This window comes from Pecten maximus, chromosome 7 (assembly GCF_902652985.1).
Source record: "Pecten maximus chromosome 7, xPecMax1.1, whole genome shotgun sequence".
NCBI classification, from domain to species: domain Eukaryota; kingdom Metazoa; phylum Mollusca; class Bivalvia; order Pectinida; family Pectinidae; genus Pecten; species Pecten maximus.
The window spans coordinates 39,646,237-39,934,594 of record NC_047021.1 but is presented as its reverse complement, the minus strand read 5'-3'; the positions used below and the strand labels follow the sequence as shown (position 1 = coordinate 39,934,594).

Below are 288,358 nucleotides of genomic sequence, written 5' to 3'. Positions count from 1 at the left end.
CTGAAATTAAAAAGAAATACTATAGAAATATTGCTCAATTAATATATTGCAATCAATAAAGAAATCACGTAGACTTGATAAAAGATTTGGTTTTCAGAAACGAGGTCCTAACAGTCACCCAAGTTCTGATATACTAGTACACTTTTTGTTTAGACCCGATATAACGGCATAAACACAGCAAGATCTCTGGTACATGTACAATATATCATTATATGTAACTGTGAACGTGTCATCTCTATGACCAACAATTAGTATTCTACAACTGCAAACTTTAGTTGAAGAACATTTTACTGTTGCCAATCTGGGTCTACAGAGAGGAACATATTGTTGAAATTTAAGAAAAGTCCATCCATTAGGTCCTTTTGTCAAAAATTTGACAAGAAGCATTGCCGGTTGATGGGAATTCAAACTTGTACAAATGGCAGGGCCTGTCCATCTGTCTGTGATGTTAAGTTAAAAAAAAATACACAGTTGTAAAAATCAAGGTAAAAGGTCAAGGTCATAAGGCTAAAATGTTGAGGTCAAATTTTGCATCTTTTCACTGATGATTATATTGATGGTCGGAATTGACAAGGCATCAATGCAACTGACCAAAGTCTCTGGGTCAAAGATCAATGTTCAAAGGGAAATGTTTTTCCATAATCACTGAAATATCCAGCCTGGCAATGCAGACCCTCTGAGCCTCTTGTTTAGAACAAATGAACAGGTATGTATTGCTTACCTGGAAAAAACATGATGGGTGTACAGTATATATATGTACATGGATAAAGAAGAGTTTACAGTAGGTATATGTAGGTAATGACTTAAACTTCGGTCTTTAAACTTAATTACTATTTAGTATTCAGTCCTTACCAAAAAAACGTCCTGACATAACAATATGTGACATCTTCCACTGAAACTGATGAGTCATAAATTCCTGCTGAGCTAATATTATACTCTGTGTAACACATGTGTGCTGCTTCAACCCATGTAAAGAAGTATATAATACATTATGCTGTTTGAATTGTCTAAAATATTATACATGTCTGCAAATCAAATTAGTCTAAACATAGCCTTTTAGGTTCCCATCCTTATTATAAGTTATACACAACAAACCTAGGAACCGATGCACAGCTAGGACTTAAATAACTACCAAACTAGAAACAAGGAGTTTCCATGAAGGGTCATATCAGTATAATGTATAGCTACAGGCCATGGTAGGCAGTAACAAGTCCGGACCATGATTAACTTTTTTGGTCTCCAGACCAATGAGTGTAACCAAACAGGCAGCTGTATTTTGCAGTCCTTTCGTGACCTGTTGTGTTAAATATAATTCCCATTCCTTTCAAATTACAAAATAAAAGAGGTATTTCAAGCAATATTAATCCCCTCGCTATTGAACAATGATCATGACCTATACTAGCTATACACAACAAAAGATGGTATTAGTGTGTAAGAATTGTCTAATTACAATGTCGCTCAGGAAAATACTACTAAATAACAAAAGATAATAGTTGTGGGTATAGAGTTTGAAGTCACGGAACTATATATATCCAATAATAAATATAATGAAGTCATAGAACAAGGACAATGAAAATCTATTTATAGAAAGAGTGACCTCAATTCGGATCCATGTTAAAAACTTTACCATCTTTCCATGCATTTTCAATGTCACTTCAACCATTTTGGAATTCCCAACTGAAAATTAACAAACTTTACCCATATGCATCACTTTCCTACAGAAACAACAATAAATTTTATCCCATTCAGAAAAGACCACAAGGAACTGGAATAAGGAAAATATTTTGATAAACATTTACATCTATTCATTATCTATGAGGAATAACGGGATTTTATTTCCAGCATGACTAGCTAGGTATTCAGGAATATCCTTTTCTATTTCTGGGATGTTGTTAGATGTTCATGTAACTGAGTGAGAATGAGAATCCAGATTTTAATTAGAATGTTAAATGTTTGAATTGAATTAATATTTCCAATTGAAAATGAACAAAATCTACACAAATGTATGATTTTCTTATATAAACTATATATTTCTCTATACTCTTAACTTCCTCAGCTGGTGGCAAACATGAATTCTAGAGTAATGAAACACCTCAAGACCCTTCCATCCATGCATGAGGTGTTTAAGAAGAAAAATTTAGGACAATTTGATCCCTTTTGACCATATATCCCTTAAAGCAGAGCTCACACATTTGTACAACCAAATTTCATTGCAATTAGTTCAGGGGTTTCTGTCAGAAGTTGAAATGTCAGTGGTTTACAGACGGACAATGCCCGGCGACTGACAAAAGATAATTAGATGGTCGCTTGACCTTGACTGGGTGACCTAATTAATTTTAATGGGAACTTTTAAAATTTAAAACCATTTCTGGAGTTGAAAGGAATGGATATTAATTTTCCAAGGTCCAAGCTACATACATTTCTATAACTTGTCCTATATCTAGTTTAGCTTGCAGGGTGCCCAGGAAATGAAGAGAGTAATGCTATATATTTCTTTAATTAAACACATATAGGTAAAAGCAATACCTATACACTCCATATGGATTCCATTAGTGTAATAAGGTTCATCAAGCTGACATCCGGTTTTTGATCAGTCAATGCCAATTAGCCTTAGCCCCCAGCAACTCCCCGACAATAACACTACAAACATTACTGTCAGATGAAGCATACAAGATGACATAGACTGGAGTTTACATGCATGTGATTTACTCGGTATCAAGCTCCATTGTGGTCTGGTTTACACTGGTAGTTATCGCAAGAATATATATATATATATATATATACATATACAGTGATGTAGTGTACGCATGCCATAACATGTCCGACTCCAAAGAAGTATACATGCCATAATATGTACCACCCCAAAGAAGTATACATGCCATAATATGTACCACCCCAAAGAAGTATACATGCCATGTATATATGTCCCACCCAAAGAAGTATACATGCCATTATATGTCCCAACCCAAAGAAGTATATACATGCCATATATATAATACGTCCCACCCCAAAGAAGTATACATGTCATAATATGTCCCACCCCAAAGAAGTATACATGCCATATATATAATATGTCCCACCCCAAAAAGTATACATGCCATATATATATGTCCCACCCTAAAAAAGTATACATGTCATAATATGTCCCACCCCAAAGAAGTATACATGCCATATATATAATATGTCCCACCCCAAAGAAGTATACATGTCATAATATGTCCCACCCCAAAGAAGTATACATGCCATATATATAATATGTCCCACCCCAAAAAAGTATACATGCCATATATATATGTCCCACCCTAAAAAAGTATACATGTCATAATATGTCCCACCCCAAAGAAGTATACATGCCATATATATATGTCCCACCCCAAAGAAGTATACATGCCATAATATGTCCCACCCCAAAGAAGTATACATGCCATATAATATATCACCAATTAAGTGTAAGCAGTATCACATGGGAATCACCAGGTTTTTTAATCACTTTTTAAGTCCAGGACTCACCAGTCAAAATTACTGATCTACAAGCTTAAGGAATGAATATGACTGGCTGGTCTCATGGCACTGACTAAGACCATGCCAGATGTGTTCAATTATGTGAATAACTGAAGATATCTGCTTTAGGATCTACCATACATACTATTTATAAGTATGACGGATGTTATATACTCATAATGAAGCCACACAAGTATATTTTCAAATGTGATGAACATTATTTTTTTTATATGTAAAAGTAACGCTAGCTGTATGCTGATACAGGACAGTACTACAGTACCATATACATTTTAGATTGTCAGAAAGTGCTACATCATCTACACAAAATGTTAATGTAGTAATCATGACACATATTTGGCTAGAACTCATGATATTAAGTTTTTACATCTGTGGTTAAGCTTGTAAGAGTACATGCATGTATTGTACCATTTTACATCAATGAAACATATGTACATAGAAAACATTCTGTGTACTTTTTTACATTCTGATGAAATAATGTGCATTTTTTTTTACAGTAAGTAGTTTGTTTCTTGACTTAAGAAGAAAAATTCTCATTGGTTTGCCAAAAAAAAATAAAAATAAAAAAAAAAAAAAAACTGTACCAGTAAATGTACTCTAGTAGTTGTTTCACTACTGATGCGATCTAATATAGAATTTGTCATGTAGCTAGACTTCTAGTTATTGTAATATGTAGTAACAGTAAATTTGCCAGGGGATGCTACGTATATATACCCATATAGTATTACACACGCACAGCTGCAAATTGTCAAAAACAATAAAACTGTCCTATCCAATAATAATACATTGAAGAAATACAAACTTTGACCCTCATCATCACCCTATGAGCCTGAGTATTGTGGCACAAAGGGACAATTTGGCAAAAAAATATATTACAATTTTTTTTCTTTTCTGTTAACCAGATGCTAGAACCATAAATCTTGTGTATTCTTACATCATTTAATCAGTTGTTTTAACATATGTATTATTGCCATAGCACACTGTACGGTCAAAGTACATGTAAAGGAATTACGTATGCCATAGGCACAAATTATGCCAACATTTCAGGTCCTTCAGGAGAAGGTGTGGATAAAAGTTTCATGATTTATTAACAAGGGCACTGCAAACGTGCAAACAGATTGTTTTTACAAAATTGGCTTCTCTTCAGCTAGAGATGCTTCACAAGAAACTTAGTCAAAATATATTATGTCCATTATGACAAGTAACAATTAAAGGACTTACTTCTATTTCCCCCATTGGGGTAATAGAAGTGCCCTTCTGCACTAACCAAATTTGGTCAACATTCATTCCCTCATTCATTATTACCGGTGATAGCATATTAAAGGATTAATTATCTCTATTAGGCCTCTCCCCTTTGGCCCCTCCCCTTTGGCCCCAGGGTCATCATTCATAGTAAAAAAATTCCCCTTCACCAAGAATGTTTCTGACAGAATTTGGTCAAAATCCATAGTCCTTTATGACTATTGGTAATAGCTATTAAAGGAAAAGTGTGTCAGAAATGAGCTGCACAAATGTACGTCAAACTCAGCATCCGCATCAATGATTCTGTAGAACATAAAGTGAGTATATGCACTACCTAATTTTACTAAGCTGCAAAGAGTTTTATCAATCACTGATGAGAGATCTCTAGACAAATATAGAATACTGAATAATAAATTAAAATGTTCAGGAAGCTACATTACTAATATTAATTACACGATAATAATTAATCGTGATCATGATGAGGTCTTATGAGGAGATATCCAGACTAAATAAAGTTTATGTTGGAGTGATGGATATGATGGCCATATACCATAAGAGTGACGTATACGTAATACTCACTGAAATTTGTTGAGAAAAAAATATTGACAAATTATAAATAGTAGTTAAATAGTAGTTTGGTTTATTATATATTTATTTATATTATATATGAAGTATGTACAGTATAAAAAAGATGGTTATTAGTTGGTCAGTATTTAATTATACTACTATCAAGCCTACTTGACAAGTGTGACAAAAAACATGCATTTGTCCAATAATCCATAGTAATCAGATTCATATGTAATATTTGTGAAATGATAGATACAAGTTTGAACTTTGACAGCGGGAGTTTTATTTTTCATAGTACATTGTACTTATTATTTAATGGGAAAATTACTATCATCTCATCACAGACATGTCCTTATAATTACAGCACTTTCCATAGCCAAACGACATGCGACATCTCATGATAGATCATGACAGTCTGACATTTATCAGTCAGAAAATAGTAGTTGTATTGTAATATAAGCAATGGAATATATATGCTACTACAGTGTATGTACTCACTGTTCTTAGTCATTTAGCTGTGACATTGTTGATGTGGAATGCATGGCACGTAAATTATAAAATGGGCGAGCTACTATGAACCTATCATATGACTACCACATCAATGGATGGCATCTGTACACATACACCGCACCAGCTATGTACACATCCCGTCAGACACAAAAAAGCATGCGTGCGCTACAGTAACGGTAAACGTGCGACTGTGTATTGCACACTATGCCCACTGGCATTACTTCATGCAGACAACAGATCTAGATAGGCCATACTCGCATACACATGCCGATATCTTTCTCCATAAGACAATATATGATTGATTAGATAAGCAGACACGGAGGAAATCCATGTTAAATCAGTGTACCGTTCTTTATTTAGTTGAATAAAACCATACTCACCTTGCAAATGTAAAAACTTTGCAAGAAAGTTAAGAAACGTCAGACGAAAGCAGCCATCTTGGGAGATTTTATGGTCGTGCATACAATTTTAGGAATGACAAACAAACGGAACGCTTACACGTAACTAGTGTGGTGCAACATTGGACGTCATCTCCAGACCCGATCCGGTTATTTACCTTGACAACGGCTGTAGCGACAATTTTTAGATTTTCTGCATAAATCTCATTAAATATATACTTCATTTTAACTGAAATCGAATGTGTCCTATGGCTGATCATCTCTCCTTGGTGTGCTTCTAATCGACCAAGCAGAAGGGGAATGTGGTTAGTATTTAACAAAGAATTTCTTGAATATAAAAAAAATATTAATATTATATAAAGGTGTAAACAATAGGTTACTGTATAACAATGTATAATGTAGGAACTGGAAGTCGTAATTACATGCCTTCATGCTGTTCATGTAGCTATAAACGGTCCCCTTACATGCTGTTCATGTAGCTATAAACGATCCCCTTATATGCTGTTCATGTAGCTATAAATGATCCCCTTACATGCTCTTCATGTAGCTATAAACGGTCCCCTTACATGCTGTTCATGTAGCTATAAACGGTCCCCTTACATGCTGTTCATGTAGCTATAAATGATCCCCTTACATGCTGTTTATGTAGCTATAAATGACCCCCTTACATGCTGTTCATGTAGCTATAAACGGTCCCCTTACATGCTGTTCATGTCACATTATATACATGTAGTTTTTTTGGTGTCTGATCTTATTTCTGTTGCTTGATTTTACTTTGATGGGTGACGTTTTCTTTCTTCTAGATAGCACATTCTCTTGTAATCCTCGGTTGGCTGAATCTCTACCATCTCGGTACCGATGAAGAATTTGAAGAATTTGTGTCAGGTTGTTCTTTCTATGTTGAGATGTTTCACAAAGCTTACCATTGTAGATATTTACCATTGTAGATATTTCTACTTACACAATGTCAATTATGAATTCGCGTTTGGTTTCTAGTGTAGTACCCATTTCCTTATAATTTTGCGGGAATATCTATTAATATTAATTAACCTTATGTGGAGGAAGGGGATTCCGTTTCAACGTATGTTATATGATGAAGAATGATGACGTCAAGACGGAAGATGATGACGCATAATGTGCGAACGAGCTTTCTTTGTCTATGTAATGATACAAAGTCTTTAAAAAATAATAACACTAACAAAATTTAAAAAAAAAAACAATAACAACAAAAATAAAACAAAAACAAACAAAAAAGTGTGAATCTGAGAGGTCTGCGATATTTTGAAATGGTGGGTTATTAAATCATTGCTGTAGGACTGTGAATAGATTTGCTGCTGCTATGTGTTTTACGAAGAAGAAGAAGAAGAAGAAGAAGAAGAAGAAGAAGAAGAAGAAGAAGAAGAAGAAGAAGAAGAAGAAGAAGAAGAAGAATAAATACTGAAACTGTTTGTGGTGTTAATTTTATACGATTAAGATAAGCTAAAAGATGTACTCAAAGACGTTTTTAGAAATGTGCACAATTAATCTAAAATCCAGCAAAAGGTTTCGGTAATATGATATGATATACGTCTTTTTGAATTATTTGTAATAAATGGTATTTATTGTGATCATATTATGTTATTTCTCAATTTATATAGTATGCATTGTGGAGAAGGCCTTAGTAATGTTGTAATAACTTGTGCCTAATCCTTTATGCTTTTGAAGCAAATAAAATATGTTTAAATAAAAAAAATAAAAAGCTTGAAGAATTAGTAGGGGATGTGTTAAAAGAGTCTCCTTGTGTAAGGGGTTAACGAAGAACAACAGAACTTAGTCGTGATAAGATAAGGACTGACGTCAATGCCGTCATACACTCTGGACAATAAAGAACTGGTCGACCCAAAAATGTCAGTGAGTTGACTTCTTAAACAAACTCATAATACAATACCAAGAAAGGATAAAAACACGATACAATACAGAGTTTTTAAAAATATTTTGAAAATTCAGGTATTTATATCGTATTGTAAACTTTTAATAATCGCATTTTAACAGAAGTCTTTGGATTATTTAAGGTTACATTGCTACTACGTTTGCATGATCAAAATTCGACTTGTGGTTTCTTGGAAGAAGTTGTCATAATTAAAACATGAAAATGCACCGGACCACATTAAGTATTTGATATGATACGACTATATATCAGAGAAGAAGAGCTGCCATGGACGTACAAACGTTAATATGTGTATATTGTATTGATAAAGAGTGAGACCAAGAGCGCGGAACGGAGTCATCAGAGTGTCTGGAAAATGTGATTGTATAGACAAGACCATGTGACCCGGCAGGAACGGCGTCTTCTGCTTCATCAACGAGATCGCTGCCTCTGTTATGAAAATGAGAACCCAGGGTGGTGACAACTGAGCTCATCAGAATTAATTCATACCGAAGATTTGTTTTGTTGCAGGTTTAAAGTCTCGATTTAGGTTATAACCTCTACTCGCGACTCTAGGTTAGTAACATTAGTCCGGGGAAATGTCATATAGAAGAGTACCATACGCGACGTCTATATAGCTCTACCGTGTAAAGAGATATAAGAGATTAAAATTTCGACTATAAAACTTTTTTATTGTTTCTAATAATCTGTCACATAATGAGTTGTAGAAGCAGAATTGTCGCTTACCATGCAGCTTTTTAAAAAATTGATTTACTTAAATTGTGTGTATGTGTATTTTTTGTTTTGTTTAAAGACTTAAGTAATGTAGATTTTGAAACCACTGTCATTTCATATCATCTTTTGAAATGTAGAGGGAATTTCAATTCGCCATGTATCCTTTAATTTTTTTCTTTTTCTTCACAAAATCCGTGTTAATATCCCTCATTTTACATATCTTTAAGAACCCCACGAGTTTCTAACAACTGCGGATTTCCATCCAGATCAACAAGAGTGATTAGCTTTTCGTTTAGTTTAAACAGAGACGTATATACCAGATATACAAGTCTCTGGTTTAAAACAACAAGAAGGGGACTGAGCACAAGTAATCACTACTTTATAAACGTCCTTTCCTCTAATACATGTACATGTATATACTTCAAATTGACGAAATGAGATAACTGAGTGACGAATCCTTTAAAATATCAAAAACTAACAAAAAATATAACCTTTAGTTGGTTTGACAGAACGTAATTACAGGGGTTGTATTTACACACTGCTGAGAGTCCTATCAAAAATGCATAGATTGCTGAAATAAACTTAAAATATACTATATCTATGTCCGTGATAGAACTTTCATATGATCTTATTCTATTATTTTTTTCGTAAAAAAAAAAATTATGAGTTAAGTATTTTTCTTGTAAAAATCACGTGTACTTGTGGAAAGGTGTGTGGTTATTTTTTTTATAGTAAATATGGTGAGTGAGAAAAGAATATATCTTCGTTTTCTAAGCTTTATTGTTGCCTTCCACGGCAAATAAATAAATCGTCTGCTATTTCATTTCGTATTATTTTATGTGCAATATATAACCACCAAGCACTTGCTCCTAGAAAGCGCATGCGCACATCAACAAGCGCCATTTTGGAAGCAAACATTTTAAATGGCTTGGAGAAAATACAGAATATCGATGCTGCTTTAACTATCTATGTGCATACGGGACAAGCATGCTTATGGATGACAGCGAAGTTAATCTTTGATAACCGATAGTTTGCTTGATACTGATTACATCCAAAATGTGGATCCTAGACTTCATTTACTCTTTGTTTTGGAACTCTCTGTTGGATTTTGTTTTCTTCATTATTATCGACGCTTTTGCAAAAATAACTTTGGGAGATTCGAGGTAAACATTGCTAGCAAACTATATTCTTAATGGGTTTCAATTAGTGGCATGATCAATCAGTCTGTGCATGATTTAAAGTTCTTCAATTAAAGCCAGTACCGGCCTATAGATGTCTACATATTGTTCTACGCTTGTTAAATTAAATTGCACATGCATCTTACTTAATTTTGTTACGATCAAGATTTCTGTCAAATTTTAAAGTCTCCGAGGTAGGAACCTACTGTCCATTTCTTTATCGAGCTATGCAAACTGATGTATTTAATGTTTAATCAATTTTGTTCACAATCTCTGCCGTATTTGTAGATCGTTCTGCAATTTTTGCATTATTTGGAATTCCCCTTTTCTAATTATAAACACGAAATGTATTATGCGGTCCTAGATAAAACTTCTTGAGCATAATATTCTATATAAATTTGGAAAAGAAATATAAAAACTATAGGCCTAGATATGACAAACAATATTGAATTTAATTTTTTTTTTCCCATCTGTTTAAATTTAAGGACTCCAGATGAAAAGAAGACGATATGGTTTGGAGAGTCGGTCATCCTGGCACTAACATCGATCATCATCTATTTCTGCGACCATACTCCAGTAGTTCTCATCTGTCTGACTGTCATCACCTTTCTGTACACACAATCTAATGGGATGGTCAATGTCAGGAACTGGTACATCTCACTGAAGACACGATGGGAAGAGTACCAGCAGCACCAAGACAGTGTTGAGCGAATGAGGATTCATTTGAACAACCAGCAGGCATATTTTCGTTCTGAGCAGGTGCGACAAGAAGCTTCGCAGCGTTCAACAACTTACAACAGAAATGTTCCTGCTTTTCAAATGCAACAACAGCAGCATGGAATGTACCCGGTCAAAAACCTTCAGCAAAGTCGCATGGGCTTCCCTTCCAATACACAAGCTAACCTCCCACCTAACCAGAATTTCCACCCGCAAAACAATGCTATGCATCAAACACAAACCACACCTAGTTTCTGGTCTAAATTACCTAAAATGAGACTACCATTCAAACGTATCACTGCTCCTACAGAAGTCACCACTAGTTCAAATGATGACCATTATCAGTTGAGGAAAGAAGAGTACAGTTTTTCTACTGAGGTCCAATCACATTCAAGACCTAATAAGCAAACAACAACGGGAAGAAATGATTATTCTCCTCAGGTAAAACCATCATGGTTTGGTGAGAATTTGGGACGCAGACCTCTACGGCGAGGTGTAACTGGTGGCCTAGAAAGCTGTGTTTCAGAGAGTTCTTCTCTTAAAAATAGATTCATATCAGCATTTGGGTTTTCATCTACACCTGAAAAACCTCCTGGTTTGAGGAACGAGGGACAAAACTTGTGTTTCATGAACAGTATAATACAGTGTTTAGCAAGGACTCCCAACTTGACACAATTGTTGAGTATAGAATCATCTAAGGAGTCAGAATGTACTATGGAAGAGTCGTTACTTTTAACTTCCATTGTAGAAATTATAGAAAATTGTAAAGTTGAAGGGAGTGCCAAAGTTTTGGATCCCATTGCATTTCGTCAGGCAGCGTCTAGTCTCCCCAACTGTGTAGTGGCCCCGCCCACACAGAGACAGGCACAGCAAGATGCAGCAGAGTTTTACATGTGGTTCATGGACACGCTTCATTGTCTCCTCAACAAAAACAGGAAGAGTCATTCCAATGGTAAAATAGCATAAATTTTTTTTAATTCACAGAATAAGCTAGACTTAACTTTGCACTTTTAATTTTTTATATTCGCAGAATAAGGTAGACTTAACTTTGCACTTTTAATTTTTTATATTCGCAGAATAAGGTAGACTTAACTTTGCACTTTTATTTTTTACTAAGTGAATTATTATGCAATCACTTTGTTTCATGTTGACAAAATTGTTGTCACCAATACATATTTTTAACAGGCCTAGACCTAGGGCATACTAATGTTTTCAAAATCGGTTGTTTGTCTCAAACTTAGTCAAGTGTTGAAATGCTTCCCTTGAAATGAAATATACCGGTTCCAAAGTTTATTATGTATTTTTTATAGAAGTCGACTATATGATGACTAAAATTGGTGCATTTTAATTTGATATAGAATAAAGCCATTTAATGTGTATTATTAAAAAATAAAGCTAATATAAATGTTCAGTTCATTATTATTTTGCACATGTCATGATCAATTACATGATTTACATATGTTTAATAATTCATTTTCAGAAGCAAAAAATTCCAAAACAAGTGAGAGATTAAAGACATTAAAATTTATTTATGGAGACCTCAACCCAGCCAAATTACAAGACCTCAAGTCAGCTTGTAAGCAGGAGGTATGTATATATATAACAGCTGTCTTTATTTATAGCCTAAACAGGAAGTATGTCGTAAGTTTCGTTCTTGTATGCTGTGCATGTTGGTCATATGCATATATATGTGACCCATGGACATGAAAAAAACTCCCTTAGACAAGGTCTTTGTCGGAAATCTTTTATTGTAGCTGTTGTCCTGAGATGTAAATAGATATTTTATATCCAGATATTTAATTGTTCACATTTTGATGTGTTTCAGTAAAAAGTTTAGCTTTTTCTGAGAGACAGTGAATTTAGAAGTGACAACAGTCAAACTAAGATAAATAAATGAGGATAAGTTTACACATTTTAATGTACTGCTGTCAAGAAAATTGTTTTACTTCTTACAGATTGATCAAGCACATGGTTTACAGAACAATTCTTATGCAGAGCCAGTACAACGACTGTCCGACTTAGAATGGCTGACCTACAAAGCTGATAACAACTCGGTGATAGACAACTCCTTCACTGGTCAGCTGGTCATTGGCTACCACTGTCTTACTGACAACCGTATCACTGTCAATATGCAGACTTTCAATATCCTGCCAGTGCCTATTGTGTCCCCACGAGAAGTCTCCGGCCTAGTCATGCTGGCAGACTGCTTCACTACATTTTGTAATGTGGAGCATCTGACCGGACAAGATGCTCTGGATCATAGCTCTTGGTGTCCTGCTGCCGAGAAAAATTCTACTCCAGTACGTGGCGTCTTCACCCCTTCTGCCCCGAAAGTGAACGGGAGGAAGAGAGTATTTTCCAGTGTAGACTCGGCAGTAGGTGGTCTGGGCTCTCCTGTGTCTGGTAATCCAATGTCTCCCATTCCAGGAAATGGAGAGTTTGTTAATGATAGCGGCTTCCAGGACACGCTGTTCAAAACGTCTACTCCTATCGCAGATGGCCAGTTTAGCTTCATACCTCAGCATCAGAGGTTAAAAGATGCACAAAGAAGGTGTCTTCTTCGACAGTTACCGGAATGTCTTGTTATTCAGCTGATGAGGTTTAATTACAATCCATTCACAAGACAATCTGGTAAGGTTCAGGCACCCGTGTCAATTCCTCTGCGGGATCTTGATCTCACACAAATCATGTTCGACACTGTCACCAACAGGGAGGACCTGACGGCACCGGAGCACAGTCACAAGTACGACCTGTATGGAGTTTGTGTCCATCTGGGCGCGGATACAACCAACTATGGCCACTATATCAGCTATTGCCTTCAGTCAGACAACAACACTTGGTACAAGTTTGACGATGAAGATGTCACCGAAGTCAACATGGAGTATGAACTCACAATGCGAGAGCTCAGAGAAAATGCTTACATACTCTTCTACAAAAAATCAGCAACAACCCCAGCCCAATCTTAAGTCATTGTTTTCATTTGTGGATTTTTTTCATATATGTCGCATATTTTTATAGCACTCTGATCTCATCTTTTTTAAACAAGTACCAAATTTGTTGAAAAAAAACTTAAGAATGTTCCTAGATTTTACTTGTTAAATGTATGTTTTCTGCTGAGGCTAATGGGTTGGTACAATGTGTATTCAGTCAATGTCCCAAAATGTTGCTGTCCATCCCACAACTTACTTTGATAATATAAGACATTTTTTATTCTCGTGAATGTGAAAAGAAATCTGTATAGACTTGACATTTTTATTCTCATGAATGTGAAAAGAATTATAACAATGTCTGAATTTTACACCTTTCTTTTGTTCTGTTGACAAGTTTAATGTATTCTTTTGGATGTACATTTTTAAAACAACTGTCAAACACAAGATTATTAGCTTTATAGAGACACATTTATATCAATTGTCAAATGGCATCTTGGATATTTTAGTTATTTTTATATGTAGACTATTTTGTATTTATAACACCATACCAACAGGCCTATATCTCTAGGGTTCCATATTTGTTGGGAGTAGCTGGACTCGCATGTGAAGCTGTGGTTTTGAAGTCACCAGTTTGCTGTAATCCACATTCATTACTCACTGTTTGAATGCTAACTCTAATACATTTAATATATGTTTACCATGTCACCACATCAAGCCATATGAACTTCCTACATTATCATTATTATTTCCTCAAAGTGTTAATTATTTATAGATTGGATTTTGGTGCACATGGATATTTAACATATATATACCCATAGGATACATGGTTCATAAAATAAAATGTCAATCTCCAACATAAACTTGTTTGTAATAATACAAGGTACGTTGAATTTGTGAGCAACTTCTGTTACTACATGTAGTATATACTGTTTTAAACTAAAATTTGATTTTGAATGATTTGGAATATGGTGACCTTGACATCCGAGGAATAACACATGGTTTCAAACATTGTCCCAAGTGTGAAATAAAAGTTATATAACTATTTTTAATGTTTTAGACGATTGAAGATTTGATGAAGAGTAACTGGGTATTTATATCAGATCTTTGTGTGTATTATTGTAATCTAAATTTTGATTACATCAAGAATTATAGGTGCAGCTATCCCAGTTTGATATTAATTACATGAACAAACATATTTTTTACATTTGAGAAGATACTTAAGTGCTGAAAGCAGTCCCTTTTAGAAATGCAATACATGACCTGGGGTTACACATAATGTATACAGTTTTGTGTAGTGAAATATGGTATCAGGTTTTTTTTTAAACACCAGTTTATGCCATTTAAAGTTATGTTGCTATGAAGATGGTATTGAGCAAACAAAAACTAGAAAAGAGGCTTGTTCAGTAAAATGTACATCCAACGGGAGTACTCCAGAGGTACAAAAAAATCTCTGCAAGTTGTTTGCTGGAGAAAATGCTGCCTATCATATGGTACTGTTTTTGATTTTGAATTAAATCACTTATTTGGGTCTCTATTTGACAAACCTGGAACCCTAAGCATTTTCATTGTAATTCACTCAGTGGTTTCTTTGTGCCAGTGGATCCGGATGAGCCAATTTTAAAATCCAAGGGTAGCAGATCTTACCTTGCCATGTCTAGCAGATATATAAATACTCCCACAGCTTCTGTTATCTTTAAATGAAGATGTGCATGAATGATAACGTTTAAAGCGATTTTTGTCCGATCATAAGTCAAAGTATTATAATGTCAAGTGCTGATATGTCTAGATTTTGATTTCAATAATGTCAATAATGTAACAATAAAATGTTCTTGATACTGGGGAAATGCTTGATAGATTTTAAACAGGGAAACCATCTTAAGATAAAAATGCTTCTCTACACATATATTTTATAACGTAACAGTATTATTGAATCCCTGTCTTCGGTTGTTAACATTGTAAGATATAGAGTTTTTTTCATTCAGTGTCCAACTTAATTTGACATCATAATTAATTTGTTGTAAAAAAAATTCATTTAGCTGATAAATTATTTGTGGAGTTGAGAATGTGTCGTGTTTTTTAATTTGGGCCTCTCATCAAAAATGTAGAGACCTATAAGTAACTGGTGTATGTCCATGGTATTAATGCTAGCTTTACAACTTGTGAGTGGTGTACCCGCAAGTTATTGATTAATTTAATCTAATAAAATAAGCTAAGGGTCATTTGGTAATATGCTGTGGAGAAGGTTAACGAGTTTGAGGACGATAATTGAGTGGCTTTTTATGAAGTGCCAGTTATAGGGAGTAAATGGAAAGTAATTATTGGGTTGAAAAACAAATGAAAGATTTGAAAGAATGTACTGTATTGTTGGTTCACAAACTAGAAATTTAAAATTTACCTGGGGCCTGTAAGTTTATGCGGACAAATCGGTTTGTCAGATTTTAAATGTAATATTTCAAACATATATCTTTGTAACCTGCAAATGTTAATACAGGCCTTAGAAGTCTTTGTTAAGGCCCGTCTGAATACAATATAAAATCACCAGGTCTGTCTTAATTTCATAAATGAACAATATCGGTGCAACCATTTGGACAGCAAAAATGAAAACAGACTAAATTTCAGATATTGTTAAACACCCAAGATTTGTAGAGGTTCAATAGATGTTTTCAAGGTCAGTGCATAGGTCGTTCGCGGTTTCTGAAATATCATATCAAGATACATATAGTCAGGTACACAGTGGAGCCGGTTTTTGGGGTTAGATTGAAACACAGCTGCAGGGAATCAAGTTGGATTCAATCTTTAGTATTCCAAATGTAATGGGGAATCTACCATAAAGGAGTTAGATGTGAAATAGTTTCTGATGAAGCAGCGTTACATTTTCTAGATGGCTATGTCTACTGAAAAAGGATTTGCTATTTTTCCTTTGTTGGGTCCTACCCCTCAGATCAACCAAAGGTGCTTCAGGCCAACTTTAGACCAAATCCTTTCATTCCTACAGAAAAGGGATTTTGAAGAATTTTCACCATTGGGTCCAATCCACCTACCTTTTATACAAATTTGGTTCCCCTTACCCCAAGGATGCTTCAGACCAAATATGGACAAAATCCTTTCATTCCAACAAAAGTCCTTTGGACCGGGCGAGCTAAAAATAAAAATAAATAATGACAGACACCTGGTTGCACAGTAACAGCTTTTATTGGTTCCAAACCTGGACATAAGTATCATACAATAACTTCCGCACACACACGTCAGCATTAAAATCTACACAGATCTGGGATAAGGACCACATGCAGTAATATATTCACAGACTCATTGCTGCTTCTTACAGCTACAACGCCCCTGAAGGAGAACACTAGACACGAATATGGTTACATTACGGAAACCAAAGACTGGAAATGGCATTTATGACATTGTAAACTACATAAATGCAGCTGACTTTAGCAGGATAGTTCGTGACATTTAACATACTATCATAGAATACTGTATATGAAGAATACCAGAATGATAGATGTCCCTTATAATAAGATGGGCTTATGTTAATGACCAAGTACAATGAATACTGTCTGTAATTCCGATACATCATAATTCTACCTTAATTCACTGTACATTAAAATGTAATAGGGCATTCTCTAAAAACTGGCTTCCAAAGTGAATTGTCGAGCAATACTGTGGTTAATCAAACAAAAAAATCACTTTTTTCTAAATCTAACGTCTGGGAATCACTTAACCTAGGCAATGTTTGCTTGTGGATTTTGATAATTTTACAAAATTGAGGTAGTTCAAAAGATGCAAAACTAATGTGCAGGCTAGCTATTTTTGTGGTTATGTTCCTCACTTATGACACAGAACATGTATACATTGATTAATCCTTGGAGTATATTTAAATACTATATGATGAAAACAACAGCAGGTTGATTTAATAACATAATCTACAACGATCCAAGGGAGATAACTTCGATTACTTGAAACTAACATAATATAACTTGGGTACTTGTTTTTCGTTTCGCTGCTTTAACTTATACTTTAATTATGGGGATGGAGAGTGGGGCGAGTTCATTTATGAAAGGATAATACATTTTGAATTCAGTATATACATATTTAAAAACCATAAATAATATCGTAAATAGAAAACAAAAGAGACGCATGAGCCTTAAAAGTCACCCGAGTTGTAATTAAAGTCCATTTGACTCTTCAGCCCCTAAGGGTCAGTCACTTTCAATGGCAAATCAACAAATGATGCTCGAAAATGTGATTTCCCCATATAAACTATAGTAAGTTTGTTTTTATCCCATTCCCAGGGGTAAACATGAGACCTAAGGGTCATGAAATTCACAATTTTTGGTTAAGCACTTTGGGACCCTTCCATCTATGAACAGAATTTGATTTTACCTTATTTGGGTCTTGAGAAATTTTTAAATTTTTAATCGGACCCCTTTTTGCCCCATCCCAAAGTCCTTTCGGGTTGGGGACCAAATAATTCACAATTTTGGTTGACTTTGGCCATGAAAGATTACTGCAAAATATTAAAATTGATTCAGGGGTTTCTGAGAAGTTGTTGAAAATGTAAATTGTTTACGGTGCACAACGGACGACAGACAAGACGATTAGAATAGGTCACTTGATATTTTGTCTCGGATAACCTAATTAAATAGAATCAGGCAAAAGGTTCTTCAATTTTAGTTCTCTATTTTTATCTTTAAATCAAAATACAAAAGTTATCAACAGAAAATTAAAGAAATATCAACTTAGGGTAATACTAGGTATAGTAAAGTACAATGCATTTAGCTAACATCTAATTAAAATAAGGCAGTGATGTGCCCCCAAAAATTCATAAATTTATATATTTATAAATATATACATGAAGTTGTTTAAGTCTGTGATCACAACAAAGAGCAATTACAAAATAAAAACCAACAAAATCACCTTGTCAGGCCGTTTTCCAATAATATGTACAGGTATGACAATTCCTCAATCGTGCAGGCAAAATAATTAAGCAAATCGTTTTCAAAAAAGAAGAATAAAAAATCTATAAATTAAAATAAGAAATTTTCTTTGGCAAAATTAAAAGACATTAAAGCTAAAAACAAAGATCTGGGCACGTGAAAATATCAATAAATTTATTTACTCCGTCTGTGTACTTGCATTTTACATGAATGTTCTGCAATGAAAGGCAAAACAAAGAATGATGTCACAGGGAAGATAGAAATTAATACTTTGATTTGAGGTAGGAAGCTCGGTGTAAATAACTTCAATAAGATTTTCCTTTTAGTGGATTTGACTTTACAATATAGTACCCTAACACTTAACACTTGTATACCAAAATGATGAGGACATTAGCGGTAAAGTTGATCAAAGAGAAAGCAAATAAAACTACCTTGATTCTCTCTCTTTTGTTCATGTTTATAAGCATTCCCTACTATTCTATACCCCAGAAAGCTTCTCTCAACACCTCTGTGTAACTGAACTCATGATCAGTGAAACCTTTTGATACTCATATTGGTGAACACTATGGAATTGAACACAATTCTCCAACAGGAACAAAGATATTTTCTTACATAAAATTATTCTGTCTTTTTGTAGGTCTAATTTCCAATGCCTAAGACTACGCATTAATTTATATAAAACTTCAAATTACATTTTGTTTTATATTTGAGTTCTACATGTGTATTAACCATGTAATTTCACATCCATGTAATTTATTTTATCAACTACCTAAATTGAAACCAAGAATTCTAAGACTTCTCCATTATCTTGTGGCAGATGAAAAAGTCAGATTTAAATCCAGATTTCAAGTATTAGTTCAAATAATAATTTATGAAGAAACCTGCCTAAATTTGATAGAAAAGCCCGTACATTGTATCCAAAAGCTGGACATAGACTAGGGACCTGTTCGTTTATATGCGGACAAACCGGTTCGTCAGTTTTTAAATGTTATATTTCAATCATATATCTTGACCTGCAAATGTTAATACAGGCATTGGAAGTCTTTGTCAAGGCTTGTGTGAAAACAATATAAAATCACCAGGTCCGTCTTTATTTCATAAATGAACAACACTTGTCCAACTGTTTGGACTGCAAAAGCGAAAACGGCCTAGTATAAAAAATACATTTTGATATGGAAGTGAACTTGACAATACTGTGAATTTAATACTTCAGTCTGAATTTATCAATGAACACTGGGCTAGGTGACAAGTAAATATAGAACATGAACTCTAATTCTTTTTTGCGTCGATATTTCTCATAATATTGAAGATACATTGTATAGTAAGTACAATTGAAAATTTGAAAAAACTAAGTAATGTTGACATGGCCGGAAAGGTCCACAAATACTGCACATGTAATATTGAGTATATTTTGCAGTAGTTAAGATGAATGATTAAGATGACAAATGGTTTTTGAAATATGATTATTACATAAAAATGTGAATAGTTATCGTAGGACAACATAGTTACACAAATACATGTTTATACACATATAGAGACACAAAAAGTCATGCTATATGAATAAAATGTCCCCTTTAAATGTAATAATAATATACTATTGATAATTTTTTTTAGAAGTTGCAGTGGCTGAGTGGTTAAGGCTGGTGGTTTTTCTCCGGGTACTCCGGCTTTCCTCCACCTCCAAAACCTGGCCCGTCCTTAAATGACCCTGGCTGTTAATAGGAAATTAAAGCCACCAAAATAAACTGAACCATTTAAAAGATTTCACCTTAAATAAGTCTTTTAAATACAAGGTTAAAAGTCAGAAATATAGCTATATAAGGTCCAATATTGCTTATGTTTATAACTTATTTGATAAACAAACATGATAAAGTACATTATTTTTTATGAATTTGATTGTTATTAGAAAATACTGGCTATATTCCTTAAGCATGCCTTCTTGCTCAACATAACCTGGTTCAAATTTACATATGCCCTTGTAGTGGTGTTGATACCTTGCGGGACAAATATGTTTTTTCAAGCATAAAATCAAAGTAATACAACACTTTAGTGAATTATAGTCCCACACTGTATGTGAAATTATATGCCAAGAATGCATATACAAGTATGATAAAATTGTAATAAATAAGTTGAACCTATACCCAAAGTATGAAGTTCTAGTGACTAGTAGTATAGGGCCTTTGGAAGATCAAATGTCAAAATGTAGGTCAGAGTGACCTATATTTGACACAACACACCAGCTCACCTAGGTGAGCCAATGACCCAAGTATGAAGCTTCAGTGTCTAGACAACTGGTTTTTTTTTTATGTAGGTCAATGGTCAAAATATAGGTCAGAGTGACCTACATTTGACACATTACACACTGCCTTACCCAGGTGAACCCATGCCCCAGGTATAATGTCAAGCATAGGAGATAAGACAATATAATGTGCGGAAGGACTGACAGACTTAATGTAAAACCATATAACAGGGTAATGGTTTGCTTTAATCTTTGAAATTGTATTAAAAAATTTAACTGTTTGACATCTAAGCCTCCAGACCAACAGTGATTAATACAAGTTGAAATTTTTTCACTGTTGCAAAACAACGACATTTTAATTTTAATCGTAGAAATTCTGTTTATTGGGACACTTTCCGTTATCACGACAAATGAGAATGAGAACTAATACCTTTGAGGTTAATCCTGATGATTTTCAACAATTAATTACAACAATGAACTGATGTTAATTGATAACTGCTACACAAACAAAGGAACCAACACGCTCCACGTTCTAGATAAGAGATGGATAGAAGCACCGTACTGAAGTTTTAACATACAAATATTGAATTAACATAAAATAATGCATGCAAAATCATATGAATACATTGTACACAAACAAATAAAATATAGAATTTAAAAATATTTTCAAAATTAAATTAAACCTTAAAATGATCTACATCGGATTAAAATACGTAGTCAGCTGCAATAAACACATAAGTATATATTAAGTATGCACTGTTAAATTGAGAAATACTTATACATAAGTCTGACTCACATTTCAAGGCTATAAGATAATATTATGGACGTTGTGAATACTAGGCTCTTGTTGCATATTGTAATGTAGAATTTCCATTGATATCATATTTGTAATAATCTAGGTATAATATTTTAAGAGTGAGTCTTTGATAGATGATATATCAACTGTAACGTACATAAAAAAAATGTTTGTCTTACTTATAGATAAGGATAAATTCATGGTAGATGATGTAGGAAATCATCATTAACTCGATAAAGGATTATGGAAAAATTATTTCCATGTAAGGTGTACGATGAGTTTGAATTTGTGATACAATAAATACATAGTAAAATTATTCTAGTGACAAATTTAGCAGAACAGATGTATAACATACCAGTCTTAATGAACCCAGACACTGGTTAAAAAGAAATCTGAACAATTCAATTTGTTTATGCTTCTGTGGTATCTACACTACAAATTAACTGTCAAATTATTTTCAGTTTCTAGTGACAAATTTAGCAGAACAGATGTATAACATACTAGTCTTAATGGATCCAGACACTGGTTAAAAAGAATTCTGAACAATTTGATTTTTTCATGCTTATGTGGAATCTACTGTACAAATCTATTGTATTACAATTTCTTCACTAAGTGATCTGAAATATTTGTATGAAAATTAAACTGTCAAAAGTGGTGACTCCACTTATTTGAGGAAGTACCAACAACCATACTTGATCTTGTCTACCAGCAGTAAATAAAGGTTTACCAACTCTCAACTCTCTAAGACGTGTCCATTAAAAAAAAAAAACGTACACATACATAACTATCTTTTGTGCGGTAAAACTTCCTATCTGGCAGACCACAACCGTTCATTCACATCCAGGTACAGAATATATTATGCAAAAAAATTCTCAAATAATAATAAAACAAATAAAAGATAAAATACAAGTTTGAAAATGAGGGGTAAAAGACTATGCAATATTCATAATGGTATATTTTCGAAGAGTAAAAGTTCACTACAAAGTTTCATAGATTAAAACAGTAACAAGTCTAATATCACATCTAGTGAAACCTGACTATGATCACCACCTGCGCAGTAAGATGGTCTTAATAGAGAGGTTTCACTATATAATTTATGCAGAACACCATCCAGCTGGATAGAAAAAGGCAAGACAACATATATAAACAATTATTCAGTCTCGCCACCTACATACAGTTCTGACATAAGCTCCGCTCAGACTGTCTGTCTACATGATAGGTCTAACACAAGCTCTGCTTAGGCTGGCTTTCTACATAACAGGTCTGACATAAGCTCCTCTCAGACTGTCTGTCTACATAACAAGTCTGACATAAGCTCTGCTTAGGCTGGCTTTCTACATAACAGGTCTGACATAAGCTCCGCTCAGACTGTCTGTCTACATAACAGGTCTAACACAAGCTCTGCTTAGGCTGGCTTTCTACATAACAGGTCTGACATAAGCTCCGCTCAGACTGTCTGTCTACATAACAGGTCTAACACAAGCTCTGCTTAGGCTGGCTTTCTACATAACAGGTCTGACATAAGCTCCTCTCAGACTGTCTGTCTACATAACAGGTCTGACACAAGCTCCTCTCAGACTTGCTGTCTACATAACAGGTCTAACACAAGCTCTGCTTAGGCTGGCTGCCTATATACAGGTCTGACACAAGCTCTGCTCAGACTCAGACTCCGCTCAGATGTGTTGTCTACGTACTTGTCTGATACAAGCTCTGCACAGGCTTCCCTGCCTTTATACAGGTCTAACATAAGCTCAGCTCAGGCTTGCTGTCTGCACACAGAAACAAGCTCTGCTCAGGCACATTGTCTACACAGTCACAAGCTCAGCTTAGGTTTGCTTTCTACAGAGTCGGACACAAGCTCAGCTCAGACTCGCTGTCTCCAAATAGTGAGAAACTCCCCTCAGGCTGACCGTCTACAAATCCTAGATGTTTGTAGTTGTCAACAACCAGATAGATAGAAGAATATTCAAACATATCAATCATTTGACGAGAAAAATCATTTTTGGATAAGACTGTACCCAACTTTTAAGACCATAGTACATATGTATCTATATCAGCATATACAGGTACACCGTATAATGGTATATAGTATCTTTTGAGCTATTTAGTATATAGCCACTCACAATTGAAATGTATCGACGTTAACAATTTATTACAATAAGTGCCCTAAATCGCATACTGTCTTTTCTACAGATAATGTAAAGACTGACCTTGTAAGCAATAAGTGAGATATATCATTCCATGTATTTGGAAAAGAGTACATAATCCAGGCAGATTCTAAGCTTCTTGGCACAAAGACTAAGTATAGTTTTTTATACATGTTTATAGGAATATTCATTTGGTTGCATAAAAGGGATATATTATATATAAATGTATACATATATATATTTAAACAACTTGAGATTTCATCAAAGGGAGATGACTCATGAAGCATCTGCAGTGGTGGTAGAGGGAGCTGAAAGGTCAGGGTCAAGAGATTCCGGAGCAGTCAACACGTAGGGATCCGACTTGTCAGGGGTCGAGCCTCGCGACATGTAGGGTTCAGATTTGTCAGGAGTAGAGCCCCGTCGCCGATGAGCCTTCTTTTCCTGTCTATGGATTAACTTCATACGATTTTGTGTCTGAAAAATAGGACAGAAATACATTCATAATTTGTGTGAGTGACCTCTTACAACATCTATGTGACCTTGTACAATGTCAGTGTAACCTCGTACAATGTCTGCGTTACCTCATACAATGTCTGCGTAACCTCGTACAATGTCTGTCTGACCTCATACAATGTCTGTGTAACTTCATACAATGTCTGTGTAACCTCGTACAATGTCTGTGTAACCTTGTACAATGTCTGCGTAACCTTGTACGATGTCTGTGTAACCTCTTACAATGTCTGTGTAACCTCGTACAATGTCAGTGTGACCTCGTACGATGTCTGTGTAACCTCGTACAATGTCTGTTACCTCGTACAATGTCTGTGTAACCATGTACAACATCTGTGTAACCTTGTACAATGTCTGCGTAACCTCGTACAATGTCTGTGTAACCTCGTACAATGTCTGTGTGACCTCGTACAATGTCTGTGTGACCTCGTACAATGTCTGTGTGACCTCATACAATGTCTGTGTGACCTCGTACAATGTCTGTGTGACCTCATACAATGTCTGTGTAACCTTGTACAATGTCTGTGTAACCTCGTACAATGTCTGTGTAACCTCGTACAATGTCTGTGTGACCTCATACAATGTCTGTGTAACCTCATACAATGTCTGTGTAACCTCGTACAATGTCTGTAACCTCGTACAATGTCTGTGTAACCTCGTACAATGTCTGTGACCTCGTACAATGTCTGTGTAACCTCGTACAATGTCTGTGTAACCTCGTACAACGTCTGTGTGACCTCGTACAATGTCTGTGTAACCTCGTACAATGTCTGTGTAACCTCGTACAACGTCTGTGTGACCTCATACAATGTCTGTGTGACCTCGTACGATGTCTGTGTGACCTCGTACGATGTCTGTGTGACCTCGTAATATGTCTGTGTGACCTCGTACAATGTCTGTGTGACCTCATACAATGTCAGTGTAACCTCATACAATGTCTGTTTGACCTCATACAATGTCTGTGTAACCTCATACGATGTCTGTGTGACCTCGTACGATGTCTGTGTGACCTCGTACGATGTCTGTGTGACCTCGTAAAATGTCTGTGTGACCTCGTAAAATGTCTGTGTGACCTCGTACGATGTCTGTGTGACCTCGTACAATGTCTGTGTGACCTCATACAATGTCTGTGTAACCTCATACAATGTCTGTGTGACCTCATACAATGTCTGTGTGACCTCATACAATGTCTGTGTAACCTCGTACAATGTCTGTTTGACCTCATACAATGTCTGTGTAACCTCATACAATGTCTGTGTGACCTCGTACGATGTCTGTGTGACCTCGTACGATGTCTGTGTGACCTCGTAAAATGTCTGTGTGACCTCGTACGATGTCTGTGTGACCTCATACGATGTCTGTGTGACCTCATACAATGTCTGTGTCACCTCATACAATGTCTGTGTGACCTCGTACGATGTCTGTGTGACCTCGTAAAATGTCTGTGTGACCTCGTACGATGTCTGTGTGACCTCATACGATGTCTGTGTGACCTCATACAATGTCTGTGTAGCCTTGTACAACATCTGTTTGACCTCATACAATGTCTGTGTCACCTCATACAGATTATTCAAATACACTCATGTAAGATATTCTATATCTGTTTAGATACATTTTATTCAAAGCTCCCAGAACATCATATCTAAAACACCGGCTGAGAGTATGTTTCTAGTAAATATTGACTTGATGAAAAGACACAATCACGTCAGACATTGAGATAAAAATCATGTGGGGACATATATTTACACAGACTATTGAGGACTCAAGCTCCCAGAACATCATATCTAAAACACCGGCTGAGAGTATGTTTCTAGTAAATATTGACTTGATGAAAAGACACAATCACGTCAGACATTGAGATAAAAATCATGTGGGGACATATATTTACACAGACTATTGAGGACTCTGTCATAAAGTTAGACCTAAACCAGTGGTAGCTTCTGAAGCCATCAGTTAAGTACCACTCTACTGTCTCCAGATCACGGCTAGACATCTCTATTGTGTATATAACTGTACTTACCACTTCCTTAAGTTGATTCTGAAGTTTTTCCTTTTCTTTATTTAATTTATCTATTTCTTCATTATTTCTCTGCTTTTTTGTACTTGTCATTTCCAATAGAGCGATATTGGCATCCTTTTCACTGATAGCAGCCTGAATGGCCTCTTGTCTGTAAAAAACAAAATCATCAAACTGAGAATTCTTATCAAGATATAAGATTACTACCAGTAAGAGAACACTAAATGTTGATTCCTATTGTAGGGTTTTGTTGACCATTTTCATTATCGTAACTAAACATGATACATGAACGTATCAACAGCTTGCTCCCATGCCGACATCACAAATAGCTGAAGACATCACTTATAACAAGCCATAAATTGTGTCGAGAACATTACTCTCAGTTTCTTTGATGATCTAACAGACAGTCCGACTTTTCTTGTGTTATAACAGCCCTCTAACAGACAGTCTGACTTTTCCTGTGTTATAACAGCCCTCTAACAGACAGTCTGACTTTTCCTGTGTTATAACAGTCCTCTAACAGACAGTCTGACTTTTCCTGTATGTTATAACCGCCCTCTAGACAGATAGTCTGACTTTTCCTGTGTTATAACAGCCCTCTAACAGACAGTCTGACTTTTCTTGTGTGTTATAACAGCCCTCTAACAGACAGTCCCACTTTTCCTGTGTTATAACAGCCCTCTAACAGACAGCCTGACTTTTCCTGTGTTATAACAGCCCTCTAACAGACAGTCTGACTTTTCCTGTGTTATAACAGCCCTCTAACAGACAGTCTGACTTTTCCTGTGTTATAACAGCCCTCTAACAGACAGTCTGACTTTTCCTGTGTTGTAACAGCCCTCTAACAGACAGTCTGACTTTTCCTGTGTTATAACAGCCCTCTAACAGACAGTCTGACTTTTCCTGTTTGTTATAACAGCCCTCTAACAGACAGTCTGACTTTTCCTGTGTTATAACAGCCCTCTAACAGACAGTCTGACTTTTCCTGTGTTATAACAGCCCTCTAACAGACAGTCTGACTTTTCCTGTTTGTTATAACAGCCCTCTAACAGACAGACTGACTTTTCCTGTGTTATAACAGCCCTCTAACAGACAGTCTGACTTTTCCTGTGTTATAACAACCCTCTAACAGACAGTCTGACTTTTCCTGTGTGTTATAACAGCCCTCTAACAGACAGTCTGCCTTTTCCTGTGTTATAACAGCCCTCTAATAGACAGTCTGACTTTTCCTGTGTGTTATAACAGCCCTCTAACAGACAGTCTGACTTTTCCTGTGTTATAACAGCCCTCTAACAGACAGTCTGACTTTTCCTGTGTTATAACAGCCCTCTAACAGACAGTCTGACTTTTCCTGTGTTATAACAGCCCTCTAACAGACAGTCTGACTTTTCCTGTGTTATAACAGCCCTCTAACAGACAGTCTGACTTTTCCTGTGTTATAACAGCCCTCTAACAGACAGTCTGACTTTTCCTGTGTTATAACAGCCCTCTAACAGACAGTCTGACTTTTCCTGTGTTATAACAGCCCTCTAACAGACAGTCTGACTTTTCCTGTGTTATAACAGCCCTCTAACAGACAGTCTGACTTTTCCTGTGTTATAACAGCCCTCTAACAGACAGTCTGACTTTTCCTGTGTTATAACAGCCCTCTAACAGACAGTCTGACTTTTCCTGTGTTATAACAGCCCTCTAACAGACAGTCTGACTTTTCTTGTGTTATAACAGCCCTCTAACAGACAGTCTGACTTTTCCTGTGTTATAACAGCCCTCTAACAGACAGTCTGACTTTTCCTGTGTTATAACAGCCCTCTAACAGACAGTCTGACGTTTCCTGTGTTATAACAGCCCTCTAACAGACACAACATTTATATCTTAAAGCTTACTTCATTTCATACACCTCCTCTAGATGCTTGTGACGTTCGGACATTAGACGTTTGAGCTTGTGGTCTTTCTCCTCAAGCTGCTTGTTCAGTAGAACCAGCTTCTCTGACTGTTCAAGGGACTTCTGTCTGTTGAGCTCTAGTGTCACCTCAGAAACCTGTCGAATCAACAGACATATGCTTAACATGTACATTACACTGGAAAATATTGTACAGAGAATATGCTTTGTGTTGCTTTCTGTGGCAGACTGTTTACTGCATTTGAAGGATTTAATATATCATTATCTAATAATTAATTTTCCATTGTTTGTACGCAGAATGCGGCTTTCTGATTGGTTGAGAATTTTTTTTCATATCGATATGAAAAAAATTCTGAGAATGGCGCGAAAAATGTGACGTTGCGTATTGATTTGAGATAAAGAATCCCATATAAATCCAGTAAAATTGTACATAAAACATGTTTTGAATTAGAAAATTATTTTCAAAAATATACAGTTTGCAAAAAAAAAAAAAAAAAAAAATGACATCAATGCTTAAAATTTTTAATTAGAAAATAAGAAATATACCTTCCCTAAAGACAAGCCCCTATCACGGGACACATTAGAAACTCAGAACCATAGCCTGTTCCTGGATACTACCTTATCTCTTGTCTCGTCCAGCTGGGCCTGAACCTCAACCATCGCCATCTCCCTTTCAGCCGTGATCTTCACACTCTCCTTCAATGCTTCCTCCAGTTCCTCGATTCTATCTGCCTGTGATATCAGCTTGTCCTGAATAAGAAAACATCAACACTTGACCAGACAATTCAGATAGATAATAAATGTCACATGTGTCTGTAAAAGTGGGGAATAACAAGAACTCCCATGGTGTGTTAGGCCCCTTTCCACAGCATACAATTTCCATGCTTTTGTTAATTAGTTTTAGCTCCAAAAGAAATAATCATCCCCATGCCACTTGACCATTTTTACTGAACAGTAGGCATTTAGGGGAACTTGCCAAGAGAGGCAGATTACAGTTGGTACTCCATAAATATCCATCAAAACTTGATGAAATTTAAATAACACATTCTCTTTCATGTATGGTCACAAACACTGCCCTTACATTTAGCTGTATGGTAAGCTATGTGGCATTCTAACAAATTACTCCCCCTTACCTGAAGCTGTGTGGCATCCTAACAAATTACCCCCCCCCCCCCCCCCCCCCCCCCCCCCCCCCCACACACTCTTACCTGTAGCTGTGTAACAGATTAACAATTGTCCAACCCCTTACCTGTAGCTGTGTAGCCTGACAATGTCCCCATTACCTGTAGATGTGTATTACCTGTAGCTGTGTAGCGTCATCACTGAGGTCTCCTTCCCTCTTCCGTGCCTCCTCCAACAGATGAGCACTCTTCTTCTTCTCAGCCTGCTTGTTCCTCTTCAGTGTGCCCACCTTCTGTTTGTACTCCTTGATGATGCTGTAAGACAGAGGATTATTGTATATCTCACTTATCCACTCTGGTTAAACAGCTTAACATCTAGTTGTACTGGATAGGGTTTCAATCTCGGGCGATGTACAATGGAGGTCAATGAGGGGAATCATGTTAGCTGTAATCTAGTTCAGCTATAATCTATATCATTATTCTAATATCCAGTGAATGTTTTAAGGTCACAGTTAGGGATACAGCTATAGCCTATATCATTATTCTAATATCCAGTGAATGTTTTAAGGTCACAGTTAGGGATACAGCTATAGCCTATATCATTATTCTAATATCCAGTGAATGTTTTAAGGTCACAGTTAGGGATACAGCTATAACCTATATCATTATTCTAATATCCAGTGAATGTTTTAAGGTCACAGTTAGGGACCTTTTCCTTGTAGTCTAGTTCTGCCATTATTCAGCTTAACGAGACCTGCAGCAGCTAGATAACTGTTGATGAGACCTGAGACAGCTGGATTACTATTGATGAGACCTGAGACAGCTGGATTACTATTGATGAGACCTGAGACAGCTGGATTACTATTGATGAGTAGTTAAATGACTGGTTTAATCATTGTTTTACCTTAATTAAAGGCCTATAAATACACTTACTCCTGTAGTTCAGTGATCTGTGCATCCTTATCCGACTTTTCAGCCTCCGCTTCCTTGACGATACCCTGGAGACGATCTGCTTCTGCATGTGCCTTGTTCACCTCGTTACGAGCTTGTTCTAACTGGGATGTCATTTCAGTCACTTGCCTCTCAAAAGATTCCAGATTTTTTGTTTCGGGAACTCCTTTCTTAAGCTATAAATGCACAAATAAATTCACATTCATTAGCGTTATAAAGATAATTTAGCATATAATTTCAATTTGTGACCGACAAGGGACCTTTATATACCTGTAATGAAAGTCTACTGTCCTTGTATGAAATATGACATTGGTTTGTAAATCTGCATCTGACTGAATTTCAGCATTTGGGAAAAGGCCAAAGCTCAAACAGACTACCCAATATACAAGCATTCAAAGTCTATGTTAAGTATGATGTTTTACCAACAAAACAACCATTACTTCCACAAAGGCAGGTACTTATGGAACGAACTTCATACAGAGGGTGTACAATCATAACTCGAAGCGGAAAAACCAGAAGCCCCAAATCCATTATGTACTTTATGACAGACAGCAATTTAGAGGACTTATTTCTATTTCCCCTATTTGGCCTAGCCCCATCTTGCCCAAATGGAGCAAGTTGACAAATTTTGTTCCACATTTTATAGCAATTTTGAAAAATCCATTCAGTTGTTCCCCTTCCTATAAGGATGCTTCTGACCCTATATGATCAAAATCCAATAACTCATTCATGATAGGTAGCAATTCAATGGACTTACCCCTCTGTTTCATCTATTTGACCTGGCCTGGTCAGTCTGGCCCCATGGGAGCCGGAGTCTCCAATTATGAAAATTTGTTCCCCCTTCCCACAAGGATGTTTCTGGCCAAATTTGGTTAAAATAAGTTCAGTCTTTCATGACAAGTAATGATTTAAAGGAAAAGTTTTTTCAGGCAAGTTCGGGTTCAAAAGTACTTGCCCAAAGGTGAAATAGAGCGGTTCAATCAAACTGAATTAGTAGTATCTTATATCGCTCTAAGGAAAAAGGAAAAATCACAGGAAATTTTGCACTAGCCAATCAAGCAACTTGCCACCATTTACCTGCCGACAGACCAAATTTACTGTCTTCAGGCCATACAACATGGCTTTTTTACCACCCTGGCAAAACTGCAGAGATCGAGGTCAGTTTGTTCAAACTGAGACATCAATGTCAGTTTACTAAAACTGAGGGGGCAAGGTCAGTTTACCAGAACTGAGGGGTCAAGGTCAGTTTACTAGAACTGAGGGCTCAAGGTCAGTTTACTAGAACTGAGGGGTCAAGGTCAGTTTACTAGAACTAAGGGGTCAAATTAAATCTACTAGAACAGGTCATAACAAGGTTATATTACCAGAACTCTTGTGATAAAGATAAATTTACAAGAACTGAGGGGTCAAGGTCAGACAAGTGGACAAGACCTGCCACTAACATACATCCATACATTGTGACATTGACTGGTAATACTGTTCACAATATACCTCGTCCAGCTGTGTATTCAGCTCTTTTTGACGATCCTCCTTGGCTTGTAAGTCATGATCTAGTTGTCTCACTTTGTTCTCCAACTGGAATTTCTCTTCGCTGGCCACGGTGGCCTGCTCCCGCAGCTCAAACAGCTCAGTCTAAAATAATAACAAACAGCTCAGTCTACAATGGTAACAAACAGCTCAGTCTACAATGGTAACAAACAGCTCAGTCTACAATGGTAACAAACAGCTCAGTCTACAATGGTAACAAACAGCTCAGTCTAAAATGGTAACAAACAGCTCAGTTTATTATAAATCATAACAAAAAGTCTGGTCTACAATAGTTACAAAATAGTTCAGTTTCAACACTTACACAATATAGACTACCACTAATTTTTCATTTATAAAACTCTCAGACTGAAATTGAAGGCTTTATCTGTGACCGAGATCTACTCTAAAACCAAACATCATACAGACCGTGACATACAGATGGTACCTGTTTATCAGTTAGTTCTAGCTGTAGGTCGTCCAGTCGTGCCTTGAGATTCTGGTTGGTTTTGATGTACATATCACATTCTTCTTGGTGCTCCAGGTCAGTTCTCTCACGTAGGTCCTTTAATCTATTAATCAAATTGTACTTTCTTTATTTCAGTCATTACTATGAAAATTAAATAGTATCTCATTAAATACATACAGGACTTTTTCTCACTGGTTTGGGAAAGGGCCTTTTTATCTCATTCTGGGAAGAAAATTGGTGAATTGGGAAAGATTTTTTCAGGAGTAAACTGCAAATTTTGGGAATTTGGCTTAAATATTAAATAATTTCAATTGGGAATGGGGCCCATTAACGGCCTCAGAAAAAGCCCTGACAGAGATGATATTGAATGGTTTCCCCTTAAATATAACATATGTTTCACTTGTATGACTATCAGAATATCAATATTTTTCAGGAGTGGGAAGCATAGGTTAAAAACATTGGTATATTCTGTCATAATCTTTAACTCGAGAGCTAAAAGTAGACACTTAATCAAAACAGAGTGCTTAGAATCTCCTAACGGGTTTACCAAGTACATACATAAGATCTCGAAGTAAAGACCTTAGGAAACTTTTGATAATATTGTTTGAAGATTTGATCTTTTTGGATTTCTTTGACCTTTACTGTATGATGTAGATAATTTTGATGAGAGAAGTGTCTAGAACTTCATCCCAGATACCGTCTAAGACAAGTATAAGGACTCCGAGTCAAACAGCAGTCTAGAAGAGGCTAGTCGAAGGAAAACAATTCAGATGACAAAGGCTGCAACTCACCAGAAGCTCACAATTTCTCTGGTAATATGTGAACAAAATACTTATGAATGAACAGCCTCGACAATACGACAACTCTCCTATTGTACATTTCTCGATATGTGTATCAGGAAAGTTTAGCTTGTATCCATCGCAAAAAATGTATTTGACAGTGCACTTTTTTGTATCCATCACAAAAAATGTATTTGACAGTGCACTTTTTGCCTATCTCTTAGAGATGTGAATCTGTTTCATTTTCAGGATAAATAATCAGAAATGCGAAATTGATCAATTACAATCAATTTTCAAATTCAGCACAGAATAGTCCTTTTGTAGAAATTCATGTACATCTCAAGTACATTTATTTTATAACACTTCTTGGCCTTTGTTATCAATATTTTTGATACAGAACATAAACAATTTATTTAACAGGTGTTAATATATTAAAAACTCCTTAATTGCTTGTAAACAACTTATGAATATATTGGTAAACAAAAAAATCAACTACTTCTTGGTTCAGTAATATAAGAAAAATATGCAAAGCCAAAGATTTACAAACACTTCCAGAAATATCTGATTAATTGCAATTTCAAAATCGTCATTGACGATCGGTTTTATTTTCTTTTGACTAATTTTCCATTATTTTTAATCATCGGTCCACCTCTACTATTTTTACTTTTTTTAATCATCGGTCCACCTCTACTTTGTTAACTTACTTTTCTATCTGTCTGTCTTTATCGTTCAATGACTCTTCCATGGAGGAGATGGCACTATCAGATGAGAAGGAATCCATGGCGACAGTGGCAGCTGCGGCCACAGACTTGAGACGTTGGATCTCATCGTCTTTGTTGTCTATAGATTCCTCTGCCCCCTCGATCTGTAACCCACCAGTAACATCAAATCAGTACCCCATGTAACAAAGCCTCACATCATTGCCAGGGATTAAACATGTTTTCAATTTCTGCATCTAATTTTATGAAATTGATGGAAAACTTTACACGGTCATACTGGAAAATTGCAATTTTTTAGAGGAACCAGGATGTATCTCCAGCATGGAGTGCTTAGAAGTAAAGGGCCGTATCTCAAATTCATCAATTTTTTGACTTTGATAAATTACAATTCCGACTGAGCATTTCTTATAGAATATATATTTTATATCAATGGAAATTGTCTAATTCTTTTAAATCAAATAGTATTTTAACAGAATTAGACCATTTCAATTGATATAATGTAGAAATTCTATAAGAAAATCTCACTTGTAGTTGTAATTTATTAAAATCTAAAAATGGATAAATTTGAGATACGGCCCTTTACTTCTAAGCACTCCAATTGTTGGAGATACGTCCTTGTTCCTCTAAACAATCAATTAAATATTAGCATTTGCATAAATTGCTACATTAATGCACTATCAGTCTATCACATCCATTCCCATAAAAGTTCAAGTCTTTGAAATATTCCCATGAGAAGAAGACATTTTAACCTGAAAAAATCCTAAGAATTAGCATAAAAAATATTGTACAAATACCTTTCTGAATCTTCTATTTAAGGACTAAGCAAACAAGACAATTCAGCAAATTATATTCCCCGCCCGGATATGAAATTATATGCCAAGAATGCATATATGATTAATATGTAATAAATAAGGCGAACCTGTACCCAAAGTATGAAGTTCTAGTGACTAGTAGTGTAGGAGATAGAGCCTGGATAATCTTTTTCTTTGAGGGAGGTCAAAGGTCAAAAATGTAGGTCACACCAACTCACTTAGGTCAGCCCATGGCCCAAGCATGAAGCTTTCAGTGTCTGTTTCTTTGATGTAGGTCAATGGTCAAAATTTAGGTCTGAGTGACCTTCTTTGATATATGACACACTGCTTTGCCTAGGTGAGCCCATAGTTAAAGCATGAATTTTTAGTGTCTGGACAAACTGTTTCTTCGATGTAGGTAAAAAGTAATATTGTAGGTCAGAGTGACCTATTTTGACACCTGACACACTACCCCATCTAAGTGTACCATGCTCCATGTATGAAGCTCCATTGACAAATAGTGCAGGAGATAGAGCCCGGATAAGGTAATGTGTGGAAGGACAAAGGGATGGGCAGACAAAACTCAAAACTATAGTCCCCCCTCCCCTCCCTAGTTCCTGGTAGGGGACTAATTAAAACCTGAAACCTACAAAATTTGAGATATGAACCTGTGTCTTCTACACCTATAACCAGTAATTACTGATGTATTATATTCTATGTAACCCCATATAATCTCGACCCCTGTATAAACCAGACCATCAACTAGGCCCAGTTGTCTACAAATTCTTTCATAAATATTGTGTATTCCAAAAACAGAACGTAGCGAATGTTGCATTGTGTTACAGACACTCATGTTTCCAGTTTTCCAACCCTCCACATATTTTTCAGTTCAATTCACACGATTTTCACACTAGCGGTGAACAGCTTACTTTGCGCTGTAGTACGTTGATCTTTCTATCCTTTATCTCAATCTGGTCTTTCAGCTCGCCAATCTCTCCCTCGATCTTCCTCTTCTCTGTCTGCAGGTTGTGGGAATGCTTTGCCTTTCTATCGATCGTGGAGTCTTTGTCCTTCAATCGCTCCCGGAGGTCCTCGATCTGAACAACACAGCACATTTGACAAAGGTTGATATATATATTTCTATATTGTAATAAGCATACTGGGTATTGCTATAAAACAATACATGTCCCCTACCAGCTCCTGCTAAAAATAGGAAGGAAATCCAACCATGGATAGAAGTGATTTTTTGTGGAGTCCTGGGGTCAGGTAGATATTTTAACGATATAGCCCTTATAATGAATATCAAATTCTGATTTCTACAACATGAAAATATATTCGCTTACATCTGCCTGCAGCATGCCGACATGTTTCTCCTTGGCGCTGATCTGGTCCTTGAGCAGATCCACATACTGAACTTGTTCTGTGTTCTGATTCTTCGAAGCCTCTACCTTTAATTTCAGTCCCAGTATCTCTGTATCCTTATTAGCCAAGTCCTTCTTTAGATGTTCAATCTACAAAACCAAAATTCTCTTTGTCTTGTGGGAAATATACCAAAATTCTCTTTGTCTTGTGGGAAATATACCTAAATTCCTTTCACTGAATAGTCGGAAATATATCTAAATTCCGTCTGTCTAGTGGGAAATATACCAAAATTATCTTTGCCTAGTGGGAAATATACCAAAATTCCTTTTGTCTAGTGGGAAATATACCTAAATTCTTTATGTCTAGTGGGAAATATACCAAAATTATCTTTGCCTAGTGGGAAATATACCAAAATTCCTTTTGTCTAGTGGGAAATATACCAAAATTCCTTTTGTATAGTGGGAAATATACCTAAATTCTTTATGTCTAGTGGGAAATATACCAAAATTCCTTTTGTATAGTGGGAAATATACCTAAATTCTTTATGTCTAGTGGGAAATATACCAAAATTCCTTTTGTATAGTGGGAAATATACCTAAATTCTTTATGTCTAGTGGGAAATATACCAAAATTCCTTTTGTATAGTGGGAAATATACCAAAATTCCTTTTGTCTAGTGGGAAATATACCAAAATTCCTTTTGTATAGTGGGAAATATACCAAAATTCCTTTTGTATAGTGGGAAATATACCAAAATTATCTTTGCCTAGTGGGAAATATACCAAAATTCCTTTTGTCTAGTGGGAAATATACCAAAATTCCTTTTGTATAGTGGGAAATATACCAAAATTCTTTATGTCTAGTGGGAAATATACCAAAATTCCTTTTGTATAGTGGGAAATATACCAAAATTCTCTTTGTCAAGTGGGAAATATACCAAAATTCCTTTTGTATAGTGGGAAATATACCAAAATTCCTTTTGTATAGTGGGAAATATACCAAAATTCCTTTTGTATAGTGGGAAATATACCAAAATTATCTTTGCCTAGTGGGAAATATACCAAAATTCCTTTTGTCTAGTGGGAAATATACCAAAATTCCTTTTGTATAGTGGGAAATATACCAAAATTCTTTATGTCTAGTGGGAAATATACCAAAATTCCTTTTGTATAGTGGGAAATATACCAAAATTCCTTTTGTATAGTGGGAAATATACCAAAATTCCTTTTGTATAGTGGGAAATATACCAAAATTATCTTTGTCTAGTGGGAAATATACCAAAATTCTTTATGTCTAGTGGGAAATATACCAAAATTCCTTTTGCCTAGTGGGAAATATACCAAAATTCCTTTTGTCTAGTGGGAAATATACCAAAATTCCTTTTGTATAGTGGGAAATATACCAAAATTCTTTATGTCTAGTGGGAAATATACCTAAATTCTTTATGTCTAGTGGAAAATATACCAAAATTCTCTTTGTCAAGTGGGAAATATACCAAAATTCCTTTTGTATAGTGGGAAATATACCAAAATTCCTTTTGTATAGTGGGAAATATACCAAAATTCCTTTTGTATAGTGGGAAATATACCAAAATTATCTTTGCCTAGTGGGAAATATACCAAAATTCCTTTTGTCTAGTGGGAAATATACCAAAATTCCTTTTGTATAGTGGGAAATATACCAAAATTCTTTATGTCTAGTGGGAAATATACCAAAATTCCTTTTGTATAGTGGGAAATATACCAAAATTCTCTTTGTCAAGTGGGAAATATACCAAAATTCCTTTTGTATAGTGGGAAATATACCAAAATTCCTTTTGTATAGTGGGAAATATACCAAAATTCCTTTTGTATAGTGGGAAATATACCAAAATTATCTTTGCCTAGTGGGAAATATACCAAAATTCCTTTTGTCTAGTGGGAAATATACCAAAATTCCTTTTGTATAGTGGGAAATATACCAAAATTCTTTATGTCTAGTGGGAAATATACCAAAATTCCTTTTGTCTAGTGGGAAATATACCAAAATTCCTTTTGTATAGTGGGAAATATACCAAAATTCCTTTTGTATAGTGGGAAATATACCAAAATTCCTTTAGTATAGTGGGAAATATACCAAAATTCCTTTTGTATAGTGGGAAATATACCAAAATTCCTTTTGTATAGTGGGAAATATACCAAAATTATCTTTGTCTAGTGGGAAATATACCAAAATTCTTTATGTCTAGTGGGAAATATACCAAAATTCCTTTTGTCTAGTGGGAAATATACCAAAATTCCTTTTGTCTAGTGGGAAATATACCAAAATTCTCTTTGTCTAGTGGGAAATATACCAAATTCTCTTTGTCAAGTGGAAAATATACCAAAATTCCTTTTGTATAGTGGAAAATATACCAAAATTCCTTTTGTATAGTGGAAAATATACCAAAATTCCTTTTGTCTAGTGGGATATATACCTAATTCTGTCTGTCTAGTGAGAAACATACCTAAATTCCTTTTGCATAGTGGGAAATATATACAGAGGAGCCCAATTATTTGCATATCGGTTATTTGAATATCCCGCTTATTTGCATAAAATTCTCAGGTCCCGATTTTTTTCTTCATCTTTGTATTTTAATCCCGTGTATTTGCATCGACTAAAACACCGACTCCCGCTTATATGCATATAAAAATTCCAAAAAATCGAAAAACTTTTAATTGATTTTAGGGTATTTTTGTAATTTTCCCGTAATAAAAGTTTTATGAAAAGTTTTTTAACTTACATATTGATTCGACACGATGTACAAAGTTATCTTATCATCGGTTCACACTGAATATACTTATTCGTCTGTCTAGTGTGAAAAATATACATACATTTCATCTGTCTAGTGGGAAATATACCAAAATTCCTTTTGTATAGTGGGAAATATACCAAAATTCCTTTTGTATAGTGGGAAATATACCAAAATTCCTTTTGTATAGTGGGAAATATACCAAAATTCCTTTTGTATAGTGGGAAATATACCAAAATTCCTTTTGTATAGTCGGAAATATACCTAAATTCTTTATGTCTAGTGGGAAATATACCTAAATTCTTTATGTCTAGTGGAAAATATACCAAAATTCTCTTTGCCTAGTGGAAAATATACCAAAATTCTCTTTGTCTAGTGGAAAATATACCAAAATTCTCTTTGTCAAGTGGGAAATATACATAATTCTGTCTGTCTAGTGGGAAATATACATAATTCTGTCTGTCTAGTGGGAAATATACATAATTCTGTCTGTCTAGTGGGAAATATACCTAAATTCCTTTTGTATAGTGAGAAAACATACATAAATTTGTACCCATATACAGATTGTTAGCTTGTAGAAATCTGTCACAGCCAATTTCTCTTTTCACGTTTGAATCACTTTATATTCAGAGTTCAATAAGCTATCGCAATATAGTGCATTTTAATCTTTTAATGTAATATATGATTTCACATTCTCACCTCATTCCTCAGAGATTTTTCCTTACTGGACAAGGAATCTTTCAGACTTCCATCCTTTTTCTGGCTCTCAGTTGTCCCTGTTCCCTCCTCCTGAAGTCTCATCAGTTTATCTTCCAGACCCTGGACTTCCCTTTCTAATGCCAAAATCCTACCGTCCTGTCAAAACAACATTCAAATACTGATAAATAAACTTTGATATTTCATTTGAAATTTTAATTTTAAATTAAAATTTAACATACAACACAATGTATTTTTTTGATGATTTATTTTTCCCATTCCATAAAGCACACATGTACATTAATAATTTTCAGAAACTAGAAAATGTCTGTAAGACATAAATGCTGCTATTTGACACTTTGGTGAGGATCGCATCAGCAATTCCTGAGATTAGTAACATTACATGGGGAAGAATGCCATGTGAAGATGAGATGCGATGGGACGGACATGAGAACCAATATATGCCCCCCTCCCCCCATTTCATGGCGGGGGCAAAATGAAAAGCCCATTGTAATGAGTTGACAGCTCAACTGGATTGGACCAACAGTAGCTGATCAATTTCCCCTGTATAAACTGACCACCTGTCTATAGCAGTCACTTTATATTGATCCCCTGAACCTATAACAAACATTTTCTGTAGTGAACATTACCTTGGCCTCCAGCATAGCTTGCATAGTATGTGTGCTGGCAGGCTGCTGTTTCAATTGAACCTTTATTTGTTCTAACTCATCACTCAGACGACTGTTCTCCTGAAAACAATATAACGAAAAAACACATACAGCATTAACGATATTTTCTCAATCAAAATTTTAAAAATTGGAAAGGACCCTTTTGAGCTATTAATTTTCTGAAAGGCCATTCAAACCATACAGAAGGATTCCATGAATTGGAAAAAAGCCTGATCTATAAAACTACCCAGTGCAAATCCTGCTTCAACATTCATTTATGATGAAGTATCTAATTTAAAGTTGTGAACAGCTGACGAGGAAAGATTTCATTTACTGCAATTAATGGCACGGACATGTAAATTTTAGTTGAAATGAGTTCAGAGCTTATATACAGTCAATCAATTTCTAGTATAATCACTTTTGATTTGTAAATTCCCTTTTATCAGTTTAATTTAAGGTTTTTTCCATGAAATGCTATTTAATTTAAACATATGTTGAATTCTAATAAAAACAAATTGCATTTCATTCTCAGCGAATTTGAAAGCTGTGTCACCTAGGCGTTTTATGTATAAAAGAATTTTATAGTATGTGTTGGTGAAAAATCCAATATTTTGATTGTTTTCTAAAAAGACAAAGGGAATGGGGTTTTTTTTTCCGATAAAACCAACAAATTTCATTTTTACCTCTTTTGTCTCAGTAAGATCTCTTTCTCTATGACTAAGTGTTGTTTGCAGTTGTCGAACCTTCCTTTCACCTTCGATGGCTTTTGTTTGTAATTTTTCCATTTCTTTTCTTTCCGCTTCTATCTTTTGCGCGGAACTAGACAATCCCTTGCTTTGTAACATTTCTAACAATTTTTTTATACTCTCGTCTCTTGCAGATAATGTCTGCTTTTGTGTTTCAATTCGAATCTCCATTTCCTCCACTGTCTTTTTCAGGATCACTATTTCTTTGGACTGTTTGTCTTTTTCCCGTTGTAGAATTTCAATTTCCTGTTGTGATATTTGACGGCTAACATCGACATCTTCACACCCGAACAGCTTTGACTCCAAATCCTTGATGGTTGATGATTGTTTCTGTACAAATCGACAATAAAACAAAAAGACTAGTTATGAAATAATGGAGCAATAATAATGTAGTGGCTAAAATGTAAATGCAATTATCTAATCTGTCCAATTTTTACATAATCACTCCAGTTGAAAATAATGTTATCCTAGATAAACTATTTTTAAGTTTTAACATCATTAGGTGAAAACCTAATGTTAACATGAGTATGATTATCAATTAAACCTTGCAAGGTAACTAAAAACAAATACCGTATTTGACCTAATAAGGGTGCAGGGGTAGGGGCGCCCTTATTAGGTCAAATATGGTACCCTAATTATTATATTTATCCATTTTATCATTCTTTTAACATATATAAACTGGTATATAACGTATAGTGATAATACACTCATAATAATATATATTACATTCACTTTCCTGACAATAAACACATTTGATTATGGAATACACACTGTTCAATTATCCCCAGTGGAGGCACAATATTCACTTTTCTGTTACAATTCTATAAAGAGTTAGATCTATACAGGGTAATTATTATCATTTAAATATCGTAGGTAGGAGTGTTCTTAACATTAACCAGTTTCTCAAGTTAAGTTGGTGGAATAATTTTATTTGATGCCAGCTGGTTTCACCAATTGTTGCCACATGTTTGGCTAGGTGTCACCTTCCTGTTGAGCGACTCCCTGCATGCATTACCCTTATACAATTAACATTATCATTCAATTTATAACAGGAAAAGGAAGATGGAAGAGTAATAACATTTTTTCAATCACCTTAAATTCTGCTTGTGCTACCTTCAGTTGTTCATTCAACAAGCAATATTTGGCACTTTCTTCTTTCCGTAATGCCCGCTCCTTCTTCAATTCTGGACTCCAAAATGTTTTGATACTATTCATACTTGAACTAAGTTTATCCTTTGTAGAATCTAACTCTTGTTGCATTTTGGCACATTCTTTATTCAAATCGGCTATTTGGGCTTGAAAGTCTAATATCAATGTATCCCTAAAACTTCTCATATCTTGGTCACGATAATGTTTCATTTCCTGAGAATTAAACAATTGTGTCGTATAGTCTGGTCTTTCTGACGATCTTGATCTTACAAATGGTTGTTCAGAACGTTCCAGTGACCTCGCACCCATATGAGGATATTCCCTATCTATTGACCTATCACATTTGTTATTAGCAGAGAAACCTAACGAAGATCTCGGACTTGCTGCTGGACTGATACTTAAATCTCCACGTGCGGAGAGTTGTAACCTATCTAAGTTCCGTTCCAATGACCGCTCACCCATGAACAATCCATGCTGGTGGTCTCTTTCGTAACGATCTTTTAAAGCTCGTACATTGAGACTGTTTGTATTACTGTTTGTAGGACTACTGTATGGACTTTTGGATGAACCAGGTGATGGCATAGTGTTAGCACTACCGATGCCATCTATCATGCTGTAGCTTGAACCATGATTCATGCTCGGGTACCCTGCTGTGAAAGACTGCATTGTGTCATTAGGGAGATTGATTGCACTATTAGAACTTTGGTTCCCTTGTGATTTTTTGTCATCTTTGGATCCACCAGAACTTCTCCTGCTTCTCGAGAAGATATTCTTCGGAAGAGAGCCACTAAATAACTTACTGCCCGACCCATGACTTGGGCTTCGGCTGTTTGTCTTTTCGGGGCCGTGTTGGTCATTCGTCCGTTCCTCCGGGCTATGTTCAGCTGAGGAGCTGGTCTGTGACTGAGAGCGTTTCTTAGATTTACTTCGAAACATCGTGAATAGGGAAACGACTATTTACACAAGTGATATTGCACTTATTAACATGGAAGTGACGAAATCGTCCCCAAAACCTATCTCGAGACTCATCCTACTTCGGATGATCATGGTTTAGATGCACAGCTGAGACGAGCTGCACCCTCCTCGCGAACCGAAGATGCCATTATGCAAAATCAACATGATACTTCCCTTTGTAGGCCTCATTCGAGGCAAACTGCGGTGATCAAAACTTTGCTCAGTTGTGCATGTCGCCACTAAACATCACATGTCGCATTAAATTTGCAAAGGCCGGTTAAGTTTTCGATTCGGTTCTCCTCATCAGCAACCCACTTCTACTTCTAATTAATATTTATGCACCGTCTATATCCGGTAAACCAATATTTCGAAACGGAACCTCGAAACAGACGGAACGAATCAAACCGTTTGTAGAATGGGATACATCGCAACCCATTATGCTTCGTAATAATATTTTTATGCAACAGAAAAAAATATCAGGAAATAAAATATTAATTTAGGGACAAAAAGAGGTAATTTATTCCTAAATCATATATTACTTCTAACGATCTGGCAAGCTGTTGTGACCATGGCAGGGGGCTGATTCCAACCCATCTAACAGACGTTATCAGACACTTTCCAGATGTCAGTCAATGTAGGATATATATATAATATACTTATATTCGATAACAATGCCCTCGGAATAAAACATCTGCGCTGAACGAAGCTATCGTCTTTTGAACAAAAGGGAACATAGTTATATTAATCAAATTTTATTAATTTTGGATCTCGAGGAAAATGTATATATTAATTCAGAGCAAGATACACGTACAGTATATGTGTAGTCGGCTGAGCACAAGGATGCTATTGTGTCTGTATATAATTGGCCCTGCTCGCCTCTGATATGATAATCTTATTAAATACTTATTGTAGACAAACTAGACTTAGTTTTGGAGCGGTTGGGGAGATGTTCATGGCCTCGTCATATCACACAGGGGTCATCTCTTATCAGGAAAACCTAGCTCGCGCTTTAACACGCAAACACATGGCGAAATATTTACGATCCACTAGGCATTAATTCACTCATATTACGTTCCATACGTGCTGTATAATTCCATGTAGTTTATATGTATACCATATCTCATGATTATTTTTTAAGTCAAAAATTTAAGAAAAAAAAATCAACTCGAGATTTTTTTTTATCATATGAAATCACGGTCCGCCTATAGATGTATAATGCAACAACGGACTTAGATCTGTGCAGAGACGTATATATCAGATCTCTGATATGAGTAATATGTATTTCTTGTTAAAATATGTTGAGTAGATACTATGAAATAACACCCCAAGACACTTTATTAAGAGTCTAAAGTTTGTAATTTCATCTTGAAAACGAAATCCACATTTCTATAAAAGCCCTAGGCATAATGTTAGAGAAATGTATGCCGATAAAGTGGAATTTAATATGTCAGAAGATGAAAGTCCTATCACCGTGCATTTTGTCAACTAATATCTCCGGGATTATACATATTCATTAAAACAGTCACTAGAACTGTGGAGAGTGCATATGGGCTTGTATCCATTGTGTTAATATGTATCGCCGTCAAAGTTTGTAATTATAATTGTGCAATTATCTTAATTGGATTTAAATTGTGCTCGGGAACGTTCATAGGCCAATTAATTTATCGTATTACACTCTATTGAAATATATATATGTTCATATAATGGTGAGATATCCAGTTTTAGGAGCCACGATAGCTAAGTCGGTTAGAGCGCCCGGCCACGTAACCTCGGGTGAAGATCCGCGGTTCGTGGTTCGTGGTTCGAAGCTCCTCGCCCGTGTCGGTTTAAGTGTCTCAGTAAGCTGAGAAACAAACCAGTCTGTGTTTGTGTCCCCGGGCAAGACATTTTACCCTAATTGCCCTGGACGGAACGCGACGGGTCTCCCATATGTTATTTAGTGAGGTAGTCACCAACTACTACTAGGAGACCCCGCTTTAAAATGTCCCTGGCTGTTTACGGGGCGATAAATCAAGCAAACAAACAGATACATTGTACCTATAGGGTAAATACACACCAGATACATATCCGTTCAATAAATTAAACATTGCTTATCATACAATGTATGTAAGATGTTTTCCTTCAATACTCTTTAACGCGACAGGTCAGCCATGGTGCCATTTTGTAACATATACCATTGCACAATCATGTTTTTCATGAACAGCGCATGTTTTAAACTTCTTCATGAAATGGTCATGGCCATCTGAGTGCTGTTACTTTTCGGGTTGGTCAGAAATCCAAGATGGCCGCAATGGCTGCCATCTTGAAAAAAAACAAACCCCGACACGTATTGCGGCGAACATGGAGGAGTTCCAGAGAGTGACCAGGTTTAATCACGTCGCATAGCCTCACACGTAGGACGGGACATTTTATCTTACGGTTTTACAGAGGTTTAAAGCAAAAACTGTATTTGAACACGGACTCAAAGAAAAAAACCCAAATGATCAATCATTACGTGAAGATGAGATATTTTGATTAATAATTAAGCAAGTTATATTTTTCAAGAGAAAATGGGAAAGGAGGTGGTACAAATGCAAATGTCTGTATATTGCTGTGACTGTGAGCGTATGTGGGAAAGAAAGAAAAAAATGTTACACATTTGTCATTGATTATGAATTGTACCTATGATGTGAATATTGTTGTTGTTGCTGCTGCTGCTGATTATGGTGATGATGATGATGATGATGATGATGATGATGATGATGATGATGATGATGATGACGATGAATGATGATGATGATGTTGATGATGACGACGACGACGACGACGACGATGATGATGATGATGATGATGATGACTGTTAAATTATGATGACAGTAGTGTGCAGGATGATACATTACAATCATTGACTGTTAATGATGATATATGTTTGGAAAATAAAAAAAAATATTTTTAAAAATATTTATGAAAATGAGCTTACGGAATATTGTTATATTGCTATTTATGTCAAAGATATAATGAAAGTGGATTTTTACATGGGATACTATGATGACTATGATGTAGATTTATTTGCATGTATTGCGGTTAGGACAGAATACAAATGGTAACGGCGATGTCATCAGGGTGATTTTGATGGCAGAACTGGTACTATCGATGATTTTATGAACGATGACGATATCATGATTCCTAACTGTTATCAATCCTCTTCGACAATAATGATAGAATTAAGATACATATCACGGTATGTTAGAGCTACTTAAAGATAATATGACAAAAAAAAAAAAAAAAAAAAAAAAACAATTGTAGTTAGTTAAAGAGAGGGGACAAAGAGATGGATATCTATCGAAAACATACTGGACACAGCTAACATAAACCTTATTGTATGACGTAACTTTGTTTCATCAAGATTGTAGCCATGGGGGTGTTCATCTATTGCCCATTCCATTCCGAACTGTAAAGCTCGATAAACATCAATAATCACTCGGTTGGAGGTATTACCTTTTACAGTGTCCGGTGGTATAGTATACAATTATTGACCATATAGTTGTTCACGTTTCGTTATTTTAGATTTTTTCCAATCGAGAGTCGTTAACACGTTCTCTGGTCACTCTCGTCTGCTTGTCTATAAATAGCACAAATGGTCATATTAAATGAGATGTATTTTTAATTAGAATGAAGAGAATACGACATATTTACACAACTTGTTTGAACGATTTCAACCCCGTAGTTTGGTTTAGTATTATCAGTGAACGTCCTACCAACAGCGACTTGAATGTGACACGACAGGGTGTCACGTGGGGAAGTCACGTGGGGAAGTCACGTGGTCTGAAATATCGTACGCACACATTTTAAAGATGACGGCTTCCAGTTTGGATGAGTTTTTGTTAATAATTCAGGAAAAATTGAATTGAATTTGATGGGAATAGTCTCAGATAATACTTCATTATGTCTAACTTAATATAAGCCAAACTCACCCGAACTGAGGCCGCCATCTTTTTGCGCGTACGATACTTTCAGACCACGTGACTTTCCCATCGTGGGCCGTGTTGCTGAACTAGACAAACCCTAGTTTGATACAGATTGTAAGATTAAATATAAAGACTATGAAAATGTACATCCTGATTTTACTTTATCTGAATTTGAAGGGACTGATCTTAACATTATATAAACACAACAGAAATTGAAACTAACGCGAGAGTATAAAGATCAACGCGACAATATGTACAACTTTAAAGGAAATATTAGACGAAATTATTTTAATATTTATTGCTCATATTTTGTAACACTTTCATCACATTAGGTTTTAGAAACGATATCCACTAATATGCCTAGTGATTGAATGTTTGTGATTATTGATATACATGTATGCGTAATTTGCATTTACATAAACAGGTATTGCAATATATAGTGGAGATGAATAATGATTAAATCAATGCTTCAGTATCTTTATATCGTTCTTGTTTTGTAATGATTTGAAAGAATCCCTACGCTTGTCATTAAAGGCACACAGTTGTACACGTTTAAGTTTAACTTGTATCCCTCGCTTCTAATGGAGTACATTTCGCACATTTTGTTTTGTTTATCAACCTCTGGGTTGCGAGTTCGAAACCTACGTGGGGCAGTTGCCAGGTACTGACCGTAGGCCGGTGGTTTTTCTCCGGGTACTCCGGCTTTCCTCCACCTCCAAACCTGGCACGTCCTTAAATGACCCTGGCTGTTAATAGGACGTTAAACAAAAAAACAAACCAATTGTTTATCAAAGAGACAAGAGCCGCTTCATGATAGCTTTGGCAATGATTTTGGCTCTACCTGTTTTTCTTTCAGCGAATTTGTAATGACTCTTGAACAGCATATTGAAAACTATGCATTTTGGCACGGAGGCCAACACATTCTGTGGTGTCGTTTTGTTGGTAGCTGAAATAGGCGTAACTGGACAGGATAAAGCTATCTTGAAACATGGCGATAAAATGTCGGTATAGAAAACGTGGCAACAAATAGTGTCTGTGAATGATAACTCCACCCTGTCTCAATATTTTGGTTTATGGTTTTTGTAATACAATTCATACACGATTGACCAGTATTAACGGGTTTGAGTCAGCAATAAATTAACTTAGCGTTTTATATGCAGATCAATTATTCGTAGGAAATTTTAAACACTTTTGTTTCTCGTATGAGCGATTTTGATATATACCTTGTAACGGACGTTTTTCTATGGATTTGAGTTGTTTATCAATTAATAAACAACAACAACAACAACAACAAAAACAAAACAAAAACAAAAACAAAAAACAAATAAAAAAACAACACACCTCTCTTTCGAAATCATTCTTGGAGAGCCTTCTTCTGTGGTATTGAAGTGGACGCATTTCTTTAACCAAGGCAGATGTCTAAATCCTTACACCGTGGACTTTTGTTATTGTCAGACCTCGATCCATGTAGAGTGGTCAGTTTCTATGGCGAAATATATATTCTGTCTTGTTTTCAAGGATAGGAATGGATTTATCTGTTTTTACGCTTCAAATCCATACATGCTTAAGTACATTGCTTGCGGGAGACAACTTCTACTCCGAGACGATTTTACTTTCGTGGACCAAATGTGATCGATCATTGTGATCGTGATCTTAAAGTCTCGTCCACGTCCAGACCCAGTTGTTCAAAAGGTGATTAGCTTAATCACTTGATTTGTGGAAACTTCATTTCTCATTTGTTGCAAAACCTGTGAGTATATCATCTTGAAATTATGCCAGTTGGAGGAGAATTAAGAATTACAGAATTTCATAAAGATTTGACAAGTTGCATCTACCAGAAATTATTATATAAGGATTTGAAAAATGTTGTTGAAATGTGATTAGCTTAATCACGTTTTGAACAACTGGGCCCAGATCAACTTCAATGGCATATTTGACGTCAGTGTCTTTACGTATTGACAATACGTCAGACTTATAGACAGGGAGGGACAATCAGATCCGGGGATGTAGGGATCTTTGACGTATGCATACTTAATGCAAAGCATCGAAATGGCCACCGAACTCCTTTCTCAAAGAACAGGTTCATATCCGAGTCTGTGAGTAATTCCAAGCGAGCATCCGTCATTTTCAGGGTTGCCTGCCATGTCAGTCCCGGGGCTTGTAAAAGTGGGCGGTGTCTAGTATTTTGACACGTGATTTGGAAATTTCCAAACACGTCGGCGAAACACAGCACGTCCATTTACAGATATTGACCCATTTAAAAAAAAGTTTGGTTGTTTCCAAACGTTTCGCGCGTGCTCGTAGTCTTTCTGTGACGCATATGTTTTATCGAATTCTTTTGCAAAATATTTGAATTTAGACAACCCTTCATTTAGAAGGTTTTCTGTAAGAGTTTCCAGACTTTGAGACAACTCGAAAGGAATCGATGACGCGAATATCACCCACACTAAACGAAATGTATTGTTTTGCGGCCTTTAAATAAACCTATACTTTCGCATAGAATGTAGGCGTCAAATCCTTTTTAAATTATGACGGGAACGAAAGAGTGATATTTGAAATTGAGCTTACATTGCGTGATGCCCCGCGAAATATTTCGGTAATGTGACGATGATCAGGCACTTTCAGACATTTTTCATGAATGGGCTTACAAGTTGACATGTTTAATGGTTCTTTGTAGTTCAGTGAAATGTCTTCGGGTTTTTTTCTTCTTCGTTAAATTCTTCTTAAATATCTTGCTGACACCGAGACCCGACCTCTAGAGATGACGGGGGATTTGGTGTAGTTACCGTCAGCAAAAACGTCTTGGTATGTAAACCGGAACAGCTCGAATTTTGATGTTCAACAGTACTAGAAGTTTCAGGATTTGTAAGTCACGTGTCCATTTTACATGCAAATGCCTCAAAATCTGCATACATAGTATATTCACAAAATCTTCGAACTCAAAATCATTGTTTTTCATTGGGCAATTCGACGCTAGGGGGCCGTGTTTGGAAACAGCGCTCGATATGATTGTGTAATATATTTTCACGACCGAAATCTTGAAGGCAGTTACGACAAAAAAAAAAAAGATTTTATTTTTGTGTTTATTTTTATTCTTGACAAGAAAGCCTTTCAGTTAGGAGAGACACAATAGTGGGTATTTTTGAAAAAAATATTTCCTGAAGGCAACGTAAATTGACTACAAGACTCGCTTGTCTTATTTTCGTGATGTATAAAGGATATAAATATATATTCTCATGCCCTAACACGTCAAACGGGTTGTCTTTTTTTCGAATTTAATCGTCTGAGATATGGAGATAAGTGGTATCAGTCATGAAAAGGTTATTTGGTACATTTCGAAATGAGACACACGCTCGGGAGAACGTCCTGGGTTGGATGGATTGACGTCCACCACAACATATGTCTGATGGTCACTGGTGATGTTTACTATTCGTTGCTGTCTGAAAGAAGTCGGATACTTATTCAATTTGAGAATCGTTTGTAAAATCCAACTAGATCCTTTATGAATATATTCCTGGAATGATGAGGCGAACATTTTCTGAAATTAAGCATTTTAAACAGGGGTTTTTTCTCACTGGTTTGGGATGGGGCCTTTTTGTCTCATTTTGGGAAGAAAATTGGTGAATTGGGAAAGATTTTTTTCAGGAGTAAACTTCAAATTTTGGGAATTTGGCTTTTAATATGAAATAACGTTAACGGCCCCAAAAAGTTCTCAGAAAAAGTCCTGGTTTATTGTATCATCAATTTATTAGTCTTAATCTATTGCAGACATTTCTTGAGCTTTGGCCAATCCTCATTTTAGCCTATTCATTCTGGAGGAAGTGAGTCCACTATCTCAAACTGAAAGTGACATCTTCATGAACATCTAAATACTGTATGATAACATCTGTCTAGGTGTCCTGATCAGAAGTGAAATCTGGGCACTTGTGTAACTATTTGTTTTAATGTTACTGTAATTATTTCAAATAATATCCATTTTATACACATAAATATGTATTTTGAACAAAAAACACAAAAAACAAAACAAATGTATCATTTTAATAATTTTATTTTCCTATTGCATTCTATTAAATGAATGGCAACATAAAATAACAATATCTTAGAGATAGACCATGGTATATTGTTAACTATGAGAAACTGACACCATTAGCCTAATGAATATTCATTATCACTGACATCCTACATAATAAATATTCATTATCTCTGACATCATAAACTTTATGAATATGCATTTTTACTGTCATGGTATAAACTCAATGAATATTCATTATAAATGACATCATACACTTAATGAATATTCATAACCTGTGTTATGCCAGAGAAGAAAAAGCTCACACATTGAAGTCGTAAAACCACTATCACCCACATTTGCAGAATTTTCTACCAAGATTACATATATAACACATAATGATTATACAGAGGAGTACAGGTAAATGAGGAAAATATCAGACTATTCAAACAGCCTCATGAATATTCAACAAACAGGTATAGCCATCATGTCCTGTGCTTTGGACAATACATACAGGTACATTCAAGACAAATATTTAAAAAGGTGAGCAAATTATCTACATACATGTAATTCCACACAGCTATGAATCTGAAGAATCCTGATTTTTTGTTTTCAAACAGGACCTTTATGTCCTTGATTCATACCCTTCTGTGACAATGAATATTCAACTACAGTAGCTTAATTCTAAAATGGACTATGACAAATCTTGTCTCTATATACTTAATCACAAATTAAACTCAGTTGAACAGTTTTGTAGCGGAAGCCTTCACACAAGGAAAATTTGAAAGTTTTGGTGAGGCAATGTTCAAATAGCCATGTGGAAAATAAATTCAGATTCTAACTATGCTGCTTAAGATTTCACATCACAGAATTGTCATAAATAAGTTTTAAAAAAGTCTAACAACGTTGATCAATAAAATCAATATATATATACTGGGAATGTGTAAAAGCAACGAGATCCATATCACAATACTCACGAATATCTAACAATGTCTGTTACAAGGGCAGCCATCTCAAACTTAGGTAAACTCTCAATAAAATAACGCTTAAGGTAACAATGAAATAAATAAACAAGGCAACAACAACAACAACAATAACAACAATAGATTGAGAATTTTCAGAATTATATACAATACTGTAGTATATCTTACAGGGAATGGAACAGCATAATTACAATACCATGTACAGGTAAAGCCAGGTAACTTAATGAGACAACAGTATCTAATACATGTACAGTACAGGTAAAACCAGGTAACTTAATTAGAAAATAGTATATAATACATGTACTGTACAGGAAATTCAGGTAACTTAATGAGACAACAGTATCTAATACATGTACAGTACAGGTAAAACCAGGTAACTTAATGAGACAATAGTATCTAATACATGTACAGTACAGGTAAAACCAGGTAACTTAATGAGACAATAGTATGTAATACATGTACAGTACAGGTAAATCCAGGTAACTTCTAATACATGTACTGTACAGGTAAATCCAGGTAACTTAATGAGACAATAGTATCTAATACATGTACTGTACAGGTAAATCCAGGTAACTTAATGAGACAATAGTATCTAATACAGGTAATGTACAGGTAAATCCAGGTAACTTAATCTGACAATAGTATCTTGTACTGTACAGGTAAAGCCAGGTAACTTAATGAGACAATAGTATCTAATACATGTAATGTACAGGTAAATTCAGGTAACTTAATCTGACAATAGTATCTTGTACTGTACAGGTAATGCCAGGTAACTTAATGAGACAATAGTATCTTGTACAGTACAGGTAAAACCAGGTAACTTAATCAGACAATAATACCTTATCTATGTACTGCCTACCTGCAGCAAACCTTCTAAATATGTATGTTCTCTATCGATTGAATGATTGTACAAATTGTTGAAAACATGTCAGAAAATTGACAAACAGTATTAGAATATATACATTAAAATATTAATGTAAATGATTGTAATGTATGGGACACTGAGTTTTATAGAGGCGTTGGGATAGGAGACAATGATTGTTTTTATTTGGTAACTATAAATTAAAAAAAATATTGTAAAATGTGGTAAATAATTGTCTATACTATCTTGTTTCTATCTAACAGTAAAATATACAAAAATCCAAGAGTCACAATTAAAGATGTTACGAAATAAATTTTAAAAGATTATCATGAATTTTTGAAATGGATTAGATTACTACAACGCCACCTTAATGGTCTGCCCTAAATATAACATATAGACTTATTGGTCTAGCCTAAATATAACATATAGACTTATTGGTCTAGCCTAAAAATTACATATAGACTTATTGGTCTAGCTTAAAAATAACATATAGACTTATTGGTCTAGCCTAAATATAATTTAAAGATTTATTGGTTTAGCCTAAATGTAACAAAGATTTATTTGTCCAGCCTAAATATAATATCTAGACTTATTGGTCAAGCCTAAATATAACATAAAGATTTATTGGTCTAGCCTAAATATAACAAAGATTTATTGGTCTAGCCTGAATATAAGATAGACTTTCATTACTACTTGTATCAGAGACATTCCTAGAAAAGTTCACACAATTTATAAAAAAAATTAAAAAAATTAAAGTAATTAAAAAAAACCCAACATTATCTACCAGTATTAGCAAGTTTTCAGAAGAAAATTGTAATTTTCTGTTCACATTTTTTTCAGATATTATCACAGGGACTTGACAACCTGTAGATATTATAACTGCGGTATATGAAATGAGTGGGTGACATTCTATTCATCTGTTACTCAAAATTGATTGACATTGACTATTTACTACAATCTGCTAACAGTTCATTGCTTAAATATCTGGACTGTGGTTTGAAATTTTTGCCAAGATTCTGTGGATAATGTTATAGAGCATAAAATAATCACTTAAAGATAAAAAAAAAAAAAAAAAAAACTTAACAAAACACATAAAAAAATTCTTTTAGTAAATTCAAATATCTACACACATATCTGACACACCCTGTCCCCGAGTTCTTTACAAATTTTCAATAGTCCTTTGCAGAAATGTTTGAGGAAATGTCAGCACTTTTTTCTGAAACACCAATTTTATTGTGCTTTTTGAGCACTAATCTCCAATTTAAACACATAATATATGTCACACATCTGTACAGTGGAGATGAGAATACACTGCTATTGCTGTTTTACAATATTGAATTTTTAGTATCAGAATAAATGTGTTGACAAATAAAATTCTCTCAAACAATTTGTAAGTATAAAATATGTATTGATGGAAGCATTTGCAACTTAACAAACATTTGGAGGATTTGGAAAATGCAATGATTTTACCAATTTCCACGAAAACGCTGATAGACATACTGAAAACACAATATACAAATACCTAATTATACATACTGTTAAAATTTGTCTTTGATATGAAATAGGAGATCGAAGCATTGATTGGAAAACATTTTGTGATAGTACTAAAGATTTTATTTTTGGATGGCTTTTTCTCTACTTTTTTTTTATGAAATGTAAAATTACTTTAAAAATAGGTAGATTTACCTGTACCAGTATTTAGAAAGCCATAAAAAAAATTGACATCATCTGTTTGTAAAAGAATTATTTTAGATAAATCATGACATCGACGAAGATCCTCTGCACCGATCATCAGGGCCATTTACATGTAACATGGGTATGCAAAATAAATTATCTCCCCTTGAAAGTTTCCCTTGCAGCCAACAGAAAGTTTTAGCCCTGGTTTATCAGACATACACTGTGACACAGAATTGTATAATTAGTATGACAACACAATTTATGATTGCATACAGGTGATAGTCTAAGTGTTTTTTTCAGTGTGAAATGTTGATTATTTTAAACATCTACATATATATGTACAAACATTGCAATTTCATTCAACATATTCTGACTTGAAATGCCATGAAAACATTAAATAAATTCTGTATCTGTCTACACTTGTAAAGTAAATTTATTGCACCCCCCCCCCCCCCCCCCCCCCCCAGCTGATAATGATCAATTTAATATTTTTTTTTTTTTAAGTTCTTGAGGATAATACTAGTACTGTTTGAAACTTTACTTGGCCAAATATTACTAAAAATCATTAGATTTAGCAATAAATTGTCTAGATCAGGAACTCATACTGATTTCACATAACTCAGCACATCAATAAAACTAGTTCAATGTGAGCACACACCAACAACTAGATTTATATTACAATGTAAAACTCCAGATGAAAACATACATATGAAATGCACAATCTAGTAAATTAACATTCATTTTTTCACATTCAAATCTTGTTTTCACCTGAACAATATTGTGCTTAAAATGTTAAAATGAGGTTATGATGTACATGTATTTCACAAACATTTCTCTGCTGTTTATGCCAACATCAACATTCATGTCAATTAATTATCTGTGACCTGTGTAAGAGTTCCAAAATCTTGTAAGAAGTTGCATATGTGTCACAGTTAGGTAGCATATGACCACAAGTCTGTATGTCATAGCAAGGTAACGTAAAGCCTTAAGTATCTCTGTCACAGAAAGGTAACATACAACCTTAAGTCTCCTTGTCACAGGAAGGTAGCATACAGCCTTAAGTGTCTCTGTCACAGAAATGTAACATACAACCTTAACCCTCCTTGTCACAGGAAGGTAGCATACAGCCTTAAGTGTCTCTGTCACAGAAATGTAACATACAACCTTAACCCTCCTTGTCACAGGAAGGTAGCATACAGCCTTAATTAGGTCTCCATGTCACAATAAGGTATCATACAGCCTTAAGTCTCTTTGTCACAATAAGGTAACATGCAGTCTTAATTAGGTCTCCATGTCACAATAAGGTAGCATACAGCCTTAAGTCTCTTTGTCACAATAAGGTAACATGCAGTCTTAATTAAGTCTCCATGTCACAGTGAGGTAGCATACAGCATTAAGTCTCCTTGTCACAATAAGGTAACATATAGCCTTAAGTCTCCTTGTCATGGTTAACCAATAAACTGTGTTGAGATGACATAATTTGTGGCACATGCCAGGTTTGTTAAATTGAATGCTGCAGAATATTTATTGCTATAACATACTCATTTTCTACATTTAATATTACATTTTTCTTTTGAAATTCATAATTTTCCTTTAGTCAGCTCAACATTTAAAACAGCACACAAAAAGCTGACATTATTCATGTGTAATTTCTTGTCTAAACTTAAAACACCTACCAGGTAATTAATGTTAAAATATTAAAGGGGCATTCGTTCGTTCGGATATCTGAAACGTGCAAAATTTATATTGATAAAGTCTATGCCCAAATGAGGATTATATGAGTTTTTGTGCCTACCAATAATGAAAGTAACACCAAAATGTACAGAAAAATGACGTTTGGTACACAAATACCATCAGGCTTTACAGTAATTAGTGATACTTCGGGTCGATTTGAGAATTTTTATGATTTAATACTTGAAGCACTTTTGTTTCCCTCGAGAGTAAAACTGTTGTATTTACATAAAGGTTATAACAATTCCTACTTGGAAAAAAATACACATTTCCCATTAAGTTTCATTTTGGCGGCATACAATTAATTCAAACGAAGGAATAGCCCTTTAATTAAGAAAAAAAATAAAAAAAAAATTAAATAAAAATCTAATTTAATTTAAATTTTCTATTGTTTTATGTTAAATGTCCTGATATGATCAACAAACTGCAACTTCAGCTTCAGTTTTACAAAGGGAGCTGCATCTCTTTGTATAGTGGCTGTGATACAATATAAAGTGGCACACTGTACATAGATTGTCACTGTCTTCACCCTGTCGTTCCTTTAATCTGTATATATATATATAATTTGAATACCATATTTACCCTGTAATAAGCCCAGTCACCGGTTGGGATTATTGTAGATCAATACAAAGTTTTTATTAGTAATATAAATTAATTGCAAATACATGGGTGGGGTTTATAGTATGAATGGGCTTATCACTGGATAGATTTGGTGCTATATGTTATTCAGGTTAAACAAAGAAAATAATCAGAGTAATTGAGTGTCTCTTAATTACCAGTTAATTATGATAAACATTTATCTCAGCTACACACATAATACCCGGTAAACAAAGTTCAAACAACAATAACTTAATAAAGTTCTGTACAAAACAAATGGAATGTTTAAAGAAAAACAACAATCTTAAAAAATATGGCACTTGTATACATATCTTTCAATTTGTGACTACAATATAAAAAAGATAATTAAAACAAATATTGCACTGTATAAATAAGTAAACAAAATTTAATTTTTTAAATGTTGGAATAAAAAAATGGAGATATTGTGACATAATTCAAATCTAATATGTAATGTAAACTGTAGAATTCCCTTCTCTTACATTTAGAACAAGGGAGCTAACTCTGGTGTTCTTATTAATAAATGGAGCAGGGGAGATAACTGTGTCTAAAGTCTATATTTTACAGAAACAATTTGGTGATTTTTTATGGAGCAAGGGAGACAACTGCATCTTAAATATTTTTTCACTACAATTTGCAGAAATAATTGTTGATTCTGATTGTGAATTATAATATCACATACAAAGACAGCAAGTTATCACTAACTTATAATCCATATACAACCATATAACAATATATTCTACATATTAAAATGACTACATGCTAATAAACAAATGAATCGAGTATAATATATGTATCACTGTACAGATGGAGAGGCAGTCTATGCGATCTATATGGACATCTATGTACAAGTATACAGCAAACCCTGTATGAGATAAATATACAAGAAACAATTCCACATCAAGTTTTGTCTGTTTCCGGGATAAAAATCCGGCACTATTTATGTAGCAATATTAATCTATTTATATGTAGGTTTTATATAAGATTATAACTAGTATTAACAACTGACCTTGACCTTTGACCTTACAAGATGACCTTGACATCAGCAATGTTTTGGAAGTTACATAGTAGCCTATATGTTCCAGCTTTCATTGATCTCAGCAACAAGAAATACAATATCATACCATTCATAATCTCTACACCAAAGGGTTTTACAAATTCCATACATAATCTCTCAACAAAAGGGTTTTTACAAGAACCATCATAATCTCTACACCAAAGTGTTTTACAAACTTCATCCATAATCTCTATGCCAAAGTGTTTTACAAAATCTGTCCATAATCTCTTCACCAAAGTGTTTTGACAAGAACCATCGATAATCTCGACACCAAAGTGTTTTACAAATTTCATCCATAATCTCCATGCCAAAGTGCTTAACAAAATCTGTCCATAATCTCTACACCAAAGGGTTTTTACAAGAATCATCCATAATATATAAATCCTGTTCTAGGTTATTCCGATCTATAAACGGCTGAGTCAGATGTTGGTGGCGAGAGATTGTATTGCTCTCCGATTCTATAAAGGTTATGATGATGATGTTGAACAGCTTCTACATGTCCCCAAATATTCCAGCAAATGTTCTACGCAGGTTTTTCATGGTGTCCTCATCCTCTGAACTCCTCTGGCCGGGAGGACCGCGATTCCCGGGAGGGACCCTGCAACGGAAGTCGAAACTCAAATTTCCATGTCTTTCTGTTGCATTCCATCCTCTTCAGTGTTAAAAATGACAAGCATGCTATTGATAACCTAAAGTGGTGATTTTAAAAGGTTTTGCATCTGATTTGGAGAAAAAGGACATGGAACTAATATGGAAGGGTATCTGTCATCTCAGGTATCCCCAGTGATTCACCTTTTGACCTTTCATTCTGACCTTGGTCATGACCTAATATATTCTATCATGAATATATTGTTTCAAATTTTGAGAAGTTCTTTAGTTATTCCCCATATGACCTCTAATTGTAACCTTGACCTTCCACTCTAGGTCAGGAATATAGTGGGAGAAAACATCCTGCAGGCAATATATACTACAAGTCTGTCGAATATCTATAGCGTCGAAAAAGGAAGCATGGACTGTAAGCATCATAGAGGCAATAAGTGGACAAATGTAAATTGTCTCATCATTCTAACCTAAAGATGGACAAAGACACATGATATTCATACACTACAAAGATAGAAAGATGGATAACTTCTGGTAAACATCCTGTCAAAGATTCACAGTTGGACTACACCTGGCCGATGTCCAGTCAAAGTTAGCCAGATGGACAATGTCTGGCAGATGTCCAGTCAAAGGTAGCCAGATGGACAATGTCTGGCAGATGCCCAGTCAAAGGTAGCCAGATGGACAATGTCTGGCAGATGTTCAGTCAAAGGTAGCCAGATGGACAATGTCTGGCAGATGTCCAGTCAAAGGTAGCAAGGTGGACAATGTCTGGCAGATGTCCAGTCAAAGGTAGCCAGATGGACAATGTCTGGCAGATGCCCAGTCAAAGGTAGCCAGATGGACAATGTCTGGCAGATGTTCAGTCAAAGGTAGCCAGATGGACAATGTCTGGCAGATGTCCAGTCAAAGGTAGCAAGGTGGACAATGTCTGGCAGATGTCCAGTCAAAGGTAGCAAGGTGGACAATGTCTGGCAGATGTCCAGTCAAAGGTAGCCAGATGGACAATGCCTGTCAGATGTCCAGTCAAAGGTTGTTGGATGGACAATGTCTAGCAGATGTCCAGTTAAAGTTAGTCAGATGGACAATGCCTAGCAGATGTCCAGTCCAAGTTAGCCATAACAACAATGCCTGGTGATTGTCCAGTCAAAGGTAGCCAGATGGACAATGTCTGGCAGATGTCCAGTCAAAGGTAGCCAGACAGAAAATGCCTAGCAAATGTCCAGTCAAATATAGCCAGATGGACAATGCCTGGCTAATGTCCAGTCTAGGGTAGCAAGATGGACAATGCGTCACAGATGTCAAAGTAAGCCAGAGAGACAATTCCTCGCAAATGTCCAATCAAGAGAGTCAGATGGACAATGCCTGGCAGATGTCAAAGGTGGTAACACTCTTGCTTTTCAACAGGCAACCAGGGTTAGATTTCGCCATATGTATTTTCACTGTGGATTCTAATTTTCTCTCACAGTCAGACCCCTCAAGTGCTACCATCTAGACCAGCAGGATTGTTTACAAGAAGTTAAGAGAATTTGTTCTACGATTGTAGCAACATTTCACACTTATATATTATACTGAATGAGGGAAATGTTATTTTAATGTTATTAATCAAATATATGATTAAACAGTCTATATTTTACCTATAAATTTGTCAGTTCAAGGCTACATATAAATTCAACTGGCTATATTATATATATATATATATATATATATCATAATATGTAATTAACAACTAACTAAACTACTATCTACAAGTATATACTGTTCTGATAAACATTATGAAAAAGTAAAAAAAGTTTGCATACAATTCAATTTACACACATCGGTTTCTATTCTAATGCAATATGATTTAAAATTCCAAGAAAATTCATAAAACTTTTCTGTGGATCAAAAGCACCCTATATAGGTTTGCCTTTGATTAAAATTGAAAGCTTGTGCCAGTACCCGTCGGATTGCTGTTTGTTGGACTGATCCGGATTTATCTGCTGGTTTGGGTTCATCGGCTGGTTAGGGTTGGTCTGTCGCTGGGGAGATCGGGCCCCAGGTTGTTGCGGATGCTGAGGATGCTGTGGATGCTGATGATGCTGGGACTGTGAGTGAGGGGAGTGCTGCTGCTGGGGAGGGAGCTGGTTCCCCTGTGGGCGGGGCTGCTGTGGCTGACCCTGGGGCTGAGGGGGTCGGGAAGGGGGCTGAGTTGGGGCTGGTAAATCTTGCTTATTTCCATTCATTGTAGCATAGTGCATTACAGCACCGGAGCTAAACGTCCGACTGAAAAAGATTTGGAAAAAAGATGTAAATGTTAGATATAATAAAACAGGTGATTTACAGGTGATTTATATCTAAAATTAATTACAGGTATTTTATTTTTTAATCTAAAAGTAGCAATATGGTTTTGTGGACTTCATTTTCACTAAACATTATCTTTTTATTTTCAAAATTTAAACTATCCGAAAAAAATATACACTTTAATTGACATAAATTGTATACCCTTCACTTAATTGAGGTCCTAGGTATTTCAAAGTCTACAATACTATATTTATCCTTGAATGACTTATTACATGGCAAGGGCTTATTGCTGAATAATACTGCTCCTTATGAAGCTTTCGTTTCATCTAGACCGCAGTATTACTAAATATGTGTTATCAAAATTGCATATTTAAATGATGTTCAAGAGATAAATAAAAAAATGAATTTTAGATGAAAATGAAAAATTTCAAAAAAAGTTGCCTTGAGTGCTGATGTCAAAATATGCATTATATATATAAAGTGCTGCTACTGAGTAAACAATGCATCATATAAAAGAACAAATCAATAAAACTAAATTTTATAAATACGAGTACATTAACGATACTACATACTTATATGTATATAAACTGTATATAAAAAGTACAAAGGCATTCATATGTTTATCTACCAGGCACAGCCATATTACCCAACACGGGACATTTGTGATACCATTCGTAGGCACAGCCATATTACCCAACACGAGACATTTGTGATACCATTCGTAGGCACAGCCATATTACCCAACACGAGACATTTGTGATACCATTCGTAGGCACAGCCATATTACCCAACACGAGACATTTGTGATACCATTCGTAGGCACAGCCATATTACCCAACACGAGACATTTGTGATACCGATCATGTTCGTTACTTTCTGAGACAAGAGTTATATACAACTTGTTTCTATAACCAATCGTATGGAAACGGAAAATTTCAACAGGAATTAGAGGAAATGTGGGTCAAGGTCATTTATTTGAACAAACTTTTATAGTTCTTCATCCAAGCAAGCTACAGATGAAAAATCAACCCTCATTTGAACAACTCCATAGTCGCAAATAAATATTGACTACCGGTAGATATGATGACTCTGTTCAGCGTGGTTAATACGAAATGTTGTGTTAATTATTAAAGACACTAGGTATTAAGGTTCTTTATAAGATTATATCAATATCAACACGTCTGACTCCTGTCTAAACATTGTTATCGTTATTCAAACAAACTTTTTGGTCCCAATACTGATAAGTATGGCTTCTTGTCATGTGTGTGAATAATGTATACATTTTAAAGGTATTTTCTAGATTTATAAATGAAAATATTGCCCTTTATTCTGCAGGTACACAGACTTCATTTTAGCATGCACCTTTAACCCTTCATTAGGAGGCAACTAAATTTGGTATCTTATCTTTTCTCCTTTTCTCTAAACAACTTTCTTCTTCCCAATGTCTCCCTTGACTGCACAATCACTTTTGGTGTTTAGTTGAACGTTTGCCCCTGTGAGGAAGGTTTTGTGCTCTCTCCATTAACCGAGACATACCAAAGTCTATAAAAATGATAGTTTCTACTCCTGCTTAATGCTCAGCATTATGGGAGTGGGATGATGGTTCTCGCATTGTCAGTATAATGTGACCAGGGTGGGGTGTCCTGCTGGGTGTCTTCAGAAGTATAATTCAGTGAGGTAGCACTATAAAGTTAGTGTCAGTTCCGCAGTACGTATCACAAGGAGACAAACACAAATAATCCACAGCCTTCCAAAACTCACACATACACTACACACATGCACCTAACACACAGGATCGAGAGACTGCCCTTAAATGACCATAGCTCGTGATAGGACATTAAACAATACAGACCAAACCTTCCCTTTCTTCTGAAATTTAAGGCAAAAACTGATGCTTAAAAGTGCAAGGTTTTTTCCCTAGTGTGATTTGAATGGTTTGTAGGAAAGCCTCGAGATCGGTGCATGATAAAAAGTATAGTGTATATTTTAAATTATTTATAGAATAGAAAAAAGTCAGGGTGTGACAACAACTTTCTGAATAACAAGTTATTACAATTTTATGAAATTTCCTAAAAATACAAAATTATTTATTTGAACTTAACCATAATTCTATCCATAAGTGCTTTTATCTGTAAGCTGTCAAAGAGTTTAGAACCCACAATCACTAAAACTTCAGAATAAAGTAGCTTTGTAATGGAATTCTTAAAAGTCTATATTTTGTTATAAATTTAGGATATTTGTTTTCTTATTAATTTCATGACTATTCCAAATCATACAAAAGAAATCTGTAATTACAATTGCATTCAAAATCAAAAATCAAAATGGGTTAATCTTTATCATGAAATGGAACCAAATAAACTCTAAACCATTTTATGAACCCTGTAATCCTAAACTGGACCTGTGTATTTTTTCTTCTCCATCTCAAAAATATTTGATATGATGTTATGGTATCCTCAGCAGCTTTTCAATTAATTTGTCATATTTGTGGGGAGAGTCACTCCAGAGGTTATCTACCAAGTAGTTGCCAGAGATGAGGGTCTTGGGCCATTGAGTTACTAGCTCAGACATGAGAATCCAGGGTCACCGAGTTACTGGCTCACAGACGAGTCCTGGGCCATTGGCAGAGGCAAGCAGCACACCATCATGCAAGAGTGTATGCACAGCAACTTTGCAGCAACGCCAAAAATCCGAAAAATTTAAAGAGTAGAAATTGTTTTAATTCAAGATGAGAAAAGCAAAATTTTGAGAGAAAAAAAAAAAAAAAAAGGTTTGATTTAGCCTACTTTTTTTCACTTGGATTATCTCCCTTGCCCCACAACAGATCGGCCACTTGCCTAATGGAAGCAACTGGTTTAAGGCAATGCTGCATTTTAGCCATTACAAGGTCAGCAATCTGGCGCCGATCTTCCTCCTGGCTTTCCCCCAGTAATGTCATGGAGGAATCATTGACCTGTAACAGAGGAATCATTGAAACATTTATCATTTTAATGGAAAAACAATTCACTGTAATATTTAATGGATAAACCATTCACTGTAATATTTAATGGATATATTATTTACTGTAATACTTGATGGACTGTAATATTTAATGGATAAACAATTCACTGTAATATTTAATGGAAAAACCATTCACTGTAATATTTAATGGATAAACCATTCACAGTAATATTAAATGGATATATTATTTACTGTAATACTTGGACTGTAATATTTTTTATGGACAAACCATTCACTGTAATATTTAATGGACAAACCATTCACTGTAATATTTAATAGATAAACCATTCACTGTAATATTTAATGGATAAACCATTCACTATAATATTAAATGGATATATTATTTACTATAATACTTGATGGACTGTAATATTTAATGGATAAATCATTCACTGTAATATCTAATGGGCAAACCATTCACTGTAATATTTAATGGACAAACCACCCACTGTGATATTTTATGGATAAATCATTCACTGTAATATTTAATGGACAAACCATACACTGTCATATTCAATGACCTGTAATATTTAATGGACAAACCACCCACTATAATATCTAATGGGCAAACCACCCAGTGTAATATTTAATGGATAAATCATTCACTATGATATTTAATGGACAAACCATCCACAGTGATATTCAATGGACAAACCATTCACTATAGTATTTAATGGATAAACCATCCACTGCAATATTTAATGGACAAACCACCCACTGTAATATTTAATGGATAAATCATTCACTGTAATATTTAATGGCCTGTAATATTTAATGGACAAACCACCCACTGTGATATTTAATGGACAAACCACCCACTGTGATATTTAATGGATAAATCATTCACTGTAATATTTAATGGACAAACTACCCACTGTAATATTTAATGGACAAACCATTCACTATAATATATAATGGGCAAACCATTCACTGTAATATTTAATGGACAAACCATTCACTGTAATATTTAATGGGCAAACCATTCACTGTAATATTTAATGGACAAACCATTCACTGTAATATTTAATGGACAAACCATTCACTATAATATATAATGGACAAACCATTCACTGTAATATTTAATGTATAAACTTTTCACTATAATATTTAATGGATAAATAATTCACTATAATATTTAATGGATAAATCATTCACTATAATATTTATTGGATATATCATTCACTGTTATAGTTAATGGACAATTAATCCACAGTAATGTTTAATGGACTGTAACATTTAATAGACAAATTTCTGGTTTTAATATATAATGGACTGTATTTTTTAAAAGACAATTCATACAATGTAATATTTAAAAGTAGTGTGTTCTGGTGGTATAGGTGGGCACAAATAATGTTTAATCAATTAACATTCAAAAACAAAAAAATGATCAAAAACGACATTATTTTCACCATTTACGACAGATAATAAGATGAAGGTGTTTTACTGTAGGTTGGTGTGGGTTAAACTGCTACTGAAGACACAAACACTTGCCAAGTATAATACACTGCAGTAAACATACATTTTTTCACAATAATCATGTCTATTCACAGAAGTTTGATAACAGTTAAGATTGCTTGTTTTAAGTGAACCTGAAATGTTTTTGAATTACGAAACATGATAAGACATTGTTCTTTTGACAACAAGTAAAATTCCATTGTTTGGCTTTCGTTTATATATGTACTTTTATAAGATATCAAAATCAGGATTCAATGACCTTAGGCCCTCCATTTAACTATTCTTGAAGTAAAATGATATCCAAAAATGTGAAAATATTCCTGTAATGTTTTGATAAAAGTTTGACCAAAGGAATTGTGGACACAGTTTAACTAAGGATTGATTGGAACTCTTGGTTACCCAACAAAATGATAAACACAAAAAGAACACTCCCAACGCCTTTACTTTAAAACATTCCATGAACATGATTCTAATGAATCTAAAGAAAAACGCTTCTTAAAAGTTGTTGTTTTGAGGAAATTGCTAAATAAAGTGAAATTGTAGATTTTGACATCAACTTTAATTTGACAGTTATAACCAATGTAAACATAAATGAAAATCAGAAATTGTTACGGAACCATTAAAACTTGGTCACAGTGACATACTTGTATAGGTAATGTAAAGTAGACTTTATAACACATTAAACTAGGTCACAGTGACATAATTGTATAGGTAATGTAAAGTTGACTTTATAACACATTACCATAGTTTTGTGTAGTTTGTATCTGCTACTTAGCCAACAAAAACAAGAGGTCCCAGAGGAATGATGTACCTATGAGAGAAAGATCTCTTTCTTTACTTTTCTCTTCTTTCCCCTCTTCCTTTTAATCATTTGATAACAATGGAAACCTATCTATGAAGTCTAAAACAGATCTAAGAAGATTTGGTTTGTTTTGGTTTGTTTTTGTTTAACGTCCTATTAACAGCCAGGGCCATTTAAGGACATGCCAGGTTCTGGAGGTGGAGGAAAGCCGGAGTACCCTGAGAAAAAAACCACCGGCCTAAGGTCAGTACCTGGCAACTGCCCCACATAGGTTTCATACCAAGAGGTGGATCGAGGGCTAGTAATAAAGTGTCGGGACACCTTAACCACTCAGCCACCGAGGCCCCTATCTAAGAAGATCTTTCTAAGATATATGAATAACAAATTTCAACTGTCAAATCCAAAATGGCTGGCTGTCGGCCATTTTATTTTCTCGATCAGACTTATAACTAAATGGGCACAACTAGAGACTGAGGAGAATCTACATGTGAAGTTTGAGAAATATCCATCCAGCACTGTTCAAGAGATAACAAATTCCAATTGTCAAATCCAAGATGGCCGCACTTTCGGTTTCCAAATCAAGCTCAAAATTGTTTGGGCAGAACTATGTCCCAAGGGGAACCTACATGTGAAGTTTGAGAGCATCCACCAGTACTTTTTAAGAGATAGTGATATAAAATTTCAATTGTCAAATCCAAAAGGGCCACCCTGTCGGATGTTTTGTTCTCCCAATCAATATCAATAAGGAATGGGCACAACTATGTCCCAAGTTGAACCTACATGTTAACTTTAAGAAATATCCTTCCAGTACATTTCAAGAAATAACCAAAGTAAACTTCAACTGCCAGAATCTGAGATGGCCATTTGATGGCCATTTTGTTTTCCCGATCAGACTCAACATTAAATGGCCACAACAAAGGACCAACAGGAACCGACATGTGAATTTTAAGAAATATCCCTTCAGTACCTTTTAAGAAATCCAAGATGGCTGCTTTTCAGCCATTATGTTTTCTGATCATTCTCAAAATTTAACATGCACAACTAGGGGCAAAGGCAAAACTACATATGAAATTTGAGAAAGATCCATTTAGTACTTTCTGAGAAATAGTGGTAACAATGACTGTTATGGACCTATGAACAGTTTGGTTTATTTTGGTTTATTTTGTTTAACGTCCTATTAACAGCCAGGGTCATTTAAGGACGTGCCAGGTTTTTGGAGGTGGAGGAAAGCCGGAGTACCTGGAGAAAAACCACCGGCCTACGGTCAGTACCTGGCAACTGCCCCACGTAGGTTTCGAACTCGCAACCCAGAGGTTGAGGGCTAGTGATAAAGTGTCGGGACACCTTAACCACTCGGCCACTGCAGCCCTACAGACCACACACCACAGACAAAAGGTGATTTGAATAGCCCAAAATCTAATAATGGTATGACAGGCTAACAAAACACGTTAAACAAATCCTCAGGCTGGTTTTACCTCAATGATATACTCCTTCCCATCTTTGCCTTGTACAGCCTCCACTGCAAGTACGTCTAGTCCACCAAACATCAGACTGCATTCATCCACCCATAACTTAAATCTGGAACAAAACAACCCATTATAATATTATTTCTCACTTTACATTAAATTCTTACATTTACTAGCAATTACATCTAGGTGGAATCAACCACTTATCAGATACTCTTGAGGCTATTTTTTTTTAATTGGTTCAAACTTTTAAGGTTTCACTAAAATGTGAGAAGCAAATGTAACAAGAGGCCCAAAGGGCCTTAACGGTCACCTGAGATTTGAAATATTTCGGCCAACTAAATTGACCCTTTTTGGCCCCACCCATCAGTCCTAATGGGGTCAGTCTATGAAGAGTATTTGATTCTAACATATAGTAGATAAGAAGATTTTTGAAATTTCAGTCAATTTGACCCTTTTTGGCCCCGCCCACCAGCCCCTGGGGGTCAACTAGGGCCAACATGTACATACCATCAAACTGTCATCCCATGCTGATAATTTGATACAAGTTAGAATGAATTCCAATACAAATCCAACAAATAATAGTCAAAAATGTGATTTCCCTATATAAACTATAGTAAAGTTTACCCCCTCCCCAGGGGCAAACGTGAGACCCCAGGGTCATGAAATTCCCAATTTTGGTAAAGCACCATAAGACCCCTTCATCTATGAAGAGTATTTGATTCTAACATATCTGAGAGTAGAGAAGAAGATTTTTGAAATTTCAGTCAATTTGACCCTTTTTGGCCCCGCCCACAAGCCCCTGGGGGTCAACCAGGGCCAACATGTACATAACATCAAACTGTAATCCAATGCTGATAATTTGAACCAAGTTAGAATGAATTCCAATACAAATCCAACAAATAATAGTCAAAAATATGATTTCCCTATATAAACTATAGTAAAGTTTACCCCCTCCCCAGGGGCAAACGCGAGACCCCAGGGTCATGAAATTCACAATTTTGGTAAAGCACCTGAAGAGCCCTCCATCTATGAAAAGTATTTGATTCTAACATATCTGAGAGTAGAGAAGAAGATTTTTGAAATTTCAGTCAATTTGACCCTTTTTGGCCCCGCCCACAAGCCCCTGGGGGTCAACCAGGGCCAACATGTACATAACATCAAACTGTAATCCAATGCTGATAATTTGAACCAAGTTAGAATGAATTCCAATACAAATCCAACAAATAATAGTCAAAAATATGATTTCCCTATATAAACTATAGTAAAGTTTACCCCCTCCCCAGGGGCAAACGCGAGACCCCAGGGTCATGAAATTCACAATTTTGGTAAAGCACCTGAAGAGCCTTCCATCTATGAAAAGTATTTGATTCTAACATATCTGAGAGTAGAGAAGAAGATTTTTGAAATTTCAGTCAATTTGACCCTTTTTGGCCCCGCCCACAAGCCCCTGGGGGTCAACCAGGGCCAACATGTACATAACATCAAACTGTAATCCAATGCTGATAATTTGAACCAAGTTAGAATGAATTCCAATACAAATCCAACAAATAATAGTCAAAAATATGATTTCCCTATATAAACTATAGTAAAGTTTACCCCCTCCCCAGGGGCAAACGCGAGACCCCAGGGTCATGAAATTCACAATTTTGGTAAAGCACCTGAAGAGCCTTCCATCTATGAAAAGTATTTGATTCTAACATATCTGAGAGTAAAGAAGAAGATTTTTGAAATTTCAGTCAATTTGACCCTTTTTGGCCCCGCCCACAAGCCCCTGGGGGTCAACCAGGGCCAACATGTACATAACATCAAACTGTAATCCAATGCTGATAATTTGAACCAAGTTAGAATGAATTCCAATACAAATCCAACAAATAATAGTCAAAAATATGATTTCCCTATATAAACTATAGTAAAGTTTACCCCCTCCCCAGGGGCAAACGCGAGACCCCAGGGTCATGAAATTCACAATTTTGGTAAAGCACCTGAAGAGCCTTCCATCTATGAAAAGTATTTGATTCTAACATATCTGAGAGTAGAGAAGAAGATTTTTGAAATTTCAGTCAATTTGACCTTTTTTGGCCCCGCCCACAAGCCCCTGGGGGTCAACCAGGGCCAACATGTACATAACATCAAACTGTAATCCAATGCTGATAATTTGAACCAAGTTAGAATGAATTCCAATACAAATCCAACAAATAATAGTCAAAAATGTGATTTCCCTATATAAACTATAGTAAAGTTTACCCCCTACCCAGGGGCAAATGTGAGACCCCAGGGTCATGAAATTCACAATTTTGGTAAAGCACTTGAAGAGCCTTCCATCTATGAAGAGTATTTGATTCTAACATATCTGAGAGTAGAGAAGAAGATTTTTGAAATTTCAGTCAATTTGACCCTTTTTGGCCCCGCCCACAAGCCCCTGGGGGTCAACCAGGGCCAACATGTACATACCATCAAACTGTCATCCCATGCTGATAATTTGAACCAAGTTAGAATGAATTCCAATACAAATCCATCAAATAATAGTCAAAAATGTGATTTCCCTATATAAACTATAGTAAAGTTTAACCCTCCCCAGGGGCAAACGTGAGACCCCAGGGTCATGAAATTCACAATTTTGGTAAAGCACCTTAAGACCCTTCCATCTATGAAGAGTATTTGATTCTACCATATCTGAGAGTAGAGAAGAAGATTTTTGAAATTTCAGTCAATTTGACCCTTTTTGGCCCCGCCCACCAGCCCCTGGGGGTCAACCAGGGCCAACATGTACATACCATCAAACTGTCATCCCATGCTGATAATTTGAACCAAGTTAGAATGAATTCCAATACAAATCCAACAAATAATAGTCAAAATGTGATTTCCCTATATAAACTATAGTAAAGTTTACCCCCTCCCCAGGGGCAAACGTGAGACCCCAGGGTCATGCAATTCACAATTTTGGTAAAGCACCTTAAGACCCTTTCATCTATAAAGAGTGTTTGACTCCACCATATCTGAGAGTAGAGAAGAAGATTTTTGAAGTTTTAGTCAATTTGACCCTTTTTGGCCCCACCCCTCAGGCCCCTGGGGGGGTGGGGACCATATAATTCACAATTCGTCTCAGGTGACCTAAAAATTGTGAATATTTCATGGAAATCATGACCTAGACTATCTTTTGAGATATATTTGATTTACAACACTTTGCTCAATCTTCAAAAATAGCAAGAAGTGATACCCTCGACAACAACACACTTAAATTTTGTAAGAGACTGTGAATGGATGGAGGGAAAGTAGACTAGGTGAAGATTATTTCTAGAATTCAAATTTGGCATCTAATCAGCTACCCTACAACACCAACATGTCAGTGAAGCCATAATTCTGCAACCAGAATATACACACAGCAGAATGAAAATATACACTACGTTAATCTAGACATCATCATGCTCTCAAAGTGAGAACTGGGGTAGAAAGTTTCATGAAGTGGAGTTTGTTACCAACGAAGACATACACTATGCTAATCTAGATATCATCATGCTCTCAAAGTGAGAACTGGGGTAGAAAGTTTCATGAAGTGGAGTTTGTTACCAACAAAGACATACACTATGTTAAACTAGATAATATCATGCTCTTAAAGTGAGAACTGGGGTAGAAAGTTTCATGAAGTGGAAGTTGTTACCAACAAAGACATACACGATGTTAATCTAGATAATATCATGCTCTCAAAGTGAGAAATGGGGTAGAGAGTTTCATGAAGTGGAGTTTGTTACCAATGAAGACATACACTATGCTAATCTAGATATCATCATGCTCTCAAAGTGAGAAATGGGGTAGAGAGTTTCATGAAGTGGAGTTTGTTACCAATGAAGACATACACTATGTTAAACTAGATAATATCATGCTCTTAAAGTGAGAACTGGGGTAGAAAGTTTCATGAAGTAGAGTTTGTTACCAATGAAGACATACACTATGTTAATCTAGATAATATCATGCTCTCAAAGTGAGAAATGGGGTAGAGAGTTTCATGAAGTGGAGTTTGTTACCAATGAATACATACACTATGTTAAACTAGATAATATCATGCTCTCAAAGTGAGAACTGGGGTAGAGAGTTTCATGAAGTGGAGTTTGTTACCTGTCATTCATTGCAATTTGTTCTAACATTGCAGATCCTGTATTTGCTTTCCAATTTCCTGATATAGATTTCCTCCTGAAATGAGCACAAGCAAGAATATTCAATATCTTCATATCACTTGCAGAAAACATGCAGAACACCTTCATAAAATTATTTTTACACAGATAGTATGTGGTATAGAGAAATTTAAACAATTAAAAAGTCAGTACTCCTTACTTAATTATTTAGTTACAATTTTGTTATGAATTTAATATTTAATAAACAAGAAAAAAAGGAAAAAGTAAAATAAAAAGAAAGACATTTTCCTTCTCTGAAATTTTAAAGCTATCTATCAAATTTACTGAACATTTACCATACCACTGCGTGGAAATAGTATCTAGCTTTCAAATTTACCAAACATTTACTACACTTTCATGGCATACATAATATCAAATCTACCAACACATTGACAGAATAGTTGAATTGGGATGAAAGTGAAAAAGAAATAATAACAAAAATAAGAAAGAGGCAATATATAAATAACACAAGAATCTAAGATAACAATGGTACCGTATTTATCCTGTAATAAGCCCAGTGGGCATCACACAAAACTCAAAATAAGCAGGTGGGCTTATTGCAGGTCAATGGCATAACAATGGTACTGTATGCATCCTGTAATAAGCCCAGGGGCATCACATAAAACTCAAATAAGTAGGTCGGCTTATTGCTGGACCGTGAAACAATTTTTACCAAACTGTAAAAGACATGGGTGGGCTTATTGCAGGATAAATATGGTAAGCTTTCACTAAATAAGTAACAATTGTTTAGCACAAAAAAAGGAAGAAAAAGTGGGGCAGCTAGGATGAAAATGGCTCAGTACCAGTGTCTTGATTTACCACCACACTGATTGAATTTAAAAAAAATAGTATATTCCTGTTTAAACATAATAAAAACAATTCAAGATCATGACAATTATTTTTTTGTTTTTCACACTTTTGGAAAGTTTTGGTATTCATTGAGAGAGAACCGCACCAGAAACTGATATGTAAAATAGTGGGAGAAAATTCCACAATTAAAAAAAAAACCTACTAAAAACCCCAACCAAACAGATCCTTATCAAGAGTTGTGTTGATCGTGTGGTAATGAAATAGGTTTCTAAAGGAGTTGGGTTTTCAGGTTCGCTTCTTTTAACGACATACCAATCAAAGTATCCGCCTCCCTATCTGCTGATTTATCGCTGACGTGATTAGTTTAAATATCTATTTACAAGAATCTTGATTTTTTTTTATTACAGGATAATTTCAAATGTATTATCTGCATCCTGTTAATTCCAATCAATATGGCCCTACCTTTTTCTGTAAGTAATTTCAAAGACTGCAATTTAAAGAATTCAACCAAAACTTCACTAATGAACCTTTCAATTTTAAACATTTGAAGAATTCTAATTATATTAAAATGTTTGAAGAACAAATGAATTTGAAGAATGTTACACAGCATCAAACAGATTATATGTACTTTTACAGAATTTTTTCCAAAATGAGGCTGTCATTTGAAAGTGTTTAATAAGTTTAAAACCATTCAACCCACTTAGCTTATTCAATTTACTTATTGCACAAGGGATTGCACTTTCTTACATGTTTAAAATTAATTAACTTTGTAACAAATCTAATTCCTTGGAAAATGAGGGAATATATGTCTCTGGTATCATCAGTTTTTATTTCCGTTTATCGTAAAAGGGCGGTTTCTGAGTTAGCCTTCCGTACTGTAGCAGTACACTAATGTGTACCCTAGGAACTCTCTAGTGTGGAGGTAATTGGGAACTCTCTAACACTGAAAAGAACATCTCCTCAATATCCTGTGTGCATTAACAGTCTTTATGGGAAACTCGAAAATCTTTGGAAATTCTTCAAATGTTTAATTTCAGATAAGATAAGGGTTTTGTAATATCCTATTACGCCATCAGCCTAAAAGTAGAAGTAATTTTACGTAAACAGGTAATCTGTAATTCAAGACTCTTGCCAATTGGGTGTTCTGTACCAAAGGTTTGGTAACACCAAGGGGATGAACCAGGCTGAGAGTCAAGGGGTTACTACCAGTGGATCCTTAGATTAAACAAATGTACTGAAGTAAGGAACGATCCCCCTCACAACGACCCCCACCTCTCGCTCTACACTCCCTTTCCATCTTGACACTTTCTTCTGGAATTCTGATGGCAATGAGTAAACGTAATTCACGTTGAAATAAAAAACTATCACATATCTTAATTAAAAGTTTCTGCCTTATTTCTTTTCCAATTGAAAAAAAAAATGTAGATTTTTATTAGATTTATTTATTTTGTGAGTGTGTCCTTGTTTTTTTTTTTATTATTTCAAGGCAGCCCTGTGTTATAGCCAATGGCTGGTTGGGTGTGTATGGAAACAGCATGATATTGTTGAACCATAAAGTTTAATTATATCACATCAAGTCCGCCCTCTCTTGTACTTACACGACCCACTTGTATAATAAACTTAGAAACTAAATCATTGCTGGCCAAACACTGAAAGGCTAAATCATTGCTGGCCATACATCGAGAGGCTAAATCATTGCTGGCCATACAAAGAGAAGCTATTTCATTGCTGGCCATACATTGAGAGGCTAAATCATTGCTGGCCAAACACTGAGAAGCTAAATCATTGCTGGCCATACATTGAAAGGCTAAATCATTGCTGGCCATACATCGAGAGGCTAAATCATTGCTGGCCATACAAAGAGAAGCTATTTCATTGCTGGCCATACATCGAGAGGCTAAATCATTGCTGGCCATACATTGAGAAGCTAAATCCTTGCTGGCCAAACATTGAGAAGCTAAATCATTGCTGGCCATACATTGAAAGGCTAAATCATTGCTGGCCATCACTGAGAGGCTAAATCACTGCTGGCCATACATTACATTGAGAGGCTAAATCATTGCTGGCCAAACACTGAGAAGCTAAATCACTGCTGGCCATACATTACATTGAGAGGCTAAATCATTGCTGGCCAAACACTGAGAAGCTAAATCATTGCTGGCCAAACATTGAGAAGCTAAATCATTGCTGGCCAAACACTGAAAGGCTAAATCATTGCTGGCCATCACTGAGAGGCTAAATCATTGCTGGCCGTACATTACATTGAAAGGATAAATCAATGTTGGCCATACATCGAGAGGCTAAATCATTGCTGGCCATACATAGAGAGGCTAAATCCTTGCTGGCCATACATCGACAGGCTAAATCATTGCTGGCCATACATTGAGAAGCTAAATCCTTGCTGACCATACATTAAAAGGCTAAATCATTGCTGGCCATACATTGAAAGGCTAAATCATTGCTGGCCATACATCGAGAGGCTAAATCATTGCTGGCCATACATAGAGAGGCTAAATCATTGCTGGCCATACATCGGGAGGCTAAATCATTGCTGGCCATACATCGAGTGGCTAAATCATTGCTGGCCATAAATCAAGAGGTCAAATCATTGCTGGCCATACATCGAGAGGCTAAATCATTGCTGGCCATACATTACATTGAGAAGCTATTTCATTGCTGACCATACATTGAGAGACTAAATCATTGCTGGCCAAACATTGAAAGGCTAAATCATTGCTGGCCATACATCGAGAGGCTAAATCATTGCTGGCCAAACATTGAGAGGCTAAATCATTGCTGGCCATACATCGAGAAGCTAAATCATTGCTGGCCATACATCGAGAGGCTAAATCATTGCTGGCCATCACTGAGAGGCTAAATCATTGCTGGCCATACATCGAGAGGCTAAATCATTGCTGGCCATACATTGAGAGGCTAAATCATTGCTGGCCAAACATTGAAAGGCTAAATCATTGCTGGCCATACATTGAGAAGCTAAATCATTGCTGGCCATACATTGAGAAGCTAAATCATTGCTGGCCATACATCGGGAGGCTAAATTATTGCTAGCCATACATCGAGAGGCTAAATCATTGCTGGCCATACATTGAGAGGCTAAATCATTGCTGGCCATACATTACATTGAGAAGCTAAATCATTGCTGGCCATACATTGAGAGGCTAAAGCATTGCTGGCCATACATTGAGAAGCTAAATCATTGCTGGCCATACATCGAGAGGCTAAATCATTGCTGGCCATACATTGAGAGGCTAAATCATTGCTGGCCATACATTGAGAGGCTAAATCATTGCTGGCCATACATCGAGAGGCTAAATCATTGCTGGCCATACATTGAAAGGCTAAATCATTGCTGGCCAAACACTGAAAGGCTAAATCATTGCTGGCCATACATCGAGAGGCTAAATCATTGCTAGCCATACATCTGAGACAATATCTTATTTATATTCATCTGAAGTATAAACTACATCCATATTACTAATTTACTTACATCATTATTTAATTGTGCACTTAAAATAATCAAATAGTAATTAAGGTAAATTAATCATACTTTAAAGATAGTTTAAACAAATACTCCGTGGTATTCAGACAAACTGTGGCTAACATCATATCTTAGCTGAACATAAAAAATATGCTTTGCTCCTCAAAATGTACTTTTAAAAGAAAAAAATACCAAACTATTTTTCCTGTTTCAGGAAATTTTACTTATCCTGTAAAACCTATATCCTTTCATTGTGGTAGGTGTCACTTCACACACGTAATTTTGAAGGAATCGGATTCCACTGATCCACTAAATTTGTTAATGAATCCTACAAGCTCCGGAAATGTTTCAAATTACTCTGTCGGCTGGATTTATTCTTGCAGAATGACATCTCACATTTTCACTACTTTCAATCAATTCTACAAGTTTACACTCATGATATTTAAACTGTAAAAAAAAAACCCATTTGTAAATAGGGAATATTCTATTTTTACTGAACTTGTTTTAATTTAACTTCAGTAGAATAAATATCTCAATCTTCAAATTTTGAGACTTAAACCATTCAAGATATTTTAATTAGCAGTTCTACCTTACCTATCCATCAGAAATGAGCTCGGGATCATATCAAAGAAAGATAACCCCAAATTCTGACCTTGTTTGTGCTGTTTTAGGAAATGAGACAAGAAAATTGTCATGCTGACAAAAAATGAGAGGGAGGTAACTCTAAAGTAAGAAGAGTACTGGTGAGACAGCTGCTATCAGCATGGAGGAAACTCTGAAGAGTATGTATCTATATTGCTGAGAAGAAAAAAGGAGTTTTATTTTCTAAAAAAACAGTGCTATAGTTATGAAAAGTATTTGGTAAGAATAAGGGAGAGAACTCTGAAGTTTTAACAAAATATTTACTGGAGAGAACTCGGACATATGAACAAAACATTTGCTGGGAAGAGGGGTCAATCTGACGTATGAACAAAATATTTGCTGAGAGGGGAGATAACTTTGAGGTATGAACAAAAAATGCTGGTAAGGGGGGTTACTCTGAGGTATGAACAGAATATTTGCTAGGATGGAGGATAATTCTGAGATATGAACAAATTATTTACTGGGAGGAAGCTAACTCTGAGGTTTTAATAAAAATTTTGCTGGGAGGGTTATAACCTTGAGGTATCAACAAAATATTGCTGTGAAGGGAGATAACTCTGAGATGTTAAGAAAATATTTGCTGGAAAGGGAGACAACTCTGATGAATAAACATAATATTTGCTGGGAAGGGAGACAACACTGAGGTATAAGGGAGATAACTCTGAGGTATGAACAGTATTCAGGAGAGTAAATCAAGCTTTCTTACCAAGAGTAGACTACATATTTAGGTAAATTTAATAGTATAGCCTCATTTCCTTTTTCTTGCTAGACTGGCTGTAGTATTTTCTTATCATAAACTTCATTTCCAAAGTTTAGTTTTCAGTAATACCGAAAAAAAATGTTTTCTGTAATATCAATGATCCTTGACCATGGCAGTAGAGTTATCCTTATATTTGATTATATTATGATGTTTGATTAAATTCTTTTAGATAAGAAAATGTCACTCAAACTGTTTTGGTAACAATTTAAGAGAAGCTGTGGCCTTTACCAAGGAAACATTGTAGTTTCTCTAAAACCCACTCAGATATGAAACTCATTCTATAAACATGTATATGATCTTGTCATTTTGAAATAACATTTTCTATATTTTATAAAAGTGACCATTCAACAAAAAAAAACAAAAAAATGATACACACATTAAAGGAACGTTCCTGAAAAGTATTAAGTTAATCAGTTTTTTGAAAGTTAATTAGTTTTTTTTCAGGAATGCAAGAATTTGGAAGCAAACATATGATTTAAAGGAGTGCTTTACTACCTTTGTGACCATGAAGCTTTTGGACTTATAACATGGATCAGATTTCTCTCATTTTATTTTGTAAATTTCAAACTGTTAATTGGCCTTGTATGTTTATAGTTTTGTTTGGGACTTAAAGTGGAGACCTATTTAAAGTACAAACATCCACGAAACCAAAGTGATAAATCAACAGTAAGGAAACCGCAACAACTTCTGTTTTTTTCTCAATCAATACGTAATCAATCTTAATTAAACTCAGGTTTCTGACATTCATTGTATGAAAACTTATCTCCAGGTAGTACAAATCATTTAGTTTCTTGATTAAAATCATGTTTCACTGTTCCGATAACAGTATTGAACATTTCTAATTCAACAAATTCCAGTATTTAAGGTGAGCCTTTTTTGTGTGTTGTTACGAGTTTGAGAAAGTAAAGAAACAGATTACTCTGTACTTTAAAACCACGGAAATTTATGAATTTAGAACAAGGCAACAAACACCACTCCAGTATCAATTTCTGTACAGTTGTTTCGTTAATTGATTTTTGAGAGTATTGTTTGTCACTTGTAAGATGTAATCTATTCCGACTTTGATGAATGATAAACAAATGTTTTTTTTTTTTCACAGGGTGTTTTTTGTTATTGTCTTATCTGGAGAAGTTATTGGTACAAGCACTGCTGTCTTCACCAACCCACTAACACAAGTCATCACCAACCAGACAAAGGTTTGTCAGCTTAAAATACACATTTAAAATCAAATTATTACTCAACAACAACAAAATTCTCATTGGAAAGATTGTACCTCAGTTAAGCATCCAATTTCAAGATGTTATCGAGGAAAAAAAATATAAAAATTCTACAATTAAAATATTTGTTGAATTCTCTGAGTTTATTTTCTTTTCCATGTAACTTCCGCATCAAAAAGGAAAAATTAGAAATTCTTTCATTTCAAATGAAATTTAAACATACTAATTGTATCACTTTTTAAAAATTCTTTGATCTTAAAAGATAACATTTGATTTCTTTTTTATCAAAATTAAAGTAATTTGATAATTTTTCCAGTATTCAGTTTCTTGCTAGTTTGTGCAAAATTCTGGCATCTAGAATTCATTATCAACAAATGTCTGATGTAATTTTCATTTTTTTTGAAATCCTAGGATTCTCAATGATCAAATGAATGCATCAAAGAATGTTTGAATTAAATTAGGGATCGTTTTCTGTAAGAAAGTTAACAACACTCGAATGCTATTGCTGCGTAGTCAGCAGTGATCAGGTTACCTGATCAAGGTGAGGCTATGAGATTTACTGGGTGGTCCCCGTTAAAATCATTTCCCCATTTTCCCTGTTCACACCTCGTATTGAGTTGACTTCAGGATAAACAAACATTCAGATATACTTGAGAAATAACATTTTATTTCTCACTTGAATTTGATAAATAATAAATATTTTTAAAATCAACATTATTTTGGGATATTATCTTATATTGTTTATGAAATGAGTCTAATGTGTTTTCATTTGACCAAGCCTCTAGTTAAGAAAAATGAAAATTTTTTGACGAATTTAATTTATTTCAAATGAAAAGGAAACAAATCTTAGATTCTGTTTATCAAATCACTAAAATAGTTTTATGAAAGCATGATTTTGTCAGACTGATCGATTCTCCTGCTTTTATGATGTCACTATGCATGTAACATCAATAAATTATGACATCATAATGGAGACAATTGAGCTCCGCTATTATACAAGTTTTTATAACAAGATTTATGTAATGCATGTTATGACGTTGAATACAAGTTTTTACGACAATATTTTGCTTTGAATAAGTATATAATTATAAAAAAAATTAAAAAAAAATAAAAAATTAACAAAAACCACTTTATTTTCATTATTGAAAAGAGTTTATGTTTTGTAAGCCTGTTATCCTGTAAGTTTAAGTTTCTGTTCCCTGCGTCCTTTAAATCATCCATACATTTGATCTGGTAAAAGGAACATTGAGTATCAATTGTATTACTGATTTACACAGGACCCCAAATAATCACATTTATGAGAAGGTGTGTCATCAATATTAGATACAGAAACTGCCATTAGCAAAAATAAAATCTAGCACAATGCTTTAAAGTGAAAAACACTGAGGTTAGTTTACCCCTAAAATATAACCTTTCAGCAATATTCATTGTGATTTAGTGGAAAGCTCAACTCCTAAGCTTCTAGTGCGAGATTACGGTTATAAACGTTGCTTCCTCCCTCCTCCCTCTCACATTCCTAGCAGCCGATTGCAGGATGTTTAAGATTATTTTTTTAATTTTTCAGGGGAAGTATTAGTCTTAATCCAGTTTGATTATGCCAAACAAAATCGTAGTTTTGATATCACTTACATGTTAGTCAGAGATACAAAATAAACATTTAAAAATAAGCAAAAAATTAAAGAGAAAAAAGGAAATAACTGCACATTGATATTATCTAAATTTCATAAAGCCAGTTGCAAAAATAAAATCGGCAAAAAATTTCACGTCAAAATTCACAATTTCTTGTGTGAAAAAAAAAGTTTAAATTATTAAGCAAATCTTATCATTATTTAAAAATGAAATCAAAATTTAAGTTATCAAATAAATTGATATACAGATAAACATCTATGAAATCATTTGTAAAATATGCTTTTTTGTTACTTTTGAAGTTTATGACTAACAATATCTGCAATATCCCCCCTCTAAAAATTAAGATAAGCAAGTGGAACATATTTTTTCCCCAATCTAAATTGTATGTTTTTCAAATTACGGAATAGGTCAGGATTTTAAACTTTTAAATGTTGAATATTTCACACAAGATATTAACATACAAGTATTACAATAAACACTGCTCCAGTGGTGCCTAGCATGATTAAAGTTTTTAAAAATATTTTCTTAAAAGATTTTAGAAAATGAGTTTCTCAGATAAATAAAAGCCTGAAGAATGAATGATATTGCTTATCTGTATTAAAATTTGGCAGTCTAGAGAGGAAAGGCACCACTGTACGAAAACCATTAAATACATATACACACACGACAACATTTAACACAACAAATATGAAAACAATTAAATCAAGACAAAGGAAAACAAAGGAAAGCAGGTAACAAAGGTAACACTTTAACAGAAATTTCACTTTACTGTTAAAAGAAATTAAATTTCAAACAATAAACAAATTTTTTTTTTTTTTTTAAAACAAAAAAAATGAAAAGCTGCATATATACAGCATAATTGATTGAATACATGTAGTGGCATTTCAAAATATATTTTTTCAAAGAAATAATAAATAAAAGAGGTACTAATAAATAAATGAACGTAATACATAAATAAATAATATTAAAGCTGTGAAAAACACATCTATAATCTAAAATTAAAAAAAATAATCAAAAGAATAGCTGTGCAAAAGAAACAAATAATTTTAAAGCTGTGAAAAACACATCTATAATCTAAAATGAAAAAAAAAAAAAAAAGAAAAAAAAATTCAAAAGAAAAGCTGTGCAACAGAAACAAATAATATTAAAGCTGTGAAAAACACATCTAAAATGATAATAATAATTTCAAAAGAACCACAGTGCAACAGAAACAATCAACTGGGAACAGAAAGTGTCAGACTTACATGTAAGCTTTGTAATTATTGCCTATCTTCTGAATATGTATGTCGTAGATTGTGTCGATGTACGATTCTGTTGTTGTGTAACAATTGCTCACAGCTACCACCCCTGCCATGTCTTGGAAGTCATAGTGATTGGATATCCTAACCTGTGATAAAGGTCAAAGGGTCAGACTCAGGGATAAGCAATGTCAAGGACACTATAGACAAAGGTCAATGGGTCAAGGTCAAACCATGGGGTCACGGTCAAACCATGATCCATTACGGAACCTATGTCAAGAAACTAGATGAAGGTCAAACCATGACTAAGGTTAAAAACCCTGACCTAGGTTGCCATAGTAACATCAATACAAGGATTCAGCCATTTTCAAACCCCAACTGTGTGAAAAAGTCAGCCTTCTGAAAGAAGCCACACAAACTAACACTACTGGATCACAGACATGGAGCCTCGAAGAAAGGTAATATAAAAATAGATTCTACGTTATAAATTCAAAATTATTAATTTTTGAAAAAAATAATTATATGAATGTTATACCACCTTCAATAAGTATATGCAGTTTAAAACTAACATTTCTTAATAATTTTTTTTTAAATGACTCTGGTGAAGTAATTATGAAAAAGACTCCAAATGCATGATCCAGTTTTTGCAGTGAAGTTCTCAACATTGACTCTAATCAAGCTACATTCATGCCCTTAAAGTTTGTTAATTAAATTAATCTAACTAAAATTTAAAAATAAAAAGACCCAAGCTCATGTATCCAAGGTATAGCAGACAATTTAATCAAGATTTCATCTTTCATTTATAGTTACGGGTTAACTTGTTTATAAAAGCGTTTCATTGACAGTGTCAACAAGTGTTTGACTTTCGGACATTAGAAATACTTTTTTGCATATAGATGTTGTTTCCTTTAAATATATACTTCAGCTCTATTTCTATATTCTATTTGTTCCAATTATACAGTTCTACTTTAATGCCGACATATCTTCAATAATTTCCCCTGAAGATCTGCTTTCTTTCTCACAAGTTTGCTTTATTATCCTAGCATGGGAATAACAACAAAATTGGTTTATACCGAAGACAAATGGTTTAAGTTCGCACAACTGTTGTTTGGAGTGTGGGCGATACTCTATAGGCACCGATGTTGAATTAAACCCTAGACAAAACAGTAGCTATATATAATAGCAATATTGTTATTACGTAACCAGGCTGTAGGCGAATTTCTACCAAATTATAAATGTATTTCAGAACTAAAATTTAAGTATTAGAATTGAAGCAAAAGTTCTGATGAATTATAGAAATTATTTTATGTGGTATAATGAAATTTAGAATTCTTCAAAAAATTAGTTTTTCAGTCAGCATCACGACCTAATCTACATGGTGATTTTGCTCTGAACAAAAACTAAACAGGTACAATACCAATATACAACAGGCTGTGTAAAGCATATGGCTGCATTCGATACTCATCTCCAAACACACACACACACACACAACACACACAACACACACGTACGTTCTTATAAAGAGAATTAAAGTCATGGCCACAAATACTGCCATCATTGTGTGGTACGGGCATCAAGAAGCCTCATCTGTGATCCTATCATTTAACTTCACATTCCCTTTGTTTAACCTTTGACCTCACTGTGACCTCGACATGACCTTACCGTTTGACATGTTACTATGACCTTGCCATTGCTAAATCTTTGACCCCTGTTGTGACCTTGGCATGGGGAAAACAATGCTCTCTAGTAACTGTGACCTCACTAACCTTAGCTTTAGCCTGTGGTGCCATATTAACTAATCTTCCCAGTTATGTGAAATCTACCTTTTCCCTATTTTCCAACTTTTGCTTTATTTCCTTACCTTTGAACTCCGATTCTGACCTTGAAATTTGAGGCAAGCATCCCTAGACACATTCCATTTTGATTTTACACTCAAAAAGCTATAAATAAACTTTTTTTTTTTTTTAAACTCTACAGGCCAGAAGCGGAGACAACTTATACCAATGTTTTTGATGTTTTACAATTCCTTTATATGTGATGTAATGGCGATGCCTTATAAGTGGTTGAATGTTATTAGATTTTCTAGTTTAAACAAGTTTTACAATGAAGACATCACAGATTTGACATTCATTTTGAATATTGACACTTTACACTAACCATGAGCCTGTGTCCTGACCTTGACCCTGAAGCATACCCTTGACCTTTGAACCTGATCTTGACATTGGGTCCTGACCTTAACTCTGTATCCTGACCTTGACCTTGGCCCCAGTGTATACTGACTTTACCCAGCAAACAGGCCTATTAGTTAAATTGAATTACCAAGATTTGATCTATTGAGTGAAAACCCACATACAGCTCTGTACTTGCTCACACACACAATAGTACTACATATAATGATTCAAACAAAATCAGACTTTTTTATGTAAGTGTATCTACAACTAAGTTTCAGGCTTGACTAGCACACACTGGCTGACAATATACATGCATTTGGGGGTTGAGGGTTGAACTCACATAAAAGCCCTATAATTATTCCCAATTTTCTGCAAATGCAGGTCGTATCTGCTATCTATGAAGGTCTCTGATGAAGCATACTGGCGGGTGAGTGATAATACTCCCGCTATTTCATGGAACAATTCATTACTGTCTACCTTTACCTGTGGTGATTACAAACAAAAGCAGCACAAAAAACACCATTCATATAAAATATTACCCAATCAACACCATTCATATAAAATATTACCCAATCAACACCATCATATCAAATATTACCCAATCAACACCATCATATCAAATATTACCCAATCAACACCATAATTCTTAAATAAAGCTGATTATAACTCATCCTAATAAGAAACTTGTATAAACTAAACCCCCACTAATACAGGAACTTGTATAAACTAAACCCCCACTAATAAAGAAACTTGTATAAACTAAACCCCCACTAATACAGAAACTTGTATAAACTGAACCCCCACTAATACAGAAACTTGTATAAACTAAACCCTCACTAATACAGAAACTTGTATCAACTAAACCCCCACTAATATAGAAACTTGTATAAACTAAACCCCCACTAATACAGAAACTTGTATAAACTAAACCCTCACTAATACAGAAACTTGTATAAACTAAACCCCCACTAATACAGAAACTTGTATAAACTGAACCCCCACTAATACAGAAACTTGTATAAACTAAACCCTCACTAATACAGAAACTTGTATCAACTAAACCCCCACTAATATAGAAACTTGTATAAACTAAACCCCCACTAATACAGAAACTTGTATAAACTAAACCCTCACTAATACAGAAACTTGTATCAACTAAACCCCCACTAATATAGAAACTTGTATAAACTAAACCCCCACTAATACAGAAACTTGTATAAACTAAACCCCCACTAATACAGAAACTTGTATAAACTAAACCCTCACTAATACAGAAACTTGTATAAACTAAACCCCCACTAATACAGAAACTTGTATAAACTAAACCCCCACTAATACAGGAACTTGTATAAACTAAACCCCCACTAATACAGAAACTTGTATAAAACTAAACCCCCACTAATACAGAAACTTGTATAAACTGAACCCCCACTAATACAGAAACTTGTATAAACTAAACCCTCACTAATACAGAAACTTGTATCAACTAAACCCCCACTAATATAGAAACTTGTATAAACTAAACCCCCACTAATACAGAAACTTGTATAAACTAAACCCCCACTAATACAGAAACTTGTATAAACTAAACCCTCACTAATACAGAAACTTGTATAAACTAAACCCCCACTAATACAGAAACTTGTATAAACTAAACCCCCACTAATACAGGAACTTGTATAAACTAAACCCCCACTAATACAGAAACTTGTATAAACTAAACCCCCACTAATACAGAAACTTGTATAAACTGAACCCCCACTAATACAGAAACTTGTATAAACTAAACCCCCACTAATACAGAAACTTGTATAAACTGAACCCCCACTAATACAGAAACTTGTATAAACTAAACCCTCACTAATACAGAAACTTGTATCAACTAAACCCCCACTAATATAGAAACTTGTATAAACTAAACCCCCACTAATACAGAAACTTGTATAAACTAAACCCTCACTAATACAGAAACTTGTATCAACTAAACCCCCACTAATATAGAAACTTGTATAAACTAAACCCCCACTAATACAGAAACTTGTATAAACTAAACCCCCACTAATACAGAAACTTGTATAAACTAAACCCTCACTAATACAGAAACTTGTATAAACTAAACCCCCACTAATACAGAAACTTGTATAAACTAAACCCCCACTAATACAGGAACTTGTATAAACTAAACCCCCACTAATACAGAAACTTGTATAAACTAAACCCCCACTAATACAGAAACTTGTATAAACTGAACCCCCACTAATACAGAAACTTGTATAAACTAAACCCCCACTAATACAGAAACTTGTATAAACTAAACCCCCACTAATACAGAAACTTGTATAAACTAAACCCCCACTAATACAGAAACTTGTATAAACTAAACCCTCACTAATACAGAAACTTGTATAAACTAAACCCCCACTAATACAGAAACTTGTATAAACTAAACCCCCACTAATACAGGAACTTGTATAAACTAAACCCCCACTAATACAGAAACTTGTATAAACTAAACCCCCACTAATACAGAAACTTGTATAAACTGAACCCCCACTAATACAGAAACTTGTATAAACTAAACCCCCACTAATACAGAAACTTGTATAAACTAAACCCCCACCAATACAGAAACTTGTATAAACTAAACCCCCACTAATACAGAAACTTGTATAAACTGAACCCCCACTAATACAGAAACTTGTATAAACTAAACCCCTACTAATACAGAAACTTGTATAAACTAAACTCCACTAATACAGAAACTTGTATAAACTAAACCCCCACTAATACAAAAATTTGTATAAACTGAACCCCCACTAATACAGAAACTTGTATAAACTAAACCCCCACTAATACAGAAACTTGTATAAACTAAACCCCCACTAATACAGAAACTTGTATAAACTAAACCCCCACTAATACAGAAACTTTTATAAACTAAACCACCACTAATACAGGAACTTGTATAAACTAAACTCCACTAATACTGGAACTTGTATAAACTAAACCCCCACTAATACAGAAACTTGTATAAACTGAACCCCCACTAATACAGAAACTTGTATAAACTAAACCCTCACTAATACAGAAACTTGTATAAACTAAACCCCCACTAATATAGAAACTTGTATAAACTAAACCCCCACTAATACAGGAACTTGTATCAACTAAACCCCCACTAATACAGAAACTTGTATAAACTAAACCTTCACTAATACAGAAACTTGTATAAACTAAACCCCCACTAATATAGAAACTTGTATAAACTAAACCCCCACTAATACAGGAACTTGTATAAACTAAACCCCCACTAATACAGAAACTTGTATAAACTGAACCCCCACTAATACAGAAACTTTTATAAACTAAACCCTCACTAATACAGAAACTTTTATAAACTAAACCCCCACTAATACAGGAACTTGTATAAACTAAACTCCACTAATACTGGAACTTTTATAAACTAAACCCTCACTAATACAGAAACTTGTATAAACTGAACCCCCACTAATACAGAAACTTGTATAAACTAAACTCCTACTAATACAGAAACTTGTATAAACTAAACCCCCACTAATATAGAAACTTGTATAAACTAAACCCCCACTAATACAGAAACTTGTATAAACTAAACCCCCACTAATATAGAAACTTGTATAAACTAAACCCCCACTAATACAGGAACTTGTATAAACTAAACCCCCACTAATACAGAAACTTGTATAAACTGAACCCCCACTAATACAGAAACTTTTATAAACTAAACCCTCACTAATACAGAAACTTTTATAAACTAAACCACCACTAATACAGGAACTTGTATAAACTAAACTCCACTAATACTGGAACTTGTATAAACTAAACCCCCACTAATACAGGAACTTGTATAAACTAAACCCCCACTAATATAGAAACTTGTATAAACTAAACCCCACTAATACAGAAACTTGTATAAACTAAACTCCACCAATACAGGAACTTGTATAAACTGAACCCCCACTAATACAGAAACTTGTATAAACTAAACCCCCACTAATACAGAAACTTTTATAAACTAAACCCCCACTAATACAGAAACTTTTATAAACTAAACCACCACTAATACAGGAACTTGTATAAACTAAACTCCACTAATACAGGAACTTGTATAAACTAAACCCCCACTAATACAGGAACTTGTATAAACTAAACCCCCACTAATATAGAAACTTGTATAAACTAAACCCCACTAATACAGAAACTTGTATAAACTAAACCCCCACTAATACAGAAACTTGTATAAACTAAACTCCACCAATACAGGAACTTGTATAAACTGAACCCCCACTAATACAGAAACTTGTATAAACTAAACCCCCACTAATACAGAAACTTGTATAAACTAAACCCCCACTAATACAGAAACTTGTATAAACTAAACCCCCACTAATATAGAAACTTGTATAAACTGAACCCCCACTAATACAGGAACTTGTATAAACTGAACCCCCACTAATACAGAAACTTGTATAAACTAAACCCCCACTAATATAGAAACTTGTATAAACTAAACTCCTACTAATACAGAAACTTGTATAAACTAAACCCCCACTAATATAGAAACTTGTATAAACTAAACTCCTACTAATACAGAAACTTGTATAAACTAAACCCCCACTAATACAGGAACTTGTATAAACTGAACCCCCATTCATACAGAAACTTGTATAAACTAAACCCCCACTAATACAGAAACTTGTATAAACTGAACCCCCATTCATACAGAAACTTGTATAAACTAAACCCCCACTTATACAGAAACTTGTATAAACTAAACCCCCACTAATATAGAAACTTGCATAAACAGACCCATCACTTACACAGAAACTTGTATAAACTAAACTGACAGTATATCTTTGTAGTAATCTTAGACATTTCACATCAAAGAACGCCCGCTATACAAAATTACCATCAGTTTAAACTAATTAAATACTAACCGTCTCAAAACACGAGTCAAGGAAGTCATGGAATAGCACAATCAGAAAAATTAATTTGAAAAAAATTACATGATTTAACTAAAATCATTTGAGTTTAAAAGATTTCACTTAATTCTTATGCATGTGAACATATGTATATTATTTTTATTGAATAAAGCATTTCTTTTAGAATATATAAAGAAGAAGACTTTGGACAAATAAACATGTAAAATTTGTTTGAGGTGAAGTGTACTTACTTTTCCAACCCCTGAGTGAGCGTGACCTAATTTTACAACCACAGGAAATTTCGGAGTCAGCACCTGCAACAAAATGATTGATGTCTCAGTTACATTTTCACAGAAATTAAAGTTTGAGGAATTTGTATTTCAAGTTTAAAAAAAAAAAAAAATCAAAGAAATGAAACACTCAAAATAATGACAATGATAGTATCAGCAAATGTAATGAAATGTGATTTGTTTGTAGGTAAATATATAAGTAAAAATGTTTTGTATCTAGCGATTCAACACAAAAGGAAAAGCAAGCCTCATGTCTGCCAACTTTAGAATTTTCTCCCTCAGGTTGAAACCCAGTCTCCACCCTAAAGGAAATCTATCAATCTCCTTCTAATGACACAATGTTGTTTGATTTCATAACATTTGAATATATTTCAAAAGAAATGCATCTGAACTTTCAAAAATATATCTGCTTCATTGTGGTTAGTCTTTTTGATGTTTTGACCACTAGGTGGGGTAATCAGGATATGTACAATATTTATAATTATTGGTCGTTCAGGAATATCATGATATGCCTAGATGGAGAGACACCATACCAATTAATATCTTGTACCATCATCCATATGAAACTGAAATTCTATCATCAAATATCAAATGTTTGTAATAAGGTCACATTGTGAGAGCATTTTGATTTAGACAGTGACCTAAAACAATAGTCCTTGACCTCTATCTGGATTGATCACATGACCTAAGGTAACTGTCCAAGATCTCAATTAGGACAGACTTACAGCAACCTTAAATATTAGTGTCCTTGACCTAAATCTGGATTGATCATGTGACCTCTGTCTGTTCTTGTGGTACATTAACAGCAGTTTACAACAAGTTATTTGATGTCAATTTCACTACATCTGATGTAAATATCACTACATCTGATGTCACTATCACTACTACTGATGTCAAAATCATTACTGCTGATGTCAATATCACTATTTCTGATGTCAATATCACTACATCTGATGTCAACATCACCATATCTGATGTCAATATCACTACATCTGATGTCAATATCACATCTAATGTCAATATCACCACATCTGATATCAATATCACTACATCTAAAGTCAATATCACCACATCTGATGTCAATATCCCTACATCGGATGTCAATATCACCACATCTGATGTCAATATCCTGACTTCTGATGTCAATATTACTACATCTGATGTCAATATTCACACATCTGATGTAAATATCACTACATCTGATGTCAATATGTCTACATCTGATGTCAATATCCCTATATCTGATGTCAATATCACTACATCTGATGTCAATATCACCACATCTGATATCAATATCACTATATCTGATATCAATATCCCTATATCTGATATCAATATCCCTATATCTGATATCAATATCACTACATCTGATGTCAATATCACTACATCTGATGTCAATATCACTACATCTGATGTCAATATCACCACATCTGATGTCAATATCACTACATCTGATGTCAATATCACATCTAATGTCAATATCACCACATCTGATGTCAATATCACCACATCTGATGTCAATATCACTACTACTGATGTCAATATCACTATATCTGATATCAATATCCCTACATCTGATGTCAATATCACTACATCTGATGTCAATATCACCACATCTGATGTCAATATCACTACTACTGATGTCAATATCACCACATCTGATGTCAATATCACATCTAATGTCAATATCACCACATCTGATGTCAATATCACCACATCTGATGTCAATATCACCACATCTGATGTCAATATCATCACATCTGATGTCAATATCACTACATCTGATGTCAATATCACTACATCTGATGTCAATATCACCACATCTGATGTCAATATCACCACATCTGATGTCAATATCACCACATCTAATGTCAATATCACTACATCTGATGTCAATATGTCTACATCTGATGTCAATATCACATCTAATGTCAATATCACCACATCTGATATCAATATCCCTACATGTGATGTCAATATCACTACATCTGATGTCAATATCCCTACATCTGATGTCAATATCAACACATCTGATGTCAATATCACTACATCTGATGTCAATATCACCACATCTGATGTCAATATCAACACATCTGATGTCAATATCACTACATCTGATGTCAATATCACCACATCTGATGTCAATATCACCACATCTGATGTCAATATCACTACATCTGATGTCAATATCACCACATCTGATGTCAATATCACTATATCTGATATCAATATCCCTACATCTGATGTCAATATCACTACATCTGATGTCAATATCACTACATCTGATGTCAATATCACTACATCTGATATCAATATCACTACATCTGATGTCAATATCACTACATCTGATGTCAATATGTCTACATCTGATGTCAATATCACTACATCTGATGTCAATATCACTACATCTGATGTCAATATCCCTACATCTGATGTCAATATCAACACATCTGATGTCAATATCACTACATCTGATGTCAATATCACTACATCTGATGTCAATATCACTACATCTGATGTCAATATCACCACATCTGATGTCAATATCACCATATCTGATATCAATATCCCTACATCTGATGTCAATATCACATCTGATATCAATATCCCTACATCTGATGTCAATATCACCACATCTGATATCAATATCCCTATATCTGATGTCAATATCCCCACATCTGACGTCAATATCATCACATCTGATGTCAATATCACTACTGCTGATGTCAATATCACCACACCTGATGTCAATATCACCACACCTGATGTCAATATCACCACATCTCATATCAATATCACTACATCTGATATCAATATCCCTATATCTGATGTCAATATCCATACATCTGATATCAATATCCCTATATCTGATGTCAATATAACCACATCTGATATCAATATCCCTATATCTGATGTCAATATAACCACATCTGATGTCAATATCAGCACACCTGATGTCAATATCACCACATCTGATGTCAATATCACTTCATATGATGTCAATATCACATCTGATGTCAGAATCATTACATCTGATGTCAATATCACTACATCTGATGTCAATATCACTACATCTGATGTCAATATCACTACATCTGATGTCAATATCACTACACCTGATGTCAATATCACTACATCTGATGTCAATATCCCTATATCTGATGTCAATATCACTACATCTGATGTCAATTTCACTACACCTGATGTCAATATCACTACACCTGATGTCAATATCACTACACCTGATGTCAATATCACTACATCTGATGTCAATATCACTACTACTGATGTCAATATCACTATATCTGATGTCAATATCACTACATCTGATGTCAATATCACCACATCTGATGTCAATATATCTACATCTGATACGGGGTGTATCAACATACGACAGTTTCTACCAATATTGATACCAGCACAGTTGCATGATGTCAATATCATGACAGCTCCGAGGTGCTGTCCACATTTTTGTGTACCAGAGAACCTTCTGATCAGCTGATACAGACCAGGATTAAGGCTAACACTGCCCCTCCTCCTCTACTTTAGCAGTGCATATATGTGGGAGTGTCTTGGTTTTACCACCCAAATTCCTGGGCAGGACTGAAGTAATCATAATCCCAAGAATACTACACATGACTAACCACTATTAGGGGTTGTATTTATTCATCTTTTTCATTCTCATCATATTTTTTACCCTTGTAAATCCACCAGCAAATCTATGACAACAATACAGCTATTTATATCCATCAGTCATTCTAAACCTGTAAAGTCTGTATGTCCTTCTCTCACTCTTAAAACATGTACCCGTTCATCTCCTGTCCACAGTTCTACAACCAAATCCTTCTGGTGCATCTGCCTGTTCCTCAGTACAAGTCAATTATAACAAGTTACTGTTGACCCTACACAAGGCAATGACATAGGGCTAAACAGTGTATTTGGTCAGCAGTTTTATTAACAGTGACAATGAATTTTTCCTGAACATCTCTTTACTCCACCAGAACTGATTAGCCCAGTCGATCCTCATCATATCAACCCAGCAATAAGCCCAGGAGACCAACATTTAATTTTTGGTTCGAAATCATGGGTGGGCTTATTGCAGGACAAAGAAATAGCAGATTCGTCTGGATTACTACAACTTTTTACCTTAAATTCTAGGACATTGAGTCTCTATCCCCTGTATTGCATGGTTATCAGAAGTACAGTCAAGCGGATTGTTCTATATCCTTCATTTTTCTATTGTTTGTCTGGTTTTCATTAAAGTTGTGATACCAAGGTCACATATATCCCAAGGTCATGCACCAATGTAATATGATAAAGCTAGAACATTTAAGGATTTAAATTTGATAAAACTTCTGATGTCCAATCTACATGTGTTGTGTACATCATAATGCTGGCAAGTAACACAGCATTTATGAATAAAATTGTCATAGATGTGTAATAAAATAATGAAGATTTTATATGAAATTTTACCAGAACAAATTCACAATTATTTCAGCCACTTAAAAATGTATATAAGAAACTGGTTATATGATGGGCATTCATGATGATGACGACAGCGAACAAGATTTGACTTCCTAGCTATAGTTGGCTAATAATCATTTATTTAAAATGTTGATGTTTCACAGCATGTTGGCTTTTCTTATTTATCAGTTAAGGGATTTGGGACATCTATCCTTGGAAATAATGGTTTACTGAAAGTGAAAAACATATTTATATAGTAAGTAGCCTAAGGTTTGCTTTGTATTGTTTATTATGGTTGACATATTCAAACCTTTGTATTGTTTATTATGGTTGACATAAAGTCAGGGGTGAGTTCATCAATGAAAACTGAAAATACAGTCTATTGGTAATTCTACTGAACACCATTACTTGGGAGGTGTATTGTCATGTATTGGCTTATTACCAGGCATGGCCTTATTACCAGGTGTTAACTTATTACCAGACATGGACTTATTATCAGGTATGGACTTATTACCAGGTATGGACTTATTACCAGGTATGGCCTTATTACCAGACATGGACTTATTATCAGGTTTGGACTTATTACCAGGTATGGGCTTATTACCAGGTACAGATTTATCATCTGGTATGGGCTTATTACCACACACGGACTTATTATCAGATTTGGGCTTATTACTGGTATGGACTTTTTACCAGGTTTGGGCTTATTACCAGGTATGGGCTTATTACCAGACATGGACTTATTATCAGGTATGGGCTTATTACCAGATATGGACTTATTATCAGATATGGGCTTATTACTGGTAATGGACTTATTACCAGACATGTACTTATTACCAGGTGGGGGATTATTACCATGTATTGGGCTTATTGTAAGCTGTGATTTTAATACAAGACATGGACTTATCACCAGACATGGGTTCATTGCTGGATAAATATGGCAGCTATATAGTTATCAACAAAAACTCGGACTGCAATAATCAAATTGTAGGCAAGAACTAACACAATCAATTCCTATAAAAGTACATTTTACAATTTCTACATCAATTATTGTTAAAATTAATGTAAGTATACCTGACAAGACAATATTAAAATAAACACATAATTCTGAATGACGCAATCTAACTTATATCACATGTCAGGATTTTACTGATATATGGAAAATGTCCCATTAAGTTTGTCATTTAACATCATGATAAAATTTATACTGTCAGAAAAACAAATATGAAGATCATATATACATTGGCTGTAGAAGTTTCTGTTTGTAGAGAATTGAGTAGTATTTTGAGAACTGATGCTGAGCTTCTGGGTGCTGAGAGTGGATTTGTTTATGGTTTGTGTGTATATATAAAGAGATTAGGTATAAACCGGCTGTAGAGAAATCAGCCTGATCAAACACTAACATATGGGAACCATTCACTTCTTAAAGGCAAACCAAACATATCCCAGTGTTCAAAAACAGGCTCCATGACTGGAGAAATACCAGTCAAGTTACAGTAAAGCAACAATGTCTGTATAATGACAAACACACTATAATAACAACATCAGTATAATGACAACATCAGTATAATGACAATGTCAGTATAATATCAATGTCAGTATAATAACAACCTCAGTATAATAACAACCTCAGTATAATGACAACCTCAGTACAATAACAACCTCAGTATACCCATACCGAAATAAAGCACACTAAAGTATACTTTTATGCTACTTTAAGTATACACTTTTTCCTACTTTTTTGAAAAAGTACCAAAAAAGTATACTTTTTTTGTACTTTTCTGGACTTAGAAATTTTTCAGAGTACTTTTTCTGTACTAAATTTGGACTCTGAAATTTCTCAGAGTACTTTTTTTGTACTTTTCTGGACTTAGAAACTTTTCAGGGTACTTTTTCTGTACTTTATTTGGACTCTGAAATTTTTCAGAGTACTTTTTTTGTACTTATTCTGGACTTAGAAATTTTTCAGGGTACTTTTTCTGTACTTTATTTGGACTCTGAAATTTTTCAGAGTACTTTTTTTGTGCTAAAATCTGACTTAGAATTTTTTTGAAAGATTGTGAAAATATGGATGTACTTTTTTCCTACTTTTTTGGGACTTAGAATTTTTCAGCTAATGCCATTGTGCTTTTTTTGTACTTATTATGGACTTAGAATATTTTCAGACATTGCGAGGGGTTATAGCATATTAATATTTTCAAAATTAAATCTGACTTTTTCAGTCGACTACAAATCTAAGACTAAAAAAATAATACCCAGGATTAACCACAACAAATATCTATCAAATAAGATACAGAAAATTATCATTTGGTAATATCAAATGTTTTTGATCTCGTTTTTTGTTGTTTTTTTTTGTGTCTTTTTTATGTTCTAAAAAATACTTTTCATACTTTGATCAGTACCACAGAAATTTATCTAAAATAATTAAAATTCAACAATTATTATCATAAGTATTTCACTTCAATGTACTTTGTTAGTAAGGTTCACACATTTTAACGGTGATTTAGTAATAAACTTCACATTGATGAATGTTACTATACGTTCATATGACGAACGTCAAAACTTAGCTCTATACAAATTTTGTTCCAGATCGTTCTTTGAAGTAACAGTATTTTGGCTTTAATTATAAACTCTTTAACGGAGTTTAAAACATTTCGTTTATCCAAACGTTAACCTCTACCAGATCGGGGATCACTCTACGAACACACATGTGCCCGTGCCCGTGCCTGTAATACGCTTTTAATTCATTCAAATGAAATAAAAATCACCTGCTCTTTGTCTGCATATCATATACTTGCTGGATATACGTGGTTTTAAGATTACATCTGATAATTGCACCCGAAATCACGTCGTGTTCGGTCAAAATATTCACCGATGTACTCATATAAACATGTGTAATACTGATATAGTCACTCGGACGCTTCTTTGTAAAACGTATATTGAAGTCAAGCGCTGTGATGATCTCGATCTCGATATGGCTTGACTGACAACAAACAGGCATGATCAAGGAACAATATTCCGGTATTTAAATCAGAATTACATCGCATTCATTGAAATGGTGAAAGTGAACACAAAAAGAAAACTTTAATTTGTCTGATATTTATTTAGCAAGATCGTACGATAATTCGGACAACGACACAATGTAGCTGTACTCTAATCTGTTGTAGAATGATCTCGTAGGAGTGTTGTGTGTACAAATAAAATACTCTATTGTATACAAAAATCAAGATCAATACCAAGATCTATCATAAATATTTTAATTGATATAGTAGACGGCTTGAATAACTGCAACACCAAGATCGATCAAAAATATTTCAACTGTTTTAAACTAAATCTTGAAACCTGTGTGTTAAGCTAACAAAGCGATCAGGATATATGCTTAACGTCGTACCGAAAGTTAATTTCACCCGTGGTGTTAATTAATATAAGCGACGGTCGACTGTAATGGCAAATCATACCTAGCTTTATTGTTTATTGGAGTTACCTGTGTACCTCCCGTCTCACCTGTACACATATTGCCCCTCTTAGACTAAGTCTTATGCCCGCGGCGTTAATTATAACAATTTATATTGTCAAGCTTGACTGCCTTTCACTACGATCAGATCACAGGTGCCTACCCTCATTTAAACAAAACATCCGGATTACATAACAGGTACTGACGAGGCTTATACCTGTGTCAGATTTCCATCGGTCGGTTCACCTATGACCTCGGGGCCGTGATCTCGTTTGTTTACTTCGGTTTACGGAATCTACCGAGATTTGACGAGTTCGCTTCGTGCGATCATTTTGTGCAATGTGCAAGCTTTAAATGCTGAAGTAGTAATACCAAAAGTATGGAACAATAGAGGTTAAGGAAGTAGAATATAAAAAAACAAGTAATAAAAGAATGAAATCGATACAGTAGATCTCCGACAAAACTTTTTTTTTATCCCATGATGCAACAAACAGCGAGATTTTAGCGGGAAGTCTGATAGCCATGTTTGAATTTCACCGGATGTTTATCTACGGAGGAAACATAAACAAACACGATTTTGATATAGAATAGCCTAAAAACGAAATTCATTTTCTTGCCTAACTGAAGAAGATCGACTATCTGTCAGTAAGTGGCCAAAGAATATCAGCTTTCTTGTTTGTTTTTGGCGACAAATGCTCATTTTCACCCGAAAATACCACAGATATCGCGACCAGGTAAGTTTACAATTTTATTATTTAAATCTATTTCGTCTTCTGCACGTTCCTACATCGTTTCACATTATATAGGTGAATAGGGGCCTACACATGTTAATATTAATACTTGATTACTTCGTGTTTCAGGGTTTTCATAATGAATTCATCACCGATTACAGTTTACACGGCCCGAGTTTAATAAACAAAGAACTGCTAGATCCACGTGTGTTTCAATCGTAAGTATTCAATTTACAGATTTATGCTACCATACGCCTGGGATTTTATAAGCATCCTGATTGATAGCACCCAAATATTGAGAACAAGAAGAATTTAATTTCTTTATTGACGAACTTCGACGTAGTTATATTGCATTTTTATTTCTGTCACGTAACGGTAAATTCGTAATATCTTTACTACATATTTCATGCATTTTGACAAATTTCCAATTAATTTTTATGACTTCGTTTTTCAATGGAATTTATTGAAATTTCACTTACATGTAAAGAATTATTTGCTTATTCATCTGATAATATTTACAGAATTTTCTGTAGTTGATTTCAAGAGATATTGCATAAAATTTCAAAAAAAATAGCAATGACATTTTTAAGTTAGAATATAAGAACGAAAGTAACGTCACATTTCGGGCAACATGTGTATATCTATTTTAGGGAATATATGTAAAAATATCGGTAAATGAGCTAATAATTGGCTACTATAGTATATGGAATTTGAAGAAAATACATTCAAAAACGAAGTCAATAAAATCCATTGAAAATTTGTTGTATGTAATGATCATGATCAATTCACAAAAAAATGATCTCAAGAAATGATTGAATAAAAAAAATCTGTGTTTTGGAGTATTTTGATAGTTAGTTGCATAATTTAAGATGAAACAAACTGTCAGAGAATTCTGGAGTAGCTTGATTTTTATTAAAGTACTTATCCTTATAATTAAAAGTTTTATGTTGTAGCTTTAAACTTGTATACATGTGGCTAGCTTTTCTTGATAAAAAGACTTCCAAGCAGACATGCATGTAATAAATGACAGTAAAGTGATCAGGTGCATATATAAGGAAAATTATCTACATTTTTATATTAAACAAATCTTCACAATTATTCTAAGTTTTGATATAAAAAAATATTTTAAAATTTTCTCTTTCTTCCAACAGATAATGCAGTACATTCTGAAGTGAGGGAAAGCTTAAAGATATTGCATTGTGGTCCGAATTGAGGGCAATGATTCGCATAAAGCAAAAAAGGAATGAAGAGAATCAGACATTTTATTTTTCGAATTCACACTTACTTGGATTTGACCAGTTTAAGCAAGCAACATTATGCATATACCATACTTCATTGTATTCAGTATGCATTTATGCATTGTTTTTTATTTACATTTTTTTGTTGTGTTTCCTCAAGAGGAATTGATTCGACAATTTTTACAAATGTTATTGCCCTTTTTATTTAGAATAGTATATTTTTTTTGTCTGGATCTCCTACATACACAGGATATAAAATTGTGTTTTCCTGCTTGAAAAAAATATTAGAATAATTTATCAAAAGTTATTGCCCTTATACATAGATGTCCATCTGTAAATCCTTAACCTCACCCTTAAACAAATTTCGAGCTTATTAGATCAAGACTTTGCTATGGCATGAAATTATACTCAGTGGAATTGTGATTGGATAACTAATCTTGTATTTCAATGTTTGTTTTCACTTGATACAATTGTGCATTTCTCTTGGAATGGGACTGATGTATGTATTGTTTAAGCATGCAGTATTCTCATTTAAGCTTATCTCCTATATTTTCAGAACTAATTTCCTACACCATTAAATTAAGTCCCTTTTTTTGGTAATTTTTTCCTACTTTTTCAGTACTTTTTTTATACTTTTTCAGTACAAATTTCCTACTTTTTTAGTACTATTTTCCTACTTTTCTAGTACTTTTTTCCTACTTTTTCAGTACAAATTTCCTACTTTTTTAGTACTATTTTCCTACTTTTCTAGTACTTTTTTCCTACTTTTCCACTACTTTTTCAGTACTAATTTCCTACCTTATTGGTACTTTTTTCCTACTTTTTCAGTACTAATTTCCTGCTTTTTCTGTACCATTTTCATACTTTTTTGATACTTTTTCAGTACAAATTTCCGACTTTTTTAGTACTATTTTCCTACTTTTCTAGTACTTTTTTCCTACTTTTCCACTACTTTTTCAGTACTAATTTCCTACCTTATTGGTACTTTTTTCCTACTTTTTCAGTACTAATTTCCTGCTTTTTCTGTACCATTTTCATACTTTTTTGTACTTTTTTTGTACTTTATGGACTTACCTGTAAAAGTACTAAAAAAGTATAAAAGCACAAAAAAAGTACACCATCAATTTGGCCCTGTGCACTTTATACTATTATTGTACTTTTAATGTACTTTTTCTGTACTATATTTGTGCTTTTTCTGTACTTAATGAAAACAATAAAATGTACTAAAGGTATACTTTTGTTAGACTTTTTTTGTACTTTAGTACTTTTTTTGACTCAATTTGGAACCGTGTTGGAATATCGGTTCCAAATTGAGTCAAAAAAAGCATACTTTTTCTATGCTTTTTTAGTACTTTTTTCCCATACTTTTTTTGTACTTTATTTCGGTGTGGGTAATGACAATGTCAGTATAATAACAACATCAGTATAATGACAACCTCAGTATAATGACAAACTCAGTATAATGACAACCTCGGTATAATGACAACCTCAGTATAATGACAACCTCGGTATAATGACAACCTCGGTATAATGACAACCTCAGTATAATGACAACCTCAGTATAATGACAACCTCAGTATAATGACAATGTCAGTATAATGACAACCTCGGTATAATGCTAATGCCAGTATAATGACAACCTTAGTATAATGACAACCTCAGTATAATGACAACCTCAGTATAATGGCAACCTCAGTGTAATGACAGTATAATGACAACCTCTGTATAATGCTAATGTCAGTATAATGACAACCTTAGTATAACGACAATGTCAGTATAATGACAAACTCAGTATAATGACAACCTCAGTATAATGACAACCTCAGTATAATGACAACCTTAGTAAAATGACAACCTCAGTATAGTGACAAATTTATTATAATGACAATTTCAATATAATTCATCATAGACTCATTTAATCACTACTTTATCTTGTAAACTTCATGAAAGTAAGTCTGCCTCCTCACCCTTTACTGCCTGTTAGAATGAAGATTATGCAAAACAGACTTAATAAATTCAGAGCAAATAGCTTTATAGACATATAATATACATCCATTAATTTGATGGAAATGTGCCTCAGTATCACTCCAAATCTCTGTCAAACTGAAGTGCAATAAAAAGTGATTTAGTGCAGGGTATTGGTGTTGAAATTTAGACCATCTCTCAGTGTAATTACAATCCTACACCTGCTTATTATCTCATCTAGCTTTAATTTTGAAGTAAATTTGTTATAGTGATGTATCTAAAGGTTTATTCATGTGTTGGCACGAGACACTTCTTTCACATTGTTGTACTCGGATCTACACACACCCTATGTGTATGTGATAAAACAGATCAGTTTTGGGAAGAAGGCAAAAGATAATAACGCACTTGGATTAACTCACATCTTACTTATTCTTGGTTGTTTGAATCATTCAAGATTGTGTGGGAGGGAGGGGGGGGAGATTGGGGTATACAAGTTAGTCATATAAGTTAGAATGGGTGTAAAACTTTATAACAATGAGAAATACAGTCAAACTTGTCTATAAAGGACACCAAAGGGACAGAGCAAAAGTGTCCTTTATAGACAGGTGTCCTTTATACAGAGGTTAATTATATAGTAAATTGCTAGGAGTGGTTCTGATGAGTCAAGTCCTTTATAGACAGGTGTCCTTTATAGACAGATGTCCTTTATACAGAGGTTAATTATATAGTAAATTGGAAGGAATGGGTCTGATGAGTCTGTCCTTTATAGACAAGTGTCCTTTATATAGAGGTTAATTATAAAGTAAATTGGAAGGAGTGGGTCTGATGAGTCAGTCCTTTAAAGACAAATGTCCTTTATAGACAGGTGTCCTTTATAGACAAGTGTCCTTTACAGACAGGTGTCCTTTACAGACAAATATCCTTTATAGACAAGTGTCCTTTACAGACAGGTGTCCTTTATAGACAAATATCCTTTATAGACAAGTGTCCTTTACAGACAGGTGTCCTTTATAGACAAATATCCTTTATAGACAAGTGTCCTTTACAGACAGGTGTCCTTTATAGACAAATATCCTTTATAGACAAGTGTCCTTTATAGACAGGTGTCCTTTATAGACAAGTGTCCTTTATAGACAGGTGTCCTTTACAGACAGGTGTCCTTTATAAACAAATATCCTTTATAGACAAATATCCTTTATAGACAAGTGTCCTTTATAGACAAGTGTCCTTTATAGACAAGTGTCCTTTATAGACAGGTGTCCTTTACAGACAGGTGTCCTTTATAGACAAGTGGCCTTTATATAGAGGTGTTCTTTACAACAGGTTTAACTGTATATTCAATATTGTGTTTAATATTTAAATACAATCAATTCTCAGCTTTAAACCTTGTCTAAACCTCTCCTCTGGAACTTTGCCAGAATCATTCTGTCGATATAGAGGTATTTCACAAATTAATAGTCAAGACTACTGTTTTATGGTGCTAGATCAAAATGTACCTTCAAAGGGACATAACTCTGAAATTTTCCATCAGATTAAAACCTATGTATGTGTATTGGCTAGTATGAACAAAGTTTCTATAATGTACCACAGCTTATACTAAATGTTCCAACAAGAGTAGGATATTGACTGATTAGATAACTTCTGTTATTGTTTGTGTCTAGAAAGACAAATTACCTGGAGTTGCTAAGATGAGAACCTGTAACTTATGATTTGAAGACCGTTTAAGACTTTTCAAACTTGAGATTGACAGATAATATATTTATTTGACTATATGGTTGAGTGTACTCTGAGACAATGTACTGGAATAAGATTTTGCCCTTGATCTGTACTTGACGCACCTGTAATTAACTAGCTGTAAACATCCTTTGATTTGTCACACCTACACATGTAAACACCTGTGTTTATCTGGCCTAGTTTTCTGTTGTTACAGATTGGATGGTTACAGGTAGAAAACAGGCTCAAGGCTACATGTGGGTATTATGTACGATGTAGTACAGTACCATATTTATCCAACTAAAACCCCCATACCTGGTAATAAGCCAATTCGGTAAAACTGCTTAGAAATACTATTTCAATATTCGGTAAAATAGATAGGCAACCTTAAACTTTGGGTTAAAGTTTATGTATTGGCCCCTGCTTCTTGCAGGACGGGTCACAGTGGCTGAGTGGTTAAGGTGTCCGGACACTTTACAGGCCAAGACATATATCAGGGTCAATTATTTCAGCTGTCTGCATGACATTCAGCTTCGAAGTTTTCATTTTCGGTAAGGACCTCCAGTATGCCTAATTTGTCAGTATAATTTGACTGGGTGTGGGCTATCATGCTACTGTATCCAGGTGTGGCATTTCAGTGTGATCGCACTACAAAAGTTCTATTAGTGGCCCCATCATTTGTGGATACGTCGTTATTATGTTAACAGGCTGTCAAACAATACTATACCAGACAGATTAAATACAGTAGTTCTAACACCGGAAATGTTCATTTTAACTTCAATAATCTCTCGCAAATGGTATGATTGACTCATCTACATACGCTGAAGTCCTATTACATAATCAGGACAATTTTAAATAATCAAGAGAGAGGAAACTCATGCTATTTCCACTGTTGACCCTGCATCGGACCACTTTCATCAAGATATTAAAGGATGTACCTAATACTGACTGAACATCCTGTCCTCGCTAACATTCCTCATCCCCACCCCTAGGCATCATTTAGTAAACAAAACACATTAAGCATTAGTCATATACAAACAATGGCCATATGAATTATGAAATATCCAACATCAAAGGCACATATCGAAATCCTTTCCAAAATATCACAACTCATGCTATTTCAATTTTGTTACCTCATTAAATTTACATCCAGAGTGTGCTTTAAGGGTCCAGAAATATTTATCATTCATGCCTAAACTATGTAATTACCAAGGACAGAATGAACCCTGGGGTGGGCGTTAGCTAATCCAGTTATACAGACACACTTAGCTCATTCCAGCTAATGTTGTACAGACAAAATGTACTTCACAGGTTGTCTTGCTAAATTACTAAATGTATTTAGACAGTGTTTGACCACAAAAACCTTTCATATGGTCCCCTGATAGAATTGTCTTTCCTACAGATAAAAGATAAACTAAAATATCAGACTTTTTTTTTATAGAATTTTGTTTTTTCTTCCCTTCTGAATTCTACACTGTAGGCATTTCTTTCGACCCTTTTTCCTCAGTCTCATATCCCAAATCCCTGTGTTATAATCAGATGTTATACAACTCTTTTTCTTTTGTCCTGACCTCAAGATCCTGTGTTAAATCTTTAAACCCAAGTCCCTGTGTTGTAACCTTTCTCCCTATATCCTAGCCCCAAGCCGCTGTTCTATAACCTTTCTCCCTCTGCCCTAACCCCAAGCCCCTGTTCTATAACCTTTTCCCCTCTGCCCTAACCCCAAGCCCCTGTTCTATAACCTTTTCTCCCTCTGTCCTAACCCCAAGCCCCTGTGTAGTAATCTTTCTCCCTCTTCTCTAATCCCAAGCCCCTGTGCTGTATTTACCTCTCTTACTCCTGTCTTAACCCCAAGCCCCTGTGCAGTAATCTTTCTCCCTCTTCTCTAATCCCAAGCCCCTGTGCTGTATTTACCTCTCTTACTCTGTCCTAACCCTAAGCCCCTGTTCTTTACCCTTTCTCCATATGCCCCAATTACAAGCCCCTGTTCTATAACCTTTTTCCCTCTGCCCTAACCACAAGCCCCTGTGCTGTATTCTATCAATCTCCCACCCAATAGACTCTGTGATCTTGCCAGCTTCCATCCTTTTTCCCCCATCTGAACCAGACCTCCTGTGACCTTTACGGTGTAAACATTTGTTACATAGTGCAGTTTGATCTCAAATCTCCGACTTTAAAGGTGATAATTAGACTGTGAAGCGGATCACTTAGACGTAGGCTGATTAGGGGCGGGGTGTAATCAGTGTTAGGGATAATCATGGGTGATAAAACGGGGTGGTACCTCAAAGTATCTATATCATACACACTGACAGTGATAAGGACAGCTGACTCATTTAGGCTACTGTTTTAATTAATCATCCGATTAACAGGAAATCATTTTACGCTGATGAGAACAAGAGCTACTATTTTTCCAGTCAAGTTAAATGACTGGACCAGTAAAATCCGAGATATTTCATATTTTGTATGATCTGCAATAATCTGTCTTAAGTGTCTAACCACAAATCAATTAACTGGTAACATGCAAAAAATGTGGTTATTATTCATAAAACCTCAGACATTCTTCTGGATATTACACACTATGAGAACTGTGAATCACCTATATACAGAAAGACTTTCTTAACACCTCCCATTCAAAAATGAAGTAGAACATTTATAGATGTACATGAGGTCAGGATCCAATTTGTTTGAAACGTTCCTCATGGATTCCTCAAAATACCACGCATAAATGCAAGATAACTGTAAATGCAACCTATTTTCAGCTTGAGGTGGGGGGTGCAAAAGAAAGTCTTACGATTTATACATAAACAGCATGTGTATTCTATAGGGTCCTCAGATGTTACAGACCTATAGTTTGTATAGGTAAAATCAGGAAATCTTAAGTGGTACTAGTGTATTCTATAGGGTCCCCAGATGTTACAGACCTATAGTTAGTATAGGTAAAATCAGGAAATCTTAAGTGGTACTAGTGTATTCTATAGAGTCCCCAGATGTTACAGACCTATAGTTTGTATAGGTAAAATCAGGAAATCTTAAGTGGTACTAGTGTATTCTATAGGGTCCCCAGATGTTACAGACCTATAGTTAGTATAGGTAAAATCAGGAAATCTTAAGTGGTACTAGTGTATTCTATAGGGTCCCCAGATGTTACAGACCTATAGTTTGTATAGGTAAAATCAGGAAATCTTAAGTGGTACTAGTGTATTCTATAGGGTCCCCAGATGTTACAGACCTATAGTTTGTATAGGTAAAATCAGGAAATCTTAAGTGGTACTAGTTATTGATGCCATTTAGGTGATAAATAGGGTTGTAGCCTTAGCTTTGACTATAGGGCTGGTTTGGTTTGGTTTGTTTTGTTTAACGTCCTATTAACAGCCATGGTCATTTAAGGACATGCCAGGTTTTGGAGGTGGAGGAAAGCCGGAGTACCCGGAGTAAAACCACCGGCCTACGGTCAGTACCTGGCAACTGCCCCACGTAGGTTTCGAATTCGCAACCCAGAGGTGGAGGGCTAGTGATAAAGTGTCGGGACGTACTTCAGCCACAGAAACAATAGGGCTGGTAGAAGGGGTGAAGGTCATATGATGGAACAGGTCAAGTGATGCTGTTGTAACTATCTAGTTATATTGGGTTATAGGGTTTTAAAGGGTGATGCTGAGTCAAAGGGTCAGACTGGGTTATAGGGTTTTAAAGGGAGATACTGAGTCACAGGAACAGACTCGGTTATAGGGTTTTAAAGGGTGATGCTGAGTCAAAGGGTCAGACTGGGTTATAGGGTTTTACAGGGTGAATCTGAGTGACAGGAACAGACTGGGTTATAGGGTTTTAATGGGTGAATCTGAGTGACAGGAACAGACTGGGTTATAGGGTTTTACAGGGTGAATCTGAGTGACAGGAACAGACTGGGTTATAGGGTTTTATGGGTGAATTTGAGTGACAGGAACAGACTGGGTTATAGGGTTTTAAAGGGTGACCCTTAGTGACAGGAACAGACTAGGTTATAGGGTTTTAAAGGATGACCCTTAGTGAGAGGAACAGACTGGGTTATATGGTTTTAAAGGGTGAATCTTAGTGACAGGAACAGACTGGGTTATAGGGTTTTAAAGGGTGAATCTGAGTGACAGGAACAGACTGGGTTATAGGGTTTTAATGGGTGAATCTGAGTGACAGGAACAGACTGGGTTATAGGGTTTTAATGGGTGAATCTGAGTGACAGGAACAGACTGGGTTATAGGGTTTTATGGGTGAATCTTAGTGACAGGAACAGACTGGGTTATAGGGTTTTAAAGGGTGAATCTGAGTGACAGGATCAGACTGGGTTATAGGGTTTTAAAGGGTGACTGAGTGACAGGATCAGACTGGGTTATAGGGTTTCACAGGGTCACTCTGAGTGACAGGAACAGACTGGGTTATAGGGTTTCAAAGGGAGATACTGAGTCACAGTATCACACTGGGTAAACCAGATTTTACTGAATCATAGGGTCATACTCAGCAATTTGGGTTTTACATGATCATAGGGTCATACAGGGTCACTGGGTTTTAATAGGTCATAGGGTCATACAGGGTCACTGGGTTTTAATAGGTCATATGGTCATACAGGGTCACTGGGTTTTAATAGGTCATAGGGTCACAGTGGGTCATTACATCATGAGTCACACTCAGCCAATGGGTTTTAATAAGTTATAGTGTCACTGGGTTTTACTGGGTCATAGAGTCACCCTGTTCTACTGGGCCAATGGGTCATTTGTGACATAGTTTCTGTGTGTTACATGGTTTCACTTAGGGAGGCTGGCCATATTGGGCCACAGTTGTATCATTCTCAATGGGTCAGAGTGTGTAGGTGTTTGTAGATATCAGTTCTGCATTTAACTTCCGCAAGTCAACCTCAAGTGGGAGATGTTTAAAATTACTGAAGCTGCTACAAGTGTTTTTCACCATATCTGTATAATTAGTTCATCCAGGCACCCACTAGGGTCAAAATATGTGTCCCTTTCTCAGAAATCACATTTTATTGGCAGGGATGTCACAAACTGGCATGGGCTTGCTATTGTTTTCTCAATCTGTTTTCCTGTAACAACATCAAAATTACAAAGAAACTATTTTTACTGCAAAACTAATCATGTGTCCATGTAAAACCGACCTCTTTGATTTCACAAAAAAACCCAAAAAAAAACAACAAAAAAACAACATTTTACTCAGAAATAGATTTATCTAAGAAAACAATGTTTATTTCACCAAGAACAAAAAATAACTGGAAAATAAATTTGGCCAGTCAGTGATTGAACATGCTTTCCAGGTAGCTTTGGTTTGATAGATTGTGTGTGTTATTGAATTAAGTACATTTAATGCCAGATTTTCTAAGTAACCCATCTTTGGTCAATGAACTGAAAGTCAAACAATATCAGTTTACAAAAGCTTAAAATTCTGTCAAAATATTTACTGTCTTTCAAATGTCATCATCTCAACAAAGCAAATGATAAGGTTTGAGGTCAGTATAGTGAATGAAATTGTTTATCCCATCTTCAGCTTTATTTGTATTGAACATCATTTTTGACGGCATTTATGCTAATATGAACGCAAGTAGCAATAAACATATAATTCTATGGAGCATGTGAAGTACAAAGAGGTAAATATTGAATTATCTATTGAAACTGGAACTTTACCTCTCAGGTCAAATGCCAAACTTCAGTACCCTATCATACTTACACTCTGACTTTAACCCTGACACTTCAAGGGGTTGAAGCATCAAGTTCTTGCAGTGTTATTCTATATTTACGGATCTATGTACATTTTTTTTAATGTTTGGTACACCTGTCTAAATTCACCTGTCAGAATTGATCGTAGGATTTGTGTACCTTACATAGGTAACTGTATCTATCCTGTACCAGTAAACAACTTCCCAGATAAACAGATAATACCCTACAGACTGCCTGTAAACACGATCATTATATAATGGTAGGTGTTCCCATAAATTGCTTGCCAAATTTTTTTCCCCAACAAATGCAAATTGATACATTCATTCAACTTTAGAATGAAAACAAAGAGAAGTTATCTAAGGAAAAAAATTATTTTTTTTTGGAAAACTTAATTAATTTCATATAAATCTTTGTTGCTGTAGAACACATTTAGAATCAAAACAGCCAGAAATTTCACTTATATGTTTGTAATTCAAACATGTCAAATAAAAATTTGTAAAATAAGTTTATCTAATAATTTAAAGCTAACTGTAAGTTAAAAAAATTTTTTTTTTTGGAAAACTTAATTAATTTCATATAAAACTTTGTTGCTGTAGAAGACATTTAGAATCAAATCAGCCAGAAATTTCACTTATATGTTTGTAATTCAAACATGTAAAATAAAAATTTGTAAAACAAGTTTATCTAATAATTTAAAGCTAACTGTAAGTTAAAGTTTTTTTTTTTTATAGGGGCGTTTACTGTAATTGAGATATCTTGTCTTGATTATCTTGATCCGTCAAAACGGATTCCTCACACTAGGAAAACTAGCAATACTACAGCAGTAGGGATGGTCTTACAAACAAAGAGGTGGCGACCAAATTCCGACCAATCGCAGTATGTTATACTGTCCTCAGGTCTTAATCTCCCGGAGATAATCAGATTAAAGATCGTAACAGCCACGACTTGTAAAAACTGCACTGTAATTAAACGTAACTCTATTCGGAAGAAAATAAAGGCCAGCATAGCGTTGATCCTACATGACCGTGTAGCAGTTCTGATAGTATCTCCGCCTCCCTGGCTCAGGTGCGATATCAGTTGTCTCGTTCCTGGGCCTCAGAATGGTTCCCCTTTTCTATTTAGTCATGTTGACATGTTTTCGGTGATCGCTAAATGAACGGCTTGGTCGGCTGAACGGACCCAGACAATGACATGGACGTCATTTTGTATAAACCCATTGACACTGTTTGTATGTTTCATATGATATTCATTTTCACATCTCTGGGCTCGTAACAATGAAAGACAAGCTGATTTACACACTAAAAGTAACCGGATCTGTCTATTTGCAAATCGTAGCATGCTAGGAGGAACCTATTAGAAGAGCTTTAATACAATAAAATATCACACATGGATCAGCATGAAATTTCAGACCTCCAACTTAGCCCTAGAAGTTTTTTTTTATTAATTTATATAGCCCATTCCAAGTGACCGACAGCCTGAAACAAGTTCGACAGGGCACAATGTAACTTATCTTTCTCAGATACGATTCACGATTCACGAAGGAAACCATAGGCCTTGTTCTTACAGGGCTTTTCATAAAGCTCTCATTTTCAGTCAAAGTGAAACATTGTTTTGACCCAGACCCTGCACACAGTCTACAAATTCTCTACGGTGGATATCAATGTACAGAGAACAAACATTGAGGTAAGATGTTAGAATTTAATACTTCAATCCTATACAACATTTGCATGGTAAATTTTATAAAATCATTCATTCAAGTTCATATTTTGCTGAAATGATTTTTCATTTCGATATTTCCAAAAGCTGATAGATTGTACAAGACCTTTGATGTAAATTATCTAGCTATTTTTTTAAATATTACATAACAAATTTATTACAGTACATGAAATGTTACATCACAATGTCTTTGAGTTGTGCAGTAAAGGAGAAATCGAATATTAAACTTGTGATTCTTAACTGGGATTTTTCATCTAATCTCTGTTATTCTCAAGCATTACTGGTTAGAGCCTGTTAGAAAAATAAGCTAATGTTTCTGTGGCTGAAGTACGTCTCAGCTAACTTTGACAAAAGATCAAAACACCATAAAAGCTATTGTTTTGGTCTCGGCCAAATTTTATAACACATTAGGTTCTTCTGAGATATATGGTTGATTTGGGTTGAGAATATTGCCTCCAAAATGTCTTTTGTATTTATTTTCAATAATTCTACCAAATTACGCAATATTAATTATCAAATGAGAAAAAAACAAAATGTCTTTTATATTTATTTTCAATAATCCCATCAAATTATGCAATATTAATTATCAAATGAGAAAAAAAACATATTTATCATAACTTTAATATCTCTTTCAAAATTACAATATCTTATCACCTTGGTAACTGTGCATTACAATTATGTATTCTTTATAAAAAAGTTAAAACTATTTTATTTACATTTTTTAAACATTTTTTCGCAGTAATGAACCATTCACCCACAATGTTCTGTACTAAATCTCCTGTGACCCTGTCAATACTTTTTCAACATCAATTAATCAGTTATCAAGGCATTAAAGTCACAAGTTCCAAAGGAATTTGGTAGCTCTGATAGAAGATTAAGGTGTGATTGATGGTTTTCATTTGATACAAATGTTCAATGTTTGATCAGATTACAGTGGTCACACAGTCAGTTTGTCAAAGGATGACAATGTTGAGCGGCACCAACCCTGGCTCAGGTTGCTCGTTTGAGACAGGGTCTATTGATAGTGGTATCAAATCAATGTCATAGTATCTCAAGTAATGTACCCTCTGTTATATTTGTAAGATAGGCAGTTGTGATATTTTTTTTTTTTTTTTTTGTTTGGTGAAAATTCTTCTTTTTATCATGCCAACAGTTCAATAGAGAATATTCCTCTTTATATCAACTCAACAGTTCAATAAGAAATATTCCTCTTTATATCAACTGAACAGTTCAATAGGAAATATTCCTCTTTATATCAACTCAACAGTTAATATTCCTCTTTATATCAACTTAACATTTCAATAGGAAATATTCCTCTTTATATCAACTTAACATTTCAATAGGAAATATTCCTCTTTATATCAACTCACCAGCTCAACAGGAAATATTCCTCTTTATATCAACTCAACAGTTCATTCAGAAATATTCCTCTTTATATATCAATTCAACAGTTCAAAAGGAAATATTCCTCTTTATATCAACTCAACAGTTCAATCATAAACATTTCTCTTTATATCAACATCAGTTTCATCAGAAATACTTCACTTACTAACTATCAATTCCAGTGAATCTGAGAAAATTTTTCACTTTACATATATTTTTTAACAAGATTGATGCTCAATATGGGCCTGTATTCCTCAAATATAGGATAATTTCTATGGTGACTGGGTTAATAGGTTTAGTGGTGTCCAAGATTAATGCTCAGGATTAGTGGTAGGTAGTGTAATGATCTATGATACCCGACTGTAATTTTATTTAAATGTTTCAGTGATGAGGTATATATTCTGCTATTGCTGATGCCAATTATCTACAACTTTGTGAAAACAAATCAAAGTTGAGAAAATAATCTGTTTTTGAATGTGTCCACACCTTAAAATATGACAATACTGTTAATTACATTCAACACAAAACACAATAGCACAATATGTACTCAAAATCAGAAACAAAAGGAATCTATTCAGTATATGATATATTATATAAAACTACGTAGATGACTGTAATTCAATATAAAATTTCACTTTAGAAAACACATTGTTTTTCGAGCACTGTAGGAAGTTTTCATCGAAAGTGAAAGATTTTGTTACAAATTTGAAAAACTTTGAAACAATTACTGCATTCTCAACCCTTAAAAAATCACTTAATGGGAAACTCTGAAGTTGTATTCACGAGTCTTACTCTCCCGAACATTTACAAGAAATTTGACCTCTACACAAGGTCGACAATGGTTGCATTCATACCGCAGAAGTAACGCCAAATGAATCACTAAACGTTTTTAAATTTTTAACAAAAACTCTAATACAATGTAGCTGTATGTTACAAACATCTATTATGGAAAATGTAAGTATGGCACGTTTATGTGCAAATAACATTATGAACACTATATACCGGTATTTTTTAGATATAGGCCAGACTCCCGTTCTCATATAACTCTCAAACGAGATTTATAAAACTATTCATCGAGTCCCCTAGCTGAGCTGTGATTCCTGAAATTGTATGGTTACAATAAAGTTTCACCATCAGTCCCAAATATATAGAAACAAATTCTAAACATCTTTATCATTTTACCATTGAAGAATAAAAATATTTTCGCAAGAGTTTCATCTATTACAAATCTAGTTTATTTTGAAATTTCTGTCCAAGCAGAGATAGTTTTTTGTTTGCTGGGTATATCCCCCTGTTAATACCAAGGATCATTTTATGGTGGAAGTCTTCTTGTAGTAGTTGGTGACTACCTCACTGAAAAACATACAGGAGGCATCCAAAGCAATTGGGGTGAAGTGTTTTGTCCAGGGAAACAACCACAACAGCACAGACCTGCCCCGTTTTCAACTTCCTGAGAAACACAAACTGACATGGGTAGGGAGCATTCGAACCACGAACCTCAGATCTTCACCCGAGGTCATGCGCTGGCATTCTAACTCTAATGGACTGAGCTACAGCGGCCTTCAAAAGCAGAGATATAGATTTTATAAACCAATTAGTAGAAATGAATGAAGATATGTGTAGATAACGGTCAGATAATAAATGACAAATTTTCGGCCAACTTTTGATGACGAAACCACAAAGATCCCCTGGACACTATAAGCATTAGACTCAGGGTTCCTAAAACCTCGACCCACTTCCCCTATTCTAAAGCATGACTTCTAGTTAAAACAAAACCTTGACAAGCACACCTACAACCTTAAGTTATTATCTAATTCAGTAACGTATGTATACAGGTAAAAATAACAGTAACAATTACGGTTTTTATTAGTCATTGATCTGCGGAATCAATTAATTCTAGTATTTTTAATTGTAGGGTTAAAGATTTTTTCATTAAATTTGCTATTTGTGGTTTTCTTAAGATGTGTAATGAGGTGCAGATTATTCTGAGTGACAAATGAATTACATTATCGTAGATAAAGATTACATTATCGTAGATAAAAATTACATTATCGTAGATAAAAATTACATTATCGTAGATAAATGAATAAAGGCCAACACTACATAAATCAATTAGCCAGGACACCAGTTGACCTTCTGCATTCAAATATCTTATTAATAAACTGGTAATTATTTTTTCTAACCAAAGTTCATCTTAATAAATCCTTTATTTCTGCATAAATCAGTCACGATTATCAAAAATAATTTAATAAAATTTAGTATACTGGATGTATCTCTGTGTGAATTACTCCAAAAGCACCTAATATTATCGAACTCTTGTCTTAATATATATACATTGTGGAAACCTTTTAATATAACGGGGTCACAATAGCTCAGTCAGTAAGAGCGCTGGCCACGTAATCTCAGGTGGAGATCCCTTGAGGTACGTGGTTTGACACTCCCTACCTGTGTGTCGTTTTGTGTTTCCATCTCGGGAAGCTGAGAAAAGGCCATCTGTGCTTTGATGGTTAGTGTCCTTGGGGAAGACACTTTACCTTTACCTTTATTGTTCTAGGATGGCATGCGGACAGGCCTCCTGTATGTTGTCCTGTGAGGTGGTCACCAACTACTACAAGGAGACCCCATAAACCCAATACACATGACTTGGTAGCAGCATGTGTAACGTAAATTGAAATTCTTAGTCTGAAATAAAGCTGCCATACAACTAATGAGAAGTATTCTGCTTACAATCTAGTTGTAAGAAATCTTTAAATATCTTAAAGCATACTTAATTCACACACCTTTTCCCTCCCCTTTTATGTACACTTCCTTATCATTGATTTCAATACTTCCCTAATCACATTTTCCTATCATATCCTCATTCTTCCCTTCCTTTTAATTTCAATCTTTTCTCCACCAACAAAATTTCCTTTTCATTCGTTTCATTTTCTGTCTCACCAATTCTCATTAATCATCTCATCTCACGTTTAATCTTTTCTAGTTAACTCCCCTTATCACTTTTATTTAGGTGGCATATTGGTTACACATCATTGCATTTCACCTAGGTGACTGAAAATTTGTTGTTTGGAAGTGAAATTGTATGGAATCAGCTGCCGGACCATATAGGTTTTCCCAGCCACTCCTGTTTCCTCCCACAGTTACAACCATCCTGTGCTTCCATTCCGCCAACAAGCATAATTAATACAAGTTCATATAACTTGTTTCCTAATTGGAGTAAAATTGATTCATCCCCCCCCCTCCCTCCCCCTTCCCTCCCCCACATTATTTCCCTGACCCTTCTCCTTTCAGGTAATTCCTGAACCATTTCACATACAACACATGGTTGCTTCTAGAACAATTTCCAACCTAAACAATTCAGATCCTCATTCCAAGTACTTAACATTTTTGTCATTTCTGTAAATATTTCAACAGCAAACACATACTCTTGTACAGAAAAATGCATTAATGATACTCTGGAAAGCTTTTAGAGGTAATAGCTATAGCCAGTACAACAATCCACAGCCCACTCCCTTCATTATCCTGCCAGTAAATTAACCATTTATAATCGTGTAGGAGGTGGTGTACACGTGTTCTGAAACTATATCATCAGAATAACTGTCTTACATATAACAAACATACTACTATTGGCCCCTCTAAATATTGAAATACTGACCTTGACCCTAAAACCCTGAAACTCGAATATGTCCAAGATATAAATTGAAAAAGTGACCTTGACCTCATATTATGGTCCTTTATCAGTGCTGGGTATTGCATTTTCCCTTACCTGCCCCTCTAAAAATTGAAAAAGTGACCTTGACCCCGAAACCCCACAACTCGAATATGTCCAAGATATAATTGAAAACATGACCTTGACCTCAAAACCCCGAAACTCGAAAACGTCCAAGATATTATAGTGCTTTATCATTGTGTGAAGTTTGATCAAAATCCCTCACGGAATGAAGCCGCTAGAGTGCTGACAAACTTTGGTGTTACATATACGTACAAGACGGACAGAGAGGAAACCTATAGTCCCCTGGATTCACTGGTAGGGACTAATAAGTCTAAATCAAATCACGGAGAAAACTCTTTAAACCAAACCTTTGGAATAATGATAAAAATATTGTATAAATCAAATACAAAATATTGACAAAATCTCCTTACCTGCTGTAGTTCATTACATAATGTGGCTGACCTTTGACGTTTGATATCATCATGTAAATATCGACCAAAAAATATATTGTTTAGTTAAGACAGGTTTGAGTGCATTCTGAGATAAAAACTTGACAAACTGTGTTAAACACTGATTGATTTACATTCTTCCCTTCTCTTATAGTTTGTGGGTAACACCGTAGAATTACTTTTACTCTAACTACCCTGGAATACTGGAATAACTATGGTAACCTCAGGAATCTGATGCTGCAGATTCCAGACATTTCAGTAAGAACCATGACCTTGTCTGATGGTAATGACCCCTGACAGAGAAAATCGTCATGGTGATGATCCCTGACAGTGATATTCAACAATAACTTCTCACCATGATTATCTGTCAGAACAGCCCACCTGTTTTTTTACCTGTTCTCAATTAATTTACAAACATTTGTATAGGCACCAAATGGTCATTGATCCCAGAAACAAATATTTGCTTTTACAATGTAAAGTAAAACTGACATTAGCTGCCTGGTAGGACTACTGTACTGGTCTACATTTGCATATTTTGACCTTTGACCTCTTGTGTATGTCACTTGATATTTGATGTATTGTCTTCTGTACACCAGTTCATTGAACTTTGACCTATTGTGTATATCCTTTATACACCAGTCCATCCTTGACCTTTGAACTATTGTGTATATTCTTCAGTCAGCAGTCAAACTTTGACCTTTGAACTATTGTGTATGTCTTTCAGTTAGCAGTCAAACTTTGACCTCTGAACTATGGACTACTTTGTACTATTGTGTATATCCTTCAGGTAGCAGTCAAACTTTGACCTTTGAACTACAGTACAGTGTATGTCCTTCATTCATCAGCCTATATACTTGACCTTTTTTGTCCAGAAACTGATTCATCCTTGACCTTTGAACTAATATTGAGTCTGTACTATAATTTAAACACAAATACAATTCAAGTTGTGTGCATGAATGACAAGGCAATACTGGACAATATTTCCGTGGTGATATAACATTCCAGCGGGGTCTTTACAATAAGTCAGGCGTATCATTTTACCGGCCATATCTCAACAGGTGCATAGTCTGCATCAGTTTACATCCTTTTTCATATTCGTCATAAATGAATATCAAATAACACCCCAGCAAGGGCAAACCAGAGCACCATTGACCTCATGTGACTGGCTATATGTACAACCATACCTGTTAATAGGTCAAAGGTCAGTAAAGGAATGCCTTCTCCATTAATTGTTCATGTTTAACACTCGTGAAGCAGAGGTGTCTTGATAATTTACCTGGCAGTAAATTTAAATGTTATACACCTGTGACGAGAATTTCATGCAAAGCTGAATGGCACCTACACTGGTATCAAGTCATTTTAGAAGTTTTGTGGGCTAAATGACACCAATACACTTCGACCTCTAATGAAACGACATGCATCTGTTTACTCGTAAACAACACAGCTCCTTATACCCTAGTATATCTCTCCAGATTTATACCATTTTTTTTTCAACTTCATGAAACTCTTTTCAATATAAACATGTAACACACATGTAGAATAATGAGGTACTATTTTTTTTTTTTTTTTTTTTGTAAATTATTTTTTTCAAAAGTGCTTTTATGTTTTAATTTGGAGAACTGTCATATGCAGAAATGAAATAAAGAAAGAAATTGTTTTAAATGTTTTCGTAAAAATTGCTGTTTGTTAGTGGAAGCTATTCAGAATGACATGGGGAAGCTAAGGTGGAATTGTTAAGAGTCAAGTTCATTTTAGGAATTTTGTTGTTGCCTGAGATAAGTCAAAGTAAGTCCTACAGAATAGATTCAGGGTTTTATATATCTGTATGATAAAATACCACAACAAAAAAGGTAAATTTAATTTACATTGTAGTTATGTGAAGGACATCTCGGTAACCTGAAATACAAAACTTGATTTACATACATGTTACCGGCAGTAACATTCCAGAGATTACAAATATTTCAAACATGCATCTTTATATACAAACCAAATAACCTCTCTTTCCTTCAACAAATTTAAACTGCAGTATCTAGACAGAGGATCTTACTCGAGTGGCTATGTCATATGGAATTATTTAAAACATGTTCAATTATTTGATATGTGACGAGCCTTTAAAACATGCAGTCATTTGCGTTTTACTGCACATTTAAACAAGTGTATTTATATTCTCTATATATCGAAATAATTTGACAGCGAACAACTTAATATATCAGAAAAGGGAGATAACTCAAAAAAAATCAAGCTGAAATAATAAATTGAATTTCATTACAGAAATAATTGGCAGTATGATATTGGGTACAAAGCTTCAGCAAAATTTATGTGGTAATTCAGAATAAATCTAAGAAGGAAATAATTAACGGACCGATTGATTACAAAATATCATCAGAAGTGATAAAGGGACATAACTCTACAAAAAGTTACTGCATTCAAATGATAAAACTAACAAAGTTTATAATCTTGGCAGGAATTTTTAAAAAGAGGTCTCAGAAAGGTTTCTCCTATAAAAATAATACTATGAAAAATTGTATTTTATTTTCAAAATAATCTTAACTTCCTAAAGAAACTGAAATGAACTACAAATAAACAAACTAACACTAACATAACATATATGACCCATTAAGGTGTAATGTTTTTCTGAATTTATAAATTCTATTTACATTCTTGAAATTTATCGTAATCATTTTTAAACATGTATATCAACAAAGGATAAACACAAATTTCAATTCCAGTCACATCACTCAACATCCTACAATTTTTGAAAGTCAATTTGTAAGAGTGAAATAATTTTGACAAAAATCAATTACAAGAAATATCTGAGATTGAAATCTAATATACCATTAGTCTATCAGAAGTAGGTTTATATTACACTAAGTGTGTCTACGTGACGAGGGGGTGTCATCAAGTGATGCGGAATGCACATTTGTCGTGTGCGTAACAAACAGGTGTGTATAGTCAATTTTACACACGACAGGGTGACTTAAGCTGTAGGATCACACGGGAATCAGAAATATCCTAAAACTATAGCCTATCCTTAGGATTTTAATTAATTCAACACGTGACTGATGTAGAAATATTTATATCGTTGAAGCAGCTGCAAAATTAATACACATCTATACTAAGTAATGTTATTCCGAAATTGTATATTTTATGTTCTAAACTTAATACAATAGTGGATAAATATTTTTTTTAATAAAGTGAATAATTCTAGGACACGCGTATATATGTCATGTCTATTAGGAAATTTTGGCAACAGTAACATTTTATCTGTAACCCAGAGGGCTGGTTGAAGTCAAGCATACAGAAAACACATGTTGGACTGGTTCTAGTTAACAAGATAATTGACCACAGTGACCACCGTCTACCGTCAGTGACATTTATAATACATCACCATCTCCTCTGATAAAAACCAAGGGCCGAACCCAAGGTCAACTACAACACCCACAAGGTCAAATATGATATGTTCAGTGTGTACAAGGGTGTACCTACCAAGCATCATCATTACCTGTACCTAGTGACCGGTACGCTACTTAGCAACAGTGATGGTGTTTAGAAACCACAATTCACAGATATTAATTGATCAGTAATTTCTGTACCCATTGTATTCTTAATACTTATTACAAGCCTATTGGTGTAAATTTCGTAAAAAAGTATAAAGAGCCCCTGTCTATAACAACTCCCTGTCTGTAACAACAACCTGTCTATATAGAGCACCTGTCTATAACAACTACCTGTCTGTAACAACTACCTGTTTATATAGAGCACCTGTCTATAACAACTACCTGTCTGTAACAACTACCTGTCTATATAGAGCACCTGTCTATAACAACTCCCTGTCTATAACAACTCCCTGTCTGTAACAACTACCTGTCTATATAGAGCACCTGTCAGTAACAACTACCTGTCTATATAGAGCACCTGTCAGTAACAACTACCTGTCTATATAGAGCACCTGTCTATAACAACTACCTGTCTATAGAGCACATGTCTGTAACAACTACCTGTTTATAAATAACACCTGTCTAACAAATACTTGTCTATAAAGAGAACCTGTCTGTAAGAACTACCTGTCTATAAAGAGCACATATCTGTAACAACTACCTGTCTATAAAGAGAGCCTGTCTGTAAGAACTACCTGTCTATAAAGAACACATATCTGTAACAACTACCTGTCTATAAAGAGAGCCTGTCTGTAACAACTACATGTCTATAAAAAACCTGACTATAACAACTACCTGTCTATAAAGAGCACATGTCTATAACAAATACCTGTCTATAAAGAAAACCCGTGTCTAACAACTACCTGTCTATGAAGAGCACCTGTCTGTAACAACTATATGTCTATAAATAGTACTTGTCTGTTACAACTACCTGTCTATAAAGAAAATCTGTCTGTAACAACTACCTGTCTTTATAGAGCACCTGTCTATAACAACTATCTATCTATAAAGAGCACATTTCTATAACATCTACCTGTCTATAAGAACATCTGTCTATAACAACAACCTGTTTATAAAGAATGCCTCTCTATAACAACTACCTGTTTATAAAGAACACATGTCTATAACATCTACCTGTTTATAAAGAACACCTGTCTATAACAACTACCTGTCTATAAAACACAATCAATCATAATGAAGATAATCTTTATTAACCTGTCTATATAGACTACAGACCACATACCTAAACATTTCTGTCATGATTACTGTTTCCAGCCATAAGTGGTCTGTCGTTTTAATAGGGAACCCACTTTAGTCTGTTTAACAACTAAGTACAATTAACTTGAATGTAGAATGTATAGGGAAATTATTCAATTATGGGGATAAATATCCATAAGTATCAAGGAAAATTGTTGTGAAATCAAAAAAATATTTTTCTCAAAGAATACTTGAATTTCAAACTAGTTTAATTTCACACAATAAATACATAAATCTATTTTTAAGATTCTTCCTTATACGGAGGTTGAAATGAAGTGTTGTTTTTCACAGTATGACGCTCGAGGATGCTTAGGCGAGACAAATAGGAAGAAGAAACTCACTATCTTCTTGTCAAGTTTCCTGTCTACAAGATATAGATATACATAAACGTGTATCTTGTTGTCTACAAGCTGTTGACAGCGACTGCATCATTTCGGTCATATGTCAAGCAGCCACTTGACCTTAGGCATCATGATGTCACAAACGCAAAAGGAAAAATTCCTAAAGTGATAAAAGCTATCGCAGCCAGCTTACAGAGAAATGTGTATAGTATACTACATTATCTTTTAATAGCTCACCAAGTGGATCGTAGTTTGACGTCAGAAATTTTATGAATGAAATCACTGGGCAAGCTTATATAAGGAGGGGAAATACTGCTGTAGAGTCAGTTCTCGGTCAGAGCTGCTTTGACAGACTGAGTTACTTTCTCTAAGTGTGAAAACACTTTTTTAACACTTAGTCAAAAACTTGTTTTGAAAACCGCACCCTGACCAGCTGTGGGTGAATTGAAAATCTCTGGGAGTAAGGAACAGGCAAAATTTAAAGTTTTGGCTCCAGGTCTGGGCATTCGTCCCAAACTAGATATCCATTCTCCCATTAACAGGTGAGTACAGTTACAAACGTTCTTTATAAATTGTTAAATTTTGTCTAATCTTTCAGACATGCTACCTCATAAACTCCAATCTTCTCACGATCTTTTATTCAGCTTAAAAAATAACTAGATCAATTTTAATCAATTAAGCACAGGCATCAGTTCAAAATCGATGATCCATTCAAATATACATACCAATTGCAGGGTTAAATTTCAACATTTTTTTGTATGCTTGATAAAAAAATCTTATTGTTCAAAGTCTAACTGTATTGTTTATGAGCTGTCATGTTTTCTGCAAATTGGTAACTTAAATCAATTTCAGCCGTTTGATCCGAAATATTTGAGGTTGTAAATCATACACCAGGGGTGCTGGTACATAGGGTAGGGGGCTTCAGGCCTCCACAAAATAAGACGTAGTTAAGTGATACTTCAGCAGTATTTCATGTGTAATTTGTTCTTTTATCAGCATGTAGCAGTATTAAGCATCACTAGCAGCAGTTTAAACATTTTATTTAGCTGTATGTAACAGTATTAAGCATTGCTAGTGGCATTTTAGCAATACTTTGGTAATACTTGCTACTGTAAGAGTGAAAATTTACACCAGGGTGTATGCTAAATACATCATAGCCATTCGACTATGAAAATCCCCCCCCCCCCCCCCCCCCCCCCCCATCCATATTATTTTATGATGTTTGAAAAAACATCAGTACTTTAACAATCAGTATTCTAAGAACATCTAAGCAGTATTTTTTAGCATGTTAGAACATTCAATTTCACATCGGATACATAAATGTGTTTACCAGATTCACTTGTTGTAGAGAAGATATTATACTGGATGTAATCCCAGGTTTACATATACCCAAACATGCATCAATATTTAAAGTCTTAAAGGAAAGCGTGACATCACATAATACATATAAGGTATAGATTATCAAGATAACATTTCCTCCCCACATCAACAGTATACATTGCCAACATGCTCCTTTCCATGCCTGGTATGTACAAACATCAGCTCTCAGACAATACCGGGTGTCGGCGGGAACCCCTGGGTACATTACAACTGTCTATCCCTCCGCAAATGCCTTTTAACACACACATTGAAAATGCACTCGCAGTTAATAAATAACGACTAGGTAGGCTGAAAGGTAGACACTTAAAAATTGAAACATGTATTGAAAGCCAGACTGGTTTGACAAAATAAGACCTGTATTGATCGTGGGACCCTGGAGTAACAGTTTTATAGTATAATCAATGGCATTCATTCTCCAGGTAAAACCGTCACCTTTTAATGTTACCGTAGGGATCAAAGTGAAATAACAGGGAGATGTTTGAGGTAGCGTACCTCCATATCTCATTTCTAGGGAACCTGTGAGAAAGTCTCGCATCTAAGCGAGACAAAAAAATATCAGAGCAATTTTAACACTTTATGCTGTATTAAACCTGTAATTAATTGTCAGTGGTAATAATCCCACCAATCGCAGTTCCGTAAAAATCCCTATTCATTTTCCTGTAATAAATCCATCCCCATGCTTGATAATGCCTCGTAAGCCCATCCATATATTTGTCTCAGTTTGGTAAAAAATAAAAAGCCACAAACAAATACAGTTTTATTTTCCTGTTAAAAATTCCCATCACCATGCTTGGTAATAAGCCCACCCATACTTACAGGTAATGCACACTGGTTCACTTTACTAATCTGAATTTTTTTTTTTTTTTCTAACAAATATTCTTCCTATCATTTGGTTTCCAAATAAATAAAAAAGAAATTGGGCTGCGATGGCTTAGTTGGTTATAGTGTTGGCCACATAACCACAGGTGAAGGTCCGAGGTGTGTGGTTTGACGCTCCCTACCCATGTTGGATTGTGTTTTTGAAAAGCTGAGAAATGAGCCGGTCTGTGATGTCATGGTTGTGTCATGGGGCAATTAGACACACTTTACCCGAATTTCTCTGGATGGCATGTAATGGGCCTCCTGTATGTTGTTCAGTGAGGTAGTCACCAACTACTACTAGGAATCCCCCCCCCCCCCCCCCCCCCCCCCCAAAAAAAAAAGAATTGTAATTGACAATAATCCATACTTTTACTTGGACTTAAAATACATTTCCAAAACATCCCAGTATTACTTACACATTGATAAACAGCTGCTAAGTGTCATATATGTACAGGTATGATTCTACCAGGTATGTATGTAAGATATGTGTAAATATATTCTAGACACCCCAGCTCCCCTAAACACGGCTGTGCCGAGCTATTCCATTAGCCACATAAATAAATGCCTATCATAATCGTCATTGTATAAATAAGTATGAGAATGCCACAGCCCTGGCTGCCAGTCAACAGGAGGATGGGGTAGTGGTGTTTGCATGAATGGGATAACTGCCAGCGATATAGTAAGTATGTACGCTACACACTCAGCTAGTCTCCTTATTTCTAACACAGCAGTGCTGGAGATAGTACAATCGTCTATGTAATCCAGACCTCCGTTAACCGAAATCATTTAACGCCTCAGAAGAGTCCCGGTTTTCTACACCCTTTTGGAATGATAATCTGTTTTACCAGAGGTATTTTTTCTTTCCAGGTTTACAGTGGGAGTTGATTTACCTGGATTATTTTTTACCCGGAGGCTGTAACTCCAATACAGGTGTAACTTGGATTATCTACCTGTGTTACCTGTGCCCTGGATTATTTCCCTGTATTAACTGCAGGTTGTGACTTGGCATACAGTTGTAATTAGGATTATCTACTTGTGTTACCTGGAAGCTGTGGACAGGTGTAACTTGTATTATCTACCTGCAATACCTGGACACTTGCAACAGGTGTGAACAGGTGTAACTTGGATTATCTACCTGTATTGCAGACACTGTAATTAACCTACCTGTGTTACCTGGATGCTGTGAACAGGTGTAAAACCTGCTGTGATATTTAATTAAGACGACACTATGGAATTACTGCTGTACATATCTGTGCTCCTGTTATCTCTGCGGGAAACATTATCGTGCTCTTGTTTACCATCTCACGGACAGTACCTTTACTGCCGGTCAGACTTCAGTAAGTACATGTATATAAAAATATCATTTCCATTGGCCACCACAAATAACACTAAACCTTAATAACATAATTTTTAAGACATACCGATATATCCTTATATACATATGTATCTGATCATGTCTTTCCCTACAGACTTCATACTTATATTCATTTTTCATAAAACTTAAAACTTCACATGTTGCAGAAGTTTGGATTTCAATAATCGTTTAAGTTTAAAAAAGTAGGTTACCGGTACCATAACTAGAATTTTTAGGTCATATTTCTAATTCATTTCTATATCTGATTGTCAATCACAATATGTGTTGTTAATGTAGTAAAAGAATTGACAATTCAAAAGTTTTGGATAAAAAACAAGGTCACAGCAACATAACAAAAGTAATGGGAAAATCCATTAAATAACGAAAGTAAAATCCATTAATTAATCAATGTAAAATCCATTAATTTACAAATGTAAAATTCATTAATTAACGAATTTAAAATCCATCGATTAACGAATGTAAAATGCATTAATTAACAAATGCAAATCTTTTCATTCCTGATAATATTTGACTAAATTCAAGATTCAACAGATATGGTACAGCTGAAACGATTTCCCCATCAATCTGAATTTTGCTGCTACTTTCTCCTAACATACCCTATATTTTAATGTTTATGACACATTATAGAATACCTAAATATTTCATGTATCAAATTTCATCTGCTACATGAATGAAACTAGTGTACAATAGAGGGCAGTCTCTTTTCCTACACATACAGGTAATAAACAATTTCTGTATTTACCTTTCGGAATGAAATTAAATTATATCGAAATCTTGTAATAAGCCCAGGGCGGCCAACAAATGAACTTTGACTAAAAAAAAACAAAAAACAAAACGGTATGTAATAGTTATGTTAGAATTTTGAATGAACTACTGTAGATTCAAGTGGGCTTATTACCAGGCATGAGCTTATTACCAGGTATGGGCTTAATGTCAGGTATGGACTTATTACCAGGTATGGGCTTAATGTCAGGTATGGACTTATTACCAGGTATGGGCTTAATGTCAGGTATGGACTTATTACCAGGTATGGGCTTATTACCAGGTATGGGCTTAATGTCAGGTATGGACTTATTACCAGGTATGGGCTTATTACCAGGTATGGGCTTAATGTCAGGTATGGACTTATTACCAGGTATGGGCTTATTATCAGGTATGGGCTTAATACCAGGTATAGGCTTATTGGTGGACAAACATGGTTACACTATTAGTCTACTTCTAAAAACCAGATATACCACTTCACAACACCAAAAGCTTGGACAATATATTTAGTCTGATTTGATGGGGAACCCACCTACTTTTTTATACTTCAATATTGCTTCAAAGACCTTGAATGGGTTGATGTTATGTACTGTATACATATATACTGCAATGAAGACAATACAACACAACAACAATCAATAACATTAGAACTGTTTAGCTTGTGGAGTTTTTGATGCCAAACACATTTTAAACCCACGCTTGATGCGATACAGCTAGGCTATTTTCTCCAGTTGATCAGTCTTCAAAAGATCTCTGACAGGGAGACAAGTAATGGCTTACTGGAGTTTTATCAACAGACAGACACTTCTGGTAATTGTGGTAGACCGAAATCAAATAGATACAAATTGAGATATCAGGGGTATACACATCATTACCGACACAATACTACACAGTTAGTCAGCCAGCCAAACCTGTATATAACACTGAATCAGTTATAGTGTAATCTACAACTAGTTTCAACATTTTGATCTCCTTTGATTGAAGAGTTCCAAAGATGTATAAAGGGAGATAACTCTGTAATGCCAATCAGGTTATTTGTAGAACATGCTAGATGGGCGTGATCTATGGGATGTGTTTACAATAGCCTAGATTCTATATCAGGAAGATATATTTCCTTGTAACAGGAACATCAAACACCTATTTCAGAGATTATACAGTGAATTTGCCTGTCCTCAATCTATAAACATCTCATACATTACACATCAGGTAATTGGACTTCAGAACAGCAGCAGTTGATCATTTATCTCTTTACTACACAAAACATGTTATCTCAATATTCAGGATACAGGGATACATGTATCAATATTATTTACTTAACAAGTAAACGAAGTTTCTGCCTCCGTCAGCAGAAAGAAAAATGTTTATCCTTTCAGTAAACATTTTCCATCTGTCCAAAAACACATGTCACTTTTTTCATAATTTTGATTTATTGGAGTTATGCCCCTTAAAAAACCAAGCTTACAAAAAATTTTTTCAATAACCATGTTTCTGTAAAACATGCTGAATTCACATATATTTATAGTTCTAGGACCCTCTGGAATTGTTTCATTCCAAAATAATTTTCAAGACTACCAACAGCATTAATTGCACCAGAATGTTACAATTTTCAAAAACCATTCCTATCTCATAACTTAATTTAACCCGCAATGAAGCTAGAGCATAAACATAAACAGGAATCAAAGAGTCCGTCTGTGGACATAATTTGTCCAAAGTAATACTCCTGAAGTATTTGTAGACTTGCGACTAATTTTTAATTTCAATAATTTTTTTCAGTGAGTTATGCCCCCTTGACCTTTTTCATTAAATATTATGCGGATATTAGACTTAGGTTATTGGTTAACAGCTATAATCATTTTCAGACATTATATTTTAATTGCCACTTATCTTTATCATTTGAGCAAAACTTTGTATGCTTACTACGATATTCTGTTTTTTCAGTTCTGGTTGCTACGGTAAAGGCGGAGAAGAACATCTATAGCAGACATGATGTCAGAAATGAGTTACCGCTATCAAATGTAGATTTCGTCAGTAGCTCCTTTGATTCCAGGATACCAATTGAACGTCACTACAGAGTCAGGGTACATCGCACATTCAAGGTAATTAATCTTCAACTTCATCTTTAAACAATAACTTACAGTAACATCTATACCATATATTCTGTTATTTTGTGTAGTTTTCTTGTTGAATCTATATATTTCTCCATGGTGTAACAAATTATAGTTGACCAATGGAGTTTGGTCTTAGAGGACAATAAGATTCTTTTAAACTCCTGATAAAACTGTACTTTATTCTTATTACATTCTCGGTGTTGAATTTATTTTATCAAGCAGTTGACATATAATTTTGTTTTTCTACAGGGAAATTTGAACAAAGATTACCAAAGAGCATTGAAGAAGTATCTGTACACTGGAGGCTCTGACGCTGCCTGTGGGGTTGTATTGAAGCACCGAAAAACATATATTTTGTCAGGTAAGGTGCTAGAGGTTGAAAAGAAGAATGGGCAATATTCAAGTAAGTGAAATTGTTGAACGATTAAAAGATGTTAAGGTTTTTTTAGTTTATATGTTTTGCATGTTTTAAAACATGATACAGTTATATTATCAGAAGATTCAATCACCTCATGATATTATCGGAAGTTTCATTCATTTCATGATATTATCAGAAATTTCTATCTCTTCATGATATTATCAGAAGTTTCTTTCTCTTCATGATATTATCAGAAGTTTCATTCATTTCATGATATTATCAGAAATTTCTGTCATTTCATGATATTATCAGAAATTCCTATCACTCCATGATTTATTCAAGATATCCTATCACTTTAAATTCAATAAACAGGATTTCTTATCACTTCAATTCACCTCATCAGCTTTTCATATTGCTTAACATTTATATGTTATTGAATTGAATTTACACATGTTAACAATATAAGAAGAAAAATCACATTATAGGTAAAAACATGATTTTAACCAAAGTGTGACAATAAACAATGTGATAATAAGTGAAGTGCTAATAATAGGAATTCATGAGAATCTGTAGGCATTTATATACTGAAACGAAAAAGAAACGCAACATGGAAAATTGTGATTAATTTTGTATTAAATATACATATCTGTATAAAAATCGCGGAAATAAACATGCACCCTGCCTAACACCCATACCAATCTTCAAAATCACCCAAGTGTGACTAGAGACCTATGCACTTCCGGCGCGGTAAAAACATCAAAAACCGTGCCTGTACAAACATATGCGTTCTTTTTTCATTCAAACCAGTATCAATTCATCACTAACATTGAGCCACATCATCGCCAATACTTTTGCAAACAATAATTCCTTTTACAATTATGCCACGGTTATCAAAGGTTGATAGAGGACGTGCTATAGCGATGCTTCTGGCAGGGAACACGCAACTTCACGTCGCTCGACAATTCAGAGTTCACAAATCGACTATTAGTCGATTAGTTTCACGTCTTAACGCAACAGGAAGAGTCGATGACCAGCCGAGATCAGGACGTCCACGCGTAACGTCGCGACGTCAAGACCGGGTTCTTTGGTTGGCACACCTGCGTAACAGAAGATTAACGGCCGCTGAAACGGCAAGGAATATGATTGGTAATCATAACCGTCGAATTCATCCCCAAACAGTGATCAACAGACTGCGTGAGGCTAATTTGCGTGCAAGGCGACAGTACGTTGGTTTACCACTAACACCGCAACGTCGAGCACGTCGTATGCAATGGGCAACGGCACATATGCCCAGACGTTTTCCTATGAGACGTTGGAGGTCTATGCTCTTCACCGATGAATCTCGATTCACGTTATTTCGAGCAGATGGCCGTCAACGTGTGTACCGGCGTCGAGGCGAACGTTTTGCTGACGCCTGTGTTTTGGAACACGACCGATTTGGGGGTGGATCAGTTATGGTTTGGGCGGGAATCTCCCATGGTTTGAAGACGCCTTTGGTGATAGTCAATGGGAATTTAACGGCCGTACGCTATCGGGATGAGATCCTTAGGCCCCATGTTGTGCCGTTTGTTAGGCAGCATCATCTAACCTTTCAGCAAGATAACGCGAGACCACACGTTGCAATAGTCTGTAGAGACTTTCTTGCGACACAGAACATTGTTCCTATAGATTGGCCTCCATATAGCCCCGACCTGTCCCCAATCGAGCATTTGTGGGATGAATTAGACAGAAGAATTCGAAATCGCCGTAACCCCCCAAATACCCTCCCTCAGTTAGCAAATGCACTCGTCCAAGAATGGAATAACATTCCAATACGGAAAGTCAATGCCCTGATGAACTCAATGCAACAAAGAATTAGAGATGTGATAACTGTTCGAGGAGGACACACACGATATTAGGGCACGGTTTCAAAACTGCTGCCATTTCAACTTGGATTCACGTAGGGTACTACCAATCATGACCTTCTAGCAAAGTGACCTGTTCTTAAAAATCTCTAAACATTTAAAGGATGTTACATCAATATTCAATATTAACTATTACATATGAAATTTAAACATAATGCTCACAAGTATTATTTTATTAAACCTACAATTTGAAGTTGCGTTTCTTTTTCGTTTCAGTATATATAGACAAGCTAGTCTCTATAACGGGGTTGAATTTTCTACATGATTTAAGTTTTTTCGCCTTGTGGTACTTCTTACTCAAACTGCAGCTTAATGCCGGAGACTTAATCAGTTTACAGACTAAAGAAAATACCTAAAAAACGATAAGTAAATAACAGAATTATCTAGCCCTAGATAATTGGCAAACAGCAGAAATTCCTGTGGTGTATGATAATACATACAGGCCGAGTTAATTTCTGAGGGTAGGGTTTATATTATTAACCAGGGGCTCAATGGTCTTACATAATCCAAGCTGGTTATAAATATCACATGTACAGGACAAATATATCCTGAAGTCTTACAAATATCACATAGGATAAATATATCTTAAAGTCTTACTAATATCACACAGGTTAAAGATGTGGTAGACTTGCACAAGTCCTTGTCAAGCATTGGCTTAATGTCAGACATGTGCTTATTACCAGACATTGGCTTATTGTCAGACATGTGCTTATTACCAGACATTGGCTTATTGTCAGACATGTGCTTATTACCAGACATTGGCTTATTGTCAGATGTATATGGTAGCTATTCAAATTAATTTGTGTAAGTTTTGATATTTCTAATAAGCAAATCAGGCAAGATAATAGAAAATGTAAGAACTGTGAAATTGAAATTCTTACTTTTCCAGGTACAATCCGAAACAACCAGCTATGGATCAGTCGATGTGGCTGGGTTGAAGAGTACAAAACTCTCAATCTTCACCAGAAAAAGTTCCTCAAGTTCAAATACAAGCACAACTGCGATTGCACAGTGAGTATAAACTCAAATTATCTGCGTTTTTGTATCCCTCAATCCGTTCATACACCCTCAATCATTGCTTCCCTTACAAACTGTTTTCTTCAGCTACTCCAATTTAACAAGAAAACCCATTTATACAGATTTATTCTATCATAATCTTTTGTAGAAAATACTTGTTTTTTCATGTATGATTGGCAAAGTCTGGCTTGCCAACTTCTTTGAATTTGGATGAGGAGAATCTGTATGCTCCAATTTGCAAGCCGCATCAGAAAAATCCATTTATAGGCTGTCTTTGAACAGGCTAACATCTTAAAACAATACATATTACATTTTTTGTCAATGTTTTTTTTTTTTTTTTTTTAAATTATAAACAATTAAGAAGTCTTTTTATAATTTAAATATAGATTTAGGGTAAAAATTGGAAGTCTCCCTTCTTTTGGGCCCATCATTAATTATTAATTGATTATTCAACTCTTAATATTGACAATGTTATAGATTTAGAATTTATCAGTTTGAAAAATTATTTTTTAGAATTTAGACATTTAACATGCACCAGTTGAACTAAACTGGAGAAAAAAAAAAAAAAAATGATACCTCAATTCTCTGAGTATCATGCAGGTGTGTTAGCCAACCAAATCAGACATTCAGTCTGAAAATCACATCAGGAATATTAGATTTCATGAAAAATAAAATTTCAGATCAGAATCATCCTTGGAAGATCAAATTAATTCCTTTCTAAAAGTAAAATTGCCTGACCTGCAGACGACTGGTCTCAAGACTTGTACATTTATTTCTTTTAGCTCGAATCTTAACTTTAATCTTTGAAATTTTACCTTATTTCAACAAAAATGAAAGAAAAAACATAAGTTAAGATAGCTTATCGGCGGCAAAAACCCGATGCATCTGGAAAAAAAAAGTGTAGTCACAGAAAGAATAACCCTGAAGAACTGGCTTTGAGTTCTCAAAATCTACAACTGTTTGAAAAAAAAATGATAAAAAAAAAAATTGAAGAGTCGGAACTATTGTATGTTGTTTGCCGAGCAATACAATATATATGTTTGTAAGATATTGTTCTATTGCATTTTGAAACATCAAAGACTTCTGATACAAATTTTAAATATAATTAGAGACTAGAACTAAGCCATATTGCATTTCACACAGTTTCCTACCCTGCAATCAACATCTTCACATTCCACTTTCAAGTTGTACATAAAACGTATTTTCTTGTGATAAATTTTGACCTTCCTGACTAAATATAGCTATTTGTGACATATGAAGTCATACAATACCTACTAAAACCCACTCATTCTAATCCTTTTTGCCAAAGTGCGAAAAAAATATCTTTCCACTGAAGTTAGATTTTGTTTGAAGTTAGAAGATATACATGAACACTTTGTTTGATACTTGCTCCAACACATTTAATTACTATTACTCAAAATGCTGACTTTTCTGACCCAAAACAGAGGAGAGAGATATCTGTCTGGTGTGATAAGGGATTATCGTAAATTCCAGTAGTATGGCGAATATCAAAGCCTTTCTAGGTTTCCTACCAGCTCATTTCACTGATAAATATATCTTAGCCTAGATCTTTGATTTCTTTAGCATCAAAGATGCACATACATTTTCTTCATTTCAAATTATACATTAAAAAAAAAATTTTTGAATTTTTTTTTTTTCACAATTCCTTCATTTATTCTATTCATAATTTTTCTCATACTTTCACGTTAAATCCTATCGGTCATAAAAAAAACATGCTGTTTATGATACATATTCGATGACAAAAACTGTATTATGTATATAGATCTATTGTCACATTATGATTGCTTCAAGATACATGTAATAAACCATTCTTCCTCCAGCTTAGCTGACATATTTTGATAACCTGTTCATACTTTTGGCATACCACACATTTTGAATAACAAGATATGTCTCCGCTACGTTCCGCCTCATTAAATTATCTATTAGGATCTAATTAAGCAGTAAATATGCGTAGTAATGACACTTAACAGACAATGGACTCGATAAACCACAATATAACAATGGAATCGCTCCTTTTTTTCCGTAGGTGACCACCTGCTTTGGCGAGTATTGCCCTGGGACCCGCAGGCTCTTTCGCCGAGATTATTGTAAATATCAACCCAACTGGACCCAAGATTGTTACCAACGCCATGGGCAGTGTATGAGGAAGGATGGCGTGTGTCAGTGGAAGAAAAACAACCAGTTTAAGGTGTGTTTGAAACAAAATGAAGAACCCTTTCCGTGGAAGAAACGACACCTTTTACCGATCGGACCAGAGATTCCCCCAGAAACCAGCAACGAATCAAACGGTCATAGTAGCCCAAGTTTCCCTGGGTACCAGGAACCGTGAAACAGATCCTAGATATTTTAGTTTTTAAAATTGTGTCAGGAACCTCCTGGTGGTGGCTATGCAGAGAGCATAGGTGTGATAGAGTTGTACCCCTTGGACTTGGACGGTTGTGTTAGATGGCAGCTGGAATGGGATAACAGAGAGACTGTCGTTTAGACTTTTTTGTGAATCTGTGATAATTAAGTTTGGATGTATTGATTTCTTCCAGCTTCAAAGAGCAGCTCAGACTCTGATCAAGCAAACAAAACATGCTTTGAAGAGCAGCTCTGACTCTGATCAAGAAAATTAAGACTTTGACTCTGATCAGGCAATCAAAGAAAGCTTCAAAGAGCAGCTTTGACTCTGATCAGGCAAATAAAGCAAGCTTCTAAGAGCAGCTCAGACTTTGATCAGGCAAACAAAGAAAGCTTCAAAGAGTTGCTATGAATCTGACCATGCAAACAAAGTAAGCTTCTAAGAGCAGGTCAGTCGTTGATCCACAACCAAATAAAGAACGAGTTGCTTTAAAGAACAGCTCAGACCCTGATCAGGCAAATAATGTATTTTTCTCAAAGATGATCAAAGACTCTAATCAACAATTGATGTATTTTTTCTGAATGCATTTATTTCAAAAAGTTAAGCTTATAGACACTGATCTGACAAAAATCACTTTAAATTCAAGGAGTGCCATGCAAACTTTAAGCATCAGAAGAAAACATGTAAAAATACCCAAAAATATTTAATATGTAGGATCAAACAAAAACTAATAATGCCATTTGAAGTCCAGGTACTCATCAACTTTCATCAGGATGTCTATAATGGACTTAACCAACTAAAGTTTTAAAATATATAAGAACGGAAAAATCTAGTTTAACTGCTAGAAAATGTTCAGCATTTCTACTATCAAACTGTAATACAAATTAAAAGTATATTGGCTAATATTGTCAAATTAAAAAAAAAAAAAAAAAAGAAAAGAAAAGAAAAAGAAGCAGCAACAAGGAAAGCTATTGACAACTTCTACCTTATCAACAAATTTTGCTTTAAAATTTGGCAAGGATGTTTTTTTTTTAAATGTAAAAATTTGTAGGTAACTGAAACAAATACATCTGTTAATACTTAACATCCAGCTTCACACAAGAAGTTCTCAATTGTGTGAATCAAACCAGCATTCGTTACATTCAGATTCAACTGTGGAGTTGAATGAAGAAGTAATAGGGCACCATGTTTATTTGAATATTTACTATTTCGCAGATATATATTTTCATTTCATCAGAATAATTGTACATTTTTGTACATTGTATGTGATAGTTGATAGGCCTGAATGCATTGTCTAGGTTCCGTCCTAGTTAAAAGTATTCAATTTCACTACAAATGATGTATGTTTTGTAAACAGGTATAATTATGAACTTTTAAAATTTATATTCAACACTGTCATCTCATGTTTTCCTTTTTAAAGCCATCTCTAATGAAATTGATTAAAGATAATTTCAGCATCTTTAACAAATGTTTCTAATTGAAAAATCAATTAGAATTGAATTTCATATCTTAATCATTAAGGAGATAATTGATCCCATTTTCCTTTTAAGTTTTCTTTGTAATTATATTTAAATGGCCATATTTATCCTGCAGTAAGCTCATGGGATTCCACAAATAAACTTGACTCAAAGTAAAAGGGTTGGGTTATTTCAGGACAATTAAGTTAATGGATTTGTTGGTACTGAACTACAATTGCTAGTGGTGGGCTTATTATCAGACATGGGCTTATTATCAGACATGGGCTTATTATCAGACATGGGCTTATTGTCAGGTAAATATGGTATTATGTGTAACTCTAAATATAGCATATGTTGTAAATACATGTATATAAATATACATCATCAGCTGAAAATATATGAAGGGAGACAACTCCTGCATGATGATAATTTCATTTATATTTTTAAAGTGAATAATTTAATTTGTATTTAACAATCATAAGTGAGACTTGTACAGAAATACATATCAGTTCGAACTGTGTTGATTTTGTGTACATTAGTTTAAATTGTAGTTAAATGCTTTTAATTGTAGTAAACCTACTTGAACTACAAAAATATGCATGTTTTTAAATAAATATCTGTAAAAACATTAACTTTAATAAATGCATCATTGGAACATTACACAAGGAATCTGTTTTATATTTGATTTTAAGATAATGGTTTGGAATTTAGCCATTGATTATTCTATCTTGGAAATAAAAAATTGCTGAAAATTTCAAGAATATCCTGAATTGGGAAGATAATAATTATAAGGAAAAAATTGTTTGGACTACTCCAAATAGGGTAGATAGTATCAAGAAAGTTTCTAGAATGCCCTGAATTGGGAAGTTAATATTAAGAGAGTTTCTAGAAAACCCTGAATTGGGTACATATCATTCAGAAAGTTTCTAGAAAACCCTGAATTGGGTACATATCATTAAGAAAGTTTTTAGAAAAAACCCTGAATTGGGTACATATCATTCAGAAAGTTTCTAGAAAACCCTGAATTGGGTACATATCATTCAGAAAGTTTCTAGAAAACCCTGAATTGGGTACATATCATTAAGAAAGTTTTTAGAAAACCCTGAATTGGGTACATATCATTCAGAAAGTTTTTAGAAAACCCTGAATTGGGTACATATCATTAAGAAAGTTTTTAGAAAACCCTGAATTGGGTACATATCATTAAGAAAGTTTTTAGAAAACCCTGAATTGGGTACATATCATTAAGAAAGTTTTTAGAAAACCCTGAATTGGGTACATATCATTCAGAAAGTTTCTAGAAAACCCTGAATTGGGTACATATCATTCAGAAAGTTTCTAGAAAACCCTGAATTTGGTACATATAGCATTAAGAAAGTTTTTAGAAAACCCTGAATTTGGTACAAATAGCATTAAGAAAGTTTCTAGAAAACCCTGAACTGGGTAGATATCATTATGTCCCACATACATCAATTAAGTTCCATCCAAATTAGAGGAAAAAAGATGCTGCAGCAGATTAAAACTGACTTGGGTATGTATCTCAGGACTTTTTCTGGGGGCTTTTTGGGGCCGCTAATGGGATTGAAATTATTTAATATTTCAGCCAAATTCCCAAAATTTGCAGTTTACTCCTGAAAAAATCTTTCCCAATTCACCAATTTTCTTCCCAAAATGAGACAAAAAGGCCCTTTCCCAAACTAGTAAGAAAAAGCCCTGTATCTGGTAATACTAAACCAAAGAGGGTAGATTTTCCACCAGTAGTGTCTCTGCTTGACCACTATCAACATACATGTACTTATTTTAGCGGATTCAAATTTTTAGCACATAACCAAAATAAAACAGATTAGCGCAATTATAAATTAGCACACTAACAATGTTGCCATAAAAAAAAGACAATTAAGGTATAGAATAACTGAATTTACAATTAGCGCAATCATAGTTTAGCTGAATGAGTTAATTGCCGAAGTTCCTAAAATAAGATGACCGCTAAAGTATGATGACTGCTAAAATATAATGACTGCTAAAATATGTTGATCGCTAAAATATAATGATCGACTGCTAAAATATGATGACCGCTAAAATATAATGACCGCTAAAATATGATGACCACTAAAATATGATGACTGCTAAAATGTGATGACCACTAAAATATAATGACCGCTGAAATATGATGACCACTAAAATATATGCATTTACAGTATCAACACAAGCTCGTTATCTACCTACATACAGTAGTTTAAAAATCACTAACAAGAAAATCACCCAAATGACAAAGTGATCCTGTCCAAATTTTCTTTGACATAAAGGTCATAAGGAGTTGTCTCGCCCTGACACCATCTGTTGTAGGGATTGCCAATCTGATGATCTTATTGTCACAATAAATCATCCCGCTACAACAACAACTCAAATTGCCTTCACACAATTAGTTAACTTAATATGAAATATCTATCTGAGCTGTTACTACTAAAAACAATGTCAATTTGGGAAAAAAACAAAAACAAAAAACGAAATAAACTTTTAATCTTCATTATTGTCATTTGTATTTTTTAGAAAAAAAATCACAAAATCACATAACACATGACTCCATGCATCCAGGTTGACAGATTCTAGATTATATATAAAGAAAGAAAAATTGAACTGGCTTTAAGTGAGTTGACAATTTGATAATTGATGTTTCCATAAATCTAAAAAGATTAAGTCATGACTTCAAATTTCTACTACCTTAACAATTATAGAGACTAATACGAAAACTCTTAAAAAATGAATAAATAAAAAAAGAAGAGAAAAAAAAATGAAAAAACCTTTTTCTGCTAACAAAGCTTTTTAAAATGGACGCTGTTTCAGTGTTATAGAAATCAAGGAAAGGAAAAAGAAAATCTTTCCTGACAAGTTTTGCATAAATCAAGTTGATATGATTGTCGATGACGCTAAGTCATTAATAAAAGCTCAGGCTGCAACAAAGGTGAGAGGCATCACAGCTTGGTGGGAGGCTCAGCTAACAACGCATTGCTAACGTCAGAACTTACCCTACATAAAACAGATCAACACTTATAAAGATAGCATCTCGGATATCAAAGGTCACACATTTCGTTTCGAAGAATTTCGTATGGTTGGTAAAACCAATTCCCACCATGGAATATACCAATATCAGAGGATTTATAAAGACACTAATGACCATCTTGACCATTGTCCAGTTATTCTGGCCACTAGTGACCGGTTGTAGATGTGCTATTAAGCATCCCCAGCAATTATTCTGTAGATCTAATTTTGGTGAGTATTTCATGTTTAAGTCTTTAGGACTTAGTGGTAGAAAAAAAATATATGTCTGTCATGTGAAAAATTGTGCATATTATATCTCAAGATTCTTTTGTTAATAAATCTCAAGGGGACAGACTTATATAAGTATTCAATATTTTTTTCTGAATCCTTAAAATTGTCCTTATGTTTGTATTTCATGTTGACACAGAAATGAAATATGTCTAAACTAATAAATCTCAGATTTAAAACTTTTTAAGTTCAAGAATTCTTGTCTGAAAATTGTGTTGGTATTGAAATATAAGAAACAAACAATATTTATACTGTATTACTCAAAAAGATTAGTAGACTCAAGAATTTGGTTTTATAAAAACAAGAGTACCATATGTAGTGGAAATATATATATATATACGCCCATTGGATGCCATATACATGTAATGTTATATACAACTTTTATTTAAATAATATTTGCATCACCTTAAAAGTGGCTGGCATGTTATAAATATCACCTTTCATTACAAAGTCATCTTTCAATTTTCTAATAGTTCGAGGAAATCAAGTAATCAAAAGTCTATACTTGAATTTTCCTCAATTATTATTGATTATTTTTTTTATTATTTTGTTGTTATAAACAGTGATGATAGCCAAAGTAGAAGACATTAAGTTGAATTATGTGACTGAGGAAACAGCTACAGAACTGACCCCCATTGGCAGTCTAGCGAGTGTCGCCTATCGTGTACATGTACAACATGTGTATCGGGTAAGTATATATATAGATACGGTCAATGTGTCTTGTATATCACCTCAAAGTAGGGGATGGGCTTGATATATTGTAGAGCAACAGAGTAGTATTGGACAATTGACACTGGCGGGCTTATTACCAGGCATGGCTAACAAGCATGCTGGGTAATGCATGTCCCCTACCGGCCCGCCGCAAAAAAAGTAAATGTGACCTTTACCTTGACCCAAAAAACCCTGAAACTCAAACTTGAACTATAGCTGTACTCACACTGAAGACACATACCAACTTTCACCAACATATATCTTGAAGGATGGCCAAGAAAAGAGCGGAAAACTGAGTGGACGGATTGACGAGGAAGAAACATATAGTTCTCCGGTTTCACAATTAGGGGACTAATGGCCAGACATGAAACTTATTGCCAGACAGTTGACAATGTGGGCTTATAACCAGACATGGGCCTATTGCTGGACAATTGACACTGGTGGGCTTATTATCAAACATTGGCTTATTGACAGACAGTTGACACTCTGGGTTTATTACCAGGCATGAACTTATTGCTGGATAAATAATAAATTTGAAACCAATTCAATAATTAAAATGTGGTCGAGTAGTATCATTACAGATATAACAAAAAACCGTTACATCACATGTAATAAACTAAAGCATTGTCTTAAACATGTGATGCCACACTGCTCAATCCGCCAGTTGTTGCTATATTAAAAAGAAACATTCATAAATTCGTAAATAAGCAAATGTTTTAAGTTATATGATAGATTTATTGTAACATGCATATATATAGACTTTATTAAACTTTTGTGTTAATTAAGATTTAATACAACCTTACAGTGATATTGATAAAGCATTGCTTAGGCAATACATGTCCCCTACTGGCCCCTGTTAAAAAAAGTAATAGTGAACTAGTCCTTTAACATTATGTGAAGTTTGATAAAATAGTGAACTAGTCCATTATCATTGTGTGAAGCTTGATAAAATAGTGAACTAGTCCATTATCATTGTGTGAAGCTTGATAAGATAGTGAACTAGTCCATTATCATTGTGTGAAGTTTGATAAAATAGTGAACTAGTCCATTATCATTGTGTGAAGTTTGATAAAATAGTGAACTAGTCCGTCATCATTGTGTGAAGTTTGATAAAATAGTGAACTAGTCCATTATCATTGTGTGAAGTTTGATAAAATAGTGAACTAGTCCATTATCATTGTGTGAAGTTTGATAAAATAGTGAACTAGTCCATTATCATTGTGTGAAGTTTGATAAAATAGTGAACTAGTCCGTCATCATTGTGTGAAGTTTGATAAAATAGTGAACTAGTCCGTCATCATTGTGTGAAGTTTGATAAAATAGTGAACTAGTCCATTATCATGGTGTGAAGTTTGATAAAATAGTGAACTAGTCCATTATCATTGTGTGAAGTTTGATAAAATAGTGAACTAGTCCATTATCATTGTGTGAAGTTTCATAAAATAGTGAACTAGTCCGTTATCATTGTGTGAAGTTTGATAAAATAGTGAACTAGTCCATTATCATTGTGTGAAGTTTGATAAAATAGTGAACTAGTCCGTCATCATTGTGTGAAGTTTCATAAAAATCTCACAAGGAATGAAGCTGATAGAGCCCCTGACAAACATTGGCATTACGTACATACGTACTAGATCGACAAAGAGGAAACCTAGTCCTTTGGTTTGAACAGTTGGGACTAATTCTATGCACAAGAATGTAAGGTGCTTTATTTGTAATGCATTTTGTCCTTTTTGCGTTTTGTAGTTTGAACAAGGTAGAGGACGGAGACGATCAATTCCCCGTCAAACAAACATCTTCACACCAGGATCACTGTATGACTGCCGCGTGTCACTTTTAAAAGATAAAACGTACATAATGGCAGGTGACATTCGCCAAAGGAAGTTATGGATTGACAGCTGTGGCTGGGTAGAAGACATGGCCACGGTAACTTATCGACAAAAAACGGGACTGCTGAGTCTATACCAGAAGAATTGTCGATGTCAGGTGAGTTAGGTACAAGTTGACATTTTTATCAGTTACCATGACAACCTGGCTATACTGCCACAGCCATGCAAGTCTGAGAGTCTTATAATCATACAGTTTAAATACAACATGCATCATTCAAACAAACCAATCAGATTGTGTGTTACATAAAAAAACATACTCTTAGCACTGCTTCAGAAATTCTAAAATCACCAGATGCAGTTTTCTCTCTTACATCGTCTCCCATCAACACATACCAATGTGTAATGAGTTATTTTGTTTTATGTTGTCCAGCACTAATTGTAACGTACTAACATTCATGCATAGTAATGCTGGAGGACCTCATCAATTAAATTCTGGCCAAAAAATAACATTTTGGTTTCATACTACCTGATTGATAAAGAGCATCATACTTCCTTGAATATTTCAATATTTCATACATTTAACAAGAATAAATTGCTGTGAGCATGTTTATAAATCTTCAAGTTCCTATCGGGAATTTCTGTCTTTTTCAAAAATGGCGGACATTGAGAATTGACAATCTTTTTTCAGTTAAAAAAAACTTCAAAACATATATATACCTGTATAATTTGCGCACCCTCAACTTCAGACTTTATTTCAATACAAAAAAAAGTTTTTACGGTATATATATTCAATATTCTTTTTTATAATTTACACACATCATGATGAAAATAACAATGCTTCTTCAAAAATTGCAATAAAACTTCCAGTGTAGATTTGGAGATAGTTGGGACACAGGAAACTACTTTTTTTTGGCCTATCCTCAGAAAGTCTAGGATTATTTTCAGACAAAGGCATAATTGTGTATATCTTTGTGATTTATAACATTATGAATGACATGCAGGTGTTTCTATGATATCTTATTCCCACAGGTACGCTGTTGTACTGGCTCGCAATGTAAGCGAAAGACATCGGCACACAATAACAGCCATTGTAAGATGGATACCGGTATTTTCAGCTGTTACACCAAATATGGCATCTGTGAATATCTAAACCAGAAAGGTCAAAGAGGATGTGCATGGAAAACAAACCCACAGATTGATCAATGCCTCACTGCAAATGGACATCAAAACCATTTCTTCTGGGAAAAATAGAGCATGGAAACAAAAGACTTGTTCACAAAAAAAATTTTTTTGAAAAGAGTTGGAATTTTCAAAACCAACCCGAACAATGTAGAAAACAATTGGTTTTTTTTTAAATACAAAAACAGCATCCCCTTACATTGTTAGTATAGGTTTTTGTGAAATATACTTTGTTAGAACAAAACCTTTTTAGTCTGGATATTTTGTTGGATGGTAAAGTAAAACCATGTTGTCTTTGTGTAGAGTATAACTCTGTCTGAAAAGAATTATTTCCAAGGGTCAAGGCCATGTTAAAGTCTGAAATAACGCTGTTAAAGTTTAGATAAACCATAAAATGTCTGGTCATTGTGGAACATTTCTTAAAGGGATGATTATTGTGGATTTATCACATTGAAGATTTGATTCCTGTTAGATGCTCTTCAGGAAATATTTTTTTATTCTCTCTCATATTTAGCACCAAATGAAATTCCACAAGTGGAATTCTGACTTGCTAACTTCTTGGAATTGTTTTCAGTGACAAACTACCACTGTTGAAAGGGAGATAACTCTGACAATTACATCACACTATACTTGTTTCTTTGCTTGGTTTATCGCCCTGTGAACAGCCAGGGTCATTTTCAGGTGGAGTTCTCCTGGTAGTAGTTGGTGACCACCTCACTTCCCGAGAAACACAAAATGACACAGGTAGGGAGTGTCAAACAACAAACTTCAAATCTTCACCTCAGGTTATTATATAGACAATACCTATTTAAAGCGATACAGCAGTTTTCAGAAAGCATATTTATTCAGCATAAATAAATCTATTGTAATTTAAAAAATAAACTCATTTTTTTTTCTTATTGATATAATTTGTCAAAAATCTAATTTGATAAAAATCTCAAAATATACCAAAAAATATCTGAATTTATGGAATACATGATTAGATAGACACAGGAATGTTCAATAATAATGAATTTTTACATTCTTATTTCTTTTTTAACATATTATCATTGTCAGACTAAGAATTTCATAGTTGATAGTAATTCAAGTTATTGATTTTTATAATTGATGTAATAATTAATAATTAAATCAATTTATTATTCTGTTTAATATGCTGCTGGTGTGATTAAACTTGTCAATGAATTGTCATTTTGAATTTTTGAGTTGATCTTGATGAAAGTCGACGGATAAAATGGATAAACTAGAAAATGTCTGCAAGACATAAATGCCCCTGCTGCCACTTGACACCCCGAAATACAGTTTGGTGAGGATTGCATGAGCAGTTCATTAGATTAGCTAATTACATTGCATCGGGACGCGACAGGATGGGACGGGACGGGCATTGGTAACACTATATGTCATGGCGGGGGCATAAAAACACCATAAAATAATCTAATAAAGGTTTAAAAACTCAAGATTGTTAGTCACATTACACTGAGAGTCGTTGAATACAGTTACGGACGTTCAAGTAAATCGCCAGGGGAACACTGGATAGATCTGGTAAGACTGAAAGTCGTAGAAATATAGAGGCAGGTTTAACTATAATTCAATTTGCATCTAATGGTTTTGTTGTGTAAATAAAAAAGATAAAAATTATAACGAGACCTGGCTTTATTATTCAAATTTCACCAAGCACATTTTATTGAATAACATATTACTATTGTTCAAACAATTCTAAAATTCTACCTCGATCATACAAAATTTAATAGTTCTACAGTGGAGCCCATAGTAACTGAAAATGATTTTAATCTGACTTGTTACCGTTTAATACTTTGTTGAAGAGTAACGATATTGATTGTGTTGAGTTGTAATGTTAGAATTGACTTATAGCTGAAATGTTGACATTTATAACTGCATGGTGCCATATGAAATGACACCATTGTGATTCAAAACAAAAAACAATTACGATGAACTCACCATTTCCTTATGGTTTGGGTAGTAAGCTTGCTCGATCAATGGGAAATTGTCACGACCAAGCTTCTTCTGGATTTTGATCAATTGAGAAAACTGGAATGACAAGTCATGTGTTATTTAAATGTCAGACTATTGGTAAATATATAGAAAATGTCTGCTATAATGATTTCATCAATGTTCAACCCCAGCTCAAAAATTCTCCAAATATTCAAATGAGTCACATATGGACATGACTGACCGTCTGAGTCATTTAGATGTTTGTTTTGGTGAGCAGACGACACTTACATTTAAAAACTCTGATGACTATAAAGATTTTGAAACACTGGTTAGCAGAATGGCAATCAAAGTGTTAACAACGTACCACCCACGGTCTGTCCTGGAAGTTATAGATGGAATGAAGAGAGTTGACGCTGGGAATACCGCCATACTGAAATCCGATCAGAAGGTTTTTCCAATCCTCGGAAGCATCCTTGACATTTTGTCGTATGAGCAGAAAATCAGGCTTGAAGGATCTGTAGAGATACAAAGTCAATCACCATAAACCAGCTATTTTTGACTTGTTTTTGATTACCTAAAGCTTGAAAACAAATTTGCTTGTTTGCTTGTTTGCTGGATTTATCACCCCGTGAACAGCAGGGCCATTTTGAGACGGGGTCTCCTTGTAGTAGTTGGTGACTACCTCACTGATAAACATACAGGAGGCCTGTCCTGCCAAAGGACACAACCACCAAAGCACAGACTTGTTTGTTTCCCAGCTTCCCGAGAAACACAAACCAACACAGGCACGGAGCACGGGTAATATACCTGAGCGGGTTATCTGCAGACTTTAAATCATAAAACCATTATTTTGACTAATGCGGGCAATCTACAGTAGCGGGCAATACACAGAAAATTACACTAGTTCAAAATTGATAGCCAAGACAAAATCTCATTTCAGAATTAAATTTACTTTCGTCTTAGTGATCAAAGTACCTTCTAGCTAATATAGTATATTATGCTGTATGCATTCTTCAGATGATGAAAGTATTCTTCATGACAATATATCTTCAACAGTTCAAATTTACGCCCCAAAATTCTTTTTTCTTTAATCGACTATAACTGTAAAATTGACTGTTGGAAAATATCAGAATATTTTTCTAAAATATATCATCAAACTAAGACTTTCCCTTCATTACGATATTTAAAAGTGTCAACAACCATATCTTGTAAATACCTTAATCAGTGCGAAACAATAACACTACATTTCGGTAGGTGCTGCAAGAAGGCATATGTTACCATTCAAGATCTGTAGCTACTCATATAAGCATACTCAAATTCAATACCAACTTTCACCAACATACCTTAAGTATGGCTGAGAAAAGTGAGGAAAACTGAGTGGACAGACTGACAGATGAATGATGCCCCTATATTCTTCTATCAATACTCAAGACTCCTTTAATATCTTCTATTAATACTCAGATGGACTCCTATCAATACTCAGATTCCCTTATTGACTTCTGTTTATAACAGATACTCTAATCTAAATTCTACTGCCACAATATCAATAAACAATGCTCAATGGAGATAGGACTTCTCAGGACTGCCAAACTAGGACACCACATCATATACATTGATACAGTATTTCTCAGGACTGCCAAACTAGGACACCACATCATATACATTGATACAGTACTTCTCAGGACTGCCAAACTAGGACACCACATCATATACAGGACTTCTCAGGACTGCCAAACTCGGACACCACATCATATACAGGACTTCTCAGGACTGCCAAACTAGGACACCACATGTACATCATATACAGGACTTCTCAGGACTGCCAAACTAGGACACCACATCATATACAGGACTGATCAGGACTGCCAAACTAGGACACCACATCATATACAGTATTTCTCAGGACTGCCAAACTCGGACACCACATCATATACAGGACTTCTCAGGACTGCCAAACTCGGCCACCACATCATATACAGGACTTCTCAGGACTGCCAAACTAGGACACCAAATCATATACAGTATTTCTCAGGACTGCCAAACTAGGACACCAAATCATATACAGTATTTCTCAGGACTGCCAAACTAGGACACCACATCATATACAGTATTTCTCAGGACTGCCAAACGAGGACACCACATCATATACAGGACTTCTCAGGACTGCCAAACTCGGACACCACATCATATACAGGACTTCTCAGGACTGCCAAATTAGGACACCACATCATATATACTGATACAGGACCTCACAGGACTGCCAAACTAGGACACTACATCATATATACTGATACAGGACCTCACAGGACTGCCAAACTAGGACACCACATCATATACAGGACTTCTCAGGACTGCCAAACTAAGACACCACATCATATACAGGACCTCACAGGACTGCCAAACTAGGACACCACATCATATACAGTATTTCTCAGGACTGCCAAACTAGGACACCACATCATATACAGGACTTCTCAGGACTGCCAAACTAGGACACCACATCATATACAGGACTTCTCAGGACTGCCAAACTAGGACACCACATCATATACATTGATACAGTACTTGGATGTGTTTGTGATTGATTTTTACCGACTCCTACAACAATTAATAATGTACCAGGTTTGCGTGCTGCTAAAAGGCACAGTCAGCTTACAAGTTAAACTACATCTGCCTCGATCTCCACTCTATAATTACATTGTCTCTCCTGTCCATTAATGTTTGTTATTACAGACTAATACGTTTACTGTCAGAGGCATTGAGGTGAAGTTCCCACAATATAACGATAATCTTTCTGTACAGGTTCAATTAAGTCATTATTATGCAGTATTTATAATACCAGAGCTTTGTCTGGCTGACAAGATAAAGAAATTGTCTTTTTTCACTATATATTGAATAATTTTCAATATGGCAACGTTTTTTTGTTAAATTTGTTATATTGGTAATTTTAGGACATATCATGACCACACTAGAACTATAATAGGATCTGTTCAGGATGTATTCAACTCACATACGATATATTAAGTTCTGTTCACATTAAGATATATTAAGTTCACATTAAGATATATTAAGTTCACATTAAGATATATTAAGATCACATTAAGATATATTAAGCTCACATTAAGATATATCAAGATAACATTAAGATATATTAGGATTAAATTAAGATATATTAAGTTCACATTAAGGTATATTAGGATCACATTAAGATATATTAAGTTCACATTAAGATATATTAAGTTCACATTAAGATATATTAAGTTCACATTAAAATATATTAAGATCACATTAAGATATATCAAGATCACATTAAGATATATTAAGTTCACATTAAGATATATTAAGTTCACATTAAGATATATTAGGATTAAATTAAGATATATTAAGTTCACATTAAGATATATCAAGATCACATTAAGATATATCAAGATCACATTAAGATATATTAGGATTAAATTAAGATGTATTAAGTTCACAATAAGATATATCAAGATCACATTAAGATATATTAAGATCACATTAAGATATATTAAGATCACATTAAGATATATTAAGTACACATTAAGATATATTAGGATCACATTAAGATGTATTAAGTTCACAATAAGATATATCAAGATCACATTAAGATATATTAAGATCACATTAAGATATATTTAGATCACATTAAGATATATTAAGTTCACATTAAGATATATTAAGATCACATTAAGATATATTAAGTTCACATTAAGATATATTAGGATCACATTAAGATGTATTAAGTTCACAATAAGATATATCAAGATCACATTAAGATATATTAAGATCACATTAAGATATATTAAGATCACATTAAGATATATTAAGATCACATTAAGATATATTAAGTTCACATTAAGATATATTAAGATCACATTAAGATGTATTAAGTTCACATTAAGATATATTAGGATCACATTAAGATATATTAAGTTCACATTAAGATATATTAGGATCACATTAAGATGTATTAAGTTCACAATAAGATATATCAAGATCACATTAAGATATATTAAGTTCACATTAAGATATATTAAGTTCACATTAAGATATATTAAGATCACATTAAGATATATTATGCTCACATTAAGATATATTAAGTTCACATTAAGATATATTAGGATCACATTAAGATATATCAAGTTCACATTAAGATATATTAGGATCACATTAAGATGTATTAAGATCACATTAAGATATATTCAACATTATTATGATCACATTAAGACATTATTATGATCACATTAATACATTATTATGATCACATTAAGACATTATTATGATCACATTAAGACATTATTATGATCACATTAAGACATTATTATGATCACATTAATACATTATTATGATCACATTAATACATTATTATGATCACATTAAGACATTATTATGATCACATTAAGACATTATTATGATCACATTAATACATTATTATGATCACATTAAGACATTATTATGATCACATTAAGACATTATTATGATCACATTAAGACATTATTATGATCACATTAAGACATTATTATGATCACATTAAGACATATTCAGATCAAGTTAAGTCGTTTATGATTTCACAAATTACAAACATATTGAGACATATAACAAGATGACATTTAAACATATTAAGATAACTTAAGGATATATAATGATAACATTCGGACCAAATAGGATCATGTACTGTATGGACACATCAATCTCACAGTATAATATATATAGATGACATTAAGATTAAAATGACATTAAGATCATTTTAAAATATATCAAAATGACATTAAGATCTTTTAAAGATATATCATGGTAACATTAAAATATATTAAGATCTATTTAGAACATATCAAGATGGCTTGAAAAATTAAGATCTTTCTAAGATATATCAAGTTGACATTGAGACCTCTTTAAAATATATTAAGATCTTTCTATGATGTATATCAAGATAACATTCAAGTATATTATTATTTAGAACATATCAAGATGACATTAAGAAATTAAGACCTTTCTAATATAAATGAAGATGACATTAAGATATATAATAAGAGATTAATTAAGGACATATCAAGATGTCCTAAGATATAAACGTACATGTATTAAGATCTAAAGATACACTAAGATCCCCTCAGGACATTTTTGGATGACAGAGGACATAAAAAGATCAACTACACCCAGAATCCAACTATTACTAATTAACAGTCTTAATTAGGTTTGACTTAATCACCGGATCCAACACTGTCAGTTCTATTAACTAGCCCTGTTTACAAAAACCAAGCTTCTGATCGACCTGGATTTTGTGGACGAGAACTTCAAAGGAGCATTAGCCGGGGAGAGAAGGCATACAACATCACCAACCAGAGGCACATTTTCATTGGGGAAATAGTCCAGGGTGAATGATGGATTGCTAGATAATATAAAATCAATGTAGAAACGCAGTTGTGTATAGACTATCTCAGTATTTATAACGGGAAGAACGCTAGGATCACAAGCCTACATCACACAAGAACTGTCGCCAATTGATTGCTGAAATGTGGTTCGGCAGACTTACACAAAATAGCTTTAGCCAAACACTTTGTGGGTTTCCAACAGTCAATAAGTTATATTTAATACCCAAAGGTATACCAGTGTTTTTATTCCTTGTAAGATCGGGGTACATGGAAACACTACTCTATGAGACTATTGTGGACTAAGTGTTTATTTTATAATGATCAAAGAGTATACGACTATCCTCAGCCAGTGCAACTGGTTCATGTTTTAAAATGTATAAAATTATAGGAAAAAACCCACAAAAATCTGTAAAATGAAAACCACCAGGAACCTAGCTACCAGCCAAATATCATGATCATGGGCCTTTTGGTTTGTGTGGTTTAAATGTTTTAACAAATCTTACCCCTGTGACCTTGAATATGGGTCAAAGTCAATTCATTTCGCAAATTTTGTTGGACTTTGCAGGAACCTATCAGCAATATATTCTAGGTTTTGGGTCAATCAGCAGATGTTGTTTAAAGATTTCAACAAATATGACCCCTGTGACCTTAGATATGGATTAAGGTCATTTCTCTTCGCAAGCATTGTTGGACCTCCTCTAAGGAACCTATAATCCATATATCATAACTCTGAGACTCTTGCTTAATAAGAAGAAGTCCTTTAGATGGAAAAGTTGACAATTAATGGATCTTTCAGGCCAGGTGAGCTAATGCTACATAAAAAGCACATATCCTGAAAAACTAGAAAAGGTCTAGGACATGGATGCCCCAACTACTACGCAAACAACTGGATATTGTGATACTATATGGTGCTGAGGGGTTCCCCAGGTATGGCATTGATTCAAAATAACTCTTTGTGTCCCATGTGGAAGGGGTCAGATGTGACCTTTGACCATTTAACCTTGACTGTTAACCACCAGACTATGATCAGGTGTAGAACTTCATATCAGGCTATCATGGTGTTAATATTAACCAAAAAGTCATTGAAGAGTTCTCAAGATGTGTCATTGATTCTACATGGGATATATATATTTTTTTTTTTTGTAAACAGGTTATACATGGATATCACTATATCCCCCACCCTCATCTCCTCTGCATCCCCAACCCCCCAACCCCCCTGAACCCTACCACATTGAAATTGATCAAATATCTCTCGACTTAATTTGTTCTGTGAATTTAAAAAAAAACATTTTTTGACTCAATATGGTCCAATAAAATGTTTGAAGATATCTCTTGACTCTTTACTCAATATGGTCCAATAAAATGTTTGAAGATATCTCTTGACTCTTTACTCAATATGGTCCAATAAAATGTTTGAAGATATCTCTTGACTCTTTAAGTCTATACAATATTCAACACTACATCCTTTGTACAGAGGACAAAGCAAACCTCATTGAAATTCTGCCTATATATATATACAGTGGAACTTCGTTTACTCGAAGTCGACGGGACCACGAAAAAACTTCGAGTTATCCGAGTGTTCGAATTAAGCGAGTTATCATTTTTCGTGAAAAGTTTGGTCAATATTTGTCAATATTATATAATCATTATAACTCCGCTCTGTCGCTCATCAGTTTAGTGTGAAGACTGGTCAATACATGTAAATATATATGTAATGTTTCGTTATGTCACTTGTAATTTGGTGTAGTTTTGCCGATATACAGTCACGATAAAGTTTCTTTCACTTAGTCACTTCAATAACGATCTGATGTGCAAGTCATGCTTGCAAAAGGTAAACGATAAAACGGAATTCGACAAAATAACAAGTTATTCATGTCAAATCAAATAACCGTTTAAGTTTAACACAGATTGCATGCAAAACGTAACCGAACCACTACCTTTTATTGGACATATAAAATACTGTTTGATCGGCCTACTTACTTTTAATTGATAACCACGCCATTTCCATGTGTATTAGCACCGGAAGTTGGGCTGCGCATGTGCATATAAAATGTTACTGTGACTGAGTTGGCGTTTTATCCGATTTAATAGACAGCACTGACCGTTACAGTCGTACTCTGAACACCTCGGCAGTAATTACGCTATTGTTTCAGCAGTTTAAAGATTTAATTGGCGCCGGTGACGTTTCATTTCTACACCTGTAAAAACATCAGCCGGGTAGATCTACCGGTGTGTCAGAGATTAGTTCCGCTTGAGCGAGCGGGTAGATGAGTTGTTGACTATCGTGTGTACTAATATCGGCGACCGCCTTAGGAAATTACCTGATGTAAGTAAAGCAGTACTTTTTATCACCAAGACTTGTTGTTATAAGATTCAACCGACAATTTCTTTTATGAATTTATGAAACTGCCGATATGTTCAGTATTACAAACGGAATTTAGCTCTTAAAAAATGTCGGCGTTTACCACCGATCAACGAAAATTATACTTCGAGTTATTCGTTCATTTCAAATAGGATTTTTATTGTTGGGACCAAATTTTCACTTCGTATTATCCGAGTTTTTCGAGTTTTTTTTACTAAGATAAAGAGAGAATTCGGCCGGGACCGACGAGGTACTTCGAGTTAAGCGGGGTATTCGAGTTATCCGAGTTCGAGTTAACGAAGTTCCACTGTATATATATATTCTATGGGCTTCGGTACCTCTTGCTTCCCATAAATGGGCCTGAAAGCATATAGGTAGAAAATGATCTGTAATTTAGAATTGAAGCGTGGGTTGTGATTCTTCTGACCTTTTAGATGAATGTCACAACCGAAAGATGTTAAAACATCAATTCCAAGGTAAGAGGTCCCTTAGCCATCCCTCAAGTACATCTGTATAGCTCTATCACCAATTATACATCACAGGACATTTCTAGGAAATCCTATACATCCTGATTACAGCCCAGATATTGCCACCATATATAGGCTCTATAGGCGCAGGGGTAAACTTCACTTCTAATGATGTACATTAAAACTCTCAATCTGAACTTCAGTGGAATTACAGCATCATTAGATGAAGAAAGAGAAGAATTGGAATTCAACTAAGGGGAGGGGGAGGGGGAGGGGGCAGAGGGGGAGCAGGTGGGCTGGGGGCCGGGGTGCAGGGGTTCATGGGGGCAGTATTAATATGTTGCTTAAAGGAGAGGGCAAGGGATGGATATTTAACTAAGGGTAGTGAGACAGAGGGTTTATATCTAACTAAGGGCAGGGAGACAGGGACTGGATATTTAACTAAGGGCAAGGAGACAGGGGCTGGATATTTAACTAAGGGCAGGAGACAAGGGCTAGATATTTAACTAAGGGCAGGAGACAAGGGCTAGATATTTAACTAAGGGCACGGAGAAAGGGGCTGGATATTTAACTAAGGGCAGGGAGACAGGGGCTGGATATTTAACTAAGGGCAGGGAAACAGGGACTGAATATTTAACTAAGGGCACGGAGAAAGGGGCTGGATATTTAACTAAGGCCAGGGAGACAGGGGCTGGATATTTAACTAAAGGTATGAGACAGGGGCTGGATATTTAACTAAGGGCAGGGAGAAAGGGGCTGGATATTTAACTAAGGACAGGAGACAGGGGCTGGATATTTAACTAAGGGCAGGAGACAGGGGCTGGATATTTAACTATAAGTGCAGGAGACAGGGGCTGGATATTTAACTAAGGGCAGGAGACAGGGGCTGGATATTTAACTAAGGGCAGGAGACAAGGGCTAGATATTTAACTAAGGGCACGGAGAAAGGGGCTGGATATTTAAACTAAGGGCAGGGAGACAGGGGCTGGATATTTAACTAAGGGCAGGGAAACAGGGACTGAATATTTAACTAAGGGCACGGAGAAAGGGGCTGGATATTTAACTAAGGCCAGGGAGACAGGGGCTGGATATTTAACTAAGGGCAGGGAAACAGGGACTGGATATTTAACTAAGGGCACGGAGACAGGGGCTGGATATTTAACTAAGGGCACAGAGAAAGGGGCTGGATATTTAACTAAGGGCAGGAGACAGGGACTGGATATTTAACTAAGGGCAGGAGACAGGGACTGGATATTTAACTAAGGGTAGGGAGACAGGAACTGGATATTTAACTAAGGGCACGGAGACAGGGGTTGATATTTAACTAAGGGCAGGGAGAAAGGGGCTGGATATTTAACTAAGGGCAGGAGACAGGGACTGGATATTTAACTAAGGGGAGGGAGACAGGGGGTGGATATTTAACTAAGGGCAGGGAGACATGGGGTGGATATTTAACTAAGGGCAGGGAGAAAGGGGCTGGATATTTAACTAAGGGCAGGAGACAGGGACTGGATATTTAACTAAGGGCAGGGAGACGGGGTCTGGATATTTAACTAAGGGCAGGTAGACAGGGGCTTGATATTAACTAAGGGCAGGAGACAGGGACTGGATATTTAACTAAGGGCACGGAGACAGGGACTGGATATTTAACTAAGGGCAGGAGACTTGGGCTGGATATTTAACTAAGGGCAGGGAGACAGGGTCTGGATATTTAACTAAGGGCAGGGAGAAAGGGGCTGGATATCTAACTCAGGGTAGTGAGGCAGAGGGTGTATATCTAACTAAGGGCAGGAGACAGGGGCTGGATATTTAACTAAGGGCAGGAGACAGGGGCTGGATATTTAACTAAGGGCAGGAGACAGGGACTGGATATTTAACTAAGGGCAGGAGACAGGGGCTGGATATTTAACTATAAGTGCAGGAGACAGGGGCTGGATATTTAACTAAGGGCAGGAGACAGGGGCTGGATATTTAACTAAGGGCAGGAGACAGGGGCTGGATATTTAACTAAGGGCAGGAGACAGGGACTGGATATTTAACTATAAGTGCAGGAGACAGGGGATGGATATTTAACTAAGGGCAGGAGACTTGGGCTGGATATTTAACTAAGGGCAGGGAGACAGGGTCTGGATATTTAACTAAGGGCAGGGAGAAAGGGGCTGGATATCTAACTAAGGGTAGTGAGGCAGAGGGTGTATATCTAACTAAGGGCAGGAGACAGGGGCTGGATATTTAACTAAGGGCAGCAGACAGGGACTGGATATTTAACTAAGGGCACAGAGACAGGGGCTGGATATTTAACTAAGGGTAGGAGACAGGGGCTGGATATTTAACTATAAGTGCAGGAGACAGGGACTGGATATTTAACTAAGGGCAGGGGGACAGGGGGATGATATTTAACTAAGGGCAGGAGACAGGGGCTGGATATTTAACTATAAGTGCAGGAGACAGGGGCTGGATATTTAACTAAGGGTAGGAGACAGGGGACAGGGGCTGGATATTTAACTAAGGGCAGGAGACAGGGGATGGATATTTAACTAAGGGCAGGGGGACAGGGGGATGATATTTAACTAAGGGCAGGAGACAGGGGCTGGATATTTAACTAAGGGCAAGGAGACAGGGGCTGGATATTTAACTTTAAGTGCAGGAGACAGGGGCTGGATATTTAACTAAGGGTAGGAGACAGGGGCTGGATATTTAACTATAAGTGCAGGAGACAGGGGCTGGATATTTAACTAAGGGCAGGAGACAGGGACTGGATATTTAACTATAAGTGCAGGAGACAGGGGCTGGATATTTAACTAAGGGCAGGAGACAGGGACTGGATATTTAACTATAAGTGCAGGAGACAGGGGCTGGATATTTAACTAAGGGCAGGAGACAGGGACTGGATATTTAACTAAGGGCAGGGAGACAGGGGCTGGATATTTAACTAAGGGCAGGAGACAGGGGGTGGATATTTAACTAAGGGCAGGGAGACAGGGGCTGGATATTTAACTAAGGGCAGGAGACAGGGGCTGGATATTTAACTAAGGGCAGGGAGACAGCGACTGGATATTTAACTAAGGGCAGGAGACGTCAGGAACTAGATTTTTAGCCGAGGGCCCAATAGCTTCGGATGTGGAGAGGTGACACTTGGACATCATCAAAATCCTATAATTGTACCATATTGTGATATAAAGTCAAATACTTTAAAAAATCCCTCAAACATGAGAAGAACTTTGAAAACCTTATACCAAGCTTTGATAAATAAGCTAGTAGTCAGCAATCCTTCAGAAATAATTTCATGTCTATCAATGCTGTACAAACCCCTGGAAACACATATCAGCAGTTTTCGTTTTCTTTTCTTGTGAGCACAAATTGACAAGTTTATAAATATCCTTCTTCTACAGAGCATAATTAGTTACAAGTCAAGTCATTTCTGTTACTGCCGTTCTAGCAGTAAATCACATTTCAGCCTACTATAGGACTTCTACGATATATAATCCCTGTATCATATACACATGCCTCGGGTTAAAGGTGTCAGATGATGTCTTTTAAATGTGGACACAGCTATTGATATTATCGATTCCACAATACAACTTTGTACAAAATGGGTTTTTACATAAAAATTCACTGCAACCAACAAACTTAAGATGAGATATTTGTTTAGATCTAATGTAATTTTGTAAAGAATTCTTAGACAGTTTCAATTTGTTTTGTTCTGCATGACCCTTCGGTTCTCCGAGGCAATATTTCACTGGTTTTCCATAATCAAAGTAACAAGGTCACTCATAGGTGCTGTGCACGAAGGATTGAAATACAGGAGAAAAACAAGTAGTATATAAATATAAAATAGCAGGAAATAGGAACAACTATTTTTTTTAAGTAATTGTGCATTTCTGGATGTTTTACCGATGGTGATCATGTCATTTTCAGGAATTTCATTGACTCTGAAAAGGCTGCGGTTGCGTTAATGTTTTGCTGAAGGATGCCGAATTACTTTTCCTGAGGCTGACTTGAATTAGCATACAATATGATTAAGATTAATTCTTAGATCAATTCATCTTTGTGTTTAAAATGTCTGTCGAATTTCTTAATCAACCACATCATGATTCCCCGCAAGATTCCAGTAAATTACTATCGCACATATTTTTGTTCCTACGTTTTCAAGGTCGTTCATTCAATTTACTATGTTTTTTCTCCATATATCAATTGATCTGTATCATGATTATATATTTTATCTTTCATATCTCTCCAGAGAAGAATCTGATTTAATTATTTCATTGTTTGTTACCGATGAATGGGACAACCTTATCTGTTTGTGTGATTTGTTGAATTGCACATACGTGTTACATGTACAAGCATTTCACTACCGACTGCTTTTAACTATGCAAGCTCTTTAATCATTGCTTTTGGAATCTCTGTTGTGAAAATGAGCAAGGTTTCACCTTATAATCATTTTCAGCAGCTCAACCAGAACTGCCATTTTTGTATTTCTTGGAAATGACACCAGAACCAATCAGAAGTACTCTACTTTCATTTTAAGTTTTAAAATATAGAAACATTCAGAGCTTTCACTTACTGATTGCCAGTGAAATATGAGTCTAAAAACAGTATTCAACCCATGAGGTAACTTTCCATTATTATGTCGCAACAAACGCATCAACAAGAGCATGCATGAGTTATCTCCCCTTCCATAAAACCAGGCAGTAAGCGTAATAATTTGTGCAGAAAATAGTTAGGAATACTCAATGATAAAGCAGGTCATTGTCAATGATAATTTATCTCAAACAGGCATTCTCGACCATATAAAAGTATGAATCATTTTAGGAAATAACACACAAATACTTCGCTGAAGGAGAGAGCGTGTTTTTTATTTTATTTTTTTTTTGTGAAGAAATAATTTCGTACCATCCTGAACCTATTAGTATTGATCGTAGAAAAAACAGAAAGTTGATTCCCATGGAGTTCCGAATGATTTGGTCTTTGCCTTGGTCGGCGATGACTCCTAGAGTTAACCTAAAATTCTTGTTTGATGTGTTATTCATATTTTGACATTTTGATATGCAAATCAATTATATTCACTGAATTAAACTTTTTATAGGAAGCAAAATCTACCATAAAACTAAGAAAACTTTGGTGAAATAGATTATGAAACATACAATACATATCAATATCATATCTTGACATTTGACCCCTGTAACCCTAAAAGTGAGTCAAGGTCATTCATTTGAGTAAAATTGGTAGCCTTCGACTCCACCAAGCTTAGAACAAGAATTGAGACTACACTTAATTCCCTCCAGTGATGATCTCTGTTCTGACCTGTGTCCGACTTACCTAACAACTTTTGTACCATTTCTCATTATCTGAATATCCACCATCGTCCCTGTGTCTGTATAGGAAGCCAAATTTAGCTCTGAGAATTCTGCCTGCAATAAAAGATACATTGCTGATGTTAGTTTTTGATTTAACAAAAAATAATATCTTTAAAAGGGAGTATGAATTCTACGCTCGCTGTATCAGTAAATCTTACAGGTGTGTATGGACCAGTTAGTGATGATATGGTACATATCGTGATTCAAGATACAAGAAATGATATTATCATGATACAAGGGTCAGGATACGATACATATCATCATGATACATGGGTTACGATCCGATGTGTATTGTGACAGATATGACCATTATGAAGTTTTCTCATAATTCTGTGAGGCCACTGGTCAGCCAAGTTATTATTAGATGTGATTATGAGATTGTTACAAGACATTTGTCAAAATGATCTCTCTGAAGAAATGTAACCTCAGATGCAGATCTGAGGTGCATGGTTTGACGATCCCTACCAATATTGGTTTTGTATTTCTCGAGAATCTAAGAAATATGTCAAGCTGTGCTGTCATGATTGTATCCTTGGCAAGACAATTTAACTTTAATTACTCTGGATGGCATGCGACTAGCCTCCAGTATGTCATTCAGTGAGGTAGCCACCAGCTACTACAAGGAGATCCCGCCTCAAAATTACCCTGGCTGTTCACGAGGCGATAAACCGAACAAACAAACAAATACACACTAAATAAACCTCTGACATATGGAATTAACAGTTTCCCTATCTTTTATTTGTGACAATGATTTGTTACGTGTATTCTGTCCGAGGTCTAGTAGCCATACTGACCTACAGTTCGATATGTGGAGGCATTCCAGAGGAAATCATTGGGTGAAGGCATATACTGATAGGTAATCAATGTAAGATATAAGAAGAGTTCTTGGATCAATGTAGGACTCTGCATTAACCAGCAGGTGGCTAAATGTAAAGATTGAATAACCATTAAAAGGACATGACTTTGTATGAGGAAGGATTGACAAAGGAGTCTTCTATCACAGGTGCCCTTTTAACTCAGGAGACCTCTAATCACAGGTGTCTTAATACAGGTAGGCTCATAACTCAGGTGGTCTCTTATCACAGGTGTCTTAATGCAGGTAGGCTCTTAACTCAGGTGGTCTCTTATCACAGGTGTCTTAATACAGGTAGGCTCTTAACTCAGGTGGTCTCTTATCACAGGTGTCTTAATACAGGAAGGCTCTTAACTCAGGTGGTCTCTTATCACAGGTGTCTTAATACAGGTAGGCTCTTAACTCAGGAGGTCTCTCAACTCAGGAAGTCTGAACTCAGGTGGCCTCTTATCACAGGTGTCTTATACAGGTAGGCTCTTAACTCAGAAGGTCTCTCAACTCAGGTGTCTTAATACAGGTATGCTCTTAACTAATGAGGTCTCTCAACTCAGGTGTCTTAATACAGGTAGGCTCTTAACTCAGGAGGTCTCTCAACTCAGGTGTCTTAATACAGGTAGGCTCTTAACTCAGGAGGTCTCTTATCACAGGTGGTCTCTTATCACAGGTGTCTTAATACAGGTAGGCTCTTAATTCAGGTCTCTCAACTCAGGTAGGCTCTTAACTCAGGAGGTCTCTTATCACAGGTGGTCTCTTATCACAGGTGTCTTAATACAGGTAGGCTCTTAACTCAGGAGGTCTCTCAACTCAGGTGTCTTAATACAGGTAGGCTCTTAACTCAGGAGGTCTCTCAACTCAGGTGTCTTAATACAAGTAGTCTCTTAACTCAAGAGGTCTCTTATCACAGGTGTCTTAATACAGATGGTCTCTTTATTCAGGTCTCTCAACCCAGGAAGTCTGAACTCAGGTGATCTCTTATAGATGGCTAAAAACAGATGATCTCTTAACTAAGGTCTCTTGACTCAAGTGGTCTGTTAACTCAGGTGGTCTCTTATCACAGGTTTCTTAATTCAAATGATCTCTTAACTCAGGTCTCGTATCACAAGTAGTGTCTTAATACAGGTGGTCTCTTAACTCAGAAGGTCTCTCGACTCAAATCGTCTCTTAACTCAGGTGGTCTCTTAATACAGGTGGTCTCTTATCACAGGTGTCTTAATACAGGCGGTTTCTGAAATCAGGTCTCGTATCACAAGTAGTGTCTTATCACAGGTCTCATAACTCATGTGGTCTCTTATAACAGGTCTTTAAATTCAGGTCTCTTAACTCAGGTGGTCTCTTATCACAGGTGGTCTCTTATCACAGGTGGTCTCTTAACTCAGGAGGTCTCTTAACTCAGGTAATCAATTTACAAAGTTGGTCTCTTTGTAAGTGGTCTTGTTTAATATCTAAGAGAGGTTTGAGGTAGTGGTGATATTATATTGTATCTTGAGGACATCAGGATGATTAAAATCAATACACTAACACCAGAGAGAGTACAAAAAAAGTGCCTGCAAATACAATTGCAATAAAAAAGCATGTTTCAAAATTGTTTTCAAATCATATTACTTTTGGTTGAGCTAGGGTAACTTTTCAGACTGGTATTCTCGAATCGAACCTGTCAAACTGTATCCCTGTGCTGTACTTAACATTTCCTAATGACTCTAAACTTTGGCAGACGTCGCACGACAAACATTTTACTACTGTGATCAGGCCACCGGAGACAACATGATGTAATGGGCTACTCAAGTTATAGCATATCGGAACATTTTTCTTCACCGTTATATCTGCTTGGTTTAACTTTGAGATTTTCCACAACTTTTACAATCAATATGGCTGGTAAGAATTCGGAAAAGGAATACTTTACAAAAAAAAGTACAAAAATTAAAACATAGTTTGGTGTGTAGTTTCTTTAAATCCGAAATTGTGGAAATGAAATATTTGGTTAAATTATTTTTTACGCAAATGAAAAAACATGCTTTCTATGGTGAGACAAATGAACAAGAATGTTTTTTTTGTATAAAGACAGGGTAGCTAAGATATAAAGCATATACAAGAGGCCCCTGGGTTAGGTTGTTCAAAAGTGTTTACATCAGCTGAGTGGGGATTAGGGGAAGTGTCAAAAGGTGTTTACATCAGTTGAGTGGGGATGTGTCAAAGGGTGTTTACATTAGCTTAGTTGGGAAGTGTCAAAGGGTGTTAAAATCAGCTGAGTGGGGATTAGGGGTGGTGTCAAAAGGTGTTTACATCAGCTGAGTGGGGATGTGTCAAAAGGTGTTTACATCAGCTTAGTTGGGATGTGTCAAAAGGTTTACATCAGCTGAGAGGGGAGGTGTCAAAAGGTGTTTACATCAGCTGAGTGGGGATGTGTCAAAAGGTGTTTACATCAGCTTAGTTGGGATGTGTCAAAATGTGTTTACATCAGCTTAGTTGGGATGTGTCAAAAGGTTTACATAAGCTGAGAGGGGAGGTGTCAAAAGGTGTTTATATCAGCTGAATAGGGATTAGGGGAGGTGTCAAAAGGTGTTTACATCAGCTGAGTGAGGATTAGGGGAGGTGTCAAAAGGTGTTTACATCAGCTGAGAGGGGAGGTGTCAAAAGGTGTTTATATCAGCTGAATAGGGATTAGGGGAGGTGTCAAAAGGTGTTTACATTAGTTGAGTGAGGATTAGGGGAGGTGTCAAAAGGGTTTTACATCAGCTGAGTGAGGAGGTGTCAAACAATTATATATCAGCTGAGTGGGATGTGTCAAAATGATATGGAATTCAGCTGAGTGAGGGGAGGCAGGGAGTATTATCAACATCTGCTGAAAGAGTTATCATCAAAAGATGTTAAATGTGTTTCCATCTGCTGAATGGAAATCTAAGGCAATCCATCCATCTTGTGATAAATGTTATTGAAGGATAGACAGACAAATATTACAGATGAAAAATGTTTTGGATTACTCACAACCCGATAAAGAACTAAAACTGTACTTACCTGTTCAACTCTAATATCCCAGTCACCAAATATTTTTCTTCCTCGAAAATATTTTGACCTACAACAATAGAAAAACATTATGAATGGTGTTCCTAGTCAATGTGTACAGCCAGTCACCTAACCAGCTGAATTCTGACTTAAAGCTTAGAAGTGACAACAAGTTTTCTCCAAGTAGCAGAGGGGGTACCGGGGGTAATTGCCAAATATGGTCAAAAGCTGCACTTTTTGCTAAAAGCGTGTAACATGGCAGAATTGTTCTATGTACTTTAACTAAATAAATAATTTCCAGTTTTTTCATGATGGCAGCGAATTTATCAAGAAAAATTGGGCAGGGGTAATGAAAATGATTTTGTTTATTACAGGGTTTATCAATATTATCCTTTATGAATGTGTAAAATGGACATCGGCTGACCATCTAATAACAATTTTGTTTGATTTTCTATCTTTCCTACTTCCCTTAATCTATGTTGACAATTTTTTTTGATAAAATACTCTCTAAATCATTTTCCTGTTTTTTTCTGCAGCTATAAATCATATATAGATCCTTGAACTCACAAGTCAGCAATCTAAATGCCCATATTTGGTTACATATGACTGGTCAAACTGACCAGTAGGTGTCAGGTCAGCAGCACACATGAGCCAGCAGCTGACCAATGAATTGTTTACTCCCTTTGGATGAGAATCCTATGGCCGAAGTGGTGTCCCCCCCCCCCCCCCCCCCCCCCCTCCCCCAGCACTTCACTTCACTTCAGAATTCTCTGACAAGGCAGCAGGCATTTCCTTCCTGTTAGATTCCCTCCTACCCTTATCCAATTTTAAACTGCAGTTAGTTTTATGTTACTTCTTCTTCTAGGTTATAGGCTCTATAACCGAGATTGGATTAATATCAGGCATATAGGTCTTCTAGAACTGCAGAAAAACGTATTTGACCCATGTGACCTTGAAAACTGGTCAAGGTCATTTAAATGAGGGCACTTCAAAGCAGGTATTGGGGACGTAATTATAAGAGTGGGGAAAATTTGCATTATAAGGAAGATGGTCAGAAACACTACCATATTTATCAAGTAATAAGCCTGGTATCATCCGAGACCAATATAAATCTATGGGGTGTCCTATATCTAAGATCACAACACATCGGGAAGCAATACTTCCTCATGTAGACTCTGTGATCACTGGTGTCGGGAAACAAAGAAAAGTGTTTATTTTCCGTGTAAGTCCCCTTTTCCTATTAGATAGGTTGATGAAGAGACTATTCCGAGGGCACACTTGTACTGGGTTGTACATGTCTGCGTACTTGTAATGACTTAAGTAACACATTCAAGTGGGTTTTTTTTTTGTGTTTTACCAGGAAATTGTCTTCAGCTGTTAATCTGCAAACAAGAAAATCCCAATTTATCATTAGGTTCGTTAAGTTGATGTAGCATTTAAAGCTGACATTGACCTTCGTAACTTGATGGGGATGCAATAGTGCGATACCTTATAAGGACCCTGGTTACTTCTAACTCTCCTATAGACACTTAAACATAATGTATGCAAAATTCACACGAAAAATTCGCAGGGATTTCGCAGTTTATCAGCCTATAGGTCTCGGAGGTGTCAATACAAACATTTCTGTGTCTCAGTCACGATCAAACCGCAAGAGTCACGGATCAAATTAAAACTGATGTGGTCTGGGAGAGTTAAATATACCTAGATAAATGTAGCCAGGTAAGTTATCATCAGGTGTCAAATATTTAAACATGCCTTATTTTTTAAGCTACTGATTTCACGTTTAAAATCTATTTCTGAGGATCGTTTTTCCTCCTTTTAAGATTTTTTGGATATCAGTGTAAAAATTCAAAATATGTTAATCAAATACAGGACTTTTCCTTAGGGCTTTTTGGGAGCCGTTAACGGGCAATATTCCCAATTGGAATTATTTTATTTTAAAGCCAAATTCCAAAAACTTGCAGTTAACTCCTGAAAAAATCTTTCCCAATTCACCAATTTTCTTTCCGAAATGAGACAAAAAGGCCTCATCCCAAACCAGTGAGAAAAAGCCCTGTAATATTTTGAGAAATACATGTATACTATTGATAATTTACTTTGTTCCGCTGGTGAAATAGTTTAGGAACATCTTGTTAAAGACTAGAGATCTATTTCTTTTAGATCACTATGATGAATTCCATGGAGAGCGAGCAGACGTCTGTGCTTCTGTCCAAATACCTGGAGAAGAAGTACACTGGGACAGAGGAGGCCATCAACATCAAGAGGAAGGCAATAATCTTAACTGAAAGTTTGATAAATTCTGATTTTAATGATCACATTGACACTGGAAGTTACGGGGAAGGATGTTATCAAAAGGGTTCAGATATGGACAAAATGAATGTAGACAAGACAGTAGCAGTAATGTACCCCGATCAGTGTATTCCTCAACACCTGGTACACAAAACCATTCTGTACATTCGAAAGGCAGACTGTCGCCCTGGCTATGTCAATTTAGAGATAGATCAACTATTTTTTAAACACTCATTTGACAAATATTTTTCCAATTCACTAGTTCAAATTGGAAATTCATTGTTCATTTCCAGTGATATGTACAGGGAGGAATGGGTCAGTTTCTATACAACCATCCCTGGTATAAAATGTGAATCCAATGGACCCAGTAGCGCATTTACAGGTATGGAGGATAAAGATATAGTTCATTGTTTTCAGTGTAACAGTTGGCCAAAGGAAGCAAATGAATGGATTACTCGCACACGTCTGTATGGATGGCCACATCAAACACTGATAGACAAAACAGTAAGCAACGGATTTCATGTTGTCCCAGTTGGCGATAAATGTTCGGAAGATACATTTCTACAATGGAGAATCTCATTTGCAGTTGCCGAAAGGTCTTTGGTTCATTCCTTTAGCAACATCCAAGTCAAAGTGTACACACTGTTGAAATATTTCTTAAAACAAATAAAGGAGACATTGAAAGAATCTATTGGGGACGATGACATCTTGTGCTCCTACTTCTTAAAAACAATCCTGTTTCATGCAATAGAGAATTCCAGCCACACATTCTGGCAAGAGAAAAACCTTTTTGATTGTTTTTGGTTTTGCTTCAACATTCTGATTGCGTGTGTCAGGGCAGGATTCTGTCCCCATTACTTCATCCCAGCAAACAACTTGTTCCAGAGGAAAGTTCATGGACAGAATCAACAAATACTACTGGGCATTTTGGACAACTACTGTCAGATGAAATGGATGTGCCTCTCGGTAGGAAACTTCATCAAACCTTCAATTTGGGAGGATCTGTGTGACACCTCTGTTCAGGCAAATCTTGTTTCCGCAACAAATTTACAACAAAATATCCTGGATCATGACAAGGGTGACTCTTGTTGCTTTGTCATTGAGATCTCCACTCAAACAAGAGCAGGTCAGCAAGGCATTGCACTTGTTATCGACATCAAAGACAAATTTTGAAGAAGTTTTCACATATTACAGTGCGATAGACAGCATCCGATGTCTTGCATCAGAACTGATCTCTAAAGATCTACCGGAAGCTCCAGGCAACAAGACAAGGTACCGGAGACTGCGGAGATGTAAATACTGGATGACCCCCAATGTTGTCATGGGAACAGAAGTGTTGCATTTGGCAACTTTTCATTTTCTAACTGGAAATTTCTGTAAATGCTTAGAGATGAGCAGAGGAGTAATGAAACTAGCATCCTACTACTCACAGGACAACCTACTTCATCCAGAACTATGTATATTGCAAAGACAGCTGCAGAATCATCAACCACATGGCTGTATGATGGACAGACTCCAGAAAATGTACATGTATCCCATTTATTTTCGTCAAGAGGATATCCATCTTCCTCATCTTAGTTTAGAACTAAATCATGAATTTATATTTATCTCCCCCCTACCATATGTCCTGTTTCTGAACTTTCTGTGTTGCCACAAGCTTAGAGACACCAGAGGACGGGATGAAGCATTACAGGACCTGATGAAGATTCAGTATCATGGGAAACAAGGGGGACACATATTCTGGATAGTTCACACACTTCTGGGAATTTGTTACCAAACACTTGGGGACAACGACAGGGCCATCAGGGCTTACTGGGAGTCAGCACAATCAAAGGGTGACTTCCATGATTGGAATCCTGCCATTGACAGGATAGCCGTGGTGTATCTATGTATGTATGTCTCACAGAGGTCTGACAGAGGATAGCTGTGGTGTATCTATGTATGTATGTCTCACAGAGGTCTGACAGAGGATAGCTGTGGTGTATCTATGTATGTCTCACAGAGGTCTGACAGAGGATAGCCGTGGTGTATCTATGTATGTATGTCTCACAGAGGTCTGACAGAGGATAGCCGTGGTGTATCTATGTATGTATGTCTCACAGAGGTCTGACAGAGGATAGCTGTGGTGTATCTATGTATGTATGTCTCACAGAGGTCTGACAGAGGATAGCTGTGGTGTATCTATGTATGTCTCACAGCGGTCTGACAGTGGATGGCTGTGGTGTATCTATGTATGTCTCATAGAGGTCTGACAGAGGATAGCTGTGGTGTATCTATGTATGTCTCACAGAGGTCTAACAGAGGATAGCCGTGGTGTATCTATGTATGCATGTCTCACAGAGGTCTGACAGAGGATGGCTGTGGTGTATCTATGTATGTATGTCTCACAGAGGTCTGACAGTGGATAGCTGTGGTGTATCTATGTATGTCTCACAGAGGTCTGACAGAGGAAAGCTGTGGTGTATCTATATATGTATGTCTCACAGAGGTCTGACAGAGATTAGCCATGGTGTATCTATGTATGTATGTCTCACAGAGGTAATTTCTGTTTCTATCACTTCTAAATAACACTCATATATATAACAGACATTATTGAGATTTAGCAGTAGGTCAATTTGACATAACCATAATAAAATGCAATTTATAATTAATGAATATTTATTGAATGAATAGAAATGTGTGAGTGTTAAATTGATTATATATGATATATTTGCATTGTTATAAATTTGAAGAAAAAAAAGTTACAAAAAAAAAAGAAACAAAGATGGATGTGTCTGAGGATCTAAAAATGAAAAATATGAAAGGATATGGAATCAAAGGGCATGGAAATTGAACAAGAAAGGACATGATTTGGAATCCCTCCTGATACACCTTCTTACAAGGAGCTCTAACTACAGGGGCACGCTGCTGACAGGCTTTCAAATAATTTAGCAAGGCTGACACCACTGGGATATGCTGCTTTTCAATGATGAGGTGGTTGATTTCACAGATGTCTACACAAAATATGCAATGTTGTTGAGAAATGGTGTCACACCTGACAGACTAATATGCTACTCAGCTGACACGAGATTTATCGTTTTCTTGAAGAAAGTGAAAATATTGTTAAATAGTTACCAATCTGATGTTAATTGATTAAATGCATATATTTATGAATGATTAATTCTGGATTAGCACAAAAAATAAATTTTGATGCTTAATCTTTCCAACAGCTTTTTCACATTTTTTTGTTTGTTTAAGAGTGACCTATTGTCATTGTGTATTGTCCATCATCTGTAAAATAATCTTATTTCAAACTTCTTTTCAAGTTCTACCAGTGGAGTTTTGCTCAAACTTGCCTTGAATGACCCTGATATACTCCTGACCATTTTTTGGTCGCCATCTTGAACAACTTTTCAGTTCAACTGATCATGATAGCATTGAGGTGAAAATCGAAGGAAAATCACGCAATTGAAGACAATAAAATCGAACATAATGATGAGTTAAAATCTCTTCATAATTTCTTTCATTTCTTTCAAAATAATTGTGATCAAAAACATTATAGTCATATTTCTTTCTATAGAGTGTACAATGTGTTATTACAGTGGTAAGGAATTGATTCACAAACCATGATCGATCATTGTTTTACCAAAGAGATCATGATCTTAACAATAACTTGCACTGGTGATTCTATGTCGAAATGATCTTTGCACCATTTTCAACACTTTTCTTCTCTTTCCTCTTAACCAAGTTTTCTGATGACAAGTTGATACAGTATGACTGTACTTTTAATGCCAATACCCAACTAGGGACAAAGAAGAACACTTAACATTTTATTTTCGAAAGATCCATAAAAAAAGCGATAACTATCAACTTCAATTATCAAAATCCAAGATGACTGCCATTTTTGCCCTAATTAATCTCAAGACTGGACATTAGGAACCAAGAAAAGCCATTCAACCTACATGTGAAATTTGAACAAGATTTTCATGGAAGTTGATGTGTCGCCTATACAGAAATTTTGGTTATTTTGAGAGTTATTGCACAGAAACAGATTTTCTATTTATAGTAGCAGTGACCTTGATCTTTGACATTTGGACCAGAAAAAATTTATTCCATCCAAGTACTTGTGGTAAGGATAAACTGCATGAAAATTTAGTCTGATGGTCCCAAAGGAATTGAGTTATCACAAGGAAACAGATTTTTCTATTTTTAGTAACAATGACCTTGACCTTTGTCCTTTGGACCTGAAAAGCAATCAGTAAGGAAGATGTGCATGAAGTTAAAGTTTGATTGGCCCAAGGGAATTTTAGTTATCTCATGGAAACTAATTTTCCATTTTAAGTAACAGTGACCTTGACCTTTGACATTCGGACCTGAAAAGCAATCCCAAGCAAGCACTTTAAGTAAGAAAGATTACTATAAGTAAAATAAGTAAGTAAGTCCATTATATATACATACCAGTCTGTGTGATGATCGTCAATGACGAGGAGTGTTTTACACCGGTCCTTATTGTACGCTGGTTTGTTGTTTCCCGCTGGTACCCGAGGGATTCCCGCCCCCGACATGGACTTTGACGGGGAGTTTGGGGCACTAGGGGATGGCCCCTTTTTGAAAGTGAGTATACTAGAGTTTTCATCTCTAAGTTCTCCCTGCAAGTCCCCAGAACTAAATCTCCGTCGTAGGAAATTCATACCACAGGAAAAGTTGTCTTTGAAAAACAGTGACAACGAAATTTTGAGAACTTAAAAAGGCACTATACACAAAGTCTCTTCTGTGATTGGTGGATTGTAGAGCGTAATCCGGACACAGTGATTGGTTGTAGAATCCAGGAAATGAGGTAAGAAATTCCGGGTGTTTTGTCCAAGCCAACTTCTCCACATGAGCCGTTACTGTAAGCAGAGAAAAGATGACATATTAACAGTGAATATTACAGTATAAAAACAGAGCGAAGCATGAATGATATGAACACCATGCATTCATGAGGTGTGAAAAATAGGGAAATGGATAAATAATAAGTGTCGAACATTTGTCTGTGCAATGGATGAACAATGTGACCAAGTGACCTTGACCTTGGGTCAGTAGACTCCTTGCTTAATTCTGACCAACTTGTCTTCTTCATGTCATAACAAAATGTTTATCAGTGAAAAGATGCAAAACCTACAATAAAGGCTACTCATAAACACTGTCATCTACCAATCAGCCTACTCATAAATACCATCATCTACCAATTAGCCTACTCATAAATACCATCATCTACCAATTAGCCTACTCATAAATACCATCATTTAGCCTACTCATAAATACCATCATTTAGCCTACTCATAAATACCATCATCTACCAATTAGCCTACTCATAAATACCATCATCTACCAATTAGCCTACTCATAAATACCATCATCTACTAATTAGCCTACTCATAAACACTGTCACCGGCCAATTAGCCTACTCCTAAACACTGTCACCGACCAATCAGCCTACTCATAAACTGTCACCGACCAATCAGCCTACTCATAAACTGTCACCGACCAATCAGCCTACTCATAAACTGTCACCGACCAATCAGCCTACTCATAAACTGTCACCGACCAATCAGCCTACTCATAAACTGTCACCTACCAATCAGCCTACTCATAAGTCCTGTCACCTACCAATTAGCCTACTCATAAACTGTCACCTACCAATCAGCCTACTCATAAGTCCTGTCACCTACCAATTAGCCTATTCATAAATACCATCATCAACCATTTAGCCTACCCATAGATACTGTCACCTACCGTTTAGCCTACTCATAAACTGTTACCGACCAATCAGCCTACTCATAAACTGTCACCTACCAATTAGCCTACCCATAAATACGGCCATCTACCATTTAGCCTATATTCATATAACTACCATCATTTAGCCTACTCATAAATACCATCATTTAGCCTACTCATAAATACCACTATCTACCATTTAGCCTACTTATAAACACTGTCACCAACCATTTAGCCTACTCATAAATACCATCATCAATAATTTAGCCTACTCATAAATACTGTCATCTTCCATTTAGCATATATATAGCTACTCATAAATACTGCCATCTACCATTTAGCCTACTCATGAATACAATATCATCCAACTGATGAATACCATCACCTAATGACCCTTCATCCTTCCTATATCTATGGACTATTTAGCCTATATACCATATGATAAACTTGATATAAATACATCCTATAAAATATCAAGCCTGAGGAAAATGTATGTGTGATAAACAACTTCAGAATCATTTACACAATATTGGTATTAATTTTCCAATTGAAAAAAATTAACAGATGAAATCCACTATGGTAAGTTGACAATGATCTGACAATAATTGATATATGGCCGGTTATTCAAGTTTACTCCTTCCTCATCTGACGGGAGTAAACCACACGCTGAGCACATAAAACACACATCAGCGATGGATTACGAGAAGGAAACTGACAATTATCTCAGGAAAATGATCACCAATATCATGATCGACATTTCTTAAATGGCACCAAGACTGACAAATAAAATCTCCAAGTGTCAGATTTTCTCCAGATATTCTAAATACGTTGATTCAGGATGGCATTCTCAATCAGGAACCAGCAAAGTTAAATTACATGGTTGTAACAAATTTACTTCCTCTTAACACAAATGAAATTCTTAATCTCCCTTTATACATCTTTAAAGAATTCATGCAGTCACACGAAGAAAGGGCTAATTGGGCCCGTATAGCTCACCTGCTAATACACTAATATCAATGAACTTAATTGATATTAATTAAATTCATTAAAATTGCAGCTTTATTCGCGCAGATTTACAGCTGATCTAGATCAATGTTATTAATGTGGATGCTAAGCTAATACCATTTCAATCTAATATGAAAATTAAGGTCAAGTTTTTTCATACATGTATAATTAAATTTTCTTTGTTTTCATGGTAAATACTCAAATGTGTTTGATCGAAAAATACTTTTCATTCTATGAAAGAAATTCCGAGAATGGCGCGAAAAATGTGACGTCACAATACGACGTTGCGTATTGATTTGAGAAAAAGAATCACATTTAAAACCAGTAAAATTGTACATAAAACATGTTTTAAATCAGAAAATCACTTTCAATAATTAATTATAAGCGTTGATGTCAATTATTTTTTAGTTTCATCGGGGTATGAAACAAATTTTGTTTGCAAACTTCTGTAAGAATCCGCTTTGCGGATTCATACAGTTTGCAAACAAAATTTGTTTCATACCCCGATGAAACTAAAAAAAAAATGACATCAATGCTTAAATGAAAATTAAGATCAAGTTTTTTCATACATGTGTGATAAAGTTTTGTAGCCATTCATCGCTGCATGCTACTGGCCCAATTTCATCACTCTTAAGGACTCTTAGTTACTGACAAGACATATAAAATGCTTTAAAAAGTAGGTCAAGGTCATTTATGTGAACAAACTTGGTATCCCTTTATCAAAAGCATGCTACTGACCAAATATGACCCTAGGCCTCTTAGTGATTAGTTGTTTAAGGGGAAATGTTTATGTCAGACGGATAGATATGGGAAACAGACTGATGAGATACAGGTACCAAGATATAAGCATTAGGTAAGCTAAAAAGTATATACATGTATGCCAACTATACAGTGAAAAATCCTATTGTATTGCACTGATTTATGGTTAATATAAATATCTTAATAATTTCAAAGGACTTATATTTGAAGAAATTTACCATATGTGACTTCAGCTACAATACAACTACCTTAAGACTGGCCTAACCTTGTACAGATTGGTTTATTTAGTTTAACGTCCTATTGACAGCAAGGGTCATTTAAGGACGTGCCAGATTTTGGAGGTCGAGGAAAGCCGGAGTACCTAGAAAAAAAACACCAGCCTATGGTCAGTATCACGCAACAGTCCCACGTGGGTTTCGAACTCGCAGCCCAGAGGTGGAGGACTAGTGATAAAGTGTCGGAACACCTGAACCACTCGGCCACCACGGCCCCCGACCAAGCTATTAACCCAAACACCAGACAAGATTTGTTGATAAACATATAAGCCAGTATAAGTAAGTTTAACTAACCTAACCTGAACTGTCCACAATAACTACAAAACAGACTCAGCTTGTAACTCTGTTGACTGGTGAAATGGAATCCTTGATCTAATATATAAAGGCAGTACCATATATCCTTGATTTGATTAAGAAGCGTTACAGCTGTAGCATCAGATGCTGTGCGGAGTGCCACCATGAACAATTTCCAATCTTCTGCCACTGTTATCTATGTCACTGTAGAGGTGATAAAGGTTATGTATCCACAGGAATTCAAACGTGTCAAAACCTACACGATATAATCTCGACCCAAGGTCCCTATAGGCTAGACACAACCCGAGTATGCAGTACTGGTTTTTTTGGTGTTTTTTTTTTACCTGGGTATTGTTTAATGCCCTATCAACATCTACACAGTACTTTTTACCTGGGTATTGTTTAATGCCCTATCAACATCTACACAGTACTTTTTACCTGGGTATTGTTTAATGCCCTATCAACATCTACACAGTACTTTTTAACTTTCTTCAGTACTACGGCTCAGGTACTTTTAACATAACTTATTTTTTATGGTTCAAACTTTTAAAATATTACAAAGAAATAATGATGCAAAAATGATGTAATTTGTTCATTGATATTACAAAATGGGCTTTAATATTTTCAATTAACTTTATTTTCACCATTTTTTCTTCAATTTTTAATCTATCCTCAAAAATAGCAATTAAAAGGACCTCAATAATCATCAGCTCTTGCACCCTTTTAGCTAAGCACTACAAAACCACCCTCACTTTCCACCTATTTATTACCCAATAGGAGAAATAAAGCCTTAAGAAAATTCACAAAAAAGAAATAAATTACTTTTAAATGCTCGACCTCGCACCTCAAAGACAATTAAGAAAAATTTGGGCAAAGAATTAATGGGAAAACAAATGATGCTCAATAAATAATATCCTTTTCATTATGCAAATCCAAAGCATGCCTTGAAAGGAAGGATGCCATCATAAGTTGATAACACAAGAATTTTTTCTGATAAAAGCAGCTGGTTTTGATAATAAATTGGTTAATAAACTATAAATTATCAACTAATGAACATTTGTCTGGGTCAGAGGTAATATTAGGTAATCATTCTGCAATAACAAATATAGTCTGTTCCAGAAAACAGGCTCATGTTTCATCAATATTAATTAACTTAGGTAATTAAATATTCTGTAACATGAATTTTCCCACTGAAAAGCAGCATTGGTTTTAAGGCAAGTTCCTTGATTAATTTTTTTCCCTTAATCCATTAATGCAGTTTTGTTGTGGTGTTACTAAAGAGTTACTGTGATGTTACTATGATCTTACTATGATGTTACTAGGTGTTACTATGGTGTAACTATGGAGTTACTAATATGGTGTTATTATAGTGTTACTATGATATTATGGTGCTAATATACTGTTACTACTATGGTATTGATAGGTGTTTCTAGGTGTTACTACTATGGTATTACTCTTGTGTTACTATACTGTTACTATGATGTTACTATGGTGTAACTATGATGTTTCTAGGTGTTACTAAGGTGTAACTATGATGTTACACAATATCTCATGATCAGTTCCTGATTTATAGTTTCTGACAGATATGGGAGTTTTTTTAATGACATGCTCAGAGACCAAAATAAATTTTAACATTGAATTCAACATTATGGTACGATATAACCTGATGGATTACACTGTAACAAGGCTACATCCAAATTAATCTACCGTCTCATGATTGTCGTAACAGTAATGTCAGGGTCAATCAGAGATAATTTATATACAACAAACACATGGAAACAGTTTACCTGTTTATTACTTGCTAGTTCATAAGATTCATGCACATTATTATAAAAACATATTTGGCGTATCAGGGGCTACTCACTCCAAAACAAATCCCACTTACAAATATAAACTTATAAAACAATACCTTACTAAAAACTAATAACAATACCAAGCAAGACTCTGCCGAACTCCAGAGAGGCTTAGTAAGATTATACCTTAACTAAGTTACAATGAAAATAGAGTAGATACTCTTGAGCGTTTCAAGAGCAGAAAGAACTCTTAAGCGTTTTAAGAGAAGATACTCTTGAGCGATTCAAGAGACAAGATCTTGAGCGATTCAAGAAGGAAAGATAGAAATAATTACATATACTACACACATATAATAACTAAATACTTAAAATAATACCACTAAAGTATTGGGGGTAAATTCCCCAAGGAATGAAGCCCAAAATTGAGCTCAGAGTAATAAATGATTACTGTAATGATTACTGTAATGATTACTGTAAATTACTGTGAGTGAGAGCCCCCAATACTTAATTAGGTAAAGAAGACATGTGGTTTTGTGCACGGGAAATAGTAGCCGGGTCAGTACGTATATAACGTATGAAACAATTTGAAGACCAGCGACCAAGAGTTTGGATAATATGATCTTCCACACCAGCAGCTGCAGCTGAGGTAGCAGCCCCAATGCGAAATGAATGTCCATTAAATGCTTCGCTATTAACACCTATGCGTGAAAGAGTTTCCTTAAGATAGGCAATAAAAGTATGGCGCATTAAAGGAGTAACATCTCGATCTGAATTATAATCAACGAAAAGGGGAGAAGACGAAGTAGCTCCTTGTGAATAACGAAGGTGCAAATACTTTTGCATCGTAGACACTGGAGTAAAAACACTGTTTTCAAAAATTTTTAAAATGACTCCCTTTCCAAATGGATCTGTTTTAGAAGAACGTAGGCACAAATGGAAAATAGAATGGTCTGGTGATATGGTGACATCCCCAACACGAATGAAGTTAGCTTCACCAACAGTCTTACAAGTGAACTCACCACATCGCATAAAACCGTAAAAGGCAGTTTTGAATGCACACTGAAGCATAAGGTCAGTAAAAGGGGCAAACATACCACTTTTGCCCTTCAAAGCGGCACACATTTTGTACAACACATCACAAGTTATAGGAAGGCGTTTGGTTGAAAGAAACACATTTGATTTCTTAATAGCACGAAGAATATATGACAAGCGCAAAGTGCCGGCTAAGGGATCCCCTAAACTATGTCGAATGTAATGAAAACGTACACCAGAAAGGTATAACTTAATTGTATCGAATTTAAGTCGTAACTGTTTGTTACAATGCGTGACAAAAAGGATGAGAATGTCTTCAGTAATGTGGGGCAGGTGTCCTACTGGACAGCTGATACCTTGCATGAACATGAATGTCAAGAAACACTGAAGTCCTGATTTGTACGAAGCTAAAGTTCCTGGACTCAAGGCCTTGTTCCATAAATGGTCAACTTCACCATTCAGCTCATCATTAAAGATGACATGGGGAGGCAAGGAATCGGGAAGACGTCTGACTGGGGCGCCAGTTGACGAAAACGCACCATCTGAAAACGAGAAATGGCATCAGCAATGTTATTCTCTTTCCCAGGAATATGCACCGCATGCACAACAAAGTTGTTTACAGCTGAATGGAATGTTAATTTCCGCATGAGTTTCATAATGCTTTTAACTTTTGAGCGTCCCTTAGAGATTATTTCGACAGTCGCTAAGTTATCACAATGAAATAAGATACGTTTCTCATGCCACTGGTGACCCCATAGAACACAAGCCATTACAATGGGGTAAAGTTCGAAAAGGGCCATGGACGGCTCAAGTTCCTTAAGACCAGGAGGGAAAATGCCTTGAAACCACTTGGTGCCAAAAATGCCCCCAAACGCATCTGGAGTAGCGTCAGTGTATAGGTGTAAATTAGCAGCTGTAGTGATATGGTCGTCTAAGAAAAAAGAAACACCGTTCCAATTTTTTAAGAAAACAGACCACATGTGCAGATCAGCTCGACACTCCTCTGTAAGCTTGATATGGTGGTGTAATTCGCGTACGGTGGTAGATAATGATATCAAATGGGAAACGAACGTCCGTCCTGGTTTGATGCACCGACTTGCAAAGTTCATGTGACCCAGTAAACTTAAGAGTTCTTTTTTTGTACACGACTTCCGGTTTAGAAAAGTATCTAATATTGAGGAAATCCGCTCGATTTTCTCTAACGGAAGCCGAGCTTCACGATTTCGAGAGTCTAAGTATACCCCTAAATATTCCAGCATAACACAAGGTCCCACCGTTTTATGGGCTCCTAAAGGAATGCTAAGATTGGCAAATACAGAGAGGAAACGTTCCATAGTAGCCATAGCGTTGACTTCCGTAGGTTCTATAACTAAAAAGTCATCTAGAAGGTGTAAAATGTTGGAGATATTGTAGTTAGTCCTAGCAATCCAGCAGACCGCTCGTGATAAGTTATCAAACAACTTAGGACTCGAACGACTTCCAAAGACAAGTCTAGTGAAAAAATAAAATTTGTTTTCCCACTGAATGCCATGATACGACCAAAACACGGGTTTGATAGGCAACAACTTAAAAGCGTCTGTTATGTCCGTTTTCATTAACCATGCATCTTTTCCACATTGTTTGATGAGACGGATAGCATCGTCAATAGTAACATACTTCAAGGAGCAGGTGACCTTGTCAATCAGACTGTTAAGGCTGGGATTGGAAGCGTCTTGGTGAGGAGCTGATAAGTCAACAATCAGACGCTTCTTCTTGGAGTACTTGTGCTCCGCTAAGCCGATGGGATTGATACGGTATTTGGTGAAAGGTATGGAGTCGAATGGACCAAGCAGATAGCCTTTCTGAAGTTCTTTGGAAATTAAATCTGTCACACACTGTGGGTCATTCGTAGCTGACTTCAAATTTTTACAGATGATTGAGTTGACAGGCAAGTCTTGAAACCCTGTGTCAAAGCCATATTTTAAACCTTCCAATAGGAATTTAACAAAGGCACGGTCAGGATGATTTCTGAGTTCAAATTGAAGAGCCCCAACATTAATAGGTGTAGTAGCTGAAAACGACTGATTTGACGTAGAAACTACTTCTTCTTCGCATGAGGCCTTGTTTCCTCTAAAGGGCAGGCTGACTTTGAGTGACCTCCCTTACACGACAAACAAACATGGAGGAAAAAACAAGAAGGTATGTTGCATCCGTGAACACTATTGAAATTATTACAAATTTCACGACCCTCATGATAGACTTTGGGACGACCTTTTAAGTCTGTGGTTGGTGTCCCCTGACTATGTGAGGATTTAGCCTTGTTGTTTTTGGGTACATTCCCGGATGGTTGTCGTCTATCACGCATAACTGGGCAAAATCCTGTGGAATGTAAGGTACTCTCGCAGTTCTCACAAGAAATGGGCTTGTGATTAGCAAAAATGTTACAAAATAGTATGTTGTCACGGATAGACCAGTCAATGGGTATGTTGTTGTATCGCAGTTGAGCTGCTGCCCTTAACGAAAACTGTCTGTGGTAATCATAGAATCCTGTCGTATATCGGATACCCATATCAACTATGTCACGCTCATATATGTCGAGCTCGATCCTTCTGGAAGGGTGAGCTGAGCACATGACCTGCTTGTAGACACCAAACGCTAAAATGAATTCGCTCAAGGTCAGAATTCTGTTGAGACGAGCATCAGGCTTCTCAGACTGGCAATTGGGGTCGCTTTGGCCATTGAAATATGGTATTAAAAGAGCCGCCAGATTGACGTCTCTGCCAGAAATAATTTGCTGTCGTAAAGCTGGTGAAATAGTCTCAACTAGCGGTATAGATTCAGAAGCGAACCCAAAACGTGTACGTTTAGAAAAGGTCTCACCTTGAGAACTAGTTTCGTCGCTCAGTCTCCTATATGCTGTTTCCAAAGTAAAGTTTCTCTCTGTTAGAGAAGAGGGTGTCGTAGACGGTATATGTGATATAGGATCACGAAGAGATACCAGCTGACTCTCACTTCCTGCTGCTGCCGATGGAGCAAAACTTGTCCTCTCGCGCACTAAATTTAACTCTGGCAAGGTTCTTTGAGGGATAGGCGAAGAACTATTGGTTTCTGCGACACTATGAGTTGATACCCGTTGTTCCAAACGCAAATAACTTTCTTGTAAAGTAGTCACACTGTCTGCCAGACTTGACACAATATCCACTAGGCGATCGGTATTGACAACTTCATGGGCGCCGCCATCTTGCCCTGTGGAATTATGGGATCGCGCACTAGTGCTTTGCACACGACTCTCGGGTCTCGAGCGACCGTCTTTCAATTTCTTAGCCAAAACTAAACGTTTGTCACTAGATTTGAACGAAATTCCCAAAGTCTTAAGTTCCTCTCGTAGACGAGAAATGGTCCAGTTTTCTACCATTTCCGGGTCATAAGGCACGGCTCTTGCAGTTCTTCGTTTAGGCCCCATAATGGAAAATTTGGCGTCCGAGATGGAGAAGCACACAATGCATACAAATGTAAACAAAAACGTTCCAGGCGAGGAATTCGCCTATGTACGCATGTATTAAAGTGAGTCAGAAACGTAAAAGTACGTAGGAGGTATGATACGAATACATGATGAAGAACAGTTTAAACATACCCTCTAGCCGAGCCAAGTAGAATAAACGCACGTGAGCTCCGTAATCGTATAGGCTAGCTCACAGAACTAGACACACAAATCGGTCCTACGAAAATCTTTGAAGGGAAGGCACACAGTTCAAATCTGTTCCGTAAGTTGATCTACGTAGAAGGAGTATTGTATATCCTCAGTTGTTTTTGAGTCCGAAAAGTTAAATGAATAATGTGTTCCTTAGATTGAAAGAATAACGTGAAAACAAGTGCCCATATGCATACATCCGCCAAAATTCTCAGAATGGAGGCTTAGGGGGCATAGCTAATAGATGTACCCCTCTAGGGGGAATTGTTGATTGGTCAATAATGACTTCATCTAATTAGCATATAAACACTGAGAGCCCTTGGATACAAAATTACCATAAAAAAAATAAACAACATGCTACAACTACGGAACAATATCTAGAACCCACATAACTTAATACACATCTTAAAAATACATAACTACATAAAATATGTTAGCAGAGGAAAAAACATATTGCTGTATATAAACTATAATTTAACATTAAAATGTCAAATTATCATTTAAAAGTGTGTATGGCTTCACAGACATGGGAATCTGCCATTGAAATCAAATGCACAAACATCTATTACTGAGAGTAATCAAATATGGATATATCATTTTCAACAGTTTCAGGAACATTATCAAAAACAACCTGCATAACAGAAGATTGAAATGATCTAACTATACACCAAGTTTGATCTAAACACACAAATTTGAAGTGAAATGTTGACGCCGCTTCCGCCGTCGTCACCACAGTAAAAGTACCACAACAGCCTCATATTTGCCACTTTTCGTTGCAGGCGAGACGTAAATTGTCCTTGAAACTGCACTGTCATAATGACATGATGGAAAATATTTCAATTTGCAAGAACTTTAAGTATAGATATCAATTATTCCTGATTTTCATCTGCAAATTTTTAGTTATAAGTGTCGACCAATTAGTTAAGCTATTATGTAACCGCAGCAACCAGCCTAGGACTTTTCTGACAAAAATTCTTCTCCTTCTGTACAAAAAAGAAATTAAAAATAAAAAAGAAGTATCCTTCATTTTTCAAACAACATGACACTGCAATTGTCATTTTACAATTGGAGAATGTTGTTACAATTAGTTTCGGATCGGTTTATTAACACATTTTTTGTTTTGTGTAGCACTCAACGTCTCAGTTACCATTAGACCGAGCGGAAATTAATTTTTGTTCAGAAAACATAAATTTACGTTTTTGCTTGTCATGTTGAGCAAATTTATTATGACTTAATTTCAACAGGTCACTTTAAAACTTGGTGTGTAACAAATTTTAAAAAGCATTTACAACTTCACCACATGGTATGTATTGGTTGAAAAACAGATAATTTACTGAATAATGATTTGGTCATATATAGTACTGTATCATATTCTTCTCCTATCGCCGTTTTATAAAAACATAAATCCACACCCTATACAATGCTGTAGATATATACACACCATGGGCACACATTTATTATAGTCTTTATTGATTAGACCAAGTGAATTATCTCCCTTTGTGTAAGCTGATATTGTACCAACTGATTATACTATATTTCAGTAAAATGAAATTTACATGAGAAAGACTTGTTACACATTTCATTGTAAAATTTGAACCTATGGTGGTCCCTGTGTTAAAGTATATAGTTGTTGTATGAAATTATACCGTATTCTAATATTTTTTTCCTTTTGTGGCGGCTGTGATAGCTTAGTCGGTCGGAGCGTTGGCCTATTGTTATCTTTGGTAAAGATCCGAGGTGCATGGTTCAAGCTCACTATTTTTGGCTGCTTGTGTTTCTCGGGAAGCTGATGTAATTGTGCCTGTGAAGTGTTTGCTTGTGCAGCATGAAATTCACACAAATTTGAAGTGAAATGTTGACTGCACCCTATACAATGCTGTAGATATATACACACCATGGGCACACATTTATTATAGTCTTTATTGATTAGACCAAGTGAATTATCTCCCTTTGTGTAAGCTGATATTGTACCAACTGATTATACTATATTTCAGTAAAATGAAATTTACATGAGAAAGACTTGTTACCCATTTCATTGTAAAATTTGAACCTATGGTGGTCCCTGTGTTAAAGTATATAGTTATTATATGAAATAATACCGTATTCTAATTTTTTTTTCTTTTGTGGCGGCTGTGATAGCTTAGTCGGTCGGAGCGTTGGCCTATTGTTATCTTTGGTAAAGATCCGAGGTGCATGGTTCAAGCTCACTATTTTTGGCTGCTTGTGTTTCTCGGGAAGCTGATTTAATTGTGCCTGTGAAGTGTTTGCTTGTGCAGGGTGAAATTCACACAAATTTGAAGTGAAATGTTGACGCCACTGCCGCCGTCGTCACCACAGTAAAAGTACCACACAGCCTCATATTTGCCACTTTTCGTTGCAGGCAAGACATAAATTGTCCTTGAAACTGCACTGTCATAATGACATGATGGAAAATATTTCAATTTGCAAGAACTTTAAGTATATATAGATATCAATTATTCCTGATTTTCATCTCCAAATATTTAGTTATAAGTGTCGACCAATTAGTTAAGCTATTTATAATGTAACTGCAGCAACCATGCAGCCTAGGACTTTTCTGACAAAAAAATTCTTCTATACAAAAAAGAAATAATTTTTTTTTTTTTAAACTATTCTTCATTTTTCAAACAACATGACACTGCAATTGTCATTTTACAACTGGAGAATGTTTTTACAATTAGTTTCGGATTGGTTAATACATTTTTTTTTGTGTAGCACTCAACGTCTGTTACTATCAGACCGAGCGGAAATTAATTTTTGTTCAGAAAACATAAATTTACATTTTTGCTTGTCATGTTGAGAAAATTTATTATGACTTAATTTCAACAGGTCACTTTAAAACTTGGTGTGTAACAAATTTTAAAAAGCATTTACAGCTTCACCACATGGTATGTATTGGTTGGAAAACAGATAATTTACTGAATAATGATTTGGTCATATATAGTACTGTATCATATTCTTCTCCTATCGCCGTTTTATAAAAACATAAATCCACACCCTATACAATGTTGTAGATATATACACACCATGGGCACACATTTATTATAGTCTTTATTGATTAGACCAGGTGAATTATCTCCCTTTGTGTAACTGATATTGTGCCAAATGATTATACTATATTTCAGTAAAATGAAATTTACATGAGAAAGACTTGTTACACATTTCATTGTAAAATTTGAACCTATGTTGGTTGTGTTAAAGTATATAGTTGTTGTATGAAATTATACCGTATTCTAATTTTTTTTTCTTTTGTGGCGGCCGTGATAGCTTAGTTGGTCGGAGCGTTGGCCTATTGTTATCTTTGGTAAAGATCCGAGGTGCATGATTCAAGCTCACTACTTTTGGCTGCTTGTGTTTCTTGGAAAGCTGATGTAATTGTGCCTGTGAAGTGTTTGCTTGTGCAGCATGAAATTCACACAAATTTGAAGTGAAATGTTGACGCCGCTGCCGCCGTCGTCACCACAGTAAAAGTACCACAACAGCCTCATATCTGCCACTTTTCGTTGCAGGCGAGACATAAATTGTCCTTGAAACTGCACTGTCATAATGACATGATGGAAAATATTTCAATTTGCAAGAACTTTAAGAATATATAGATATCAATTATTCCTGATTTTCATCTCCAAATATTTAGTTATAAGTGTCGACCAATTAGTTAAGCTATTATGTAACTGCAGCAACCATGCAGCCTAGGACTTTTCTGACAAAAATTCTTCTATACAAAAAAGAAATAAATTTTTTTTTCAAAAAGCATTCTTCATTTTTCAAACAACATGACACTGCAATTGTCATTTTACAACTGGAGAATGTTTTTACAATTAGTTTCGGATTGGTTAATACATTTTTTTTTGTGTAGCACTCAACGTCTGTTACCATCCGACCAAGCGGAAATTAATTTTTGTTCAGAAAACATAAATTTACATTTTTGCTTGTCATGTTGAGAAAATTTATTATGACTTAATTTCCACAGGTCACTTTAAAACTCGGTGTGTAACAAATTTTAAAAAGCATTTACAACTTCACCACATGGTATGTATTGGTTAGAAAACAGATGATTTATTGAATAATGATTTGGTCGCTTATAGTACTGTATCATATTCTTCTCTTATCGCCGATTTATAAAAACATAAATCCACACCCTATACAATATGTTGAAGCTAATATACACACCATGGGCACACATTTATTATAGTCTTTATTGATTAGACCAAGTGAATTATCTCCCTTTGTGTAACTGATATTGTGCCAAATGATTATACTACAGTGGAACTTCGTTAACTCGAACTCGGATAACTCGAATACCCCGCTTAACTCGAAGTACCTCGCCGGTCCCGGCCGAATTCTCTCTTTATCTTAGTAAAAAAAACTCGGAAAATTCGAATTCGGATAACTCGAAAAACTCGGATAATACGAAGAAAAATTTGGTCCCAACAAAAAAAATCCTACTTGAAATGTTCGAATAACTCGAAGTATAATTTTCGTTGATCGGTGGCAAACGCCGACATTTTTTAAGAGCTAAATTCCGTTTGTAATACTGAACATATCGGCACTACTAACCTACATGCTATTATAAGTGTTTCATAAATTCATAAAAGAAATTGTCGGTTGAATCTTATAACAACAAGTCTTGGTGATAAAAAGTACTGCTTTACTTACATCAGGTAATTTCCCCAAGGCAGTCGCCGATATCAGTACACACGATAGTCAACAACTCATCTACCCGTTCGCTCAAGCGGAACTAATCTCTGACACACCGGTAGATCTACCCGGCTGATGTTTTTACAGGTGTAGAAATGACACAGTCACCGGCGCCTATTAAATCTTTAAACTGCTGAAACAATAGCGTAATTACTGCCGAGGTGTTCAGAGTACAACTGTAACGGTCAGTGCTGTCTTATTAAATCGGATAAAACGCCAACTCAGTTACAGTAACATTTTATACGCACATGCGCAGCCCAACTTCCGGTGCTAATACACATGGAAATGGCGTGGTTAACAATAAAAAGTAAGTAGGCCGATCAAACAGTATTTTATATATGTCCAATAAAAGGTAATGGTTCTGTTACGTTTTGTATGCAATCTGTGTTAAACTTAAACGGTTATTTGTTTTGACATTAATAACTTGTTATTTTGTCGAATTCCGTTTTATCGTTTACCTTTTGCAAACATGACTTGCACATCAGATCGTTATTGAAGTGACTAAGTGAAAGAAACTTTATCTTGACTGTATATCGGCAAAATTACACCAAATTACAAGTGACATAACGAAACATTACATATATATTTACATGTATTGACCAGTCTTCACACTAAACTGATGAGCGACAGAGCGAAGTTATAATGATTATATAATGTTGACAAATATTGACCAAACTTTTCACCAAAAACGATAACTCGCTTAATTCGAACACTCGGATAACTCAAAGTTTTTTCGTGGTCCCGTCGACTTCGAGTTAACGAAGTTCCACTGTATATTTCAGTAAAATGAAATTTATATGAGAAAGACTTGTTACACATTTCATTGTAAAATTTGAACCTATGTTGGTTGTGTTAAAGTATATAGTTGTTGTATGAAATTATACCGTATTCTAATTTTTTTTTCTTTTGTGGCGGCCGTGATAGCTTATTCGGTCGGAGCGTTGGCCTATTGTTATCTTTAGTAAAGATCCGAGGTGCATGGTTCAAACTCACTACGTTTGGCTGCTTGTGTTTCTCGGGAAGCTGATGTAATTGTGCCTGTGAAGTGTTTGCTTGTGCAGCATGAAATTCGGTTAATTGCAGACAATGAGTGAGCTGAGAAGTGCATGCTTTAGGCCAGTTGTTTACCCATTCAGAATATTACTAGCTAAGCTTTGCTTTTTGCACTGTACACGACAACAACAGGAATACATGAATGGAACATTGGAACCACCTCAAATAGGTAGTACATCACAATCTTTGTAATTTCACATCATTATTTTTGTATTAGATGACATCACACACTCACTGATATCATTGTCTTTGCTTTAAATGACATCACAGTTTCTGACATTATCTTTGCATTAAATCACAAAAAACACTGACCAATGTGATAATCTTGACATTAGATGATGTCACACTTCCTGACATCATTATCTTGGTATTAGATGACATCACATATTTACCAACATCATTATCTTGGTATTATATGACATCACATATTTACTGACATCATTATCTTGACATTAGATGATGTCATACAATAATTAACATGACACATTGTACTATACTATGACCAGATAGATATACAGACCTTTCAGCAATCCTTCCCTCGTCCGGTGACCAAACTGCACAGCGATAGTGTACACATATCCCTTCGACTGCTGACAAGAAATATCTGTCCAACCTGTTTTATCTCGATATTTCTTGAGTTCTTCGATTCCGTTTTACTATTGTACCGTTATTAAATCAACCTCCCTAATAGCAGCTTTTCAACATTTATTAGTCAAGAGCATTCCTGTCTCCGAAAATAACACCAGTTCTGTTACACTACAAACCAGGCATCGCAGAGCAGGTACACATGAAACGGATGTAATCCTTGTCCGGTTTCGAAACGGATGATTTAAATCCCTCTTTTAGTTTTCCAAATCTTTACTATAAGTTGCATTGGGTGAGGACCACTTTAGTGTGTACCAGCCGGCAGTTCTGAATCTGGAAATACATAAGTGAGGTATTATGGATCAATACGAACACAGCAGTGAAACAGGCTACAGAGCTAAATTCTCTTATTTTTCACAACCTAAGAACCCCCAACACTTCACCAGAGGAAACTACAGCACAAGGTAGTAGTCACAAACATTCTGATGGGCTAGATTCTCAGACTAATCAGCATTCAGTAAATATCTAAAGGCTGCAACAAATGTCAGTATTCTGTAAATATTGGATGTCCTGAAAATATTTGATGATGTAAATATGTAATGGTGTCAACATCCTGTAAATATTTCGGGGTTATAATTTTAAAATGCTGTAAATATTTCGGGGTAATGATTTTAAATGCTGTAAATATTTCGGGGTAATGATTTTAAATGCTGTAAATATTTCGGGATTATAATTTTAAAATGCTGTAAATATTACGGGATTATAGTTTTAAAATGGTGTAAATATTTCGGGATTATAATTTTAAAATGCTGTAAATATTTCGGGGTTATAATTTTAAAATGGTGTAAATATTTTGGGGTAATGATTTTAAATCCTGTAAATCTTTCGGGGTTATAATTTTAAAATGGTGTAAATATTTCGGGATTATAATTTTAAAATGCTGTAAATATTTCGGGGTTATAATTTTAAAATGGTGTAAATATTTTGGGGTAATGATTTTAAATCCTGTAAATCTTTCGGGGTTATAATTTTAAAATGGTGTAAATATTTCGGGATTACAATTTTAAAATGGTGTAAATATTTCGGGATTATAGTTTTAAAATGGTGTAAATATTTCGGGGTTATAATTTTAAAATGCTGTAAATATTTCGGGGTTGTAATTTTAAAATGCTGTAAATATTTCGGGGTTATAATTTCAAATCCTGTAAATATTTTGGGTTAATGATTTTAAATCCTGTAAATATTTTGGGTTAATGATTTTAAATCCTGTAAATATTTTGGGGTTATTATTTTAAATCCTGTAAATCTTTCGGGGTTATAATTATAAAATGCTGTAAACATTTTGGGGTTATAATTTCAAATCCTGTAAATATGTCATGATCAATGCAATTAAAATATCCTGTAAAAATGTATTATGTAAATATTCTTTAAAGATTTGATGATGCACATTATATACCTTGTAAATGAATACATGGAGATGTAATAATGTAAATATATGATAATGTAAATATCCTGTAAATATATGACTATGTAAATATCCTGTAACTATATGACTATGTAAATATCCTGTAAATATATGATAATGTATATATCCTGTAAATATATGATAATGTAAATATCTTGTAAATATATGATAATGTAAATATCCTGTAAATATATGATAATGTAAATATCTTGTAAATGTATGACTATGTAAATATCCTGTAACTATATGACTATGTAAATATCCTGTAACTATATGACTATGTAAATATCCTGTAACTATATGATAATGTAAATATCCTGTAACTATATGATTTTGTAAATATCCTGTAACTATATGATTATGTAAATATCCTGTAACTATATGATTATGTAAATATCCTGTAACTATATGATTATGTAAATATCCTGTAACTATATGATTATGTAAATATCCTGTAACTATATGATAATGTCAATATCCTGTAAATATATGACTATGTAAATATCCTGTAACTATATGACTATGTAAATATCCTGTAACTATATGACTTTGTAAATATCCTGTAACTATATGATTATGTAAATATCCTGTAACTATATGATTATGTAAATATCCTGTAACTATATGATAATGTAAATATCCTGTTAATATAAGATAATGTAAATATCCTGTAACTATATGATTATGTAAATATCCTGTAACTATATGACTATGTAAATATCCTGTAACTATATGACTATGTAAATATCCTGTAAATATATGATTATGTAAATATCTTGTAAATATATGATTATGTAAATATCCTGTAAATATATGATTATTTAAATATCTTGTAAATATATGATTATGTAAATATCCTGTAAATATATGATTATGTAAATATCTTGTAAATATATGATTATGTAAATATTCTGTAAATATATGATAATGTAAATATCCTGTAAATATATGATAATGTAAATATCCTGTAAATATATGATTATGTAAATATCTTGTAAATGTATGACTATGTAAATATCCTGTAAATATATGATAATGTAAATATATCCTGTAAATATATGATTATGTAAATATCCTGTAAATATATGATAATGTAAATGTCCTGTAAATATATGACTATGTAAATATCCTGTAAATATATGACTATGTATATATCCTGTAAATATATGATAATGTAAATATCTTGTAAATGTATGACTATGTAAATATCCTGTAACTATATGACTATGTAAATATCCTGTAACTATATGACTATGTAAATATCCTGTAACTATATGACTATGTAAATATCCTGTAAATATATGATTATGTAAATATCTTGTAAATGTATGACTATGTAAATATCCTGTAACTATATGACTATGTAAATATCCTGTAAATATATGACTATGTAAATATCCTGTAAATATATGACTATGTAAATATCTTGTAAATGTATGACTATGTAAATATCCTGTAAATGTAGGACTATGTAAATATCTTGTAAATAAATGATTATGTAAATATCCTGTAAATATATGATAATGTAAATATCCTGTCAATATGATAATGTAAATATCCTGTAAATATATGATTATGTAAATATCCTGTACATGTATGATAATGTATATATCCTGTAAATGTAGGACTATGTAAATATCTTGTAAATATATGACTATGTAAATATCCAGTAACTATATGACTATGTAAATATCCTGTAAATATATGATAATGTAAATATCCTGTAAATATATGATAATGTAAATATCCTGTAACTATATGATAATGTAAATATCCTGTAAATATATGATCATGTAAATATCCTGTAAATATATGACTATGTAAATATTCTGTAAATATATGATCATGTAAATATCCTGTAACTATATGATAATGTAAATATCCTGTAAATGTATGATAATGTAAATCTTCTGTAAATGTATGACTATGTTAATATCCTGTAAATATATGATAATGTAAATGTCCTGTAACTATATGATAATGTAAATATCCTGTAACTATATGATAATGTAAATATCCTGTAAATGTATGACTATGTAAATATCCTGTAACTATATGATAATGTAAATATCCTGTAAATATATGATAATGTAAATGTCCTGTAACTATATGATAATGTAAATGTCCTGTAACTATATGATAATGTAAATATCCTGTAAATATATGATAATGTAAATCTTCTGTAAATGTATGACTATGTAAATATCCTGTAAATGTATGACTGTAAATATCCTGTAACTATATGATAATGTAAATATCCTGTAAATGTATGACTATGTAAATATCCTGTAAATGTATGATAATGTAAATATCCTGTAAATGTATGACTATGTAAATATCCAGAAATGTATGATAATGTAAATATCCTGTAACTATATGATAATGTAAATATCCTGTAAATGTATGACTATGTAAATATCCTGTAACTATATGATAATGTAAATATCCTGTAAATGTATGATAATGTAAATCTCCTGTAACTATATGATAATGTAAATATCCTGTAAATATATGATAATGTAAATATCCTGTAAATATATGATAATGTAAATATCCTGTAAATATATGATAATGTAAATATCCTGTAAATATATGATAATGTAAATATCCTGTAAATGTATGACTAGGTAAATATCCTGTAAATATATGATAATGTAAATATCCTGTAAATGTATGATAATGTAAATATCCTGTAAATGTATGATAATGTAAATATCCTGTAAATGTATGACTATGTAAATATCCTGTAACTATATGACTATGTAAATATCCTGTAAATATATGATAATGTAAATATCCTGTAAATATATGATAATGTAAATGTCCTGTAAATATATGATAATGTAAATATCCTGTAAATATATGATAATGTAAATATCCTGTAAATATATGATAATGTAAATGTCCTGTAAATATATGATAATGTAAATATCCTGTAAATATATGATAATGTAAATATCCTGTAACTATATGATAATGTAAATATCCTGTAAATATATGATAATGTAAATATCCTGTAAATATATGATTATGTAAATATCCTGTAAATATATGATGATGTAAATATCCTGTAAATATATGATAATGTAAATATCCTGTAACTATATGATAATGTGAATATCCTGTACATGTATGATGATGTAAATGTCCTGTAAATATCTTGTAAATATATGATAATGTAAATATCTTGTAAATATATGATAATGTAAATATCCTGTAAATATATGATTATGTAAATATCCTGTAAATATATGATGATGTAAATATCCTGTAAATATATGATAATGTAAATATCCTGTAACTATATGATAATGTAAATATCCTGTACATGTATGATGATGTAAATGTCCTGTAAATATCTTGTAAATATATGATAATGTAAATATCTTGTAAATATATGATAATGTAAATATCTTGTAAATACAGTGGAACTTCGTTAACTCGAACTCAGATAACTCGAATACCCCGCTTAACTCGATGTACCTCGCCGGTCCCGGCCGAATTCTCTCTTTATCTTAGTAAAAAAAACTCGGATAATTCGAATTCGGATAACTCGAAAAACTCGGATAATACGAAGTAAAAATTTGGTCCCAACAATAAAAATCCTACTTGAAATGTTCGAATAAGTCGAAGTATAATTTTCGTCGATCGGTGGCAAACGCCGACATTTTTTAAGAGCTAAATTCCGTTTGTAATACTGAACATATCGGCGCTACTAACCTACATGCTATTATAAGTGTTTCATAAATTCATAAAAGAAATTGTCGGTTGAATCTTATAACAACAAGTCTTGGTGATAAAAAGTACTGCTTTACTTACATCAGGTAATTTCCCCAAGGCAGTCGCCGATATCAGTACACACGATAGTCAACAACTCATCTACCCGTTCGCTCAAGCGGAACTAATCTCTGACACACCGGTAGATCTACCCGGCTGATGTTTTTACAGGTGTAGAAATGACACAGTCACCGGCGCCTATTAAATCTTTAAACTGCTGAAACAATAGCGTAATTACTGCCGAGGTGTTCAGGGTACAACTGTAACGGTCAGTGCTGTCTATTAAATCGGATAAAACGCCAACTCAGTTACAGTAACATTTTATACGCACATGCGCAGCCCAACTTCCGGTGCTAATACACATGGAAATGGCGTGGTTATCAATAAAAAGTAAGTAGGTCGATCAAACAGTATTTTATATATGTCCAATAAAAGTTAATGGTTCTGTTACGTTTTGTATGCAATCTGTGTTAAACTTAAACGGTTATTTGTTTTGACATTAATAACTTGTTATTTTGTCGAATTCCGTTTTATCGTTTACCTTTTGCAAACATGACTTGCACATCAGATCGTTATTGAAGTGACTAAGTGAAAGAAACTTTATCGTGACTGTATATCGGCAAAACTACACCAAATTACAAGTGACATAACGAAACATTACATATATATTTACATGTATTGACCAGTCTTCACACTAAACTGATGAGCGACAGAGCGAAGTTATAATGATTATAAAATGTTGACAAATATTGACCAAACTTTTCACCAAAAACGATAACTCGCTTAATTCGAACACTCGGATAACTCGAAGTTTTTTCGTGGTCCCGTCGACTTCGAGTTAACGAAGTTCCACTGTATATGATAATGTAAATATCTTGTAAATGTATGATAATGTAAATATCCTGTAAATATATGATAATGTAAATATCCTGTAAATATATGATAATGTAAATATCCTGTAAATATATGATAATGTAAATATCTTGTAAATGTATGATAATGTAAATATCCTGTAAATATATGATAATGTAAATGTCCTGTAAATATCTTGTAAATGTATGACTATGTAAATATCTTGTTAATATATGATAATGTAAATATCTTGTAAATGTATGACTATGTAAATATCTTGTAAATGTATGACTATGTAAATATCTTGTAAATGTATGACTATGTAAATATCTTGTAAATGTATGACTATGTAAATATCCTGTTAATATATGATAATGTAAATATATCCTGTAAATTTATCTCAATGTAAATATAAAAAGGTGATGCTGCATTGCAGACCTTAATCCAACATGAAATTTCATTTGAATTTCGACTTTAGAAATACACATCACCATATATCTATCGTGTAATAAATCATGCCTGGCAAAAAGCCCATCTATATCTACTGCAATCCAGTACAAGATACCAAATGATATTTCAATGTGTTACAATAAGCCTTTCACTTACTTTGAATCAACTATGAGTTGGCCCCCTTGGCTTATTGCAGAATATACTGATACAATATTTATACAACAGCTGCTATTGAAATCAAAGAACAATAGAGAATACTGTCATAACAATGAAACTGTAATACTTACTCGACAACATGATAGGGTAAAATACAAACAAAAATTACAGATTTGCATGGAGCTAGATCCTTGAAAAAGTACCAGGTTAAAAAACCCAGGTGTTCCAGAGGAGTAAGTGTCCTCTGCTTCATAGACGACACTCGTCAAAACTATAAAGATCTAGGCGTAATTAAGGTTATATCAGTCATAGACGACACTCGTCAAAATTATAGAAATCTAGGCGTAATTAAGGTTATATCAGTCATAGACGACACTCATCAAAACTATAGAAATCTAGGTGTAATTAAGGTTATATCAGTCATAGACGACACTCGTCAAAACTATACAAATCTAGGCATAATTAATGTTATATCAGTCATAGACGACACTCATCAAAACTATAGAAATCTAGGCCTAATTCACATTTTATATCACAGCCATAGACGGCACTCATCAAAACTAAAGAAATCTAGGCCTAATTCCGGTTATATCAGTCATAGACGACACTCGTCAAAACTTAGAAATCTAGGCCTAATTCAAGTTATATCACATTCGAAAATGAGAAATAGGGTGGTAACACAGAACCACGAGGATTATCAAAAAGCATCAACCACACCTTACTTTATGTTGTACAAGAAATATTTCAAAACGAGACCATGATGTCAACCATGAAAGTTTCCCATGGTCTTCATCTCTTAAAACCTTGTGCTGTTTATTTCTGTCAGTAGATGACCTCTGTCACATAAATCATAATCATGGGAACAAGTCCTTGAAGATTGATATAGGAAAGCAGGGATGTTACTCTCCAGCAATGGAAAATTACAAGCATTCTGAGAGTATTGCTAAAGCAATACATGGCCCCTATCGGCCCCCACTAAAAATAGTAACAGTGACCTTGACCTTGACCTAAAAACCCTTAAACTTGAACTTGATATGTAGCTACTCATACTGAAGTTGACATACCAACTTTCACCAATATACCTTGAAGCATGGCTGTGAAAAGTGAAGAAAATGGAGTGAACAGACTGACAGACAGACAGATGGACGGGAAGGAAACCTGTAGTCCCCAGTTTCACTGGTTAACTCTTTCAGCCCCAGCATTGTTTACTGATAAGTGCCCCAGCACCCACTGAGACTGGCTAGGGCCTAGTGCCCCAAGCCCTAATTAGCCTGCTACACTGACCAGTGGTCACAGGTTGGGTGGTCATATAAAATTACTTTTTATGGTGATTTAAACAATCTTTTCATAATTACAGCAAGAAGAAGAAAAAAAGAAGAAAAATAATATTTTGTGTTTGTGTTTTCTTTTTTAAAATTGATTGATCATAAGTAAGTTTAAATTAATAAAGAAAAAGAAAAAGAGAAAACATCTTCATATTTTGAGCATTAACTTCAATAGTAAGAGATTTAAGACAATAATAGTGTGCAATATTCATCATGATTTGAGTAAAACTAAATATGACAATTCAAACAGCATACTTACTTACAAAATAACCTTTGTCCAAGTAAAATCCAACAAGATTTATAGGACACAGGTGATAGGTATTTCTATTTATGTACATGAATTTTTCAACACACAAATATGTTGTACACATATACACTTGTCGATACTGTAGGTTTTCTTTTAATTAGTTTATACATTACTTCTTTTTTATTATCTTTATTTCATTAATTGAAAATGCGTATTTCGAGATATGATTGGACACATTTTGGGTAAGTTGGGTGGCCTTAAAAAAGGCCGTTGTTTTGGTTAGCCTTGAAAAAATCCATCTCGCTTTTGTCGGCAAATAAGACAGTTACGGGACCAGGATTTCCTGTGAATTCATTTACGATGGGTGTGGCGAAATTCACGGTCAATATTCATCGTTTTCTTGTTCAACTTCGTCTTCAATTTCGGGCAGTAATTATGGAAAAAATCTTGGATGTCTCGTCAATCTAGCGGGCGGTATTCTGTCCTCGAGAAGTGTTGCGAGGGGAACGTCTTCATCCTCGGAATCGCCCCATTCGTCGGAGCTTGAACTAATATCTAAGTCCGATTCGTCATTTTCCCGTAACTTAGACAAGTATTGCTTGTATTTAATGGTAGATTTAATCATGTCTTCCCGATTATATCCCACAAATTCTTCTCCGGAGCTGTCGCTATCAAATCGTATGCTGCTGTCTGTCGCCATGTTTACATTTATGAATGAAGAAAAGTGAAGGCCAAACCCGCGTAAATAAACATTCCTTTGTGTGTTTCAGCCAATCAAAACAAGGTAAACAACCCACCATTCTGTTCAGTAAAACCTGCTCTGATTGGACAGTTTTGGAGGTGTGTCTTTGGAATACTGGTTTTTAACTAATCATAGAAAACGTAACATAGGGTGTTTGGCCGCGTGTATGCGGGATCGGCCATTTACGACAGGCATGAGGAGACCGCCTGTATGCGGTATCGGGCCTGCAGGGGGGTTGTAAATATCACGCATAGATGCGGGATCGGCCGCGAAAGAGTTAAGGGGACTAACAAGCATAGTGGGAATTGCTTAACCAATACATGTCCCCTCATGACCCCCATCCCCATAATAATAGTAATAGTGACCTTGACCTTGACCCAAAATCTATGAAACTTAAAAAAAGATATCATGGTCCTTTGTATTTGTGTGAAGCTTGATCGAAATCCCTCAAGGATTGAAGCCGGTAGAGCGAAGACAAGATCTTTCTAAAAACAGTAAAAGTCAACTTGACCTTGACATTATGTAACAACTCTGAAATACAAACTTGTCCAAATATTATGGTCTTTGGTATTCATATGAAGTTTGAGCAAAATCCCTCAATGAATGAAGCCACTTAAAAGCGCTGACAGAGAATTTTATAAAAAAAAAAAGAAGAAAATAGCAGTGACCTTGACCTTAACCCAAATAAAAACTTGTCCAAGATATTATGATTATGGTCCTTTGTATTTGTGTGAAGTTTAATCAAAATCCCACAAGGAACAAAGTCACTAGAGTTCCGACAAGTGTCATTGAATACAAGACAGATGGAGAGGAAAACTATTATTGAGTCCTCCCAGGTTTCACCGGTAGGGGAATAATAAGGTAAACCCCATGCCTACATAAAATTCCTGTGACAAGTGTGTAGGAGATATCTAGCCCAGGTAAAAATGTAGGTCAGAGTGACTTACTTTTGATACTTGACACACCCATGGGTGAAAGTGTCCCAGTTCCTGAAATACTGAAATAGCTAGTTTTGTCAAAATTTAACATAGGCATATGAGGGAAAATATTTCCAAAATAATTAATTCAGTATTAATACTGAACACTTTCATCCATACACACTGCCTCACCCAGGTGAACTCGTACCACAAGTATGCAGTTCTTGTGACAAGTTGAGTTGAAAGCGAAGCCAGACAAACACTGTTCCCAACACAATATCTCCTGCTAACTTGTTTCTAGTGCAGGACTTATTACATTAAAGGTGATAATTTAAAAAAAGAAAAAAAAAAATTCAATTGCAAATTATAGGCCTGCATAGTGATTTATAATAACAATTACTAAAATAATTGAATTTTTTTCTGTTAAAATTAATCTGATGATTTAGGACAAATAGATTAGGCAATGGTTTGTTAATTGTTAACCAAGTTCGGATTCAGCAGCAAACTGAATGTGCACAAGGTTTTATAAAATACTTGTAATATGTACTTTAGAAAAAATAGCTGCTGTTAGAAAATTAGTTAAACTGATCTTCAAAAGCAGACAGACATATGGAAATGAAGGCTGACAGAAATATTATATTCAGTAAGAGGAGGCTATCACAGTGGGAGTTTTCTTGTACATGAAACAGGGAAATCTAACACGCTAAACTGGGTTTGTCTGTCTGGCACTTTTCAGCGACATTTTGTGTAACCGACACCATAAATATAATCATGTCATAAAACAGCTGCCTTTCTGACGTAGGTGACTCCTAAAGGTGGCAATCCAGTAAAATATGAGAATTTGAAAATAATATATAGTTTTTCATGCAAGTTTCATACAAATTACCCGTATATGTTTGAGATTGATTTATTGCAGTCTCTCGCCCACTTTTTATAATCTCTCTTTAACTCGAACAAGATCATGCTATGTAATATCATTACCTGACGGAGACAATCAATCTTGAACTGAGACAAGACAGATGGACAGAGAAGTCTACAGGAGGTGGAGAGAGACAGATGGATAGACAAGTCTACAGGAGGTGAGGAGAGACTGATGGATAGACAAGTCTACAGGAGGTGGAGAGAGACAGATAGACAGACAAGTCAACAGGAGGTGGAGAGAAACAGATGGTCAGTCAAGTCTACAGGAGCTAGAGAGAGACAGATGGACAGACAAGTCTACAAGAGGTGGACAGAGACAGATGGACAGACAAGTCAACAGGAGCTGGAGATCGAGAGACAGATGGATAGACAAGTCTACAGGAGGTGGAGAGAGACAGACGGACAGACAAGTCTAAAGGAGGTGGAGAGAGACAGATGGACAGACAAATCTACAGGAGCTGGAGAGAGACAGATGGACAGAGAGACAGATACATTAAATTGAGTGCAATTCTAAAATAAGCAATAGCATAGGTGAAATTATATCTGAAGGAGCTGCAAACAGACAGACAGAAGAACGGAAGGACAGACCAACAGACAGACAAGGCTATACATGTATACTGGATATATCCGTACATCCTTAACAGACATGCCAATGACTTGACTTTGTCATGCCATTATGACACCAGAGCGATGATACCTGATACAAGGTCTGTCTGTGAGATTCCATAAAATGAGACCCCAAGGCTTCTGCGGTCACCTGACTCTCGAGAAAAGTGCTGCTATTTGCACAAATAAAAAACACTGTATCAAATGTATGGCTTTGAATACACAGTATATAGGCCAGTTGGTCTCAGACATCAAAGGTCACAACAGCCATTCCTTAATGCCAGGTTGACCGTTTTTTGCACTTATCCAACCAAACTTGTAGGGAATTGAGATAATTTTTGTCATTAAAAGGATAAAATTTTGAAAAATGAGTCGTGTTATTAAAGTGCTCAAGACTGTGCTTGTTGTACACAATAGCTCACAATCTGGATATTATTGAAAATTAAATCAATAATTAATACTGATGATTAATATCTTTTTAAAATTCTATAGTGATGAATTACTTATTTTCAAGGAATTTGAAAAAGCATGTTTACAGCACAACTACTCATGAGCAAATTCCAGCAGTTCTCCTGCACTAACTCCAAATTTCAGCACTTTTCCTGCATTTCCTCGAATTCCAGCAATTAAACTCCTGCACTGACCCCAAATTCCAGCAGTTCTCCTGCACTTACCCCAAATTCCAGCAGTTCTCCTGCACTGACCTCAAATTCCAGTAGTTTTTCAGTACTGACTCCAATTCCAATAGTTTTTCAGCACTGACCCCAAATTCCACAGTTCTCCTCATGCACTGACCCCAAATTCGGGTAGTTTTTCAGCACAAACCCCAAAATCCAGCAGTGCTCCAGCAGTGACCCTAAATTCCAGCATTTTTCATTATCTGTACAAACCATGAATCTACATGCTTTGCCTTAACATCAGAAGGTACCTCAATCAGGGTCATGAGTAGGCCTCCGAGTTTAGCCGATCAGCACTTTGCCAAGGAAATTATTAGTGTTATTTCATTCTATTGTAACTACAGGGCTTTTTTTCACTACTTCGGAAAGCCTATGGCTTTGGGATTGGGAAAAAATGCGCAGCAACAGGTAAATTGGGAAAAATGGACATAATGGTAATAACAAATGGACACAAATATGGATCTATGCTATATTTAGACTCTAGAGCATTATCTCCCTTTATCAGGCCAGAATAACCAATAAAACGTAGACAGGACGGCACCATCCAGATTTTTAAAGACATAATTTTTCTATAGATCATTCAATTGGGAATTTTAACTGCTTGTATTGGGGAAAATATCCAATTTTGCATTGGGGAATGGGGCCGAAATTCGGCCTCAAATTGGTCCCAAAAAAAGCCCTGAACTATTTCTAGGATGCTTTATTAACTCAATTATCCTAAGGTATTCTGACGTCGTTAAAAACAACAACAACAATATGACTGCCCCATTGCGAAAGAATACCTCCAAAGAGTCTGTTTTGACAAACGTCGATGGTGGTTCTTGTCTAGATTTTCCTTGGTTTCCCAAGAGGTTGACAGGTGAGAGAAGAAATCGTTCAAATTAAAATTGAACCTGACAGATCACTCTCCAATGTTTACATTAACTACCGAAGTCTTTGTTACAATACCAAACACATTTTGAAAGCTTGACTTATGGTCGATACCATCTGACTATTTATCAAGGTTGACAGCACCAGGTGAGAGAAAAAATTGTTCAAATTTAGATTGAAACTGACAAATCACTTTCCAATGCCAATAGAAACACCTGAAATCTTTGTTACAATACCAAATACATTTTGACAGCATGACTGATGGTCTAGATATTTACTGATCATTTATCAGAATTTAGGTCACCTGAACATGACCGAGATTGTGGTACAGTGACACCTGGCTTTAATGACAATGTATGGGATGTCATTGTGTTGGATACTGTGACACCTGGCCTTCACTGACAATGTATTGGATGTCATTGTGTTGGATACTGTGACACCTGGCTCTACTGACAATGTATGGGATGTCATTGTGTTGGATACAGTGACACCTGGCTCTACTGACAATGTATGAGATGTCATTGTGTTGGATACTGTGACACCTGACTTTACTGACAATGTATGGGATGTCATTGTGTTGGATACTGTGACACCTGACTTTACTGACAATGTATGGGATGTCATTGTGTTGAATACTGTGACACCTGGCTCTACTGACAATGTATGGGATGTCATTGTGTTGGATACAGTGACACCTGACTTTACAGACAATGTTTGGGGCTATGTCATTGTGTTGGATACTGTGACACCTGACTTTACTGGCAATGTATGGGACGTCAATGTGTTTGATACAGTGACACCTGACTTTACTGACAATGTATGGGACTTATAATGTCATTGTGTTGGATACTGTGACACCTGACTTTACAGACAATGTATGGGATGTCATTGTGTTGGATACAGTGACACCTGGCTTTAATGACAATGTATGGGATGTCATTGTGTTGGATACTGTGACACCTGACTTTACTGACAATGTATGGGATGTCATTGTGTTGGATACTGTGATACCTGGCTCTACTGACAATGTATGGATGTCATTGTGTTGGATACTGTGACACCTGACTTTACTGACAATGTATGGGATGTCATTGTGTTGGATACTGTGACACCTGACTTTACTGACAATGTATGGGATGTCATTGTGTTGGATACAGTGACACCTGGCTTTAATGACAATGTATGGGATGTCATTGTGTTGGATACTGTGACACCTGACTTTACTGACAATGTATGGGATGTCATTGTGTTGGATACAGTGACACCTGACTTTACTGACAATGTATGGGATGTCATTGTGTTGGATACTGTGACACATGGCTCTACTGACAATGTATGGGATGTCATTGTGTTGGATACTGTGACACCTGACTTTACTGACAATGTATGGGATGTCATTGTGTTGGATACAGTGACACCTGACTTTACTGACAATGTATGGGATGTCATTGTGTTGGATACTGTGACACCTGGATCTACTGACAATGTATGGGATGTCATTGTGTTGGATACAGTGACACCTGACTCTACTGACAATGTATGGATGTCATTGTGTTAGATACTGTGACACCTGGCTCTACTGACAATGTATGGGATGTCATTGTGTTGGATACTGTGACACCTGACTTTACTGACAATGTATGGGATGTCATTGTGTTGGATACTGTGACACCTGACTTTACAGACAATGTATGGGATGTCATTGTGTTGGATACTGTGACACCTGACTTTACTGACAATGTATGGATGTCATTGTGTTGGATACAGTGACACCTGGCTCTACTGACAATGTATGGGATGTCATTGTGTTGGATACAGTGACACCTGACTTTACTGACAATGTATGGATGTCATTGTGTTAGATACTGTGACACCTGGCTCTACTGACAATGTATGGGATGTCATTGTGTTGGATACAGTGACACCTGACTTTACTGACAATGTATGGATGTCATTGTGTTGGATACAGTGACACCTGACTTTACTGACAATGTATGGGATGTCATTGTGTTGGATACTGTGACACCTGGCTCTACTGACAATGTATGGGATGTCATTGTGTTGGATACGGTACGTGACACCTGACTTTACTGACAATGTATGGATGTCATTGTGTTGGATACTGTGACACCTGACTTTACTGACAATGTATGGATGTCATTGTGTTGGATACAGTGACACCTGGCTCTACTGACAATGTATGGGATGTCATTGTGTTGGATACAGTGACACCTGACTTTACTGACAATGTATGGATGTCATTGTGTTGGATACAGTGACACCTGACTTTACTGACAATGTATGGATGTCATTGTGTTGGATACTGTGACACCTGGCTCTACTGACAATGTATGGGATGTCATTGTGTTGGATACAGTGACACCTGACTTTACAGACAATGTTTGGGGCTATGTCATTGTGTTGGATACTGTGACACCTGACTTTACTGGCAATGTATGGGACGTCAATGTGTTTGATACAGTGACACCTGACTTTACTGACAATGTATGGGACTTATAATGTCATTGTGTTGGATACTGTGACACCTGACTTTACAGACAATGTATGGGATGTCATTGTGTTGGATACAGTGACACCTGGCTTTAATGACAATGTATGGGATGTCATTGTGTTGGATACTGTGACACCTGACTTTACTGACCATGTATGGGATGTCATTGTGTTGGATACTGTGACACCTGGCTCTACTGACAATGTATGGGATGTCATTGTGTTGGATACTGTGACACCTGGCTTTAATGACCATGTATGGGATGTCATTGTGTTGGGTACTGTGACACCTGGCTCTACTGACAATGTATGGGATGTCATTGTGTTGGATACAGTGACACCTGACTCTACTGACAATGTATGGGATGTCATTGTGTTGGATACAGTGACACCTGGCTCTACTGACAATGTATGGGATGTCATTGTGTTGGATACTGTGACACCTGACTTTACTGACAATGTATGGGATGTCATTGTGTTGGATACAGTGAACCCTGACTTTACTGACAATGTATGGGATGTCATTGTGTTGGATACTGTGACACCTGGCTCTACTGACAATGTATGGGATGTCATTGTGTTGGATACAGTGACACCTGGCTCTACTGACAATGTATGGGATGTCATTGTGTTGGATACTGTGACACCTGACTTTACTGACAATGTATGGATGTCATTGTGTTGGATACTGTGACACCTGACTTTACTGACACTGTATGGGATGTCATTGTGTTGGATACTGTGACACCTGGCTCTACTGACAATGTATGGGATGTCATTGTGTTGGATACTGTGACACCTGGCTTTACTGACAATGTATGGGACTATGTCATTGTGTTGGATACAGTGACACCTGGCTCTACTGACACTGTATGGGATGTCATTGTGTTGGATACTGTGACACCTGACTTTACAGACAATGTATGGGATGTCATTGTGTTGGATACAGTGACACCTGGCTCTACTGACAATGTATGGGACTATGTCATTGTGTTGGATACTGTGACACCTGACTTTACTGACAATGTATGGGATGTCATTGTGTTTGATACAGTGACACCTGGCTCTACTGACAATGTATGGGATGTCATTGTGTTGGATACTGTGACACCTGGCTCTACTGACAATGTATGGGATGTCATACAGTACTCGAACCCCATTGTTTATTTTGTTGCATGCAAATAGAAAATTCTGGACAAAGCAGACACAAGAGAGTTGAGACACATCAGTTTTATTAAAACTGTCTATAAATCTTATAAAGGTTTTTAAGACAAAGGTGTTTAATAGTGGAAAGAAACAGGAACTGAGATTTAAAACACAAAATCAGTTCCAAGCCTGGGTGAAGTATTTCCCTTTGCCTTATATTTCATGGAAATTCAGACTAAATGAAGTCATTAGAGAGTTGATAAGTTAGTCTCATTATAATTGATAGGGGCTAGTTATAACATTTCTATTAACAAGTCTGTCAAATGAATTATAATCACTCCATATAAATGTCCACAGTCAAATGTCTCCTGTCTATTCCATCAAGTTTCTGTCTATTCCATCAAATGTCTCATGTCTTTTATGTCAAATATCTCCTCTCTTCTCTGTCAAATGTCTCCTGTCTTCTCTGTCAAATGTCTCCTCTCTTCTCTGTCAAATGTCATGTCTCCTCTCTTCTCTGTCAAATGTCTCCTCTCTTCTCTGTCAAATGTCTCCTCTCTTCTCTGTCAAATGTCATGTCTCCTCTCTTCTCTGTCAAATGTCATGTCTCCTCTCTTCTCTGTCAAATGTCTCCTCTCTTCTCTGTCAAATGTCTCCTCTCTTCTCTGTCAAATGTCTCCTCTCTTCTATGTCAAATGTCTCCTCTCTTCTCTGTCAAATGTCTCCTCTCTTCTCTGTCAAATGTCTCCTCTCTTCTCTGTCAAATGTCTCCTCTCTTCTCTGTCAAATGTCTCCTCTCTTCTCTGTCAAATGTCTCCTCTCTTCTCTGTCAAATGTCTCCTCTCTTCTCTGTCAAATATCTCCTCTCTTTTCTGTCAATTGTTTCTGTCTACTGTCATTTTCATTTATCGTCTTTCAATTATTGTCTGCATTGTCTTTTTCCGTTTAACAACTTTTTTAGTCAACCATCACTCCTGTCTTTTCTCTGCCACTTGTCTTTTCTTTGCCAGCTTTTCACAGAATTTCATTTTGACATTACAGTTTAACATTGAAACCATGAAGGCGCTCCCATCTTAACTCGATCTAGTGATAATTCAGTTTATCTTGTTCTAGCACACATGAGGATCCAACTTCTAAATTCAATTTACATAATTATACCATTACAGCAGAACACATTTACAGAAGAAATTATGTAATTTTGCCTGGTAATTGCCTTCTTTCTCTTAGCGTATCAGCTAATATAGGTCATAGAGCTTATTGATAATTTACCAAGGTAGGCACACTTCAACTTTACATCAATGTCAATCCACAGATAGTATCACTATTCTCTAAGTACTGTGATGTCTGTATGACCAAAAGGACTGGTGCTGTCTGAATGGACAAAAGATCTGGTGATGTCTGGTTAGACAAAATGAATGGACAAAAAGGACTGGTGATGTCTGGAAGGACAAAATGAATGGACAAAAGGACTGGTGATGTCTGGATGAACAAAATGACTGGTGATGTCTGGATGGATAAAATAACTGGTGATGTCTGGATGAACAAAATGACTGGTGATGTCTGGTTGGACAAAATGACTGGTGATGTCTGAATGGACAAAATAACTGGTGATGTCTGGATGGACAAAATGACTGGTGATTTCTGAATGGACAAATCGACTGGTGATGTCTGGATGGACAAAAGATCTGGTGATGTCAGGATGGACAAAAGGACTGGTGATGTATGAATGGACAAGAGGACTGGTGATGTCTGGATGGACAAAAGATCTGGTGATGTCTGGATGGACAAAATATCTGGTGATGTCTAAATGGACAAAATGACTGGTGATGTCTGGATGGACAAAATATCTGGGGATGTCTAAATGGACAAAAGGACTGGTGATGTATGAAAGGACAAAAGGACTGGTGATGTCTGGATGGACAAAATGACTGGTGATGTCTGGATGGACAAAATGACTGGTGATGTCTGGTTGGATAAAAGGACTTGTGATGTCTGAATGGACAAAAGATCTGGTGATGTCTGGATGGACAAAATGACTGGTGATGTCTGGATGGACAAAAGATCTGGTGATGTCAGGATGAACAAAAGGACTGGTGATGTCTGGATGGATAAAATGGCTGAAGCCCATGCTTAAATTGCTGCCAAGTTAATTAGCATACATGTCCAGGGCTCAGACTGTTGGGTCTACTAACAACAGACTTGACAATGTTTACAAGAGAAAACATCGCTATTACCTTTGAAGTCACATCTCCACATGCACTACCACCAAAGGATCGAATCAGAACTTTTGCGAGCCACCAGAATACTAATATATCTTTACTATAATATATAGTTTGAGCACAGCTCCTCCACCGGCGGCGTCTATAGAGCCACGCTATCAATCTATATCCAAAATACATCCTATTCAGATGCTTTTTCAGGAAATTGATTTTTTAAGTGTTTCACTTTTGTTGCTATGCAACCAAATAACACAATTCTATCAATTGAACAGAAAAGATGATTAACTTTACATGTAGCAGGATGCAATGGTTGCAGACTCAAGAAACTCTAATCAACGGGTGTGAAAATATTTTCAGAATACCTCCAACATATTCTGAGAGATCTGATGATACAAATTTAAATGGTGGGTTAAGATGTAGGAATAATCTTAACTTTTTATCTTTTTTCAATAAAGTCGTAAAAATGCTACTGATTACATTTGAGCTCAGACATAGCAGGTCCCTGATGTCTATTTCCAAGTGCAGATGCTCAATAAATTGCATACAGTATGTCCTGGAAGGCTGTAAGATTCTGTAGACCTCAGGGACACATATGAGACTTCCCAGATGTAGCCACCTCTCAAATCAGAGAGCTGCATTGTATCAAAAATGTCTGTATCAGCATTATACAACATCAGATCTGATATACAATAAATCATATTTCAGTGAGCGAAAGTGTCAATCAAAAAGTATGACATAAAGACAAAGTATAATGACCTGACCAAGGTTTTACTGACCCTTGTCTCTAGAATATTAAAATAAATAAAATTGAGCTTTATAACTTTGCTCTCTAGGAAAATGTCTCATTCTCCCCTTATATTTCAAACTAGGGGAGATTTTAGTATTCATTAGAATTCAGCTGGGTAATTATTTCTAAAAACAAAACTGGTAGTCAGTCTAAGACAAAGGCTACAAGTGTCAAAATATTTTAATATATTACCATTTGCATGGCATTTTCACTATATAGTCTGTTTGAGAGCTGGGTCGTTAATGTACCATTAAATACCATGCACCAAGCGACATCGTATTTAAGTGACAAAGACCGGAACTACAATGTATCCAATGTAAAAATCAAAACATTTTTTAAAATAAATTTCAACGAGGAATTTTTTTTGTTTACATTAATTATTATGAAAACATGCCATGTGCGCATTATATTGATAATAAAATATTAAACAAAGTTTAAGCGTTTATTAAATTTTCCATGTACTATTTTGTTTGCCAATCACGACCATGTTCCAACTGTTCCATATCTATTGACCAAAACTTTTAATGACTGTCGGTTAGGCAGGAATTAAGAATTTCAAATGTGATCTTTTAGCAAACAAGAGATGCATGGGCCTTAACGGTCACCTGAGTTTTGATAGATTTTAGCATATTTGGCCCCTGTGACCTTGAATGAAGGTCTAGGTCATCCATTTATAAAAACTTGGTAGCCCTTATCCCAACATGCTACAAGCCAAATATCAAGTCCTTGGGCCTCTTGGTTAATGAAGAGAAGTTGTTTGAAGTTTTTAGCATATTTGACCCCTGTGACCTTGAATGAAGGTCAAGGTCATCCACTTGAACAAACTTGGTAGCCCTTCATCCCAGCATGCTACACAACTAATATTGGGTCTCTGGGCCTTTTGGTTAACAAGAAGAAGTTGTTTAAATATTTTAGCATATTTGACCCTGTGACCTTGAATGAAGGTCAAGGTCATCCACTTGAACAAAGTTGGTAGCCAGTCATCCCAGCATGCTACAGACCCAATATCAGGTCTCTGGACCTGTTGGTAATTGAGAAGAAGTTGAAAATGTAAATTGTTTATGACATACGACGCACGACGGACAACGCCAGACAAAAGGTAATCGCAATAGGTCAACTGAGACTTCGGTGACCTAAAAAAAATATTAAAAAGCAATAGGAATGTAAATATAAGCATTGAACTGATTGGTATGTATGATCTATTTGAACACCAGAGCTTTGTAAGCAAGCAAATCATAATGTGCTATTGCGTTCAAATAGATCATAAATATCATACAAAAACAGTTCAATGCTTAAATAACAGCTAAAGTTGTATGAAGCTTTATTGAGTTTTAAAAAGAAGAAACATATTTGGAAAGCCTCTAAGAGCATAAAAATAATATTGGCAAAGATTAGTCATACAATTTTCACTAGAAAGCCATGTACAGATCTTTATCAGTAGAAGACCACACAATTGTGCCAAACCAATCGTCAATCGGGATTATGGCCAATGTACATGTAATTGAAAACAACATGTAAGAGCCAGATAAATCAAAGGGACCATACACATAAAAACATCAGACAGCCGAGACAAGGTCTTCGTGGATATAGAAGTGTACATTAGATACAAACGGAAGATGAATTGTCCTGCAGGAGAGTGACTGAAATATTCATTACTGTGTGTATATATACCTATATATATATATATATTGATAAAAACTCAGTCAAAGAGAATAGTGACGAAGAGTCCAAGCTATCAGTCTTCAAACATTGCAAAAACATGTCTTTACATACACTGTTAATGTATTGAAATAAAAACTTAAGTAATATGAATCATACTTAAAAAATATATTACTCGTCTTCTAAATTAAGTTCCTTTCGGTTTTAACAACTGAAAAATCCTTAAACTCTTTCACCCCTACTGACCATATTAGACTTCAAATTATGAAAGAATGGCAGAGTCCACTAAAGTTTCTTAGGGTTGAAAGGGTTAAACTCCTCACTGGTTTTTCAATTTGGTAACTTTGGGTTAAGACTGCTGAAAATTGTCATATATTCAAACCTCCTTTTAATATAACATTAATATTCCTGTTATTGTCATGATTTTTCATTAAAAATGTCCAGTGATATGAAGCAGATTGTTCCTAATGACAAACTACTTTCAAACTAATTAGGATATGCCATGAACTCTTTGCCTGCAGGTGCATATTTGAATTATCTTCCCATCTGATAGACAATTATTACATAATATATAGCTTAATTTTACTACTTTTGATTCAAATTCAAAATGTTGATTTTCAAAAATTTCACCTTATGGCATGATTAATGTCATTGAAGTAAAATCACCCACTTATAAACTTATCTTTGTACTTTTTGTTGTTAAGAAATGCAAGTCTATATTATTATCAAAACGCTGTTCTTAATTACTTTATCATATCTTATAGACAAAACAAACAGCGCAACTAAAAAGTAGGTCACAAACAAAATTAAACAAGCATGTTGAGTATAGCTAAAGCAATACATGTCCCTTACCAGCCCCTCTAAAAATAGTAACAGTGTGATCTTGAACCAAAACCCCTGAAACTCTAACTTTATCTATAGCTACTCATACCGAAGTTGCATACCATCATTTCACCAACATATCTTAAAGAATAGCTGAGAAAAGTGCAGAAAAAATGATAGAATGGACCGACAGATGGCTGGACAGACAGATGGGGAAGAAACCTATAGTCCCATTGGTTTCATCAGTAGGGAACTAATAACTAAAGATGAAGTTCAATTATTGGATCCACAAGGAAGAGTATATGGATCTTGATATAGAAATAAAACGGAGTGCTGAGAGAAAAGTCATGTAGTCCGACACATGTCCCAATACATATATATGTCAACTGTCTCACATCATGTCATGGAAGCTAGCCCCGCCATCTTTGGTAAAAGGTAGGCACACTAACCACTATGCCATATGTATCCAATGATGAAGATGTAGTACAAACAGACAATGAAGGCACTAATGCCCTGTCTATAATGACACACCAGGGACATTATATATAACTGTACATGCATGATTGATAGGCTAATCATCTCCTCAATAAGGAGAAAAACAGGTTACATTAACATAAAGTTGTGTATATTTTATTCTACAGAATGTAACAGTGTAGAAAAAGCAAGGCCAGTAACTATTGTCATTTCATCTTTCTATAATGATAATGATTTTATAATAGTTTGTCTCTGGCCCTCACCACTTCCTGAATAATTCATACAACATCAGTGCTTCAGTATAAAAACAACTGTCAAGTAACCACATATCATTGCCAAAAGAAAAAGATGCTTTACTTCTTTTATAATTTTTCAATTTCATTAACAGTGACACCCTGACCTTTGACCTTCAAGCCTGAAAAAAGATATGACCTTTAACCTTTAAACCTGAAAAAGAACCCAAAACAAGCACTTTTGGTCATAAAGCACTCATTAAGTTTAAATGAAAGTTGAAAGAACTCAAGATATTTTATGCGGAAACGGATGTGGAAGAGACTGACAATAGATTGACGGTGATTAATGTCCCGTTGCGATATCCAATCAGGAGGACAATAAATATTCACTGCACCGTCGGAAAATTGAGTGGGTTAGTTCTGATACATGTATGATTCAGCTCTGAATAGAGGCTTTCAATGAGATTTAATTACTGATTTATTAGATAATCAAAATTGGAGACAAAACCAGCGAAAAGCTCAGAAGAGGTTCTTCTCTTTATGAACTCGTTTTCATATAAATTTGATTGTAACACCTTTTAACTGGTACAATCAGTTAATGCCACAAATATAATTACACAACACACACTATTCAAACACAAGTATCAATTTGAAATTCCAGAACATCAGTAACTCTCCATGATAAACGCCTGAATTGGCACTTTTCCAATACTCCACTAGACACTTGATATATTCTTGCAGTTAGAAAATCAAATAAGCAGTCAAACAGAATGGACGTGTAGGACTAGAGATATGCATTATAACTTTGATCAATACCAGCAGACTCCCGATAATTTGAGCCAAACAGGCATGGTAGCAGGTCAAGCGGACAACACACAATCTTGGGATATGCAGATGAAATGTAACCAATATCTTAGGTTCTATACAAAATATTGACTAGAATACAGAGACTTCCCAGATATACAAAATCAAATAGCATGGATCTTTCAGACGAAAACCTTCTGGATACTTCAGAAAACAAACTTCCCACAGACTTCAGAAAGCAAACTTTCCACAGATTTCAGAAAACAAGCTTTAAAACAGTCATATACTCTTGGAAAAAATTCCAAAATACTTTAGAAAGATTCCCAGAGACTTCAGATACTTTAGAAAACAAACTTCCCAGAGACACCAGAATGATTCCTATAGACTTCTGATAATTCAGATAACAAACTTACTATAGATTCTTAGACTGACTTCAGAAACATCACAAAACAAACTTCAAAAAGACTTCAGAAAGATTCCTTAAGACTTCAGATAATTCTGAAAACAAACTATTCCTAGAAACTTAGGATACTTCAGAAAACAAACATGCAAAAATCTTTAGAAGAAAGATTCCTAGAGATTTCAGATAATTAAGAAAACAAACTTCCCCGATTTCTTCACACAAAAAGCTTAGATCGTGTTGCCTTGATATTGAAACAAAATAAAAGAATTAAGATGCAATTTGACGAGCTTTTCTTGTAGGTTGTTACAATGGAATGTCAACATACTTATCAAACAGTAAGACCATGCCTGCCTAATTACATACACTTATAAATTTCATGCATACTGATGTTCAGTAAAAACGATAAAATAATTGTCCTACATTAAGCAGACGCCCATTTTCAGGTTTAAGTTTATGACTTTCCTTGAGACTTCAGAAGAAAAATTCCTAGAGACTTTAGATAATTTAAAAAGCCCATGACAGTACATGGTATTTGGCAGTAAACCATAGACTTTCAATTGTCATGCGTAAATGTGGGAGTTTGAATCTTATGGAACTTTTTTTTCAAATGCATGGATAATTTAAGTTTAAGATATATTAGCATCTGGTAGAGAGAAAAATGTACTGATATAATATGCCCAATCTTTGGTTGCAACGCATCACACACAACCACCCACAGGACTGAAACAGGAAGTTAGTAGTCTGCGAGAGCATTCGATCTGTCCGACTGCATGCATGGCTCTACAGCCGAACAAGATCACGTGAGAAGGTGAAGAAGTAGACAACCTGGCTAGTTGATGCAATAAAAGACTTGTTTTTATAGATGAATATTGATTATCAGCAATCAATCCCTCGCACTTGAAATACTGAATGATTACCGTAAAAAGAATGAACTATATTCATCTGCCAATGTCTATACCACAGTTTACAAGTCCTGCAAAAACCCCATCTCTTAATTCTAATGGTTTAGACCCCAGGGCTTATTGCAGGATAAACATGCCAATTACCAATACAGAATATATTTTTTTACATGAAACATATTTAGTTGAAACATTCAAGGCATTTCAATTCACCAAACTGAAGTTCCTAATTTAAAGTTCTCTGGATTGTGAAATTTACAAAGAGATTGAAAAGCAATCAGCTGCTGTGGTTTCAATCCCCCCGCCCCCACTTTCTGTAGTGTGAACGAGATCAATAACCAAGTCCCGGTCTATTATCAAGATCTGGAGATTCCTGGTCTGTTACTTGGTAGTCATTACCAATCGTGGGATTGTAATCTTGAAATCCACAGAAGCAAAAATGATCAAATAAAATCGTTAGCAACTCCTGAAAATTTTTAATTTCTTCTCGTTAAACATCCCAGGGATGTTTTTTACAATTCCTTCCGGCAATGAAAGTATGGAGCCACACAATTTAGTTTTCAATTACGACATCAGAGTCACACAAACAAAATTCCAAGATGAATGCTAAAAAGCATTCTTTCAAAATAAAGATAAATAAATTCAAAAGGTTTAAAAATACAACAAGTCCAAGATGTCTGATAAAGAATATGGGCATAATTCATTTCAGCAATTTTTCTCCCAATCCTCCAAACAATTAATTGAGGATTTATAATCTTATTAAACACTGAACTGTTAATGTGTTTATAGACTGTCCATTGAGAATCAACAAAACATGAAAAAACTTTAGATTAACCTAAAAACCAAAAACAAAGTACAAATCAGACCAAGTGTTCCAGAACACTAAGAACCTATATTGTTTTGACGTTACCGGCTAGGTTAATCAAGGTCAAATCCAAGTAATGTCATGTCCTCTAAATGTGAACCATGAGACATGACAATGAAACCACCAGGCATAACAACAAGCGCTGAACACATATACTTCAGGTCATACAAACAAGCACCCAACACATCCAATTTAGGTCACACAAACAAGCACCAAACATGTCCACTTCAGGTCACACAAACAAGCACCCAACACGTCCACTTCAGGTCATACAAACAAGCACCCAACACGTCCACTTTAGGTCACACAAACAAGCACCCAACACGTCCACTTTAGGTCACACAAACAAGCACCCAACACGTCCACTTCAGGTCATACAAACAAGCACTGAACACGTCCACTTCAGGTCACACAAACAAGCACCCAACACATCCACTTCAGGTCATACAAACAAGCACCCAACACGTCCACTTTAGGTCACACAAACAAGCACCAAACACTTCCACTTCAGGTCACACAAACAAGCACCCAACACGTCCACTTCAGGTCATACAAACAAGCACCCAACACGTCCACTTTAGGTCACACAAACAAGCACCCAACATGTCCACTTCAGGTCACACAAACAAACACCCGACACCTCCACTTCAGGTCATACAAACAAGCACCCGACATGTCCACTTCAGGTCACACAAACAAGCACCCGACATGTCCACTTCAGGTCATACAAACAAGCACCCAACACGTCCACTTCAGGTCATACAAACAAGCACCTAACACGTCCAGTTTAGGTCACACAAACAAGCACCCAACACGTCCACTTCAGGTCACACAAACAAGCACCCAACATCCACTTCAGGTCACACAAACAATCACCCAACACGTCCACTCCAGGTCACACAAACAAGCACCCAACACGTCCACTCCAGGTCACACAAACAAGCACCCAACACATCCACTTCAGGTCATACAAACAAACACCCAACACGTCCACTTTAGGTCACACAAACAAGCACCCAACACATCCACTCAAGATCACAGAAACAAGTACCCAACACGTCCACTCCAGGTCACACAAACAAGCACCCAACATGTCCACTTCAGGTAATACAAACAAGCACCAAACACATCCACTCCAGGTCACACAAACAAGCACCCAACACATCCACTTCAGGTCATACAAACAAACACCCAACACGTCCACTTTAGGTCACACAAACAAGCACCCAACACATCCACTTCAGGTCATACAAACAAGCACCCAACACGTCCACTTCAGGTCATACAAACAAGCACCAAACACGTCCACTTCAGGTCACACAAACAAGCACCCAACACATCCACTTCAGGTCATACAAACAAGTACCCAACACATCCACTCCAGGTCACACAAACAAGTACCAAACAAGTCCACTTCAGGTCATACAAACAAGCACCAAACAAGTCCACTTCAGGTCATACAAACAAGCACCCGACATGTCCACTTTAGGTCATTATACAAACAAGCACCAAACACGTCCACTTCAGGTCATACAAACAAGCATCCAACACATCCACTTCAGGTCACACAAGCAAGCACCCAACACATCAACTTCAGGTCACACAAACAAGCACCAAACATGTCCACTTCATTTTATCCTGCAGCTGGCACCGCATTGTCGGAACACACCCACCATATATATTTTTGCTGTATACGGCAGTGGCGGAAAACGGCTGTATTTTATAATCATATCACGTGCGTCAATTCGACTAACCTACTTCCAAGTGAAACAACATTTAAAAGGCGAACATAATTGTCATATTGTTGATACCGTTTCACTTGAAAATGCTTATTTTTGATGATTGTTGCAGGATAAATAGAATACATCGTCATGGTCAGTGTCTTAAAATATAAGCTGTATTTTTGGCTCGGGGTAGAAAGACAAAAGTGGCCAAGGCTCGCCACTTTTGTCTTTCTTTACCCTCCCGAAAATACAGCTTATATTTTAAGACACTGACCAACTATTCTCTATATATAATTCATTTTAACAAAATTTAATGGCAGTACACCCCTCCAATGGCAGTAATTTAAGTTACCAACTAAACATTCTGACTGGGGGCATCGTAATCTCACAGTTCTGTGACAGTTCTGTGTAGTCTAGGTGTTGTTAACACAAGATTAATGACCTTGGTGTAAGTCCTGGTAATCTACACAAACCAACATATAGTCAATGTCTTGTCTTATTCGTCACAATTAAACAGTGTCCACAAATGGCGTGGCCACTTAAGGACATTTATACCAAATTTTAAAATTATCAATTTAAATCTTATCTTTCAAAAAATCAAAAAGTTGATAGCCCCTTTTCACCTCCTCATAATTTTATGACGATATATCTTTATTGTGTATGTGTAACTTCTATTCGTATTATACTCTATACCTATAGGTAATTTTACGATGATATATGGAAAAGCCATGAATCTGACTTAACTCATGATAATACCCACCAACACAACAACGTTAGTCATATATTACAGAGTGACAGCGATGCTGAATGAATACAAGTGGAACTCTCTAGAGGTTTGCTGCAAATATGACATCAATACTCGTAACTACAGCAACCTCATCAATATTCATTACAACCATATTAAGGTGTATATTACTAATTATGTACAACAGAATTGTTTCCATTTGAAGTGTTTAACATGCATCTGTACTAAAAAGCGCCATCTAGTGGCTATATTCCTCTTCATGTACGAATGGTGAGCTATTTATTGATTAACACTGAAATATGACACCACTATATTCTCTATTATAGAAAGATCAAACTGCCGTAATCTACATTATGGACAGCATCACAAACTAGGATAGAAATTCCCTTGCATACCAAGCCAAAATAATATATATATATACTACATAAACTTTGACATAAATTTGGACAAATAATATATGAAGTGTGATCAAGGTCTACTGCAAGAGCACAGTTGACAAAGATTTTCTATAAATAGTAACAGTGACACAATTTACTCCTTTGAGTTATTCTCATTCTTCACCATTATATGAAGTTTGATCAAAAGTCACTATATTGCCTCCCCAAATTCATTGCAAGGAATAAAAAAGGATAAAAATACTTCCAGAACCTATTTCCAAATAACACATCATAAAAGATACAAAAAAATAGAACATTTTTACATTAATTCATAATAACTACACTATTCATGACTGCAGTGGAACTACAAAAAGACAATAAGACACTTCCTGGACTACAACAAAACACTTTCTGGACTACAAGACACTCCTGGACTACAACAAGACACTTCCAGGACTACAACAAGACACTTCCAGGACTACAACAAGACACTTTCTGGACCACAACAAGACACTTCCTGGACTACAACAAGACACTTCCAGGACTACAACAAGACACTTTCTGGACCACAACAAGACACTTCCTGGACTACAACAAGACACTTCCTGGACAACAACAAGACACTTTCAGGACTACAACAAGACACTTCAAGGACTACAATAAGACACTTTCTGGACTACAACAAGACACTTCCTGGACTACAATAAGACACTTCCTGGACTACAACAAGACACTTCCTGGACTACAACAAGACATTCCTGGACTACAACAAGACACTTCCTGGACTACAACAAGACACTTCCAGGACTACAACAAGACACTTCCTGGACTACAATAAGACACTTCCTGGACTACAATCAGACACTTCCTGGACTACAACAAGACACTTCCAGGACTACAACAGGACTACAACAAGACACTTCCAGGACTACAACAAGACACTTCCTAGACCACAACAAGACACTTCCTGGACTACACCAAGACTCTTCCAGGACTACAACAAGACACTTCCTGGACTACAACAAGCCACTTTCTGGACTACAATAAGACACTTCCTGGACTACAACAAATCACTACCAGGACTACAACAAGACACTTCCAGGACTACAACAAGACACTTCCTGGACTACAACAAGACACTTCCTGGACTACAACAAGACACTTCCTGGACAACAAGACACTTCCTGGACAACAACAAGACACTTCCTGGACAACAACAAGACACTTCCTGGACTACAACAAGACACTTCCTGGACTACAACAACACACTTCCTGGACAACAACAAGACACGTCCTGGACAACAACAAGACACTTCCTGGACTACAACAAGACACTTCCTGGACTACAACAAGACACTTCCTGGACTACAATAAGATACTGTCCCAACTACAACCATGAACTACAATAAGACATGAAATTCACTAATTTTAATCCTTAATCCACTGTAAGACGAATCCTGGACTACAATAAGACACAAACATGCACTACAATAAGACACTATCCCTGATAAAAATAAAGCACCGTCCCTGACTGTAATAAAATATTTTCCTGAAATTAAATAAGACACTTCCTGGACTACAACAAGACACTTCTCTGCATTAACAAACTTCTTGGACTACAAAAGACCCTTTCCCTGACTAAAATAAGGCACTGCCTTTACCATACTAAAACATTTCCCTGGAACACAATAAGACACTTCGCTGAACTGCAATAAGACACATCCTGGACAACAAAAGACACTCTCCCTGACTAAAATAAGGCTCTGCCTTTACCATAATAAAACATTTCCCTGGAACACAATAAGACACTTCGCTGAACTGCAATAAGACACATCCTGGACTACAAAAGACACTCTCCCCGACTAAAATAAGGCACTGCCTTTACCATAATTTTCCCTGGAACACAATAAGACACTTCGCTGAACTGCAATAAGACACTCACTACTCCAGACTACAATACGACACAGTTTTTTAACTTTACACTAAGATACATTTACACTCCTGAACTATGTTGAGACACTGTTGTTTGAGACACTGCTGTTTGAGACACTGTTGTTTGAGACACTGCTGTTGACCAAGCTTTTCTATACTGCCCCTGGATTTATAATCAATTTACTAAATCTGCAGGCGTGATTGAGATCACGCTTTATTGAATCAGATTAATTTTAAGTATTGTCTGTCCACAATCCCTTGCCAAGGTGTTGAAACTCAGACGAATGCCTGACAATTACGTCGCTGACATTACCAAGAAAGGCGTTAAAACCATCGTAATGTCGCTAATTACACGTATACGTCCTCAGACAAATGTCAGACAAACCAACAAAATTTACAGCAACAGATCCGAAAGGCTAATTTCTGATGTCAAGTTTATTTATAGAGATCCCAGAGGGGCCTAATGCTCTACAGACAATTTAATACTTGTAATGTTACAGAAATGGAAGTCCATCAAAACCAATTCAAGAGTTCGCTCGGTCTCTTAACTCTGCAAATTGATACAACGCACCTATATTCTTGCTAAGATATCGTACTTGTAGACATTTTACACCATACAGATATAAAATTTATGCAATGAATACTTTATTGAGGATTTGAGAGAGCTGATTTATGCATTGCTGAACTATCTGAATATCTCAATGTCCTGTAGGTATATTTGTAAGCAATATTTTTATTTCTGAAGAAATACTTCCTTTATAGTGATTGTTACAGCAAAGACACAGATGTAGCAACCACACATGAGTTCATTTTATATTTTGATTGGGAATCAGGAAAAACTCCGATGAAATTGATATTTTGACAGATTCCATCATTTAAACTCAGTCCTCTGCATAGAAGTACTCTGAGACAATTTTTTTCCACAAATCATTGAACCTGGTCTCTCAATACATTAATTTTCCCTCTCAATCTCTAATAATTGATTGTAAATCTCTAACCATGTTTCTAAATCTCTAACCTTTCTTTTTAATTTCTTCTCTTATTTTTAAATCTCAAGCTTTTTTTCTTCATTTCTAAATATGGTTCTTTATCTCTTAACATTGATTTTAAATCTCTAATCTTGTTTCTAAATTACTAACCATCTTCTTAATATCTAAGCTTGTTTCTTAATCTCTAAACATTGAATGTAAATCTCTAACCTTGTCTCTAAATCTCTAACCTCTAAATCTCTAACCTTATTTCTAAATCTCTAACCTTGTCTCTAAATCTCTAACCTTGTCTCTAAATCTCTAACCTTGTCTCTAAATCTAACCTTATCTCTAAATCTCTAACCTTGTCACCTGTCTCTAAATCTAACCTTATCTCTAAATCTCCAACCTTGTCTCTAAATCTCTAACCTTGTCTCTAAATCTCTAACCTTGTCTCTAAATCTAACCTTATCTCTAAATCTCTAACCTTGTCTCTGAATCTCTAACCTTGTCTCTGAATCTCTAACCTTGTCTCTAAACCTCTAACCTTGTCTCTGAATCTCTAACCTTATCTCTGAATCTCTAACCTTGTCTCTAAATCTCTAACCTTGTCTCTAAATCTCTAACCTTGTTTCTGAATCTCTTTTCTAATCTTATTTCTTAGTTTCTAACAATGATCCCTAATACCTAAATCTCATTTCTAAATCTGTAAACCTTCCATCTAGATGTTCAAGAACAGGTTTCAATTTCATTTCTGCAAATGTAAAGGACCTCTATCTCTATTTGATTAAGGATCTGTTAAATATTTCAGTTGTTATTTTTCTTTTTATTCAAAAAAAAGTTAAATGTTCTTCTCAACACAGAACAAATTTTAGTGGTTGATCATGGTTTCTAAATGTGCTAAGTCTAAATGTGCTAAGTGTTCCATTTTCTCAAGAAAAGGTTAAACTTAATGATTCCTTTGAATGCTGCCTGGTGAGGTGTTAGTGGTTTCTTAGCCTCTAAGCCTGATCCTATAACCTTAGATCTGATAGGTATGAGAAATTCCTGAGGACAATATGGTAGTAAATTGTTTCCTGATTTGGTCGCTCATTGATTTTCTGTTTGGTCCAACAATATAATGGAGTAGAAATGTATGTAGTGACTTCATCTTTCTCCACAAAAACGTCTCGACATGACAGATATCCCCAATCCATTCTACCAGGGAGGTCTCGACTCGCCTCATTATAAAACAGAAGTTGGAGGCTAACTAATACCTCAGACATAAATAACCCATTTTGATCTATGGTATACTGTAATGTAGAATCTTACAACATTGCATTATGGGTAATATTCTTTAACAGGGGATTGGTGGGTACAGGCATTGCTGTATATATCCACATCAATAAAAATGTAATTTGAAATACTTTGTGGTAAACATGTAACAAGGTGATAAATATTTATATTGTGTAAGAATGATATTTTGGATGTTGGTATTATGGAAGGCCTGGATGTAAGAACCTAAAATGTTTGTGTGATAGCATAGCTATGTGATGAAAGATAGTGGTGCGAGGACCCTTAATAATTATAATAATCCTATATATAAAATGCTGTATGGTTGTACTTCAACTCAATATCTTTCCAGTATTTGTCTAATTTTTCTTGAAGTCAAATACATTACACGACATGAAATAACAGATTGCGGAAGACTATTTAAGGTGTCAATCATTCTTTGGGAAAAGTAATCCTATCTAATATCTAAATGACAATGATACACTTTATTCAATTTACAATAATTGCGAAACAAGGTAAATCAACTTATATTAATCATGCTTTTTGGCCCAGATAGAAACACATGAGAGGTCTTGATGTGGAAGGAAACCGGGGTAAACAAAACCAATGGAACAATATCAAAGGGTGGGATTGCAACATTCTATTTTTAGTAACACTGACTTTGACATTTGGCTCAGATGATGTTTATATTTAAAGTTATCCAAGGTACCGTATTTGACCTAATAAGGGTGCAGGGCACGGGTAATTGACAGTGGGGGCGCCCTTATTAAGATTAGTCATTCTGAAGTTTTATGAAACAGACTATACCTTATAGCAGAATACCCAAGGTTGTGGAAACGGTAAAATATTCAGTCATCAAAATATTCCAGATGAAGATATCTATTCATTATCATATATTATAAGCTTAAACATCACTTGAATACTCATGTAAACTTGTAAACCATGCCAGCTGATCTTTAGACCAGAGAACGTGTGTTCCACCATTTATGTTCAAATGGAACTCTTTTGTGTTCTATTTATAGAAACAGGTGATTTCCCAGATCATATCAGACATCGTTTTCTTTGACCTAATAATTGATTTACAATGTCTTTTACTAGCTTTCTGTTCTGAACAAAAGTTATTTATCAACAAGAATGAAGTCTTTACTTTATCTTCAAATAAAGATGGTAAGTTATTATTTGTATGTGTGTTTAGTTTTGGGTGCTCTTTGCACTGACATGTCATCTGTAGCCTGTAGGAATACACAAAATGTGGCGAAAACATGTGTTCCAGTTACTTAATTTGCTGAAGAAAATTGAACACATAAAGTAGCAAATTATTTCACATGAATTATTACTTTTGAACACCATTTTGACACTCAGTCAAAGATTTATTTCCTTGAAAAAAGGTAGGGGCGCCCTTATTAGGTCAAATACGGTATATGTCAAATGAAAAACAAATCGGTGAAGTTTTATCAAAATGTATCAGTAAATATCATTGCTAGAGTGATGATAATGACTGTCATGGTGTAAATCTACTTTTGGTCACAGTGTTAACCTTAACTAATCACAGAGATATCATATTCAAACTTGTCCCAAGTATGTTTAATGCATACATAATTGTTTCATCAAAATATGACCGTTTGGGTGATGAAAGTGATGGGGGTGATGAAATCGATGAGGTGATGAAAGTGATGTGGGTGATGACAGTGATAATGATGAAGAAAGTGATGGGGGTGATGAAAGTGATGGGTTGATGAAAGTGATGAGGATGATGAAAGCAATGGGGGTGATGAAAGTGATGGGTTGATGAAAATTGTCGGTTGATGAGAGTGATGAGGTGATGAAAGTGATTGGGGTGATGAAAGTAATGATGATTATGAAAGTGATGAGGATGATGAAAGTGACGAGGATGATGAAAGTGGTGAGGATGATGAAAGTGATGGGGGTGATGAAAGTGATGGGTTGATGAAAGTGATGGGTTGATGAAAGTGATGGGGATGATGAAAGTGATGAAAGTGATGAGGTGATGAATGTGATGAGGGTGATGAAAATGATGGGGATGATGAAAGTGATGAAAGTGATGGGGGTGATGAAAGTGATGGGCTGATGAAAGTGACGAGGGTGATGAAAGTGATAAAAGTGATGAGATGATGAAAGTGATGGGGTGATGAAAGGGATGAGGTTGATGAAAGTGAAGAAAGTGATGAAAGTGATGAGATGATGAAAGTGATTGGTTGATGAAAGCCATTGGTTGATGAAAGTGATGAAAGTGATGAGGTGATGAAAGCCATTGGGTGATGAAAATGATGGGTTGATGAAAGTAATGAAAGTGATGAAAGTGATGGGCTGATGAAAGTGATGGGGGTGATGAAAGTGATGAAAGTGATGGGGGTGATGAAAGTGATGAAAGTGATGGGGTGATGAAAGTGATTGGTTGATGAAAGTGATGAAAGTGATGAAAGGGATGAGGTGATGAAAGTGATTGGGGTGATGAAAGTAATGGGTTGATGAAAGTAATGAAAGTGATGAAAGTGATGGGGGTGATGAAAGTGATTGGGGTGATGAAAGTGATGGGTTGATGAAAGTGATGGGGATGATGAAAGTGATGAAAGTGATGAGGTGATGAATGTGATGAGGGTGATGAAAATGATGAAAGTGATGGGGTGATGAAAGTGATGGGTTGATGAAAGTGATGAGGGTGATGAAAGTGATGGGTTGATGAAGGTGATGGGTTGATGAAAGTGATGAGGTGATGAAAGTAATGGGTTGATGAAAGTGATGAGGTGATGAAAGTGATGGGTTGATGAAAGTGATGAGGTGATGAAAGTGATGGGGGTGATGAAAGTGATGAGATGATGAAAGAGATGAGGGTGATGAAAGTGATGAGGTGATGAAAGCCATGGGGGTGATGAAAGTGATGAGGGTGATGAAAATGACAAAATCTGTTTACCAAGAACATTTCCCACCATCAGAATTGTTTATATTCAGGGATATCTCTTTGACAATACATAGCTGTATAAATTGTAAAATTCTGTTATCCGACCAACCCATTGATATGGAACTGATTCACTCAACATTGGCAAATGAGACAATGGGGTCCATGACTCGATATGAAAGTCTGAGAATGTTCAACAAGGTTGGTACTGTATTTATTGATTTGGGAGAAAACACTTGTGGCATCTGGAGCTGGTTTTTGAGCTCTGACACAGTGCCAAGGCAAAGGAATGAACATTAATAATATCATCTTATCCAAAACTGCCATACAGCATTTATTTTTTATTATTATTAATATCATTTAAAAGGAAAACAAAATATTTTGCCTGAAGCATAACTATTTTTTTTTTACAGATATTTGGAGACAGTTATAGAGTTATATAGAATTAATCAAATTCTCTTTCAGGAATCAAATTTACCAATATTTCAGTCAATGACAACATCATTCTCAGGTATATTTCTCTAATTCTCCCTTATTACCACAGCAATACATGCTGCAAAATGTTTACCAACTCCAAGGTCATTTATTATTAATAAGCATCAACTCTTAGGCTATCCATCATACATTCATAAACTCTCAACCACCCATCAAATATCCATCAGTTCTCAACCATCTATCAAATGTCCATCAGCTCTCAACCACCACTCAAATATTCATCACCTCTCAACCACCTATCAAAACTTCATCAACTCTCAACCACCCATCAAATGTTCATCAACTCCATCTATCAAGTATAAATCAAATCTCCACCATCCATCAAATACCCATCAACTCTCAACCACCCATCAAACATCCATCTACTCTAAGCCATCCATCAAATATCCATTAACTCTCAACCAACCCCCAAATGTTCATCAACTCTCAACTATCCATCAAATATCCGTCAACTCTCAATCACCCATTAAATATCTGTCAACTCACAACCACCCATTAAATATCTGTCAACTCTCAACCACCCATCAAACATCCATCAACTCTCAACCACCCGTCAAACATCCATCTACTCTAAGCCACCCATCAAATATCCATAAACGCTCAACCACCCATCAAATATCCATAAACTCTCAGCCACCCATCAAATATCCATTAACTCTCAGCCACCCATCAAATATCCATTAACTCTCAGCCACCCATCAAATATCCATTAACTCTCAACCACCACCACCCCAAATGTTCAACTCTCAACTATCCATCAAGTATCCGTCAACTCTCAACCACCCATCAAATATCTGTCAACTCTCAACCACCCATCAAACATCCATCTACTTTAAGCCACCCATCAAACATCCATCTACTAACAGCCACCCATCAAACATCCATCTACTAACAGCCACCCATCAAACATCCATCTACTCTCAGCCACCCATCAAATATCCATCAACTCTCATTAACTAATTCCTAAATCTCACACAAATTCCAAAACCTGGAACTAAATCCAAATCTCAAACTACAAATCAACAAAACTCTTATACATATCAAACAAATCCCATCACTGCAAACAAATTCCTCAACTTCAAACAAATTCACACATCTCAGCCATAATCCTTCACTTAAAACAAATTCTTACACTTCGAAACAACGATTATATAAACCTCAAATAAATTTGCTAAAGGCAGAGCATAAGAAAGTATGGAGAGTGCTGGCTTTTGCTACCACCCCAGCATTTCCAAGACACCCGCTGACCATCTTTATCAAAAGATCTTACTCTTCCCTCTTTTTCAAATCATATAATGTTATATTGCATTACCAAGACAGTCATGATCTGAACATTGGGGTCATGTGACCCTGGCAAGAACTGACCTGTTCTGCCATAACAAATCAATTTCTGAGGTCCCCCAGGGTATCCCCGATGACGGGGTGTCCGTTATTAACATTTTTTACTGCGAGTCAATGTCTGCTGAAGCATAATATTGAAGAGGACTTAATAGCATGGAAAGATTTCCTGGGGCCTTGTGTCTGGACATCTATACTGTAATACCAAGGTCAAATACACAATCTAATTACCTGCCATAGGCCTATTACAGACTATCAAAGTGTACAAATAAAATTTGGGGGTGGGGAGCCTCACATACATATACTCCCTCATCACTAAATGTGGAGGTGGGGAGCCTCACATACATATACTCCCTCATCACTAAATGTGGAGGTGGGGAGCCTCATATATATATACTCACTCATCACTAAATGTGGAGGTGGGGAGCCTCATATATATATACTCACTCATCACTAAATGTGGAGGTGGAGAGCCTCACATACATATACTCACTCATCACTAAATGTGGAGGTGGAGAGCCTCACATACATATACTCACTCATCACTAAATGTGGAGGTGGAGAGCCTCACATACATATACTCCCTCATCACTAAATGTGGAGGTGGGGAGCCTCATATACATATACTCACTCATCACTAAATGTGGAGGTGGGGAGCCTCACATACATATACTCCCTCATCACTTAATGTGGAGGTGGGGAGCCTCACATACATATACTCACTCATCACTAAATGTGGAGGCGGGGAGCCTCACATATATACTCCCTCATCACTAAATGTGGAGGTGGAGAGCCTCACATATATATACTCCCTCATCACTAAATGTGGAGGTGGAGAGCCCCTCACATACATATACTCACTCATCACTAAATGTGGAGGTGGAGAGCCTCACATACATATACTCCCTCATCACTAAATGTGGAGGTGGGGAGCCTCACATACATATACTCACTCATCACTAAATGTGGAGGTGGAGAGCCTCACATACATATACTCCCTCATCACTAAATGTGGAGGTGGGGAGCCTCACATATATATACTCACTCATCACTAAATGTGGAGGTGGGGAGCCTCACATACATATACTCACTCATCACTAAATGTGGAGGCGGGGAGCCTCACATACATATACTCCCTCATCACTATAAATGTGGAGGTGGGGAGCCTCACATACATATACTCACTCATCACTAAATGTGGAGGCGGGGAGCCTCACATACATATACTCCTCATCACCAAATGTGGAGGTGGGGAGCCTCACATATATATACTCACTCATCACTAAATGTGGAGGCGGGGAGCCTCACATACATATACTCCCTCATCACTATAAATGTGGAGGTGGGGAGCCTCACATACATATACTCCTCATCACTAAATGTGGAGGTGGGGAGCCTCATATACATATATTCCCTCATCACTAAATGTGGAGGCGGGGAGCCTCACATACATATACTCCCTCATCACTAAATGTGGAGGCGGGGAGCCTCACATACATATACTCCCTCATCACTAAATGTGGAGGTGGGGAGCCTCACATACATATACTCACTCATCACTAAATGTGGAGGCGGGGAGCCTCACATACATATACTCCCTCATCACTATAAATGTGGAGGTGGGGAGCCTCATATACATATACTCCCTCATCACTAAATGTGGAGGCGGGGAGCCTCACATACATATACTCCCTCATCACTAAATGTGGAGGCGGGGAGCCTCACATATATATATTCACTCATCACCAAATGTGGAGGTAGGGAGCCTCATATACATATACTCCCTCATCACTAAATATGGAGGTGGGGAGCCTCACATATATATACTCACTCATCACTAAATGTGGAGGTGGGGAGCCTCACATACATATACTCCCTCATCACTAAATGTGGAGGTGGGGAGCCTCACATACATATACTCCTCATCACTAAATGTGGAGGTGGGGAGCCTCACATACATATACTCCCTCATCACTAAATGTGGAGGTGGGGAGCCTCATATACATATACATTTTTACTCCTCATCACTAAATGTGGAGGTGGGGAGCCTCATATACGTATACTCACTCATCACTAAATGTGGAGGTGGGGAGCCTCACATACATATACTCCTCATCACTAAATGTGGAGGTGGGGAGCCTCATATACATATACTCCTCATCACTAAATGTGGAGGCGGGAGCCTCATATATATATACTCCTCATCACTAAATGTGGAGGTGGGGAGCCTCATATACATATACTCCCTCATCACTAAATGTGGAGGTGGGGAGCCTCACATATATATACTCCTCATCACTAAATGTGGAGGTGGGGAGCCTCACATATATATACTCACTCATCACTAAATGTGGAGGTGGGGAGCCTCACATACATATACTCACTCATCACTAAATGTGGAGGTGGGGAGCCTCACATACATATACTCCTCATCACTAAATGTGGAGGTGGGGAGCCTCACATACATATACTCACTCATCACTAAATGTGGAGGTGGAGAGCCTCACATACATATACTCACTCATCACTAAATGTGGAGGTGGGGAGCCTCACATACATATACTCACTCATCACTAAATGTGGAGGTGGGGAGCCTCACATACATATACTCACTCATCACTAAATGTGGAGGTGGGGAGCCTCACATACGTATACTCACTCATCACTAAATGTGGAGGTGGGGAGCCTCACATACATATACTCCCTCATCACTAAATGTGGAGGTGGGGAGCCTCACATACATATACTCACTCATCACTAAATGTGGAGGTGGAGAGCCTCACATACATATACTCACTCATCACTAAATGTGGAGGTGGGGAGCCTCACATACATATACTCACTCATCACTAAATGTGGAGGTGGAGAGCCTCACATACATATACTCACTCATCACTAAATGTGGAGGTGGAGAGCCTCATATACATATACTCACTCATCACTAAATGTGGAGGTGGAGAGCCTCATATACATATACTCACTCATCACTAAATGTGGAGGTGGGGAGCCTCACATACATATACTCACTCATCACTAAATGTGGAGGTGGGGAGCCTCACATACATATACTCACTCATCACTAAATGTGGAGGTGGGGAGCCTCACATACATATACTCACTCATCACTAAATGTGGAGGTGGGGAGCCTCATATACATATACTCACTCATCACTAAATGTGGAGGTGGGGAGCCTCACATACATATACTCACTCATCACTAAATGTGGAGGTGGAGAGCCTCATATACATATACTCACTCATCACTAAATGTGGAGGTGGGGAGCCTGACATACATATACTCACTCATCACTAAATGTGGAGGCGGGGAGCCTCATATACATATACTCACTCATCACTAAATGTGGAGGTGGAGAGCCTCACATACGTATACTCACTCATCACTAAATGTGGAGATGGGGAGCCTCACATACATATACTCCCTCATCACTAAATGTGGAGGTGGGGAGCCTCACATACGTATACTCACTCATCACTAAATGTGGAGGTGGGGAGCCTCACATACATATACTCACTCATCACTAAATGTGGAGGTGGAGAGCCTCACATACATATACTCACTCATCACTAAATGTGGAGGTGGGGAGCCTCACATACATATACTCCCTCATCACTAAATGTGGAGGTGGAGAGCCTCACATATATATACTCCTCATCACTAAATGTGGAGGTGGGGAGCCTCACATACATATACTCACTCATCACTAAATGTGGAGGTGGGGAGCCTCATATACATATACTCCCTCATCACTTAATGTGGAGGTGGGGAGCCTCACATATATAAACTCCTCATCACTATAAATGTGGAGGTGGAGAGCCTCACATATATATACTCACTCATCACTAAATGTGGAGGTGGGGAGCCTGACATACATATACTCACTCATCACTAAATGTGGAGGTGGGGAGCCTCACATACATATACTCCCTCATCACTAAATGTGGAGGTGGAGAGCCTCACATACGTATACTCTATCATTACCAAATGAAATATTACATGATTTTTTTTTTTTCAAAAGTGGTTATTTGTTACCTTTAATCAATGACCACAGAAATTTAATCAGGTATATATACATGTATAGAGCTTGATGTCAGAAATGTGTGAATAGGAACTAAATCAAACTATATCAGCTCTTGACAGACAGTTTCTATCCTCCTTACATGTCTTTTTCAATATTTTAACCACACATGCACAAATTATAGCAAATTGTGTAAATGAACCTAATGATCCGGATTATCTGTGTCATGAGTCCCATGTGTCAAGAACTTTCCAGGATTACAAACAACGTAATGATTTACATTACAAACAGCTATCTGACACTGATAACTGATTTACATTACAAACAGCTACCTGACACTGATTACAAACATCCAAATGAATCAATCCCTGTATCAGACACAAATGCCTAGATTAACCAGACGCATGTTACAAACAACATCAATATACCCTGTATGTATAGTCCTATAAGTTTCATATCCCTCGATAACGAAATATCATTCCCGATTTATGTCATATATACGATTACTAATACAAGTGTGGCATATTAATCCTAACATGGCAAGGCATCTATATTGATTAGAATTCCCAGTAATTAATTATTCAAATAATGTTTGTCTGTGCCGATCACAGGAATGGTTTATTGGAATAGCCCCTGATTATATCTAACTGGTGTACATGTTTATACCAGGAAATTTCTCAGAATTAACGATTTACATGTACTGCAATAAAAGGAATACCCAATGCAATGATCCAGGTTTCCTTTCAATTAGGCTAAATCAAATTTTTTCCCTGTTTCATGTCTGTAAAAATGGATTGGATTAGGCCAAAGAGAAGCATGTCAATGTATTAGCTGTTAAATGAAGGTGAATAAATTTAGGGTTATACCAGTAATTTTTTTTTTTTCGAAATATTTTGATAAGAGTTACTCAAAGAAAGGTTACACCAGGACTTCAACAGTACATGTTCTTTCATAAAAAAAAATCTTATCTAAAAAAATTCAGGATTGGCACAATAACATAGATTCAGTACATTAACAAGAAACAAATATCTATCTTTTTTTGGCCTTGTACTGATTGGAAAAATTGAAAATGCAGATTTCATAAGTAACTTATAAACAACACTATAATGCAATAAATACAAAAATCGGTTAACACATTTTGCATTAAAAACATAACTGTTTTTTTATAAGCAAATACATGAAGCTGCCTAGAATGAAAATCTATCGAAAATAACATCCACACAATTTTGATTACGAGAAGAGTGCTAGAAGGACAAATTGTCGTAGATGCGGTTTTAATGCTGTATTTTGATTGCTGACTCAGTACATTGCTGCTGTGTTTATCGGTCAGTCATCTATCACTTTTTTTTAAAGAAAAGAAACTGTCCCTCTTTTTCACTCTAGTTATATTTGCTTTTTATGCAACTGGAAACATATACCTGTAGTAGGTATGTAAAGATTGTAATGTTATCTAAAGTGAAATCCACTTTTTCTATAAATGACCTTTATATGATGAAGATAAAGAAATGTATCACGATAAAACAAAATTAGATATGTCAGAAGATGACAATATCATTTTCATTTTATCGGCTAATAACTCTGAGATAATGCAGGAATTTGTCTTTAAACTTATAAAAACAGTCATTTAAACTTTGGAGAGCGGGCTTGCATCATCCAGTATAATCTAATACTATTTATATTGTTGAAGCTTTATGTATGTTTATATATATATATATTGCCTTGAAATTACTTATGTAGTTAGAATTGTGCTATAAACATTTGAATTGAAATTAAATCTTTTATTAGATTCATATGTAAATGCTAGTTGTGTCTCTTCCTTAAAAGAATGCGTTCATATATCTAATTTTGAATTTTTATATTTTTTTTTTATATCTATATCTTAAATATTCACTCCCATAATTCTACCAATCGCTGACAGCGAATTCATTAACATCTGTGACCTCTATAGTAATGTAGAATTGGGTATACAGAGACAAAGACATATACAACATTGTTTCTATCACCTCATTAATAGACCCAATTCACACCTAAGGTATATTACGTCTTCCCAATTAGGTCTCATTGTTAAAAGGTCAGACAAATACTGTTAATATATAAATGTAGTATTCATCACCGATATCTGACGTGACCTCTGACTGATCTCCGATACTTTACCCTCTACAGAAAACCCGTCACACTGATACAGAACAGGCAGTACTCAATCAGTTGACATTTGTCTATATAACAATGGTAACAAACTTGGTATGAAATGGGTCAACAGATTGAGGCATCATTGTGCCGAAACACAATGTGTAGGTAAGAAATATACATCTGTCATTTACAGGCAAAAGTAATCCACCATATTTTACTGAATACAGGCTTTAATGTAACAAAAAATAGTCCCCTTTTAAATGCTTTCTTCTCTATATTCATACGGTTACAAGCGGCAGCAGGCCATTTTAGGGATTTGGAACATTTCTGTAAGGTTGATAAAAGATAATAAATACAGTCGAATCGGTCCAAATGACCATCTCTATTAAGCAACCCTCTGTTCTAAGCGACAATTTCAATTCCTCCTGAGCATTTTCGCTATATATTTTAACTCTATTTAGCGACCCTCTGTTCTAAGCGACCATTTCAATTCCTCCCGAGCGTTTTTTGCAATATATTCTAACTCTGTTAAGCGAACCTCTGTTTACGCGACCAACGACCGCAATTTTTTTATTCCTGTGATAACAATATAATAACTCTCCAATAAGTGAACAGAAGTCTCCGAAATGCCTTCCATTACCATTTTTGCCTTGATAACACCAATGTAGTTTTTCTTTTCGTGAAAAAGGACGGGAGAGGAGGTGAAGATTTGCATGAGAAAATGATGGTTTATTTTTCATATGTATCATTAATCATTATTGCCAATTTATAAAATTAATAAAAAGCTTATGAACATTTATTCAATCTAACATACAATCTCTATTAAGAGACCACTCTCCATTTAGAGACCATTTTTGAACTTCCCTTGATTGATCCCTTAACACAGATTCGACTGTACAATGAATATCACAACTTTTCAATAAGAGGTTTCAATCCCAGCTAGGCACCAGTTTCATCAACATTCCACAACTTGAGCAAATTCCTTAACTTGAAATTTTCCATAGGAAAACTTATCGAGGGTTTCTTAATAAAGATATTTTCCTTATTAAACCAATGATATTATGGTTTCTTATGGAAAATTTAAGTCAAGGGATTCCCTTAATTTATGGAACATTGATGAAACTGGTACCTGCTTAAGCAAATTTTTCAATTTCTCTTTTTATTAAATCTTCATGTTCATATCCACGTATTGTTTGGGTTTTTTTCTACTAAGAAATTACCATCTCTTTATTGTGCTATCAGTAACAAAAAAAGTATCCATTGTCATGGCTTTCAGTTGACTTTGAGTTTTTGATTCCCAAAATGAGACCAGACTCTTAAGGATTGTAGAGACGAGGCTATTTGACATGTTTTTTTACTTTCAGATTTCTAATAAATGGCGATCTGACTTCAGAAATAGCTAAAGATTTTTCAGATTTCTAAGAAATGGCGATCTGACTTCTGAAATAGCTAAAGACTTTTCAGATTTCTAATAAATGGCGATCTGACTTCTGAAATAGCTAAAGACTTTTCAGATTTCTAATAAATGGCGATCTGATTTCTGAAATAGCTAAAGACTTTTCAGATTTCTAATAAATGGCGATCTGATTTCTGAAATAGCTAAAGACTTTTCAGATTTCTAATAAATGGCGATCTGACTTCTGAAATAGCTAAAGACTTTTCAGATTTCTAAGAAATGGCGATCTGACTTCTGAAATAGCTTAAGACTTTTCAGATTTCTAATAAATGGCGATCTGACTTCTGAAATAGCTAAAGACTTTTCAGATTTCTAATAAATGGCGATCTGACTTCTGAAATAGCTAAAGATTTTTCAGATTTCTAAGAAATGGCAATCTGACTTCTGAAATAGCTAAAGATTTTTCAGATTTCTAAGAAATGGCAATCTGACTTCTGAAATAGCTAAAGATTTTTCAGATTTCTAAGAAATGGCGATCTGACTTCTGAAATAGCTAAAGACTTTTCAGATTTCTAATAAATGGCGATCTGACTTCTGAAATAGCTAAAGACTTTTCAGATTTCTAATAAATGGCGATCTGACTTCTGAAATAGCTAAAGACTTTTCAGATTTCTAATAAATGGCGATCTGACTTCTGAAATAGCTTAAGACTTTTCAGATTTCTAATAAATGGCGATCTGACTTCTGAATTAGCTAAAGACTTTTCAGATTTCTAATAAATGGCGATCTGACTTCTGAAATAGCTAAAGATTTTTCAGATTTCTAAGAAATGGCAATCTGACTTCTGAAATAGCTAAAGATTTTTCAGATTTCTAAGAAATGGCGATCTGACTTCTGAAATAGCTAAAGACTTTTCAGATTTCTAATAAATGGCGATCTGACTTCTGAAATAGCTAAAGACTTTTCAGATTTCTAATAAATGGCGATCTGACTTCTGAAATAGCTAAAGATTTTTCAGATTTCTAAGAAATGGCGATCTGGCTTCTGAAATAGCTTAAAGTTAAGAGTCAAATGAATACCCCGATTATGCTCATCCAACGATGAAACTGTTACCAAACACTCCATCAATATAGTTGTGGATTAGTTTTCCCTTACGGTAATATAAATTACCTACCATCTTAGCCTCTCATTCAGGTCAAACAATATGTCAACTCATTGATTTTGGGATCATGTGTAGGCAGATTTTGATATCACCGGGCCCTGGCCAGAGAAACACCTAATTTAGATATCTTAAAATAGCTGACACTAAAATCTATAGAAAAACGGCAAGATATTGATTAGACAGCTGGGATGCCAATACTGTGTGTTTCCGACCGAGGTCTGTTCATGGTCATCAAAACTGTTGGTAGATTTCTTTTCGACTCTCCCTTGTCACATCTTATAATCGATAATAAATAGAGTACACTGTATATCCATCATGCTCTCTGACAGAAATAGTTTTTAGGATTTATTACCATGCCATACCGACCTGCTCTTTTTACACTACTTCCATTTCCATGAGATTTCCTAATAACCAAGACTCTCAATAACATTGCCCATAGGATTTCTTTGGGGGCCAATAAGAAGAAACACGGTAATTAAAATTACAAATTTATCGGATGGCAGACAGGAATCAAACATAAATCAAGACAATTAATCCAAAGTTCAACCAATGGATGCAAAGAATGGTGTTCCATCACCTGAGTTTGTTTGTTTGTTTGTTTGTTTGTTGGGTTTATCACCCCGTAAACAGCCAGGGTCATTTTGAGGTGGATCTCAGTGTAGTAGCTGGTGGCTACCTCACTGAACAATATACAAGAGACATGTTGCATGCCAGCCAGAGCAATTAGTGTCTTGCTCAAGAATGCAACCATGACAACACAGACTGGGCCGTTTCTAAGCTTCCTGAGAAACACAAACCTACACGGGTTAGGTCATCAAACCATGCATGCACCCAAGATCCTTTCCCCAATGGTCATGAAGGCCGACTGAGTTATAGCAGTTCCTTGAGTGACTGAGACTCTGTTTATCATTATAATGTACCAACCAATGTCTTTTATAATACAAACTAGAACACATCTTCATCCTTAACACTATATTACATGTATGCACTAGGGCATCAAGCATTAAAACCACAACATAACTCAGAAATTAAGAGAGAAAAAAAACACAAAAAGATGTAAACATTTCAAGTTCTATATTGACATTTTCCTTAAAAGAGACCAAATTTAATTGCTTAAACCAGCTTAAATTGCAAATTTAAACATGCTCTTAAATTCACATGTTCATACTGGTGAAGCCAAACAAATTGAAGAATTCCATCATTTTAGACAGGCCACTGTGCTAACAGGGAGGTTTTTCACGAGCAAGCTCAAGGTTAGAATGGCATCAACTGTGTTTTCAATACATCACAGTTACAGTAAACAGTTTAACAAATTAAATTTTATTTCTGAAATGTCAAGGTGACGTATAACTGCAAAACAAATATCTGTAGATGTTTTATTTCCACCTAAAATTTTGCCTTTGATCAAGGGAGTTAACAAGGATTATTTATCGAATATGTCAGATAATGAGTTGTTCATATATAAACTTTTTAAAAACAGACACGGAAATATTACTGCCTTCTTAGTTCTAAAACTGACATCTTCTGTAAATAGTCATGCAAGTCAAATTGAATTTGATTTTCCATTTTGTTAGCCTAATTGGTACAATGTATTTCCATTATATGGATTTGTTACTTGAAAGTTTGGAAATACAAAATATTTCTGTTCAAATTTTGCAAAGGTTTTTTTTTATCTCCACCACAACCACAAGGACCAAATGTTTTCTTATCAGTAGGTATCAAAATGAATGGTTTTCATGCTTGAAACTCAACATTTTCAAGTCTTTCATTTATATATATAATAAACAGCCAATTTTGTCAGCCAAATAAATGGAGGTGGACTAACAAGTAGGAATGGTCAAAGCTGGGATTGAGCAATAGCAGCAGTATGAGATACAATCAGGTGGGAGATATATTTTAAACCACATCTAGCCTCTGCTTTGCACTTTGTTCATGCATTTGGTCCGTCAGAGGTCGCAAAAGCTCAGTCAGATATTAGAGCACCTCAGGTGCAGGTCCAAGGTCAGTTGAAATTTCATTTTCCGCCATCGCAAGAACTTTACTGGCCAGAGATGAGTGCTCTGGGTCTTGAGAAGATTCTCAAATGAATTTTTAACTAATTCATCTATGTGACCTTGAAAATAAGTCAATGTCATTTATGTGAGGAAACTTTATACCACTCTGCCCTAGGTACCTGTCAGAAATTATAAGTCCTCTGGGCATTCTAAAACTTGCAGGGTTTTATTTTCACCCTTTGATCTTGAAAATAGGTCAAGGTCATTGATATGAGGAAATTTTAATGTACTCTTTCCAATATACTTCTTGGTCAAATATCATGTGAGTGAATATCATATAGCAATAGCTCCCCTAGACATCATCACTGTGAGCTAAAAATAATAATTTTCTTAATTTGTCAATTTTTTTGTCCACAAATTTTGTTTTGCTTCACAGTAATGTTAACCTCTAGATGTCCTTCCATCAATTCACCATATAACAGACATCAATAAGTACCTGTTGAATAATGCAATTCTGTCTGGTTGATATATACTGTATAATGTAAGTACAGTTAAATCATAACGATAGAACATTTCACTACATCAATAAACGCCACTACTGAATCTCGACTGTGTATAAATTGTACATGTGAATTGTCTGCCATCGATCCAATAAATCAGGTACAAGAGAGGGCGATGATGTATAATACACAGTAAAAAACATAGATTAATACCATATTAAAATCAAGATAAATTTATGAGCTTTTTTAGTTTTTGTAGTACCAGTAATAAATTTTTGAAACTTTCAATCAATTTATTCATTGAAGAGCTATTCAATTATCTTGTCCTCAATCACAAAATAAACCACAATTTATAGATTTTTTATTAGATATAAGTTTATTACTATTGTTGACATACATAATAGTTGGATTTCAGGTGAAGATCCAAGGTGTGTGGTCTGATCTCTATACCCAGGACACCTTTAGGTCACCGATGTCTTAAGTGACTTATTCTAATTGCCATTTTGTCTGTTTTAGTGTATTGCACATTCACTGTCCTTTGTTGTATGCTTGTAAACAAATTAACATTTTTTATTTTCAGAAACCCCTGAATCAATTTCAATGAATTTTGGCAGAAACCTTCCATCATTGAAGGTCCAAACAAGTGTGAATGATATGGTACCTAACCCCCTCCGCCTGGGGCCTGAGGGGTGGGGCCAAATGGGGTAAATTTAACATAAACTAAAATATTCTTTTAACAAGCTAAACTTCAGTTTGCTGAAGAAACACATACAAAAAAATGAAGAAAAGGGAAAAAAAAAATTTAAAAATATTTTCAGTAATGTCAAAGTTTTTTAACGATTTATCTGCAGATAAACCTTCAGGAATAGTCAATGTATGGCCGGACTCGTGTATTCCTTATGGCCGGAGAACACATATTACAATCAAATTCCATACCTGTTTGCAATTTTCTGACAATCCCAGCTAATATGACAAATTAAAAGCTCAGTGGTTTCCTGCAGAATTTTTAATAACATATATGAACAGCAATATGAATAGAATTCTAACAACCTTCAATAGCTTTCATTGTTTAATATAGATAGTGCCATTTTATAATACCATCTGATCCCCAATCGTAAATATCAAAGGAAAACATTTCCGACCAAGTATCAAATGGGAGACAAATCTCACATGAACTTGTGGTAAAAGAAATCATGTTAGTATATCATACAATGGCTGCTCTTACTTTACCCGACTTCATCATCCATATGAAATCATCAGTCTTCTGATTATATAATCAAGGACTCTATTCCAGAGCAACTAAAGCAATACATGTCCCTTACCGGTCTAAAAATAGTAACAATGACCTTGGCCTTGACCAAAAATCCCTGCAAATTTGTCTGAGATATTATGGTCCTTTATCATTGGATGAAGACTGAGCAAAATCCTTCAAGGAATGAAGTCGCTGGAGCACTGACAATCTTTGGCGTTACGTACATACTTACAAGACGGACGGAGATGAAACCTATAGCCCCCCAGTGGTTTCAAGTGCAGCAGACTAACAAGAGGCCCATGGGTCTTAACAGTCACCTGAGATTTGAAATATTTCAGTTAATTAAATTGACCCTTTAGGCCCCACCCATCAGTCCCTGGGGGTAAATATTTACTTAGGGCCAACATGTGCATACCATCAAACTGTCATCCCATGTTGATAATGTTAAGCAAGTTAGAATGAATTCCAATACAAATCCAACAAATCATAGTCAAAAATGTGATTTCCCTATATAAACTATAGTAAAGTTTACCCCCTCCCCAGTAAATGTAGAGTATGCAAATTAGGGATAAATATGGCAGCAATTCATCATTACCCGTCATTCCCACACTGATACTACTGAAATACAATAAGAGTACTTACATGTTATCAAACACTTAATATTCTCAATCTTCGTGCCAAGCCTCAGATTGTGTCCAAGGAGAGATGGCTGGCAGTTTATAAGTCTTTCAGTTGATTAAACAGGAGACCTCAATCGTTATATAATGATGTTATTTAAGTCTCTGATTAAAAAGATATAAAAAAGTGTTTAAAATATCACAGCATTATAACAACCAAGAAAAAATTATGCAAATTACAAATGCTTGTGACATTTCAAGGTGATTGAGGGTAACCGTACAGAACTAGCTCAGGCTAGGGGGACATTAATTGTCTTTAGCATAGAGTTATAAGAATGTCTGATCGGAGAGACTTAATTTGCCCATTCGAGGCCCAGCACAGCCAGGGTATTTTTGCCATTACTACGTCTTATTATCAGACATGGTCTTATTACTAGGCATAGGCTTATTACCAAGCATGGACTTATTATCAGGTATATAGGCTTATTACCAAACATGGACTTGTTACCATACATGGGCTTATTACCAGATATTGGCTTATTACCATACATGGTCTTATTATACCACACATGGGCTTATTACCACACATGGGCTTATTACCACATTGGCTTATTACCACACATGGGCTTATTACCAGGCATGGGCTTATTACCAGACATTGGCTTATTACCAGGTATAGGCTTATTACCACACATGGGCTTATTACTACACATGGATTCTTTACCACACATATGCTTATTACCACACATGGTTTTTTTTTACCACACATAGGCTTATTACCATACATGGGCTTATTACCAGACATAGGCTTATCACCAGGCATGGACTTATTATACCACACATGGGCTTATTACCAGACATTGGCTTATTACCAGGTATAGGCTTATTACCACACATGGGCTTATTACTACACATGGGCTTATTACCAGACATGGGCTTATTACTAGGTATAGGCTTATTACCACACATGGGATTATTACCACACATGGGCTTATTACCAGACATGGGTTTATTACCAGACATGGGCTTATTACCAGACATGGGCTTATTACCAGACATGGGCTTATTACCACACATGGGCTTATTACCAGACATTGGCTTATTACCAGGTATAGGCTTATTACCAGACATGGGCTTATTACCAGGTATAGGCTTATTACCACACATGGGATTATTACCACACATGGGCTTATTACCACACATGGGATTATTACCACACATGGGATTATTACCACACATGGGCTTATTACCAGACATGGGCTTATTACCAGGTATAGGCTTATTACCACACATGGGATTATTACCAGACATGGGCTTATTACCAGGTATAGGCTTATTACCAGACATGGGCTTATTACCACACATGGGCTTATTACCAGGTATAGGCTTATTACCACACATGGGCTTATTACCACACATGGGCTTATTACCAGGTATAGGCTTATTACCACACATGGGCTTATTACTAGTTATGGACTTATTACCACACATTGGCTTATTACCAGACATATACTTATTACCAGGCATGGGCTTATTCGCATAGCTATGGTAGGAAACAGTAAAAAAGAAAATGCAATAACCAGGCCAGTGACCAGTTTCATCAGAATTTCTTAACAGAAAATTTCCAATAGGAAAGCATTGCCGAATTTAAAGACGGTTCCTTAACTAAGATTTTCTGTCAATTTTGTAATGTTTTCCCATGAAAATTTTGAGGTTAAGGAACTCCCTTAAGTTGAGGACTGCTGATAAAACTGGTACCTGGACTCCAGCCTTGGACATTTAAACTCTGGGCTGATGCTCTAACAAGCTAACTTACCAATATTGATTGTCCTAGTCCAGATACTCTACATATATTCATCTCCAAAACACAGAATTGATTGTAAACATGTCTTGTTCATATGAATCAGCCCCATCAATTTTACATTACACATTAGCATTCTAATTTTACACTAATGCCATATATTGCCTGAGCAAATATCAATATTATGAATTCTTATACACACACTGGACGCTTTTAGATTCTACATTTACTATTGAAAAACAACGCTTACCGTCAAAGCTTCGGATCCCAAACCAATGAAGACAACCGAAATATATAGATATATATATATATATATCCTAGTTCTGTATAAATAGCACAAGACTGTTTCCCTCCAAGGTTTTTCACAACAACCACTCTCCGTTAGCACACTCTAACAACTGGTTCCGGTCTCTGAGTTTGCTGACGTTGAATTAGGCATTAAACAGCCATACATGTGCTTCCAGGCGGACCAAACCACTCGATTCCTGGCTGTCAATGGGCAGATTCCACTCACTTTGGAAAGGGGTTAGAGGCTACTGCAGTTCTTATCAATGGTTGGAGAGTATTGATCTCCTTCCACCTTATGAACACCGACTGTCAATGATGCGAGAATATTGATTGTTGCTTGCTTCCGTGCATACAGCTTGTTACCGATCTACAGATATTGATCCAACACAGTAGTCCCTGGTATTGACTCTTTATAAATATTGACAAGCATCTGCATGCAAATGGACAGTACTATCCAGATAGGTATATTATATATTACATTGATAATCAGATGGAATCATTGACAAAAACACCTGTTCAATGACAAATCTATATCAACCTGGGGCTGCTGAATCTATAGGAACTATAACAATTAGGATTTGTAATAATGACTATGGTTTTTTTCTGTGAAAATAAAAAAAAAAAATCAAACTAATTACCGAAATCTTGATGGATTCATTTGTGGGAAAATAAATATCAAATTTTACAGAGTCCCCACAGACTCTGAGACGTCATTACAATACAAACATTCAAGAGAACCAGATTTTTTTCCCTAGCTTGATCATTAATCTCTTTCATGTAGATGTTTGTCCATGCCAGCATGCATGTTGATCAATATGGAAAAAAATCAATTAGAATTGATCAGAATTGTGATGTGGTCTTGAATAAACTATCAAAGTAGATGATGGATTAAACATATTGTACAGTGCTTTAATTAGTCACTCAAAACAATGATAGTCAAGATTTCTAACAGACTTTCTGGAACATATTGTATTTTCCAAATGGGTGATTTAACAAATCACTCAAGTGTTTAACTATTTTAATGAATATTTTAACAGATGTCATTTAAGATTTTGAATGTTGATTAATGCAAATAAAATAGAATAGTTTTCACACAGTAAATGTATTCAGTATTCAATATTGATACTACTAGTATTCAATATTGATACTACTTTTCTAAGTTAGAATGTATTTACAGTTTTTACTGGCTATCAGGGTAGAAAAAGTTAATTTTATATAAATGATGTTTTTTATCAGATTGACAATGAAAATGTTTATCGACTAATTTTTTATTTTTTTTAGTTTGGAGGTCCCAGGTTAGTGTCACTGTTTGGTATTTATTTCTTGAGTTTAGAGGTTCCATGTTCAAGTCCATGTTTTGTGTTCATTTCTTGAGTTTGGAGGTCCCAGGTTCAAGTCCCTGTTTTGTGTTCATTTCTTGAGTTTGGAGGTCCCAGGTTCAAGTCCCTGTTTGGTATTTATTTCTTGAGTTTGGAGGTCCTAGGTTTGAGTGACTGTTTGGTATCTATTTCTTGAGTTTGGAGGTCCCAGGTTTGAGTGACTATTTTGTATTTATTTCTTGAGTTTGGAGGTCCCAGGTTCAAGTCCCTGTTTGGTATTTATTTCTTGAGTTTGGAGGTCCCAGGTTTGAGTGACTATTTTGTATTTATTTCTTGAGTTTGGAGGTCCCAGGTTCAAGTCCCTGTTTGGTATTTATTTCTTGAGTTTGGAGGTCCCAGGTTTGAGTGACTGTTTTGTATTTATTTCTTGAGTTTGGAGGTCCCAGGTTCAAGTCCCTGTTTTGTATTTATTTCTTGAGTTTGGAGGTCCAAGGTTCGAGTCCCTGTTTGGTATCTATTTCTTGAGTTTGGAAGTCCCAGGTTCAAATCCCTGTTTTGTATTTATTTCTTGAATTTTGAGGTCCCAGGTTCAAATCCCTGTTTTGTATTTATTTCTTGAGTTTGGAGGTCCAAGGTTCGAGTCCCTGTTTGGTATCTATTTCTTGAGTTTGGAAGTCCCAGGTTCAAATCCCTGTTTTGTATTTATTTCTTGAATTTTGAGGTCCCAGGTTCAAATCCCTGTTTTGTATTTATTTCTTGAGTTTGGAGGTCCAAGGTTCGAGTCCCTGTTTGGTATTTATTTCTTGAGTTTGGAGGTCCCAGGTTCACATCCCTGTTTTGTATTTATTTCTTGAGTTTGAGGTCTAAGGTTCGAGTCCCTGTTTGGTATTTATTTCTGTAGTTTGGAGGTCCCAGGTTTGAGTGACTGTTTTGTATTTATTTCTTGAGTTTGGAGGTCCAAGGTTCGAGTCCCTGTTTGGTATTTATTTCTTGAGTTTAGAGGTTCCATGTTCAAGTCCATGTTTTGTGTTCATTTCTTGAGTTTGGAGGTCCCAGGTTCAAGTCCCTGTTTTGTGTTCATTTCTTGAGTTTGGAGGTCCCAGGTTCAAGTCCCTGTTTGGTATTTATTTCTTGAGTTTGGAGGTCCTAGGTTTGAGTGACTGTTTGGTATCTATTTCTTGAGTTTGGAGGTCCCAGGTTTGAGTGACTATTTTGTATTTATTTCTTGAGTTTGGAGGTCCCAGGTTCAAGTCCCTGTTTGGTATTTATTTCTTGAGTTTGGAGGTCCCAGGTTTGAGTGACTGTTTTGTATTTATTTCTTGAGTTTGGAGGTCCCAGGTTCAAGTCCCTGTTTGGTATTTATTTCTTGAGTTTGGAGGTCCCAGGTTTGAGTGACTGTTTTGTATTTATTTCTTGAGTTTGGAGGTCCCAGGTTCAAGTCCCTGTTTTGTATTTATTTCTTGAGTTTGGAGGTCCAAGGTTCGAGTCCCTGTTTGGTATCTATTTCTTGAGTTTGGAAGTCCCAGGTTCAAATCCCTGTTTTGTATTTATTTCTTGAATTTTGAGGTCCCAGGTTCAAATCCCTGTTTTGTATTTATTTCTTGAGTTTGGAGGTCCAAGGTTCGAGTCCCTGTTTGGTATCTATTTCTTGAGTTTGGAAGTCCCAGGTTCAAATCCCTGTTTTGTATTTATTTCTTGAATTTTGAGGTCCCAGGTTCAAATCCCTGTTTTGTATTTATTTCTTGAGTTTGGAGGTCCAAGGTTCGAGTCCCTGTTTGGTATTTATTTCTTGAGTTTGGAGGTCCCAGGTTCACATCCCTGTTTTGTATTTATTTCTTGAGTTTGAGGTCTAAGGTTCGAGTCCCTGTTTGGTATTTATTTCTGTAGTTTGGAGGTCCCAGGTTTGAGTGACTGTTTTGTATTTATTTCTTGAGTTTGGAGGTCCAAGGTTCGAGTCCCTGTTTGGTATCTTTTCTGTAGTTTGGAGGTCCCAGATTCAAACTCATGTTTGCAAGTTTAAGCGAAGCAACAACTTGATAAAACCAGGAAATATATGAAATCTAGTTGACACACAACAACAAAGGATTAATATAATCATACTTGATAAAAATAAAAGATAAATTTATATGGAAACCAATTAAAAAGTACAAGAGTCTTCTGCTTCATCAACAAGGGGCCGCAGTGGCCGAGTGGTTAAGGTGTCCCGACACTTTATCACTAGCCCTCCACCTCTGGGTTGCAAGTTCGAAACCCATGTGAGGTAGTTGCCTGGTACTGACTGCATAGGTTGGTGGTTTTTCACCAGGTACTCCGGCTTTCCTCCACCTCAAAAACCAGGCACGTCCTTAAATGACCCTGGCTGTTAATAGGAACAAAATAAACCAAACCAAAATCATCAACATCAACCCTTGTTTTAAATATTGTATGTGTTAATAAAGCAATACTAAAACCATAGTTGTAGACATTGTCTGCAATATCATAAACTTTATCAAAAACAAGTTGGCCAAGATGTGTAAAAAAAAAAAAAGTACATAATAGGTCCTGCTCTGGAAGGAAACCAAAGCATCTAGAGAAAACCGACATGGTCGAGGAGGTGGGTTTCACCTCCGATCAGAGAATCAAACCCTCATCGCCTATCTAGGTGAAAGGTGAATGATGTGCCACCCAATCACCCATACTCTCACACACGTCTGTAATACTCTGTATAGAGTTCAGAAATCCCACGTTTAAATCCTGGTCTGGCAATTGAAGTGTGCTGCTCCTGTAGCATCAATGATATAGGCTTTCAATATCGTAATACATGGTCTAATGAAAATTGCCTCAATTTTACATAAAGTGCCGTCTGAAATGCCATCTGATTTGGTTCTCGTTGGCTCTTAAAACTAGTCTATAGTCTAGCTGTTTCTTCTCCTCGTATATTGATTTTTGGAGTGGATTAAAGTTAGCAGAAAAGCTGCATCTGTTTGGAGACATGGTTTTGAGGTGTCAAGCCCTAAACGTATGCTTTACACTCATCCATATTCACGAACATGATTCGCAGATTTCCTCTGGTCTTAACAGCTTTTCTAAATCACTATTTTACATGAAGCAGAACATCAATTGACAACCATCAAGAAATAAACAGCCCTGATTCAGCTCTTCCCTTCTCTTTTTTCCTAGATTCATTTCTTTTAAAAACTTTAATTAAGTTTAACTATCTAAGTACCACAATACATTTTTCCTCGGATATAGAGATGGAGTAACCAAATTATTGTAGCGTCATGTGGGTGCGAGTGATGAGACTGTGCACTGTTCTGCTTAAGAGGGCTGCAATAGTTCAGTTGGGTACAGCGCCATCCATGTAACCTCAGGTGAAGGTCCGACGTCTGTGGTTTGAAGCTGATCATTACCCGTGTCAGTTTGTATTTCCTTGGAAGCTGAGAAACGGGCTTGTCTGTGCTGTTGTGGTTGTGTCCTTGTGCAGGGCACTTTACCCTTACTGCTTTGGATGACATGCCACAGGCCTCCTGTATGTTGTTCAGTGAGGTGGTCATCAACTACTACAAGGGGACCCCACATCAAAATGACCCTGGCTGGTCATGGGATGATAAACCCAGCTACTATGTCTATCCTGTAAAGGGCCAACACATTATATATTGACTCAAAAGAAGGGGGTCTTCTTATCACTGGACAATGTAATATTATTTGTTAGCATTTTCACTGATCTGTAATAGAGTAGGTAGATATTGTTGGGCTTATCACCAGAGATGGCCTTATTACCAGGCATGGGCTTATTACCAGACAAGGCCTTATAACAGACATTGGCTTATTAAGCAGGCATGACCTTATGGACTTATTACCAGAGACGACTTTATTGTGACGCATGGGAATATTACCAGACATGGACCTATTACCAGACATTATTATATTATTAGGCATGGGCTTATTACCAGGTATAGGCTTATTACCAAAGATGGCTTTATCATGAGACATCATGAGACATGTACTTATTACCAGACATTGGCTTATTACTAGGCATAGGCTTATTACCAGGTATAGGCTTATTATCAGATATGGGCTTATTACTAGATATAGGCTTTTAACCAGATATGGCCATATTACCAGACATGGACTTATTACCAGAGATGGCCTTATAACAGACATGGGCTTATTATCAGACATGGGTTTATTACCAGAGATGGCCTTATAACAGACATGGGCTTATTTAACAGGCACGGGCTTATTACCAGACAAGGCCTTATTACCAGGCATGGGCTTATTACCAGACATGGCCTTATAACAGACATGAGCTTATTATCAGACATGGGCTTATTACCAGACATGGGTTTATTACCAGGCATGGGTTTATTACCAGAGATGGCTTTATCATGAGACATGAGCTTATTACCAGACATGTACTTATTACCAGACGTGGGCTAATTACCAGACATGGACTTATTACCAGACATGTACTTATTACCAGACGTGGGCTAATTACCAGACATGGGCTTATTATCAGACATGTACTTATTACCAGACATGTACTTATTACCAGACATGGGCTTACTACCAGACATGTTCTTATTATCAGACATGGGCTTATTACCAGACATTGGCTTATTATCAGACATGAGCTTATTATCAGACATGGGCTTATTATCAGACATAAGCTTGAGACACAGCCTTATTATGGGATAGATATGATATATATTTACGGTATTTTGTACCCTGGTTTTTACTCGTGAGCCTCAGAACAGTTCACTTGATAGGAGTCAGGGGAAATTCCACAACAGACACACGTATTGTATCAAATCAACCAGTTGATCAATTATTAAGTGATTGCATATGGCCTCCACTTGAAACAGGATGTAATCGAAATACAGTGTAATTGGGTCATATCAACTTCGTATATCATGTCTCGATCAATTTTTCAGATACCTGTACTCAGGTCAGCATCTCATGAACAGTTCATATGCTATCAAAGCTATCAAAGTTATCAAAGCTTAGGCCTAGATCGGTAAGGTAGGCATTCTGATCATCAGGTTACTTTTACAACAAACATAGCCTTAATGTAAAATATTATGCTGTACCGTAAGCCTCACTGAAAATCGTGATACATGATTTAAATGCATAGTATATATAGAAATGGAAAACATATAAAAATTGAAACAATGGATTATTTTTAATTTTATATTGGCGCAGTGATGGTCGGCCCGATACCCCGACATGATCATTGTGAAAGTCGTCTATTAGATGATATGAATACCTGGATCGCAATGTCATTGAAACGTTCTTTTTTAAGAACGCTGATGTGGCGCAGCGGGTATTTTTCTGGCTAAGCCATTGGGTGCTGTAGATCGTGAGTTCGAGGCCCGGTCAGGGCACGAGTCAGAAAGTTGTCTTCCGTCGTCATTTGTATTACTATGTACAGTACATTCCACTTAATCGGGTAACACTTAATAGGGTATTTGGTTTATTGGGGTAAAAATTCAAACACCAAAACCATTTTCTCTTGAATCATGTTAAAAAAAATTGTTTAATTGGGTAGGAAAAGTCGTATTTTTCGGTTATTCGACTATGACAATCTGACCAAAAAAATAGAAATGCTCCAGTTTTCACGAAAGTCATCACGTATTTCTTTAAATTTTAGACATTTATCAACAAATAGGGTAATGTAGATGGTTATAATGTCAAAAAAAACGGTAAAATATTACCTTAAACAACAATGTTATGTCGGGTTTTTGTCGTGTTTAGAACTGTGTTGTTGTTCTGCCTCGTGGGGTTTTTCCCCCCCAACAGGAATCGATTTTAGGCATTGTGGGTAAAATTAAATGTTATTTTTAGAGTCAGCAGCAGGCCAACGTAATGGGGTTTAAAAGCATAATTTAACCACTAGACAATTTAACTTTTACTTCTGGGATGTAAAATCTTCGAAGCAGAAATCTAAACAATAGGTTTTGACCTGGGTCTGACTTTGCTACAGACTGGTTGATATTACTGCTAACTGTTAACTGTGGGGGATTAAAAGTGAGGGGTTCGCCAAGGGAAAATGTGACGACACCGGTACACACGTAACACAGGTCAGTTATTACAGTAGCGAGCAGATAAAAGGAAAGACGCCCAACGTAAGCTTATAATTCCTACTCAGGTAGGGATTATAACTGGTTAATAAAAACATCAAATTGGATTTTGTGTGTTTTATCAGTGACTGCCAGTGCCAAGGTCTTATTTATACCAAAGGAAACAACCCAAATAAACTTGGTTTCTCCAATCTCTGTGCTTTGGCAATGGGAAATAATATGGAATATTAAAAACGTCGTAGCGAACAAAAGAATGCCTTTATGATATAAACAAAAGGGATTTTAGCTGTAGTTGTCGGCAAGTCCTTAGATCGTATTTTAAATTAGGAACACGTGGATGAATGGCCCCGATTTGAGGTGCTACGATTGTACTGGGTTTTATTATTTTAATACAAGTATTTTTATACAATGTGGAATAGTAATCTGACAATTTGACATCAGTAAAAGCACAAACAAAAACACTGTTTATTAACAATAATAAACTCAAATATTTTCATTCAAAATCGACCCAAGTCTGACAACCATTACAGACCAAATCCAAGATGGCGACGTCATTTCGGCTTATTGCATAAGTCGGTTAATCGGGTAAAAGCCCCCTCAAATAGGCAACCCAATTAAGCTGAATGCACTGTATATCTATGTATTAGCACAATGTATCATATACACTATGTGTTGGTGATCCGAAGATATAGATTTGTATTTCCTGTTGTAGTTGTACCGAGAGAAATATATATATATACATACATATGCTCTAGGAAAATATAGAGATCACTTACCTTATGATGTTTTTGAAATTTAAGTTATACTTGAAATCCCCTGCCATATCGCTTTCACTAGTAAGCTGAACTCAAATTTCACAAATATCATGAAAACTAAAATATAACAGAGATTTCTTTTCTGTGTAAGAAGAAAGATAACTCATACATAAACAGACTAGAACTGTCACCAGGATGGCTGACTAATACCCCCGCAATCTGCACGAGTCAATGGTGAATTTGAACTGTTAATTAGAGGCTAACTAAGATAACCCGTGCATGCCGATATTTCTGAAACTCAGAATGTCTGAAATATGTGTTGTTCACAATAAAGAGAATTCAGTGACCAGTTGCCATAGCAACCATAATTTTGAGAAAAAGAAAGTGTTTGCACATCTACACAGTCTTCTATATTTGTATGAAGTTTCATTGAAATCGGCCCTTCGGTTGAGGAGGAGTTGTCCGAACAAACTTAAAGTTATGGTTCTTATCGGAAAACCTTTTTATAGTGACCAGTTGCCATAACAACCATAATTTTGAGAAAAAGAAAGTGGCATGCACATCTACACATGGTTCTCTATATTTGTGTTAAGATTTATTGAAATCGGCCCATTGGTTTAGGAGGAGTTGTCTGGACAAAATGTGTCTACAGACAGACGGATGGACGGACGGATGGACCAGTATACCCCCCTAACTTCGTTGCAGGGGTATAATAATTGTAAAATTGAGCTTATGTGTTACTTTGGCAGTTTTAAGGAAGACATCAGCTTAATCAAACAATAAATATCTTTTTTGAAGTTTACATGTCATATAATATGATCTATAAAGCAAAGTAGACATAAACAATAAATATCTTTTGAAGTTTAAATGATCTATAAAACAAAATAGAGACAATATAACTAAATTACAAAATTAAATTAAAAGAAACAAAATTTCAATATTCTGATAATTCAATATTTTGAAAGATATTAACATTTTTAGCTTAATTATATCAAAGTATGAATCAATATATATTTTTTTTTAATCATACATAACAAGAAAGACCAAAAAAATTAACCTTCTCCTCCATGAACACCCAACTTGATCCTCCGACCCTTCCTGCATGATTACCTTATAGAACATTGAGTCTTCTTCACCTAAAAATAAAAGTAAACTTGATTTTATCTATATAACCATCATGTGTAGTTATGGCATGATTAAAGAAGGACTTTAAAGTTTTTCCTCTATTTACCCAGTGCCTGGTCTCTCTAACTCACATGGGATCGAGTAACAACATTTTGAGTCCCTTTGAAAAAATCCTGTCATTCCTTACAGCAGAAGATTTGTTTTTTAAAAATGCTAATATTTCCACACTTACCAAGGATGGAGAGCTGACCTTGACCTTTCATCACAAACTTACATTTTTATCAGGGACGTATAATTAGATATAGACACACTGACATAAGCACAAGAATAAGTCTCTATTTTTATCATTCTGATTAATATGATACTATATGTTGTTTTTTAATCATAAATATTTCCAGAGACCTTTAAAGGGACATTCCTTCATTTGAATAAAGTTTAGGAAATCAAAATTAAATTTACTGGAAAATATGTATTTCTTCCAAGTAGTAAAAGTTCTACAACCTTTACATGAATACAGCAATTTTACGCTCAAGGTAAACCAAAGTTCTTCGAGTATTAAGTCCTGAAAATTCTTAATTTGACCTGATGTATCATAAATTACCGCAAAGACATATGGTATTTGTATACGATACGCCTTTTTTCCTGTACATTTCGGTGTTTATTTCATAAGCTGTAGGTGCAAACACTCATGTAATCATCGATCGGACATTAGATTGAAAACTGGATATTGCAGCTACACTTTAGATCGGTTTATAACTAGTGACCTTGACATTAAAGCTACATATATGTGGCAGTAAGTAAATACAATACGATAAATAAAGTATGCTTTCTGTATATTACCAGAGTGGTAATATAAGTATCAATTATTTTGTACTTAAGAATTATTTTATTACAGGTGTCTCTATCTATTTTAATACATGTAGCCGTCAAACCTGTTTGTCCGGTTAACATGTCCACCTGAGTATATTTCACCTGTATTGTATTGTCATGTTAATGTCTTGTCACGTGACTGCATGTTCGTACGTGTACCTTTGAGTTTTATTTGTCACTCCTGCACTCGACATCAGAGGTACCCTGCAGCAATACCGTAAAGTAAGTACATTGTACTAAGAGTTATAAATTATGTAAAGTTATATGCTATCAATAACCTTTACAGAATTATATATTTTTCGGTTTGAGAAAGCTAAATTATTCTTTCTTTAATTAGACATATTTTGGGTGTGGTTCGTCATTACGTTCTTGTGAGAACCATTTTTTTTAATAGTACATGTATTATACGACTTTACTAATTTGGGATGTTCTATTTCTTTCTGCAGATGAATTGAATATGTAGACGACAGACCAGAATTATTACTCTTGTCATTAAGACCCCTGTCGGATTGATAGGGTATGTACATTGTATTTTGTTGATATTTATGTTACATAATTTAAAAATAATGTGTATTCACTAAGTTGATAAATTGTGTAATTTATCATAAACAGTAGGATATATGTATGCATTTTAAGTCGTTATATTAATGGTAACCATTATGGAAAAGTTGTATTTAATGTGATAAAGTATATCTCTCATGAAGTGTACATGTATATCACGGACTAGTTTCTAGCTTTTATCGAATGCGTACTTGTTGTAATATGTTGTATTTGTTTTATTGTAGGGTCTTATTCATTATGAGAAATAAAAGTGCTCTAACGGAAATATCAGCATTGCTGTTTTAATTCAATGTAGCACTGGCCCGGCTACATATATATGCATGACCACTCTTAGTCTTAGCCACCATCACCTGTCAAGTTATCACTGTACTGAAAAGAGTGAAACAAGGGGAAGTAACTCTGATAGATCAGAATGATACACAGCTAGTGACCTTGACATTAAAGCTATATATAGCTAGTGACCTTGACATTGAAGCTATATATAGCTAGTGACCTTTACATTGAAGCTATATAGCTAGAAGATTGCTTTGACATACAAGGTACAAGAATATTCATTTAAAGCGGAAAGTTATAACAACAAACTTTATACATACTTTTATCAGAGATTTATATGTAGTATAGATATCTATATAGATATATGCTATTATTGTGACGAAAAAATATAATTGAACATATTTTTATTAAAACAGCAAGGGCATACTTATTGAACTATGCAAAAAAAAACCATAATTTTCGTCACGAATTAACTTAGTTTTGAATTAATAACTGAAACTAATCGAAGATGATAGCAATCAAGTTAATTCACAGTGTAGTAACAGTATATATATATATGTTACACAAGCAAATACATTAAAGTTAAAAGTGAATAAAAAAATACAATCAATCCTAATTAATCAAAACAGTCATGTTTATAATTGAATAATGACGTAGTCACTGGGCTCGCCTGTACAATAATGGAAAATCGATCAAACTAACACTTTTTTTGATTTTGGTTCTTTTTGATTCTCATGCGGTCAAGGCCACGTGTATACTTATGCTCTTTTTTCATTGAATATGATAGTAGGCAAAAAGAACATCAATCATTTTATAATGACCAGATGCTTAATTTCGAGAGTGTATAAATCAAAATAACAACCCACGTTGTAAAATGTGCTTGTAGATGTTCACCTGACAGGTCGCAGGTACATCGGCTGCTTTCAACTAAATTGACCAATCAAAGAGCCTGTATCATTTCGACTTCGGCACAACGTTTCACAAATCAACTTCCGGTAAAAATGGCTGCAAGAAACGCACTGAAAAAGGTAAGACTGTAAATATAGCATTTTCATCAGAATACTTTGAGAAGTTGATAACAAATCTTTAAGATAGAATATGTATGTAATGTTTGTCTTTACTCTAGCATTATACGCCAATAAGGTCTTGGACCGGATGGTTAATCGCTTTTCTGCGAAAGCTCGATCGGTGACCTTGATCAGTCTCAGCTGTGTTTATTATTGACAGTAGGCTATATATACTGCTGGTGTTCTAAAGGCCTCTCTGAGTTTATGTCGGATATTTGAATGACTGCTAGGCCTATGATATATATATTCTACAAGAGATCGACGAATTTGGTCTGTTGATAATTGACAATAGACACAGGGACCTGCCTTGTCTCACTCAAACTGTTTAAGCACAGATCTAGAGATACGTACGCGTTACTCTTATAACATAAGAGGCCGCTGCTCGGATCTTTTTCTATCGGATATGATTTTGCCGACGGCGCCTGTCAAAAGTATCTCGCCGTGTAAAACCTCTAACATTGTTGGAGTAAGAGATGCGTACGTTACCTGATCACTGCAGTAGTCTTATGATATTTAAATACATTATTTTATAAGAGTAGACATTGTCCATGTGTTCCAGTAATGTTGGATGGTAACACGACGAGGAACCTATGACGGTTTTGTTTTCTTGTCATTCTGAAATTGATCCTACAATTTGAAAAGATCCATAAAGTACTTTCTGAAAATATTTGCACGTGCAGTATATTGGTAAAAGGTGTTATATTTTTCATTTTCAGACAACGGGTCTCACCCGATTGGCAGTTAATCCATTTGCACGAGAAGTAAGTTTAAATCCATTAAACAATATCTTCATTGAAGTTCATTCAATGCGTTAATTATAATTAAGGTCAAATATTCAGTAATACTGAGTGATTCAAGAGAATTTTATGTATAATTTTTAAAGTTCATTTACTAACTACAAAGGATGTATATATCTTATGAGTAAAATTATAATGTCAAATAATTGCTTATTAATAATATTGTACAGTGGCAGTATGAACATTTTCAAAATTTAATTATATTATTATTTTGTAGAATTTGATGGAAGTATACGACAAGATTTTAAGAACTGTAGCAAAAATGCCAGAAAATGCTGCATACAGACAAAACACAGAATCTATAATCAAGGGAAGACTTGCTTTGGTAGAAAAGGTAAGAAAATGTTCAGGTTTTGGATGACCAAGATTTTCCACTGTAACCATTTTGCTGACACATTTTCTGAATTTAAAACTGAAACTCAAGCATCTCTAGCCAAGTTATATACCATATGGTACGTACACCAATCCATATTTATTCAGCAATAGTTAGGCGAACCCATGATGCTTATTGCAATTTGATAGAAATGTTAACAGATACTACCGTAAATATTTGCGTATAGTGCGCACTTTTTTTCAAAAATTGACAAGTGAAAAAGACCACTGCGCACTATATGCAAGTACAAGCCTTTTCGAATTCCCAGTCAGAATGAATGTGATTTGACTGAGAATGTGATCGTTTCCTTTCACAGCAGGATTGATTTAATACTTATATATATATATTACATATATAAAGCATTTAGAAAGTAATAGTTAACAAATAATCAAAGAAATGAATAGTTATTTTGATGTTTAATTCCTTGAAATTGTGTATTTATCAGCAATTACGTGGATTTATCTAAGTCGATCGTGAGCCACACGTTCCGTACACATACAATCTCACTTGAGCATGTTCCTGTATTTCAATGTCTTGTGTTAGAAACATTTATATATTTATCTTAAAATGTCGACGTTTGTGGAACTAACAGTTGTTCTCATTACAATGAAGCTGCTGGTGATATTTTGAGGTATATTGCATTGATACAAAGAAAGGATTGTGTTTAAAATATTTTTCTTTTGTTTTCATTTCAGGAACAAGATTTACTGAAGTTGGAAGAAAAGATAAATGATGGTCAGATTGAAGAGGTTGTTCTTCAGGTAAAGATCTCCCTTGTCACAATAGTAAATATTGTTACTTTCCACACAGTAACTTGTGATTCCTTTCCCCCCACTGCCAAGAATAGAGTTTGCTTGTCATTTTCTTTGATTTTAATCCCTGTTTTCCATGCGGGTGTGTTTGTCTAGTTTAAAGTGTTTGATTCTAGTCCGAGATATTATTCTCATAATTAACACATGTATTTTGATCCTTGCTGAAATATTCAGTTTAGATATACATAATTGTATTCAAAGTGAAAAGAACTGAACATCAGATTGACGAAGTTAAAAAAAAATATATTAGTGAAAAATTTTATTTATCGATTTTTTTTAAAGGCCAAGCGTGAACTCAAATTGTCAAGACAGATGTTGGACTGCAAAGCGTGGGAACCGTTAGTTGGACAGGCACCAAAGAATCAATGGAAATGGCCAATATAGTTATTTTTTTCTATAGTGAATACTTTGTGATGTGACTATAAAGACTGTGTGCAAGACTTGAGAACATCAGTGTTCAGTTGCCCACATTCTGGATTACATGTGTATGAATAGCGTTATTATACAATAAATATGAAAACCTAAGATGTGGATTTTTTTTTTTAAGTATTTGTAGCATCCTCGATACTCAACCCACCTTGGTCTCTGTACACCTGGAATATGTCGAGGCTAAACCAAAGACACAAAACTAGCTATTTGGCATTCTGGGGAAAAAACTCACCAAGTGTTAACCTGTTCTTTTTTTTTTTAAGATTACAGAGGGGCAACAACCATGTCAAAGCAAGTCAATTTAATTTTTATGGCGAACAGAGATTTGTTTGATGTAGCAGCAGGTACATCAAAGATCAAACTAGTCTTTTTGTTTTATTAACAAGATAATTACGACTGAGCCTTTGAGTTTGCAGTGACATATTCCAGGGATGCAGAAAACAAAAGTGAACCTAACTCCCAGAGTATTGAGGATGTGTTTATAGAGGTCATCTAACATTCATGTTACTTAATACAACATAATCCCAGAGGGATATTAGCACCCATTGGGGCTGCGGTGGCCGAGTGGTTAAGGATAAAATAGGTATTAGCATACTATAAAACGTTATGTTTAAGTCCACCATCTTTTGACGTTGTTGTCCTTGAGTGGCCGAGTGGTTAAGGATAAAATAGGTATTAGCATACTATAAAACGTTATGTTTAAGTCCACCATCTTATGACGTTGTGGTCCTTGAGTGGCCGAGTGGTTAAGGTGCGATGACGATTTATCACTAGCCCTTCACCTCTGGGTTGCGATTTCGAAACTTACGAGCGCCGTTGCCTGGTATTGACCGTAGGCCGTGGTTTTTCTCCGGGTACTCCATGCAGCTTTCCTCCACCTCCAAAACCTGGCACATCCTTAAATGACCCTGGCCATTAAACCAAATAAACCATAAACACACCCATCATTGAATCATCTTCATCAGTCCTATAAAAGACTTCTCTACTTTTCCATCTTCCTCTTAATCATTTAATAACAAGGGGATTTTATATCTGAAGTCTAAGGAAGATTTTAGAAGAACTTTCCGAGATGTATTGAAAACAAATGTCCACTCCAGTGCCAAAATCCAAGATAGTCACCTTTTTTCTTTTTTTGATCAGTCACGAAATCAAAAGGCACAACTGGGGACCAAAGGGAACCTATATATGAAATTTGTAACAGTAACAAGGAAGGACCATGGATGCAGGGCAATTTAAACAGCTCGCCATCTGACGTTGGCCAGTAATAGCTATATAGATTTCTGGGCTGGCAAATCAATGTCTGAAGTGAAACACTTGTAATCATAGCTATATAGATTTCTGGGCTGGCAAATCAATGTCTGAAGTGAAACACTTGTAATCATAGCTATATAGATTTCTGGGCTGGCAAATCAATGTCTGAAGTGAAACGTGTGTAATCTGATGCCCTGCATTACACAACAGAGATAATTTTAGACTGTATAGTGCAATATAGTTAAGATATGAAAACAGAATACCAATCGATTATAAAGGTTGTCGTAAGATTCAGGAAACAGCATTGGAAATTTAATTTCATTAAATATGCAAGTTTATGAGGTCAGGATGGGTTCAGCATGTAAAAATAAACAAACAAATCAATGCAACAACAGAAAACTTTAATTGACAATACATGCCAAAACAAAACAAAATAAAATAATTTTATTATACTCTGTTTCCATACTCACAATTCACAATGGATTTCATAATACATGACTACAAATTGCATATGATGTTAAAGTTCTCGCAAAAAAAAAATAGCAACGAGACTCGTTAATGTGTTATCAAGTTTTTCAAAATCTCAAAATTGTATAAAGTTAGTATTTGGCACTCAAGTGAACCAGGGTATCTGAAATTGACTCTGAACATTTATTGAAATATTGGATTCTTTTAAAATCATACCCTATGAACATATTTATATGTATCTATCAATACAATATTTTTTTTAACCTTGTTGGAAAATTAAGAATCCTTTGCTTTCATTAAGAACGAAAATATTACCTAGAATTACCTCCCTTAGACTGTGCCAAATGTACAACGCAGGTGGGGGATATACAGCTAATTTCTTTGAAAATAAAAAGTGTAATTGAGACAAAATTCTCAAAGGTTACAGATTTAAAAAAGAAATTCTTAAAGTCGTTATGTGCTTTCTTGAATGATAATGATCTTGTTAAGATAAGTTAAACATTTGATGAACATACACAGTAAAAGTCACAATACCTCCACCAAAGCGGATGAGCCATATGGTGTTAATGGTATATAGCTACTCTGTTTCCATACTCACAAATTCACAATGGATGATGGATACGTCATGAAGGAATACAACTTTACAAATGAAAAGCAACCCAGTATTTTTACAATAAGTGAAGGTTTATGAGTATGACAATCATTTTGAAATTTCATTTGATTCATTTTTTCTCCATAAACATGGCACATGCTTCTCAGAAGCATTTTTTTTTCATTCCCACAAACACTAAGCACAAAGGTTTTCTACATACTATTGAAAAATGATGCTAACATGTTCTTAGATCTACATTTGACAGGAATAGATCACGATTTTCTGAACAACACTAAGTGGAATGCATTTTAATACTGTATATCTATAACATGAAACGCTCAACATCATCAACATCATCATGTTGTTAAAATGCATGGCACATGTCTCAGAAGCAAATAATTAACATCCTGTGAAATGCTATGATTATACATAGAAATTCATCAAACAATTTCGTGAATTTTTTTGCAATATAAAGTTTTTTTTATGCCCTACAACAAAGTTGGAGGTCGGTAAGAGGGGCGAGATATAATGGTATCAAATCAAATTGTTTGCCGGTAGATATCTATAATATAATGCCACCATAGTTTCTCGGGCTATGCATTCAATTATGTTTCAGCAAATTTCTGGATATAATTTTGCCCCTTTTTCCCCATAAGCCACAGTTCTATAGTTCAGATATAACATTTTTCTACATAGTTTCACATATATATGACATTTGAGCGATTAATTCTCATTCACTTTCATCAGATGAATGAGCAGTAAAAAGCAAATATACACAAAGGTTTCGTGTACCAACTGACATGTTCAGCTACATTTAAGCATATAACCCATGCCCTACAGAATATCAACACTATTGCACAAGCAACCTTTTGGTTGGCTGTTTATAATTTTTACATCCAAGATTGCACATGTTTTTTTTCAGGCCACAAATGGCCTCATAATCACAACCTTATGATATTATTTGTCTTTGTGAACATAATGACATTTTAAGTATTTATGGTCCAAGCTGAAACAATGAAATATGACAACAAATTTGTGATTTTTCTGTCCCTGTTCCAAATGACCCTGCAGGTTGTTCACAGGGTGATAAACCCAGCATAGTAAAAAACAAAAATTAAGTCCTTTTCCAAATTAACCATAACATCAGAAAATTAAAAGAGCCTTCTATGTCAATTATCCAGCAATATAATCATTTCAATAATAAAAATCATCTTCAATACTCCAGGGGATATGGTCACTTTCGCTCCGTGCTAAGAGAAAGTCATCCTAACCCTTGGAGTATTGAGGATGTAAAAAAAAGAAGACAACTGTACATTGTCGTTAAATAAGGCAAACAAAGTCTATGTGATATTCCCTGTGGTCATTACAAGATATATACGGAACTGTCGCTACATATGTTATTACTGAACTCACTATAGATATATACAGCAACATTTAGTACCCGTTGTCAATGGCAACATCAAGATGGCCGCCATCACCCTGATGGGTGATAACATCCTCTGGTTGACAATACACATCGTCAACCTTTTACCTCAATTTGACCTTGTCTGACATTGACATCTCCAGAATAACAATAAACTTCCATGCCTTAATGAATAACCTTGATTGATGGCGATATATAAAATATGTTGGGGAGGGTTTGGAGAAGAGTCATATTAAAAATGTTACTTTCAAAAACGAAGTCATTGACCACACATATATCTGGTAATTATCAAACAGTTAAATTAGGGCTGAATACTGGAGGGTACGTTCAATAAATATCAGGTTGAGTGAAAGTGTAACATCGTTTTGACACCTGAACTGGTGTAGATACAAGAGGAACATATTAGTTAACTGGGACTATTCGACTCATTCTGATGCGACAGAAATGTTTCCAATAAACCAGGACTTAATCATTTATTGCAATTTTGTTATGAACACACATGGCAGTATCTTGAATTGTTTCGATATTTCTGTTTGAAGATCAAAACATGTACAAGTCATCTGAAGTGATACATATTACCTTATGTACCACTAATGACTCGCTGAAACACCCTGTGACTATTAAGCCCCGAGACCAACTCGTTCTAGGTATTTTCATACTTGCCCAAGATAAATGTATGAAGTTTGATCAAATTCTGTTTCAAAATGAAGTCACTAGAGTACTGACAAGATTTTCTATAAATAGTAAATGTGACTTTGGCACCCTGAAATACGGACTCATTCCAGGTATTCTAATATTGACCATTATATGAAGTTTTATCAAAATTACAAACAAACGTAAGCATATACATATTTGTAAACGGAATGCTATATTTCCTCCCCATGTTTGTTTTGCATTGATAAAATTCTTTTAAAATAAGATTTAGAAATGAGAATTTCATACAAAAAGTAGCTTAAAATTTGTTAAGGCAGTGTCTTGAAAAATTTTATGATTGAAATATGTTTTTGTTTTTTTACAGAGGGTCCATAATATAACCAGCTTTTCATTTCACAATATGCCATTCATGAATTACCTCCCTTGGTTCAGACTAGAACACCCTATGTGTGGCATTTTTGTAGGGCTGACTGTTTTAACACAATACCCGTAATCTACTTTGTTGATTTACGTAAGGGTTTAATTTTGCGACCACATGGGAGTTATTTATGTGAATTGTTCTTTTAATACCTGTTCCATAAATACCACAAATAGATCACAAAGTATTACACATGATATATGTGTGGTATCACAGGAATTCATATCTGAACTGATTACCAAGAAGTATTCAATATTACATATACCGGTAAACATAAGAACAAATAGAGAGCTCTTTTTTTTTTACATTTCTTTACAAGTTCTCTCACAAATTACTCAGCTTTCAAATATCAACAGCACTAAAAAGATTTATCATTCCCACACAACATGTGTGATTTTTTTTACAACAAGACATGATTCAAGAAATACAATGTACTTTTAACTTGAAGCATGTGTAGTACTCCTTATCAACATAATGTGGTAACAGAGTTGAAATTCAATATCAATTTAAAACTGTATGTTGACTGGTATTTAGGACCAGAGTACTGAAAGCTCTCAAACATTCATGACACATATTCACAAAAATTTAAAACTTTTTCAAACCTAATTTAGACAAATTCCACAGGAACATGCCTACTGCAAAACCTTTTAATTAACGGCCCTAGATGTGTTTTACAGGTATAAATATGATACAAATTGTATGGCTCAGTCATCTATCACATCATAATGACAGACATGATTTCCCCATTTAAAGAAAACTTCCTCATTACAAGTACTTTAGGCAGACCAGTGTGATCAGGAAGTACGAACGAGTAGTTTCACATAATACCAGCAAATCTTCATTTACAGAAAATATAATCTTTGTAAGTATAACTAAGCACAATATACTCTTTATACAGTACAACAATTGTATTAGAGATAGTGTACATCTTGTATGTGATTACTCATCATCAGAAACAAAGGAGACTCTGTTCTGGTGATTGCAATAAAGTCAAATGACAGGGAAGAATCTTGTGGGAATTTCTGAAGATGATTACTGTTTATAAAAATTTCGCTTCGTTTAAAATTTTCGATGTTTTTCCATTTATCTTGATGAAAATTACAACCTTCACCAGATTTAATATTTTTTAAGATAAAAAAATATCAAAATTTTGAACGAAACAATTGAACACCCCCCTAAATTGTGTAATATACCTTGTACAAATAAATTTGGGACTATATAAATTCGCTGTTTAAACCAAAAAACATCCATGAGCTCTGATTTCATAAGACCATGTATACATACGGTTAAAGTCGCTTTCATTATAGCAGTTTGGTTTGATAGAGTGTACTTTCTATTAACACAAAAGTAATTTATCACAGGCCAATACTTTGTCTGTTCATCAAATAAAGACAATGTGATTTGTTTTGTTTGTTTACTTCCTGGCAAGCCTTGACAAAGACTTCCATAGCCTGCATTGCCAGCTGTAGAAATGTGTAGACTTATATGTTACAAATGTTAAGTTTAATTAAAACATTGCTAAAATCATTTGTCAGTATAAATGAAAAAAGGTTCAGTCATAGAGCTGAACAATGGACGCCTGGAACGAAGGGAGATAACTTCACACCAAATCCAATCTTGCAGCATTTAGTACACGTACTCTAAACCCCATCAGCATTGAATAGACAGTTAACATACTATTGGAAAACAACTCACTTCGACAATTATCAGCCAGTTAAATTGCACAAAAATGCAATACATCTATGTCATCAACATCATTTTAACAAATGCAGAAGCAAGCTGTTAAACATTTTGTCTGCTAAAAAGCTAAAAAATGTAAGTATTTCTAAATCATAATTTCATAACTATATAATGTATTTGATATTATACCTTGATAAGCCTAATAAAGAACACAAACAGGAATGATAATTTATAGATTTTACAAATTTACCCTAATCTTATATTTTTAAATGCCTGGTTCAGTGAATTCATGCAGTAAGAATAATTCACAAATAAACAGTTAATCAAAAGTGATACACATATTGGATCGGTTTGTCTTGGCTATTGTAAGGAATATTTGGATATTCATGGTGGTATTAAACTGTTTTTGTGGAAATGAATTTAGAATGTTTTTAGATTGCAAACATATATATGTGGAAAGCTTTTTGATACTAACCTCTTGCTTACAATTGTTGTTTCATTTAGAAAATATCCTTAGAATCAAAAGATGATTCCAGACTTATTCTCAAAGAAAAATCCTGTGTGCAGAAAATCTTGACTGTTGGTCTCAACATAAATGGAAAAAATTCCAGCATTTGATTATATATTATGTAAGCTGTTGTATATATCAGATAACTAGCCCATGTCTGGTAATAAGCCCACCCACATAAATTTTTAGTTTAGTGGAAATGCTATAAAAGCTATGTCATTGTCCTGCAAATAAGCTCACCCGAAATTTTGAGTCAAAGTTCATTTTTTCATTGTCCATCAATTAGCCCACCCCCTACTATGAGACAAATTAATGTGTTGGCCACAGGATAAATGCTGTATATCTAAGCATTTAACAACTGTACCCTGGCTTAAAGTATATATAGAACCATACACTGATAAGTCATCTGCCACAGCTTGTTCCGCCACCTTTGTCTGTGTCTGTAATCAGTCTAGATCGATGTACAGTACGTTGGTCTGGTGAAGACCTTGTATATAGAACCACTAACTGAACACATGGTTGCCCGCCTCTGCTTGCTCTTCCATCTTTGTGTCTGTAATCAGTCTCGATCGATGTACAGTACGTTGGCCTGGTGATAGACCTTGTATATAGAACCACTAACTGAATACATGGTTGTCTGCCCTGGCGAACAACCTTGTATACAGCACTACACGCTAAATACATGGTCGTCTGCCTCGGCTTGCTCCTCCATCTTGGTAGGTGTCTGTAGATAGTCACGGACGGTGTACAGTACGCGGGCCTTGTATACAGCACTACACGCTAAACACATGGTCGTCTGCCTCGGCTTGCTCCTCCATCTTTTTCTGTGTCTGTAGGTAATCGGTATACAGTACGCGGGCCTGGTGAAGGACCTTGTATACAGCACTACACGCTAAACACATGGTCGTCTGCCTCGGCTTGCTCCTCCATCTTTTTCTGTGTCTGTAGGTAATCAGTATACAATACGCGGGCCTGGTGAAGGACCTTGTGAACATTGTGTTTCCTCACCATTCTGTCAAACATCATGGCAATCTCATCATACTCCAACTGTTTATGCATGATTGCCTCACGGTGCTGCATAAGCAGCGTGAGACATACAAACATCAGGAATGGGTTGCCGTTTCCAAAAACATCTGGAGGGGGGAGTCGGATTGATGGAATACTGTGCTTTATTACTTCGAGTGAACTGTCATCTGATATTTCAGTACAATCAGACAAACTCATTCCGGAGTCGTTCAAAGGGACAGAACTTGAAGACATATTCGGGATGGTAAGTTTTTCCCCGTTTGCAGGTGAAGCAGATACAGGAGATAGCACAGCCTTCCCTGGGTACATTTTCTTCCCATTTATCAACCCGTTACTGAGATGAATTTTTTGGGAAGCATTTCCATTTTCCACTGTTTGAAGGTCATCAGTTTTCAGTGATCCCTGTACAATATCTGGAGCCTTAAAACCAGCCACAACCTTTGGGATTTGTATGTCAGTCGGCCTCTTTTTCGGGATTGAAATAAACTCTTTGACATTGTGGAAAAACCCAGCTCTTTCTCCTGGTTTTTTAACGGATTTATTGTCCGAGACGACTGGTGAAGCCTCCGTCTGGCCCTCATCTGTGGAGTCCAGAGAGAGATAGAACTGGGAATGTCCGCTATCATCTTGGTCCTCATCTACGTAATCATTGCACAATTCATCATCCGTTCCATCTGTTTTCAGCTCAGTGGTCAAAGAATCACGACAAAAGTTTGGATCATTGTTTATACTACCGTCCGGTTGTATCAGATCTTGAGAGAAAATTGTCTCCACCTCTTCGCTGTCGGTCCCTTCAGTGGGTGTCTCGCTTGTCATGTCTCCGTTATAAAACGTGCCTGCTGGGCGCTCATCATGAACACTGCTGCTCAAATCTGACACACTTAAAACTGACTTACAAGACCCGATATCAGTTGTCTGTTGTTTAAGATTTTTCCCTTCTTCTGTTTCTTCAGCAATGTCAGTTTCAGTCTGAATTTTATTATCACTGTCATGTAATTTCTTAACTTTTGACTCCATCTCCGTTTCAAGAGACTTGTCAATACAAGAAGATTTTGCCTGGGCATCGACAACCATCGAGTCCTTCATAGAAGGAAAATCTTGTGCCCCAACAATAGACTTTTCATCCTCAAATGGGGAAGCATTACCAGCATTTGTCGCATTTTTGGAAACTAAAACATTGTTATTGTTCACAGAATTACCCCCAGTTTCCTCCCCTGTCAGAATCTCTAGATTTTGAGGTTTATTAACGTCTTTAACCTTGGTAGATTTCACACGTCTCATATTCTTGAACTTCTCATATATACTAGGCTTCTTTGAGTAGGAGGGTGAGCATGGTGATGTTGATAACAGAGCCAAAGAAAAATCCAGGTCAGTCAAGGGGAGCTCACTCTCAGGGTACATAGGGGGCAGTGTGCTCCACATCACCTCCAGCATGTACAGCGCATCCTCAAATGGGAACTCGCGCTTCAGTTCGAGAAGTAACCAACGGTAACAGAAAAACAAGTCCCCAGCATCGTGGTCTTTCAAATACGAATAAAGAATAGGGTCATGTAGTTGTAGAATGTCACTTAAATGCTTGAATTTCAAGTTCATAGCATTTTCATTCAGCGTGAAGTTGGTTTTCATTCTGGCCATGATTCCACAGAAGCAGAGATATGCCTGTGCCTCATCTTTTTGGATGACGAGAAGCGGCGAAGCAACGTCACTCATACCCTGGCAGTATGACACTTCCGGATGTGTGATGGCGTATGTGACTAAAATGTTGAATAACGACAAAAGGTTTTTACTGTCGTCACCGCCGGCAAAATATTTTAGTGTCCTATCCGTCCGTAAGACGTCCTTCTTAACCATGGATGTGATGTAACGAATGTCCTCGGTCATTGAACCGGAACTGATGATGTCACGCCATTTGTCTCGTAGCTGGTAGTATTCATTTTCTTTACGCTTCATGTAATCGAACCGTTCCTTCCCCGAGAGTCCAATCGGGAATATATTTAGCAGGTGACGCCACACAACTCTACGCAGAGAGGGCTCCACACCTCCCTGGTAGATGCTAATTCGGAATTCCTCTGGTTTTATCATATGTCCTGAGGAATCCAAGTAGTTCCTAAATTCCATGTCCGTCATTGGAGACTTTGAAGGCCTATATCGTTGTTCATCCTCATGTCTCAGACCTAGCAATGACAAAACAACAAGTCAGTATATCCACGAGAATGTTTATGAAACATACACGCTGCAACTCTGGATTTATTGGTAATCAATAAACTAAAACACACAAGAGATTCAGTGGTGTTAACGATTCAAGCACAGGCTAGGAAATCTGTCTGCAATTTTTTTTTGAAAGAATTCATTTTTTCAAATCTTCTAAGAAAATAGAAGCTGATGATATAATAACCATATTTTGAATTGCTAACATTTTCTGACACATGACTACATGATTTGAAACATAATTGGATGCTTATTAGATCATAGGGATTTTAGGAGAGACATGTTCCATGTAAGAGTGAATATATATAATGGTAATATGCAAGTAAATGTAATTGTAATGTAATTGTAATGTAAGTTGATATTATGGTAATGTAAGTAAATGTAATTGTAATGTAAGTTGATATTATGGTAATGTAAGTTAATGTTATGGTAATGTAAGTTAATGTTATAGTAATGTAAGTTAATGTAATTGTAATGTAAGTTAATGTTACGGTAATGTAAGTTAATATTATAGTAATGTAAGTTAATGTAATGGTAATGTAAGTTAATGTAATGGTAATGTAAGTTAATGCTACGGTAATGTAAGTTAATGCTACGGTAATGTAAGTTAATGTTACGGTAATGTTAGTTAATGTTACGGTAATGTAAGTTAATGTTACGGTAATGTAAGTTAATGCTATGGTAATGTAAGTTAATGTTATGGTAATGTAAGTTAATGTTATGGTAATGTAAGTTAATGTTATGGTAATGTAAGTTAATGCTATGGTAATGTAAGTTAATGTTACGGTAATGTAAGTTAATGTTACGGTAATGTAAGTTAATGTAATGGTAATGTAAGTTAATGTTATAGTAATGTAAGTTAATGTTACGGTAATGTAAGTTAATGTAAAGCGAATGTAAATTAATGTTGCAGTAATTGGTTTGGTTTGGTTTATTTTGTTTAACGTCCTATTAACAGCTAAGGTCATTTAAGGACGGCCTCCCGTGTGTGCGACATGCATGCGTGTGGTGAGTGCGTATGTGTGTTTTGGGAGGCTGCGGTATGTTCATGTTGAGTCTCCTTGTGATAGGCCGGAACTTTTGCCGATTTATAGTGCTATCTCACTGAAGCATACTGCCGAAGACACCCAGCAGCACACCCCACCCGGTCACATTATACTGACAACGGGCAAACCAGTTGTCCCACTCCAAATATGCTGAGCGCTAACCTGGAGTAGCAACTACCATTTTTTAAAGACTCTGGTATGTCTCGGTCAGGGGACAGAACCCAAATCCTTCCTCACAGCGGCGAACGCTCAACTAAAGGCCAAAAGTGAGGCATTGTCAAGGGAGACATTAGGAAGAAGAAAGTTGTTCAGAAAGAAGAGAAAAGATAAGATCCCAAATTTAGTCGCCTCTTACGATCATGCAATGGGGGCAGCAGGTACAATTCTTACGCCCTACCTGCATGTAAGTTAATGTAAAACTTAAAGTCAACACTATGGTAATTTTTATTGGTGCGGGTTTCAGTACCATGTAGAATATCTGTTGTGGAATGCATGTGTGCGTATGCGTGTATGTAGGCATGTGTGTACTGTTCCATGGCACGTGTTACAGTGTTTGTGATGTCCACCAGGTGGAGCTCCTGTGATAATAGGTACATGTGATGTGTCCAGTCTTTTACTGTGCTTACTGCAGATTTGTTAGCTGAGGAAATACAGAAAACCAAGCACATGTATACAAATGTACAACAGCAATATGTCATAAACAAAATGTATGACACAGAAACATGAAGCTATTAAATTAGATTGTCTGTGTAATTGATCAACACAACATCAGAGGAGGGGCTACATCAGGGATGAGGAGCTACGTTGCAGGACAGAAGCTACATCACATGTGGAAGGGGAGGGGCTACATCAGAAAGGGAGGGGCTACATCAGAGAGGGAGAGGCTACATCAGAGGGAGAGGGACTGCATCAGAGAGGGAGGGGCTACATCAGAGGGAGAGGGGCTGCATCAGAGAGGGAGGGGCTACATCAGAGAGAGAGGGGCTACATCAGAGGGAGAGGGACTGCATCAGAGAGGGAGGGGCTACATCAGAGGGAGAGGGGCTGCATCAGAGAGGGAGGGGCTACATCAGAGAGGGAGGGGCTACATCAGAGAGGGGGGGGTGGCTACATCAGGGATGAGGACCTACCTTGCAGAACAGGAGCTACATCACAAGTGGAGCTACATTATAGATCAGTAGCTATAGCTACATCAGAGAGGGAGGAGCTACATTATAGGTCAGTAGCTATAGCTACATCAGAGAGGGAGGGGCTACATCAGAAGGGGAGGGGGCTACATTATTGAGGGTGAGGATATAATAAGAGGCCTTTACCCATGACACGCTGCATGTGTGACACGGTCCGTCCCACTTGATTTGATATTGTCCCGGTTAGTGAACCCAAGATGGAGTTCCGTTCCACCAGGTTGGAGACTTTGTATTGCGGTACGTCCACCGGGGCAATGATATCCCAATCGTCCAACCCTGACAATACATCACAATATATATACAACATTATACAATTATTGTCTTTGGTTGAGAGGAATATGGATATTTATTAACCCAAAGATTGTTATAATAACCTTGCTGCACTCATGAAAGACAAACAATAAAGTATTTGTTTATATGATTGTGCTATTAATGAGCAAGTTAATTAATTTTCAAATTAGTAGAAATTGTATTCATTGCAGAACGAATATTTTTACTGAAAACAATTCAACACTGTAGTTACCAGCTGGGTATTGTACATAAGAGGAAAGTATTTTGGTTTGGAGTTGTTATAATAAAATCTAATTTATTGATCAAGATATATCAGATGGATTTGTACACTGCCTCAAATGACTGACCTTCCTCAAATGGTTTGAGGTCGACCTTGAGCTGCAGACATGGGTCAGAAGCGCTCTGGAAGGCTGCGTCCATATCCCAGTCGGAGAGCATGCTGAGGTAGATCTCTTGTCCTTCGTCATCTCGTGTCCGGTAACTCAGAGTGAAATCCCTAAAACAAAAGATAATATTATCTAGTAAATTCTTCATGATCAATGGAAAGGATTCAGTATGGCTGAGGTTTTTATTTACATTGTGTGTACATCTTCACTACACCTAGAAATTCTTCTCAGCATGACCTTTGACCTCAGCTAATTGATCATCTCAACATGACAGGTACATTTAACTACAATCAATCAGGGAATCACTTAGCAAATCATCAACGTGTGTTCTGTCCTATCAGAACTACATACCTACAGATACGTCCATGAGGTAAAATATACCAAAATCACAACTATTATGGCCTATGAGAATCAGGTTTTTTCTATATATATATACGTGTAGAGTTCAGAGTTGAATCAATCAAACTATATTCCAAATACAATACACAATATTTCAACCAAAGAACTGGATCTCAGAGCTACACACAATTCCACATGGATTAAATATGCAAAATTTTCATTTATCAACACTTTTCAGGGACTTTATCTACAATGGAATCTGGGTCTGTTAAAGGGACCCATTCCCGTAAAAAAAATCTTGTGAAAATTTCAAATTTGCCACTGAATATTCAAAAACTAAAGGCCATTTTTTCAAGATTAAATTTGCTTGATGTGAAAAGACCTCAGCAATTTTGAATGAATAACAGATGTAAATACTAAATGACATAAAATTAAAAAAAAAAAAACAAAGGATAATATTTATTAAGAAGAACTTTAATTTGTTTGAATATCACTTTCCTCTGTTTTCCCTGCAATTTCACAATTTGTCGCGTAAATATCCCCAATTAAATGGACCCTTGACCTGGACAAAAAAAAATTGTAGGGAAATCCCTGCTTTTGTCATATAGATACTGTCCCACACATAATAAGTTTTCCTGTTGTTAGAAATAACATTTCTGAACATCTCTACATGTGCCCCAAGTGGTTTGGTAATGTGCTAGCCGTTCTTGACAAGGTCATGGCAATCATAAAGGTATATGAAAACATCTTTTTCCAATCTAGAAACAAATAAACATCAAAAGAAATAACCTTGCTGGCTCTCCCTGACTTCCTGTATACACTAATCCTAAGGCAATTACTAAAGAGTAATTAGTTTATATACATATATACAAATAATGGCCTGAGGGGACACTAAACTGTATACCAGGGTGAACACAGATCTTTGATCATGTCTATATGACTTTTGTTTAGTGTATATATATATAAACATTGCCATCCAAAAGTTCCTATACACTTCCAAGACAATATTTTGAAATTCATAATATTGTGTTTAGTAATTTTTTGTCTGATAACTTCTTATTGGAATATCAGCCTGAGTTTTCTCTGGCCCTCGATGGTGTGTCAGGGCCAGAGGAAACTTGGGCTATAGTTATACAATTGTATATTGCAATTGATTGTCTATCAATAGTTGATAAGGTTATCAATGATCTAGCTACAATCCTAAAACTGCAACATTTTTGCAATGTTAATTTTGTTAAATTGAGAGCATATCTTTGCATCGAATAACATTTTTTGTTTTTTTAATTCATAGAGTGGAAAACTGCTACCTCCCTGGCACTCTCTGAAATTTCATTGAGATGGGTTATATATATTGTCAATGACAAATTCATAATCTTCAAGAAATTATATATATAATTACAATGTTTAAGTTTCCGATTCCACTTATAATAATTCAACAAGTCAAAAGAATGTGTATAGTTTTTGTATGGATGCATGGCAGCATATATATTTCACAATGGAAGATTCCAAATTCAGAAGAATATTCTCTGTAATTGCAGACTTCCAGTGAAGAAGATTTGTAAATAGAGTGTTTGTACATATGAAAATACGGGCTCATATAAATATTTCACAAGTGGGGAAAAAAAGAATTCAAAGACCTTTACTGGTTCATATACCAGTAAATATATAAAAAGTGAAAAATAATTGTGAACAAATGTGGACGTCCTTATACCTGGAACTACATGTACATGTAATTAGCAGGAAAAGTCATAATTATTATTCTTAAATTTTAACACTTTTAAGATTGACAGCCTACCACAGGAAACCATTGTTGAATATATATACATTGTACTTAGCATTAACTGAGAGATTCTACTTCAATTATTTTTAGATTTTTTATACTTTTTCATTAATGACACTTTTATTGTACTTAAAAGTATACATATATGATAAGACTTTCTGCATATCATTTTATTATTCAAATTTCCTGCATGATAATTAAATTTCACATTAAATTAAAACCTGAAGAAACACTTTTGTGGATTTTCATATTAATGTATATAGATCTAAATAAAAAGAAGAAAAGTGGATTATTGCACCATCACAGTGTGAGCCAGTTAGGAGGAATGAGAACTTTTCAGAATCTCACTATGATCAGTCAGTAATGGATAAAAATTAATTTGACAACACTATACTGTATATATAGTTTAATGGACTACAGATCTAGACCCACATGATCATGATCAATACAAACAAGATTAAGACATTAAATACCATACTCTGTAAAGTGTCTTACAGGCTTATAAATTCTCCAACATCTTGTTCTAAAATTTCTTATTCAAATGACAAAAATTGTTTTAAATGTTGCTATAAAATCTCTATAAACAAACTTTTTTTTTATTTTATTTTAAAAAACCTCTTGTAAAATGCACATCTGACATGTTTAAATTTTATTTCTGTTCTAAAAAGCATCCTTGTTAAATGAGGGGAAATCTAATTTAATGAAGATTTTTTTTTCACTTATTTCATAAAATCTTGTTAATTAAATGACAAGACTTGTTTAATGTCTGTTAAAGAAAATTCTTGTTAAAACACTGATTTTTTTTAACTATAAAATCTCACATGATTAATTTAATTGTCTTCTATTATCAAATTTCAAATTACAGGTTCTTTTTTAATTGCAAACAACAATTTTTATTCAGGATGTCAGCATTGAATCCTTAACCCAGTAAAAACCAATTTTGATTAAAATAGACAAACCAATTAGGCTTTGTTGAAATTCTAGTCCATATAGTTTCTTGACTGGGAAAAAATGGATTGATCACATTTTATAGAATTTATATAAATGTGCTGAAAAAAGGAATCTTTAGGATAGCTGAAAAAAGATATGAATACACAGACCCTAAACATTTCAAAGGCTATTGATATTTATTGACTACATGACTCATAAATGTGAAATAGTATTTTTGAAAAAACCTGCATTTCTCAGTAAAAGCAAATATCATAATATCATCACCAACATATACTATATATTACCAAAGGTTACATGGCTTCTGACTACAGACCTCTCTGTAAAACTAAGCATAGCCCATGGGGAGCTCATCCTGCACTGGTCAAGCACTTTAATAGTGGTCAAAACTTCCAGACATCCTTGCTGAATTGAACACAGCACCCATGCACATGTCTCAGTCCAAAATGGTCAGTGTCAAACTTGCAATGTATATATCCATGCAGAGTATTGGTCATCAGTGAAGGTCAAACTTGACCATTAATTCATACATCCTTGCTAACAGACCCTGTGTACAAAGGCACACAGAAAAATAATCAATTTCCAGCTGTGTCTCTCTGTGTTGACTGGCCAGTGAAGTTATATCATGTACATATGTATAGGGCTCCCCTTTCAGCCCCTAGGGAATCAAGATAAAGGTTCCACTGAGTCTACAGCTAGCTATCTACTTATGACTGTAAGTTCAATATACCATAAACTGTCAATCAGCTGGCTATGCTAATCATAAATACTTTGATACTATATATATACACAAATATCAGAACAGTATTACATAAGTTGGTCTGACCTTGAATAACATAAAAGTACTAGTTTGTCCACAGTCAGCTAAAGACCTCCAGCTTATATATATATATATAATAGCAATCTGTATATCAGCTCAATCTCCACCTTTTCAATAGCCAGGGTCAATACCCTTCATGACCTTTAACCTTAAAAGCCATATTGAGATAAAGGTGTTTACATCTATTTACAGGTGTGAGCACCATGAGTGAAGTCCACCACCCGAATCCATTATACAGCTGTTGATTACCTGGCCAGTCTATAGCTAGATCAATATTGGCCCAGGCCATATAAGCTTTACCTTGAGTTACATCATCACATCATTATGTCATGGTGGCTTGATCTCAGGTAGGTCAGCATTGTCAACTTGAAATTGTAACACGAGATAATTTTTCTTACTTTTAAATTTGAAAAGTATTACTACAGTAAGATACACACATGCTGTTCAAGCTAGTTTTCAAGATTCTTATCAAAATTTTACAAATATATTTTCTTCTAAGACTTTCAAATAATGAAATTTATTGTTCCAGACTCAGATAGTTCTTTACTATATAAAGCATTGTTAGCTTGCAAATGGAACAGGATATATTTTTTTGTCTTTGATCTTCGAAACATATATTGCTAAAATCACACAAGCTGCTCCAGATTTCTAATTTTCCAAAAACTTATTGAAATATGAATTGATATGGAAGATTTTACTCTGAGGCATTGTCAGCTTACATACCATATGTCAAGTTAGGGAAAACTGCGAACTTGCATGTAATATGCAAACTTGCGTATTATATTTCATATACGCCAGATGGAGTATGGATTTGTTACTTAAAATAGCCAAATTCACTTAAACAGCAATTTGTGTAATGTATTATTTAATCAATGGCTAATTAATTTACGACAAGGTAAACAACATTTTACTAAATATGTTTAATGCAAACATTGTCTACTTAGAACCTGGAAGTTACTCTACCGGAAGTATTGTATAGATTTTTGGTTCTTTCCAACATGCAAATAATTTTTGTATTTGTTTGATGTTTCACGACTATCTGTCTATCTATCCATTATATGAAATATGGTGGTTTTCCTCGACCTGCCTAGATCTATTATCCACCAATACATATAACACCTGACTGATTTCCTTACTAAGTCGTTACTCATCAGAGGTGAAGTGAACCCAGTCTGCAGCCCTTTATCATAGGATTGCATAGGGTGGCGTAGGGTGTAAGGTTCTTAAAAATTTGATATGCTGATATTTTGTTTAAAATTGTCGTTTAATTTAACTATAACAAACGTTTCAACAAACAGTGCTGACCTCTAATAATTTTAACATTTTGGTTAATTAATTAAACAATGGACAGCTGAACATGACATTAAAATAACCTTCTAAAATATTGAAACAGATAGTATATATTATATATAGCTACTACTGTTAACTGTGTACAGACAACACAATGGGGCAGAGAAAAGTGGTTTTTCCAGACAGGTGACCTTTATACAGAGGGTTACATATAAATAATTACACATTTGGGAATATATGTAAAACAGATGGCTTTATACAAAAAATTTTTGTTTTTTTTTTGTTTTATAGAGATGACCTTCAGGGGCTTGATTGTGAAATTATGTTTTGATGTATATAAGAAATGGCACAAAAGATATTTTTATAGAAAATTGTTGAAGTGTGAAGTGTAGATAGTATGGTCATAATATTAAATAAGTCGATTGAAGGTTATAGCCTAGGTTTTGAATGGTTTAATACCCTGTTGTTTATGTTATGAATACCTACAAATGTATGGTCATTTACGAACAACCTCCCAATTGTGCAAGATGCATATTATGCTGCATGGGTGTGGTGACGACTGTATTTGTTTCGAGAGACTGCAACATATTTGTGTTTGTTTCCTTGTGATAATGCAGAACCGATACTGACATTATAGTGCTACCTCACTGAAGCATGATAACAAAGACACCTAGCAGGTCTCACAACCTGGACACATTATACTGACAATGGGTGAAACTAGTCGTCCCACTTTCAAAATTGTGAGTTAGGCAGGAGTAGAAACTACCATTTCTAGAGACTGGTGAGTTTCGGCCAGCGGATAGAACCCAAAGTCCTCCACATAGGGGCGACGCTTGTCTCAAGGCCATAAGTGAGGCATTTTCAAGGGAGACATTGGGAAGATGAAAGTTGTGCAGAATGAGAAAAGATAAAATTCCAGACTTTTTTGCCTCTTATGATCATGCAATTGGGCTGGCAGGTTCAACTGTTAAACCTTACCTGCTGGGCAGAAATGAAAGGTTAATTAATACATGTATACCATCAGTTTACTAAAACTGAATGTAACATTGATACATTCAAACTTCAAATCCAATATCTGGTAATTCAGAATTATCTGAATATTGTGTAGACTTGTATTATTAACTTTTAAATTCTTAAAACAGTAGGAATTCATCATTAAGCTGGTGCAATTGAACTCTTCAGGATATACATAATATTAAGGCAGCATGTCTCCTTAAGTGGAACTCTTCATTTTACCGATGTATATGATGGCAGTAGAAATGGGTGACAATAATTACCTACCCTTTAATACTGAAGGCACTGGCGAGAATGTGTTGGAGCATTTCATACGACGTAATCTGTGGATCTAGGGAGAACTTCTTGTACTCCGGCTGAATGTAACCTTCACATTTCTGAAATAAAAATAGAAACTTATAGCCAAGGTCCAAACACAGCAGAAAGTATGCAATCTTTATGTATTAAATATGTATGTTTTAAATACATAACGATTATTTACATGCCTAACTGAAAATAATTGATTGCATTTCTGCAAATTTCAAGTATCATAATACAACATATATGATTTCAAAGGTGCACAATAGGAGTAACTAAAGTCTGAAGACACCAATAACATTGTCTGAAGACACCAATGAAAAGTGTGGAAACACCAAAACCAATGTTTTGAGAAGCCATTCCCACTGAATGGAGACACCAATACTAAAGGCTGGCCACACCAATACTAAAGTCTGGCCACACCAACACTAAAGTCTGGCCATACCAATACCAAAGTCTGGCCATACCAATACTAAAGTCTGGCCATACCAATACTAAAGTCTGGCCATACCAATACTAAAGTCTGGCCATACCAATACTAAAGTCTGGCCATACCAATACTAAAGTATGGCCATACCAACACTAAAGTCTGGCCATACCAATACTAAAGTCTGGTCATACCAATACTAACGTCTGGCCATACCAATACTAAAGTCTGGCCATACCAATACCAAAGTCTGGCCATACCAATACTAAAGTCTGGCCATACCAATACCAAAGTCTGGCCATACCAATACCAAAGTCTGGCCATACCAATACTAAAGTCTGGCCATACCAATACTAAAGTCTGGCCATACCAATACTAAAGTCTGACCATACCAATACCAAAGTCTGGCCATACCAATACCAAAGTCTGGCCATACCAATACTAAAGTCTGGCCATACCAATACTAAAGTCTGGCCATACCAATACCAAAGTCTGGCCATACCAATACTAAAGTCTGGCCACACCAATACTAAAGTCTGGCCATACCAATACTAAAGTCTGGCCATACCAACACTAAAGTCTGGCCATACCAATACTAAGTCTGGCCATACCAATACCAAAGTCTGGCCATACCAATACCAAAGTCTGGCCATACCAATACTAAAGTCTGGCCATACCAATACTAAGTCTGGCCATACCAATACTAAAGTCTGGCCATACCAATACTAAAGTCTGGCCATACCAATACCAAAGTCTGGCCATACCAATACTAAAGTCTAGCCATACCAATACCAAAGTCTGGCCATACCAATACCAAAGTCTGGCCATACCAATACTAAAGTCTGGCCATACCAATACTAAAGTCTGGCCATACCAATACTAAAGTCTGGCCATACCAATACTAAAGTCTGACCATACCAATACCAAAGTCTGGCCATACCAATACTAAAGTCTGGCCACACCAACACTTTAGTCTGGCCATACCAATACTAAAGTCTGGCCATACCAATACTAAAGTCTGGCCATACCAATACTAAAGTCTGACCATACCAATACCAAAGTCTGGCCATACCAATACTAAAGTCTGGCCATACCAATACCAAAGTCTGGCCATACCAATACTAAAGTCTGGCCATACCAATACTAAAGTCTGGCCATACCAATACTAAAGTCTGGCCACACCAATACTAAAGTCTGGCCACACCAATACTAAAGTCTGGCCACACCAATACTAAAGTCTGGCCATACCAATACTAAAGTCTGGCCACACCAATACTAAAGTCTGGCCATACCAATACTAAAGTCTGGCCATACCAACACTTAAGTCTGGCCATACCAATACTAAAGTCTGGCCATACCAATACCAAAGTCTGGCTACACCAATACTAAAGTCTGGCCATACCAATACTAAAGTCTGGCGGCCATACCAATACCAAAGTCTGGCCATACCAATACTAAAGTCTGGCCATACCAATACTAAAGTCTGGCCATACCAATAATAAAGTCTGGCCATACCAATACTAAAGTCTGGCCATACCAATACTAAAGTCTGGCCATACCAATACTAAAGTCTGGCCATACCAATACTAAAGTCTGGCCATACCAATACTAAAGTCTGGCCATACCAATTCAATACAAATGTAAGGAAACACCAAAACTAATAAATCTGTATTACACTATAATATAGCTACAGCATGTACCTGCCAATACACAATATCGCACGCACAGCATCAATACACAATGTCGCACGCACAGCATCAATACACAATGTCGCACGCATAGCATCAATACACAAAGCATCATCACAAAACTTCACTGTCACAACAGACACATATATATATATCACACAACTTCACTGTCACAACAGACACACATATATATCACACAACTTCACTGTCACAACAGACACACATATTTATATCACACAACTTCACTGTCATAACAGATCACCAAATGTATCACAAAACTTCACTGTCACAACAGACACACATATATATCACACAACCTCACGGTCATAACAGACCACCAAATGTATCACAAAACTTCACTGTCACAACAGACACACATATTTATATCACACAACTTCACTGTCATAACAGACACACATATATATCACACAACTTCACTGTCATAACAGACACACATATATATCACGCAACTTCACTGTCACAACAGACACACATATGTATCACACAACTTCACTGTCACAACAGACACACATATGTATCACACAACTTCACTGTTACAACAGACCACCAAATGCACACTGACACTACCAATCAATCTCATCACTTTGATTGTGAAAGCCAAATTGGTTTTTAGAGGACAAACTGTTGATGTATTTGAAATGACACTGAAACGGACATCTCCGAAGACAGCTGAGACAACATGGCTGAATAAAAGGAGCCCCGGTACAGGAGAGCTGTGTATTACTCACCTCTATGTGTTAAAAAGGGATTCATATATAATTCATGGAGAACAATGTCTTTGGTAATCACATGCTCTTAAAAAACATACACTGCTCCAATAAACTTGCAACAAAATGTGGACACACTATTTTATACTGCCCCAATAAACTCACAACAAAATAAGGACACACTACTTTATACTGCCCCAATAAACTCACAACAAAATGTAGACACTACTTTATATACTGCCTCAATAAACTCACAACAAAATATGGACTCACTACTTTATACTGCCTCAATAAACTCACAACAAAATAAGGACACACTACTTTATACTGCCCCAATAAACTCACAACAAAATATGGACTCACTACTTTATACTGCCTCAATAAACTCACAACAAAATATGGACTCACTACTTATAACAAAATGTGGACTCACTACTTTATACTGCACAAATAAACTCACAACAAAATATGAACACAGTACACTATTTTATACTGCCCCAATAAACTCACAACAAAATGTGGACTCATTACTTTATACTGCACAAATAAGCTCACAACAAAATGTGGACTCACTACTTTATACTGCCCCAATAAACTCACAACAAAATGTGGACTCACTACTTTATACTGCCCCAATAAACTCACAACAAAATGTGGACTCACTACTTTATACTGCACAAATAAACTCACAACAAAATATGGACACAGTACACTACTTTATACTGCCCCAATAAACTCACAACAAAATATGGACTCACTACTTTATACTGCCCCGATAAACTCACAACAAAATGTGGACTCACTACTTTATACTGCACAAATAAACTCACAACAAACTATGGACTCACTACTTTATACTGCCCCGATAAACTCACAACAAAATGTGGACTCACTACTTTATACTGCACAAATAAACTCACAACAAAATGTGGACTCACTACTTTATACTACCCCAATAAACTCACAACAAAACATATGGACACTGGATATAGCATTAGGTTTAGATTCTGAGTATAGTACAAATAATATGTAACTTGAAAACTGCATTCCATTCAGAGAAAAAGTTTCAACATTATCACAAACATGACATCATGAAACAAACTCTTGTGGAAAGACTTACAAAAGTGATGAAATCATGATTTTATAAATCAATGATATATACACAAACCGATGACATCATAACAATTTATATACAATTGCAAACTGATGACATCATAACAATTTATACACAAACTGATGACATCATAATTTATACACAAACTGATGTGGCCATTATTTGTTATCAATTATAGTACATTTGTGAAAGTCTAACCTATATATCACCTTCTCCAGCCTAAATCCCCCTAAAAACAATTTTCTGAACTTTCCAATAACTGAAATAGGCTAGCTAACAATGGTTGTGAACAATTGTGAAATTTTCTAGACAATGGGATGAAAAATAAAGGAACAGCAAAGCAAGGATGTTGATGAAGAAAGGATAGATATCTATATTCCCTCCACTTTCAGTCGGGAGGATATAGCAAGTAGATATCATCTTTGCATTGTATATAATGATACAGACAGTAGCTAATTATAAAGTGTGATATAAATGATTAAGCTGTCAATTTTCCAGACAGACTGACCCAGGGGCAGTGAAAATGTCTTTCTATATATATCCCACTCCTTTTCTTTAGCAGGCCAACGCATGAAAACTGAAGAGTAATAGGAAAAGTGTCATTATCCTATTAATCTCTTACTTAATACCACAATGCCACAATAAATCTGGTACAAATCTGAGAAATACGAATAATGCACTTAAATTGTCAGAACCCAAGATGGCAGCCTGTCAGCTATTTTGGTTTTCTGTCTGAAATTTTTAATAAAATGCACAGCTAGAGACCAAGGAAAAAAATATACATATCAAGTTTTAAAAAGACCCATGGTATTGCTTCAAGAATCATGGTAACAGAAAACTTCAACTGTGAATCAAAGGGCACCTGTTGAAAATTTAGTTTCTTCTGATCAGTTTCAAAATCAACCAGCATTTATATGTTATCACAAAAATAACTTCAAGAAATAATTAACAATAACAAATTTCAACTGTCAAAATCCAAGATGGCCGTTTACACTATATACCATTTTGGTTTTCTGACTCAAGTTTAAGTTGTATATATATGTGCACAATAAGGCACCAATGGGAACCTGCATGTTTATTCTAGGAAAAATCCCTCCAGAACTTCACAAGATACAGAGCTTAGAAGGATTTCTAATGGATGGACAAATGACAAACAGACAGATGGCAGACGGTGGAGAAAAGGGTATTAGAACATGTACAGTTTCCATGACTTCTGCCAGATCTGGTAGTTTTTGTAACTACATCCAGTACATGTATATCATTTTCAGTTTACTGGTATTCTTTTGTGATTTCCACAATACAATGTAAATTTATTTAAAATGTAAAACATGTCCACTTTAATTGTGTTAGTGTAACAGCTGGCTTAAGAGACAATAGTGGTGTAAATCAGGGTCCATCCTGTATAAGTCTGATTGATCACAACGACAAGTAAACAGGCACCAGGTGTACCACAAATCAGATACATACACAACAAAGTCTGAACACATATTGGCTATAGTATTAATTGTGTTTTGAATCCAAAAATAACTACAGCACAAAGGGACATAACTCTGTATATATACAGTGAGTTACAAAACCCAACCTGTGATCGATATTATGTATACAAAATAGGCTCTACCATTAAAGTATCATATCTATCCTTAAATTAGCTCCTCTTCAATTTTGTAAGAAATCAGTCCTAAATTTTGGGGAAGGTTTATTTGTAAACCACTTTTAGCTTTCTAAATACTATATTGAAAATACTATCTGCAAAAATACAGAAGGGGGGTAATTTTTGGGCAAGGGCTTATTTGTCATTGCAGAGGCTTATTTGCAGATACATATGGTAATTATATCCATACAAAAGTTGGTATGTGTAGATAAAATAATGAAAAAGGAACAGGAGAACAAAGGGCCATAACTCTGTATAATTTGCCATAAGGCGGCCAAATCTAGTATATGTAAAGGACAGGGGATCTCAACTAGAGAGGGGAAGATTGTGAAGTTGCCAACCATGCTAAAAATGTCCAGTTTTCATGAAACAACTCTCAAGTGTAAAAAAATAATTTCAAGTATACCTTACATTCCTTTGTTTTCAAGGTCATAATCATAATTAAGGCGATATTAATGATGGCTTTCTGCCAACTCATTATCATCATAGTGATAATAATAATGTATTGACATACATCATACAAAAATGGCATTTCTTGTTTAATATTCAAGGTAAAAGGAAATTTCATAGTTTTTTCATTACACAATAAATAGCTATATCAACTAAAACATATGATGTTTTCGTATGGATATATTGTAAATCCTATGTGTTTAAAATATATTTGAGTTTCTTGGTTGAAAGTAACTTATAGAACAGTGACCCTTAGCTGTATTGTGTGTGAGTTCATGATCACAAGTAGCTGTACTTAATAACAACCTTGTTTACATCCCTTAACCACTGGTTACACAAGTACACAAATACAGCTTTAGGTTAATGACCTCCAATATTCAGTCAACATCTTGTTTATCAGAAAGACTAAAAATCACAACAAGGTATTCATTTTCACAAAGTCTGTTTCCATTGCCAGTAAAAATCCAAATCATAGGAGTTATATAATATGTAAATAAGAGTTCCAGTAATAGAGTCAACGCCATTTGTTCTGGCTGGGTGGATTTTACGTTCCTTCACTCCACACCTGGATCTGTAATTGTATGTAGGGTGATCGAACAATTGAGGAAATCAGGCATGTGCATCAACCACAACAACATCAAGAATGGATGTTTCCTAAATTTATTTGGTATATATACTTCTCTGCCAGTTTCACCTAATATGTAAATATATTTATTTAATCACTTCTGTTGATAGTTTACCTTGAATGTATAACACATACATTTTTCAACCTATTTATTGCACATGACTCAATAAGAACTACGCCATATCTTTTCTGGGAAATACCATTTAATATATTGCTTTACAGACTGTCAAGAAGAAAGATGACTTATCAACGTCTGTAAAAATTTTGTTTACATGTTTCTATCTATCAATACAACCTTCAGTCCTTATCTCCTTGTCTGCCTGCTTTTTGCTTTCCTTATCCCAAGCCAGTATTTAGTACTATGGGTGGTCGATGTTACCATTTTTATTTTCTTACAAGTCAACTACTTAAATTATTTCAATTTTGAATAATCTATTGGACACCCAACATCCTGTAGACTGGCCTCCTGTCTCTAGAAAATTAGAAATTTAGAATTATACATCCTGTCTCTAGAAACTTAGAATTATAAATAAAATTGAGTTTTGTACTTTTGGTCTTGGGGCTATATGTCTGATTTCAAACAGGGGAGATAATCTAGTATTAGAATTCAGCTTAGCAATTCTTTACACAAACTTTGAGCTGGTGGCTAGTCTAGATATCCAGCTATGGCGTTAAACTTGAAAGACAGTGATAAAAGTACTGTTGTGAATTGTTGTCATCATTAAATCCAGGATTTGGTTTATTTTGTTTAACGTCTTATTAACAGCCAGGGTCATTTAAGGACTTGTCTGGTTTTGGAGGTGGAGAAAAGCCGGACTACCCAGAGGAAAAACCACTGGCCTACGGTCAGTACCAGGCAACTGCCCAACGTTGGTTTTGAGCTCGTAACCCAGAGGTGGAGAGCTAGTGATGAAGTGTCAGGACACCACTTTTACTCGGAGATTGTTTAAAATATTATCCAATGTTGAAATAGCAAAATTACCTTGTATACATTTTACAGTCTCAGTTTGGAAGTAATTACTGCATATTATTAAAGGCTATATACCCATTTAATTTCTTGTTCCTCGTAAAATGAGATTTCAAAATTGGCATGCTTATAGATAAAATTTTTAATTCCTTGAAAATTGGAGAGAGTGAGTGTTTTCTGTAATCCAATGGTAAAATTGTCCAGTTATGTGAGCAAACATTTAAAACTATCTAATAAACAAAAGTACAAGACTATATTAGATAATGATTAATAATCATTATTCGTGTGATTTTTTTTCACCCGACAGATTACAGGGCTATCTATACCTATAGTGAGACTTTTCCAGTCACGTTCAGTCTTTATCATTTGGTTCACCGATCCTGGAATTTACACAAAACTAACATATCAGATTAATTTATACATTATTATCATAAGTAGACACTAGACAGTCAAGGTTTATAGCTCCAGGGTCATCATCAAGGACATATTGCAAACTTCTGTCCTTGAATTCAAGGTATAGAATTAAAGTACAGCAAACATGAATCCGATATGATTATGTACTCTATGCACTATAAGTAGGGTTCAATAGGTATAGGTGGCCAAGGGGCTGTGGTGGCCCTTATCACCTTATCACTAGCCCTCCACTTCTGGGTTACGAGTTCGAATCCCACATCGGGTAGCTGTCTGGTCCTAACTAAAATAAACATGTATGTGGCCATGGTTCGATCGTGACACTGTACCAGGTATGTTAATATCAAGGCCATACAGTCCTTTACAACTCAAAGAGCCATTAAAGGGACACAACTGGACATACAGTAAATCTATGTCCAAATCCCAGGTCACGAACACATAACATTTTGTAGGGACATATAGCTATTAATCAACTGATCTATAACCGAAAAAGGCAGTATACATGATGTTTTGAATAAATTTATACCATAATGATCATAACATCAAAATTATACCAATTTTTAATTGCAATTGGTCGACCATGATCAATTGCGTTTATCTTATTTAATAGTTATGTCTTAACATTTTTCTTCAAGTTTCTCCTCATCTAAAATTAATTGATAATTGCGAATAAATATGGACAATGGATAACGCTGACAGCCATGTGTAATTCCGTTTAACTTTATCTCTCTATCTATATCTATATCTTAGTACTAAACCTCCGACGACTTGTAAATCAAAGATATTCGTTGACTTGAAACAAGTCAAAGGTCCACGGCACATGAAACTTACCTATCGAAGTAGAGTATTCAGTATTGCCGTATTCACAGAATGGGAGGCGGAGTTAACGTATTCCGGGAACACAATAACTTGAATTCGCATTAAATCGGCATCACCCTCATTTGACAATTTTACAAGACAAGTATTGAAAACTGAAAACCGTGGACAGATTTAACACAAATAAAGCCGAAAACCACTATGTTTAAAAGCTGATAGCAAACATGCTACATGATGTATCGATAACTAGTTTATAATAAATGATCTGCGCCCTTTTCGGCAGTGGAAATTAATGTTTCCGTGAGTTGTAACTTGTTGCACGTTGTTGACCCAAGGTATAACTTTCAGAGTCGACAATGTTTCAGTGACAAAACTCAAGAGTCCTGTTTATATTTGACATTTATTTAGATCTGTTTTAATTCTACTGTTTTTGTTAAAAATGTTAAAACTTCAGATTGAACGTTAAATATTGTTTGATTTGTTTCAATTTATGACAATTTCACGTATACGTGATACGTATTGTATCGTGATGTCTAGATCTGTATAGCAATACGTATCGTATTGTAACGTTGCTGATACACAACACTAGTAAATATCAACTATTACCAAGCCAAATCTATTATTAAGCCAAAGGGTTAATGCAATATAACACTAGGTGCATCAATCCTACAAGGGAAACTCCTGGCTTTAGACAGAAATCATCAGTAAAATGACTTTTAAAATCAAATCTGCAGTCAAGAAAAGCAACTTCAACTGGTTTGTAAAAAAGGCATATATAAGCGTTATATATTCTGATACTTGAAAATTTTGAACAAATATGCAATCTTTTTAATGGAAAGCATTTGTTGGCAATGAAGGCAAGCAAACATGTTGATAACTTTAATTTTTCTATGATTAGTACTTAGAATAAAATTTAATGGCTCTCTGAGTCTGTCAATGCACTCCACTTCATAACTTGGTCTGAGATGAGAGAGCAATTGATGCTATTGGTACTCTTTATCACTTTCTCAGAATTACAGCATATTACAAATGTTTTATTTCCATAAATTCTATTTCAAAACTTGGCCAAAGTCTGGAAGAGGAATCAGTGATTCTGGTGATCTTTTTCTCCCTCTGTCTCACTTTCAGAACTAGTTTATTACAGATATTTAATCAATGACTATAATACATCTCCATGCACTCAATTCACAACTTGATCAAATCTGAGAGTAATCGATGCTACATAGACGGTGATCTTTCTCTGTCTCGCTTTCTCAGAATTACAGTAAATATTTCATTGTAGAATCACATATTACACATGCAAATCATTCTAGAAAATGGTTCTAATATTATACGCTGTTATTACTCTATTACCAACCACTCATAAAACTGAAAATGACAAAATTACAATTATTTGACATGTTATTCAGAGTATATGTCTTGCCGGTCATGTCCGAGTGTAACAGCTAGGTACATATTCAAATAGCTTTTTAATTGTATCTCTTATTTTTTTCAGCAATAATTTTATGCATCTCTTAATATATTTGTATGCACTTTTCCCCTTTTGATTCCATAAATTTTGTGAAATAAGGTTGCATAGTAGCATAATCCATAATTTCACAGATTCATTAGGAATAGAAAACATGTTCATCTTTAATATAACATCATAGCTAGGGCCAAAGGCCCTGAGAAACGTCAGGGTCTGAGGTCATATAATAAGAAATTTAAAATTGGATTTTATAGTCAGACAGCTACATTTGTATCAGATGAAATATCTTAATCTGGTTATTCCTATTCTATATTAATTCAGGAAAACATGTATTTATCTGCTGACAACTTTCCAATAGCGAGTATAGTTCTTTCCCTATTTCTTTAATGTTTGTGGAAGATTATTGATATACTTCCGAATCAGTAAAACTGCTTGTAAACTTTGAAAAAAAATCAACTGATCATGAAGAACAAATCGGTCTACTAACAGTTACATGTACAACCAGAGATAAAATCCAAGATGTACACAGCCTAAATTTTTTTTTATCTATACTATAAGATGTATTTTATGACCCTTAGTAAAATCGAAAATGCAAATATTTTACCTCCGATAGAAAACTGTGGTCGCGCTGTCGGTCAAGCTGTCCGACGAGACATACATGTATATATATATATATAGGCCTACAGTTTTGACAAACAAGACACCAGTACATCAGTCACGGATCATAATCGTTAGATTCTTTTCAAATAAACAAATAATAATCTTATTTAATAAAATCCTCATGAAAAACGGCAATGTAGTTTGTTAAAACTTGCCTTCAATTCTTGTTGATATTTCTTGCGTATTCTAGCGACATACAAATATGAAACTGCGAACGTTCGCTGGCCATGGTTTAGTTACATTAGACATGACCGCCATTTTGGCCAATTAGTGCTGATCATGTGATTACTCATTAGTCATGTGACAGCTGAAGTATCCCGTAGAATGCTTGACCGCAAAACTATTTATAGAATTATAATAAGTAAAGATGACCAGACAACATCCGCAGGAATTTTATTATTTATAGAATTGTAAACATTGGACTATGTAAACACGGTTGGTTTTAGGCTTATATGAAATGTTCCTGCATATGAACTCTAGATGAACATATGAGTCTAAGACATGTTGATAGTTTCTCTTTATGGACACACAACGATCAAACTGAATTTTTTACTTTTGTTTTCAAGGCAGGATTGAGACAGAACTACGTAATCCTGCGCCAACAAAATTGCATATACTGGTGAGAAAAATGTTATATTTATAATCTAAAATACTCTAGAACACCAAACATTTATATTTGATTTTAAATAATTGCCGTAAACACGGGAACCATCAGTTAAATCTTTTCAATAATTGCTGTCAAAATAGGAACTATATTAAGCTGCGGGTGTATATCATTTGTATTACAGAAAAGATAATCTGTTAGCCGGAAACAAAAGTGTGACTAACAAAATTTACCCTCCACCACTATAAAGGCAGGTGCCAAAGGCATCCCGACGTAAATTAATTGGCATATGTACTCCAATAATGTTTGAGCATTTAGAGAACTACGCGACGAGAAGCTTTGACTTCAAAGTTTAGGAAGCTAAAGCAATTAATATATCATTGTTTAAGCCTAAATTATTTGTATAATCAAGTGGATGATGAGAATCCAAAGTCTACAAATGTACTACTTCAGCTAGGTAAAGGTCTCTGGCTTATTTTTCTGACACTATAATCATTACAAAGCGCCTGTCATATCCCTAGTTTCTTGCCTTGTAATCCTCTAACATTGTCGGAGAACGATGGTATATACAATTTACATTAAATAATGTTATTGTAGAAAACAAGTTACATGCTGTATATCAACAAACATCCCCATACTTTGTCAGCAGGGCTCGTGAAATTAAACTCTGCCCGGCTCCGGATTCGATTTACCCGGCTACTCGGGGAGTATTTTTTTGCCAATTATCCGTTGCGTTTTACAATACATCCAGCATATACAAGATTATACTGTAATCTATTATCATTACCTTGATAAGTATGGCCCACAAAATCAGTAAACTCCCACCGTATGCATGTATTATCGAGGTATCATATCGTACGAACATGTAAACAAACAAACGCGAAAATGACAGGAGTATGGAAATAAAAATACCTTCACTTTCACTCGGATAACTTCTCTCTGCTCAATCCCGTAGAAGCCAGCCATGCTTCTTAATTGTCTGTCTGTTTTTAAATAAAGATATATCTACATGTCAGGGTCGTTTTTTGGAATACAAATTCTATAATCCATGATGAGTCGTCGGGTCGATTACCAGCTTTCGCCGAACGTCATCAACAGGAAGTTTCGTCTGCCAAACCGGAAGTGCTTTCGACTAATCCATTGCTAATGATGAGGGACTGCATATTAGTTTCATTTCTAAAATGCTGTATATGACATGCAAGTGTATTCACTAACTGACTAAGTATTTTTTCATGACTATTTTAAATTGTTCATGCATTATTTTTGCAAACCTGATATTAAATCAATGTTGCGATTTTCAAAATGGTACCTTATGTACCCTTGTTGAAGTTAAAATCATATTATAAACAATAACACGTGGGTGCTAAATGATAATTTGCATAATTCGTTCACTTGTAACTTATTTTCGAATCCGAATGTATGACATGTATGAAAGTATACACATTGTTTAATTATTGGATAAATATTCTTTAAATTTGAATGGTCGAAATGTTTTAGCTGCAAATCTTAATAAAGTTACGCCCGGCAAAATACTGCATCAGAAAACAATTAAAGAACAAAAATGTATTGGTTAAAACATGTTATATCCGTCCCGTTATATACTTAGCGCGTTGTTTTATTGGTTTTACATGTTATATATACGTCCAGATTTACTTCGTAATTAATTTTGTTGAATTTAACAGGTTATATATACGTCCCGATATATTTAGCAATTTATTTTGTTGAATTCAACAGGTTATAATATATACGTCCCGATATATTTGGCCTCAATCCCCATGCAGCTTAGAATGGTAAGCGAAGGAAAACTAAAGCGTTTCCAGGGAGCAGGGACCAGAAATGTCAACGACGTATTTTTGAGGAAGGCCGCTTCCCTTCTTTGGTAGAAGAACTTTTTAAAGTGTTGTAGTGCAAATGTGTCACCGCTAGCAATACTAGCTATTATGTCAAAAGGAAACTATTTATTACCTATATGACAATATCTAACAATAGTAGCTAGTTAAAATGCCCAAATGCTTTTAACTTATGAAACTCGTAATAGTGCCTTAATATATTATCATGTACGTTTATCATTTTAATTGATACCGTTTGAGAGAAAGAAGAAATATTTTGTTTTAAACATATAGAAGATGAATGAGTGTAACGTATATAAGATGAATGAGTGTAACGTACATAAGATGAATGAGTGTAACGTACAGAAGATGAATGAGTGTAACGTATAGAAGATGAATGAGTGTATCATGCATCAGTGTAACGTATATAAGATGAATGAGTGTAACGTATATAAGATGAATGAGTGTAACGTATAGAAGATGAATGAGTGTAACGTATAGAAGATGTATGAGTGTAACGTATAGAAGATGAATGAGTGTAACGTATAGAAGATAAATGAGTGTAACGTATAGAAGATGAATGAGTGTAACGTATAGAAGATGAATGAGTGTAACGTATAGAAGATTAATGAGTGTAACGTATAGAAGATTAATGAGTGTAACGTATAGAAGATGAATGAGTGTAACGTATAGAAGATGAATGCAGTGTAACGTATAGAAGATGAATGAGTGTAACGTATAGAAGATGAATGAGTGTAACGTATATAAGATGTATGAGTGTAACATTATAGAAGATGTATGATTGTAACGTATAGAAGATGAATGAGTGTAACGTATAGAAGATGAATGAGTGTAACGTATAGAAGATAAATGAGTGTAACGTATAGAAGATGTATGGGTGTAACGTATAGAAGATGAATGAGTGTAACGTAAAGAAGATGAATGAGTGTAACGTATAGAAGATGAATGAGTGTAATGTATAGAAGATGAATGAGTGTAACGTATAGAAGATGAGTGAGTGTAACGTATAGAAGATGAATGAGTGTAACGTATAGAAGATGAATGAGTGTAACGTATAGAAGATAAATGAGTGTAACGTATAGAAGATGAATGAGTGTAACGTATAGAAGATGAATGAGTGTAACGTATAGAAGATGAATGAGTGTAACGTAAAGAAGATGAATGAGTGTAACGTATAGAAGATGAATGAGTGTAACGTATAGAAGATGAATGAGTGTAACGTACAGAAGATGAATGAGTGTAACGTATAGAAGATGAGTGAGTGTAACGTATAGAAGATGAATGAGTGTAACGTATAGAAGATGAATGAGTGTAATATATAGAAGGTGAATGAGTGTAACGTATAGAAGATGAATGAGTGTATCATGCATGAGTGTAACGTATAGAAGATGAATGAGTGTAACGTATAGAAGATGATGAGTGTAACGTATAGAAGATGAATGAGTGTAACGTATAGAAGATGAATGAGTGTAACGTATAGAAGATGATGAGTGTAACGTATAGAAGATGAATGAGTGTAACGTATAGAAGATGAATGAGTGTAACGTATAGAAGATGAATGAGTGTAACGTATAGAAGATGAATGAGTGTAATGTACAGAAGATGTATGAGTGTAACGTATAGAAGATGAATGCAGTGTAACGTATAGAAGACGAATGAGTGTAACGTATAGAAGATGAATGAGTGTAACGTATAGAAGATGAATTAGTGTAACGTACAGAAGATGTATGAGTGTAACGTATAGAAGATGAATGAGTGTAACGTATAGAAGATGAATGAGTGTAACGTATAGAAGATGAATGAGTGTAACGTACAGAAGATGTATGAGTGTAACGTATAGAAGATGAATGAGTGTAACGTATAGAAGATGAATGAGTGTAACGTATATAAGATGAGTGAGTGTAATGTATAGAAGATGAATGAGTGTAACGTATAGAAGATGAATGAGTGTAACGTATAGAAGATGAATGAGTGTAACGTACAGAAGATGAATGAGTGTAACGTATATAAGATGAGTGAGTGTAATGTATAGAAGATGAATGAGTGTAACGTATAGAAGATGAATGAGTGTAACGTACATAAGATGTATGAGTGTAACGTATAGAAGATGAATGAGTGTAACGTATAGAAGATGAATGAGTGTAACGTATAGAAGATGAATGAGTGTAACGTATAGAAGATGAGTGAGTGTAACGTATAGAAGATGAATGAGTGTAACGTATAGAAGATGAATGAATGTAACGTATATAAGATGATGAGTGTAACGTACAGAAGATGGATGAGTGTAACGTATAGAAGATGAGTGAGTGTAACGTATAGAAGATGAATGAGTGTAACGTATAGAAGATGTATGAGTGTAACGTACAGAAGATGAATGAGTGTAACGTATAGAAGATGAATGAGTGTAACGTATAGAAGATGAATGAGTGTAATGTATAGAAGATGTATGAGTGTAAGTGTAGAAGATGAAGGAGTGTAACGTATAGAAGATGAATGAGTGTAACGTATAGAAGATGAATGAGTGTAACGTATAGAAGATGAATGAGTGTAACGTATAGAAGATGGATGAGTGTAACGTATAGAAGATGAATGAGTGTAACGTATAGAAGATGGATGAGTGTAACGTATAGAAGATGAATGAGTGTAACGTAAAGAAGATGAATGAGTGTAACGTATAGAAGATGAATGAGTGTAACGTATAGAAGATGAATGAGTGTAATGTATAGAAGATAAATGAGTGTAACGTATAGAAGACGAATGAGTGTAACGTATAGAAGATGAATGAGTGTAACGTATAGAAGATAAATGAGTGTAACGTATAGAAGATGAATGAGTGTAACGTATAGAAGATGAATGAGTGTAACGTATAGAAGATGAGTGAGTGTAACGTATAGAAGATGGATGAGTGTAACGTACAGAAGATGAATGAGTGTAACGTACAGAAGATGAATGAGTGTAACGTATATAAGATGAGTGAGTGTAATGTATAGAAGATGAATGAGTGTAACGTATAGAAGATGAATGAGTGTAACGTATAGAAGATGAATAAGTGTAACGTACAGAAGATGAATGAGTGTAACGTATAGAAGATGAATGAGTGTAACGTATAGAAGATGAATGAGTGTAACGTATATAAGATGAGTGAGTGTAACGTATATAAGATGAATGAGTGTAACGTATATAAGATGAGTGAGTGTAATGTATAGAAGATGAATGAGTGTAACGTATAGAAGATGAATGAGTGTAACGTACAGAAGATGAATGAGTGTAACGTACAGAAGATGAATGAGTGTAACGTATAGAAGATGAATGAGTGTAACGTATAGAAGATGAGTGAGTGTAACGTACAGAAGATGAATGAGTGTAACGTACAGAAGATGAATGAGTGTAACGTATAGAAGACGAATGAGTGTAACGTACAGAAGATGAATGAGTGTAACGTATAGAAGATGAATGAGTGTAACGTATAGAAGATGAGTGAGTGTAACATACAGAAGATGAATGAGTGTAACGTACAGAAGATAAATGAGTGTAACGTATAGAAGATGAATGAGTGTAACGTATAGAAGATGAATGAGTGTAACGTACAGAAGATGAATGGGTGTAACGTATAGAAGATGAATGAGTGTAACGTATAGAAGATGAATGAGTGTAACATATAGAAGATGAATGAGTGTAACGTATAGAAGATGAATGAGTGTAACGTATAGAAGATGAGTGAGTGTAACGTATAGAAGATGAATGGGTGTAACGTATAGAAGATGAATGAGTGTAACGTATAGAAGATGAATGAGTGTAACGTATAGAAGATGAATGAGTGTAACGTATAGAAGATGAATGAGTGTAACGTATAGAAGATGAATGAGTGTAACGTATAGAAGATGAATGAGTGTAACGTACAGAAGATGAATGAGTGTAACGTACAGAAGATGAATGAGTGTAACGTACAGAAGATGAATGGGTGTAACGTATAGAAGATGAATGAGTGTAACGTACAGAAGATGAATGAGTGTAACGTATAGAAGATGAGTGGGTGTAACGTATAGAAGATGAATGAGTGTAACGTACAGAAGATGAATGGGTGTAACGTATAGAAGATGAATGAGTGTAACGTACAGAAGATGAATGAGTGTAACGTATAGAAGATGAGTGAGTGTAACGTATAGAAGATGAGTGGGTGTAACGTATAGAAGATGAATGAGTGTAACGTATAGAAGATGAGTGGGTGTAACGTATAGAAGATGAATGAGTGTAACGTACAGAAGATGAATGGGTGTAACGTATAGAAGATGAATGAGTGTAACGTATAGAAGATGAATGAGTGTAACGTATAGAAGATGAATGAGTGTAACGTATAGAAGATGAATGAGTGTAACGTATAGAAGATGAGTGAGTGTAACGTATAGAAGATGAGTGGGTGTAACGTATAGAAGATGAATGAGTGTAACGTATAGAAGATGATGAGTGTAA

General features: G+C 35.4%; 8 protein-coding genes and 1 long non-coding RNA gene across 13 annotated transcripts in view; 5 read left to right on the top strand and 4 right to left on the bottom strand.

Annotated features, from left to right (window-relative positions):
• The window catches only part of LOC117330825, a 9,174-nt gene extending 2,885 nt beyond the window's left edge, over positions 1 to 6,289 (bottom strand). The window contains exon 1 of the mRNA XM_033889337.1: positions 6,219 to 6,289. The gene's annotated coding sequence lies outside the window, so the exon portion shown is untranslated. The remainder of the gene's footprint in view (positions 1 to 6,218) is intronic.
• Positions 6,290 to 9,773: 3,484 nt separating this feature from the next.
• On the top strand, positions 9,774 to 15,762 carry LOC117330824. Its single transcript, XM_033889335.1, has 4 exons — positions 9,774 to 10,040; positions 10,541 to 11,724; positions 12,253 to 12,359; positions 12,728 to 15,762. The coding sequence occupies exons 1-4, from the start codon at positions 9,934 to 9,936 to the stop codon at positions 13,736 to 13,738; spliced, it is 2,409 nt and encodes an 802-aa protein (XP_033745226.1). The 5' UTR covers positions 9,774 to 9,933; the 3' UTR covers positions 13,739 to 15,762.
• Positions 15,763 to 16,875: 1,113 nt separating this feature from the next.
• On the bottom strand, positions 16,876 to 43,290 carry LOC117330823 (ERC protein 2-like). Its single transcript, XM_033889334.1, has 15 exons — positions 41,939 to 43,290; positions 40,784 to 41,176; positions 40,083 to 40,181; positions 39,436 to 39,591; positions 35,949 to 36,116; positions 35,535 to 35,702; positions 33,800 to 33,960; positions 32,296 to 32,419; positions 31,815 to 31,955; positions 30,306 to 30,499; positions 29,552 to 29,687; positions 28,870 to 29,001; positions 28,235 to 28,389; positions 26,355 to 26,502; positions 16,876 to 24,298 (listed from the first exon to the last, which is right to left on the bottom strand). Exons 1-15 carry the CDS (start codon positions 42,929 to 42,931, stop codon positions 24,101 to 24,103), a joined length of 3,366 nt encoding a protein of 1,121 aa, XP_033745225.1. The 5' UTR covers positions 42,932 to 43,290; the 3' UTR covers positions 16,876 to 24,100.
• A 7,650-nt stretch (positions 43,291 to 50,940) lies between these two features.
• Positions 50,941 to 53,865, top strand: LOC117330822. The gene is made up of 2 exons (XR_004533411.1): positions 50,941 to 52,367; positions 52,405 to 53,865. It is a non-coding gene; the product is annotated as an uncharacterized LOC117330822 (long non-coding RNA).
• A 2,665-nt stretch (positions 53,866 to 56,530) lies between these two features.
• On the bottom strand, positions 56,531 to 236,594 carry LOC117330819 (synapsin-like). Its single transcript, XM_033889330.1, has 14 exons — positions 236,326 to 236,594; positions 183,527 to 183,924; positions 167,111 to 167,541; positions 160,397 to 160,454; positions 156,494 to 156,585; positions 143,317 to 143,467; positions 142,959 to 143,048; positions 88,784 to 88,846; positions 81,407 to 81,549; positions 71,550 to 71,624; positions 67,443 to 67,545; positions 63,548 to 63,663; positions 60,372 to 60,695; positions 56,531 to 58,428 (listed from the first exon to the last, which is right to left on the bottom strand). The coding sequence occupies exons 3-14, from the start codon at positions 167,341 to 167,343 to the stop codon at positions 58,323 to 58,325; spliced, it is 1,554 nt and encodes a 517-aa protein (XP_033745221.1). The 5' UTR covers positions 167,344 to 167,541; positions 183,527 to 183,924; positions 236,326 to 236,594; the 3' UTR covers positions 56,531 to 58,322.
• Positions 120,680 to 134,619, top strand: LOC117330821 (metalloproteinase inhibitor 4-like). Of its 2 annotated transcripts, none has more exons than XM_033889332.1 (6): positions 120,680 to 120,914; positions 123,481 to 123,950; positions 126,689 to 126,846; positions 127,108 to 127,219; positions 130,010 to 130,131; positions 132,185 to 134,619. In XM_033889332.1, exons 2-6 carry the CDS (start codon positions 123,842 to 123,844, stop codon positions 132,485 to 132,487), a joined length of 804 nt encoding a protein of 267 aa, XP_033745223.1. In that variant the 5' UTR covers positions 120,680 to 120,914; positions 123,481 to 123,841; the 3' UTR covers positions 132,488 to 134,619. The 2 variants fall into 2 exon arrangements, with proteins under 2 accessions (XP_033745223.1, XP_033745224.1); XM_033889333.1 differs by lacking the exon at positions 120,680 to 120,914 and adding an exon at positions 123,243 to 123,292.
• LOC117330820 lies at positions 161,992 to 164,642 on the top strand. Its single transcript, XM_033889331.1, has 2 exons — positions 161,992 to 162,103; positions 162,545 to 164,642. The coding sequence occupies exon 2, from the start codon at positions 162,551 to 162,553 to the stop codon at positions 163,844 to 163,846; it is 1,296 nt and encodes a 431-aa protein (XP_033745222.1). The 5' UTR covers positions 161,992 to 162,103; positions 162,545 to 162,550; the 3' UTR covers positions 163,847 to 164,642.
• An 11,709-nt stretch (positions 236,595 to 248,303) lies between the features above and the next one.
• Positions 248,304 to 250,899, top strand: LOC117330818 (probable NADH dehydrogenase [ubiquinone] 1 alpha subcomplex subunit 5). Its single transcript, XM_033889329.1, has 5 exons — positions 248,304 to 248,353; positions 249,109 to 249,153; positions 249,407 to 249,523; positions 250,258 to 250,323; positions 250,657 to 250,899. Exons 1-5 carry the CDS (start codon positions 248,327 to 248,329, stop codon positions 250,756 to 250,758), a joined length of 357 nt encoding a protein of 118 aa, XP_033745220.1. The 5' UTR covers positions 248,304 to 248,326; the 3' UTR covers positions 250,759 to 250,899.
• A 1,539-nt stretch (positions 250,900 to 252,438) lies between these two features.
• Positions 252,439 to 283,123, bottom strand: LOC117330817 (TBC1 domain family member 25-like). Of its 4 annotated transcripts, none has more exons than XM_033889326.1 (6): positions 282,951 to 283,123; positions 270,400 to 270,509; positions 263,903 to 264,051; positions 263,391 to 263,540; positions 258,670 to 260,997; positions 252,439 to 258,557 (listed from the first exon to the last, which is right to left on the bottom strand). In XM_033889326.1, exons 1-5 carry the CDS (start codon positions 283,002 to 283,004, stop codon positions 258,683 to 258,685), a joined length of 2,778 nt encoding a protein of 925 aa, XP_033745217.1. In that variant the 5' UTR covers positions 283,005 to 283,123; the 3' UTR covers positions 252,439 to 258,557; positions 258,670 to 258,682. The 4 variants fall into 4 exon arrangements, with proteins under 4 accessions (XP_033745217.1, XP_033745216.1, XP_033745215.1 ...); XM_033889325.1 differs by having other exon boundaries at positions 252,439 to 258,669; positions 258,782 to 260,997; XM_033889324.1 differs by having other exon boundaries at positions 252,439 to 260,997.
• Positions 283,124 to 288,358: the final 5,235 nt, after the last annotated feature.

Bases quoted from the DNA above. Each gene is read 5' to 3' on its own strand.
- LOC117330824 (XM_033889335.1), top strand. From the start codon at position 9,934: ATGTGGATCCTAGACTTCATTTACTCTTTGTTTTGGAACTCTCTGTTG. The intron at 10,041-10,540 runs GTAAACATTGCT...TTTAAATTTAAG, and splicing joins ATAACTTTGGGAGATTCGAG to GACTCCAGATGAAAAGAAGA. The intron at 12,360-12,727 runs GTATGTATATAT...TACTTCTTACAG, and splicing joins AGTCAGCTTGTAAGCAGGAG to ATTGATCAAGCACATGGTTT.
- LOC117330823 (XM_033889334.1), bottom strand. From the start codon at position 42,931: ATGTTTCGAAGTAAATCTAAGAAACGCTCTCAGTCACAGACCAGCTCC. The intron at 35,703-35,948 runs GTAAGCGAATAT...TGTGTTGTTCAG, and splicing joins TCGGCATGCTGCAGGCAGAT to ATCGAGGACCTCCGGGAGCG. The intron at 32,420-33,799 runs GTAAGTTAACAA...TTTGATTAATAG, and splicing joins AAAGACAGACAGATAGAAAA to ATTAAAGGACCTACGTGAGA.
- LOC117330821 (XM_033889332.1), top strand. From the start codon at position 123,842: ATGGAATTACTGCTGTACATATCTGTGCTCCTGTTATCTCTGCGGGAA. The intron at 123,951-126,688 runs GTAAGTACATGT...CTGTTTTTTCAG, and splicing joins TTACTGCCGGTCAGACTTCA to TTCTGGTTGCTACGGTAAAG. The intron at 127,220-130,009 runs GTAAGGTGCTAG...TTACTTTTCCAG, and splicing joins AAAAACATATATTTTGTCAG to GTACAATCCGAAACAACCAG.
- LOC117330820 (XM_033889331.1), top strand. From the start codon at position 162,551: ATGATGAATTCCATGGAGAGCGAGCAGACGTCTGTGCTTCTGTCCAAA.
- LOC117330819 (XM_033889330.1), bottom strand. From the start codon at position 167,343: ATGAATTTCCTACGACGGAGATTTAGTTCTGGGGACTTGCAGGGAGAA. The intron at 143,468-156,493 runs GTAAGTCGGACA...GTATCTCTACAG, and splicing joins AATGGTACAAAAGTTGTTAG to ATCCTTCAAGCCTGATTTTC. The intron at 67,546-71,549 runs GTAACAAACTCC...GTTTTGTTCCAG, and splicing joins CAAATTGCAATGAATGACAG to ATTTAAGTTATGGGTGGATG.
- LOC117330818 (XM_033889329.1), top strand. From the start codon at position 248,327: ATGGCTGCAAGAAACGCACTGAAAAAG. The intron at 248,354-249,108 runs GTAAGACTGTAA...TTTCATTTTCAG, and splicing joins CAAGAAACGCACTGAAAAAG to ACAACGGGTCTCACCCGATT. The intron at 249,524-250,257 runs GTAAGAAAATGT...TTTTCATTTCAG, and splicing joins GACTTGCTTTGGTAGAAAAG to GAACAAGATTTACTGAAGTT.
- LOC117330817 (XM_033889324.1), bottom strand. From the start codon at position 283,004: ATGGCTGGCTTCTACGGGATTGAGCAGAGAGAAGTTATCCGAGTGAAA. The intron at 270,510-282,950 runs GTATTTTTATTT...TTTTTATTTCAG, and splicing joins TTATCCGAGTGAAAGTGAAG to AAATGTGAAGGTTACATTCA. The intron at 263,541-263,902 runs GTCAGTCATTTG...ATGTATTGTCAG, and splicing joins CCTCAAACCATTTGAGGAAG to GGTTGGACGATTGGGATATC.